Source organism: Pectinophora gossypiella, chromosome 29, assembly GCF_024362695.1.
Source record: "Pectinophora gossypiella chromosome 29, ilPecGoss1.1, whole genome shotgun sequence".
Classification (NCBI taxonomy): Eukaryota; Metazoa; Arthropoda; class Insecta; order Lepidoptera; family Gelechiidae; genus Pectinophora; species Pectinophora gossypiella.
The window spans coordinates 3818067-4067065 of NC_065432.1; the positions used below are offsets into that span (position 1 = coordinate 3818067).

Sequence of the window (248999 nt, forward strand, 5' to 3'; positions counted from 1 at the left end):
GTTAAAAAAGCCACATCGAAGCAATTTGACTATCGCGCATACAGAGTGTTAGTGACATCGTAACGAAAACTTTGAGGGATGATTCAGGCCATGATTCTGAGTTAATATCAAGTGGAATTTTCCGTCCCAAAATTCACGATATTTTTTGTGTTTTATTAAATTATTTTTAACTATATACTTACACCCCGTACAAGTACTTACAGGAACCATATAATTACGTATATTGCTCATGACTGTACATATATACTTGTCCCATATTGCAAATGGAATTTTTCCGTCGCAAAAGTATGGAACGGAAAATTTCGTGAATTTTTCGACAGGAAAATGCACATGATATCAACTCAGAATCATGGTTTGAATCAATCCATATGATATCAACTCAGTATCATGGCCTGAATAATCTCCTCAGTATTCGTTACGATGTCACTAACACCCTGTATACATTTTCGCACGTGAGTTAGGGAAAAAAATGTGGGGGGAATGTTTGTTTCCTTTTGGTGGTTGCCTGGAAGAAATTGCTCTAGAGCAATAAGGCCGCCCAAGTTGCACTGTATTCATGTGTTATGTCTGATTGTTGAAATTTTAATTCTGTGCAATAAAGTATATTTGATTTGAAAACCATTAAAAAATACGAGCGCGGAGTGTGTAAAGTATATTCTTGCTTGCTTCACTGCAGCATGAGTTCGTTAGCTTTTGTTAACCACCCATCAGTGTTAGTAACGTTGTGGTTGAATGGACACATCCTCACAGTGCTTGTTTATATTATAATATTTATATTATTATACTCCACTACGTTCGAATACAGTTCAACATGTGTAAGTATACTACTTATATTTTTATCTAATCAAAAACATAAATGTGAAATGAGAGCCAAGTTCAATATTATGATAAATGCCTTGGTTGTTGACTTCAACGATAAAAAAGTGAGATCTAAATGGGTGCCAAGTTCAATGGACAGTCCTGAAATTTATTTATAAGTAACAGTATAACATATCATAATCTTCTTATAACATAAGATAATGTATTGTAGCCTTAAGGTTTGTCTTGGCTAGTTTTCATATATAAATTATAGCCTTCACAAGGTCTAAACCTACAAGTATTTGTCGGTACTTATTTTATAATTCCGAAAATTTGGATTGTTGGTAGGTGACATAATAATTCGTTGGTAGGTTTATAAAAACTAGCCAAGACAGACCTTAGGCTAAAATACATTATCTTATGTCTAGATCTATTGGTGCTGTTTCCTATACACACCATCTAATTTTATTTTAAGTAATACCTGTCATTATCTTATCCGCCGAAAAGGAAATGGACGGATAATCGACAGGCATAAAATTTATGGAACACACGTCAATTTTAGACAGGAATTTTAAAAACTTTATATACTTATTAGCCAATCATTATCATCATCAATTTAAGAGCCACGCTCTTGTCGGTGCAGCATTTTCCATGCTACTTTTTTAGGGAAAAATAGGGCAGTGGTTTCCCTCTTGCCTTCCGCCCCGCAGTACTCTGTCTGGTGCAAGTGGGATAGCGCCCATAGTACATATTGGTCAATAACCCGACAGAATCAAATTGACAGCACACGTCAAACGGGTTGCATACCAGCGGGATGCTTCATTCGCCCGGGTTATTCATTCAATCTAAAATTAACATCTGTCAATCATCCGTCCCTTTCCTTTTCGGCGGATAAGAAAGTGATGGGTATAACTTAAAATAAAATTAGGAGGTGTCTTCAGTGACTGTGACTGAGGAAAAGTAGAGCTAAGACTGAGCAGTTGGATGGAGTTGTGTAAGAGGGATATTACACCTACCCAACATTCGTCAGTCATGACTTTTTATTAAAAAAAAATCATTTGCCGTTGGTCCCGGTTACTACTTACTGATTTAAGTACGTAGTCGTTACATGAATCATGTCAGGGGCCTTTGGCGGCTCAATAGTAACCCTGACACCAGAGTTGATGAGGTTGGTATTCCACCTCACAACACGATAGAAGAAGAGTCGAATTCAGTCGGTTAGATTCCGAGCTGGGATTTGTACCTGTGACACTGCGAAGTCACGCGATCATCGAACAGGGTTATCGCAGACCTCAGTGTCAGTTTAAAGGTTAAATCTGGCAATAAGCAGTTACCCAGTTAGAACAGGACATCCTTATTTACGATTCTTGACCTAACAACATCCTCGGGCAAGATGGGTTATCTGATACCAGTAACACAGACACAAACACACACACACACACATTTACTCACGCCAATGCACACATCTTACAAACATTACAACAAGCTTACAAACATACGCTCCCCATTTGTCCGGCCAAGTAGTTAATGCTCTGCGGCTAATCTATAATAAGTCACGTTAAAAAAATATCAAGGTAGGAAGCTATATTTTGGTACATTAGGGGAACCGTGTTACCCCGAATGGAAAGCGAACGAAGTCGCGGGCAAAAGCTAGTACTGACGTACATTATTTGTTTTGTTATTTATCATTGAAGAATAACAAACTGGTTTTAGTCACATATCTTACTAATAACAATTGTAAATAATATGTTTTGTATCCAATAATACTAAGTTAATAAGTATGTAGTAGTTATATAAATAGCCTATTAAGATTTCTTCTTGCTCGTGTCTACTATAAGAATGGATGGATGTCCCAATTTCCCAAACCGTGGAGGGAGTATTTACTTCCCGCCTCCGTCACATTGTGTGGCGGCGGCCTACAGATGGCGCCGCTGTCAATCATCAAGCCTATACGTCCCACTGCTGCGTCGTCGGGACCGTCTAAGGGACCTGCTTAAAGAAATAAATATACTGACGGTCGCAAGTCTAGTATGTATGTATCTACGTAAAAATGTATCTCTCCTTTCGAGATTGATTGATTGATTTGATTGTTTTATTTTTTGAGAAACTGGGAAAAAATTCTAGATTAAGTAAATTACATTCATCTTTTTTGGGGTTATGTATACGTTTTTACAATAAAATACCAGATAATATTTTTAATTTGTCAGAAAACAAATTTAAAGCTCATGTGAAGCTTACTTTATTTAAAAAAGCTTATTGTAAAATATGTAATGACTACCTAAATGATAAAAGTGTCTGGTATTTAATGTGTTCCTCTAGTTATTAAATAACTCGTAATGTATACCCTCATTGATTTAAAAGATGTGTTGCTGTTGCAGTTTTTGTCATTTCTTCTCCTCAGCCATAACACCTTGCGAAATGACGTAGATTCTAAAATGTTACATTGACCATCAACAGGTTTATCCATGATAATTACTTACGGTGAATAAATGATTCTAATTACTGATTTTGATAACTGATTCTGATTACTGATTCTGATTACTGATTCTGATTACTGATTCTGATTACTGATTCTGATTACTGATTCTGATTACTGATTCTGATTACTGATTCTGATTACTGATTCTGATTACTGATTCTGATTACTGATTCTGATTACTGATTCTGATTCTGATTACTGATTCTGATTCTGATTACTGATTCTGATTCTGATTACTGATTCTGATTCTGATTACTGATTCTGATTACTGATTACTGATTCTGATTACTGATTCTGATTACTGATTCTGATTACTGATTCTGATTACTGATTCTGATTACTGATTCTGATTACTGATTCTGATTACTGATTCTGATTACTGATTCTGATTACTGATTCTGATTACTGATTCTGATTACTGATTCTGATTACTGATTCTGATTACTGATTCTGATTACTGATTCTGATTACTGATTCTGATTACTGATTCTGATTACTGATTCTGATTACTGATTCTGATTACTGATTCTGATTACTGATTCTGATTACTGATTCTGATTACTGATTCTGATTACTGATTCTGATTACTGATTCAGATTACTGATTCTGATTACTGATTCTGATTACTGATTCAGATTACTGATTCTGATTACTGATTCTGATTACTGATTCTGATTACTGATTCTGATCACTGATTCTGATCACTGATTCTGATCACTGATTCTGATTACTGATTCTGATCACTGATTCTGATTACTGATTCTGATTACTGATTCTGATTACTGATTCTGATTACTGATTCTGATTACTGATTCTGATTACTGATTCTGATTACTGATTCTGATTACTGATTCTGATTCTGATTCTGATTACTGATTACTGATTCTGATTACTGATTCTGATTACTGATTACTGATTCTGATTACTGATTACTGATTCTGATTACTGATTCTGATTACTGATTCTGATTACTGATTCTGATTACTGATTCTGATTACTGATTCTGATTACTGATTCTGATTACTGATTCTGATTACTGATTCTGATTACTGATTCTGATTACTGATTCTGATTACTGATTCTGATTACTGATTCTGATTACTGATTCTGATTACTGATTCTGATTACTGATTCTGATTACTGATTTACCTTTTCCAGTGATCCTGCTTCTAATATCATCGCCAATCCTGACGAGCGCTCTGCCGTTCGCCCTGGAGACGACACTAACCACAACAGACCTACCAGAGGAACTACAGAAAGACATCAACATAGTCTCATACATACAAAACTTCAAACTGGCAATGACGGAATACGTGACGTCTCAATACAAAAATTTGACCATACAAGAAACAGAGAAAGTGAAAGATATCCTCGAACAATTCTTGACGAATTTCGCTAACGATTTGAAAGAAGCTATTGAGAGGCAGTACCAAAGTGGGAAAGAAGAGTTGGAATATGACAAAATAGACGATGGAATACCAGACGAGACGTTCCAAGACATAGACTTGAGAGTCAGGACAGAATTCCCAGACATAAATGAGAATACGGCGAGGGAAATCGTTTATAGACTTCGAAAGAACTTATTTGAGACGCGACAAAAACTGGACATAGTTATTAGAGATTCCTTAAGAGCACAGTTGGATATTGCTGCAGATTAAACAGTCTTAATACTGGTCCAAAAGGGCCATATCTCAGTAGGACACCATGGAGGCGCCACCTTCGATGCGCCATCAGCAAAATGTATGCAGATGACACCTGAAGCCAAACGATAATGACATCGAAAGTTTTTTTGACGTGACTTACTGTAGATTTGCCTTAACTACTTGGCCGGACAAATGGGGAGCGCTGAGGGCTCTCACCACCTGTCGGATGCCCTGAGAAATGCAGCATTATCCCGTTTTTTCACAGGGTCCGCTTACCTAACTTGAAGATTTGACAGGTCCGGCTTTTTACAGACGCGACTGCCTGTCTGACCTTCCAACCCGCGAAGCGAAAACCAGCCCAATACAGGTTAGGTCACATACTTCCGAAAATGCATTTCTCGGGAATGCGGGTTTCCTCACGATGTTTTCTTTCACCGCTGAGCACGTGTTAATCATTAAGATCCAAACGGGTGAATATCAAAATGTGCCAAGTTTGGTGGCGAACTTTCATATTATTTTTTCGTGAAAAATTGGGTTCCATCATGAAAAAACAACAACAAGGAACAAGTTACCTCGTAGCTAGAACTATCCTTTTTCATGTCAGAACCCAATTTTTCACGAAAAATAATATGAAAGTTCGCCATCAAACTTGACATTTTGATACTCACCCAAACATGAATTCGAAAACAAATTCGACAATCATTGGTTTAGGCCTGTCGCGTGGTGTGCAAGCGTTCTACCAACTGGGCACCCACAGGCATGATGTCTTAAATTTTGTACCGGGTGAGAGCCCTCAGCTTCCCATTTGTCCCATTTGGCAAATCTACAATAAGTCACGTTCCCGCCAATATGACGCTACTTAATAATTCTGCTGATTCCTGTACACACCATCTAATTTTCTTTTAAGTTATACCTGTCATTTTCTTATCCACCGAAAAGGATAGGGACGGGCAATCGACAGGCATAAAATTTGTGAACGTGTTAAAATGAACAAGTGAGTGGATAAAATAGGCATCTCGCTGATATGCAACCCGTTAGACGTGTGCACTTAATTTTGTCGGGTTATTGGCCAATGTAAAATTTTAAGAGGGTTGTTTAGATTTCTGCCTAAAATTGAGGTGTGTTCCATTTTTATGCCTGTCGATTACCCGTCCCTTTCCTTACGATAAGAAAATGACAGGTATAACAAAATAAAATTAGGAGGTGTTTGCAGGAATCAAGACCTGTTAAGTAGACTGTGTGTTGAAGTTAAATTAAACGACGCGAAATACAAGTATAAAAATGTATTTAATTACTTTAGATTTAGATTACAGCGAAATAATTATGTGACGAATTAATAAACAAGCGCGCGTGCGGCGGCGGCCGAGTCGGTCGAGAAGTGGGCGGGTCCCGCGCAGCGCGGCGCTCCTGTCATCTGGCTCTTTGTATCGCGCATGCGCGCGCGTGTTGGTGTTGCCAACAAGACCATTACGAAGTAGATAGATTGATTTAGATAAACTACATATAATAATCTTCCTAGTGCCATGGTTAAGATTTTAATTTGTTATTAATAAATTATAAAATTTTATTTTGTATTTAATAAAATATTTATGTTTTTAACTGTTCATCACCATCTCCCTAGTGTTATCCCGTTTTCACACTGTCCGCATATCTAAGCTGAAGATTTGACAGGTCCGGTTTTTTACAGAAGCGACTGTCTGTCTGACCTTCCAACCCGCGAAGGGAAAACCAGCCCAATACAGGTTAGGTCGCATACTTCCGAAAATGCATTTCTCGGGAATGTGGGTTTCGTCACGATGTTTTCTTTCACCGCTGAGCACGTGTTAATCATTTATGATCCACATGAATTCGAAAATAAATTCGACAATCTTTGGTTTAGGCCTGTCGCGTGGTGTGCAAGCGTTTTACCAACTGGGCACCCACAGGCATGATATATGGACCTAAGTCCGACAGCTCCATACCTCCGAAAATGGATTGCTCGGGAATGTGGGTTTGAGCTGAGCACGTGTTAATCATTTATGATCGAAACATGAATTCGAAAACAAATTCGACAATCATCGGTTTAGGTCTGTGCTGGCGAACCTGCGACCTCAAAGAGACAGGCAAGCGTTCTACCAACTGGGCACCCACAGGCATCATGTCTTAAATTTTGTACCGGGTGAGAGCCCTCAGCACTCTCCATTTGTCCAATTTGGCAAATCTACAATCTAGAAGTCTAGGCTAAAAATTACCTCATAAATATCAAACAGCCTCTCCGGTCTTGTGGTAAGAGAATGAGGGAAATTCACACACGATAGATGGAGTTGTTTACTTTTAACGTGATAATTAGATAGATAGATAGATAATACGTTTATTTGGGACAACAGTACAAGTAGGTTACAAACAATCAGTAAAACATACAGTTTGAAACATAACAATAACAAACCACTTAGAAGTCAGAAAGAGTAATTAGTTAAGTACCGCCGTCCCAAAATAGGCCCTAGCTCAGCATTTGCTGCGGAAACGCAGAACGAGTCGCAGCGCTGTTATTCTGCTAGTACCTGTCGCGAGTAGTACGTGCGCGCAAACAAATCGAACTAAAAATGGATACATACTTAGGTACATAATATATGATCACGCCTGTTTCGCATTAGGGCATAGGTTAGAGACTACGAATATAAAAATAGATAAAAAATAAATACAAAGGTTTACACACATATTATTATTAAATAAAATTGAACATATATGTAACGAGGGGTAAGTGTCATCTACCTGCCTGCCTGACAGGAATGTTTAATGTAAAAAATAAATAAATAAAAAAAGTAAAAAAGTGCGGGTGGAATCAAATATGAAATAGAGTATAAAATCCAAAACCCATTGTTTAACTATTGTGTCTGGAAATCTCGGTGTTAATAGAGATGACCCATTTTCTCATTGCTGGGGTCCAGTGGTTGAGCGTTGGGCTCACGATCCGGAGTTCCCGGATTCGAATCCCGATAGAGACAAACCACAAAAATCACTTCGTGATCCCTAGTTTGGTTAGGACATTAAAGGCTGATCACCTGATTGTCCGAAAGTAAGATGATCCGTGCTTCGGAAGGCATGTAAAGCCGTTGGTCCCGGTTACTACTTACTGATGTAAGTACGTAGTCGTTACATGAGTCATGTCAGGGGCCTTTGGCGGCTCAATAGTAACCTTGACACCAGGGTTGATGGTGTTGGTACCACATAACTAAATACATAATTATTTAAAAATATAATATATAATGGTATAAGCATATATAAAACTAATTGTTGCTTGATATTATTTGGATCACATTATGTATAGAATGATGTTGTTACCTATATTCCTTCTCTTTACTTTGGTCAGATTAATAATGGGTGGAAGTTGTAATTGTACCTCGGTGTAATAAAAAGGGTCATCATGTTTACCCAAAAACAAAGATAAAAGATGCTTAAAGTCTGTTATCCATGAAATTAGAAGTTTAAACGAAGGAAACGGAAGGAAGGACTTTGATTATGGTTAGGTATATTTTTAGTAAATGTGTATTATATTATATTGAGTATTTATTAATAATATATACTTATATTGATTTTTATATTATATGTACGTATAGAGTATTCATTATATTAACTTCAGTTCTTACTATTTGTACATTGTAAAATACAGGGCGTTAGTGACATCGTAACGAAAACTTTGAGGGGTGGTTCAGGCCATGATTCTGAGTTGATATCAAGTAGAAATTTCCGTCGCAAAAGTATGGATTGGAAAATAATTAAAAAGAAAAGAAAAATTTTCATGAATTTTTTGACACGAAATTCCACTTGATATCAACTCAGAATCTGAACAATCCCCCTGCATATTCGTTACGGTGTCACTAACACCCATACCTACTTATATGGCTACCGTATGTACTTGTACGGGGTGTAAGTGTCATCGTAACGAATACAGAGAGAGATGATTCATCTGATTAATATTCTGAGTTAATATCAAGTGGAATTTTCCATCGCAAAAGTATAGACTTGAAAATATTTAAAAAAAACTAAAAAAAATCATGAATTTTGCGACGGAAAATTCCACTTGATTTTAACTCAGAATCATGGTCTGAATCAACCCCCTCAGTATTCGTTACGATGTCACTAACACCCAGTATATAATTATGTATATGTTTATTTTAACAATTCTAATATATTAATTTATACAAACAAATATAAATTGTAAGGACACATTTTGAAGAGTGGAATTCCAGTTATTCCAGACAAAGGTCAAATTTCCCGCATCCTAAATAAATGTAAATATTTGTTTCCTGGTAGTGGTTGCCTGAAAGAAATTGTTCTAGAGCAATAAGGCCGCCCATATTGTACTGTATTCCTGATTGTTAAAATTTCGCTCTGTGCAATTAAGTAGATTTGATTTCATTTGAAAAGCTTAACAACGCCATCTTAATAAGCACATCAAGCTTAATATCGTGTCTTTGGGGAACGCCGATTGGTTGGGCCCCTCATTGAACTCACGATCTGGGGGTCGCTCACGATATGGACCTTTTTTTGACGTGACTATTGTAGATTTGCCACAGATGGCATTAACTACTTGGCCGGACCACAGAGGCACAAGTTAAAGACACCTAATCATCTGTCACCGCTTTAATTAATGAAAATCTATGACGAATCCAGAATAATGGGTATCGAATTGGTTTTGACGTTATCTGTCGGAATTCGTTCCTAATTCGTTATTCTCAGATATGTTTTCCGCTATCACAGTAACTGGTAAGAAACATTTTTTACATTACAAAAACACACCGCATCACGCCTGTATCCCTAACGGGGTAGGCAGAGATGTATTGTGTCATCTTCTATCGCGTGGCTTGTGAGGTGGATTACCAAATTACCAACATCATTTACCCTGGTGTCAGGGTTATTATTGAGCCACCAAAGGCCCCTGACATTGCTCATGTAACGACTACTTACTTACATCAGTAATTAGTAACCAGGACTTTTTTTTTGACGTGACTTATTGTATCTGCGGGAAATCTTTGCCGCAGATGGCTTTAACTACTTGACCGGACAAATCGGGAGCGCAGAAGGCTCTTACCCGGGCTTAACGTTTACTATTAACAGGGTTACTATTCAGTCGCCAAAGAACCACGGAGTTCAACTTACTATGATCATAAGACACCACTTTAGCTTCTTTCATTCTCATCCTTGCGAAATGACGTAGATTCAAAAATGTTAAATTGACCTTCAACAAGTTTATCTGTGATAATTACTTTGAATAAATGATCCATATTTCTGATTTCATCAGAAACCTCTGGCCTTTCATTAAAATATCCTGGATCAGATTGTGGTACGTACGCCTTCCAACCTTTTTTTTTGTGACGAAGGGGAAATCCTCATGGATACATCCCGGGGGAGCTTGGAGGTTCGGACTCTTACCGACTAAAACTCCTCCGATGGCCCTCTGCTGTGCATGTCAGGGAGCTCCGGGATCTCTGTCGAACGCACTGGTGCTCCCTTCGCACTTGCTTTTATTAAAGCGCATCCCGGGGTAGTTCCCCACCCCTACGCCATCCCAGTTTTACAGCAATGCGAGGCCATGTCGCATTGCCGTCCCTCCCGGAGATCGTGTGTTGAGCGGTTCGGGCCCCCGCCCTTACCACCCATGATCCCCAGTGTCCCCTTTCAGTCGCCTTTTACGACAGGAAGGGGGTACCGTAGCCCTATTCCTACGCCCGGAACTACAGGGCGGACGCCTTCCAACCCTACCAAATTACACCTGTATCAAATCATCATCATCTCTCCAGCATTATCCCGTTTTTCACAGAGCCCCCTAACTTAACCTGAAGATTTGACAGGTCCGGTTACACACCACGGTGAACCTGTATCATATATCAAATAAAAGACGCCAAAGGACATAGAGATAAATATATTTTTGTTTTTAAATCACTCACCCGCGATTAGGGAAGCTCACAAAGAGAGAATTAGGCCTAAAGAAACATGGACAAGAGCTGCGGATTCAAGTCAAATCAAATCTAATATACATCAAATCAAATTTAAATCAAATCCCGTCCGAGTCAGAATAAATTTTTCGATTTACTTTTCTCTTTGTGCATTATATAGATAATTCAAAGTACTTATTAAAATTTTCAGTACTTTTTCTTGCCGTTGGCCGCTGTCAAAATGAAGAAGGGCAGATACCAGTGCGTGTAGTGGGAAATAATGAAACCTCTACGACACAAGAAGATCGAGAAGCTTCTAAAGACGAAGTGCCATTATTTAGCAACATTACCTACATCACTATTGGTGATAGAAACCAACCTAAAGTCAAAACTGGTACCGCTACCGAAAATAATGAAGATCAAAATGAAGATTTGACTTTCTCTGAAAGTACTGAAGACCCCGAGGATATCGATACAGAAGAACCTATAAGAAGCACTCCAACAACAGGAAATGTTCAAGAAACGAAAACTGCAACTGAAAAAGCCCTCAAAGAATTCAGTAAGAGCGTTTCCAAAAATCCTGATATTCAAATTGTAGAGAAGGATATATATGTAGGCAACGAAACGGGCTTTAACGCAAGTCATAATTTGGAAATACAGGCACAAAATGTGCACCCTATTACTATTGGTCTTGAGAAGAATGACACTGATGGTCCGTTCACTCTAAACGTTGCAGTGCCAAAGGACATAAGAAATGCTAACATAGTCATCCAAATACCACTCAACGTTAACGTAAAAGCATCAGACAGAACAGTTGACAACAAGTCTGGAATCAAAGTAAAAATTGACGAAACGCCAAAATATAAAGAGGACTTTTCCGTGGATTCTGTCAATAGTGGAAAAGATGATGATTATGAGTCTAGAGAACCTTCATCGAAAGTCCTCACTGGATCAGTCTTGCATGGTAAACAAAAACTTACAGACGCTCAATTAGCAAAAATTATAAAGGAGAAAATAAAGAAATCGAGAGCAGCCGATAAGTTGGATAAATTACGTTTGCAAGAAGCTAAGGGTCTGAATGAACCAAAGAAGCGACCAGAAACGTTGTTTTTCAAAATCCAATAAAGATTGCAGTTAGTTTTAAATTGGTCTTTTTTATTTTTAAAGCATCTCGCTGGTATTTATTAGAGATTGCTACCTTAGCAATAAGGCCGCCTGTTGTACTACCAATTTAATTATAATACTAATGTATTTTTAATGTGATTCAAGTGCAATGAAGAGTTTTTGTATTGTATTGTATTCAACCCGTTTGACGTGTGCTGTCAACTTAATTCTGTCGGGTTATTGGCTAATGTAAAATTTTAGAGGGTTTGAAACGGAAATCTTTTGCTACCTTATAAGGCAAGGTAGGTAAAATGGAAAGGTGTTGTTTCAGAAATTTATAAATTGTTGTTTCCGAAATGCTTCGTTACAGGTTGTTCTAGATTTCTGCCTAAAATTGACGTGTGTTCCATATAGGAGAATGGGCGAAACTGGTCCAAGAACCTCCACTGAAAGCTTATACTTTCCGTATGATTCTGGGAATGTTCTATCAAATTCTATCTCAGAGTTCTTTTTCTACGGCCGTGTTTATCCTGACCATGATTCTGAATTAATATCAAGTGGAATTTCCTGTACGAAAATTCATGAAAATGTTTGTGTTTTTTTTTTTAATTTATATTCCGTTCCGTACTTTTGCGACGGAAAATTTCACTTGATATCAACTCAGAATCATGGCCTGAGTCATCCCTCAAAGTTTTCGTTACGATGTCACTAACAACCTGTAAGTATATTACGTTATTTTCTCTTGATGTCACTGTATTGTTGTCATGTGTGTTTAGTAGTCTTATTGAATACAAAGGACAATAAATGAAACGATTTTTTTATAAAAATAGTTACAATATAATTTCAATGAAAAATATAACAATTTACATTTTTTTTTCATCCTGGTGTCAGGGTGTTTTTTGGTTGCTCGTTAAATGATACATAACAACTTATACATAAGGTATTATTTGGCGATCAATGGTGATTTAAGTCGACAAGGATTTTATCATGGTATATAAGAAGACCGGGTATGCTCTATCCTATGACAAGCCATTGCTAGCCCTTGATGACGTAAGTGTTACCATTAAATTGGTATCTCCAACATTGCAAGGACGCAAGTTTTATTATAGGAAATTAATTGAATTACTGAATGATGTAATTTAATTACTATTACTTATCACATATAAACAAATCATTGAAACTGTACGTACTCGTAAATCTTTTACTAAATGTACAAAATTTCCTTGCAAAGTAAATTAAAAACATTGGACGTGGGTAATTTATTTTTTGCAAATGGCAACGTAGAGGGGGATGACGTCAGATGGGCTAACCTTGAAATGCTAGCTGTCAGTTTTGAGCATACCAGCGGGCTTAGCACCGTAAGCGCGCGACTCTTTCTCGCCTCGACATACGTCACCCGTCACTCTCTCACAGTACTGCACAGAAAGAGACAGACGATCTCTGTCGCGGCGAGAAAGAGTCGCGTGCTTACGGTGGGCCCTCTGGTTTTCTTATACTTACCATGGATTTTATGACACTTGATGTCAAAAATTTAGCTATCATTGGATGCGGTTTCCTATCATAATAATATTTGTAGATGCAGAGTTGCTGCCAAAAATGCCACGATCCTCTCGATTGGTTTCACGATATGTTCCGTGCTTCGGAAGGCACGTTAAGCCGTTGGTCCCGGTTGTTACTTACTGATGTAAGTATGGTCGTTACATGACGGACCTGACTCCAGGGTTGATGAGGTTGGTAGTCCACCTTACAACCCACACGATAAAAAGAAGTAAAATACGCGAGTGTTGATGTTTTGTTTGGTTTTGGCATGGAACTTTGCATCTATGAATATTATGTATTAGGATCATCAGTTTCGGCTATGGCACGTGCCAAAAAGTCCTTGTCGGTATAACAAACTTCTTATTCGAGAAGTCTAGCCACGTTGCTTGGAATGTCTTGGAAGCGATTGAAGCAGATGCAAATTTTTCCAAACGAGCCCTTCTTTGGTGGACGCCATGGGCCTGAAAAAATAAATTATAACTTAAAACTCACAGCCGGACACTTCGAACAAAAAACACGTTTTACACAGACACTACACATTGACGTTATCGTGTACTGTCACTAATATGTATACCCTTTGATACCATGTCACATTAACTTTTTTGCAAATGAAACCGTAAGTCTCATTAAATGTCAAATATGATAGTGCGACAAGGATCTAAAGTGGGTACATGATATTGCTCATGACTGTACGTTACGTCACACCCCGGACACTTCATACAAGCAACCTCGTTTTACACAGACACCATACATTGACATTATAAATACGTGCAACTGTGTGTGTGACGTCTGAGGGCCGCCAAATACAATATCTAATTTAACCGTTATTACTTACTTAGGTAGATTATTACTACTTACAATAGACGTTTTTATGATAATCAGTTAATATTTATTTATTTATTTACCACACAAATCACAAACAAGAAGTTTTGAACAATGAAGGTTCTCAATGTAGGTAAATAATATGCTTTAACTTGATTTAAAAAATCACTGAACTAATTAATTGCGTTCACATTATTTTTACATTAAGCACTTAGCCTAGGTTTAATTTTACTGCAAATTGTTACAATTCAAATTCAATAATTATCTTTATTCAGTAGGTAACATAGTTACACTTTGAATCGTCAATTTTTACATAACGAACGTCTCATCCGCCTAAAACTACTGCAGCTTCTCACAACCTGTATAGCCGGGGAACGAAGCTGCAAGAAAAACCTCCGCTGTCTGAGAACTAGGCAGCTAAATTACTCAATTGTATAACATTTTTTTTTTAAGAACGTCTAGGGCCCTGTCCGTCAGACAGACAGTTAATCCCATGCATTAATATCTTCTAAATGTTTTGATGAAAAATCACCATGATAAATAAATATTTATATAGGCGCCGCGCGTGCGTACCCAGCGCGGCGATTACTGTGAAATCAAATATTAGAATCAGAATGGTCAGACGTAACGTGATAGAATAAGTAATAATACGTATAGAACGGCAATTCTCCGTCGCCCCCCCATCCCCTCCCCCCACCAGCGTCTGAGCTAGGTTTACCTCAACCCCCCGTCGAACATAATTAAGACTTAAATCGTGAAGGCAAAGCGCGGACCGTTATTATTTTTTATCAGCTTAGTTTATATGTTCGAATTTTGAAATTGGACGCCGACGTTCTTTTGTCTGATTCGAATATTTGTTCTCACAGTGATTGCCCGCACTAGTTCGCCTGCGCGACGCCTATAATTTTTTTTCATGCTAATAATTTGCAATAGAATTGAACCACAGCCAAGACACGTTTCGGGAGTTATTAATTAATCTTGAGTAATATCAAATTATAAACACGGTTGAATAACTGTTTTTGTTCTAACGTGACATATAAATTGCGTAAAGATTAAACTTACCGACTGGTCCCTTAGGACCTTTGGGGCTTTTAGGTCCTTTGGGTCCTTTAGGTCCTTTGGGACCTTGTGGTCCTTCTGGTCCTTCTGGTTCGTTGTCACTTGGCCCCTTGGGTCCTTTGGGTCCTTTATGTCCTTGTGGTCCTTCTGGTCCTTCTGGTTCTTCTGGTCCTCCTGGTCCTTCTGGTCTTTCTGGTTCGTTGTCACTTGGCCCCTTGGGTCCTTTATGTCCTTGTGGTCCTTCTGGTCCTTCTGGTCCTTCTGGTTCGTTGTCACTTGGCCCCTTGGGTCCTTTAGGTCCTTGTGGTCCTTCTGGTCCGTTGTCACCTGGTCCCTTAGGTCCTTCAGGTCCTTCGGGTCCTTGTGGTCCTTTAGGTCCTTGTGGTTCTTCTGGTTCATTGTCACTTGGCCTCTTGGGTCCTTTATGTCCTTTGGGCCCTTTAGGTCCCTTGGGTCCTTGTGGTCCTTCTGGTCCTTGCGGTCCTTCTGGTCCGTTGTTACCTGGCCCCTTGGGTCCGTGTGGTCCTTCTGGTCCTTGTGGTCCTTCTGGTTCGTTGTCATTTGGCCCCTTGGGTCCTTTAGGTCCTTTGGGTCCTTGTGGTCCTTGTGGTCCTGGTCCATTGTCACTTGGCCCCTTAGGTCCATTGGAGCCTTGTGATCCTTGAGGTCCTTCGGGTCCTTGTGGTTGTTGTGGTTGTTGTGGTTGTTGTGGTCCTTGTGGTACTTGTGGTCCTTCTGGTCCCTCTGGTCTGTTATCACCTGGCCCCTTGGGTCCTTGTGGTCCTTGTGGTTCTGATCCATTGTCACTTGGCCCCTTAGGTCCATTAGAGCCTTGTGGTCCTTGAGGTCCTTCGGGTCCTTGTGGTTGTTCTGGTCCTTCTGGTCCATTTTTACTTGTGCCCTTGGGTCCTTTAGGTCCTTTGGGTCCCTGTGGTCCTTCTGGTCCTTCTGAGGCCTCTGGTCCTTCTGAGGACTCTGTTTGTTCTGGTTCGTTATCGTTTGGTCCTCTGGGTCCCTTGGGCCTTTGTGGGCGTTTAGGACGTCTGTGTGGGCGACCTGTTAATGGAACAGAAATCGTAAATTGAGTATCCTTTTTATTAGATGTTTTAAGTTTTATTTGTTATTGTACAAGATAAGAATACTATTTATCACACTTTACTTTTTTATGTGCATAGGACGTCTGATTGAGTGATAAATACATTCAATTCAAAATTCTATTGCTTATTTTTACCAAAATACTACGTACTGCTACTACCAGAATAATTACCGAATTATTATATTTTTAAGAATTTTCACTTCTAAATAATTTATTGCTCAGATGTACGTTGACGTCCGTCAACGTACATCGCTTTTACTCGTTGCTTATACTCGTTGCACTTTTTTGTTTTGTATGAATGTTTATGGATGTTGTTCAGCATTTGACGAAATTTGTTGTCTCCTATTTAAATATGTATTTTTACTTTACTATTATTCACTATTATTTGATTTACTTAATGTGCAATTTTATTACAATTTATTATAATTTCGTTTCTTTTTCTTTGGAATGCGTCGTGCCTGTTCGGAGGCGCGACGGTCGAATGGGAAAAATATCATATCCAAGTATTATACTGGCAAAAATTGAACTACTATGCCGACCGGGCTGACTCGAGGAGCTGCGCGCGCGATAGATACTTACACAAACAGACTACACAATACACATACTTACATAATATAATTCCTACTTATTATATTCTATGCATTCGTATTTGTTTATATCAGGTGCGTACTAATTAATTACTATTATAATACTAACATTAAGTATTTATACGTTTTTGTGATAATATATTATATTATGTACACCTACATTCTATTTTAAGTATTATTATTTATTTATTATTATAAACGCTATTTTAAGTAATTTGGTAATATTTAATCTATGTACGAATATTAACGTATATTTATGAAACACGACGTTCGTGCCTCACCCAACAGGGTGCACATAATACCAGCGTCGTGGTTCACGCCGCGACTTGTGCTGAGTGAGGCCTTTTATCTCAGGACGTCCACCACCACCTTATGATCATTGTAATTAACATCCTCCTATGCTTTTGGTAATTGTTTTGTACAAAAAAAAAATGGGATGTTATTGTCTTGTCTTTGTGTGTGGCGTCCTTTTATAATAAACAATTTCTATTCTATTCTATGTAGTAAATTTGTTTGAGCGTCCTATTGGCTTGGCTGTTTTATATGTGTCTAAAACTTTTTGACGTGGCTTATCGCAGAAATTGGCTCAGACGACATCAACTACTGGCCGGACATAATAGCGTTCTGTTGGAATAAATAAAAATAAAAAAATAACCTCATTTTAATGGTCTTCCAAACACTGTTTTGGACTTCTTACTTACTACTTAAGTAATATAATATTCTTGTCAATAAGACATTTTTTGACGTTACTTAATTAAAGGTTTGCCTCATACGGTTTCAACTGAGTATCCATGTGAGCGGAGTATACGTACCATTTATAATAACATATTCGTACTCGACAACTGAAAGGAAACAAAAGACCTGCATTAGTCTCTCTTCCTCACTAATGGGGTGAGTAGCTTGGGGTGAGCTTAAGGTGCATCCCAGCGCACGGAATCATCTTGCCTTTTCAGAGAATTAGGTGGTACAACCCTGCAATGTCCTAACTAACCAAGACAAAAGTCTCACAAAGTGACTTTTCATCTCGTCACTAAATCTCAGAGACTAAAAGTGGTATAAGTCACAAAATTTGCTTGAAGAATCTTTTTAGGACGCAGTTAAGTAGTCATTATGACGAGATTTTGAGAAATTTAACCCCTAAACAGGTCAAACGGCATGAAAAAGCTATTATGAAAATTCTAAACAGCTAAGTACCAGTTGGGTTTCACGCTAACGAAGTCACGGGTATCGTCTTGTAAAGTATTATATTTATTTGATTTGATAATTGGCTATGTGAGGTATAATAGAAAGTATTTTTATTATATTTTAAAATGACAAAATATGCTTTAATTAGAAAGCTCATTTGAAACTGATGAACATAGTAGGTACCTGTGTTACTTGAATCGGTTGCGGTAGTAGTTTGATGATTGTTCGTGCTCGTAGTTGAAGTATTACGTATGATAACTGAAAATAAGATAAATAGGTTTTAGTGTCTACTCACGTCACTATAGAGACTATGAGGGCATATCACAAACATACAAAGTGAAGACTCACCGGTTTGTCTAGGGCCCTTGGGTCGCTTAGGTCCTTTGGGTCGCTTAGGTCCGTCAGGTCCTTTAGGTCCGTCAGGTCCATGTGGTCCTTCTGGTCTGTTGTCACTTGGCCCCTTGGGTCCCTTAGGTCCTTTGGGTCCTTGTGGTCTTTCTGGTCCTTCTGGTCCTTCTGGTCCTTCTGGTCCTTCTGGTCCTTCTGGTCCTTCTGGTCCTTGTGGTCCTGTTGGTCCTTCTGGTTCATTGGCACTTGGACCCTTGGGTCCTTGTGGTTCTTCTGGTTCGTTGTCACTTGGCTCCTTGGGTCCTTTAGGTCCTTTGGGTCCTTGTGGTCCTTGTGGTTCTGGTCCATTGTCACTTGGCCCCTTAGGTCCATTGGAGCCTTGTGGTCCTTGAGGTCCTTCGGGTCCTTGTGGTTGTTGTGGTTGTTGTGGTTGTTGTGGTTGTTGTGGTTGTTGTGGTTGTTGTGGTTGTTGTGGTTGTTGTGGTTGTTGTGGTTGTTGTGGTTGTTGTGGTTGTTGTGGTTGTTGTGGTTGTTGTGGTTGTTGTGGTTGTTGTGGTTGTTGTGGTTGTTGTGGTCCTTGTGGTCCTTCTGGTCCTTGTGGTCCTGTTGGTCCTTCTGGTTCATTGGCACTTGGACCCTTGGGTCCTTGTGGTCCTTCTGGTTCGTTGTCACTTGGCCCCATGGGTCCTTTAGTTCCTTTAGGTCCTTGTGGTCCTTGTGGTTCTGGTCCATTGTCACTTGGCCCCTTAGGTCCATTGGAGCCTTGTGGTCCTTGAGGTCCTTCGGGTCCTTGTAGTTGTTGTGGTTGTTGTGGTTGTTGTGGTCCTTGTGGTCCTTGTGGTCCTTGTGGTCCTTGTGGTCCTTCTGGTCCCTCTGGTCTGTTATCACCTGGCCCCTTGGGTCCTTTAGGTCCTTTGGGTCCTTGTGGTCCTTGTGGTTCTGGTCCATTGTCACTTGGCCCTTTAGGTCCATTAGAGCCTTGTGGTCCTTCGGGTCCTTGTGGTTGTTGTGGTTGTTGTGGTTGTTGTGATTGTTGTGGTCCTTGTGGTCCTTCTGGTCCCTCTGGTCTGTTATCACCTGGCCCCTTGGGTCCATTAGGTCCTTCGGGTACTTGTGGTTCTTGTAGCCCTTCTGGTCCTTCTGGTCCATTTTTACTTGTGCCCTTGGGTCCTTTAGGTCCTTTGGGTCCCTGTGGTCCTTCAAGTCCTTTTGGTCCTTTTGGTCCTTTAGGTCCTTTGGGTCCTTGTGATCCTTCTGGTCCTTCTGAGGCCTCTGGTCCTTCTGAGGACTCTGTTTGTTCTGGTTCGTTATCGTTTGGTCCTCTGGGTCCCTTGGGCCTTTGTGGGCGTTTAGGACGTCTGTGTGGGCGACCTGTTAATGAAACAGAAATCGTAAATTGAGTTTCCTTTTTATTAGATGTTTTAAGTTTTATTTGTTATTGTACAAGATAAGAATACTATTTATCACACTTTACTTTTGTATGTGCATAGAACGTCTGATTGAGTGATAAATACATTCAATTCATAATTCTATTGCTTATTTTTACCAAAATACTACGTACTGCTACTACCATAATATAGAATAATTACCGAATTATTATATTTTTAAGAATTTTCACTTCTAAATAATTTATTTTAATGGTCTCCGAAACTCAGTTTTGGACTCCTTACTTACTACTTAAGTAATATAATACTCTTGTCAATAAGAAATTTTTTGACGTTACTTTAAGGTTCGCCTCATACGGTTTCAACTAAGTATCCATGTGGGCGGGGTATACGTACCATTTATAATAACATATTCGTACTCGACAACTGAAAGCAAACAAAAGACCTGCATTAGACTCTCTTTCTCACTAATTCCATTGCAACATGACACAAATACACGACATAACAATAACTTCATACGACAGCACTACAATATAATATTTGTTACTTTATTATATTATTATTACATTATTCAGTATTATTATTTATTACTATTTATGTATTATTATTTTTGTATATGTGTGTATATGCATGCATATCTTCTTATCGGTGTTTCTTTAATCAAACAATTTGCTTTTGTATTCTTATTTTTTATCAATACCTACATATGTTCGCCTCCATCAAATTGTAAACCGAGGATAGTTATAATTGGCTTATAAATTTCATCTTTGTACTGTTACCTTAAAATGTAAAGCTGTTACTATCCCTACGAATAAATAAATAAAAAATGGGGTGAGTAGATTGGGGTGAGCTTACGTGCCTCCCGAACGCACGGAATCATGTTGCTTTTTCAGACAATTAGGTGGTACAACCCTGCGATATCCTAACTAACCAAGACAGTCTCCCAAAGTGATTTTTCATCTAGTCACTAATTCTCAGAGACTATTTTTTTTAATTTTTTTTTTTTTTGCTTTTATTATGACGAGATTTTATGAAGCTTTTATTTATTTGATTTGATAATTGTTTGAAATGAAAGAATATGCTATACTTAATTAAAGAGCTCATTTGAAATTAATGAGCATATTAGGTACCTGTGTTACTTGCTTCGGTTGCGGTAGTAGTTTGCTGATTGTTCGTGCTCGTAGTTGAAGTATTACGTATGATAACTGAAAATAAGATAAATAGGTTTTAGTGTCTACTCACGTCACTATAGAGACTATGAGGGCATATCACAAACATACAAAGTGAAGACTCACCGGTTTGTCTAGGGCCCTTAGGTCGTTTAGGTCCTTTGGGTCCTTTAGGTCCTTGTGGTCCTTGTGGTCCTTGTGGTCCTTCTGGTCCTTGTGGTACTTCTGGGCCTTCTGGTCCTTGTGGTTCGTTGTCATTAGGTCCCTTAGGGCGTTTAGGTCCTTTGGGTCCTTTAGGTCTTTGTGGTCCTTCTGGTCCTTGTGGTCCTTGTGGTTCGTTGTCATTAGGTCCCTTGGGGTGTTTAGGTCCTTTGGGTCCTTCTGGTCCTTCTGGTCCTTGTGGTCTTTCTGGGACTTCTGGTCCTTGTGGTTCGTTGTCATTAGGGCCCTTGGGGCGTTTAGGTCCTTTGGGTCCTTTAGGTCCTTTAGGTCCTTCTGGTCCTTTTGGTTCTTGTGGTCTTTCTGGGACTTCTGGTCCTTGTGGTTCGTTGTCATTAGGTCCCTTGGGGTTTTTAGGTCCTTTGGGTCCTTCTGGTCCTTCTGGTCCTTCTGGTCCTTCTGGTCCTTCTGGTCCTTGTGGTCTTTCTGGGACTTCTGGTCCTTGTGGTTCGTTGTCATTAGGGCCCTTGGGGCGTTTAGGTCCTTTGGGTCCGTTAGGTCCTTTAGGTCCTTTAGGTCCTTCTGGTCCTTCTGGTCCTTGTGGTCTTTCTGGGACTTCTGGTCCTTGTGGTTCGTTGTCATTAGGTCCCTTGGGGCGTTTAGGTCCTTTGGGTCCTTTAGGTCCTTGTGGTCCTTTTGGTCCTTCTGGTCCTTGTGGTTCGTTGTCATTAGGTCCCTTAGGGCGTTTAGGTCCTTTAGGTCTTTGTGGTCCTTCTGGGCCTTTTGGTCCTTGTGGTTCGTTGTCATTAGGTCCCTTGGGGTGTTTAGGTCCTTTAGGTCCTTCTGGTCCTTCTGGTCCTTGTGGTCTTTCTGGGACTTCTGGTCCTTGTGGTTCGTTGTCATTAGGTCCCTTGGGGCGTTTAGGTCCTTTAGGTCCTTGTGGTCCTTTTGGTCCTTCTGGTCCTTGTGGTTCGTTGTCATTAGGTCCCTTAGGGCGTTTAGGTCCTTTGGGTCCTTTAGGTCTTTGTGGTCCTTCTGAGCCTTCTGGTCCTTGTGGTTCGTTGTCATTAGGTCCCTTGTGGTGTTTAGGTCCTTTGGGTCCTTGTGATCCTTCTGGTCCTTCTGAGGCCTCTGGTCCTTCTGAGGACTCTGTTTGTTCTGGTTCGTTATCGTTTGGTCCTCTGGGTCCCTTGGGCCTTTGTGGGCGTTTAGGACGTCTGTGTGGGCGACCTGTTAATGGAACAGAAATCGTAAATTGAGTTTCCTTTTTATTAGATGTTTTAAGTTTTATTTGTTATTGTACAAGATAAGAATACTATTTATCACACTTTACTTTTGTATGTGCATAGAACGTCTGATTGAGTGATAAATACATTCAATTCAAAATTCTATTGCTTATTTTTACCAAAATACTACGTACTGCTACTACCATAATATAGAATAATTACCGAATTATTATATTTTTAAGAATTTTCACTTCTAAATAATTTATTTTAATGGTCTCCGAAACTCAGTTTTGGACTCCTTACTTACTACTTAAGTAATATAATATTCTTGTCAATAAGAAATTTTTTGACGTTACTTTAAGGTTCGCCTCATACGGTTTCAACTAAGTATCCATGTGGGCGGGGTATACGTACCATTTATAATAACATATTCGTACTCGACAACTGAAAGCAAACAAAAGACCTGCATTAGACTCTCTTTCTCACTAATTCCATTGCAACATGACACAAATACACGACATAACAATCACTTCATACGACAGCACTACAATATAATATTTGTTACTTTATTATATTATTATTACATTATTCAGTATTATTATTTATTACTATTTATGTATTATTATTTTTGTATATGTATGTATATATGTGTGTATATGCATGCATATCTTCTTATCGGTGTTTCTTTAATCAAACAATTTGCTTTTGTATTCTTATTTTTTATCAATACCTACATATGTTCGCCTCCATCAAATTGTAAACCAAGGATAGTTATAATTGGCTTATAAATTTCATCTTTGTACTGTTACCTTAAAATGTAAAGCTGTTACTATCCCTACGAATAAATAAATAAATAATGGGGTGAGTAGATTGGGGTGAGCTTACGTGCCTCCCGAACGCACGGAATCATGTTGCTTTTTCAGACAATTAGGTGGTACAACCCTGCGATATCCTAACTAACCAAGACAGTCTCCCAAAGTGATTTTTCATCTAGTCACTAATTCTCAGAGACTATTTTTTTTAATTTTTTTTTTTTTTGCTTTTATTATGACGAGATTTTATGAAGCTTTTATTTATTTGATTTGATAATTGTTTGAAATGAAAGAATATGCTATACTTAATTAAAGAGCTCATTTGAAATTAATGAGCATATTAGGTACCTGTGTTACTTGCTTCGGTTGCGGTAGTAGTTTGCTGATTGTTCGTGCTCGTAGTTGAAGTATTACGTATGATAACTGAAAATAAGATAAATAGGTTTTAGTGTCTACTCACGTCACTATAGAGACTATGAGGGCATATCACAAACATACAAAGTGAAGACTCACCGGTTTGTCTAGGGCCCTTAGGTCGTATAGGTCCTTTGGGTCCTTTAGGTCCTTGTGGTCCTTGTGGTCCTTGTGGTCCTTCTGGTCCTTGTGGTACTTCTGGGCCTTCTGGTCCTTGTGGTTCGTTGTCATTAGGTCCCTTAGGGCGTTTAGGTCCTTTGGGTCCTTTAGGTCTTTGTGGGCCTTCTGGTCCTTGTGGTTCGTTGTCATTAGGTCCCTTGGGGTGTTTAGGTCCTTTGGATCCTTTAGGTCCTTCTGGTCCTTGTGGTCTTTCTGGGACTTCTGGTCCTTGTGGTTCGTTGTCATTAGGTCCCTTGGGGCGTTTAGGTCCTTTGGGTCCTTTAGGTCCTTGTGGTCCTTTTGGTCCTTCTGGTCCTTGTGGTTCGTTGTCATTAGGTCCCTTAGGGCGTTTAGGTCCTTTGGGTCCTTTAGGTCTTTGTGGTCCTTCTTGGCCTTCTGGTCCTTGTGGTTCGTTGTCATTAGGTCCCTTGGGGTGTTTAGGTCCTTTGGGTCCTTCTGGTCCTTCTGGTCCTTCTGGTCCTTGTGGTCTTTCTGGGACTTCTGGTCCTTGTGGTTCGTTGTCATTAGGGCCCTTGGGGCGTTTAGGTCCTTTGGGTCCTTTAGGTCCTTTAGGTCCTTCTGGTCCTTTTGGTTCTTGTGGTCTTTCTGGGACTTCTGGTCCTTGTGGTTCGTTGTCATTAGGTCCCTTGGGGTGTTTAGGTCCTTTGGGTCCTTCTGGTCCTTCTGGTCCTTCTGGTCCTTCTGGTCCTTGTGGTCTTTCTGGGACTTCTGGTCCTTGTGGTTCGTTGTCATTAGGTCCCTTGGGGCGTTTAGGTCCTTTGGGTCCTTGTGGTCCTTTTGGTCCTTCTGGTCCTTGTGGTTCGTTGTCATTAGGTCACTTAGGGCGTTTAGGTCCTTTAGGTCTTTGTGGTCCTTCTGGGCCTTTTGGTCCTTGTGGTTCGTTGTCATTAGGTCCCTTGGGGTGTTTAGGTCCTTTAGGTCCTTCTGGTCCTTCTGGTCCTTGTGGTCTTTCTGGGACTTCTGGTCCTTGTGGTTCGTTGTCATTAGGTCCCTTGGGGCGTTTAGGTCCTTTAGGTCCTTGTGGTCCTTTTGGTCCTTCTGGTCCTTGTGGTTCGTTGTCATTAGGTCCCTTAGGGCGTTTAGGTCCTTTGGGTCCTTTAGGTCTTTGTGGTCCTTCTGAGCCTTCTGGTCCTTGTGGTTCGTTGTCATTAGGTCCCTTGGGGGTTTTAGGTCCTTTGGGTCCTTGTGATCCTTCTGGTCCTTCTGAGGCCTCTGGTCCTTCTGAGGACTCTGTTTGTTCTGGTTCGTTATCGTTTGGTCCTCTGGGTCCCTTGGGCCTTTGTGGGCGTTTAGGACGTCTGTGTGGGCGACCTGTTAATGGAACAGAAATCGTAAATTGAGTTTCCTTTTTATTAGATGTTTTAAGTTTTATTTGTTATTGTACAAGATAAGAATACTATTTATCACACTTTACTTTTGTATGTGCATAGAACGTCTGATTGAGTGATAAATACATTCAATTCAAAATTCTATTGCTTATTTTTACCAAAATACTACGTACTGCTACTACCATAATATAGAATAATTACCGAATTATTATATTTTTAAGAATTTTCACTTCTAAATAATTTATTTTAATGGTCTCCGAAACTCAGTTTTGGACTCCTTACTTACTACTTAAGTAATATAATATTCTTGTCAATAAGAAATTTTTTGACGTTACTTTAAGGTTCGCCTCATACGGTTTCAACTAAGTATCCATGTGGGCGGGGTATACGTACCATTTATAATAACATATTCGTACTCGACAACTGAAAGCAAACAAAAGACCTGCATTAGACTCTCTTTCTCACTAATTCCATTGCAACATGACACAAATACACGACATAACAATCACTTCATACGACAGCACTACAATATAATATTTGTTACTTTATTATATTATTATTACATTATTCAGTATTATTATTTATTACTATTTATGTATTATTATTTTTGTATATGTATGTATATATGTGTGTATATGCATGCATATCTTCTTATCGGTGTTTCTTTAATCAAACAATTTGCTTTTGTATTCTTATTTTTTATCAATACCTACATATGTTCGCCTCCATCAAATTGTAAACCGAGGATAGTTATAATTGGCTTATAAATTTCATCTTTGTACTGTTACCTTAAAATGTAAAGCTGTTACTATCCCTACGAATAAATAAATAAATAATGGGGTGAGTAGATTGGGGTGAGCTTACGTGCCTCCCGAACGCACGGAATCATGTTGCTTTTTCAGACAATTAGGTGGTACAACCCTGCGATATCCTAACTAACCAAGACAGTCTCCCAAAGTGATTTTTCATCTAGTCACTAATTCTCAGAGACTATTTTTTTTAATTTTTTTTTTTTTTTGCTTTTATTATGACGAGATTTTATGAAGCATTTATTTATTTGATTTGATAATTGTTTGAAATGAAAGAATATGCTATACTTAATTAAAGAGCTCATTTGAAATTAATGAGCATATTAGGTACCTGTGTTACTTGCTTCGGTTGCGGTAGTAGTTTGCTGATTGTTCGTGCTCGTAGTTGAAGTATTACGTATGATAACTGAAAATAAGATAAATAGGTTTTAGTGTCTACTCACGTCACTATAGAGACTATGAGGGCATATCACAAACATACAAAGTGAAGACTCACCGGTTTGTCTAGGGCCCTTAGGTCGTTTAGGTCCTTTGGGTCCTTTAGGTCCTTGTGGTTCTTGTGGTCCTTGTGGTCCTTCTGGTCCTTGTGGTACTTCTGGGCCTTCTGGTCCTTGGGGTTCGTTGTCATTAGGTCCCTTAGGGCGTTTAGGTCCTTTGGGTCCTTTAGGTCTTTGTGGTCCTTCTGGTCCTTGTGGTCCTTGTGGTTCGTTGTCATTAGGTCCCTTGGGGTGTTTAGGTCCTTTGGATCCTTTAGGTCCTTCTGGTCCTTGTGGTCTTTCTGGGACTTCTGGTCCTTGTGGTTCGTTGTCATTAGGTCCCTTGGGGCGTTTAGGTCCTTTGGGTCCTTTAGGTCCTTGTGGTCCTTTTGGTCCTTCTGGTCCTTGTGGTTCGTTGTCATTAGGTCCCTTAGGGCGTTTAGGTCCTTTGGGTCCGTTAGGTCTTTGTGGTCCTTCTTGGCCTTCTGGTCCTTGTGGTTCGTTGTCATTAGGTCCCTTGGGGTGTTTAGGTCCTTTGGGTCCTTCTGGTCCTTCTGGTCCTTGTGGTCTTTCTGGGACTTCTGGTCCTTGTGGTTCGTTGTCATTAGGGCCCTTGGGGCGTTTAGGTCCTTTGGGTCCTTTAGGTCCTTTAGGTCCTTCTGGTCCTTTTGGTTCTTGTGGTCTTTCTGGGACTTCTGGTCCTTGTGGTTCGTTGTCATTAGGTCCCTTGGGGTGTTTAGGTCCTTTGGGTCCTTCTGGTCCTTCTGGTCCTTCTGGTCCTTCTGGTCCTTCTGGTCCTTGTGGTCTTTCTGGGACTTCTGGTCCTTGTGGTTCGTTGTCATTAGGGCCCTTGGGGCGTTTAGGTCCTTTGGGTCCGTTAGGTCCTTTAGGTCCTTTAGGTCCTTCTGGTCCTTCTGGTCCTTGTGGTCTTTCTGGGACTTCTGGTCCTTGTGGTTCGTTGTCATTAGGTCCCTTGGGGCGTTTAGGTCCTTTGGGTCCTTTAGGTCCTTGTGGTCCTTTTGGTCCTTCTGGTCCTTGTGGTTCGTTGTCATTAGGTCCCTTAGGGCGTTTAGGTCCTTTAGGTCTTTGTGGTCCTTCTGGGCCTTTTGGTCCTTGTGGTTCGTTGTCATTAGGTCCCTTGGGGTGTTTAGGTCCTTTAGGTCCTTCTGGTCCTTCTGGTCCTTGTGGTCTTTCTGGGACTTCTGGTCCTTGTGGTTCGTTGTCATTAGGTCCCTTGGGGCGTTTAGGTCCTTTAGGTCCTTGTGGTCCTTTTGGTCCTTCTGGTCCTTGTGGTTCGTTGTCATTAGGTCCCTTAGGGCGTTTAGGTCCTTTGGGTCCTTTAGGTCTTTGTGGTCCTTCTGAGCCTTCTGGTCCTTGTGGTTCGTTGTCATTAGGTCCCTTGTGGTGTTTAGGTCCTTTGGGTCCTTGTGATCCTTCTGGTCCTTCTGAGGCCTCTGGTCCTTCTGAGGACTCTGTTTGTTCTGGTTCGTTATCGTTTGGTCCTCTGGGTCCCTTGGGCCTTTGTGGGCGTTTAGGACGTCTGTGTGGGCGACCTGTTAATGGAACAGAAATCGTAAATTGAGTTTCCTTTTTATTAGATGTTTTAAGTTTTATTTGTTATTGTACAAGATAAGAATACTATTTATCACACTTTACTTTTGTATGTGCATAGAACGTCTGATTGAGTGATAAATACATTCAATTCAAAATTCTATTGCTTATTTTTACCAAAATACTACGTACTGCTACTACCATAATATAGAATAATTACCGAATTATTATATTTTTAAGAATTTTCACTTCTAAATAATTTATTTTAATGGTCTCCGAAACTCAGTTTTGGACTCCTTACTTACTACTTAAGTAATATAATATTCTTGTCAATAAGAAATTTTTTGACGTTACTTTAAGGTTCGCCTCATACGGTTTCAACTAAGTATCCATGTGGGCGGGGTATACGTACCATTTATAATAACATATTCGTACTCGACAACTGAAAGCAAACAAAAGACCTGCATTAGACTCTCTTTCTCACTAATTCCATTGCAACATGTCACAAATACACGACATAACAATCACTTCATACGACAGCACTACAATATAATATTTGTTACTTTATTATATTATTATTACATTATTCAGTATTATTATTTATTACTATTTATGTATTATTATTTTTGTATATGTATGTATATATGTGTGTTTATGCATGCATATCTTCTTATCGGTGTTTCTTTAATCAAACAATTTGCTTTTGTATTCTTATTTTTTATCAATACCTACATATGTTCGCCTCCATCAAATTGTAAATCGAGGATAGTTATAATTGGCTTATAAATTTCATCTTTGTACTGTTACCTTAAAATGTAAAGCTGTTACTATCCCTACGAATAAATAAATAAATAATGGGGTGAGTAGATTGGGGTGAGCTTACGTGCCTCCCGAACGCACGGAATCATGTTGCTTTTTCAGACAATTAGGTGGTACAACCCTGCGATATCCTAACTAACCAAGACAGTCTCCCAAAGTGATTTTTCATCTAGTCACTAATTCTCAGAGACTATTTTTTTAATTTTTTTTTTTTTTTTGCTTTTATTATGACGAGATTTTATGAAGCATTTATTTATTTGATTTGATAATTGTTTGAAATGAAAGAATATGCTATACTTAATTAAAGAGCTCATTTGAAATTAATGAGCATATTAGGTACCTGTGTTACTTGCTTCGGTTGCGGTAGTAGTTTGCTGATTGTTCGTGCTCGTAGTTGAAGTATTACGTATGATAACTGAAAATAAGATAAATAGGTTTTAGTGTCTACTCACGTCACTATAGAGACTATGAGGGCATATCACAAACATACAAAGTGAAGACTCACCGGTTTGTCTAGGGCCCTTAGGTCGTTTAGGTCCTTTGGGTCCTTTAGGTCCTTTAGGTCCTTGTGGTCCTTGTGGTCCTTGTGGTCCTTCTGGTCCTTGTGGTACTTCTGGGCCTTCTGGTCCTTGTGGTTCGTTGTCATTAGGTCCCTTAGGGCGTTTAGGTCCTTTGGGTCCTTTAGGTCTTTGTGGTCCTTCTGGGCCTTCTGGTCCTTGTGGTTCGTTGTCATTAGGTCCCTTGGGGTGTTTAGGTCCTTTGGATCCTTTAGGTCCTTCTGGTCCTTGTGGTCTTTCTGGGACTTCTGGTCCTTGTGGTTCGTTGTCATTAGGTCCCTTGGGGCGTTTAGGTCCTTTGGGTCCTTTAGGTCCTTGTGGTCCTTTTGGTCCTTCTGGTCCTTGTGGTTCGTTGTCATTAGGTCCCTTAGGGCGTTTAGGTCCTTTGGGTCCTTTAGGTCTTTGTGGTCCTTCTGAGCCTTCTGGTCCTTGTGGTTCGTTGTCATTAGGTCCCTTGGGGTGTTTAGGTCCTTTGGGTCCTTCTGGTCCTTCTGGTCCTTCTGGTCCTTGTGGTCTTTCTGGGACTTCTGGTCCTTGTAGTTCGTTGTCATTAGGTCCCTTAGGGCGTTTTGATCCTTTGGGCCCGTTAGGTTCTTGTGGTCCTTCCTGTTCCTTGTCATCCGGTCCATTGGGCCCTTTAGGTCCTTGTGGTCCTTCTTGTCCTTTGTCAATCGGTCTCTTGGGTCCCTTAGGTCCTTGCAGTCCGTTGTCGTTAGGTCCTTCTTGTTGTTGACCATTGTCGGTTGGTTGTTGTTGTGGTGTTCGTTTTGGTCCACCTATTTTAGAAAATGTGTATTAATTATAATTTGTTTTACTGATCAATAAGACACGATAATTTATTATTAGTTTATATTTATTTGTTGCAAAACTTCTATCAAACTCTTTATACATACGGTCACGAGCATTAATATGTATACACTTTGGTACCATGTCACATTAACTTTTTTGACAAATTGAACTATAAGTCTCATTAAATATCAAATATGTTAGTGCGACAGAATCCTAAAGTGGGTACATTATATTGCTCATGACTGTACATGGCATGTATTTAAATGTAGGTAAAAGATTAAAATTATATAGGATGAACGAGTAAGAGAGAGACAGTTACGTGTGTGAGTGTGTGAAAGAGAAAAGATAAGAAGACCTGTTCGGTTAAACAGAGTGGAAGAGCGAGAGGTATGAAAAAGGAAAGAGACAGAAGAGGAATAGAGGTCGCCAGTGTTGAGTACTTCGTTATTATGTTAAACTGTTAGACCCACCTTTGACTGTATAGATCTTTTTCACCACGGTTTCTGCAAATAATAAATAAAATTGTATTTTTTGGGTACTACCCTCATCATTAATTTAAGAGCCTCTTGTGGGCGGGAGCCATGGTAGCCCACTTTGAGGTCGCAGGTTTGAATCCAGCATAGGCCTATACAAATGATGGTCGAATTTGCTTTGGAATTGTCCGTTGTCATTTGATACTTTGGGCTCTCTACGTCCTATAGGTCCTTGTGGTCCTACTGGTCCGTTGTCATTTGGTCTCTTGGGCCCTGAGGTCCTTTAGGTCCTTGTGGTCCGTTGTCATTTGATCACTTGGATCCTTTAGGTCCTTTAGGACGTAGCTGCTTACTAAGACGGGATTTTGTGAAATTCAACCCCTGAGGGGATATAAAAGGGGTGGGAAAATTTGTATGAAACTTCTATAGGTAGTTGAAACCTCACTAGGATTTCATTCTAACGAAATCACGGGTAACAGCTAGTTTACCGACTTTAAAAAAGGAGGAGGTTCTCAATTCATCATCATCATCATCATCAGCCGTATGACGCCCACTGCTGGGCATAGGCCTCCCCCAAGGATCTCCACGACGATCGGTCCTGCGCTGCCCGCATCCAGCGGCTTCCCGCGACCTTCACCAGATCGTCGGTCCACCTTGTAGCGGGCCTACCCACTGATCGTCGTCCGACACGTGGTCGCCACTCCAGAACCTTTCCGCCCCATCGGCCATCGGTTCTCCTCGCTATGTGTCCTGCCCACTGCCACTTCAGCTTTGCAATTCTTCGAGCTATGTCGGTGACTTTAGTTCTCCTGCGGATCTCCTCATTTCTGATTCGATCGAGCAGGGAAATACCGAGCATAGCTCTCTCCATTGCCCGCTGAGCGACACCGAGCCTCCTCACGAGACCCATAGTAAGCGGCCACGTCTCACTGCCGTAGGTCATCACTGGCAACACGCACTGGTCAAAGACTTTCGTCTTGAGACACTGAGGTATTTTGGACGAGAAGATATTCCGCAGCTTCCCGAACGCTGCCCATCCGAGTTGGATCCGACGAGAGATCTCTTTCTCGAAGGTGGACTTACCTAACTGGATTATTTGTCCTAGGTAAATGTACCGGTCTACAACTTCGAGTGTAACGTTCCCAACCTGAACTGGAGTGGGTGCGACATGGTGGTTGGACATAATTTTTGTCTTTGCCATGTTCATGCTAAGACCCACTCGTTGGGGTGCGTTACTGAGATGCTCGAGCATGGTGTTCAGGTCTTCCAGGGTCTCAGCCATTAGGACTATATCATCGGCAAATCGAAGGTGCGTCAGGTACTCGCCGTTGATGTTGATGCCAAATCCTTTCCAGTCCAGAAGCTTAAAAATATCCTCCAATGCAGCAGTGAACAGTTTCGGAGAGATGACATCTCCCTGTCTCACTCCTCGCTGCAGTTGGATCGGATTAGAGCTCTGGTTCTGTACTCGAACTGACATAGTGGCATTTTGGTAGAGGTCCCTTAGCACTTCGATGTACCTATGGTCCACTTGGCACCTCTAAAGAGACTGCAACACCGCCCAGGTCTCGATCGAATCAAAGGCTTTCTCATAGTCCACAAACGCCAAGCAAAGTGGCAGATTATACTCTTCGGTCTTCTGTATAACCTGCCGCAGCGTATGGATGTGGTCTATGGTGCTAAAGCCTTTTCGGAAACCGGCTTGTTCGGGAGGCTGGAAGTCGTCAAACCTGCAAGCGAGACGATTCGTAATGACCCTCGAAAACAACTTGTAGACATGGCTCAGAAGCGAGATAGGTCTGTAGTTCTTCAGTAGGGCTTTATCACCTTTCTTGAAGAACAAGATCACCTCGCTTCCACTCCATGCCCTCGGCGTTTTGCCCTGAAATATGACGGAATTGAAGAGCCTTTGGAGGACTTTAAGTATTGGCGTTCCGCCCGCTCTCAGAAGTTCTGCTGTGATTCCGTCATCTCCTGCCGCTTTGTTGTTTTTGAGTTGTTTGAGGGCCATCCTAATCTCGTACAGGCTGGCGTCCGGGATATCTTCAGTGTAGTGTCGGGTAGGCTTGGCTCGAGGGTCTCGAGCCATGCTTTCGCCTGATGTTTTCGTGGAATATAGCTGTCTATAGAAACTCTCAATCTCCCTCAGAATTTCGGGAGTCGACGAAATGGTTCTCAATTCGACCGTATATATTTTTTTTATGCTTGTTCGGGGATAATAATAAGTACTTACCTGTGTTACTGGAACCACTAGAGCTCGTCGTTTGTTGAGTTGAAGAACTAGAGGTGGTCGATTTTTTGGAAGAAACTGCAGAAAAAAAATGATTATTTTTTTTATCGTCTCCCTTTTTGCGGGGGAAAATTAGAAGCTAGTGATTAGGTCACTGGAGGTCCGGGTTCGATTCCCGATGGGGACATTGACGAAATCACTTTGTGAGTCTGTCTTTTGTTTGGTAACATTGCAGACTTCAATCACCTTTTTTTTATGTGACTTATTGATTGCCGCAGATGGCATTAACTACTTGGCCGGAACCTCAATCACCTTATTGTCCGAAAAAGTAAGATGAGTAAGAAGCACAGGCTTCGGAAAGAGCCCGAAATAGAGCAGCGTGGTGGAGTATGCTCCATACCCCCTCCGGTTGATAGAGGGGAGCCCTGTGCCTAGCAATGGGTCGAATACAGGCTGTTTATATTATGTATGTATCCATATAGGTAAGTTTGTCGTTGTCATAAATCCAGTGATATGCCGTTCGCAATTTGGGAATATTCCCGGCAGCAAAAATGCGCAAAAGTTTTATAAAAAGAGCTTTATTACAAAGCCTTTAGGCAGATAAGATCAGAGTACAAAAAATAAAAAGTAAAGTGTCCTAACTATAAAAGAGTTTTTACAACAAGGATATTCCCACTTTGGGAACATTCCTGGGAATGACACTGTGTTGCTTCGTTTCCACTGAACGCATTTTCATACTGTATTTGAGTTACAAAGTTTACAACACGACGCCCTGAGCCGAGATTCGCGCACAACTGGGCACCCTCAGGCCTGTTGTCTTAAACGTTGTACCGGGTGAGAGCCTTCAGCGCTCCCCATTTGTCCGGCCAAGTAGTTAATGCCATCTGCGGCAAATCTACAATAAGTCACGTCAAAAAAAAAATTTACAGCTTACCTTTCCTTGTAACGGGTGGACTAAGCTCATCTGAAACAATATTAATTTGCGTTAAAAATTTTCATTTATTGTATATATTTTACTATAATATAACAGTAAGTACAAATATTACAAAAACAATAAAAAAAAATACGAATAAAATGAAGCAACAAAAAAATATAAAAATAAATATTTTTTTTTTCATTTGATTTCTATTATAAAAAGTCAAATTATTATGTAAGCAAAATTAACAAAATAAAATTTAATATACATTAATTAAATTATGTTAAAGATTAAAAAAAAGTATGTCATATTTAATGATAATATATTATAATATAGTCCCATAGTGAGTGAAGTCCTTTACCGGGTGAGAGCCTTCAGCGCTCCCTATTTGTCCGGACAAGTAGTTAATGCCATCTGCGGCAAATCTACAATAAGTCACGTCAAAAAAAAAAGAGTGAAGTCCTCAAGTCGCGGACGTAAATGTCAAATACCAAATTACCTATATCTTTTGGAGTCAAGCGAAGATCGTATTCAAGGGTTCCGTTGACCAGTTCCTTCCATGTCTTCACCATGTATTTCTTCATCACTGGACCTGTGAAGAACATACATACACATACAAACAAACTCGCAACAACAAATGAACATCTAAGAACAAAACAGACCCATGCGAAACAAAGAAAAACAGGGGGTTAAAATGGCCACTTCGAAGCAATTCATCTAAAAAGCAATATTGCTATTTGACATTTGTTTGCTTGTATTGCACACTTACTCTTATATTATGCGCAAATGTCAAGTTTCAATATTGCTTTCTCAGATGAATTGCTTCGATGTGGCCATTTTAACCCCCGAAACCGCTCAACATTTATAAGACGGTTTTTAAACAGAAACTTTGTAAATACGGTTATTATAAGATTAATAGTGATTATTTAGAAAATATTAACTATCTGGGAACTGATATTAGGCAGACAAATTGCTGATTTGTATAACAATATTTTATGTGTTTTTTTTTTTTTCAAGAACGTCAAAAGCCCTGTGCCGAGGTTTTTCTTGCAGCTACTTTTCCCCGGCTATACAGGTTGTCAGAAATAGACAGTTTTTATCATCATTCGTCCGATCGATACGTTTGTCACTTGACTGGGCGCCAAGAAAATCCGACTTTTAAATTAACTACTTGAAATTATTAAAAAAAATATGTTATTTAAAGTAACGTAAAGTAACGACCTCCGTGGTCCAGTGGTGAGCGTTGGGCTCACGATCCGGAGGTCTCGGGTTCGAATCCCGGTGGGGAAATATCACAAAAGTCTCTTTGTGATCCCTAGTTTGGTTAGGACATTACAGGCTAATCACCTGATTGTCCAAAAAGTAAGATAATCCGTGCTTCGGAAGACACGTAAAGCCGTTGGTTACTACTTACTGATGTAAGTAAGTAGTCGTTACATAAGCCATGTCAGAGGCCATTGGCGGCTCAATAATAACCCTGACACCAGGGTTGATGAGGTTAGTGATTCACCTCACAGCCCACACGATAGAAGAAGAAGATTTAAAAGTAAACTTACTGCTGAAGAACCTTTTCAGGAGCTGGAATGTTGGGTCTGACGCTGAAACGAAAGAAAAGTTATTAAAAAAATATAAATTGAATTTGAGTAACATGTTTACCACAATATATCGCTTTAAAATTTTTTAAAATAAATATTAACTGTTGTGTATTAACGGTTCTGTCATAAAAAATGTAATAAACAGTATTTTTTACCTGGTAAAGGAGAATCGGGCTTTGGTTTTCCACCTTTCCGGGGTCTGGGTCCATCGGGTTGAGGGTTAGATCCGTCATCTTGGGGGTTAGAGCCATCAGGCTGTGGACTAGAGTCGTCAGACGTGGTTTCTTCGATAGTTTCAACAGTTTCCGTTTCTGATGGTTCTCCATTATAAACCTGATCAGGGTTTATTGGTTCAGTAATTGGGGTGTTTATGCCATTGTCGATAGTCCTCTCTGGTCCTATTTGTGGGGGCAGACCACCTTGGTCAATGGTTACCCACTTACCAGGGGGACGTAGTGGTTGCGACTGTCCATCGCGAGGTTTATCTGGGTTTTCAGGGTTTTCTGGAGCAACCAGACCACCATCGTCGATCTTTACCCACTTATCAACAGGTTGTAATGGTTGCGACTGTCCATCGCGAGGTTTGTCTGGGTTTTCTGGAGCTACCAGACCACCATCGTCGATCTTTTGCCAAGTTTCCCTCTGGGGTGGGAGACCTCCTTCGTCAATCTCCACCCATTTGTTCTCAACAACTGTGGGTTTGCCGTTGCCAATCTGTTTCCAATCCCTGGAGCTGACAGTTTCGCTTCCACTGGACTCGTATGTGTTGGAAGACCGATAACCGTTTTGGTTAGAGCTGTCCAATTTCTGCCACTTCTTAACGCTGCCAGAAGGGTAGTTGTAGGAAGAAGAGCTTTCAACCGTCTTCTGGTTCTGTTGGTCGGAAGACCAATACTGGTTGTTGTAGTTATTCCAGCGTCTCTGGGAGTCATATTCGTTGCCATATTTATACCAATTGTTGTTCACATCTGTAAATAAATAGGGTCGTGTACAGTCATGAGCAATATAATGTACCCACTTTAGGACTCTGTCGCACTAACATATTTGACATTTAGTGAGACTTACAGTTCAATTTGTCAAAAAAAGTTAATGTGACATGGTACCAGAGTGTGTACATATTAATGCTCGTAACCGTACTAGGTTCAAGATAAATTATGAAATTGTGATTATCAAATAAAGACAGATCTAAAACTAACGAAAACCATTTTCTTTTTTCTATTTAACATATTTAAGAATTTTAATCAAGACGCACGTTAATAAGTCAGACATCGCGTTTTTCTATGACGTCAGAGTGTGCTATTTAGTAATTTCGCGTTTTGACGTTTAGTAAAAAATAACTGATTTGACTAGTTGGAAACTAGCCTATTGTGCTAATTCTATTAAAGTAATTTGGTATTATATTATAATGTATGTACACCATTAACACATGTTTGTGGAACACGATGTTCGTGCGTCACCCAACAGGGTCCACATAATACCAGCGTCGTGGTTCACGCCGTGACTTGTGCTGAGTGAGGCCCTTTTATCTCAGGACGTCCACCACCACCTTATGATCATTTCGACAAACATCCGTCTTGCTTATTTGTAATTGTTTTAGTGGAAATTTAATATGATGTTGTTGTCTTTTTTTGTGTGTGGCCTCCTTTTATAATCATCATCATCACCAGCCCATTAACGTCCCCACTGCTGGGGCACGGGCCTTCCCTATGGATGGATAGGGAGATCGGGCGGTGTGGTGGTTTGAGCACCACGCGGGCCCAGTGCGGATTGGTGGTTATTAAAGACTGCTAATGCAGCCGGGACCAACGGCTTAACGTGCCTTCCGAAGCACGGAGGAGCTCGAGATGAAAACTTTTTTTTTCTGTGGTCACCCATCCTATGACCGGCCTTTGCGAAAGTTGCTTAACTTCAACAATCGCAGACCGAGCGCGTTAACCGCTGCGCCACCGAGCTCCTCAATAAACCTTTTATAATAAACTATTTCTATTCTACTCTATAAAACAAAAACTTACTCTTTTTAAATATTGGTGCAGACGTTCTTTGGAGTGATTCTGTAATACAAAAAGAAACATGGTTAGATATCAAAAAAGAAGGATTTATAACTATCTGAAGATTCCCAATATTCCAATGGGGTAATACATCTATCGCAAGATGAACTAAGTACCCGCACCTCACCGAGCTTTCTGATAGACCAACGTGATAGGTGAGCCGTATCGCCTTCTATAATGGTCGAGCCAACTCTAAATAACTCAAGTCCCCGGTAAATACAAGTCCGGTACCGGGGATCGAACCGGCGCTGCCCGTTTGAGAAGCAAGCCGGTGTACTACAAAACCACAGTGAGTACACTTTTTTTTTTTTTAACGTGACTTATTGTATATTTGCCGCAGAATGCATTAACTACTTGGCCGGATAAATGGGGAGCGCTGAAGGCTCTCCCGGTACAACGTTTAAGACAACAGGCCTGAGGGTGCCCAGTTGGGAGCGAACCTCGGCTCAGGGCGTCGTCTAAGAGGAAAAATATTAGAAAGAATTAATCGACTCTAGTGGGTCGATAGCGATAAGCGCTGAATGAGGGAAATCGTCGACCACGCCGGCGGAGTCGGTATCGGGGTCCTGAAGTTTTTGGTGTCGCGAGTGAGTACACTAAACTGTGCTTAAAGTAAGGACTTAAATATCAACGTACCATTTGGTGCTGCTTGAACGCTCAGAACCTGAAAGACAGACAGAAATATTAATAGCAAAAATTAAAAATAAAAATGGTAGCAAAAATAATGTAAAAATAATCAATTGGTGGTTATTTATAAACCACAAACGACGATGAATATAACAAAAATGGTGATGAAAATTACAAAAACGTTGATGAATATAACAAAAACGTTGTTGTAAATTACAAAAATGTTGATAAAAATTACAAAAAGGATGAACATTACAAAAACGTTGTTGTAAATTACAAAAAAAAATATGAAAATTACAATAAACGTTGATGAATATTACAAAAACGTTTTTGTAATTTTCATCAACATTTTTAAATTACAAAAATGTTGATGAAGATGAAGAATAAAATTATGAATAACTTACACTGAGCACGCACACCAGCGCTACTGCGAGTGCCATCTTAGCCTTCGGATCTAAAGATCCTAAAAGACTGAGAGAGTCAAAATGACTATGCCTGCCTACCGAGAAACCGTAGTTTTATACCCCAAAACCCTCCCTGTACAAACAGACGTGCTTAAACATAAAAATTCACAGACGGGTAATAAATTACTAATTACAACTGAACCAATACTGACCATTGTTCATAAGTAGTCATAAACAATAGAACAGACAGCGATATTTGCTTTTCGAATAAAATATTATAGAAGGAAACTACGTCAGAAGATTGCGTCGATTGGTGATTGCACTGGACAGGTCTATCTTGGTACTTAATACATACTCACGCCTATTTCCCACCGGGGTAGGCAGAGACTATAGAATTCCACTTGCTTCGATCCTGACACACTTCTCTTGCTTCCTCCACATTCATCAATGGCTTCATACACGCACGCCCGTTCAGAGTAGATCGTACTAAACCTTTTCTAAGGTCATCTCCAATTTGGTCAATGTAAGTCCTTAATGGAACTGAAAAATATCGACGCCCTTTTATTTGACGTGATTTATTGTAGATTGTACTTGGCCGGACAAATGGGGAGCGCTGAGGGCTCCCACTCGGTACAACATTTAAGACAACAGGCCTCAGGGTGAGGGGAATTGCTCTAGAGCAATAAGGCCGCTCAAATTGTACTGTATTCATGAGTTATGTCTGATTGTTGAATTTTAGTTCTGTGGAATAACGTATATTTGATTTGATTGTAATCGTCGACCACGCCGGCGTGGTTGGTATCGGCGTCCTATCAGCGCCCAAATTTGTGTCCATTGTGCTTAATAAAGTATTTATCTATCTATCTGGACACCCACAGATTGATTCCCTATTTATCCTGTTGGCAACATCCAACAATTTATTATTTTTTACTTTTTAATCCATAAAATAGCAATACTTTTTGCTTCTTCTTCTACGGTCAACGAAACGTAAATTGTGTGTGCCTAATTATTTAATAAAACAATGTGGTCAACTCAAAGTCGCTGTATTCTTTACCATCTTATACACACCAGGCAGAGCACAACAACAACAACAACAACAACACACAACAACAACAACAAAACAACAACAACAACAACGACAACAACACAACGACAATCCAGCCAACTCAAAAAGTGCCTATCCATATTTTAATATATTAACATGCATTGCCTACTATCATATATCACAATGAATTCTAAATATTGACTATTATTCTGACTAAGTATAAAAGTTTTACACAAAACTACAAGAAGATATTTGCACAGATGCAAAAATAATTTATTAATATCTAATATTACTATACTGTACTATAAAAAAGAATTATTTCATGTCCATAATATGCAATAAGTCATGAAAAAATATGCCTAGATACTCTATGGCCACGGCGGCGGGGTCAGTAGGTATAGGGGTCCTGAAGTGTTTGGTGTCGCGAGCTGGTTGGCTACCTCTATGGCTAGAGTAATCGGGTCGTCGGGATCGTATATTACGTCCTTCGGACGCCGATACTTTTCAGTACTGTCCCTATGCGGGATGTATTCGGAAGCCGCAACTACCAGGGGATTTAAGTGGTGCGGAGCGGAATCCAAAAAACGTTTTGAAGCTAATTTGAGCCATTGGACAATGGTTGGCAGACTTAGGTCAGATTTTCGTTGCGAAGGAACCACGGAGCTCCCGTGGCTTTTAGCATGAATCGATTTTGTTTTCCTTCACCGCTGATCACGTGATTGTCATTTATGATCGAAACATGAATTTGAAAATCATTGGTTAAGGCCTGTTCTAAGATTCGAACCTGTGTCCTCATAGTGAGAGGCAAGTGTTCTGCCAACTGGGGTACTTGTAACGACCTCTGTGGTCCAGTGGTTGAGCGATGGGCTCACGATCCGGAGGTCCCGGGTTCGTTTCCCGGTGGGGACATATCACAAAAATTACTTCGTGGTCCCTAGTTTGGTTAGGACATTACTGGCTGATCACCAGATTGTCCGAAAATAAGATGATCCGTGCTTCGGAAGGCACGTTAAGCCGTTGGTCCCGGTTACTAGTTACTGATGTAAGTAAGTAGTCGTTACGTGAGCCATGTCAGGGGCCTTTGGCGGCTCAATAGTGACCCTGACACCAGGGTTGAAGAGGTTGGTACTCCACATCACAACTCACACGATAGAAGAAGTTATTTGTAGCACTGCCCATCCCATTAGAGATATCGGGCGCGGGTTTATTTAGATTAGTATTGAAAAACAAGCTACAAATGTGTAAATATTTAATAATTTTATTGCGCAGAAACAGAATACAAATTCAACATTGTACTTATTTCTATTGTTCAGAATAACACACGCACATTTGCACAAATACCGTAATGGATTATTGAAAAATAACATAATTGTTTATTACCAGTTGGTAAAACGCTTTGTCTCTCACTTTGAGGTCGCAGGTTCGAATCCAGCACAGGCCTAAACCAATCATCACATAACTAATTTAAGAGCCACGCGCTTATCCGTGTAGCACTCTCCTAACTCTCCATGCTACTTTTTTAGGGAAAAATAGGGCAGTGGTTTCCCTCTTGCCTTCCGCCCCGCAGTACTCTGTCTGAAGCAACCAATACCCATGATTGACGAATTTGTTTTCGAATTCATATTTGGATCATAAATCATTATCACGCGCTCAGCGGTGAAGGAAAACATCAATCAATCATCAGGAAACCCACATTCCCGAGAAATGCATTTTCAGAGGTATGTGACCTAACCTGTATTGGGCTGGTTTTCCCTTCGCGAGTTGGAAGGTCAGACAGGCAATCGCTTCTGTAAAAACCGGACCTCTCAAATCTTCAGGTTAGGTAAGCGGATCCTGTGACAAAGGGTGAATCATTTATTATTCAAACATGAATTCTAAAACCAATTCAAAACAATAAAAGTCATTTCGTTTTTAAAAGGACCTTTAATTCAAAACTCAACAAGTTTCACATTAAAATAATTTTACTTTAAAAAGACGAATTCCTCTCTTCCCTCACGTTCTTGGACGTAGACTATAAGAGGACTCTTCTTCTGTCTTCTTTTCTCCACTTCTCTTATTAACTCTTCTTCATTCTCTGCTAGAGAGAGCTCGTAAAGAGACGGTTTGACTTTCAACGCACTATTATTTGAAACGTCATCATTTGCTGAATTCGTAACTCCTTTCTCTCTTTCACTTGAATCCGCTTTTCCTGATTCATTTTCATTTGAATCCGCTTTTCCTGAATCATTTCTATTTGAATCCTTCTCTCCTGAATCCATAGTTCCTGTATCTTTTACAGTTTCGGTGGAATCATCGCAGTCGTTGACAGTCAATTGTATTTTTACGTCTTTGTGGTCATCATCAGCTCTATGGCGGTCTATATCTACGCTGACAAGGCTGATGTCAAATTCTTCATGGTCAACGGCGAGATAGTCCAGAAATTTGGATATTTTCGACACAATTGTTTTTATTTCATCTTTCTTCTCTGGTGTCAGTTTTATGCAGTAATCTTTGCTGGAGACTTCACCTGGACAATAAAAAAAGTGTAAGTACATACATACGTAAACTCAGCGTTGGGCTCACGATCCGGAGGTCCTGGGTTCGATACCCGGTGGGGACATAACAGAAAAATTACATTGTGGTCCCTAGTTTGGTTAGGACAATACAGGCTGATCACCTGATTGTCCGAAAGTAAGATGATTCGTGCTTCGGAAGGCACGTTAAGCCGGTGGTCCCGGTTACTACTTACTGATGCAAGTTAGGAGTCGTTACATGAGCGATGTCAAGGGCCTTTGGCGGTTCAATAGTAACCCTGACACCAGGGTTGATGGGGTTGTTAATCCACCTCACAACCCACACGATAGAAGAGGACATCCTTATGTTGTGGATATATACCACCAATCCGCACTAAACGTTTCGCCTCTTCCTTTTGATGCGAACAGCGAAAGATTGGATGGAACTGCCTACCGACATCTGTTTTTCAACTCGTTACAATCTGAGAATCTTCAAGGCTAAATTGAATAACCGTTTGCTAGGTAAGCGTGATTCACCCTAGACCGCATCGTCACTTACCATCAGGTGAGATTAAGGTTTTTTTTGACGTGACTTATTGTATATTTAACGTGGCTCACGCCGCGACTTATGCTGAGCGAGGTCCTTTTATTCCGGACTCCACCGCAGATGATCGGGCCGTCAGTGCGTTGCATTAAGAATACTTACTTAGTTTTCAGGCTTGAATCACCTGATTGTCCGAAAAAATAAGATGATTCCGTGCTTCGGAGGGCACGTTAAGCCGTTGGTCCCGGCTATTAGCCGTAAAAACACCTCCACCAACCCGCAGTGGAGCAGCGTGGTGGAGTATGCTCCATACCCCCTCCGGTTGATTGAGAGGAGGCCTGTGCCCAGCAGTGGGACGTATATAGGCAGTTTATTCTACATCGGGAACTTTCCCGAGAACGGTACACCACTGCTTCATCCCAGGCCTTTACATCTTTATCAGATGATTCAAACAGCGTTTCTGTGGCAGCTTTTAAAATGGCTGTAAAGTCCGATGCGAGAGCGACAGTAGCGGCCGCACGACTGGCATTGTAGTTGACGGTTATTAGATGGTGCAGGTGGTAAATCGGCCCTCTAACTGCTTAATACGTAATAAATTATAAAAAAAAATAATAAAATAAGGTTTATAGGTACCTTCTGAATCAAAAGGAAGACCAAGAACGCAGCCCAAAATCTGAAAGAATATAAAAAATATATCTGGGAGTTTAATGAAATTATAAGTTTAAACGAAAGCAAAATAGATATTTGTTTCGGGAACATAGCCTTGAAAGTAATAATAATAATATATTTATTTGTATTTGTACTATAAAAAATCAGAAATGAGAATCATTTATTCAACGTAATTATCATGGATAAACTTGTTGAAGGTCAATGTAACATTTTTGAATTTACGTTATATCGCAATGGCTGAGGTTATGGCTGAGGAGAAGAAATGACAAGAAACTGCAACAGCAACACATCTTTTAAATCAATGTACATTACAAGTTATTTAATAACTAGAGGAACACATTCAATACCAGACATTTTTATCATTTACTTACCTATTCATTAATCTTATTATAGAGCTTTCTCTATATAAGCCTTAAATATGTATATGTTCATATTTAGTTAATATTTACAAGTATGTAGTTACAAGCTGGGACATAATTATTACAAGTCAGATGGTAGATATCCCTAAAAGTTTTAAAACTGAGCTAACACTAAAGATATTTTTGAGTAGGTAAGTATCTAATTATATTATTAAGTAAATATATTTTTGGAATCGGGGACTTAACGGCCTCTGTGGTCCAGTGGTTGAGCGTTGAGCTCACGACCCGGAGGTCCCGGGTTCGAATCCCGGTGGGGACATATCGCAAAAATCATCAGCGGGTACCTAGTTAATTACACATACTTAGTACATTTTTTTGTTTTTGTTTTCTCCGAAGGACAAGGCAAAGGGATCTATGCCCATACAGCGAAGTATCAGGTAAGTATGTATTTTTTTTCATGTCGTTCACATTTCCCAACCTACAATAAGTCACATAAAACATAATATGAAAAGGAAGTTAAATACCTATGAATTACTTATAAAGTTTTTTTCAATTCAAATTCAAATTCAAATTCAAATTCAAAAATATCTTTATTCAGTAGGTAACATAGTTACACTTTGAATCGTCAATTTTACATAACGAACGTCTCATCCGCCTAAAACTACTGCAGCTTCTCACAACCTGTATAGCCGGGGAAAAGAAGCTGCAAGAAAAACCTCGGCACAGGGCCCTAGACGTTCTTTAAAAAAATAAAAATAAACATAAAATATTGGTATACAATTGAGTAATTTAGCTGCCTAATATCAGTTCTCAGACAGTTAATCCCATGCATTCATATCTTCTAAATAATCACTAACTTTATAATAACCTTTTTTGTAAAGTTTTTGTTTAACTACTGTCTTAAAACAGTTGAAAGGCAAATTCTGAATGTCAATGGGAATCTTATTGTAAAAACGTATACATTGCCCCTTAAAAGATTTAGTAATCTTATGTAATCGACTGACTTGTAAAGCAAGTTTATTTTTATTCCTGGTATTAACAATGTGCCGATCGCTATTTTTTGCAAATAATCCTATATGTTTTTTTACATATATTAGGTTTTCAAAGATATATTGTGATGCCAAAGTTAAAATATTAATTTCTTTAAATTTATTTCTAAGTGACATCTTGGGTCCCAATTTGTAAATCGCCCGAATGGCTCGCTTTTGCAGAACAAAATGTAAGTATATAAAGTTAGTAATAATTTATGATCTGTGCCTGAAGTAAATAGGTACTTTTTTTTCTCATTATTTGTTTTAAGTTTAAAACAAAATAAGTAAAAATTAAAAACAAACTTACTGTCAACCAAAAAACGAATAGGAAACCGGACGCCATTTTTTCGAATGAAAAACTTTAATTCCTATCTAAACCGCCACTTCTAGTGGTTTTTCGGCGACTGAGCTAATTTACTAGCATAATAACTATTTTAATAACAGATTAGAGGTATACATTAAGTACATAAGTAAATATTCATAATGTTTACTGTTCACAAGTGTTTTAATAAGTAACCATACTTCCGTCGCAAAAGTATGGAACTTAAAAATAATCTAAAAAAAAAACACATTAAAAGTTTCATGAACTTTCCGACGAACCCTCTTGATATCAACTCGAATTGTGAGTTATACATTGTTTTAAGTTTACGCGGTTATTGGTGCTAATTCCTGTAAATACCATCTAATTTTATTTTAAGTTATATCTGTCATTTTCTTATCCGCCGAAAAGGAAAGGGACGGGTAATCGACAAGCATAAAATTTATGGAACACACGTCAATTTTAAGCACAAATCTAAACCAACCGTCTAAAAAGGGCATTGAACATTTCACTATGGAGGCTGGCATAGCCTGGTGGCGCCACCTAGCGGATTTTTCAAAACTGCGGCGCACGATGAAACCTGTGCAAATCGATAGGGGGCACTTTTCTGCACAAAAAAGCTTTAATGAACCTATGCTCTAAAGCGTCACGTTTACAAGATATTTAGCTTGAAAGTTCCGAAAAGTGTTGTATGAACAAATCGATTTTACTTTTATATGCAATTGGAATATAGTGACTAAGTGATTATGCATGGAATATTAGTGTTTAATATACCACATATTTACTTTATTAAAAAATAAATAAATAGAAAATAGATAAAATAAATATCTATAACTTACTTTTATGTGTAACTTAAAAGAAATCCAGAAACGAGTCGTGAGATGTACAGCTCATGACTTATTCTCGTGGTAATCACGCTCAAAGTTATTTGCTATGATTGTCTAACAATTTCATACTTTTTGAGTTTTTATGTTTATTCAATGAAAGGCAGCTTAAATGTCTAATCACAGTGAAAGCAGGTGGGGTGTGAAAATTCGCTTTTAGGACTACTTTACTTTACAGCAGTGTATGGAACATACCTAGTTCGTATAGTCACACCAATGGGGTGTGTGCCTTCAATGCAACGGGACCTTAAGCTGTTTAGTTCATAACAATCATATTACATGAACACATTGTTCAATTATTCATCGATTTTCTTAGTTGTGTTTTTATAAGTATGAAATAAAACATCGTAAAAGTAGTCATAGTTATTTATATTTTGCTTAAAAATGTAATCAATACTAATTGTTATTGAATACATACAGTGTATATACTTATAACAAATAGGCTTTTTTTATACAAATTCGTACCTATTAGGATAATGAATATCAGTCTTATTATCTTGAATAATCAATCTTCTTCTTCATCAGAAATAATAACTTGATCTAAAAAGGCAGCAGGAGGTTGAATTTCTTGGTGCCGAGCCCATCCCATATACCAAACTATGCACATGACATGAGCACAGCACCCGAGTGTCCGTTTTCCAACTATACAGCTGCAATAGTGACCGACAAGTTTATTTCTGTTTTTCAAACTATTATTTAGCAAGATATATACAAAATAAATTCTGTTGCTCTGGTGCCTCGAGAGTATTTTAGCTCTTGTCAGCCAAGGATCACAAACTACTATGTATTGATTTAAATTATAGTCAACTTCAAAATCTTCATACACTTCAATGAAAAACGTTCCGTTTTCTTTTAGGTGTTCGCCATAGTAGCTTCTTGCCTGCGTCACTTGATACGGCCCCAGAGACATTATCAACAGATCCTCATATGATAAGATGGGAAACTGTTGAAAGCCTTCACTTGAGTTTATAGCTTGGAAAGCGGCTCTGCTTTGATTTAAATTGTTTTGTATTACAAACTCGCATAGATAGTTTGGGGCGTCGTGCTTAAGGTATATATCGTTGATTATTTCATTTACGAGTGGGTGATCTGTCACCCGTTTTCCGAAGGCATTTATTAGGGCGCAAGCAATCCTCACTTCCTCTTTTAAATGTGGCATATTCGGTATTGCGTAGTTAGCTGGAAACGATAAGAATACTGTTCCATCAATAATGAAGTAAGTACGTCACATTTAGACTGCGTTTCCACCAGTAACATGCTAGATGCTACGTTGCATACCCTACAATCGGGTTCATTGTGCCGATCAGAATCAGACCCTTTTTATCTGATTGGTGGATATTAAACCTAGCAACGTAGCACATGTCAGATGAAAAAACAGCCTTACCGTTGTGCTTGCATTAATATGAACTGATTACTCTCTACTGTTACAAAAAAATGCAAATATCATTTATTATACATAATTAAGTGGTAATAGTTGGCTATAAAATCTATTGAAAGCGTAAGTCTGGTACACAAGTGATACGCTTGGCGTAAGAGCTATCTCTGGCTAATTATAATAGAGATAAGTTGACGACTTTCTGTTAAAAATGTTTTGCGTTGATTACACTTTGTCTAAGACGCTACATAATGAGAGCTTCGATAAAGTAGGATATATTATTTCCATACACGAATTTTTTTCATATGACATTTCGATTATGAAAAGCACGATTGAGAAACGAGCCGAATTATACATTGTCATTTTATGTATTATACTGACCAGGGACTATAATATAGATACCAGATACACTGCATACTGAGATTTTTAATTTTTGCAATGTTCAAATAAGATTACTTAGCTCTCGATCGTCAAATAAGTGGCGAGCATAATTCAGGATGTTGGGGTGCCTAGCAATATAATCTTCAGTTCTCAAGTAAGACTGTATAGGACGCCGAGATCTTCGGCGCGGGCCACGAACAGTGCTTACACCACAACAAAAAACATTACCTGGCACCAACATGACTGGACATCTTGCCAAGACAACAACAACAAATTCAACAATAACACTAACAAAGTCAACAAAAATACTAACAAACTCAAGAGGAATATTAACAAACTCAACAGTGGTAACAAATACAACAGAATGAACAGGATAGAGTCTCAGAACAGAGAAAAGCGCGTGCGCACGTTGAAAATGAAAGTGGCAAACTGACTGAAAGTTCACCCGGCTGCCAATCGTCCTATTGTATTTATTGCATGATGTTGTCTCACTCACACTTATTGTATGGCTATTCGCTATCCTTGTTGATTCCGCCGAAATAATAGAAATTCGTGCAACTTTAAACAAAGGACCTCCATTTTCGTAGTTCCTGGAATTAAACGAGAAAGCAAAATGGCAGTTAATAAGTACACCATTTTGTTTCTCTTACACAGATTTCTTAAACTTCGAGAATTCTGCTTTTTAACGAGTACTAATGATGCCGCACTAAACGCATTGTGTATATAAAAATGTAAACTTTATTTTATATTTCATTAGATCCTGTCGTTGTGTCAAGTAAAATCAAGTTAAGGAGTAAATGACGCCTATATCATACATAACACAAACTGATAAACTCAGTTTGCAATTAGTAACCTTAGATAAGGTGTGCACAGTTAAGTACCTATGTACTTCCTATATAATGTAGCAAAGACAAAAACCATTAATGTTGTTGCAAGTATTTATTAATTTCATTTTTTCAATAAGATAAATATGTTGTATATTAAATAATGTTTCATGTATAATCAATCACTTTGTCACTATATTACGATTGTATATAGATAAAGAGTAAAATCGGTTTATCCATACGACACTTTTCGTAACTTTCAAGCTAGATATCTTGAAAACGTGACACTTTAGAGCATAGGTCCATTAAAGCTTTTTTGTTCAGACAAGTTTCCCCTATCGATTTGCACAGGTTTCAACGTGCGCCGCAGTTTTAAAAAATCCGCTAGGTGGCGCCACTGAGATATGCCAGAAAGGTTCATAGCCCTTTTACATCAGTCAATAACCTGACACGTTCATTTACTCATTCTTCCTAAAATTAAGAGCTATGAATCATCCGTCCCTTTCCTTTTCGACGGATATGAAAATGACGGATATAACTTAAAATAAAATTAGGCGGTGTCTGCAGGAATCGGGGCCATTATCATAGTTAAATCACAATAATAACGGGTTCTTACCGCGTTTAAATCAGGGATATTAGACTCCCGATATTTCGACACTGTTGCAAGTTTTAAGTTTACGCGGTTATTATCATAATTAAAACACATAATAACAGGTTCTTACCGCGTTTAAATCAGGGATATGAACGCGGTAAGAACCCGTTATTATGTGTTTTAATTTTGAGTTATGTCGCAAAAGTATACAATTGAAAATAACTTTAAAAAATCATTAATTTAGCGACGGAAAATTCCACTTGATATTAACTAGAATCATGAATTGAATCATCCCCCTCAGTATTCGTTACGGAGTCACTAATACCTTGTAGTAAAGTTAGAAACATATATACGTATATAATATAACGTGACTTATTCGTACATACACATACATAATATGCGACCAAGTCTATCTGAAAGAAAGAAAGTATTCCCGTTGACATTCAGAATTTACCTCCTTCTTCTATCTAAGGTTAGATGATTCCGTGCTTCGGAGGGCACGTTAAGCCGTCGGTACCGGATATTAGCTGTAAAACTCCTCCACCAACTCGCAGTGGAGCAGCGTGGCGGAGTATGCTCCATACCCCCTCGCAGTGGGACGTGTATAGGCTGTTTATGTAAGTAATTGTAGTTTTCACTAACACGATACAACCATTATAGACGGCGGTACGGCTCACCTTTCACGTTGGTCTAACAGAAAGCTCGGTGAGGTGTGGGTGCTTAGTTCATCTTGCGATGGATGTACAATCAAAGAGCAAATGTTTATTCACTGAGCCCAGCGAATTATTTGTAAACAGTGGTGAAATTATGAACCATTAGTTGTCATAATTATAAAATTTATGTTTTAGTGGGATTTTTTGGGCTGTTAAAGAAACGACAGGTAACCAGGAGGTCTTAAGTGCGACCAGTTAATTTATTTGCAAGAAACTGATTGGACTTTTGCAGCTTAACTTTGCTCTCTGTTGGATTGGGAATGAGAGCCCCTATTTGCGTCGCTGCAGTGGGTTCACGCACAGAAATGTATTATAAGTTTTCGATATTGTATATTATTTTTATTGTATACTTTTTTTTTGACGTGACTTATTGTAGATTTGTCGCAGATGGCATTAACTACTTAGCCGGACAAATAGGGAGCGCTGAAGGCTCTCACCCGGTACAACGCTTAAGACAACAGCCTGAGGGTGCCCAGTTGGGCGCGAACCTCGACTCAGGGCGTCGTCTGAGAGAAAAAATATTTGAAAGAATTAATCGACCCTAGTGGGTCGATGGCGAAAAGCGCTGATTGAAAAAAATCGTCGACTATGCCGGCGGAGTCGGTATCGGGGTCCTGAAGTGTTTGGTGTCGCGAGCTGATTGGCTGCCTCTATGGCTAGAGTGTTTGGTGTAATTTATTGTATACTTACTAACACAAGAAATAAGTCATTTACCAACACATATGAGTCGATGGTTACTTTTTTTTTTTTTTTTTACCTACTTAGAATAAAGTTACCTACTTAGAATAAAGATTTATTTATTATTATTATTTATCGTACCTCTGAATACCCTGAGATAATAGGTAGTAGTGAACTTATGTTATAATAATATGGTATAATAAATCAATAAGTTATGATTCATCATCATCAGCCCACTAACGTCCCCACTGCTGGGGCACGGGCCTTCCCTATGGATGGATAGGGAGAACGGGCCTTAAACCATCACGCGGGCCCAGTGTGGATTGATGGTTATTAACGACTGCTAATGCAGCCGGGACGAACGGCTTAACGTGCCTTCCGAAGCACGGTAGAGCTCGAGATGAAAACTTTTTTTTGTGGTCACCCATCCTATGACCGGCCTTTTTGAAAGTTGCTTAACTTCAACAATCGCAGACCGAGCGCGTTTACCGCTGCGCCACCGAGCTCCTCATAATAAATAAGTTATAATAAATCAATAAGTTATGATTATTAACATAAAAAACTTTTAAGAATTTACGCAGCAAAATATATTATGAGGAAGGAAGGGTTTTTAATACGCTAGATATATAGATTATGACGACCAAGGAAATTCCTTGAGGCAAAAGATCTTTCAAGGACCTTGAATAGCCATGGACTATAATTATCCTCGTTACCTACATAACATAAAAATACATAATTTTAATCTAATATTTTCCACATGACAACACTGTTCTTAGTGTGGTATCCCAGGTTAAGAATAATAGTGATGTCCACGTGCGAACTGAACAAAATCAATGCTTTTTGGCGGGAACGGGAACGGGACGGCTGCTTTCTTCATTGAATAATCTAAATAATTAATACGAAGTGGTGTTTTGTGGTTCATGATCGCATTAAGTTAGTCGGAAAACATTCGCGATATAGTGTTATTATATCGGCATATTTAATAAACAAAGTGTACCTATTTACGTATTTTCGATTCGTGCCAACAAGCCGCTTAATTACTCGAAAGATTATGCGTACTTTTCAGTTAATTCGTTTGGGGTTCGGAGTAGAAGCTTAGGTTTCATCATTGATCGTCACATTTTTCATCATTTCATTAATCATCATCAAGAAAAAAATACATAAGAAATGGCTGTTAGAGCATAGTCCCTTTGCCTTGCCCTTCGGGGAAAACCAAAACAAAAAAAAAACAGTCAGGGATTTTCCAGGCCGCGTTCCCTAAATATAGATGGCGTTGTACAGATTTAACGTGATAATTAGGTATCTATTTTCTCATTGCTCGGGTACATAATTATTCAAAAATATAATGTAACGGCAGAGACATATATAAAAATAATTGTTTATTGATATTTGGATGAATAAGTATAGCTTTATATTACTACCTATATTACTTCTCTTTATTTTGATCAAAATATTAATGGGTGAATGCGTTCTGTCTGGGTATATTAACAAAGGTATGTTTATACCCAAAAACAAAGATAAAAGATGCATTTATGTCTGTTATACATGAAATTAAAAGTTAACAAAGGTAACTCTGTACAACGCAATCATTTTACCTTTTTTAATACTAAAGTAGACTGAATACACATTTTAGTTCTATAAAAGCATACTATTAAACAGGTAAACTACCTATCTTACAAAAAAATATTGTTTTTATTAATCTTAGTTATTTAGTATATGTTTATCATAACATAACATATACTTTATGTCACACAGGAAATACAAATACGAAACAAAAGACAAATAGAAAGAATAGAATAGGCGATCTTTGTATTAAAAAAAAAACTAATGTACGACTCACTAAAATCAATCAATCCATAGTTCTTTGTATTGAATCGTATTGTACAACACTATAATGCCACAATATTATTTTGCGATCGCTAGCGGCGCTACTGGCGCTAGTATTTTCCTACGTAGGTATTGATAATTCGCCAATTCCCACTGTGAAAAATTAGTTCATTTTTTCGCCACCAGCACAACTTATCTTTGTTTTGTATTTTACTATCATCCAAATAAATATGAATGTCGCCTAACACTTAGACAGGTCAACCAAAAGCGTAGTATTTAATTTTGTAACTTTATAAACGTGACGTCAACTGTCAGATTTAGAATATAGCTTTCTCTTTCCAGCTAACGGTTCTCTATTATCAACGTATCGTTGTCTCTGTTCTACGCTCAATGACGCAAAACGAACCAAGACAAGCACTCGTGCGCAGTGTGTCGCGAATTTTTCTGCAAATTTTATAAAAACAAGTGTGAATTTCTGAGAAATGCTTGTTAGTTGTACTATATACGAACTGCATGGTTTGTGATATATTTTGATAGTGATTAAAACCTTGGATTGCAGTGAAGGGTGATAAATATTGGTGATACGAAAGATTTGACACTCCTTGTGGTGTTTATTTCTTTGGGAGTGCCTTTTTAAGAGGTGAGTGTCCTAAATTAATCAATTTTGCATTCACCGATGCGAAAAAGCTGTATGCGGTGCGCCCCACCGCCGTTGGCAAGGAAAAAAATCCAACTATTTGTTTTTAATCTGTATGGTTACCAACTTTAGTTGACGCTGGGTTTTTCCAGACTTGTTAATTTATCGTGCTTGTTTTAAACGAAATCTTGTTACGTGGTGGAATTATAAAATACGAGAGCTTTACATTCTTAGCATACTTATTGTTGAAAGTATGGTTTATTGTAGGTTTAGCGCTAAACATAATGTTTGTTTATATTTTATATAGGTATTTATCTATTTATATGACATTATTATGTAAACCCGGCAGATCTTACAACGCCATCTACCAGGCTTAATAGAATCTAAACCATCCAGACCAGTGGTTCCGAAGTTAACCTACGTATAATCCATGAAATACAAGTTTAGAAACTCAGAAGCCGCCTTTAGGAAATTTAAACATTACCAAAATGATTAAAACACTTTTTAAAAAATAAATAACGATTGGTACTGGCTCTTTTGGTCAGTATTTCGTTCTAGACAGGGCCCACAATACAATTCAAATACACTTTATCCACCAAAATAAAATGAAATTACAAAAAAGACTAATCTAATCACTCCATATTTACTTGTGACCCATAGTTTGGGAAACGCTGACCCAGGAACGGACTTAAACACACCGAATAACTTTTTAAAAATTAGTCAAGTCACTTTTGTGACTCCAATGTTATAAGTGGCAAACCGTATCACTGTCTATAATGGTTAAAGACTTGAAAGCCAATTGTGTTAGTAAAAATCTTGTTCGCTTGGGTACATAGTAGATATTTTACACCATCTTCTTCTTCTTATTGTGTGTTTTGTGAGGTGGAATAACACTCAACCACTGGACCACGGAGGCCGTTAGCGTTTACACCATAATCTTCACGAAGAAACACAGATCATGTAGACACAGCATGTAAATCCATACAGTGGTTTTGGAGATAAGCTTGAACATACTGATAACGGATTTCCTTTCATAGTATGATTTGATTAAAAGTTATGCTAACATGATAAGTCTGTGATAGCCCTATTCTAAGAACACTTGACTTACAACTGGCTCGGAATCTAAAGCAGTAACTTCGACTTTATAAGTTTGAATTCATGTTTGGACCGTATTCGATTTCCAGGATTTGTGCCCGCTTAATAGCAATGGACTCGCCCACTATTACTTGGGACTCAAATGTAGCTCACGCGTAGTGGATGTACTTCGCACCTCTGCCTACCCCTTCAGAGATACAGGTGTGATGCTAACATAATCCGTTTGTTTGTTTGTTTGTATACTCTTCATTGCTTTAGAATACAAGAAAATTTACATATAATTTATCTTTAGATAAAGCATAGGCGAGCTTATCCCTAATTGGGATTTCTTCCAGCTAACCTTGGACAGCCTGAAAGAAACTCAGTGGGCCGGTGTTATCACGCAATCCGTCTTGCTTTTTTGTAATTGTTACAAATACACTTTATTGCACCAAAATAAAAATAAATAATTACAAAAAGACTCCTAACTAAGTACATGGCAAATGGCGGCCTTATCGCTTAAAGCGATTTCTTCCAGACAACCATAGAGGAAAAATGTAAAAAAAATTGAAAGATTACAGGTACAAACTATAAGTACAACTTACCAATAAATATATACAATAGATAAAAACCCCTAAAAAAGAATAAAGATTCAAAAAAAAAACATGTAAAATTGTTTTGTGAAAATTTTAAATGATTTTATTGTCATGTTTTTGTGTGTGGCATCCTTTTATAAACTATTTCTTCTCTATTCTATTCTATACTAATATACATAATATACTAATATACATAATATGGAGGTGAGTCACAGGGACTGTAACCTGGAAACTGACAGAGGGCAGCAGTAACTATAATAATAATATAATAATAAATAAAATTTTATTTCACACAACAACAACAATTTACTTATTACTGTCAGTACTATTGAGGCGGAGGACAGGAGTCCTAGTACGGCTTTGAAATAGAAATATTTAAATAGCGTCAAAGTACTGCGGGGCAGAAGGCAAGAGGGAAACCACTGCCCTATTTTTCCCTAAAAAGTAGCATGGAGAATGCTACACCGACAAGAGTGTGGCTCTTAAATTAATGATGATGCCTATGGAAATCCCCTATCCCAGCTACTTTTGGCACAGCTTGTTTAACACACATTACCATACGGTTTCTCTACTCCACAATGATATAAATACTTGTACCATATTCAATGTCTTTCCGTCTCAACATCAAAGATGTCTGATGAATACTAATGATAAACCTTTTACGTACGTCCAGTCGCTACATATGAGTTGCCGTTCTGTACGTAGTACATATTATTAGAAATCAGAATCATTTATTCAACGTAATTATCATGGATAAACTTGTTGAAGGTCAATGTAACATTTTTGAATTTACGTCATTTCGCAAGGTGTTATGGCTGAGGAGAAGAACTGACAAGAAATTGCAACAGCAACACATCTTTTAAAAACACAAGTATACATTACAAGTTATTTATAAACTAGAGGAACACATTCAGTACCAGAATTTTTTATCATTTAGGTAGTCATTAATCTTATAATAAGCTTTTTTACATAAAGTAAGCTTCACATGATCAAAATATTATCAGGTATTTTATTGTAAAAACGTATACATAACTCCAAAAAAGAACGGTCCATCTCCATTTCTGCTGGTCTATTCTAGTTAGAACGTCAGTCAGTTTGGTTATTGTCCTAATTTTGTCACTTTGTATCTTGTCTTTGAGTTTAAACCAAGCATGCTTTGACACTTTGCTAGTTTTTCCCTATGCTGTTTGTTTAGGGCCCATGGTAATTGTCGATTAGTTCTGTCAAAATACGAACAGAATCACGTGACACGTATGTTAGGGGAAAAAACAAACTTATCGATTTCGACAAAATGTATTGAATCGATCGATAATTATATCACGTTACGCATGTTAATAAAAAATAAAAAAATAAAATAAAGTATTTGTTATGTTATGTTAGCCACCCGATTGTCCGAAAGTAAGATGATCTGTGTTTCGGAGGACACATTAAACAGTCGGTCTCGGCAGCTATTTACTTAAGTAAGTGTGTAATCGTTACATGAGCCATGTCAGGGGCGTTTGGAGACTCAATAGTCTTAATCTTGAGCTTATAAAAAGAAAGTGCGCAATGCCAGCAAACGTCAAAAAGCAATATTGCTTTTTAGATTTGGATCGTGTACTAGGTTCAAGATAATTTATGAAATTCTAATTACTTAATGAAGACGGATCTAAATCTAACAAAAAACATCTTCTTTTTTCTATTTAACTTATTTATGAATTTTAAACAAGAAATACGTTTAAGTTCGTAATTTTATCACGTTTTTCTATGACTGTGTGCTTCATACAAATTCCATAGTAATTTCGTGTTTTGACATTTAGTAAAAAGTAACTGATTGACTAGTTGGAAACTAGCCTATTAGACACAAGACAGACAAATGGTTTAGCTTTTTTGTAGTAGTTTCTTCGAAAAAGAAAGAAGGTCAGATCTGGACAGAAAACGTGATGATCTGAAAGCCCGACCACCTGCGGCAATCACCTATAATTACGTAGGGGGTGTGCTGACGTGCCCAAAATGTGGGCGCACGTTTTCACATAAAATTGGCTATACGAGCCATCACAGAGCACACCAGAGAGCAGACTTTCCAAGCTCTTGAATGACAACCATCAATGAATCCACCAGCTGCTGTCGCTATAGTCGAAATCGACTGTGAAGCATCATCATCATCATCATCAGTAGTTTCTTCCACAGACCTGGGAGGACCGGTTGTAATTATAATTTTCACTCCTTTATCTAAAATAACTTATTTCTTTATTTCTATTACACACATTATGACTAATTGTACAACGCAATTTGTTTACAAGAAAAATAATGTTGAAAAGATAAATATTATCAATACCATGTTCATAATATAACATTAATATACTTACAATAAATATTTACAGACATTATTATCAATTTCAACAATAAAGGTGATATCACTGTTCCTATCATAAATTCATAAAGACACAATTAAAGATAACCAAGGTGCAGTGCTGTAATGGTGTTCTTTGTAAAGTGATGATTTGATCATGACGCTGTAAACTATGAGGCTAACTTAACTTAATGCGATCATGAACCACAAAACACCACTTCGTATTAATTATTTAGATTATTCAATGAAGAAAGCAACTGTTCCGTTCCCGCCAAAAAGCCTATTATTAGGTTTTTTTTTTTTTTGTTAAATTTGCCCCGAGAAGGAGCAGGCAAAGGGACATAGCCATACAGCCTGGTCGGATGAAGTTTTTCTTCGTGCTATTATTAGGTATATCAACAACATGACATCTTTTTTTTTAAATTAAGATGGTTTTGCTCTTGGCCCCATTCTTCCACGAGGTAAAGAAGGGGTCGACGGTAGAGCGAGCTTACCCAGAAGATGCCTATTCACCCGTGACTTAAAGGACTCCAGGAGGGATAAAATGGCCACATCGAAGCATTCATCTAAGAAAGCAATATTGCTATTTGATTTTTGTTTACATTGCGCACTTACTTTTACATGCGCAAATGTCAAATTGCAATATTGCTTTAGATGAATCGCTTCGATGTGGCCTTTTTAAACCTGGTTACAAGATTCAGGAAACACCGACGCCGGCAGCGCATTCCGTTCCTTGGCTGTGCGCATTATGAAGGATGAAGCGAAGCGCTTGGTGCGGATTAGTGGTATGTCAACCGAGTGAGGATCGTAACCCGCCTGGATGGATGTCGTCAGATGGAATGGGCTTGGTGGAATGACCACATGTATAACTATCTCAGGTATTTTCTATGCAAAACAAGATTGCTTACTGTGAGTCATCGAATGCAGCGAACAAGTTGTAATCTTATGACGGCGTATCTCTTCCTGTAAACAGGTTTAATAGTTTAATACATTGCAGGGTTGCCACTCATACACTAAACCACGCCTATTTCCCGCTGGGGTAGGCAGTGACCACAGGATTCCGCCCACTACGATCCTCACACACTCATCGAAGTCTTTATGACTGTTGGCGTCAGATCTGGCAACCTCCGTTGCCTAGGTCATCATCATCACCAGCCCATTAACGTCCCCTCTGCTGGGGCACGGGCCTTCCCTATGGATGGATAGGGAGATCGGGCCTTAGACCATCACGCGGGCCCAGTGCGGATTGATGGTTATTAACGACTGCTAATGCAGCCGGGACCAACGGCTTAACGTGCCTTCAGAAGCACGAAGGAACTCGTGATGAAAACTTTTTTTTTTTTGTGGTCACCCATCCTATGGCCGGCCTTTGCGAAAGTTGCTAACTTCAACAATCGCAGACCGAGCGCGTTTACCGCTGCGCCACCGAGCTCCTCAGGCACCACGCACTCATACACTACACCACGCCTATTTCCCACTGGGGTAGGCAGAGTCCACCCACTACGATCCTCACACTTTCACTTCTTCCACACTCATCGAAGTCTTTAAATTTCTTTATTTTTTTAGATTTTTTATTACTTAAAAGTTGGTCTTCTAGCCTCTTATATATCTTTATATTATTATTACCGGAATGGCGTTACACTGTTCACAAAAACGTGGACCTGTACGAAAAGAAGCGTTTAGAAGATCTTGACGTAAAACGCCAAATACGGAAGACTCGACACAAGCCCTCCTACAACTATACATTTAATTCTGCTGGCCAGTTATTCTTTGCGCCATGTGGCCGAACCTTCAAATCGAAGTTCGGTTTTGCTAGCCACATTAGAGCCTATCATAACAACGACCTGGGATAGACATTTACGAGTCGCCGTCGCCGGACGCGGCTTTGATGATGATGATGATTATTAATACCTTTTGCATAGGATGTGTTGCCCTAACTAATAGCTCAACCAGTTCAATCTCTGCCTGGCCGACGGACGCTGGTCCCCAAGACACAGGCCTATAAGCTTAGTTTGGAGATCAGAGTTCAACAAATGATTTGTACACCTTCTATATAGGTACTTAACTTAATCGCACACCTGTGCAATCTCTTTGATATTACATAACATAACATAAACAGCCTATATACGTCCCACTGCTGGGAAATTATTATTTTAAAAAAGTCCGTGGTTTTTTTTTCTCGATTTAAATTTCCTCTGTGTTTCCCTAAGCACGGATCAGGGCTATAAAAACAAAAGTCATTGAGATTATACCTTATTCTATAATTGAGGTTTCTTCTTCTATCGTGTGGGTAGAGAGGTGGAGTACCGACCTCATCAGCCCTGGTGTCAGGGTTACTATTGATTCGCTAAAAGCCCCTGACATGGCTCATGTAACGACTACTTACATCAGTAAGTACCTAGTAACCGGGACCAACGGCTTAACGTGCCTTCCGAAGCACGGATAATCTAACTTCAAAAAGAAGTCAATGTAACGTCTTAAACCTAAATAAAGATTTTATCTATCTATCTACTTTCGGACAATCAGGTGATCAGCCTGTAATGTCCTAACCAAACTAGGGATCACAAAGTTATTTATGTGATACGTCTCCACTGGGAAACGAAGCCAGGATCTCCGTATCGTGAGCCCAGCGCTCAACCACTGGATCACGGAGGTCGGTGATTGAGGTAAAAACGAACGAACGAAGCGAACTAATTGGTTCCTAAAATATGCGCTAGATAGCGCTTGTCCGTGAAGTTATCACTACCGACTTAACTTCATTGATAAATCAATCTACACGTACAACCTAAAGAATAGAGTCAACGACCTTAAAGTTTGAACAATAAAACTGGCCAGACGGTTAAATATAAAAAAAAACTTAAATAGGTATCGTCGTCGAGAAAAATGCAAAAAAACTGCTTTTCATTAAACGCCTTTTTTGCGTTCTCATTGTATCACTCTGCTGGATTTGAAATAAAGAAAAAACAGCGCAAAGTGCGAGTCGAAATCGCTCGTGAAGTATTCCGTACCATCGACTAGGTAGACAACAGTACATACATACTTAAACTCACGCCTATTTCCCACCGGAATAAGCAGAGACTATAGAATTCCATTTGCTTCGATCCTGACACACTTGTCTTGCTTCCTCCACATAGACAACAGTAGGTATTCATATATAACAAAAAAAGGAAATTAAATCGTGTTTTTTGTCTATCTATCTATCTATTCAGCCTGTATCCACCCACTGCTGGGTATAGGCCTCCTTTCTTTCACGCCATCCTTTCCGGTCCTGTGTAAGTCTCATCCATTGCTTTCATACCTCACAATGTCATCCGACAATCTCCGTGGTCCAGTGGTTGAGCGTTGGGCTCACGATCCGGAGGTCCCGGGTTCGATTCCCGGTGGGGACATATCACAAAAATGACTTTGTGGTCCCTAGTTTGGTTAGGACATTACTGGCTGATCACCAGATTGTCCGAAAGATGGATCCTTAGGGAGATCGGGCCTTAAACCATCACGCGGGCCCAGTGCGGATTGGTGGTTATTAACGACTGCTAATGCAGCCGGGACCAACGGCTTAACGTGCCTTCCGAAGCACGAAGGAGCTCGAGATGAAAAGTTTTTTTTTGTGGTCACCCATCCTATGACCGGCCTTTGCGAAAGTTGCTTAACTTCAACAATCGCAGACCGAGCGCGTTTACCGCTACGCCATCGAGCTCCTCGATTCATTAATAGAGAAATACATAATTTGTGAAATTATCAACTGTCTAGCCAACGCGGTTCTTGAGGTGTAGTCTGGTGGCAGACGGACGGTCGGTCACGAGCATTAATATGTAGATGTAGGTACCTATACACTTTGGTACCATGTCACATTAACTTTTTTTACAAATTGAACTGTAATTTTCACTAAATGTCAAATATGTTAGTGCGACAGAGTCCTAAAGTGGATACATGGTGGGCACACACAATTGAATTTCTTGTACCCAACGTCTAAACTCTATGAAGAATGTAAAGTTTTAACAGTTCGTCAATTATTCATTGCAAATACTATCCTCAAAAGACACTCGCAAATAACCTATGATCCTACCTTCTCTCAAAATATGAGAAGACATGACCTGGTCTGTCCTACAAAATTATTTAAAACAGCTTTTTCAAAAAGATTCTATGACTTTCTAGGATCTTACCTTTATAACAAATGTAACAAAGATAATAATATTTACCCATTAACATTTACGGCTTTTTAGCGGGAAACGGGAACGGGACAGTTGCTTTCTTCATTGAATGATCTAAATAATTAATACGAAGTGGTGTTTTGTGGTTAATGATCGCATTAAGTTAGTCGGAAGACATTCGCGAGTGTTATTATATTGGAGTATTCAATAAACAAAGTGTATCTGCCTATTTTCGCTTCGTGCTAGGAAGCCGCTTCATAGCTCAAAAGTTTATGCGGACTTTTGAGTTAATTCGTTTGGGGTTCGGAGTAGGAGTCTACTCCGAGAGTGGGGGCTTAGGTTTCATCATCATCATTCATCACCTTTCACCATTTCATTAATCATCAAGAAAAAAAATACGTCAGACATGGCTGTATGGGCATAGTTCCCTTTGCCTTACCCTTCGGGGAAAACCAAACCAAAAAAAAAAAATTAAACATTTACCAATGTAAAAATCAGTAGCTGTATAACCATACAGCTACTGATTTTTACATTGGTAAATGTTTAATTTTAATTATAACGAAACAGAGAATCTATTAGACATAATTAAATAGAAGTGAGACGCACGCATACACGCACACACACACACACACACACACACATACACACACACACACAAACACGCGCGCGCGCGCACACACACACACATACAAGCATTTATAGATTTGATATTTTCTTTTTAAGAAATATTTTATGATTTAGTCTAACAATTTAAAAAACAAAACTTTATTTTTTTTATATTTTGTTATTTTTTCTTGACCATGACTTTTTGGGGGTGGAGGCCTGGAGTCCTAAAACACAGGGTATCCTAGTTGAGGCTCCAGCCTCTACAAATATTGTATTTTTGTATGTATTTATGTATCCATGTGTTTTATTATTTGTAGAGGAAATAAAGATTTTACTTTACTTTACTTTACTTTACATTATATTGCTCATGACTGGACATACAGACAAGTCTTTGTAAGGTGCTGGTTTTACCGTTTGGGTACGGAATTCTAAAACGTAGAACGTTCAGCTGCTTATCAATTATCGTCTTGGGGATGTAGCAAAAGTCCCACCAGCGGCTATGAGCTATGTTTACCTCACCCCCTTGGTCTTACTTTAGTCCTCAATCGTAGAGCGTCAGACGACACACACACAGATGCGCGTGTACAGTCATGAGCAATATAATGTACCCACTTTAGGACTCTGTCGCACTAACATATTTGACATTTATTGAGACTTAACAGTTCAATTTGTCAAAAAAGTTAATGTGACATGGTACCAAAGTGTATACATATTAATGCTCGTGACCGTACGATAACGTCAATGTGTAGTGTCTGTGTAAAACGAGGTGTTTTGTATGAAGTGTCCGGGGTGTGACTAATAGCGATAGGCATGTGACACTTAAGGAGATGATGATAAGTTTACATACATAAACAGCCTATATAATTACGATGCCAATTTGCGATGCCCTATTAGGGTTATTTACTGATAGTGTTATTAACTTTAAGACCTTTTATATAATGTACATGATGTAAATAAATAAATGAATTATTATAAGTTCCACTGCTGGGCACAGGCCTCCCCTCTATCAATCGGAGGGTGTATGGAGCGTACTCTGTCTCGTTATATGATATAGATGCAATAATAATATAACATAACAAATACTTTATTGCACAAAACAGGAAAAATACAAAATACAAAACAAAAGATAAATAGAATGAGTACAATAGACGGCCTTATTGCTAAGTAGCAATCTCTTCCAGGCAACCTTTAAGTATAGGAGATATTGAATGTTATGTAATATAGCGGGATAGTGCAGCATGGGAATACTTGGAAGTATAAAAATAAATACACATTCGACTACATAAACTACATAATAATAATACACATAATTATAATTGTTATAATAAATAAATATCATTACTTAAACTAACAGAATAAAAAAACACGTTGCAGCCGTATATAAATATTATTTATATCCTTAAATTAATATTCTGTACCTATCATGGCTCATAATAATATATTATTCCTCTGACGTCAGTCCTGTACTAGAATGACGTCATACCATAGCATAATTTTTAATTTATTTTAAATGCTCTGATAGATTTTTGTTTGAGTAAATAGTAGTGAGTTTTATTCATTATTTCCTTCCGCCTTTGATAATTATTTGTACTGAGAACTTTGTAATAGTTGTCTATGTAATCTGTGACACAAAGGAAAGAAAAATAAAGGGAAAATATTCATTCATAATTTCTAAACTAACTAACAATTTCTCGTTGGTCAGTTTTCTGTAAACCACCCGGGCACTAAACCATTGAAGTCGGCCATTTTGTGTTTAATAAAAACGCGAGTTTAATTAATTTTTAAATTTGAATTTGGAATATTATCATAGAGAATAAAACCTAACACTCGCTGTAAGATTACATTTATTTTATTCCTAAAACTCGTATTGTATTTTTCGATAAAAACATAAAATTGCGAGGTGTTTTAATTTTTTTGATGAATAGTGTTTAAATCATATTATACTATTAATTATCTGTAGTTCAACCATGACCAATCTTCCCGCGCTCGATCGTGAAATGTCTTCTTTTAAGTTTTTTTAAAATCTCCGTCGTTATGTTTTTTTTTAAGTATTGAACAGTAGAGTTTTGGCCAAAACTTCATTCGGACTAAAAATCCAGAAGATATATGTAATTAAAAGTAACGGTCAACCAACCAAGCCTTTAAAAAATAGCGGACATATTAGAAGAAAACAAAAAGAAGATAATTGGCAATCGGGATCGGAAACGATGACTTACTACAGATATTTAAAACAGACTCCGTGGTGTAGTGGTTAGAGCGTTGGGCTCACGATCTGGAGGCCCGGGTTCGATTCCCGATGGGGACATTGTCGAAATCACTTTGTGAAACTCCTTTGTTCAATAAGGACGTTGCTGGCTTGAATCACCTGATTGTCCGAAAAAGTAAGATATTAACCGCGATTCGGAAGGCACGTTCAGCCGTTGGTTCCGGCTATTAACCGTAAAAAAAAACACCTCCGTCTTTCGCAGTGGAGCAGCGTGGCGGAGTCTGCTCCATATCCCCTCCGGTGGAGTGGGGAGAGCTGTGCCCAGCAGTGGGAATGTATGTAATGAATGTTGGATGTATGTAAATGTGACCTAACCTGTATTGGGCTGGTTTTCCCTTCGCGGGTTGGAAGGTCAGACAGGCAGTCGCTTCTGTAAAAAACCGGACCTGTCAAATCTTCAGGTTAGGTAACCCGACCCTGTGAAAAACGGGATAATGCTAGGGAGATGATGACGCACTAATACGGTTTCAATTTTATGTATCAACCATTAAAATAGCACAAATCCGTCTAAATCTACACACAATTTGCTCTATTTTATCCTTATAGAAGGATATCAAAGATACAGTTTCCATACATATTTACAAAGAGCGATTTGCGTCTAATGTTTACGCGCGGCACGTGCTCAGCGCATGCGCGGCGTCAGCCATCTTGCAAGATGGCTGACGTATTATTAGCGCGCGAAAACGTGGGCGGCCTTCATGGATGCAATTTTTTGCGGTTAAATGTTTGTTTTATTTTAGATTCCTTTTATCGAAGTGTGTGAACGGTATTTATCTACATACAGCCACAGTCAACAAGTTTACGCCTGCAAGGCCCGAATACGGATAAGATGAACCTTATGTATGACGATATACAACCCCGGCACTCATCAGAATCATAAATGATTCAATGACTTTGCTGTTTTTTTATTTTTTTAAATAAATTCAACGATAAATTTGTTGAAGGTTGATGTTAGGCACTTTATCCTATGCCTTTACCCTTTTCTGACATTTTTTTTTTTTTGGTTTGGTTTTCCCCGAAGGGTAAGGCAAAGGGAACTATGCCCATACAGCCATGTCTGACGTATTTTTTTTCTTGATGATTAATGAAATGGTGAAAGGTGATGAATGATGATGATGAAACCTAAGCCCCCACCCTCGGAGTAGACTCCTACTCCGAACCCCAAACGAATTAACTCAAAAGTCCGCATAAACTTTTGAGCTATGAAGCGGCTTCCTAGCACGAAGCGAAAATAGGCAGATACACTTTGTTTATTGAATACTCCAATATAATAACACTCGCGAATGTCTTCCGACTAACTTAATGCGATCATTAACCACAAAACACCACTTCGTATTAATTATTTAGATCATTCAATGAAGAAAGCAACTGTCCCGTTCCCGTTTCCCGCTAAAAAGCCCCCTTTTCTGACAATCCAGCAGAAAATTATAAAAATATAAAAAGCACAACTTTAAAATAACTAAATTTTCTGGCGGGGATTCACGGTCACCATCTATTTACTTTTTTTTTGTTTTGGTTTTCCCCGAAAGGTAAGGCAAAGGGAACTATACATTTGCACAGAATAAATTTCATTTCATTTCACTATGCCCATACAGCCATGTCTTACGTATTTTTTTCTTGATGATTAATGAAATGATGAAAGATGATGATGATGAAACCTAAGCCCCCACCCTCGGAGTAGACTCCTACTCCGAACCCCAAACGAATTAACTCAAAAGTCCGCATAAACTTTCGAGTCGTGAAGGGGCTTCTTGGCACGAAGCGAAAATAGGCAGATACACTTTGTTCATTGCATACTCCGATATAATAACACTCGCGTATGTCTTCCGACTAACTTAATGCGATCATTAACCACAAAACACCACTTCGTATTAATTATTTAGATTATTCAATGAAGAAACCAACTGTCCCGTTCCCGTTTCCCGCCAAAAAGCCCATCTATTTACTTATAAAGCCATAATAAAAAAACTGGTTGTCAGGTATTTTATCTGTGTTTCATGGTGCTATATTGCATTTTATTAATACCGAGACATGTTTGCCTTCGAAATTAGCACGCGATACTGGTTTTAAATCGACATTTGCAAGATTGCCTACGGAAAATCTACTGAGGGATTTCCCTTTTGCGTTTGCTTAAGGAATTTAATAAGCGTTTTATAAAGTGTTTTATGGATATATAAATAGATACACTTATGATTGATAAAAAAATATCTTAAGTACAGTTTTCTCGACTATTATTGACGGCGGTACGGCTCACCTATCGCGTTGGTCTAACAGAAAGCTCGGTGAGGTGTGGGTACTTAGTTCATCTTGCGATGGATGTATCTCTACTCTACGTTTTCATAGCATGCAGTGTTGTTCCTATTATGGCCACGTGCTATAAGGCGCCCTATAAAGGAAGACCTCATTAAAAAGAAACCGCAAAGATGCGGTATAGCTAACTCCTTCCGCGGTTGATATTCATAAAACATCGTAATCTGAAAGGTGCGATTTTGTTCAATAAAACCACACACCACGCGGGGTTGGCTGGAAAAGATCTCTTTTAGAGATAAGTCCACCTTTTGTACCTATTTTTCTGTCATTAATTATGTATTTCATGTGTACAACGAAGATTTTACAATACAATACTAAATAAATATAAATACAGTTATAAATTTGTAAATACAAATATAATTTATTGCGCCAATATAAAAGAAAATAGAAAAGAACTAGGTACATGGCGAATGACGGTCTTATCGCTTAAAGCGATTTCTTCCAGACAACCATAATGCGAGGAAATAGGTAAAAAATCACAGAATGAGGGTGCAAACTAAGTACAACTTACCAATAATACATTTACAATAATAAATTTATAAATATATAATATACATTCTCTGTTTTTGATTCAATATTATTTACATTTATAAATACATACATACAAAAATGAATATATATGTTACCTACTATGTAAATGGGTCGTGTACTAGTTTCCAGATAAATTATGAAATTCTGATTACTAAATAAACACAGATCTAACTTATTTTTTATTTAACTTATTTATGAATTTTAATCAACAAAAACGTAATAATAAGTCCGACACTATTTTCTGTGACGTCACAGTGTGCTTTTTCATACAACCATAGTAATTCCGTGTTTTGACGTTTAGTAATATTTTTTTTTGTTTTGGTTTTCCCCGAAAGGTAAGGCAAAGGGAACTATGCCCATACAGCCATGTCTGACGTATTTTTTTTCTTGATGATTTATGAAATGATGAAAGGTGATGATTATGAAACCTAAGCCCCCACCCTCGGAGTAGACTCCTACTCCGAACCCCAAACGAATTAACTCAAAAGTCCGCATAAACTTTTGAGTTATGAAGCGGCTTCCCGGCACGAAGCGAAAATAGGCAGATACACTTTGTTCATTGAATACTCCAATATAATAACACTCGCGAATGTCTTCCGACTAACTTAATGCGATCATTAACCACAAAACACCACTTCGCATTAATTATTTAGATTACTCAACGAATAAAGCAACTGTCCCGTTCCCGTTTCCCGCCGAAAAGCCTTGACGTTTAGTAAAAAGTAACTCATTTGAATAGTTGGAAACTAGCCTATAGTGCATACAAAATACCTAATAATAAGCTCAAGAGCCACAGAATATAAACATCACCACGACACACTTCATTACAAAAACATGTACAATGTAATGTTAGAAAAGAATCGACCGGCGCTCGACTATTACATCACTATGCTAATGAACGTCACAACACTGGCTTCTGTAGTTAGTCAGATGTAACTCGCACCGCGCATTGGAGCTATTGTAAAACATTATCTTCATTGAAATATAATCACGAATTGTATTGTACTAGTGTCTAATAGTACCTACTTTTTTTTAATGGCATCAATGCCGCTTTATACATGGAGAGTGACTTTTTGAGTGCTTTGTATTTTAACTCGGTTCGTGATAATATTTCCCAAGATAGTAGGTACTTATAAGATTTAAAATTCATGCATATACCTAAATAGCGCGTGGAAGGCCGCACTTCGCCCTATAGCACTTCATGATTAGCAGCGATCGCACGTGTTTAGTACGATAAATTAACAGTGAATTGTTTTAAGACATAGAAAAATCCTTTTAAAGATAACATGATTATATTGTCTAACGACAAAAAAGCTGTAATTGTAGTAGGTATAGAGGTAGGTATAAAGACATTCTTTAGTATACTTTAGTACCAGCTGGGGCGGGTTGCTAGTAAAAATATATGAAATTGACATTTCACTTCCCATTCCATCCGTTTTTCTTTTGTTTCGTAAGCAGCGTAAGTTTCTCTTCCCGCCATTTTTTAAGAATATAGGCGCGCGTTTGACCACAATCTGACTTTTTTTTTTTATAGGGGCTTCGCAACGCATTTAGCCAAATACAAGAAATGAAAGTTAGGGAAACGTGGATATGGAAAGGAAATACGGTAATAAAATGGAGGGAAACAGGATTGGAATTTGGGATATTCTAGTTAGATATATTCCATCTTCCCGCCTTTTCTGTATACTTACTTTTTAAATTATTTAATTAGTTGTAGTTTCCAACTAGTCAAATCAGTTACTTTTTACTAAACGTCAAAACACGAAATTACTATGGAATTTGTATTAAAAAAAACCACTGTGACGTCATAGAAAAGCGTGATAAAATGTCGGACTTGTTATTACGTTTTTCTTGTTTAAAATTCATAATTAAGTTAAATAGAATAAAGAAAATGTGTTTTGCTAGTTTTAGACCTGGGGGGTTAAAATGGCCACATTGAATCAATTCATCTAAGAAAGCAATATTGCTATTTGACATTTGTTTGCTTTGCGCACTTTTTTTTTTTATTTAACAAAAAAAAAATGTACATATAAATGGAATAATGCAGACATACCAATAAACCGTCTTGGGTTTGTCCTGGCATGCCATCGCTTCATTATATCTTGTTTTAGAAATTGGTTTACTTACTATTTTTAAACAGTGATGTGTTTTATTTCAATAGTTTTTCTTTAAATTTATTTCCATTGTTATTAATTATATTAGTTTTAAGTCCACACATATGTCGTGTACATATGTATGTGTGCATGTAGATATGTGTTTGGTTAGATCTACGAGATTCTAAGCCCTCTTGGTGTCGGACTTACTTTTATATGCGCAAATGTCAAATTGCAATATTGCTTTCTTGGGTGAATTGCTTTGATGTGGCCTTTTTAACACCCCTGTTTTTATTTAGTAATCAGAATTTCATAATTTATCTTGAACCTAGTACACGATCCTTGCCACGTTAAAATAATGAATCTATCCAATTCAGATCTTGTATTAAAAGTGAATGTAGCTCAGTGTTGCCATGTTGTATAACACATTCAGATCCGGAAAGTAGATTGGTAGCCTGTAGAAATTATGTTGAAATTCCGGATTCACACGTAACTAATTTAATCTTTGTATCAGAATTGGCCTGTCAGTACTATTCAGAGGCGGAGGACAGGAGTCCTAGTATAGCTTTGTAATAGACTACTCTGGGCGCCATCCCACTTGCGTCAGACAGAGTACTGCAGGGCGGATGGCAAGAGGGAAACCACTGCCCTATTTTTTCCCTTAAAAAGTAGCATGGAAAATACTGCACCGACAAGAGCGTGGCTCTTAAATTGATGATGATGATCGGAATTTGGTCTCAGGCTCAGGGAGAAAACAGATGACGCCCGCTCCGGCTCGTTCCTGGTCCAAAGTATTGCCATGATTTCAAGGCCAGAGTGAACAGGCACCTTCTGGGCGAGCTCCATCTTAGGTCTCGTCAATGGCTTCGGGCAAGTCTGGGACCAAGAGCAAACCCATCACAGGTAAAAAAAAAATAGAGGGTTAAACGAAGGAAAATCTGTACAGCGCCATCTAATATATTGTTTTTGAAGATCGTAGTCTGGAAAGTCCCTCATTTGGGATGTAGTCGTGAGTTTATGTTGTGTTGTATAATTAAATTACTAACAAAGTAATTTATTTTCACCCTATACTATGCGTATGCATTTTCATGGTTTACTTATGGCATTATATTGTGGAGTAATAGTACCGAGGCACCTACTTTATTTATTCTACAGAAAAAAATAATCAGGATCTTAAATAATTTAAAACAAACAGATAGCTGTCGACCACACTTCCGAAATCATAAAATACTTACGCTTCCTTCTCTATATATTTTAGAAATTTGTAAATTTGTTCGTAAATACCAAGATTTTTTTAAACGTCGCGAAGATCTCCCTGTAAAGTACACATTGCGCCATGGAAAAAGATTAAATTTACCTATATCTAGACTCGTCCTGCATTCTTGTAGCCCATATGTGATGTCCATCAAAATTTATAATAAACTGCCTAACATATTAAAAGAAGAAAAAAGTGACAAAATCTTTATTAAAAAAATAAAGGAACTTCTCATTAATAAATGTTACTATAGCACTAGTGAATACCTTAATGATACTGATGTTACTACTTGAAAAGCTTCCTCCTCTCTTTTAAACTTCTATTTTGTTGTGCCCGAAAGGGTCTATGATGAGAAACTCATACATGTAACTTACAAAATTGTACACCATCATAGTATGCAAATAAAGAATATTGAATATTGAATATTAAATATTTTTTATAGCATGCGCTTACCTAACCTGAAGATTTGACAGGTCCGGCATTTTACAGAAGCGACTGCCTCTCTGACATTCCAACCCGCGAAGGGAAAACCAGCCTAATACATACGAGTATATTTCTATGAAATTCTTCCGAATAGTGGAGTTTCACCGATCGGCGTGGGTTGAAAATCAGTGTTGCCCTCTGGGTAAATTTTCACTGAACCCTGGCCTTTTTTGGTGAACTGCGGCACCCATATACCTTTATGTTTTCCAACTAAATATTAATGTTATGTGTGTATATTTTAATGTTGTAAATGTATATGTGTGTCGTAGATTTTACCTAAATAAACTTTTTCATTCTTATTTTTTTTTATTAGTTTAAAAAGTATCCGTGGTCGTATGCTAATCTGTCCTGAGAGCTTGCTTACCACGGCATGCGACCACGGCTATCTTCTAAACATCTATTCAGAAGAATTTCAGAGAAATATACCTATTTTCATACTTTTTGTTTCATACTTTTTAGAGCGCGATTTTTCCGTAGTTGGGTTTTAGTTTTTAAACTAAAAATTGTTGACTATAAAGGACATAGCCTACCCACACCCCTGTGCTACCACCTGACTAATAAAATATCATTCAAATATTGGCTTTAAATCGTAGATACAGGTACTTTTTTAAAACAAAAAATACTGTTATACAATTCAGTAATTTAGCTGCCTAATATCAGTTCCCAGACAGCTAATCCCATGCGTTCATATCTTCTAGATAATCACTAATCTTATAATAACTTTTTTACCAAGTTTCTGTTCCATTACTGTCTTATAACTGTTCAAAGGTAAATTCAATATAATATAATAATAAAAGTAAATACATGTCAATGGGGATCTTGTTGTAAAAACGTACACATTTACCTTTAAAGTGATAATTACCTACTTTCACATTGCTCGGGTACATAATTTAATTACTTATTCAAAAATATCATATTATTATAATGGCAGATCCAAATACAGGGTGTTAGTGACATCCTAACGAAAACTTTGAAGGACGATTCAGGCCATGATTCTGAGTTGATATGAAGTGGATTTTCCGTCGCAAAAGTATGGAAAGGAAAATAATTTAAAAAAATACATGAATTTTGCGACGGAAAATTCCACTTGATATTAACTCAGAATCATGGTCTGAATCATCCCCCTCAGTATTTGTTACGATGCCACTAACACTGTATAAAAATAATTGTTGCTTGATATTTGATCATAATAATAATGGGTTGTAAAAGGGGATGCTGAATTAAATACCAAATAGTTTTTATGTGTATAATTGCGCCATTATTTGTTTAACAACTTTTATAATTGCCGCCATGAAAACTAACAACAGAGAATCTACTCTTTTCTTTTTAAAACCACAGACTAAAAATGTACCGAACGTCATCATCATCATCAGCCGTATGACGCCCACTGCTGGGCATAGGCCTCCCCCAAGGATCTCCACGACGATCGGTCCTGCGCTGCCCGCATCCAGCGGCTTCCCGCGACCTTCACCAGATCGTCGGTCCACCTTGTAGCGGTCCTACCCACTGAGCGTCGTCCGACACGTGGTCGCCACTCCAGAACCTTTCCGCCCCATCGGCCATCGGTTCTCCTCGCTATGTGTCCTGCCCACTGCCACTTCAGCTTTGCAATTCTTCGAGCTATGTCGGTGACTTTAGTTCTCCTGCCGAACGTAACAAGTTTAAATTATGCCTGCATCAATTTAATATTGTAGATTATAGAAATTAGGAGGTAAAACTCAGGCAATGTTATACAGCGCCATCTATATTCTTTTTGAGTCTGTAACTTAAGTTCGAATGTCATGGCGGTTAAAATGGCCACATCGAAGCAATTCATCTAAGAAAGCAATATTGCTATTTGACGGTTGGTTGCATTGCACACCTACTTTTATATGCGCAAATGTCAAATTGCAACATTGCTTTCTTAGATGAATTGCTTCGATGTGGCCTTTTTAACCCCCCCGGAAAGTCCCTCATTGTGCAAAACGTATTCCTATAACTCCTAAGAATAGAACACTAACAAAACTAAGGAAAAATATTATACCATCTGGGCAGAGAACTCTATTTCTCTCGCCAAACAAGTGACTTCAATTTATCACTGATCTGAACAGGATCATTTGTCTACGTCAAAACACTAATTGACCACAACACAGGCTAGATATCGACGGTAAAAAGCAATCCTGCTGTAACCCACAAAATGCAAAATGTTCACCAGAGCCCAAAAACTTTTGAAAAATTTGAAAAAAAATCATATCTCCTAAACTATTACGCCTATAAATGTGATTTTTAGAACCAAAATGTATTTTTTAAATATCTATCAAGTCAAATACCTAAAACTTACTAGAAGTTAATTTAAGCATATGTTTGTGTGGGTTACAGCAATCACACTTTTTTTTCTGTTACACAAAGTTGCTGTAAATGAAGCAGGTAAATGTATGGGCCACTCAAAATCAAGTACTTTATTTATACGCAAAATTGCTGTAATTCACTTATAATAACTATTCCTATATAGCAATTTTGATGTAAATGTCATAAGTCTGTGTTAGCTGGTGCACTTAATTGTCTTAACTAACAGAAGTTGTGAAATGATAATAAAATTAAAATGATGTAAGTATGGAATGACATTTATATGAAGTCATTTTAAAATGTTAAAGAACATAAACCCACTAATAAATAGCTAAATCATGAAATTAAAAATTACCATCTTGCATACACCTAAGCAACAATAGTGTACTCCGACCGCTTAAAGCGCGGGAAATACTACCTGTAGCGTGCTATACTATGCTATACTATTTAACAGGTAAATTGTGAGATCAAAAACATTATACACTACTCCTACCTAGGTATCTATTGAAGAAAATACTTTTGTAGATTTGCCGCAAATGGCATTATTTACTTGGCTGGACAAATGGGGGCGCTGAGGGCTCGTACCCGGTACAAAATATAAGACAACAGCTCTGAGGGTGCCCAGTTAGGCAGAATAGCCGCTGTACTTAAAGCTTTGAAGGTACTCGGAAACCAACCTTTTTCTGCGGCTACCCACTCTACGACCTGAGGCGTGAAGTAGGAGGTGTATTTTAAAGTACCCTCTTGCGCGGTGACAAACGATACCACCGTTTCCGCTCCTAAACCAGCGAGTCTCACCGGGAAGGGAGTGGTACTAGTGCTCTGTGGGACGGCCCGCTAATCTTCGTACCGGCACAGTCCTGCCACGCCTAGGCCGTTAAGGTCGAAGCATGGCTCTCCCAATGGCATTCGTGACAAAGGAACGAACGCGCACATTTGTTCGGTCGCGCATCCCTATGGCGCCAGCCGCTGCCTCGAGCCGCAACTCGTCGCACACCAAATACGACGCCCACGCCATACTTCGCTGGCGGAGATCTTCGGCCATCCCCTTTTCCACTGCCCCTACCCCAACTCCCTAGAGCAGAACATGTCGGGAATAAGAGGATAACAACACCGCCAGAACGGTAGTCAACGCACCAAAACCTATACCGATCTCCGGTTTCTCCATGCCCTCTTTGGACAAGGAGACGACACCACCGCGCTCATACGCGGCGGTTTACACTACCTCTGGCTCACCCCCACATGCGCCTCCATGTCCATCCCTGCGGATGACGCCCACGCCTGCGCCCGCTCTCGCTCCGGTGAGTTTGCAACCACTGCTCGCATTTGCGAGCAAGAAGGTTCCGCCCACAGTGGTGGATCATCTGCCCAATTGGACACACCACTTCCGACAGGTGTGGGATAAGTTAGGCCATGTTCCCAACGCGCGTCTGTACGGCAAAAAGTACGCTTCCTGGCGAAAACCGATGAGGAGTTGAGGCTTTACCAGCGTTACGTCACCAACCTGGAGAAAGACACTGGACTCTTTTGGTTCACGTACACACCCCCGATGGAACATTCGCTGAAACTGGCAACCCGCGAATTACCGGTGGATACCGACGTCGCAAAACTCGAGGTGGAGCTGAAGAACCGAGGCTACGAACAGGAGTATATCCGCCCCGTCCAGGCCCGCACAGGCAAGCCTGGTTGCATCGTCTTCGTGGAGATCCGGCAAATACTGAGGTTCCTAAAGACCTCCGCACTCCTATGCATGCCCGGTATAAAAGTCAAAGCATAGAAAAGACCCAAGCGCCACGTATTGGCAGTAGTGGCACTCCACCACTGCCAATAATTCACAGCAGCCACAACTGTCATCGTCCCATAGCCTGCGTGCGATGCGGTAAGAGCCATGCGGCGAAAGACTGCATGCCTCCCCGTGAGGAATCGGCTACCTGTTGCAACTGCAGCGGACTTCACCCGGCTAACAGCTCATCCTACCCGGTAAAGGTGCGCGAGCTGGCAACACGAATGGAGGGCACTACGCCATCAACGAGTGCAAGAGCCTCGAAACCCACAGCAGCAGCTACCGGCGCGAAGCATCCCAGCGAACTGACAGCCCAGAATTCGCACATGGCAGCGGCAACCGTCCAGATGGGCATAAACCGCACAGGTCGAAGCACTCACGCAAGAAGGCAAAACCTGCCCTGTCTGCCGCTGTGGATTCCGAACCACCACGACCAACACCAACCGCAACAATAACAGCGGTCGCCGCCCCTCCATAGGAGAAGAAGGCCAAACGGAGACATTACTTCCTACAGTGAATAAGCTGGAGATGCTGGAGCAGACTATCAAGCTACTCTACGATATCCTAGACGCCATCCGAAGCAAGATAGACCCGGTGCCCATTATAGTGAGAGGCTTGACCTCACTACTAATCCAGTTCAGTGGCGGTATTGACCATCTCCATTGGACTGTCAACGACTGGAACGAGGCTGTCCACATCTACTACTCTTCGCTGAATAGTTAGTATTGTGGTCATCTTCGAGGGTGAGTGACGTTTCCGAGTGGTAGTTAACAGTCGTTGCCCCAATGCGTCCACCTTCTTCAGACTGAGCAATATAACGGAGCAGCCCTCCAACACCGGACTCGACCATCGCCACAAACTGACGTGCGCTCACCGGGCCTCCCCCGACGGGTAACCACCCGGTGGGCTCGATCTCGCTAGTGGCAGAAATAAGGATTAGACCAACTCCACATGGACAATCCCGTGACCCACTCGTATAAGTAATAATAAATAATTAAAAAAATGACTCCATATTGGTAGCGAAACATGGTTACAGCAAATATGTCACTCCTTCCCAACTGTCGCGGAGTAACTGAGCGACGCGGTAACCTGCAGTCTTATACGCGCGAGCGCGTATTATAATGGCGGTAAATGCGCATGACCAGTAAATAACGATGTTTTTAAATTGGCGTAAGTTGTCATTGTCTGTAATATCATACTTGTTTAAAATGTAGTAAACAACGACGATCAACAGATTATTGTCTAATAAATGTAGTAAACACAGTACGTTACTTAAATGTGTTACGCAATTATGCAGTAACCCGCACTGTTCACCATTAAATAGTGCTGTAACTACAAAGATCAAATTATTTGCAAAAGCAAAATTGGTGTAACAGACATATCACAGAAAAATGCTGTTTTTAATGCTATTTACAGCAAATATTCAGTTGTCTTTTTGGAAAAATAAGCAAAATCCCAATGCTGTACAGAAATTTCTAGAGGTCGTAGAGCCATGGGAATAGGACCATTCGACGCAGAATTTTTTTCTGATTCCGAATCAAAAATAAAAAAATTTTGGCCAGGGTGTGGTTTACAGCAGGATTGCTTTTTACCGTCGATATACATGACACCGTAACGAATACAGAAGGTGGTGATTCAGACCATCATTATCTCCCTAGCATTATCCCGTTTTTCACAGGGTCCGTTTACCTAACCTGAACATTTGACAGATCCGGTTTTTTACAGAAGCGCCTGCCTGTCTGACCATCCAACCCGCGAAGGGAAAACCAGCCCAATACAAGTTAGGTCACATACCACCGAAAATGCATTTCTCGGGAATGTGGTCCTCACAATGTTTTCCTTCACCGCTGAGCACGTGGTAATCACTTATGATCCAAACATGAATTAAAAAACAAATTCAACAATCATTAATTTAGGCCTGTGCTGGATTCGAACCTACGACCTCTAAGTGCGAGGCAAACGTCCTACAGCTCACGGCTCGTGATTCTGAGTTGGTATCAAGTGAAATTTCGTGTCGGAAAATTCACGGCAATTTTTGTGTCTTTATTTAAATTATATTCAGCCTCATAATGTGCTTTAAGCAAACCCACATCCCCGATAAATTCATTTTCGGAAGTATGTGACCTAACCTGTATTGGGCTGGTATTCCCTTCGCGGATTGGAAGGTCAGACAGGCAGTCGCTTCTCTAAAAAGCCGGACCTGTCAAATCTTCAGGTTAGGTAAGTGGATCCTGTGAAAAACGGGATAATGCTAGGGAGATGATGATAATGTGTTTTAATCTGCATAGAACATAAATTTAAATAATAAAAATAAATATATTCCTCGTTTAAGAAGTAAGACGGTCTACCACAGGACCACAGAGTGGCCAGGGGAGGTTAAAAAGTTCACATCGAAGCAATTCATCTAATAAAAAGCAATATTGCAGTTTGACATTTGCGCATATAAAAGTAAGTGCGCAATGCAAACAAATGTCAAATAGCAATATCGTTTTCTTAGATGAATTGCTTCGATGTGAACTTTTTAACCCCTCAGTGGAATATATGAACAAATATTACGTGGAAAGTATAAAATAAACAAATGTACATAAACATTCCATGCGTCCTATTTTGGCGTGATATATAAGCATCGGCGATAAGACCTCTAGTTTCCTTTATAAAACTGCAACTGACGAGTAGTTTCTGTCAACATCTCTGACTATCAGATCAGATATAAGATGTTGTGACTTTTCTATGTGGTTAATTCTGATCCAATCTGGCTAAAAATGCTACATTAAAGCAATTACTAACCTAACCTAAAAAAGCAATATTACTATTTGACGTTTCTTCACATTGCGCACTTACTGGGGGGTTAAAATGGCCACAACGAAGCAATTCATCTAAACAAGCAATATTGAAATTTGACATTTGCGTTAGAGACAAATTGCAACATTTCTTCGATGTGGCCATTTTAACCCTCCTGTTATAAACAAACGCAAATATCAATTATATTGCTTTTTAGATGAACTACTTCTGTTTACCTTTTTTGACCCCCAGAAGGCAACGTTCTGCACGAGCTAAGTTCCTTCTTGTATTCTGGGGATTAAAAAGGCCACGTCAAAGCAATTCATCTAAAAAGCAATATTGCTATTTGACATGTGATTGGATTGAGCACTTATTTTTTATTCAAATTCAAAATTCAAATTATTTAATTCGGACTGTATCCATATATGTTACTAACAAACAACTTATATTCTAATGTTAGTAACAACTTATACAACTTAAGCTAATACACACGCGCGACCCTTGGCACAGCAGCGTGCAGCTGCATCCAGCGCCTCAGCAGCGGGGAGTCCCACCGGTCTGCTAACACACTCAGGATACTATTCGAGCTGGCGCGCACGCGGCGCAGCAAGGAGGCGCAACGTTTCCTCATGTTATTGCGCAAATGTTAAATTGCAATATTGCTTTTTAGATGAATTGCTTGGATGTCGTCTTTTCACTCTTAGCCCCCTTGGTATTATCTGCTTAAAGGTTAGGTAATAAAGATCTTTTTACATAAGTTTTACGCATTTTACTGCCTGGGAAATTTCCGGGAAAGGCACGTGACTGAGCTCGATAAATTGGACCCAATTAGGACTCCTGTCCTCCGCCTCTGAATAGTACTGACAGGCCAATTCTGATACAAAGATTAAATTAGTTATTTACTTGTGAATCCGGAATTTCAACATAATTTCAACAGGCTACCAGTCTACTTTCCGGATCTGAATGAGTTATACAACATGGCAACACTGAGCTACATTCACTTTTAATACATCTGTAATTGGTAGATTTATTATTTTAAAGTGGCAAGGATCACGATCATACATACTAGGTTCAAGATAAATTATGAAATTCTGATTACTAAATAAAGACAGATCTAAAACTACTGAAAAACATTTTCTCTTTTCTATTTAACTTATTTACGAATTTTAATCAAGAAAAACGTAATAATAAGTCAGACATTTTATCACGTTTCTCTACGACGTCACAGTGTGCTTTTTCATACAAATTCCATAGTCATTTCGTGTTTTGACTTTTAGTAAAAAGTAACTGATTTGACTAGTTGGAAACTAGCCTATTGTATAGTGTAATAAATAGTTGCCTCAGTTGAAAAATCAAACTAAAGGTGTCTACTTGACTGTAACGTCGATGTGATCGAGATAACGCGTGCGCCCACGCAGGAAGATCAAGGTTACATACGTTTATCTGCCGATTCTGAGAAGCTTAAGTATTTATACTCTACGAGACATACTTGTACAATCGCAGTGATTCTGGCAAACCCAGACAGATCTCCACCAACACGCATTAGAACAGTGTGGTGGAGTATGCTCCACACCATACCGTGTGGATTGTGAGTTGGAATACCAACCTCATCAACCCTGGTGTCAGGTTATCATTGAGCCGCCAAAAGCCCCTGACATGGCGCATGTACCGACTACTAACTTACATCAGTAAGTTGTAACCGGGACCAACGGCTTAACGTGCCTTCCGAAGCACGGATCATCTTACTTTCAGACAATCAGGTGATCAGCCTGTAGTGTCCTAACCAAACTAGGGATCACAAAGTGATTTTTGTGATATGTCCCCACCAACTAGTCAAATCAGTTACCTTATACAAACGTCAAAACGGGAAATTACTATAGAATTTGTATGAAAAAGCAACCTGGGACGTCATAGAAAAACGTTAAGTTAACGTATCTCATTTAACAAGGGTACTTTTAGTTATAACTTTATCAATAACAAACTCATTTTTTTTGTTTCGGTTTTCCCCGAAAGGTAAAGCAAAGGAAACTATGCCCATACAGCCATGTCTTACGTTTTTTTTTTTTTTAATGAGTAATGAAATGATAAAGGGTTATGATGATGAAACCTAAGCCCCCACCTTCGGAGCAGACTCCTACTCCGAACCCCAAACGAATTAACTCAAAAGTCCGCATAAACTTTCGAGTTATGAAGCGGCTTGTTGGCACGTAGCGAAAATAGATAGATACACTTTGTTTATTAAATATTCCGATATAATAACACTGTCGCGAATGTTTTCCGACTAACATAATACGATCATTAACCACACAACACCACTTCGTATTAATTATTTAGATTATTCAATGAAGAAAGCAACTGTCCCGTTCCCGCCAAAAAGCCTTTTCGTTATTACTTTATCAACAACAAAGACAAAGAATCGATAAGCGATCGATATAGCGATGCTCTCAACTGTGATTCAGAGTCAGAATCGATTGATAAATGTTATCACTTTATCAGGTTTTTATCGGATAATTTATAATAATAGTTTCCTGCCTAATACAAGGAAAAAAAAACTTTATTTTTTAGAAACAATTTACAGTAATAAAGTTTTTTTTTTTTTCAATGTACCATTTTTATTTATATTTGTTCTGGCCGAACACATCACAACACTGTAATGAAAATTATATGTATTGTAATGCAATGTTATGTAAATTATTTTACCACTTTTTTGTATTGTATTTTTATGACTGTGTTCTCGCAAATAAATTAATTTCATTTTATTACAATTTTTAAAGAAACCTTTCGTTTTGACGTTTCGTAAAAAGTATCTCATTTGACTAGGTTGTCAAGTAGCCTATTTCCTCTTTTCTAACCAGTTTAACCTTCCCAATAGACTTACTAAATAGGAGTCGAAGTGGTCGCCATGGCCGAAATCGGTCGGAGATCGTCATCACATTCACTAAATAGTAAGACTTTGCTGGTGTTATTTTTGTCCCCATTGGTTTTACTTTGTCTTTATAAAACATTTCTCGGGTTATTGGCCAATGTAAAATTTTGGGAGGTTGGTTAAATATCTGCCTAAAATTGGGTCGTGGACGGGTACAAGATAAAATATAAAATTCTGATTACTAAATAAAGACAGATTGAGCTTGAAAATCTTTTTTACAATTTAATAAAAAAACGTATGTAAAAAAAGTATTTTTTACTTAACCTTTAGGCAGATTAAGACCCGGGGGTTAAAAAGGCCACACCAAAGAAATTCATCTAAAAAAAACAATATTGCTATTTGGCATTTGTTTGCATTGCGCACTTACTTTTATATGCGCAAATGTCAAATTGCAATATTGCTTTTTTAGATGAATTGCTTCAATGTGGCCATTTTAACCGCCCAGAACACAAGACAGATTAATTTGAACGAGTGATTTTCTTGTGAACGGGAACATACCCAAGAACAGCAGATCACTGGTCTCAACCCACCCTATTGAAGAATACGGGCGTGAAATTCGTGCCATTTCTAACGCAATTAACATAGTTTTCGTTATTTGCTATTGGGTTTACATCAGTTGTTCCTAACCCTTTTTATGTCACTACCCCTGTGAACAAGTATGGAAATTGAGTTTAACCCTAATTTAAAATAATTAAAACCACACAAATTCGAACGAATTATATTTATTATGTAAGTAAGAAAATGCACGTTTAGGTTAGGTTAGTAAACTAGTAAAGTAAATAAATCTCGGAGTTAACTAGTGTGAAGGTTGAAATTGCTTTGCATTCGCAAGTTTGACAATATTAGGTTCGGTTTCACTCAACGCGCATCGCATGTCATGCTAAACAAGAAACAAACAAAAGTTAGTGATTATTTAGAAGATATGAATGCATGGGATTAACTGTCTGAGAACTGATATTAGGCAGCTAAATTAGATAGATATATAGATAAAATACTTTATTGAGCACAATGGACACAAAATACAGAGATAAGGACAACATATACAGAAAAGCACAACAGGCGGCCTTATTGCTCATGCAGCAATTTCTTCCAGGCAACCTTTGGGTACAGGAAAATTTTGTACAAGTATAATAATAGCGGGTTAGTGCATTCTAACAAAATAAATAATTAAAAGAACAACCTACATAAAATAAGTAATAATAAGTATTACTCAATTGTATACCAATATTTTGTTTATTTTTTTTTTTAAAGAACGTCTAGGGCCCTGTGCCGAGGTTTTTCTTGCAGCTTCTTTTCCCCGGCTATACAGGTTGTGAGATGACTGCAGCATCTCAGTTTTAGGCGGATGAGACGTTCGTTATGTAAAAATTGACGATTCAAAGTGTAACTATGTTACCTACTGAATAAATATATTATTGAATTTGAATTTGAACATTTAGACGGTTTCTGGCTTTTGTTTTTAATGTAACAAGAGTTATAATACTATTTCGTGCCATCCCGTGTTACCCTCTAGAATCTCCATTTTACCCCTGAGGGGGTAATTACCCCCAGGTTAGGAACTACTGATTTACATCTAACCGCCTTTGCGTTTGTATTTGCGTCAAACATATGCAGTGTGCAAACATATGAAATTACGTGGCGGGTTGCCAATATGTTCTGTTAACGAGTTGCGAATTGTTTTGGCCCCGATTCCTGCAATATGTATACACTTTGGTACCGTGTCACATTAACTTTTTTGACAAATTATACTGTAAGTCTCACTAACTGTCAAATATGTTAGTGCGACAGAGTCCTAAAGTGGGTATATTATTTGCCCATGACTGTACCCAGCAGTGGGACGTATATTGGCTGTTTGTCGATGATGATGATGATTTAATTCTCTCGTTGAGAGTTACCCTAGGAGCTCGGTGGCGCAGCGGTTAACGCGCTCGGTCTGCGATTGTTGAAGTTAAGCAACTTTCGCAAAGGCCGGTCATAGGATGGGTGACCACAAAAAAAGTTTTCATCTCGAGCTCCTCCGTGCTTCGGAAGGCACGTTAAGCCGTTGGTCCCGGCTGCATTAGCAGTCGTTAATAACCATCAATCCGCACTGGGCCCGCGTGATGGTTTAATGCCCGATCTTCCTATCCATCCATAGGGAAGGCCCGTGCCCCAGCAGTGGGGACGTTAATGGGCTGATGATGAGTTACCCTAAGCTCGGGTGACTGCTATAAAAAAATGCAACGTATTTATGGAAGTTATAAAGTAAATTACGCGTAGACTTGTTATGTAACATAATGAGGCATTTGTAATGATTTTCTGTCAAGTTTTCCTTGTCCTGATCTGTATTATGGTAAAAACAAAACTTATAAAATACGAATAAGTTGTTTGTCGACGGGTGATGTAATCCAATTCAAAAATATCTTTATTCAATAGGTAACATAGTTACACTTTGAATCGTCAGATTTTACATAACGTCTAATCCGCCTAAAACTACTGCAGCTTCTTACAACCTGTATAGCCGGGGAAAAGAAGCTGCAAGAAAAACCTCGGCACAGGGCCCTAGACGTTCTTTAAAAAAAATAAACATAAAATATTGTTATACAATTGAGTAATTTAGCTGCCTAATGTCAGTTCTCAGACAGTTAATCCCATGTATTCATATCTTCTAAATAATCATTAACAATGCAAAGCAATGCGGCTTACGGACTAAAGTATGACCCAGAGGGGGTGAAGTCGGCGCCCGATACGAATTGGCACGGGGCGGAGAGTTGTCGTTCTATACGTAGTATTATTCTTTATTCTATTTATATCTTAATGAATGTTAACTATGGACAAGGCAGAATAATTCAAATCCTTTGCTTGCTGTGAAATTGTAAATTTAAAACAATATACCCTCTCTTGTCTCTCTCGCGGCTTTTTGGCGGGAAACGGGAACGGGACAGTTGCTTTCTTCATTGAGTAATCTAAATAATTAATACGAAGTGGTGTTTTGTGGTTAATGGTCGCATTAAGTTAGTCGGAAGACATTCGCAAGTGTTATTATATCGGAGTATTCAATAAACAAAGTGTATCTGCCTATTTTCGCTTCGTAATTCGCCGCTTCATAACTCGAAAGTTTATGCGGACTTTTCAGTTAATTCGTTTGGGGTTCGGAGTAGGAGTCTACTCCGAGGGTGGGGTTTAGGTTTCATCATCATCACCCTTCATCATTTCATTTATCATCAAGAAAAAAATACGTAAGACATGGCTGTAAGGACATAGTTCCCTTTGCCTTACCAATTCATAAATAATTAAAACAATATCATAATAATGAAGGCGCCACTAATTGCTTAAATAAACATTTAGTCATTAAGTTGATAAATAAAAATACAAAAGTGTATGGGAAGTCCCTTATCGTAAATTGAACCGTTGAATAAGTTGACTCATATTTATTAATAACATAAAAATGACACGCGCTGAGATTTTTTTTAATATGGCGAGGGGGGGGGGGATAATCGGCTAGCATTGGCCAATATTCCTTTCTATATTATAAAAAGTCTAGAAGGAGCGTTTTAAATAATAGAAGTAACTGTTTACGACTTATAAACATGTTTATGAGCTCTAAAAGCATTACACAATGTTAAAAAGGATGGAAATAATACGAGAGCCACCGTGACAGTTGAAAATTCCCGCCGATCTTTTTTTTTTCTTTTTGAGTTTTTGTCACAACCAAAAGTGCTAACATTATATTTCTGTTTTGTGTGTCCTTACTCGTCGGTCACGCGATGTTAGAAAATCATTATCAATATTTCCAAACATCAGTAGCAATACATATTACATGTGAGTGAATGAATGAATTCATGAATCCCAAAACCTGACCTTTTCCACGAAAAAGCAAACTCATGCTAATACATTCCTTTTTTTTGTTTCAGGATGCCATCTTGAGGAAAACAGCTAAGCATGGGCAGCGCTAAAGTGACAAACATATCGAACATGGCGGAAGAAAAGAAGAAATCTATCAAATGCATAATAAAAAACTTTTTCGGCAAAAAGAAAGATAAGGACAAAGACTACAAAGACAAAGATAGCGACATAAGACACAAAGATATCAGACAGGAGACACCTAAAGCGATACCTGTCGAGACTCTGCTCGAGAATTTCAAGAAACTAGAGATTGAAAAGCAGAAACACAAGGAAGAAAAAGATGAGTTAGAAAACTTCTCCTTCAATAAGGTACAGGACGATGAACTTGACAACTTCACAGTCAAAGTTGTCGAGACAGAGAGGAGAACAGAAAGAACGGGACGGATAGAGTCCCACTCATCACAAGACAGCGGATTTTCAGAAAAAGACGTTGACGACAAAAATGATGACGTTCTTAAATCAAGTGATATTGCACAAACAGATAACAGCGTCCACATAAAAGACGAAAAGACACATAAAGAAGACGAGAAGAAAGAAGGTGACGTCAAAAAGGTGGGAAAAGACGTTGAGAAGGAGGGAAATGACGTTACGAAGCCAGAGGACGACGCTAAGGAAGATGAGGTTATAGAGTCGATGCAGAACCTGAAGATTGAAGATGGAAAGAAGAAAACTCAAGTGGTACCACTCAGGAGAGGCCCTATGAGGAACAAAGTTGCTGACTTCGCGCATGCGCCGAGACCTTACGGACTGGAAGCTGATAACAGCTTCAGACAGGTTAGTTCATGGTTCATAGTTCATAGTCAATAAAACAATGGTGCTAATTCCTGCAGACGCCATCTAATTTTATTTTAAGTTATAGCTGTCATTTTCTTATCCGTTGAAAAAGAAAGGGACGGGTAATCGACAGGCATAACATTTATGGAATACACGTCAATTTTAAGCAGAAATCTAAAACAACCGTCTCATTAGTTAATTAGTAATGACAATGAAACCTATCTGAGAAGGAAATTGGTGCTAATTCCTGTAAATACCATCTAATTTTATTTTAGGTTATATCTGTCATTTTCTTATCCGCCGAAAAGGAAAGGGACGGGTAATCGACAAGCATAAAATTTATGGAACACACGTCAATTTTAAGCACAAATCTAAAACAACCGTCTAAAAATTCGCCCGGGTTATTCATTTATTTACTCATTCTTCCTAAAATTAAGAGCTGTCAATCATCCGTCCCTTTCCTTTTCGGCGGATAATAAAATGACAGGTATAACTTAAAGTAAAATTAAGAGATGTCTGCAGGAATCGGGGCCATTATAGTGTTATCAGCGTAAGAATTCCTCGTTTATTAAACAAACATTCATTTTATAGCCAGCGGAATGTTTTATTAGTATGGGTTTAAACATAAACTCTATATAAATCTAAGGTGTTAAATGGCATGAAATACCTAACGGCCATTTTGAGGTTTGTTCTGCTTGACAACCTAGTCAAATGAGGTACTTTTTACGAAACGTCAAAACGATAATTTTCTTTCGAGTTTGTACGGTCACGAGCATTAATATGTATACACTTTGGTACCATGTCACATTAACTTTTTTGACAAATTATACTTTAAGTCTCACTAAATGTCAAATATGTTAGTGCGACAGGGTTCTAAAGTGGGTACATTATATTGCTCATGACTGTACCTACCTGGAAATACCATAGTATAAGAAAACCAAGGGGCTAAAATGGCCACCTTAGCAATTCATCTAAACCCAAATCATTTCCTGAATTCCGAGCATTATTGAAGCAATTCTGCTATTTTTGGTAAAATGGTCGCATTCTTTAGAGAATCTGCAACAATTCAATTCATCTTTAACTAGAACGGGTTATTCATTCATTTTTAAATTAACTAGTTGACAATCATCAGTTGACAGCTAGCATTTCAAGGTTAGCCCAGCTGACGTCATCCCACCCTGCTATGCCATTTCGTAAAAAATAAATTCGCCGCGTCCAATGTTTTTAATTTACTTTGCAAGGCAATGTTGTACTTTTAGTATAATATTTACGTTCAGTTTTAATATTTTTATGTATGTGACAAATAATAGTAATACATAGTAGTATAGTAGTAGTAGTCAGTAATTCACTTAATTTTGAATACACACATACCTCCGAAAATGCATTTCTCGGGAATGTGGGTTTCCTCACGATGTTTTCCTTCACCACTGAGCACGTGATAATCATTTATGATCCAAACATGAATTCGAAAACAAGTTCGACAATCATTAGTTTAGGCCTGTGCTGGATTTGAACCTGCGACCTCAAAGTGAGAGGCGAGCGGTCTACCAACTGGGCTACCACGGCTCGTCGTCGAACTCAAATTAAATTGCCAATTTATATTTTCAGATAAACCAAGTGAACAAACACACATTTTCTGGCGGGCAGGTCATTGTGGCAAGCCGACTTCAGAGCTACCCTGCTGAAGACCACAAAGACGACACCAACCAGGAATTGCAACATTTCGCCGATGGTCTGGCCATGTGTGGCGTCCAACTCGACGGACAACCGTTCGACCTGGACATCATACAGGAATACCTCGACGAAAAGACGTCTACGGTCCCCGAGACGTCGATACCACCAGCGTCAATGCCGTCTATAATGATGTCGCCAACGTCAATGAACTTGTCGCCAACGTCAATGAACATGTCGCCAACGTCAATGAACATGTCGCCAACGTCAATAGTGATGTCGCCAACGTCTACGCTTATGTCCGAAACGTCATTGATGGAATCCGAAACGTCCAATTTGATTGACGAATTCATCAAGGATCCGAATTGCCAAGAGCATTTACAAACAATAAGTACTATTGTTCAGAAGGAGATTGAAAATGAGAATCCAATCGAGGAGTTAGAGAATACTAACCATTTGAACTATGAACCTATTGAGAGTTTAGATTCTCTGTTGGGGTTAGAAGAAGATAGGTTATATTCGAATATATTTCCAACCCCGCCTAGCGCCGAAAACCTTTACAGTCCGAAAAATGACGTTTACAACCACTTTTTGACACCGCCTCGTTCGGATACAGCTCTCAGTCCAATGTCGGACACAACGTTACTCTACCAAACAAACTCTGATTACAGTTTATCGCCGAAAAGCGACTGCGAAAAATACCAAGAAATCCCACAGTTTACAGAAGATATATCATTTGTATCCGAACACGAAGAGAGCACAGATAAAAAAGGGCGCGAAAGGAATCCGTCGACTTCCTCCTTGTCTATGAAAAATTTCAAAGACATGCAGAAAGAATTAGCGGCTGGTTTTACGAAGAAGGAATGCTGTCAGATAAACAGAAAGCCGTGTAAACAAATATTCCAAGAACACTTGAAAAATTTAAAGCCTGAAGAGCGTAAAAGCATTTGCCTCAAAGTAGCCAGTATGGATTTGAAAACTGTCTATGGGTAAGTGTTTGTTTTACTTTTTAAATGTAGAATAAAAATACTACTTATAGAACGGTAACGCCCCGCACCAATTCGTATCTAGCTCTAACCTCACCCCCTCTGGGTCTCACTTCAACTTAAATGCCTGTAAGCCGCTTCTTTTTCTTCTATCGTGTGGGTTGTGAGGTGGAGCACTAACCCCATCAACCCTGGTGTCAGGGTTACTATTGAGCCGCCAAAGGCCCCTGACATCACTCATGTAGCGACTACTTACTTAAGGAGTAACCGGGACCAACGGCTTAACGTGCCTTCCGAAGCACGGATCATCTCACTTTTGGACAATCAGGTGATCAGACTGTAATGTCCTAACTAAACTAGGAACTACAAAGTAATTTTTGTGATATGTCGCCACCGGGAATCGAACCCAGGACCCGCTAAGAAGCCGCGTGTTAGCCGCTAAGAAGTAAGAAGAGCGTAAGCATAACGTTTTTAAGGCTTACATACGCCTAGTGTTGGGTTCTTACCCGGAAAATTCCCGCGATTTGGGAATTTTCCCAATTCTGAGGGAAAAAACCCGAAAAATTCCCATTTCAAGGGAAAATATTTTTTATCGCATATATTTGTATTAAAAGTAAGGATTTCCAACAAAGACCATTTAAATATAATGTATGCCTACTTATGCCCAATTTATCTTCTGTCGTAGTGTCGTATGAACTCTTAAAAAACTTAAAAGAGATCATCGGATTTCGGCCCAGAAGTCAAAGTGCCGGCCAAAAAATAATTTTGCTATATTCCGTTAGATCTTATCCATATGAGCATTTATTACTATGGCACCAAAGCTGTAGGGTCAATATCTTCGGTTTTATTCGATTTTAAAAAACTGTATTTTTCATACATTTTTGGTGAAAATGTAAAGTGCCGGCCATGAAACAATATTTGTATATCCCGTTAGAACTTATCCATTTGACCATTTATTATTAGGGCACCAAACGTCTATGACCATTATTTTGACTTTTGTTGGACTTTACGTTATAGTTTCTGTGTGAAAAGTGCCGGTCAGCAAAAAACACATGTCAAAGCTATCGAGAAGATACCTGTAAACATTATTCACTATGACAAAAACGTGTATGACCATTAATTAGTTTGGCTTTTGTTGGATTTAAAAAAACTTGATTTTTGATTCATTTTGTATAAAAATAAAATATAACAGGCGCGTTATTTAAAGAATCGTCAGAATGTTTATTACTATGGCATTAAACGACTATGACCAATATTTTGAACTTAATTCGATTTTCCAAAAATCAAAAAAAAGTTTTATCTAGTGATAATGGAACTATCTTGCTAAAGGCGTAATATGGTGGTCGTCTTTTGAAAAATAGGTTTGCGTTTGACCACTACCTTACCTGATGGTGATACACGCTTAAGAAACTACTGTTTTTAAAGAAAAGTGTATACAAGGAATAAACAGTGGGGTGATAGAGGTACCTACTATGTTATCGGCGGAGTAGCACCAGGATATTGTGATAGGCATACTTGCAAAGTACAACTACCCGACTCCTGTTTTCCCTAACAGATACTTCAGACGTCATGCCAATATACGAGTTTCGTCACTAGATGGCAAGCTTATCTTTGGAGGGTGGTAACCATTTACGGTCAAGGTGAATCAATACCATAATTCAACCTAAACTTAGGCCGTAACGTTGAGTCGAATGCAAAAACTACAGCCAACGTCATATCTAAAATCAGATAGTATTAATATAGAAGTTTACCTAACAACACACAAAACAAAAACACAAAGTATTTATCTGACTAATAACTAGCCATTGGGAAAGCTCTGCTTGTTGTCATTGTTAAAATGTATAAAAAAAAGTTTTTTTAAAAAGTCCAATAAAAGCCAAAGTCGACATTTGTAGTAGTAGGTAGTATAGTAAAAATACGTTTCAAGGCGTTTACCAAAAGATTTGACTTATTTTGTTTCGCTGGCTGACATTTTCCCATTTGAACCAAAACGGAAAGAGAGACGAATAAAAAGTCAAGATAACGGTCAAAAATGTTTTGCGCCAGATTATTAAATGTTCTAAAGGTCCTTTGTAATCCGCCGTACCGCATTTTTTACCCAAAGCACTTTATTTTCATACAAAATAAATAAGAAACAAAAATTTTAAAATACACTAAAAGCCAAACTAATGGTCATACATCTACTCGATACTCTCAACATGATATTTTTGCTGGTCGGCATTTTTCATATTTAAACTAAAACGTAAATTCCAAAAATAATGTCAAAATAATGGTCATAGATGTTTGGTGTTATTAAAAAATATTGAGAAGCAACTATTAGACAGATTCGACGTATTTTTTTCGATGGCCGGCATTTTAACATATTAACCAAAACTGAAAGTCCAAATAATGGTCATAGAAGTTTGGCGCCATACTAATAAATGTTCTAACGGTCCTTTGTAATACGCCTGTATACCTTTTTTTCCCAACGGACATATATTATTTTTTACAAAATGTATGAAAAGTCGAGATTTTTAAAATCCAATTAAAGCCAAACTAATGGTCATACACGTCTGGTGTCATAGTAAAAAATGTTCAGAACAATCTACTCGAACGGTTTGACACATTTTTTTCTCTGACCGGCACTTTCAAATTTGGGCCGGCCAAAGTATGGAAAGCCGATGATCTCCTTTGTAATATATTTTGAATGGAATGTTCGATTTTAATAATTCCATGCAAAGATATCTACATATTATAGGATATATAGGATGCTTTTGGCACGAGAGAATGTCATCATCGAGGAGCAAAAATGGTTTTGTGCAAGAAATTGGGAGGCACGAATACCTACAGATATTATTTACTTGGACTATGAAAAAGCTTTTGATCGAGTTTCTGTCACACCATTGATTGCTAAATTAGAGCCCTTTGGAATCAGAGGCAATGTCGTGAAGTGGATTGAAGACTTCCTGTCAAATCGCACATTCTCTGTGCGCATCGGAGAATCATACTCTGTTCCCAGAAAAGTCCTCAGCGGTGTGCCGCAGGGATCGGTGTTAGGACCTATTTTATTCAGTATCTACCTTACATATCTTAAACATGGTATCATGTCTGATATATCACTCTTTGCAGATGACACGAAAATAACGGGGAATCCACTTATTAGCTATAATATAATCCAAGATGATCTTGATAAAGTAATTGCTTGGACCCGAGATTGGCTAATCACATTGGCAAGTAACCACCCCACGTTGAGTTACACCATTGACTCAAAACCTCTCGAGTGTGTTAAAAAACAAAAGGACTTTGGCATAACGATAACACATAATCTAAAGTGGGACGAACACATTATTGGAATCACTAAGAAGGATAACTCCCTTTTATACATAATTAGAAAAGCTTTTTATCATACAGATACGGAATTGTTTCTTAGGCTTTACAAAACTTACTTACGTCAGACCGCTGTTAGAACATGGGTTTCAAATATGGAGACTTTACTATCGGAAGGACATTGCACTACTAGAGAGTCCAAAGAAGAGCAACAAAGATGGTGACAGTACTGGCTGGCCGGAGTGGACCTTAGCGGGGGCCGCAGGACTCTCACCTCTGGCTTGCCTTCATTGGCCAGCCAGAGTGGGGCGTTAGAGCTATACGCTCGCAGGGTGGAAGTGAAAGATGCATAAGTCGCGAGTTGGTAAGGCGGGTAAACCGCCTCGCAGAAAGCGGTGTACACCTCTTGACACCCTGAGATGCTCACAACCATGTTGCTGTCTTGCCATCCAGTCGCGTCGGCTAGATAGGTGGCCCAACCAGTGAGTGACGAGTCACCGCCTGCCCAATGTATCTCTGTTATTAACATTGGTCGAGCAGGCGCAGTAGCCCCAGTATATAGGTTCACTAACCCCCAACCCAATAGCCCAATTCCTTTTGTTCCCATAATCTGCAATAGTCGTAGGACTACGAACCAGGGATTGTCTTTGGGTGCACTCCCAAAGTGCATACAGGGATAATCGCCGGTTGGTGTCACAACACATTTAGAGTAAATTGTCTTAAGGGGCCTCTACGTGTTGGCTTCGGCCCCACCCACGCCTTCCAAAAGTCCGGGACTCCATGACAGACCCGACCCGAGACATGGAAACGACATACAAATAATAATAAGATTAAAAATAATTAAATAAAAAATATTTTCCCATGATTCGGGAATTTTTCGGGTGTTTATTTTATTTTCCCATATTTTCCCGATATTTTTTCTTTCCCACCCAATTTTTTCTTTCCCTGCCCATCACTACATACGCCACATTCAAGCAATTCATCTAAAAAAACAATTTTGCTATTTGACATTTGCGCTTATAAAAGTAAGTGCGCAATGACAACAAATTTCAAATAGCAATTGCTTTTTAGCCCCATACAGCCTATATACGTTCCACTGCTGGGCACAGGCCTCCCCTCATTCAACTGGAAGAGTATGAAGCATACTCCACCACGCTGCTCCACTGCGTTTGTGGAGGTGTTTTACGGCTACCCGCCAACGGTTTAACATGCCTTCCGAAGCACGGGATCATCATGCTTTTTACTGCAATGTCCTTTCCAAACAAAGGACAGTCTGACCAAGTGATTTCGACAATGTCCCCATCGGGAATCGATCCCGGAACTCCAGATTGTGGAGCCTTTATTTATCTGAAGAAAAAAAAAACGATGACGTCATCAATGTATACATGATTAATATTAATTTGTAAGCTATCAGTTATTTAGTACACGGAACATAATACAGGGTGTTAGTGACATCGTAATGAATACTGAGGGGGGTGATTCAAAGATTCAGACCATGATTTTGAGTTAATGGTAATAGATTCATCATCATCAGCCCATTAACGTCCCCACTGCTGGGGCTCGGGCCTTCCCTATGGATGGATAGGGAGATCGGGCCTTAAACCATCACGCGGGCCCAGTACGGATTGATGGTTATTAACGACTGCTAATGCAGCCGGGACCAACGGCTTAACGTGCCTTCCGAAGCAAGGAGGAGCTCGACCGGCCTTTGCGAAAGTTGCTTAACTTCAACAATCGCAGACCGAGCGCGTTTACCGCTGCGCCACCGAGCTCCTCGGTAATAGATTAATGGAATTTTCGTTACAAAATTCATATTTTTTTTTATATTTTCAATTCTATACTTTTGCGATGAAAAATTCCACGTGATATTATTAACTCAGAATAACGAGCTGAATCATCCCTCTCAGTATTCGTTACGATGTCACTTACACCCCGTACAAGTACATACAGGTAGCCATACAAGTAGGTATGGGTGTTAGTGACACCGTAACAAATTCAGAGGGGGATGATTCAGACCATGATTCTGAGTTGATATCAAGTGGAATTTCTTGTCGGAAAATTCATGAAAATTTTAGTGTTTTTTTAAATTAATTTCAGTTTCATACTTTTGGAAAATTCCACGTGATATCAACTCAGAATCATGGTCCGAATTATCCCTCGAAGTTTTCGTAACACCCTGTATATCTGAGGTGATACAGGTCACCGTCCACAGTATAATATTAAATCATGTTGTTTATTTCCACAATTGCGGCGCAAAAGTCAAATAATTATAAATTATTCTAATACCTATTTTTTATCATTATACTAACGCCATTTTGTTTGTGGTTTGAAAATAGTTTATAATAAACACTTCCATTGGTTTCAGATAGGTATAGGGATAAATTGAACACAATAATTTATTTAATTACTTCAACTATGCTTCTGTGCTGATCTGGAAGGAAATAAAAAACATAGAACAGAAGCGGCATGTCGTAAAATCCGACAGAGGAAAAGGCTGGTTGCCAACTAGTCAAATCAGTTACTTTTTACTAAACCTGAAAATACGAAACTGCTATATTTGTTTGTAAAAGCACCCTGCGACGTCATAGTACTCGTAAAATGTCGGACTTATTATAACGTTTTTCTTGATTAAAATTCACAAATAAGTCAAATAGGAAATAGAAAATGTTTCTCGTTAGTTTCAGATCTGTCTTTATTTAGTTATCAGAATTTGATAATTTATCTTGAACCTAGTACACGACCCAATTGGGTAGTTTAAGTTTCCTAAGTCAAAGATAAATTATGAAATTCTGATTACTAAGTAAGTAAGTAAGTAAAATCTTTATTTCCTCTACAAAAACACATGGATACATAAATACATACAAAAATACAATATTTGTAGAGGCTGGAGCCTAAACTAGGATACCCTGTGTTTTAGGACTCCAGGCCTCCACCTCCAGAAAGTCATGGTCAAGAGAAAATAACAAAATGGAAAAGAAAAAATAAAAATAGTTAACTTGAATTAAACAGACTAAATCACAAAACTTTTTTTAAAAAGAAAATATTAATTCTATAAATGCTTTTCTGGATTACTGGAAACGTTACGCGGGTTGGAAGGTTAGACAGCCAGTCGCTTCTGTAAAAAAACCGGACCTGTCAAATTTTCAGTTTAGGTAAGCGGACCCTGTGGAAAACGGGATAATTCTAGGGATATGATGATGACATAATAATATGCTACATACCTATAGACCGTAACATACCTGAAAGCGTACTTCCCAATCTATTTAATACATTCGCGTTACTGATAAAATAACAATAGATCGACCTTGGCACTATAGCATTGACGTCTTTGCCATACAGTCACAATAAAAAAGTATAAAAACAACGTACAGTTCACAGAATAATCATTAGGCCGGAAAATCGGCGGCATATTTTTACCTGAAGTTACCGGTGGTATAGGGTGTTAGTGACATCGTAACGAATCATCATCATCAGCCCATTAACGTCCCCACTGCTGGGGCACGCCTTCCCTATGGATGGATAGGGAGATCGGGCCTTAAACCATCACGCGGGCCCAGTGCGGATTGATGGTTATTAACGACTGCTAATGCAGCCGGGACCAACGGCTTAACGTGCCTTCCGATGCACGGAGGAGCTCGAGATGAAAACTTTTTTTTCGTGGTCACCCATCCTATAACCGGCCTTTGCGAAAGTTGCTTAAGTTCAACAATCGCAGACCGAGCGCGTTTACCGCTGCGCCACCGAACTCCTCCTGCGCCACCGAGCTCCTCAACGTAACGAATACTGAAGGGGATAATTCAGGCCATGATTCTAAGTTGATATGCAGTGGAATTTTCCATTTTCAGGGGGGTTAAAAATGGCCACATCGAAGCAATTCAACTAAGAATACAATATTGCTATTTGACATTTGCATCGCGCACTTGCTTTTGTATGCGCAAATGTCCAATTGCAATATTGCTTTTTTAGATGAATTGTTTCGATGTGGCCTTTTTAACCCCCAGTTCCATACTTTTGCGACGGAAAATTCCACTTGATATCAACTCAGAATTACGGTGTGAATCATGAGGTATGTGACCTAACCTGTATTGGGTTAGTTTTCCCTTCGCGCCAAGGTCAGACAGGCAGTCGCTTCTATAAATAAAAAACCGGACCTGTCATATCTTCAGGTTAGGTAAACCTGGGAGAAACGGGATAACGCTAGGGAGCGATAATGCTAATGTACAGACATCATGAATGCAGTAAAATATATAAAATTAAGTACATTTAAGGACATAACTCGCATAAATAGCCTATATACGTCCCACTGCTGGCCTCCCCTCAATCAACCGGAGGGAGTATGGAGCATACTCCACCACGCTGCTCCAATGCGGAACGATGGAGGTGTTTTCCGGCTACAAGCCGGGACCAATGCCTTAACGTGCCTTCCGAAGCACGAAATCATCTTACTTTTTCGGACGATCAGGTGATTAAATTCTTCAATGTCCTTACCAAACAAAAGGCAGTCAGCAGTAATTTCGACAATGTCCCCTTCGGGAATCGAACCCGAACCTCCAGATCTTGAGCCCGACGCTCTAACCACTACACCACGGAGGCTTTAATTACATAAATAACAAAATAATCATACACAAAAACACCACATCGACATACAAAACCCACGCTCACAGTTGGGCAGAAGACGCTTTGTTATTAGCATTCTAAAATAAACATTACGAATTGAAAACAGGTTACCAGCTAATAACATATGCATGCATAAATCCATATTCTTTATCACAACATAATAATGAAATATTCCTTTACATTAAACAGCTTTGGGTGAATATCGAAATGTCAAGTTTTTTCGTGAAAAATGGGGTCCGACATCCTTTCGGATCCTTTTTCATGTCGGAACTCAATTTTTCACGATAAAATAATATGAAAGTTCGCCATCAAACTAGGCACATTGTGATATTCACCCTTTTACGAAGTTATTTTTAACCTGAGGAAGTTTCCAGACTACATTCCCCAACAATAAAATAGATGGCACTGTTGAGATAAAATGTGATTTACCTATTTTCTCATTACTCTGGTACATAATTTATAATTTGGCCAAAAATTACGTGTGTTCCATAAATTTTGTGCCTGTCGATTACTCTTTTTAACTTAAAGTAAAATTAGAACATGTCTGCAGAAATCAGAGCTATTAAGGGGTATATAATTTAAGAATATGTATTTATTTATTTATTAAAGTACATAATTACAGTATGGCCCAATGCGCTGTATGACGAGAAAACAATATACAAACTAATACAACAAAAATAAAAAAAATATATTTTATTATCGAACAACTAGATCCATTTGGTTCTAACAAACTTAAGAACTATGTTAGTAAATTATCTTAAATATCGATAAGGTTCTATTAATCATACAGCCGATCAGTGGACAATCCCCACTGTCGGCTACCGCCCTCAGGACGCTGTTACTGCTGTCGCGCAGTCTGCGCATCAATGATGCTGACTTCTTGCGTACAATAGCTTCAAAGCTGTCAACATCCGCTAGCGCAAACATTGCCGATGAACTGCAGAAACGCGGCAGCCGCAACAACCGCCTGAATGCGTTATTATATTGAATTCTTAGGGCACTGTAGGCCTTCTTGGTATAATTGGGCCATAGGGTGCTGGAATAAAAGGACGTACAGTAGGCTCTAAAAAGGGTTATTTTAACTGCATCCGAGCACCAACATATTCGCCCTGACCGACAGCGCCCTACTCTCCCTCTCAATGTCATCATCAAACATCTCTCAATGTTTTTTTCTTCAATGTAAATATTGAATGAAAAAAGAAACAAAAAGAAAAAATATGACTATAAATAACATGAAAAACGCTAAAAGAAATTACAATTTCAAAATTAAAAAGTAAACTATTAAGTACACAAAAATAAAAATAATAATAGAAAAAAAACAAAACAGTAAATCATTAAGAAATCGTCTCGCAAAAAGCCAAACACTCTCTCTATGTAGTTAGTATAATAATGCTAATGTTAGTTGCACGGTACTAGGTGCACCGAACTTGTATTTGGATTGTAGCACTGTTGTGACTCCACTAATGCACTACTGTTACTGTGATAATTAATTTATTATTTATTAAATTGAGGAACACAATCTCGTCGGTATAATAGTTAGTAGTAGCAGAGAGAGAATTGTCATATTCAAATATTACCTTCCATACTTTGGCCGGCCCAAATTTGATATTGCCGACCAGAGAGACCCTACAGCTTTCGTGCCATAGTAATAAATGCTGACAGATAAGATCTAACGGAATATAGCAAAATTATTTTTTGGGCTTTGACTTCTGGGCAGAAATCCGATGATCTCCTTTGTTGGGTTGCCAACAAGTAACAGCATTGTAAACAAATTATTATTGTTGACAGGTCCTTGTCCTAAACTAATCAATGTATGTCTCCGTAGTGTCCTCCATCACGTGCTGCTGGGCCTGTCGCGCGGCACTCCCGAAGAGGACTTACACCTGGCCCTCTTCCCTCTGCTGTGCGAGCGAGTACTCACGCAAAAGCCACAGCTGTTTTTGGAGGACTTTGGTAAGTCAATATGCTATCCTAACCTAACCTAACTCAGTGTGAGTTAGACCTAACCTAACTCAGTATGACTATAAGAAAATGACAGGTATAACTTAAAATAACATTAGAGAATCAACACTAGTAGCTTATTTTAATTTAAAAAAATAATGAGTTAGAGATAACTCTTTGATTCCCGTTTCCTATTATTTATTTGTATTTTTTTTTATCAGGTTTAAGCCTCCTGAAAGCCGCCACAATGAGATGTCCGCAGAGGCCGCTGATGGCGCGTTACCTCGTGCAGTGCATCCGGACTGCTGTCAAACTAGACCCCGCCGCTGTACAGGGGAAGGACTGTCTCTACAGAGAGGTAAGACTGTATATACATATCTCAGTTGTAAACCTTCTCAGAACCACTTTATCCGGTCTGCTGTCAAACTAGACCCCGCCGCTATTCAGGGGAAGGACTGTCTTTACATAGAGGTAAGACTGTATTTACTTATCTCAGCTGTAAGCTTTCTAAAAGCCGCCTCATCCGGACTGCTGTCAAACTAGACCCCGCCGCTGTTTATGGGAAGGACTGTCTCTACATAGAGGTACGACTGTATTTACTTATCTCAGCTGTAAGCTTAATAAAAGCCGCCTCATCCAAATTGCTGTCAAACCGGAGTCTGCCGCTGTACAGGAAAAGGGCTGTCTCTACAGAGAGGTACGACTGTATTTACTTATCTCAGGTGTAAACCTTCTCAAAACCACTTTATCCGGTCTGCTGTCAAATTAGACCCCACCGCTGTACAGGGGAAGGACTGTCTCTACAGAGAGGTAAGACTGTATTTACTTATTTCAGCTGTAAGCCTTCTAAAAGCCGCCTTATCCGGTCTGCTGTCAAACCAGACCTCTCCACTGTACAGGGTACATAGAGGTACGACAGTATTTAATCTCAGATATAAGCCTTCTCACAGCTGCCTTATCCGGACTGCTGTGAAACTAAACCCCGCCGCTGTACAGAGAGGTACGACTGTATTTACATATTGCATGCCACATTACAAAATATGCGAGGATAAAAATTACCCATTTCTCCCATCAGGTGTCGCTACTGTTGAGTGTTCTTAAATTTCGACAGTTCCCCATACTGTTTGAGTAAACGCACATATTATTTTGGTTATATTTTTACACTATAAACCTGTGCGCAGCGTTTAACTGCAAAATGATAGTGTTATAGAAAAACTTATCCACGACTCCCATGACCTCAACTACAAATGATTATTCCCTCTAATGATCATACTGCCCTGCCAGGTGGACGCGCAAGGCGACACGCTCGTGACAGCGTGCGCACGCGCCGGCGACTCGTACGCAGCTGTACTAGCCGAGCTGCTGCGGCGCGACCACAACGACCTGCCGCTGTTCAACGTGCAGCACGGCAACACTGAAGGTTAGTGCTCAAATAACACCATAATGTAGCAACACTGAAAGAAAAAAAGAAAGAAAGAAAAAAAGCGGCATTTTAGAATGACCTGTAGTGTTTGTGCAGTAATTTAGAAAGAAATATTTATTATTTTAGGACACAGATACGGATTACATATATAAAGGTGTTAGTGACATCGTAACGAATACTGAGGGGGATGATTGTGATGATGATTGAGCATGAATTTAAGTTATATCAAGTGGATTTTCGCCGTCGCAAAAGTATGGAACTGAAAATAATTAAAAAAACAAAAAAGTATGAATTTTCCAACTGAAAATTCCACTTTATTAACTCAGAATCCTGGTCTGAATCACCCCCCTTAGTATTCGTTACGATGTCACTAACACCCTGTATAAATTACAATAACGTCACATCAAAAAACAAATAACACCATATGAAATACTCACTATGTAGGTAACTGCATAGATAGAACTAATGGCTAAATACAATTAAAAAATCAATAAAAAAAAAACAAAAATAGTCTATTAATAATAAGAATAAAGAAAAAATTTAAAAATTAAAAGAAACAAGCGAGAGAGTATGTACAGCCACTTCTCGCCAACTATGATTAAGTTCATGTAACAGGGCACAAATTCTGGAAACTCTGTGTGCGTGTGTGTGTGTGTGAGTGTACTCTGTGTGTGTGTGTGTGTTTCTCTGTGTGTGTATTTATTATTATTTAATTTTCCAGGATATTCAGCATTGCACGTAGCTTGCAGACAACATACAGCGGCAGCGCCCTGCCTGCACGTTGTTCACGTGCTTCTAGAGCACGGAGGCGCCGACATCTGGAAGGGGGTATGTATTTGTCGGATAAACTACTAAATTGCATAGTTGACTGTTTTTAAAATGTAAATATTTAAAATATGTTTAAAGATATTATTTGTCTAACATATGCAAGGGGGATGATTCAGAATTAATATCAAGTGGAATTTTCCGTCGCAAAATTCATGGTTTTTTTTTTAAATTATTCAATCAATCAATCAATCAATAATACTTTATTGCACAACGACATATACAAAGGACATAAACATAATTAACATAATTATTTTCAAATCTATTACTATTTTCTTTTGCGATGGAAAATTTCACTTGATATTAACTCAGAATAATGAGCTGAATCACCCCCCTCAGTATTCGTTACGATGTCACTTACACCTGTACAAGTACATAGGGTGTTAGTGACATCGTAACGAATACTGAGGGGATGATTCAGACCATGATTCTGAGTTAATATTAAGTATAATATATTTTTTTTGTGTTTTTATTTCAATTAATTTCAGTTCCATACTAGTGCGTTTGTATTTTTTTTAAATACTTATCCGAAACTGTGAAGTAGCCAATTGTTAATGTTGTGTGGTCAGGACTCGAAGGGCGGCGACACGGCGGTGCACATGGCGGTGAACTCCGCCAGCTGCGAGCTGCAGCTGGTGCTGCTGCTGTTCAGGCACCTCGACAGGAAGCTGTGGAAGAAGCTGGCGCACGTGCCCAACAGGAGGTCAGTTTATACATTATAGACCTCGTATCATCATCCCCCTACCAACCCTGACACCAGGGTTGATGGGGTTGGTAATCCACCTCACAACCCACACGATAGAAGAAGATCGGATGATAGCATTATCCGGTTTTTCCGCTTACCTAACCTGACGATTTGACAGGTCTGGTTTTTTACAATAAGGAATAATACTGCTTATAGAACGGCAACTCTCCGCTCCCCACCAGCGGCTGAGCTAGGTTTACCTCACCCCCTCGGACTTACTTTAGTCTTCAATCGTATGGGCGTCAGACGTCACACACACGTGCGCGTGTCCGATAACGTCAATGTGTAGTGTCTGTTTACACAAGGTGTTTTGTATGAAAGATCTATGTACGAATATTAACGCATATTTATGGAACGCGACTGTCGTGCCTCACCCAACAGGGTCCACATAATATCAGCGTCGTGGTTCACGCCGCGACTTGTGCTGAGTGAGGCCCTTTTATCTCAGGACGTCCACCACCACCTTATGATCATTGTAATGAACATCCTTCTATGCTTTTTGTAATTGTTTTGTAAAAAAATTTAAGTGATGTTATTGTCTTGTCTTTGTGTGTGGCGTCCTTTTATAAGAAACAATTTCTATTCTATTCTAAGTGTCCGGGTGTGCTTAAACTTAATATTTACAATGTTTAAAATATGTTTATGATTTATATATCTTCCTCGTCCATTTGTCTTTTGAAGCATCCTCCAGCTGTTTCCACTTATCCCTGTCTTCTCCACATATTTCTTGCTGTTTTTCTTAATTCTTCTTCCTTGGGTCTCTTAATTGGATTGAATTTCATATTTACGGTTTATATGTAATATGTTTTAAAATAAATAATCTTTTTCTTTTCTCCCCAGCTCGGTGACACCCCTGGACTATGCCCGCTGCGCCGCCAAGTCCACAACCAGACAGAATTACCCTCCAGAAGTACTGGACTTCCTCAAGAAATGCCGCTGAAATCAACATGAGCCTATTCTTACCAGCCCAAATCATGGCGGATTATCCGACACTATTGTAGTGCCGATTTGACGAACAAAATTTTATTTTCTTTTAATTTGACAGCCCTATGCCGTCTTTCACTTACGATAAGTGCCAGAAAGAGACGGAGGTAGTTTGAAAACTGTAAAATGGAATCGAAATCGAGTTTGTGGCTACACGTTACCTTTCCAACAGTAGGTTATTGGCGTTATATATATGCGCTCGTTGATAAGCTGAACACAAATTGCCTTCGGATTATCGCAAACCAGCGAGCGTTTAGAAATTGACGACGCCGTTTCTAATGAGACGAGTTAGACTATTTGCCTACGACATATATATATGTGCATAATTTTGTTAACAAACCCTTGCAATAGACAAGTTTCAAAGGTGAAAAATTGTATTGTAAATTTTAACCTGCAATTAAATTTCAATGAAAACAGGGTTTTGTCACTGGGTTTTGTTGAATAAAGTCACAGAAATATGCGATTTTTCAACAATTCGTTTAGTTCACATGGTTTTCACTCGTCATACGTCTGCTTCAGACGATTCATTGCTATCAGAGTCACGCACTTTTCTCCATGCAATCCAATTCTGGAGCGGCAAATTCTACCGCACACTGCAGAAGCCTCCAAGTGGAATGTTGTCGGCTTGGTGTCATTCTCCTACTCGTCAGAGTCTAGAACCAGGGGGGTTAAAAACACCACATCGAAGCAATTCATTAAAAAAGCAATATTGCAATTTGACATTTACGCATAAAAAAGTAAGCGCGCGATGTAAACAATTGTCAAATAGCAATATTGCTTCTTTAGATGAATTGATTTGACGTGGCCTTTTTAACCCCCAGGTCTTGTCGTGAGCTTGACGCCTGCGCAGTACAGTCATGAGCAATATAATGTACCCACTTTAGGACTGTCGCACTAACATATTTGACATTTGGTGAGACTTACAGTGCAATTTGTCAAAAAAAAACATGTCACATGGTACCAAAATGCGCATATTGATGCGCGTGCATGCTTTCCACTCATCACTAAGGCAACGATAAACAGCCTATTGCGTCCCACTGCTGGGCACAGGCCTCCCCTCATCCGTTTGCGGGCTTAGCACCGTAAGCAAGCGACTCTTTCTCGCCGCGACAGAGATCATCTGTCTCTTTCTGTGCAATACTGTGAGAGAGTGACGGGTGACGTATGTCGAGGCGAGAAAGAGTCGCACACTTACGGTACTAAGCCCGCTGATGAGGTAGAATAGAGTATACCACCATGCTGCTTCACTGGTTGGCGGATAAAAAATAAACACCGAAACGCGAGTCGATTTATAAAAGTTTATTTCCTAAATTAACCCTATCGAGAATCGAACCCAGGACTGATAATAGTCAAGTTTTCTAAGGGATACACGACAGGGATGCTTCTAATGTGCCCAATTTTTGAAAAAAAAAAAATATATAAACCGTCTTTGCAAAGACAGAAAACGAACTGTCAAAAGTTGTAATTTTTATCCGCCAATTCGGTTTTCGCGGGCTGTTTTGGCGCCAAGTAAATAGTGTTGCTGTGTGTGAAGTGACGATCGATTTTTATGGAATAATAATTTTATGGGATTTTTATATGTAATTAAGTATATGACAAATGTTGAATTGTTTATTTACCTAATATAACAATTATTGTTAAGAAAAATAAATTGTCGTATGAGTTACGCTACGCTATCTACATAGCCATATTTGTCGCATCGTGCGCGGTAAGTAATCTATTACAAGGAGATTAAAAATGTTCTCTTTTTTATTATATCCCGATATGTATGGATTTTTGACATGGATTTTTTAAGTATAATCCGTGGTCTAAACACGTTGTTTTCTGTTTGTCCTAAGTTTTATATTAGGCCCAAAAGCAATGACAGTCAAAATGGCGGGTGTATGAAAGAATCCATACAAAATGTATATCAGAAAATTTTACCTAAATTACATTATTGTTTTGTCATTATGTCGAGTGCACTTGGTTGTGTTATAACTTTCCCCTAAGGGAGGTACAGATTTTTAAAGCATAGGTACTTAATAGTACAATTTAGGTACAATTTTCTGGTATCACTAAAGTACTCCCGCCATTTTGACTGTCATCAAAAGTAGCGTATAAGAATATTTTTAATTACTTTTTATTGATGCACTGTCATACACTGATGCACTGTTCGTTTTTTTGTACCTTCGCCCACTTAAAGTATTTTTATTGTTTCTCGGGCGGTACAGAGTAAGAAATGCCGGGGATATCTTTGCAAGTTTACTTTTTACGATTTTTAAGGGTGACGATACACGATCAATTGTGATTGACGACGATTGATGAGAAGTTTCTTTGCATAATTATAGTGCATTTTATTTGAGCATCTCTTTAGTACGATAGACGTTAGTGAACTTATGATTATTTCATAGTTATTAAATACGTTATAAAGATTACCAGTCAAGTTTTAGTTAATAATAAAATTATAATATTTATATCGTATTGATCTCCTTCATTAAAATAATTTGATCTGAATTATCGATATCCATTGTTTTAACAAAACATATTTTAGAAATCCCACCACATATGAAAATTTTATTTTTTTATCGTAATATTCGTATGTAAAAAATCACGGCACAACAATTATTTTTACAATTATTTTGGCGCCGATTCTGGCAGACGGACTTAATCTTAAATTCATTTGACAGCTCAAAAAAATAGACCTATCCTTCTCTGATCATACGTGAAGAAAGAGACAACTAGTTTTGGAACTGTCAAAATAACTTATAATTAAGTTGGTGTGTCCGAATCGGCACCATTGCGTAGGTATATACCTATCTAGTTTGGGCTAGCATTAAGTTTGTAAATAGAAAACAAAAACATAAAAACGAAAAAAAACGAATGAGAAGTGATTTGACGGCAATGTTTCTGTTTGCAGAGCATTTTGGAAGAAGTTAGTCTTATCCACAGACGTATTATTGAGTTTATTATGTCGCGTCTGTGAGTTTTTACCTGATAATTATTTTCGGAGTCAATTTTGTTATAAGACAGCGGCGTACGGTCAACTTGGCATCAGTAATTTGATATTGGTGCAAACTACTCAATTTTAAGTTTGACAATTCTAAAACTGGCTTATTATAAGAATTTTCTAGAAGTTCCAATTTGCCTCTGGAAGACGCAAGTTACAGAAGCTTTTCTTCCAAGAAAAGTTACGGATGATAATGTTAACGCGTCTTTGAAATTGTAGAGTGTTTGTCGTTTAAAATAGTTTCTACCCTGACACATACAGTATTATTACAAAATGAAGATTAAAAGATAAACTAGGTTTAAAATGAAGTCCGTGTCATGAAAGAAGTCTCACAGTCGCCGCGCTAATGTCGCTGATTCTGCATAGAATAATTATGACATTCATTCGTAGCGCGGATTACTATTTAAAACCTAATTTATATTTAGTCTTCATTTTGTAATAACTATTAAAATCCTATCCTATGATTGGCTAAAAATTCAGTAAATTGACAGGAGATGTCAGTTTCAACCAATCACAGGACAGCATTTTTTATTTGTCAAAATAGAAGCTGTACTATTGAGCCTCTGATTTCGTTCAGTAATTGATCAATTTGATTGATGCAAAGTTGATCGTATCGTGTGCGCCTGTGAGTTGTATCATATTCATTATACCATTAGTGTAAGCTTAACAGATTCACAATAAAATTATATTGTAATGACAATGAAATAAAGTTTGTTAACAGTAATCGTGTTTTTTATTGCACAAGGACTCGCCTTGTGTTATGTCTTGGGGCGGCACTGGCTAGTTTCACGAAGGTTCAACGAAGCACTCTATTTTCGTTGCACACAGGAATAAGAAATTACAAAAAAGTGTTACCACCTTAATAATTATTATAAAACTAATACATTTTAGTTGGTGTTGCCAACACTACACTTGATGCAATTTTTTGTTTTTTTTTTTTTTGAGTATGTGGAGTGGTGTGAAAGATATTACTCTTGTAGATGAATTGCTTCGATGTGGCATTTTTAACCCACCTGTTCTAACAGGATATTTCTAAAAGATATTTGGATCAGATTTGTATATAGTTATATTGCTTCTCTTTATTTTGATCAATATAATAATGGGTGGAAGATGTGTTGAGTTTAATTCCCAAAAACAAAGGTAAAAGATGCATATCCATGAAATTAGAAGCTTAAACGACGAAGGCAACTTTATACATCGCCATCTATATTTTTATTAGGAAAAGTTTAAAACAAAATGTTAGGTTGGTAAAAAACTGAAGCTATGACGTCAAAAAAAGAAAATTTTGAAATGAGGGTAAATACACCGTCAACAAGTTCTAAGTGTACTTTTAAAATGTTGACAGTGTAACTACCCTCATTTCAAAATTTTCTTTTTTTGACGTCACAGCTTCAGTTTTTACCAACCTAACCTATAGTAGGTAACATTTTATTTTAACTTAATTGATGCTTAATTGTCACTTTATTATTGCTGCCGTTTCTAGTAGTCGTCGAGTCTAATTTGATTCAATATTCTGTGCAATATTATAATTCATACATAACAAATAATACAGGATGTTAGTGACATCGTAAGGAATACTGAGGGGGATGATTCAGACCATGATTCCGAGTTAATATCATGCGAAAAAGTTTTCGTTATGACGTCACTAACACCCTGTACATAACATAAATCCCGTCAATGAACCTCTTCAAAGTCAGAGGTATGGCGCATACTCCACCACGCTGCTCCAGTGCGACTGGCATCCCGTGCCCAACGATTCTTTACGTGCCTTCCGAAGCACGGAATCTTCTTACTGTTTTGGATTATCAGGACGGTGTCACAAATTGATAACAGTGCCCCCATCGGGAATCGAACCCGGACCTTCAGAAATCCATAAGTACAATCCATAGACAGCTATTAAATAAATTTAAGTGATGCTTTTAATGCACCAGTAGGCTCTGCACGATAAACGCGCCGCTTGACGTCCGTCCACGTAGATAGCATACTTATCGTTTATTGGTCGAAGCGCTCAATATAATTCGCGGCGCGGTTGTCATGCAGACACAGCAAGAAAGGTCAACTAAAAACACGTACAAATGCTACCTACTTACTATCGGATGGGTTAGAAAAGTTAGGTTAGCACAAAACGCAGGCTATGACGTCAAAAAAAGAAAATTTTGAAATGAGGGTAGTTACACTGTCAACATAGTTTACGTATACTTTTGAAATGTCAGTGTGACTACCCTCAATGCAATTTTAATAGGTGTCAATATCGAAGTATGCAATAGGCTGTATTCACGACATCAGTTCCTTAGGACAAATAACCCTACTTTAAGTTTGCTTCTCCATAACCTCTTTACGTGTTACTAACCTATTTGTGACGTCATTATAACATTGTGTTGTCCTACTTTTAGGTAACTTTTGCAACAGTGGACTACCCACCGAGTATTCTCTTCGAAGAATCTATCTTACATAAAACCTGTTATTTACGTTTATAAACAGTGTTCTTCGGAACTTTGACATTGGCAGAATCATCGTTCAGTAACGATGCAGCCATAAACAACAAGAAAGAAAAAGAACCACTCTACAAGTTTCTAATAACATTTGCAAATAAAACAAAAACAAAGAGTCCCAACTTGTTTTATTATCTCAATGATTCGAGATTTCAGATTTTTTGATTTCATTTAGAGCACACATTACATAGAATTCCAGTTACAAATGCATACACTACACACGCCTACAATTACACATTTACTTTTAAATGCACAGGAAACCATTTCTTTAGCAAACTTACGACGATCTATTGCAAATGATGACTACGCGGAATTGAAATAATTAAAAAAACTGATCGTCTAAGGTACTTTAAAAAAATCAAAATAATTTACAAAAAAAGTTTGCTAAAAAAATAGTCTAAGCACACAACTCTATGGCTTTAGGACAAAAGAAAAATACCTTCGATCGATACGTAATAAAGATGGTTAGATCGAGAATTAACACTTGCTTGATCGGGTCAGATTATATCTATCCTAACTTCCTAGTAAAATATAACAAAACTGTACATTGTATCATGATTATGTGACACGTATACCCAGGTAAATACAGCAATAGAATAATACTACGTATAGAACGGTAACTCCCCGCACCAATTCGTGTCGGACCCTGACCTCACCTCCTCTGGATGTTACTTTAGACCAAATGGCCGGAAACTAAGAGATAAAGGAGAGCGCGCGGACTTTGTCTCGTTCTATAATACAAGGTAAAAATGTTTTATTTTTAATGGAGTGTCTTGGAAAAGATTTACATTATTCTGCAAAATTTTCACACCAGCTAAATGTATTATTCTTTCCGATATCCAGCTATATTTAACAGAGTATACGCGATATGGCTGTCTCAATACATTATGCTAGGCATTCTCTTATATTTCTCATTAAAGAAATCATTAGTATATTAAGGAGAATATTTATTCAGCTCAATTGGTGATAATCATAATGCAATTTTATAAGAAAACGCCTAGTTTAATGTACAAAAGTGGCTGTATGCAATGTTATGTTACAGTCTAATTCTTAAAAAAGTAATAACAACATTTTAGCTAGAACGAGTCATCTGACCCGCTCGCATTCATTATCGATTCATTCGATCTCATTTTAATAATAATTTACGAATTACTTGCCTGATACAGAGAAAACTAATTTTCGAATAGATAATTTGAAAATTATATATTATTCACATTCGAATATTACCTTTATCTGTTTCTGGTTGATAAAAACGCGTGCGTGAGATTAAAAATTGGTCTCATTTTAAATAAGTGCGCTCAACAATTTGGCGCCATTGTAAATTGTTGTAGATGTTGTAAAAAATTTGTACAGTTCACCGAAAACCGGAAGTCAATATAATTACCGTTTACGCAAAAATATTTGAATCTTTTGTCTTTTTGCAAATATCCAGTTTGAACTTATGTATGTCGCGAACTTATGTAAGTTCTAATTAGATATTTGCTAAAAGGCAAATAAAATCTAGGATATTTTTGCATTAACGGTTATGAACTTGACTTCCTGTGTTCGAAGAACTACCCTTTTGGCGCCATTTTTTCTATAATTTCACCTTGTTGAACGCACTGTGCCTTCGATGTCTCGAATGAAATGATTGAAACATTATCAATAAGACTATCACAGAATGTTGTGTACATCATGTTGTTGTGGACGAGGTCACGCACACGACAAGGCCTATTCACGCTGTTTAAAAAAAAACTTAAGGCTTAAAAATTAACAAGCATAAGCCATGTATGCGAATTAAAAACAAACGCAAAGAAAGCGGAAAAAACCGCGAAATGCGGAACAAGAGTGGAACACACATACATCTCTTACGCTTTTTCTAAAAATATTTTTTTTAGTTTTTCGAAAAACTTTTTTTATTTGATTCGTAATTTTACCGTTTTACATGAAAAGAAAATTACCTGAGATCATTTTTTTCTGTATTTTTTTTTATAGATTTGTATTTTTTTTTGTCATTTCTTTTATAATTATAACTAGTTATAATTAAGAAATAAGTATCAAATATTAGAAATTACTATCACTACCGAAATAATAAGTAATGAAAAAAATTAATGCCGAAATATATATTTTTTTTATTTTAATTATTGTTTTTTTTTTTAATATATTTTAAACTCCTTGGAGTTAGTCGAGAAATAAATTGAAAATATATTAATTATTACACAATATTTATAAGTATAATACTACTAGATGTACTTTTAAAAAAAAATCGGTGGACTTGATTTTCACTTTGTTTTTTTTATAATAAAAATCCATTCGCTCGCCTATTAAACGTACTTGGAAACTTACAATCTAGAAAATATGGAATTTTTTCACTTTTTTCCTTATAAAATCATCACAGTAAGAAAAGCTATGGACTCTTCGGGCCTCGCCTATTCCTGTTAAACCTATTTTTTAAACTTAAAATAATAATTCAGTATTTTTACGTTAAACGCGATTGATTCCGGATATAAATTATCTATCATTTTTACATTATTTTCGAAATAACAAAATTATTTTTAAAAACCGAACTACGTACGTACGCGCTAAATAAATTATAATGACTAAGCTCTTTCGAACGAGGAAGAGACGCTGCCCTTACCGATATGCAATTTAAAAAAAAAACAGGTCTATACAGAATAATACTCCAATTTTAAATGGTTCAAATTTACAAATTGCACCACGATTCTTAAAAAATCTGTTTCTTTTTTTTTGTAGAAAAAATTACCTAAATACGAACTAATATGGGCTTTGAAAAGAAGGGATCGTGTGTTTATAACCTTAATTTTTTTTTGAAGATTTCTCGATAACCTCCTATTTTCAAAGTCCATGAAAATTAAACTCTAACGCCCTCGACTCTAGAGAATATTTGCCCCCAAAAGGAAAAAAAAACGGATCACGGAATTTTGACTTTTTTCAAAAGTGGGATCACTCTCCTGACTACGTAGGTATTCTAACACCCATATTCGAAGATGTTCACTCCAACCTTCCTCGACGCCGTCCTTAGTTGAGGCGACCTTAACGAAGACCTCAAACTCAGCTCAAAATTAATTAATTCTTAGACGTCACTTCAACCTTACCTCCAGTTTACTCCAGTGAGGTTGATGACGTCATTATTTTCGTACTATTATGTTGGCAGTACGATATGCTCGACTCCAGTGAGTAAAGCGGTTTTTCCCACTAACCTCACCAACGGGAAGTTTTGTTCCCGTTCGTTAGATCTGCTCTGGGTACCATTGTATACAAAAATGTTAATATTAAATAGATTTTTGTAATAACTATTTTCAAAAGTGGCTAGAAAAGCCTTGATTTTAAACTTACTTGGTCTTATACCAAAATGTTCAGCTGAAGCAGAGTCGAATGGAGGAAGTTTCGAGTTTATATCTTAGAATATAGGTGTTAGTTTCAAAACGCACGTACCTTCGATAGAACACCGGTATTTGTTCGCAGCTGCCTAATTCTTACATCTAAAAACGTATGGCGCAGTAAATACTGTCACTTCCGAAAATATGTTTGTACTTTAGAACCTTGTCCCACGAACTATTTGACAAATTGTAACAACTATTGCACTAAATGACAAATACGTTAAACCGACAAGGTTTTAAACTATGTTGCATATTTTGAGACGCGACCGTACGGTCACGAGTACTAATATGTAAACACTTTGAAACCATGTCACATTAACTTTTTTGACAAATTAAACCATAAGTCTCATTAAATGTCAAATATGATAGTGCGACAGGGTTCTAAAGTGGGTACATGATATTGGTCATGTCTGTAAATCCACCATACAGCCTATATTGACTAGGATGTTAGCGTTTACCTTGCCACACATTTTAAATAAAAAGAAAAAATATTTTCAATGCTGATTTTATTTTTTCTTTAAGAAAAAATGTTTCAATTCGCGCCAATAGTTATTTTATCTTAAACAATACTTTTTTGACCAAAGTTTTTAATTATTCAGCTTATTATCATCCAAGGAACCGTTTCCACGAGTTATCTTTTCCGACTTCTAAAAGAATTATGATTGAAAAAGTAGCAAGTAGATTCGGTTACTTAAATGCGATATTAATAATATAAATAAATGTATTTTTTCTTACGAAAAACATGGAACGATTATAGTTACATTAAATGATTATAATACTGCCAAATCATTACTTTAGATTGCACATTCGTTATCGTGTCTATGACATTCTAAATACAGCCAAATATATAAATATATTTTTTTATGTCAAAATATTGCAATATAAATGTCTTCCGATATTATTAATTATTTAAATAATAAATGTTTTCTGAAATTATTATTTACTTATTTTTGGATTGTACGAAGCAATGCGGCCGACTGTATAAACACAGTGACAGTATTTCAATACTTATTTTACACTGTAAAGTTTTGCGTTTCGCGCGCCAAAAATGTACATTTTAAACTTCGAATTGCCAACCTTAGAAGTTACTTTTTAAAAGTTTTTGCCTGCCTGGCTCTTATAACTTTTAAGCCATTTTTTAGATTGATTTTTTCGGGCCCTTCGAGGGTCTATCGGCAGACAGTAGTGCTGTTGAAATGTTACCGAACAGTTTACCAATAAGTAAACAGACCTCAAATCTAAGCTTAATACCAAAGTAACGATTCAACAAGGAGCTTGGAAACGCTGTTACATCTTACAAACTCGACGAAAAATCGACATTACTACCGCACTGTGACCGTTATCTGTATGCTTATAACCTGATTGCCAAAAATGGTAAACATAAGATCACGACATATCCCAATTGGGATAGACAGAGGTACATCCATCGCAAGATGAACTAAGTACCCACACCTCAGCGAGCTTTCTGTTAGACCAACGTGATAGGTGAGCCGTATCGCCGTCTATGATGGTCGAGCCAATTGTGTTAGTGAAAACTGCACTTGAGATAAATTAATAACTCATTGGTGCAAGTCCAGTACCGGGATTCCAACCGGCGCTCCCCGTTTGAGAAGTAAGCTGGTGTACGATCATCATCATCAGCCCATTAACGTCCCCACTGCTGGGGCACGGGCCTTCCCTATGGATGGATAGGGAGATCGGGCCTTAAACCACCACGCGGGCCCAGTGCGGATTGATGGTTATTAACGACTGCTAATGCAGCCGGGACCAACGGCTTAACGTGCCTTCCGAAGCACGGAGGAGCTCGAGATGAAAACTTTTCTTTTTGTGGTCACCCATCCTATGACCGGCCTTTGCGAAAGTTGCTTAACTCCAACAATCGCAGACCGAGCGCCTCCTCCACAGGACCATAGTGGCTATGCATTATGAAAACAAATAACGATCACAGTTCACTATCACCATGAGTGGAAGATGTAATATCGCTCTTACTGATAAATAAATAGTTTATAATAACATAGACGCTTGGTGTCGTGGTGTTCCAGAAGGTGCCGTGTGGGGGTGAGCAGGGTTCAGTTGTCGCAATACACCGGCAGGACGGGGCTTCGCGGCCAGTCGGATGTCTCCTCGCTCTCGCTACTTTCGCTGCCTGACCTGTTGGGGAAACTGAGCGTGAATCAAACCAAATTAAACATCCTTTAAACAATAAAATATATAACATAACCAGCCTATATACGTTCCACTGCCGGGCACCGGCCTCCCCTTAATTAACCGGAGGGGGTATGGAGCATATTCCACCACGCTGCTCCAATGCGGGTTGGTGGAGGTGTTTTTACGGCTAATAGCCGGGACCAACGGCTTAACGTGTCCGAAGCACGGATCATCTAACTTTCGAACAATTAGGATCACCCTGTAATGTCCCAACCAAACTAGGAATCACAAAGTGATTTTTGCGATATGTCCCCACCGGGATTTGAACCCGGGACCTCCGGATCGCGAGTCCAACGCGGAACCACTGGACCATGGTCTTTATCGTCCGAGGGAATACCTATATTATTTTTAACCGATGCATCGTATTCATTCTTCTATCGTGTGGGTTGCGAGGTGGATGACCAACCTCACCACTGGCCCACAGCGACCTTTAGCAGGTACGTACCTGTTTCTTGGTGGCGTGGTGTCCAGCGAGTAGTGTTGCTCCTCGATGGTGGGCAGCATAGAGGTCAGCCGCTCCGTCGGCCGCAGCACCTGCACGCGAACATCCATTATATTAGTACTCACTTTTTTTAAGTAACCTTTTTTTATTGTACATTAAAGTAATATGATAATATAAGATAATAATAGAAGACGCCACAGTACAGTCATGAGCAATATAATGTACCCACTTTAGGATTCTGTCGCACTAACATATTTGACATTTATTGAGACTTAAAATTCAATTTGTCAAAAAAGTTAATGTGACATGGTACCAAAGTGTATACATATTAATGCTCGTGACCGTACACAGTAAATAATTAATTTATACCCCTATCACGTCCCTTTCATACTAAGTTGTTCACTCTTAGTACAAAAGTGTGTGTGTGTGTGTGGGTGTGTGAGAGAGGGTGGGTGTGTGTGAGAGAGAGGGTGTGTGTTTGTGAGAGAGGGTGGGTGTGTGTGTGAGAAAGAGGGTGTATGTGTTTGTCAGAGAGGGTGGGTGTGTGAGTGTGAGAGAGGGTGGGTGAGTATGAGAGAGGGTGAGTGTGAGTGTGTGTTTGCGTAGATAGGGTAATATATGCAAGGGTTATTTTTTACAAGGCCGGCAATCAGCATCAATAAAATTATGATTGATGCTGATTGGCCTTATGTAAATGCACTCCACTAACCTTGAGCGTCCTGGAGGACAATCTCCACACGAGCCGCTGGCGCTGCGGCGCGGCGCAGCGCGCCTCGTAGCGCGCCGCCACCACGCGCACGCGGTTGCGGGTGGCTACCAGCGACGTGTCTGACATCTGCACACCACATAACACGCTCATGTCATTTATAACAAATATAAAATACGTAAAACTTAGTTTTGAAATAGAAAAACAATCCATATTTTCTTTTTCACTGAATAACGAAGACTTATATGTGTTCACTATTTTGTATTTTTTTTTTTTATGCGGCGGGGCGTTATGAACAAAAAGTCACTTTTATAAGCACTTGTTATTTATTAAATTGATAGAAAATAGTCACAAAACACATCACACGTATTGACGCTGCGAAGGTTGGGCGAACAGAGAGAGAATGAAGAAAAGAATGAATCAAGTATAAAATAATATAGAATACTAAACAATATTTATATCGTAACAATTACAGATGTTCTATTTTTTTTTATATATTGATAATATTGATATTAGTTTCAGTAATATCTGCCAGCGTTGAAGTGATCGGAGAGCAAACTGAAGAAATTTGACAAATTGAGACAGCTAAAACAGATTTTTATATACGATTTTAGTTGGACAGTATGGAGAAATGTCAAATGTTAGGAACACTCAACAGTGCTGCCGCCTACATTTGAGCTGGTATCCATATTGCCACGCGACTCACCCGGCAGTGCGCTTGCAGCTGAGCCCCGATGTCGAACAAGCAGTACGCGGTCTCCGGCAGCGCCGACCCGCGCTCCGCCCATTCCACCATCTGTTGCTCTGTAAATATAACATTTATTGTTATTATATCGTTTATCAAACCAAAGTCCATACATTACTTAACTTGCACTAAAAAAAAATTATGTAGGTATTGATACTTTATTCAGGGTGATAGTGACACTGTAAGAAAGCTCAGACACATTATTCCGAGTTGATATCAAGAGGAAATTATCCACGACGTGTGTTTTTTTTTTTAATCCAATTTAATTCCATGAACTTAAATTTTATTATTGAAATTACTGAATTACTGATTAACGTACTTAATGACTATCATTTGTAAAATCATTAAAACTGTAAGTAAATCTTTTACTAAAAGTACAAAATTTCCTTGCAAAGTAAATTAAAAACATTGGTCGTGGGTAATTTATTTTTTACAAAATTGCAACGTAGGGGGGGATGACGTCAGCTGGTAGCCCAGCTAACATTTCACTTTTGAATTTTTTTCACTTGGCGACGGTACGTGTGTCGTGGTTTGTCCAAAATAATGGGTTTTATATTACAATATTTAAAATACAACATATATACATACCTAGTTTATAATAGAGCACCACGAGCGCCAGTTCGCTGAGGCGTGCGTTTGCGCACACGGCGTCACACGCCGCGATCTCCAGCAGGTTGATCAACTCACTCTCCTGGAAACAACAGTGTTATTATTAGTGTTGTTTATACACACACACACCCACACACGCCCTCATATACATACACTCACCCTTCCACACACACAGATTCAACGTACCACACACACACTCACCCTCCCACACACACATTCACCCTCCCACACACACATTCACCCTCCCACACACACACTCACCCTCCCTCCCATACACTCACACACCCCTCAGCCACACACACTCACCCTCCCACAGACCCACTCACTCTCCCACACACCCACTCGTCCTCCCACACTCACACACCCTCCCACACACACTCACCCTCCCATACACACACACACACACTCCTCACCCACACACATGTAGTACTATGTCAGTAGCGTCGTACCGGCACGATGTGCGGCAGCTGCAGATGTTCCGCGGCGTTCGCCACGAGCGCGCGCACGAGCCGCAGCCAGTGGTAGGCGGTGACGGCGCGCGCGCCGCTGCCCAGCCCCAGCTTGTCGGCGATCACGCGCGACATGCGCACCACGTCGCCCGCCGTGCACGCCGACTGAGAGATCGATACTGTCGGGGAGAGAACACGTTTAGAAACAAATTATTTGTTATAAAAGGACGCCACACACATTAATAATACGTATATACAGGGTGTTAGTGACATCGTAACGAATACTGGGGGGGATGATTCAGACCATGATTCTGAGTTAATTAATATCAAGTAGAATTTCCTGTCGGAATATTCATAAAAAAATTGTGTTTTTTTTTTTCAAAATTCCATTTGATATCAACTCAGAATCATGGCCTGAATCATCCCTCAAAGTTTTCGTTACGATGTCGCTAACACCCTATATAATAAGCTCCCAAAGTACTTAAGAGATGAAACTAAAACTAATTTATTTATAAAAAAAATCTAAAAACAATGTAAATTAAAAAGAGCTATTGTAGACGACTTTTTAACTGATAGATGATAGGTTAATTTCACACTTCCTCTCTTCCCTTCAACGTTGCTGTGCCCTACAGGGTCCATGTTATAGTTCCTATGCCTATGTAACACCCAATTGTACTACATGGAATGCAATAAATATTGAGAATTGAGAATTATGTGGTGTCTATTTGTGTCATACCGAGCTCTTCGACGGCGACGTTGCGCGGCTGGCCGTGGTGCTTGGCGTACTGGTCGATGGCGAGGTTCATGCAGGACACCGTGATGCAAGGCACGTGACACGGACGGACCTTCATCTTGGTCAGGAATCTGGGGAAAAAAACATTATAAAAAAAAAAATATATTTATTTGACCATAAAAACAACAAACTTAGGGCAATAGATTAAAAACTAAAAACATAAGCCTTAAACTAGGTTAGCCTGTATCTTAAGGAGCAGTGATCGGTGCATGCGAGATAACAGTACAGTACCAGTGTTATAACAGCTTGTTCGGATTTAAAATACATACTTAATATTAGTGTTCATATTTGTTAGAGTGTATGTGTGTTTGTGTGTGTGAGTGTGAGTGTGTGTGTTTGTGGGGTGTGTGGTGTGAGTGTGTATGGAAACATCTGGCAACAAACTTTATTAGGTCTTCCGTTTTTTCGTAGTCCATTTCCAATAGCCAGTACATTATGAAGCAAATGCAATTTTTGAAAGATAAAAACACGGATGGTATGAAAACGAGATTAATTAAAAGTGGGTGACGACCTCCGTGGTCCAGTGGTCTCACGATCTGGAGGTCCCGGGTTCGATTCCCGGTAGGGACATATCACAAAAAATACTTTATGGCCCCTAGTTTGGTTAGGACATTACTGGCTAATCACCATTGTAGTCGTTACATGAGCCAGGTCAGGGGCCTTCGGCGGCTCAATTGTAAGCCTGACACCAGGGTTGATGGGGTTGGTTTGAGAAGTTTTAGTTTGAGAAGCAAGCCGGTGTACCACAGGACCATCATCACCAGCCCATTAACGTCCCCACTGCTGGGGCACGGGATCAAGGGAGATCGGGCCTTAAACCATCACGCGGGCCCAGTGCGGATTGATGGTTATTAACGACTACTAATGCAGCCGGGGCCAACGGCTTAACGTGCCTTCCGAAGCACGGAGGAGCTCGAGATGAAAACTTTTCTTTGTGGTCACCCATCCTATGACCGGCCTTTGCGGAAGTTGCTGAACTTCGACAATCGCAGACCGAGCGCGTTTACCGCTGCGCCACCGAGCTTTTTTATTACTACTACTACTTTTTTTTCTTACTATTTTTTTATGTAATCAAATACGCACCTATCAAACAAATTGATGGCATCGATGAGGACCTCAGCCGGCAGGTCGTACCACACCTTGAGGCACCGCAACACGTGGGCCGCGCCGTCGCGGGCCCCCGTTGTCACTTCACCATTCTGGAAACAAACATTTATTATTATTAATATACATTTTAAGTTTACGCGTTTAAAAATAAAAAAAAAGTTTACGCGGTTATTATCATAATTAAAACACATAATAATGGGTTAATAAATAATAAAAAAATATCGGGAGTCTCATATCCCTGCTTTAAACGCGGTAAGAACCCGTTATTATGTGTTTCAATTTATTATTATTATTAACTACAACGGCCTCCGTGGTCCAGTGGTTGAGCGTTGGGCTCACGATCCGGAGGCCCCGGATTCGAATCCCGGTGGGGACATATCACAAAAATCACTTTGTGATCCCTAGTTTGGTTAGGACATTACAGGCTGAAGGCACGTTGAGCCGTTGCTCCCGGTTACTACTTACAGATGTAAGTAGTCGTTACATGAGCCATGTCAGGGGCTTTTGGCGGCTCAATAGTAACACTGACACCAGGGTTGATGAGGTTGGTATTCCGCTTCACAACCCATACGATAAGAAGAATTATTAATTACAATAATAACAGAAACGAATAGTGACCCGTGGTAGCCCAGTTACCAACTGGGAACGCTTGCTTGTCACTTTGAGGTCGCAGGTTCGAATCTAGCACAGGCCTAAAGCAATGATTGTCGAATTTGTTTTCGAATTCATGTTTGGATCATAAATGATCATCCCGTGAAACTCAGTGGTGAAGGAAAACATCAGGTATTAAAAATCTTGTGTTTAAAAGTAATATAAGTACTCAATATTATAGACTTATGGCGCCGGCCAAGTCCAGTCCGAGTCAGAATTTTCCTTTTTCGATTTAAATTTTCTCTTTGAGACTTGTTTCAATAGAACAATTAAATAATGAATAGCTCAATGTAATTATAGCAAATATTACGATAAACACTTAAGACCTTGGAAACAACTGGATTGCGCATTTGCGCATTAACTTGCAAATGACCTTTCAAATTACGTATTGTTTCAAATAACATGCTTTTAAAAGGTAAATATTATTGGTGTTATCTAGTAAGATGATCCGTGCTTCGGAAGGCACGTTAAGCCGTTGGTCCCAGTTACTAATTACCGATGTAAGTAAGCAGTCGTTACATGAGCCATGTCAGGGGCCTTTGGCGGCTCAATAATAACCCTGACACCAGGGTTGATGAGGTTGGTAATCCACCTCTCAACCTACAGAGAAGAGAAGATTGGTATTAGCGTCACAATAACACCAGACCAAGGGCCTCAGTCAAGTTGCAAACGACTATGACAATCGACAATGAATCCTTACACGAACTAACTTTTTAATTTAAGTCATCATCAGCCCATTAACGTCCCCACTGCTGGGGCACGGGCCTTCCCTATGGATGGATAGGGAGATCGGGCCTTAAAATCATCACGCGGGCCCAGTGCTAATGCAGCCGGGACCAACGGCTTAACGTGCCTTCCGAAGCACGGAGGAGCTCGAGATGAAAACTTTTTTTTGTGGTCACCCATCCTATGACCGGCCTTTGCGAAAGTTGCTTAACTTCAACAATCGCAGACCAAGCGCGTTTACCGCTGCGCCACCGAGCTCCTTCAATTTTAATTTAACTAATTACAATATTTGGACAGCCACCCTAAGATTTGTTTTATTTATTTTTTATATATTCACGCTCACTCACCTCATCGTCGTTGGGCAGACAGAGCCTTGGTTGGAACTTGTTCTCTAGCAGCAGGTACTCGTTGAGTGTAGCGTACAGCGTCGGCATGTCGTCGGTCGCGTTGGATGCGCGGGAGCATGACGCGCCCGCGTCAGCATCCGGGTGTCGCGCGCCCGCTCTCAACATGGTGGGTATTCGCGAGCGGCGGGTGAATCGGCACCTGTAATGTTTTGGGATGGAAATAAAACATGACAGACTGAGCTCCAACACAGTTTATTATTTTTTTATCATACACCGTACAAGCTCTTTGCCAGGGAAAAAATTAAAAAAAAAAACTTTATTGCAGTAACATTTGGTACATAACATTAAGGGTGGTATTAATAGACTAATCTCAGCTGAGACTGCCCTCAAGATCTCTGTTTTTATATGAGAACTGTCACATTGACATGATCTTGAGGGCGGTCTCGAAGCTGATATTAGTTTTACCCTAAGTAAGGATTGGAATCTCCTTTTAAGCAGGCATAAATGATATTGTATTAGGTGACTCCGCTCTACCGTAACAATTTTGTATATGTACCTATTTCATAAATTTCAACTTATAATACAAAATTTGACATGCATTTAAATTTAACGTGAATGTGTGTGTGTTTATGTGTATGCGCGGGTGCGTGTGTGTGTGGGAGGGTGTATATGTGGGTGTGTGTGTGTGTGTGGGGGGGGGGTGTATATGTGGGTGTGTGTGTGTGGGGGGGGGGTGTTTGTGTGCGTGGGGGTGTATGTGTGGGTGTGTGTGTGTGCAAGGGTGTGTGTGGGTGCATGTATGGATGTGTGGGTGGGTGTATGTATGGATGTGTGTATGTGTGTGTGTGTGTTTGTGTGTCTGTGTGTGCGCGTTGGAGGCTGTTTGTGGGTCGGGCTTGTTAAAATCAGTTATACCCTACGACATGGTGTTAGAAGTAAAGCGATAACAGCTCTTGACGCCGTAACGGTCGCGGCAGGCGGATGACCTTCCGTCACCGTGCCGTGCCTGATAGCATTTACCGATAACGGATATTACAGTTTACCTAACATTTTTGTAACGGTCTTCTTCTATAATGTGGGTTGTGAGGTGGATTACCAACCCCATCAACCCCGGCGTCAGGGTTATTATTGAGCCGCCAAATGCCCCTGACATGACTCATCAGAAATCATTTATTCGCTTTGGATAGGTAGGTACAGAGTCACAATATGGTATAAGGCAGTGTTACAGCATCTCTATCCTGCTAATTATTATTAGCTTGCAAATGTCAAAACTTCAAAAATTCTCTAATACTATAAAAACTATTAGTAATAAGCCATTCGCGTCATTTAAAAGTCATAACTTTAGTGAGTCCGTTTTTAAATTTATCAGGTATCTTATTGTATACTTTTATGCACATGTTATGAGGACTTTCTAAACAAAGTGTAGTTTTTGGACAGTGACGACTACGTACTTAATTACACAATTATACATATTTATTTATATATTTTATATATTTAATTATATACACCTACATATATACGTTTTGTGTGTACCCGTATTAGAGGCACATATACAAAAACTACTTTAAGACTTGCATTTTATAACATTACAATATGGTATACCTATCTAAATTAATAAATAAATAAATAATCATAATTCGTATTACTTAGAAGTAGCGTTTTTTAAATAATGTAAATATTATCTACCTTGTAAATGTGATAATATTATCTGAATTTACGTAAACAAATCTAAAGAACCAGTTTCATAATTATTGCGAGATTTTTCCAGAATGTTCTTGAATCTTTATAAAGACTCGATTACTATTTACTATGAAGATGGCCTCACATAACACTTTGTAAGGCAGAAAGAGAAAGGCGACCTTGATTTAAGAACGTCGCGAGGATAAATCGCACTTGATAAATATAGGTGTTATCGTGTTGACGTTAAAAACTATTTTCGTTTGGACTGTTAGATAAGTTTGTTTGGTTGGGCCTATAGTGGTGGATAATTTTAGGTGTAATTGAAACCAAGGATTTGCGCAGCGAATTCGTTGTGGCCTTAGTAAGACATTCTTGAATATTAAGTTGAAGGCAAGATGTGTGTTTAGTTATATTGCTGGCAACACAAGTTTAAAAAAAACACAGGGTGTTAGTGACATCGTAACGAAAACTTTCGAGGGACGATTCAGACCATGATTCTGAGTTGATATAAAATCTTAAAGATGTTTCCGTCGCAAAAATTTGGAATTAAAAAAAAGAACATGAATTTTGCGACAGGAAATTTCTAAATAAAATAAAATAGTGTTTATTGTGATCCACAGGTTTACATAACACAATTATAAAACCTCCTTCCTTCATTCAATTCCTTTTTATTTCAACTCGGAATCATGGTCTGAATCATCCCCCTCAGTATTCTGGCAGAATATCAGTGTTGCTAAGAGTGGTATTTCTACTATCCTTCGCAATAACATGCTGAGTCAGTCCCTTTTCCCTGGCTACACTGATTTGTATACTTATCTTTATCTTCTCTACTATTGTACTGCACTGTTTTGGGAATAAAGTTATTCTATTCTATTCTATTCGTTACGGTGTCACTAACACCTTGTGTATTAAAGTTATAAATAAAATATCCAGGACTCACCTAAGCGTCAGGAGCAGTCAGCGGCTTGATGTCGTTGTATATGCCCGCGCCGATCCGCCCTCTGCTCGTGATCCCGAAGCGACCGGGCGCCGGCCTAGTACCTGACAAGAGGACGCGGTTAGCGACAGGCAGCAAAGCCGCCAGGCGCTGAGTTGGTAGGAAAAGGGGTATCTAACTCGCGAACGGTTGTTCAGGAATCTGAAGCTCCCCGGAATCTTGGAGATCCTTTGGATGGGAGTGTGAGAATTTATTTGTAACGTCGAAGGAAGCTTGGAAGGCTAAAATTTCGACCTTTGAAATAGCAAAGATTTGATTCTTTAGGAGTATTTCTTGTACCTACACTTGTAGTAGTTTTTTGGGGTAAAGGAAGTTTCTTCAGGGTATTTGATGGTGGTATTAGGAACCCGGGTAATCTCCGGACTACAGGACAGAAGGACAGGAGTACCAACTCAAGGTTACCGGGTACAATGTCTTGTTGAAAGACAATTGCCCAGCCGCCTTCGCGCCTCTGGAACACGTCAGATACAAATACAGGGGTGGTTGAACACTCCTGTAGGCCAAATCGCTGTACTCACAACAAGACACAGCGACACAAGTTAAAGCTAGCTTTTTAAGCACCGGTCCTTTCCCTTGACCCTCTAGTATTCACGGGGTGAGTGACACCCTTAATACTACTTTTAAGCGAACCTTCGAAGTTCCTCGCGGCAAGCGAGAAGGGTCTCTTCACAGGGATAAGAAATAACAAGATCTCAAATCGTAATCAACTTGTAAAATACCTGTAAAATGTGCACAATGAATTTCGTACAAGCATTGATGGGATGAGTGATAGAAAATTGGTTTTTAAAGTTAACATTGTTACAGGAAATCAACCAGTGTCTTTCTTCACCGTAACGTAAAGCTACATTCTCGTAGAGTAATTGTCTTAAATGATATTCCTGACGTGTGGGTTATGAGATCCGTCTTCAACCCTAGTATCAGGGTTCCTATTGAGCCGCATTGGCCCATAACTACTACATGCTTAAGTAAATAGTAGGCGGGGCCCACTACCTGTGCCCTCTTAGTTTCGGACAATCAGGTGGTCAGCAATGCTCCTAACCTAACCACTAGGGATCAGTGATTTTTGTATGTCTCCTCGGATTCGAACCCAAGTTCAATGCTCAACTAGATGGAGGCCATTTTAATGATAAAACTTGTCGAAAAACAATTTTGTTTACCGCTTATCAAGGTTACAATAGATACAGTCGTAAACGTTAATTTTAAATGACATTCGAAGCGTTTCCTGTTTTCACAGGGTCCGTTTATACCGGAAGATTTGTCTTGTCTCATGCAATCGCTCGGCTTAAGTGGAGATGGGCAGGACACTTGGCAAAACGGGAAGTCAACAGATGGACTAAGGCTGTTACTGAATAGTGGCCAAGGGATAGTATGCGATATCGAGGCAGACCACCAGCCCAGTGGTCGGATTACATTGTGAGGTATGCTGGAAAGCAGTGGATGAGACTTGCACAGGATCGGAAAGGATGGCGTGAAAGAGAGGAGGCCTATACCCAGCAGTGGGTGGATACTATAAATAATCGTTGTTATTGTAATTTCTATTCTAGTAGAACACAGTTACGTACGTGATCTTGTAATAGCTAACAAAGCAAGCCGTCTATCCTTTATACTTGAAACATGATCGATCATTTCCATACTCCATTCACTAAACGTTATTATGTTACGTAATACTACTTCCTACTTTTGTTTTATCAATTATGCTAATCTCTTCAATAGCAAGGTCATTTTCAACATGTTTTCCTTTTTAAGACAGAAAAAGCAATATGGCCGCCCAAATTGTACTGTTCTGTGCAATACATTATATTTGATTTGATTTGAAAAAGTAAGTGTCTTTATATCTTTTTTACGATAAAGTGTTCCCGTCTTTCCTTTTTTTTATTTAGGCCGTCAGGTGACCAACCAATGAATACGCGAGATTTCTACTAGAAACAAGCTGAATTGTTTGTATCTTGTGTTAGTCAAATTGTCTTTATATTATGTTCGGTGCACAATAAACTTTTAAACTAAACACGTTGCTTCTATGCTGTTCTGGGAGCAAATAAAAAACATAGAACACGTTCAGCTGCTTGTCTTCCCGGGCATGTCGTAAAAACCGACAGAGGGATTGCATCCTCTAACATGATGGACTAATGTTATGGGCGATAGGCTGATCCCTTATCACCATAAGGTTCATCATATCCATCTTAGGACTTCGTATCAACAGTGGCTGCAAGTTGTCTTTGATTACTTGTGGCTCTGCCCACCCCATTAGGGATTACGGGCGTGAGTTTATGTATGTATGTTATTTAGGCCGTCAGGTGACCGACCAATGAATACGCGAGATTTCTACTAGAAATAAGCTGAATTGTTTGTATCTTGTGTTAGTCAAATTGTCTTTATATTATGTTCGGTGCACAATAAACTTTTAAACTAAACACGTTTCTCGTGTCAAACGTGACGGAATATTCTAAATATACATACTTAGGATCGTGTGTGTAATGTTAGTAGGTGGACTAGTCACATTCTCACTTTACCACAGGTGAAAATGTGATAAACGCGAACCTATGATCTCCCAGCTTTATCCCATTTTTCACCAGGGTCCGCTTACCTACCCTGAAGATTTGCCGGTTTTTTACAGAAGCGACTGCCCGTCGGATCTTCCAACCCGAAGGGAAAACCACCCCAATAGAGGTTAGGTCACATACCTCCGAAACGCATATCTCACGAATGTGGGTTTCCTCACGATGTTTTCCTTCACCGCTGAGCACGCGATAATCATTTATGATCCAAACATGAATTCGAAAACAAAGTCGAAATTCACTGGTTTAGGCTAGTTCTTGTGCTGTTATTAAAACTAACCTAACCTATAATTAGATCGATAGGGCTTTGTACGGTGACCGCTATGTACGGTCATGAGTACTGATATGTACACTTTGAAACCATGTCACATTAACTTTTTTGACAAATAAAACCGTAAGTCTCATTAAATGTCAAATATGATAGAGCGACAGGGTTCTAAAGTGGGTACATAATATTGCTCATGACTGTACCTAGTACCTACGTATTTTATTAATATTTTTTTAACATCTACGGAATGGAAACGCGAACAGACTTATTAAAAATAAAATTGAAAAATTACCTCCACGACTCCGCCATGTTGTAACCGGCCAATGCGATAAACTAAAAAGGAGGCACATTGTATCTGCGCAGTTTTAATAACCACATATGTATATTGATATAAACTCGGAGCTTACGCATGTCATGATTATATTACGAAATCATTTTATCGTCTACATTTGACAATCGTTTGCATGTTAATCATACAGAAACAATTTAGAAATTAGGTTATTTTATAATATCTTGATGTGTTTCATGATCCGCTGTTAGTAACATCTGTAAGGTCCTTCGGTAATTAATAAACGGTTTCAATATCGGCTATAACCACAGCGTACATAGTAATCATTTGACACAGAAGTAGTAACTGGGACCAACGGCTGTGATCAGCCTGCAATGTTCTAATCAAACCAAACCTCATGATGTGATTTCCCCCACCGGGATTTGAACCTGGAACTCCGGATCGTAAGTCCAACGCTCATCCACTAGATCACGTTTTTTTTTGACGTGACTTATTATAGATTACCGCAGATGGCATTAACTACTTAGCCGGACAAATGGGGAGCGCTGAAGGCTCTCACCCGGTACAGCGTTTAAGACAACAGGCCTGAGGGTGCCCAGTTGGATGCGAACCTCGGCTCAGGGCGTCGTCAGAGGAAAAATATTTGAAAGAATTAATCGACCCTAGTGGGTCGATAGCGATAAGCGCTGAATGAGGGAAATCGTCAACCACGCCGGCGGGGTCGGTATCGGGGTCCTGAAGTGTTTGGTGTCGCGAGCTGATTGGCTGCCTCTATGGCTAGAGTACACTAGATCACGCAGGCCGTTGTTATGTTATGTTAAAAGAATACAATTACCAAAGTCATTGTTTTCCCTTGTTCTTGCGGATTACATTACAATGTACCTATGTATGTATGTGTGATTTTTAACAAACCTTGCAAAACACTGGGTGTATGCAATTCTATACTCAATTTCCACGGCACAGAGGTGTGGCTACGAAACCGACGGAGTAGGTATCACGGAGGTTTTTTTTTATTTGACAGAATCAGAATCATTTATTCAACGTAATTATCATGGATAAACTTGTTGAAGGTCAATGTAACATTTTTGAATTTACGTCATTTCGCAAGGTGTTATGGCTGAGGAGAAGAAATAACAAGAAACTGCAACACATCTTTTAAATCAATCATCAAAGGGTAAATTACATGTTATAATAACTAGAGGAACACATTCAATACCAGACATTTTTTTATCATTTAGGTAATCATTAATCTTATAATAAGCTTTTTTACATAAAGTGAGCTTTAAATTTATTCTCTGACAAATTCAAAATATTATCTGGTATTTTATTGTAAAAACGTATACATAACCCCAAATAAGATGAATTTAATTTGACTACATCTTCTTATCGTATGGGTTGTGAGCTGGAATACCAACCTCATCAAACCTGATGTCAGGGTTATAATTGAGCCGCCAAAGGCCCCTGACATGGCAACACACAACATACACAACAACACATAACGTAAGCTCTCAACTGGCAAAATTACATCTTCCACCCATTATTATTCTGATTAAAATAAAAAGAAGCAATACAGGTAGCAACATAATTTGATTATAATTAAAACACATAATAACGGGTTATTACCGCGTTTAAATCAGGGATATGAGACTCCCGATATTTCGACACTGTTGCAAGTTTTAAGTTTACGCGGTTATTTTCATAATTAAAACACATAATAACGGGTTCTTACCGCGTTTGAAATAGGAATCTGAGACTGCCAGACTATGAGGGAGTCTCATATCCGTATTTCAAACGCGGTAAGAACCCGTTATTATGTGTTTTCATTATGATAATGGTGCTAATTCCTGTAAATACCATCTAATTTTATTTTAAGTTAAATCTGTCATTGGTGCTAATTCCTGTAAATACCATCTAATTTTATTTTAGGTTATATCTGTCATTTTCTTATCCGCCGAAAAGGAAAGGGACGGGTAATCGACAAGCATAAAAGGGTATAGCGAGGTAAGGAAGACGAAATGGCCCCCATGGCCCATGACGGAATTATCATTTGTATTGGTATTGGCACTCTAAAAGAATACGAAATGTAAGGTCGTTGACCCCTGACCTTGACCTGTCTTTGAGATATTCGAGAAAGTTCGTACGCGCGCCGAGTTTTTTCAATTTTTTTTTTCCGAAAAACTATAAAAGCTAGAAGGATGGGACCAATTGCGTATAATTAGGGATACTTTGAAAAATATTCTGTATTTTTTTCAGAGTTCTGGTGAAATGACAACTGTGCAAAATAATTAAACAAAATATAAATATATTTTTTTAGTACTGTTCTATTATGTTTACCGCGCCAAAAAAAATATATAATACTCTTTGATTTATATACTTACACCACACAAAAACTGATCAAAATCAAAGAGGCGCTTCTTGAGTAATTATGAATTTACTTAGTGTGCGTACGGCTGGTAGGAACTAATTAAAGAGGTCGTTTTTAGATTAATTATTATAATTACATGTTAAACAGAATTTTAATCATCATCATCACTATTTTCATTTATGACAACATTGATTGCATCATTTGAAAATATTTTCGACAGAATTTCAGCAGGACGTAAAATGCGAGATAGATATCTCGCATGAGCTAAATAATATAATTATTACACTTGCGATATATGAAAATCGACTTGCGAAAATCGTATTTTGGGCAAAAGAAAACCCATTTATGCAAACTGTTTACAATCTGTACTATGAACGGGTTTATAGTTGATTTTGCTGGGCCAATTTATGGTACGGAAAATGATGTCACTATTATGAAGAAAGTGCTACAGGATGCTAAACTTAAAACTCTAGTTCGTAGTACAAATTGTAAACGGTTTGCATAAATGGGTTTTCTTTTGCCCAAAATACGATTTTCGCAAGTCGATTTTCATATGCCGCAAGTGTAATAATTATATTACTTAGCTCATGCGAGATATCTATCTCGCATTTTACGTCCTGCTGAAATTCTGTCGAAAATATTTTCAAATGATGCAGTCAATGTTGTAATAAATGAAAACAGTGATGATGATGATTAAAATTATGTTTAACATGTAATTATAATAATTAGTCTAAAAACGACCTCTTTAATTAGTTCCTACCAGCCGTACGCACACTAAGTAAATTCATAATTACTCAAGAAGCGCCTCTTTGATTTTGATCAGTTTTTGTGTGGTGTAAGTATATAAATCAAAGAGTATTATATATTTTTTTTGGCGCGGTAAACATAATAGAACAGTACTAAAAAAATATATTTATATTTTGTTTAATTATTTTGCACAGTTGTCATTTCACCAGAACTCTGAAAAAAATACAGAATATTTTTCAAAGTATCCCTAATTATACGCAATTGGTCCCATCCTTCTAGCTTTTATAGTTTTTCGGAAAAAAAATTTTGAAAAAACTCGGCGCGCGTACGAACTTTCTCGAATATCTCAAAGACAGGTCAAGGTCAGGGGTCAACGACCTTACATTTCGTATTCTTTTAGAGTGCCAATACCAATACAAATGATAATTCCGTCATGGGCCATGGGGGCCATTTCGTCTTCCTTACCTCGCTATACCCTTTATGGAACACACGTCAATTTTAAGCACAAATCTAAAACAACCGTCTAAAAATTCGCCCGGGTTATTCATTTATTTACTCATTCTTCCTAAAATTAAGAGCTGTCAATCATCCGTCCCTTTCCTTTTCGGCGGATAAGAAAATGACAGGTATAACTTAAAGTAAAATTAAGAGATGTCTGCAGGAATCGGGGCCATTTTCTTATCCGCCGAAAAGGAAAGGGACGGGTAATCGACAAGCATAAAATTTACGGAACACACGTCAATTTTAAGCACAAATCTAAACCAACCGTCTAAAAAATTTACATCAGTCAATAACCCGACACATTCATTTACTCATTCTTCCTAAAATTAAGAGCTGTGAATCATCCGTCCCTTTCCTTTTCGACTGATATGAAAATGACGAATATAACTTAAAATAAAATTAGGCGGTGTCTCCAGGAATCGGGGCCAATAACCGCGTAAACTTAAAACAATGTATAGTTTGATTATGTCCGAATTCATCAAAAGACCAGGTCAAGTGTACCAGGTGATGAGTCAGGGTCGTAGTAAGTGCAATTCTGTGATCTCTGCCTAACCCAACGGGAAATAGGCGTGATCTTATGTACATAGTATGAATTGTTCATTATCGCTGTCTTCCTAGCCCGAAGCTTACCCAAACATGCGTGTGCGCAACTTTCACTAGCGACGCAGCGGCGCGCGAGATTCTTCGACGCTGTGAGCTTGAAACTGAGTTATTGTTGTTTTTTTCTACTGCAATTTCTAGGCCTATAGTCTGAGTCAGTCTAGAAAGTAGGTAATAAAGTTATTCTAGAATTTACTACTTTCCTAGGTCAAAGATAAATTATGAAATTCTGATTACTAAATAAAGATAGATCTAAAGGTGACAAAAAACTTTTTCTTTTTTCTATTTAACTTATTTATGAATTTTAATAAAGAAAAATGTAATAAGTGAGACATTTTGACATGTTTTTCTATGACATCACAGGTCGCTTTCTGATACAAATTCCATAGTAATTTCGTGTTTTGACGTTTAGTAAAAAGTAACTGATTTGACTAGTTGGACTTTACAACATCGTTATGTAATATGTAGTTCTTAGCACTCGATTAATTAAGTCTAATACTACTTCTAGAAAGGCAACTCTCCGCTCCCCACCAGCAGCTAAGCTAGGTTTACCTCACCCCCTCGGTCTTACTTAGTCTTCAATTGTATGGCGTCAGACGTCACACACACAGAAGCGCGTGTACAAAGTCAATGTATAGTGACTGTGTAACACGAGGTGTTTTGTATCAAGTGTATATTCAAATTCAAAAAAACCTTTATACTGGTGTGAGTAATCGTTACATGAGCCATGTCAGGGGCCTCAATAGTAACCCTGTCAGGGTTGATGGGGTTGGTAATCTACCTCACAACCCACACGGTAGAAGTGTATTCTTGTTGTTATGTTTTCGTGTTGTTGTTGGTATGTTGTCGTGTTGTTGTTGGTATGTTGACGTGTTGTTTTTGTAGCCAAACACATTACGCAACACGTGTGAACACAATATTGCAATAACAATTAAAATTTCTATTCCCACGGCGCAAGTAAAACCGTGAATGACCATGTGTAACTCGAGCTCAAAATGAGTTATGTAAAAGTGATGTTAAAACAATTATTTGCTTGCCAAGTCGTTATCTGTGGTTAGAGCGTTGGGTAACTGGAGGTCCGGGTTCGATTCCCAATGGGGACATTGTCGAAATCACTTTGTGAGACTGTCCTTTCTAAAGACATTGCAGGCTTGAATCGCCTGATTGTCCGAAAAGGTGAGATGATTCCGTGCTTCGGAAGGGACGTTAAGCTATTGGCAAAACACCTCCTTTATCATATAACATCGTGAGGTAACCCACGTACGTGAGCTTTACGTGACGTTCCGATTCTGAATCATTTTATAAAAAAATTTGAGTTACCTCATTTTGGCAACCTTCGTCGTCTGTTCATTGCCATCTTTGGTCGATTTGTCAGTTTCTTTGACGGTGTGCGTAGTATAAGTGTAGTACTGAATGATTAATGTCCACTTATGACCTTACTTGTTATTGACATTTGAATATACAGTTGTATTGTAAAGAACGTCTAGGGCCCTGTGCCGAGGTTTTTCTTGCAGCTTCTTTTCCCCGGCTATACAGGTTGTGAGAAGCTGCAGTAGTTTTAGGCGGAAGAGACGTTCGTTATGTAAAAATTTACGATACAAAGAGTAACTATGTTACCTATTGAATAAAGATATTTTTGAATTTTAATTCACGGAGCAGAAGAGGTTGGAAAGGTTCTAACGCGCATTTCTTATGTTTCGGTAATATACGATCCCGACGATCCGATTACTGTAGCCGTAGAGGCGGCCAATCAGCTCGCGACAACAAACACTTCAGGATTCCGAAACCAAAAGGTGGGAAAGGCACTAACGCGCATTTTGTATGACAACAGCTGTCACCGGTTCAATCCCACTTTTTTTTTATATAAATTGCCGATCATACTTTACGATTTTTAGCTTTCCTGTTATAAGGAGGGATCTTCTTTATTCAATCAATCAATCAATCAATAATACTTTATTGCACAACAACATATACAAAGGACATAAACATACGAATAAAACATAAGCACAATAGGTTTTATTATTATTTTTCCGACAAGCGGCAAAGAAAGAGGGTAGACAAATATGTTTGCCCTTAGAAAATTATGGATCTACCTACTCCACTACTGATGATGATTGCATCCAGACTGGACTGCCCTTTTCTTCGGCATTTTTAATTTTAATAAATATGATTTTAATTTTAAGTTTTGATTTTAATATATGGGACATAATTATATCTTACAATATGGGTACCTACCTGAAATAAATGCATTTTCTTTTATAAACAAAAAACAGTTAAGATTCTTAAACTAAGATGTTCATATCGTCTCCATAGCCGCCATTTTATCGTGCCACTTTCCCGCCAATAAACGCCAGAAATAGACGCGTTCTAAATTGGAACGCGGCGCCGTAATGTGTTCGTTTTGTAACGGAACACACTGTCATATTTCGCGGCGGATGTCGCGTCGCTTATGGTAATTTTAGGATAACTGCGTCTTTAGTAGGTAAACCTAAATGATTATTTTTCGTGCAAATTTTTAGTACTTAGAATAAAATTCAACTTGCCACACATATCAGTCGACTGCATAAGATCACTAAATCTTTTAAGGGGCAATGTATAGGCTTCGTTTTTACAATAAGATTCCCATTGACACTCAAAATTTGTCTTAGAACAGTTTTAAGACTAATTAAACAGAATCGTTGTAACAAAGTTATTATAAAGTTAGTGATTATTTAGAAGATATGAATGCATGGGATTAACTGTCAAGGAACTGATATTAGGCAGACAAATTACTTTATAGTATATAATATATTTTTTTTTTAAAGAACGTCTAGGGCCCTGTGCCGAGGTGTTTCTTGCAGCTTCTTTTCCCCGACTGTAAAGGTCGTGAGAAGCTGCAGTAGTTTTAGGCGGATGAGACGTTGGTTATGTAAAAAATGTTGATCCAAATTGTAACTATGTTAATGAACGAATACTATTAATTAGGTATCATAAAATCAGTTCCTGTAACAGCATATCCAGCAAGAAGTTATCTGGTAGATAAGTGCTGCTATCAGATAGATTATCAAGGGCAAAGAACATACTAAGATTTTCTTATAGCCCATACGATACGACACAAGTTGTTCATTCTAATCATTCCTTCCGAAAATAGACTAATGAATGTCTATTCCGTATATGGCTAAAAGTAGCTGAAACAACATGACTAATAAATAAATTGACTCCCAGGTGGGTATTTTTAACTTATTTCATGTCGAAATACTTATGTCATCTATGGGCTAGCAATGGCGGCTTGTCATAGGATTGAGCATACGAGGGGCCTGTTTAATAAAACTTACAATTGTAAATTACAATGACAATTTGATGTACATTGCGGAGTGTGTGATCACGAATATTTTGCAGTTTCATATTAGCTACGTAATGAACACCAAATTGTCATTGTAATTTACAATTGTAAATTTTATAAAACAGGCCCCTAGTCTTCTTATACCATGGTCAACCGTACAGTCATGAGCAATATAATGTACCCACTTTAGGACTCTGTCGCACAAACATATTTGACATTTAGTGAGACTTACAGTTCAATTTGTCAACAAAGTTAATGTGACATGGTACCAAAGCGTATACATATTAATGCTCGTGACCGTACAGACGTGTGTGAATGTAGGTAGACTTATTTTTTGCTACACGTCAATCATTTCCTCTATAACTTTCCGATGACATCATCAGTACTTCATGTGCCAATTTTTTTGCTCCTTACAAAAACTATCTTGTCGGGTTAGTTTTTCTTATTAAGTATTATATAACCGACCTTGGCAGTTGTAACTATTCACTATTAATAATTATTATCTTAATCGTTTTGACCGTCTGTGTGAGTGAAAACTCGGTTCAAACTACTCTATAAAAGACATTTTAAAGTAATTCAAACATTATTCATTACATGACGGAGTTCATAGTGTGATGCCCCTTCGAACAATCAACTTTGTATCCCGAGAAATAGTTCCCGTGGGAAGATAAAAAAACATACTTGTTCTGCAAAAAAGTACCCTCGCCTTCACGCGAGTAATGCTATAATAACTATCTCCCTAGCATTATCCCGTTTTTCACAGGGTTATAGCTTACCTAACCTGAAGATTTGACAGGTACGGTTTTTTACATAAGCGACTGCCTGTCCGACCTTCCAACCCGAGAAGGGAAAACCGGCCCAATATAGTGAGAAAATTTAGAAGCAGCCGTATTGTTCAATGGTTTATTCCGGACTGGGGCAACATAGTGGTCTTACATCTAACTACATATTGGTGCTAATTCCTGTAAATACCATCTAATTTTATTTTAAGTTATATCTGTCATTTTCTTATCCGCCGAAAAGGAAAGGGACGGGTAATCGACAAGCATAAAATTTATGGAACACACGTCAATTTTAAGCACAAATCTAAACCAACCGTCTAAAAATTTTACATCAGTCAATAACCCGACACGTTCATTTACTCATTCTTCCTAAAATTAAGAGCTGTGAATCATCCGTCCCTTTCCTTTTCGACGGATATGAAAATGACAGATATAACTTAAAATAAAATTAGACGGTGTCTCCAGGAATCGGGGCCATTGATTTAATAATTATTATAAATAAAGTACCTACATTGCATATAGGTTAGGTCATACGAATGTGGGTTTCCTCACGATGTTTTCCAGCGCGTGTTAATCGTTTATGATCCAAACAGCTTATGTTTTGACTAAAGCATTGATTAAACATGTCAAAACCTTGCGCCTACGTTTTCCCTCTAGCAACCTTGCCTGCATGGTCGGACGTACAAGTTCTCGGTTACGTGTTAAATATAACCCGCGCCTTGACAATATACTTTGTTGATAACTGAGGTTTTAGTTGGCACGAATAGTGAAAAAGTTTTTATAAACTGCTATGTTAATTGGTATGCTGTAACGCGGCGGCGAATCTCGCTTCGGGCCTCTTTATTCCTAGATATTTAAAAAAACTACTCAATAATAACCTTGACACCAGGGGTGATGAGGTTGGTTTACACCTTACAACCCACACGATAGAAGAGAAGAGAAAAAACACGAATACAGGCAGGGTGTTATGCCACGTTAAAGAAGACACGTTAAGCCGTTGGTCCCGGTTACTACTTACTAACGAAAGTAAGCAGTCGTTACATGAGCCATGTCAGGGGCATTTGGCGGCTCAGTAATAACCCTGACACCAGGGTTGATGAGGTTGGTACTCCACCTTACAACCCACACGATAGAAGAGAAGAGAAAAAAACTAATACAGGCAGGGTGTTATGCCACGTTAAAGAAGACACGTTAAGCCGTTGGTCCCGGTTACTACTTACTAAAGTAAATAAGCAGTCGTTACAGGGGCATTTGGCGGCTCAGTAATAACCCTGAGACCAGGGTTGATGAGGTTGGTATTCCACCTCACAACCCTTACGATAAGAAGGGTGTTAGTGACATCGTAACGAAAACTTTGAGGGATGTTTCAGACCATTATTCTAAGTAGTTATTAAGTGGATTTTTTCGGAAAAAGACACTAATATTCCACTTTACATCAACTCAGAATCATGGTATGAATCATCCCCCTCAGTACTCGTTACGGTGTTACTAACACCCTGTATTTCATAGAGTAGAAGCTGTAAATACGCGTAGACGAAATAAACATTTTTATCAGAAAGATAATGTTGTTTTCAACTATTCGGCTGGTTTCAGTAGATATCGTACCCTGAAGGTGATATTGATAAAGGCAAATAGGTATTCTATTTATATTTTATAGTCGACGCCCTACCAACGAAACAAAAAAAAATGTGAATGAGCGACTAATAACAAACACTTGCGCTATTTGCGACCGGTTGACATTCTGCGAATTGGACTACTTGCGACTGGTGGACATTCTGCGCCTAAACGAAACAGAGTAGTAACATTTTTAATTTTAAACGTATCGTATCAATACATCCATAAAATCGCGCCTGTCATCGCTAATGGGGTTGGCAGAGCCACAAGTAATCCGACGAAAACTTGCAGCCACGAATATTGATCGTATCAATAAATAATCATTAATAACGTAATTAATTGTGTCTGCCTTTCGTCTTTGTTCGGATCCTAAATTGTAATTGCATTCAGTAGCCAAAAGGGCCAGGGTTTATTACCCAGTCAAAACATTGTAAAATATCATTGGCCTGGGTTGGGCTAGGCGACGCAATAGCCTAGTTACCAACTAGTCAAATCAGTTACTTTTTTTGACGTGACTTATTGTAGATTTGCCGCAGATGACATTAACTAGTTTGCCGGACAAATGGGGAGCGCTGAAGGCTCTCACCCGGTACAACGTTTAAGACAACAGGCCTGAGCGTGCCCAGATGGGCTCGGGTTACTAAACGTCAAAACACGAAATTACTGTGGAATTTGTATGAAAAAACCACAGACATTTAATACTTTAAGAGGAGTATTAAATGTCTATGGAAAAAGCACACTGTGACGTCATAGAAAAACATGTCTTATTTTTAGGACTTATTATTACGTTTTTCTTGTTTATAATTCATACATAAAACATAAACAGCCTATATACGTCCCACTGCTGGGCACAGGCCTCCCCTCAATCAACCGGAGGGGGTATGGAGCATACTCCACCACGCTGCTCCAATGCGGGTTGGTGGAGGTGTTTTTGCGGCTAATAACCGGGACCAACGGCTTAACGTGCCCAATAATACCCATGTATAATTCATAAATAAGTTAAATAGAAAAGAGAAAGTGTTTCTGTCACCTTTAGATCTGTCTTTATTTAGTTAAATTTCATAATTTATCTTTGACCCAAACTACCCAATATTCAAAACATCTCAACGCTTCACGCAATTTCAAACAACAAAAACATAATAAAATATCTCTGTAGGCGTAGTGTTTGCTCGAAACAGAGGTCGGACTGGAGTTTACAGTGAAGTAACAAAAATACTACGTTGCGTATACTGAAATAACAGGCGTGTGGTAAACACGTTACGACATATATACATATTTATCTTCTTTTTTTTCGACTGTTTTAGTGGATTCAAACTAGGGAATGCAAATCCGCGCTGAGTGTTTGGATTGGTGGGATTGTCGAAATATCGGAAGTCTCATATCCCTGATTTAAACGCGGTAAGAACCCGTTATTATGTATTTTAATTATGATACTGGCCCCGATTCCTGCAGACACCTCCTAATTTTACTTTAAGTTATACCTGTCATTTTCTTATCCGCCGAAAAGGAAAGGGACATATGATTGACAGCTCTTAATTTTAGGAAGAATGAGTAAATGAATTAATGACGCGGGCGAATCAAAAAGGTATCTCGCTGGTATGCAAACCGTTTGACGTGTGCTGTCAACTTAATTCTGTCGGGTTATTGGCTAATGTAAATTTTTTATGCTTGTCGATTACCCGTCCCCTTCCTTTTCGATGGATAAGAAAATGACAGATATAACTTAAAATAAAATTAGATGGTGTTTACAGGAATTAGCACCAATAACCGCGTAAACCTAAAACAAAAGATGGATTATCTGTTATCTATGAAATTAGGTATAATATAGGTTGAACGAACGCAACACTGTACAGCACCATCTATAGTCCGTTCAAAAATGATCTTCATAAAAGGTAAACAAACCTGTTACTACAAAGAATGTTCGAATTTCACCTAAACTACGCAAAGTATTCTTCTAATAACATCCGTAGCACTCAATAGATGTATGATTTCTTAGCTCAATGTGAAATTAACGTAAAATAATTATTAAAAACACATTTTTTCATGTAAAAACAAAAATCAAACAAAACCTCACACAAAAAAAGTTGACATCATAAATTCTTGTTAATCTGTGGCTAGCTGTCAATTTGACTATTAGTGATGAGACATTTCATTCAGGTCAGGAAAACGAGTCAGTTCCGTGAATAACTTAAGTGAGTGTACTGTACTTAATAAGCCGAAATGCGCAGAAAAAATGACTTTCAAAGTGAGTTAGTGTAACCACAAAGAAACATACAATATATATTTTAATATTATCATACAAAATAATCAAACAGCCCAAGAGAGTCAGTTCATTTTGATAAAATAACTTGAGCTAAAATCAATTCAGCACTTCACTAGTATGTAGTTTGACACAGATAAAAAATGTCGGCAGCCATATTTGTTTACCTTTTATGAAGATCATTCTTGAACGGACTTTATATTGTTTTTAAGGAACGTAGCCTGGTCGAGACAATCATTGTAATCGTAAATGGAATATACATAAACAGCCTATATACGTCCCACTGCTGGGCACAGGCCTCCCCTCAATCAACCGGAGGGGGTATGGAGCATACTCCACCACGCTGCTCCAGTGCGGGTTGGTGCAGGTGTTTTTACGGCTAATAGCCGGGACCAACGGCTTAACGTGCCCTCCGAAGCACGGAATCATCTTACTTTTTCGGACAATCAGGTGATTCAAGCCTGAAAAGTCCTTACCAAACAAAGGACAGTCTCACAAAGTGATTTCGACAATGTCCCCCATCGGGAATCGAACCCGGACCTCCAGATCGTGAGCGTAACGCTCTAACCAATAGACCACGGAGATTGAAATTAAGTGAAGCAATATAAGTAGCAACATAAATATACCATATCTGATCCAAATATCAAGCAACAATTATTTTTATATATGCCTCTGCCATTACGTTATATTTTTGATTAATTATGTACCCCGAGTAATGAGAAAATAGGTAATTATCTGTACAGGGCTCATCATTTATAGCCAAAAACAAAGATAAAAGATGGATTATCTGTTATCTATGAAATAAGAAGGTTAAACGAACGCAACACTGTACACTGTACATTGTTTTTAAGAAACGTAGCCTAGTCGAGAAAATCATTGTACCTAATCGTAAACAGAATAATATGTATAATAATAAATATCATCCTGTCATGTGTATAAGTGTGTATTCACATGTTTTATGTGTGATATGCACTCACGTAAACAGTATTTGTTTTTGCTCGCGTTTCGTCACAGTATGACGTCATTTGGTAAACAAAATGTCCGATAGTTGACGATAATTTCCGTACCTACAGCTGATTCTGTTTTGGAATATTTTAGCGAAGTCACTAAAATACTATCTAGATTGTTATTTTTATCTTGCCTTTGACGAAGGAGGTATTATCGTATGTTTAAAGAAATAAAGAAAAAATATTTATTCGACATACTAATAATACTAAAGTTTTCACGTACAGAGTGAAAGTGACATCGTAACGAATACTGAGGGGGATGATTCAGACCATGATTCCGAGTTAATATCCAGTGAAATTTTCCGTAGCAAAATTCATGCTTTTTTTTTAAATTATTTGGTTATTTGATTTTGATAATTCTTTTTTTGTTGGAGAGGAGATATTCCCAAGGTGATCCCACGATAAGGTAATCAGGGTCTGATGATGGCAGACCAGAGAAATCGAGGGGAATTTTCAAGTCGTAGGGGCTACTAGTGAGTTTGTAAGTTCAACTTGGTCGGATCAGTCTCTAGGCCCCGGGAAAACTTCCAGACCTTCGGAAACTGGTCAGCATCAGGGAGCACTTTATGCTTTTTAGTTTTGCGCTTGAAGACGGTCAATTAAATACAACTCATTTATCGCATATATGTTACAATGTCGCATTGGGTATACCTGTACAGATATTAGTTATAGAATTATTCCTGCAGACACCTCCTAATTTTACTAAAAGTTATACCTGGCATTTTCTTATCCGCCGAAAAGGAAAGGGACGGATGATTGACAACTCTTAATTTTAGAAAGAATGAGTAAATGAATGAATAACCCGGGCGAATCAAAAAAGTATCTCGCTGGTATGCAAACCGTTTGACGTGTGCTGTCAACTTAATTCTGTCGGGTTTCAATGCCTTTGACGTTTATAATTAACATAAATAATGTTGTATCCAAAAGCCTTTTATATACAATCGAGAACCGTACAAAGTCACGTCGTCACCACGCAGTGTTCACGAGACGCGCGCAAGGTCAGTGTATACGTGCGCGTGCGCAGGATCCCGATGTGGGTCGCGGTAACGGGACTGGTTGGGGTTACGGGCTTTCAGAAAATTAAAAAGTAAAAAATAAAGACTAATAATTAAAAAAAAGTAAAAGTTATGAACAGTATCGGCATAATGTTCGGTAGTTTATTGGGTTAACATAACTTAAACAGCCTATGTACGGTCACGAGTACTAATACTGTATACACTTTGAAACCATGTCACATTAACTTTTTTGACAAATTAACCCGTAAGTTTAATTAAATGTCAAATATGACAGTGCGACAGAGTTCTAAAGTGGGTACATGATATTGCTCATGACTGTAAGTCCACTGCTGGGCACAGGGTAATAGAATATTATCATGATTACAGCCTGCAATGTCCTGATCAAACCAGAGACAGTCTCACAAAGCGTTTTTCCTTTTTGGTGTCTACTGGGAATCGAACGCGGGACCTCCGGGAGCCCCACGCTGAACCACTGAACCACGGAGGCCGTTAATAAGGCCATCGTTTAGTGGTAAACAAAACGTAATGAGTTACAGGACATATTTGGCTGGTGACCTAATATCGGGGCCTCAAGGTGGCAACACTGACAACATTCGCAACTGACAGATAACACACTGGTCAGATCTGTTTTTTAGTTATATATTGGTGCTAATTCCTGTAAATACCATCTAATTTCATTTTAAGTTATATCTGTCATTTTCTTATCCGCCGAAAAGGAAAGGGACGGGTAATTGAAAAGCATAAAATTTATGGAACACACGTCAATTTTAAGCACAAATCTAAAATAACCCTAAAAAAATTTGCATTGGCTAATAACCCGACATAATTAAGTTGACAGCACACGTCAGACGGTTTGCATACCAGCGAGATACCTTTTGATTCGCCCGGGTTATTCATTCGTTTACTTATTCTCCCTAAAATTAAGAGCTGTCAATCATATTATGTCCCTTTCCTTTCCGGCGGGTAAGAAAATGACGAGTATAACATAAAGTAAAATTAGGTGTCTGCAGGAATCGGGGCCATTGCCTAACTTTTTTAACCGTTTCTTATCGATAAACCAACCAGTTTTATCTATATCTACCTCCGTAACATGACACGTGAATCTCAAGTACACGGTCAAAGTACAGTCGACAAAATATTTGTTTAAACGTTAATGTGAAAACAGAAGAGGCAAGTACTATCTTTTGCCCGCGGCTTCACTGGCGTTAAATTCGGGGTAACACGGTCCCCCTTTCCCAATGTACCAATGTTTAGCTTCCTAACTTGAAAACTGCGAAAAGTTCGATATAAAATTTCACCCCCTCTTTGAAGTGGTTGGGGGCAGATTTTAAAAAAAAGTGCCCTACGATTTTTTTGTCAGTCATGAACTCCATATCCATACACACTTTCGCCCCCTATTTTAGGGAAGTGGGATGTTAGAAAGAGACAAAAAATAGCCTATGTCACTTCAACTACCTCCACTTGAAAAATCACGTCGATTCGTCGCTCCGTTTTCGTGTAAAAGACGGACAAACAGACTGACACACACATACACTTTTGCATTTATAATAGTAGTATGGATGCATAGGAAGGCGAAAACTAAGTAGAGCTTACATGGCGCTGCCCATTTGTCCGGCCAGGTAGTGTAAGTCTACAGTCAATCAGATCAAAAACTCATGAATCAAGTGAAAGTTGAGAATTGAGCCATGTCAGGGGCCTATAGCGGCTCAGTAATAACCCTGACACCAGAAAGAAGAAGATCGAAAACTAACAAAACTAAACCATATCCCAATTGGGGTAGTCATAGGTACATCCATCGCAAGATGAACCAAGTACCCACACCTCACCGAGTTTTCTGTTAGATCAACGTGATAGGTGAGCCGTATCGCCGTCTATAATAGTCGCGCCAACTGTGTTCATGACTAATTTAAGAGCCACGCTCTTGTCGGTGTAGCATTCTCCATGCTACTTTTTAGGGAAAAATAGAGCAGTGGTTTCCCTTTTGCCTTCTGCCCCTGTACTCTGTCTGACGCGAGTAGAATGACGCCCAGGGTAGTCTATTTTAATGCCGTACTAGGACTCCTATCCTCCGCCTCTGAATAGTACTGCCAGTTACTGCCAACCGTGTTAGTGAAAAAAAAAACTTTATAACTATGACAAAAGTGTTTAACTGACGTTGCCATGTCCACCATACAAATCGTTCTAAACTTAAGTATAACATTAAGTATATAATGTACTTCTGTTATACTTAGTACCATTGTATCACACACACGTTTAACCGATAGTTATCAGAGTAGCGTGCGCCTGCGCAGAGTACCCAAGTGTGACGTCACACAAGGCCGCGCACGAGTCGCGTCGATTGCCAAATTCGATCCGATACGCAGAATACTCTCGACAATTCTTACGTTATATTATAGGCACAGAATTTGTAATATAAACCATGGTGGCTTAGTAGAGAGAACGCTTGACCTTCATTGTGAGGTCGCAGGTTCAAATCCAGCACGGGCCTAAACCAATGACTTTAGAATTTGTTTTAAAAATCATTTTTGGATCATAAATGATTATCACGTGTTCAACGATGAAAGGAAAGCATTGCAAATACCCGAGACCCGAACATGCATTCAAACTCATAAAGTGGACTTCAGGGGTTTAAAGCCCGAGCCGACATTCGAACCCGTGACCATGCAATGCAAGAGTGGTATTAATAAACTAATCCGCAGAGCGCTGATGGCTCTCACCCGGTAACAAGATAAATCTCAAGTCCCTTTTTATATAAGAATATGTGAAGGACATATTGACACGGTCAGGGCTCGAAGCTGAGATTAGTTTATTAATACCACCCTAAGTCGGGGTCGCTCCGCGAAGCCTGTGAAAACCCCAGGAGGCTTCTGAGCTTCTGGAAGGAGATAGGTTGGCTTACGTAGTCAACAATTACACGCATAATGGGCGATCTTAGAGTCTAAATGCGGAAAACAGAGCCCACTAACATAACATAACCACCCTAAGTCACGCGTTTTTTGAACAGGAGCATCACTTTTAAGGATACAAGAAACTCTAATAAAAAAAAATGTATCTGATCTTCACGGGCGGTGTTCCCTTCCGTACCAGACAGTGTTAGGAACGCGACTTTTAGTGCACACAACACAATTAAAACTGCAGTAAGCAACAGTGGGTATAAAACTGAAATCTTAATTTAAATTCTCTTTCAACAATGAATTCTGACAAATAGTTTATTCTTCTATCGTGTGGGTTGTGAGGTGGAGTACCAACCTCATCAACCCTGGTGTCAGGGTTACTATTGAGCCGCCAAAGGCTCCTGACATGGCTCATGTAACGACTACGTACTTACATCAGTAAGTAGTAACCGGGACCAACGGCTTAACGTCATCTTACTTTCGGACAATTAGGTGACCTAACAAAACTAGGGACCACAAAGTAATTTTTGTGATATGTCTCCACCGGGAATCGAACCCAGGACCTCCGGATCGTGAGCCCAACGCGCAACCACTGGACCACGGAGGTCATAGTTACTGTTGATTAGAAATAAATCTAAGTTTACACATTAACATTCGGAATTCAACAGTTGATACTGTTTCAGATTATACCTACTTTAGCTGAGCTCAACGTTAATAATGTGCCGTTCCTGGGAAAGTGCCCACGTTCCCGGCCCGTATAAAAGCCGCAAAAGCACTTTAAAAATAGCTTTATTCCCTAGTTTTTAAGCGGTATATAAAGCGAAAGTTGATGGTAGGGCTGGCAGAGGAAGACCGAGAAGGACTTACGATGATCAAATTGGAGATGTCCTTAGAAAAGGTTCAATACGATCTACTCTGAACCGGCGTGCGTGTATGAAGCGATTGATGAATGTGGAGGAAGCAAGAGAAGTGTGTCAGGATCGAAGCAAATGGAATTCTATAGTCTCTGCTTACCCCGGTGGGAAATAGGCGTGAGTTTATGTATGTATGTTTAAGCATATAGGATCAGAGTGGGGTGTATTCCACAACACCGCTCCATTACGAATTGGCGGAGGTTACTATACTCCGACCTAAATTAAAAAACCAAAAGGTTCATTCACCCAAAAATATAATAAAAAAGTTCACTTAACCGGGACACCGCAAAGAATTTAAAAAGTATAATGTAAATATTTATTATTTATGATTAACACGTGCGTCGCTCTCCCGTTGCGAAATGTTTAATTTATTGCTTCAATATGCTGTGTAAGGTATTAAAATAACATATTTTAGCACTCCCTAAAGAGTTTGTTACACTACTCAATCTATCGGACCTGCTTGCCGAACTTCATGTGACGTCACGAATCGGGGATCGCCATCTTGGCTGCTTACGCGGTACGACAGAATCAAATCGATGTTCGATTTGCTCCAATCTGAATCGGCTTCGTCTTAGCCGGTAGCCCCCCAGATGCCACGATTTCGCCATACATTTTGTATCTACACCAGATGCATCAGGTAGTATTAGGTAAGACCGGAGTACAAGAAAGAACAATTTTAAAAAGAAAAAAGCCAGTGTCGTTACGATTAAAGAGTTTTTACAACGGGAACATTCTCAGTCTGGGAACATTCCCGGGAACGACACATGACTGATTCTACGTCTAACAGAAAGCTCGGTGTGGTGTGGGTACTTAGCTCATCTCTCATGTACCTCTCGACTACCCCATTGGGATATAGGCGTGAGCTTATATGTTTCCTTCCCTCCTCATTACGCCCATCATCAGCACCAATTACTTCTTTGGGGTGGAAGTATGGATTTCCTCTCTATAATTCCACCCCAAAGAAGTAATTGGTGCCGATTCCTATAGACACCATCTAATTTTATTTTAAGTTATACCTGACATTTTCTTACGCGCCGAAAAGGAAAGGGACAGATAATCTACATACAGGCATAAAATTTAAGAAAAACAACCCTATAAAAAATTTACATTGGCTAAAAACCCGACAGAATAAAGTTGACAGCACACGGCAAACCGTTTGCATACCAGTGAGATACCTTTTTTGATTCGCCCGGGTTTTTCATTCATCATCCGTCCCTTTCCATTTCGGTGGATAAGAAAATGACGGGTACAACTTAAAATAAAATTAGGAGGTGTCTGCAGGAATCGGGGCCATTATGCTTGTAAACCAAACACCACATTTCTCTCACAAGAATCGTTTCTTGCAAAACATCAACATGGACATCCAAATCGGTCGTGTTTACTTCCACCTATAGCGCAGCTCCCACTGCGCAGCTCGGTAACATATGTGTACATACCAACCGTATTGTTCTGTTGCTGGTAAGCAGGTTGTTATGCATGAGAAATATTAAAAGAGCTCAAGATCACGACGCGGCTCTCCTCAATATGCCGGAATCGTGCCCTAAGCTTCTTTGGACATATTATGCGGTCTCCGAAGCACAGTCTGGAGAAGCAGATCATCGTTGGGCAAGTGGATGGCAAACGTGCGCGAGGAAGGGCGCCTACGAGGTGGTCTGACATCGTGAAGAAGACGGTGGGCGGCAGCATACAGAGGGCGGTCCACGCAGCATATAGCTGTACCGAGTGGAAAACCATAACCTGTGGTCGCGATCCTCAGCAGTGAGGGAACGACGAAGAAGATGCATGAGAAAATCTCTGGAGGACTTCCCGTAACCATACGGTCACGAGCTTTTTTGACAAATTGAACTGTAAGTCACTAAATGTCAAATTTGTTAGTGCGACAGAGTCCTAAAGTGGGTACATTATATTGCTCATGACTGTACTGTATACCTCTGCCTACCTATTCGGGGACACAAGCGTGATACTATGTTAAAATAGTTACTAATCATCATTAATTACAACGTACAAGTATAAAACACAGTTGTGTAAACCAATGGAATAAAACGCAATAATGTTTGCCCTCTTTGCCTATCACTGGCCCAAATCCGTTATCTAAGCAAACTCATGTGTACATTGAGATAAATTGAACTCGTATTTTGAAATAACACTACTTCATTTACAGTACAGTGTCCGCTTTGGATCAATGTTCAAAATTAAATTTTTCAGGACAACTTCACTACTACTACTTTTTCATCTCGGTGGGGACATATCACGAAAATCACTTTGTGATCCCTAGTTTGGTTAGAACATTGCACGGAGGAGCACGGAGGAGCTCGAGATGAAAACTTTTTTTTTGTGGTCACCCATCCTATGACCGGCCTTTGCGAAAGTTGCTTAACTTCAATCGCAGACCGAGCTCGGTGGCGCAGCGGTAAACGCGCTCGGTCTGCGATTGTTGAAGTTAAGCAACTTTCGCAAAGGCCGGTCATAGGATGGGTGACTACAAAAAAAAAGGTGGGTGTAATACTATACACCTATTCCTTCGAAGTTACAAACCGTTACCGTTGCTAGTTATATTATAGTTATAAGACATACAAGCTGTTCCCTTTTCAAATATTATACTAGTAAGAGCAATGCAATGCTCGCAATTTGTCCGGCCAAATGTTACCATCCTACGTTCAATTGCGAACGCACCATGGTTCAGCAAGAATGAAGAAATACACGAATACCTTAACATTCCAACCGTCGCTGAAGAGATCAAAAATTACCAAAAGAAACATCTAGAGCGACTAGCCGATCATCCGAATCCCCTCGCATCAGACCTTATAGACCTCGTAAATGTGGTGAAACGACTGAAGAGACGCCATGTCGTATAAAGTGGGAGGCTGTGACACTGGTTGTGGCTCCTGACACGTCATCTATCCACTTATCGAAACTGCTTATAGTCTAAGGACTGATTGCAGTTTAAACCAAGAAAAAAAAAAATGTTACCAAAACTTAAACCTCGTAACAAATTACGCGAATAAATTAGCTTGTGTACTAAGTTCAAGATAAATTATGAAATCTGATTACTAAATAAAGACAGATCTACAACTAACGAAAAACATTTTTTCTTCTCTATTTAACTAATTTATGAATTTTAACACTTTCAACGATAAAACGACTAATGACGTTCCGATTCCAAGGTGCCATACTATCTATGAACCATCAATGACACATGGTCTCTGCCCGTGAAAGGGTTAATCAAGAAAACCATAATACGTGTGAATTTTAACATGTTTTTCTATGACGTCACATTGTGCTTTTTGATACAAATTCCGTAGTAATTTTGTGTTTTGATGTTTAGTAAAAAAGTAACTGATTTGACTAATTGGTAACTAGCCTATAGTGGATTCTTGAATAACTGCCATTGGGTTATGTAATATACACTTCTCATCAAAAAAATCGAAACACCTTGCAAGTTTACGTTTTGTCAGGATTATCAGAAAAATGTGTACATTTAGGAATAAATGTTAAATGTCGTTTAATAGTGAGTAATATGAGCTTATCAAATCTAAATGTTAATGTTCTAAATTTAAATGAATTTTTCATAGGTTTCGTATTTTGTTAAATGAGTCATTTTTATTCCGTATGGAGTATAAAGGAAATGGATAAAACAACACACGTAAATGAAAAAAAAGCTAAAAAACGTTTATTTAATAACTTGTATTCCCTCCCCGAGCTCTAATTACTGCTTCCATACGGTTCTTCATCGATCGGATGAGAGTCACGATCACATGCTGTGGTATATTGTCCCATTCCTCTTGGATTGCATCTTGCAGCTGGCTAAGTGTTTCTGGGGCAGGATCTCTTGCTCGAATTCGTCTCTTTAATTCATCCCACAGATGTTCAATGGGATTCATGTCCGGGCTTCTTGCTGGCCATTCCATAATAGAGATATCGACTTCGTTAAGATAATTTCGTACGACGCCCGCGGTGTGAGCCCTAGCATTGTCGTGCATGAATATGAAGCCGTTGCCAATAAAATGTGCATAGGGCATCACATGAGGCTCGAGACACTCTTCGACGTACCGATGACAGTTTAGTGCAGGCAGACGTGGCCCAGACACGAAAGCAAGCTCTGTCTTACCGTCGGCGCTGATTCCTCCCCAAACCGTCCACGAACCGCCACCATAGCTGACCTTTTCTTCAATGCAGCATTGTGCATAGCGTTCTCCGTCTCTTCTGTAGACCTTGTTCCTTCCGTCGTTACCATACAGCATAATTTTACACTCATCAGAAAAGAGAACTTTGCTCCACTGTAGGTATGACCAATTTAGGTGCTCACGTGCAAAGTTAAGGCGCGCTCTTCGATGGTCTGCAGTTAAAGGGCGGCCTATTTGCTGGCTTATGCGGTACCAGTCCACGATCCTTCAACCTTCTTCTAATTGTAGAGTCACTTACAGCCACCCTTCGTACAACACGAAGCCGCTGCTGCAGTTGAAAAGCGTTAAGGCGTCGATTTCTTAAAGAAGTTGTTACAATAAATCGATCATCTCGCTCAGAAGTGAGCCGATTCCTGCCAGATCCTGAACGGCGCGTGAACAAACCAGTCTCCCGATAACGTTTATAGACTCTATGAACAGATGACAGGCTTAGATGCAGTCTTGCAGCCACAACACGCTGACTAAGGCCAGAATCCAGCAATGCCACAACTTGGGCGGCTTCTGTGGGCGAAGTATCCATACGTTTTAGAAAAAAAACCTTTTTTCAGACGTCCCAAAGTCACAGTATTGAAATAAAAAACAAAAAGTTTAAGGATAGGCGCCAATTTTTAGTTTTTAAACGCTAAATGTACTCCAACCCTAAACACACATTTGTCTCAAAACAGTGATTCATTTCGTTTATAAGATAAACAAATGAAATTCTAATTTTGAATTTAGAATTTTCGCTTATTACTGTAATGGCCAAACTGCCAGCTATACATTTATGTATTTTTTTTCATCGTATGAATTCTTTTTTGTGTTAAATTCGGACAGAAACAATGAAAACGGAAGTGTTTCGATTTTTTTGATGAGAAGTGTATTTATGATGCAGAAAAATTGAGGGTATTCAAAGGTCTGTTGCAATACTTGGTACTGATGTAGGACAAATCATTAACACGGCGTCATTCGGGGGGTTTGTCGGCGGCGACATTTGTAATACGGCGACTGCGGGGGAGTACCAACAAAGTTCTGAGGATGATAGCGGAGAGGTTCGACTCGCCTGTTCTCGGTCGGTTCACATAGCATAGAATTACACGTAGCATGTGTGAGGAAGTGAATCGAGTTGGCTTATCTTTTATTGTATTTATATTGTTTCGCTGTACTAACATAGTATTCTTAAGCATTTTTTTTTTTTACTAACAATCTATGGATTTGTAATTATCTGAAAATTAACAATTTTTATTTTTTATTGATCCGCTTACGATGGTAGGGATGGCCATAACCCCATCTGACTTAGTGTCAATAGACAATGAGAGACTTTTCTGGCTGCTTCCACCAGAAGCAGTGTAGATGGCGTTGTACAGCTTTAACGTGACAATTACTTATTTTCTCATTACTCGGGTATATGCATACATACATAAACTGCTTGTATGTTGCTTGATATTTGAATCACATTATGTACCTATAGAATTATGTTACTACCTACATTTCTTCTCTTTATTTTCATCAGAATAATAATGGGTGGAAGATGTAATTGTGCCTGGGTGTAATAGAAGGGGTCATCATTTATACCCAAAAAGATAAAAGATGCATTATGTTTGTTATCCATGAAACTAGAAAGTTAACACGTTGACAGTCCCCATACAAAATGTTTTGACTTCATTGTAAGTCCCGCTTACTACTTAATTTTATATACGTCCTGTTAAAAACGGAAATAATAATAAATATATTCTAATTCTAAACACTTCACAATGCCTATTGAGTGCAATAGGAAGTAAACCATATCTCTTACTATCATGAAAAATTAGAACTTTCAAAGGCCGCACTCACCCTGAACAAGTATGGGTCACGGACTTATGGAGTTAGTCCGTCATGACCCATATATGGATCACTGGACTGTCAACGTGTTAAATGGAGAAATTTGTACAACGCCACCTATGTTGTTTTTGAGGAGCGTAGCTTGGTAAGTCCATCATTGGTGAAACCAACCTTGTATACAATAGAGTAGGTATCAAAATCATTACATACTTCACACTGTTTCAACTGAGGGTACCCTGACACACATTTGAATGAAACAATTTGCATATATTAGACCGTTTCAGCGTATGTAACGCGATTCTTATCTACAGTGTTTGGTAATGCAATCATTTAAACTCAGTTTTGTGGAATTATAGTTAATTTACACTTTTGTTTAAGTTTTATTTTTTATATGTGCAAATTGTATAATATATCTAATAAGAATGCATAATGTTGTTTTCAGATAGCTATGTTTTTGTTGTAAAATTGTGGGTACCTACTTTGAAACTAGTTGAAAAGTGTTCTCAAATAGAAATTCTCATATTACCATCTAGACTTATCTAGACTTTAGACATTCGTATAAAAAATGTTATGCAATTGCCTATTCAACAAGTTCATACAAGTTTATGACTCTATACAGAACTTTCTAGAAAACTATTAATAAAGTTTTCAACTTTTAACTGGTGATGGAATCTTCTTTATATAAACCGAACAGCCGTTCCGAAGGTCTATTGACGTCATGAATATCTTATAAGAACTTTAGCAGACGAGAACCTTGTGAAAACCGTAAGGTACTTTCTATAAGTATGTAGGTAGAGGACACCGTACGATTTCACCCGACGAATAAGGCACGGCAGCAAGATTATGCAAATACATAAACTCAAATACGGTTTCGCGACGAAGAAGACACTGGTTGACCCAAAAAGGGTGTCCTAGCAACTAAAAGTGAGGTTATGTACGTCGCGAACAAAGAACCAATTTTCACACGAATACGCAATGGAATAACTGTAAAATAAACTTGAAATGGTAATTTCTCACTTACCCGGATGCTTCCGTGGCGGGGCTTTTACTTAAAACTGCCTTATGATTGGAGAAATTTTATTTTACACCTCACGAACAAAATCCAAGAACACTTGACAGATGACTGACACCCGTATTCTCAGATGTCACTCAAGATTTCCTCCACTCGACTCAACCTTGGTTGAGGATTTTTGGTATTCATAGTTGACATTTACGTCCTCGACTTATGGTTCTTCCTCACTGGAGGTGAGTAAAAATTGAGGAATGAACTGTCAAATGTAAGGTACCTCGTGACCTACCTTAAGGACTACTCAACGCTTGAAATCCGTGCGAACGCTTGTTGTGACGATACTTTTTATATTACAAACTTCGATTTTTGTTATTAAAATGAGTGATAGTGACTTATATAGTGACTTTGAAGAGTTTATGGAAATAAAAAATGTCCCTAACATCATCGTGGCATGTGCTGTATTGCACAATATCAGTGTTAACACTAACCAAGAAATGCCAGAACCCTTGAGGTCAAGGATAGACCCACCAACACCTGTTCCAGACAATGAACGAGGTAGTATTATAAGAGCTAGTTTTATCGCAAGACATTTTAGTTAAGTATAATTTTGTTATGTTAGTTATGTTTCCTCAGCAAAAAGAACGCCTTTTGTACCACTTGCTTCTTGTATTTAAATAATAAAGAGTTACTGTATTGTGTTATGTACTAGTTTAGTTTCTATCTAGTTGTTAGATATGTATTAAATACCTATAATATTATGTTATAATTCATATAGAAAAAGTTCTTAGAAATATTCTTTAAGATTCCATTATTTGTATCATAGTTAAAATTAGTTATTGCTCCAAATACAAGGGATATGCTCAATAAAAAAAATGTTATAAAAACTATCAATTTATTTCTTTCTTTCCCTAGAAAGATGCAGCTCTGCTAGCTCTCGCTTAGCCCGGCTGCATAGCAGCAACTCCTGCGCACTTTCCTTTTCAAGGCGAGCTTTATGATATGTCTCCTCAGCTGCCTTTACGAGCCACTCCCGCTCTGCTACCCTCAATTTGTGTAGCTCCTCCTCCCTGTCCACTATCACCTGATATCTATCCTTTCGCAAGGTGAACTCCTGATTAATTACATGAGCCCGAATGTTCTTTGAAGCTGAAACGTAACAAGAAGATATGTTAAAACGCACGAAAGTTCTGTAGTTCTGTGCAATAAAGTATATTTGATTTGATTTGATTTGATTTGAAAGTTCACAGGCTTAATAAACACAGTTACTTATAATAAACGACATCGTATCAACAGTGGCTGCAAGTTGTCTTTGATTACTTGTGGCTCTGCCCACCCCATTAGGGCTTACGGGCGTGAGTTTATGTATGTGTATGTACTTATAATAAAAATATTTTTTAACCGATCCTTTTTACTCCGAAGTGAATACGTTTAACTGGCTAATATAAAAAAAGGTCACCACAAGTGCTGACAGATGGCCATCACATTCACAGATGTGAATGTAAACAAAAGATAAGAAAGCTCTAAAAACTTTTGTGGACGGAGTTGGGTCGCGCAAGATCAGCATGGGGTTTCTAGGAATTTGTTACCAAAAATACATTAGAAATTATTTTAGTTACTTATAAAGCAGATTTTGTTCAACAATATTGCTATAATAAGAATACCTTGAGTTTGAGAAGGTGCTCCATAATCATGTTCTCTCAATCCAGTTGATGGTCGACGAGGTAGCTCTACTTGTGCCACAGGAACAGACTCTACAAATAAAAAATTCCAAATATGTTACTTAAATAAGGTTACATAAGTGTTCATTAAACACACCTCTTTCTTAAAATCTTTAAAATCTTCACACTGGTTTAGATTACTTGTAATAATAATCAAGCCTATAGTTTTGTTTAAATGTACTAGATAATCAACTTAAGAAAATATCTAAGAAAATACCTTGAATTAGAGAAGGTGGCTCATAATCGGAGAGACGAGACCCGGCTGATGGACGATATTGATTATCCATTATTTCAATATCAACTTCCACAGGAATAGCTTCTGCAAAAAAGGCAAAACATAATGTATTCTGCAAAAAAAATATGTTGTTTATTGTGTTAGAAATGGCAAAAAATATAGCTTAACTATTATACTTTGTATTTGGGATGGTCCTTCGCCAGGTGAGGTATTAGCGGGTGCTGCAGGGGCTGCAGGTGCAGGGAGATCGGGTACTGGGGCTAACATGTTGTGGTCCAACACCATATCTGGAATGAAAATGTTATCAATTGCTATAATTTTTACTTGCAAGAGCCACTCGGCGAAATTCTATTAACTTTCAACTGAACATAGAAAAGAGATATAAAAAACATACCTTTAGTAAGTGGAATAAGGTATGTATGTATATCCTGATAACTCACCACTATCACTATCAAACACGCCTTGTAGCTCTATATTTGTGGCATCCAAAAGAGCAGCATCAATAGCCTCCTGGGAGCCTTGAGAGGTACTAGCTGCATACAACCCACCTCCGGTCCTCATGCGTTCCCTTCCAAATTCAAATGAAAAAAAGAGAAGCTTAAAAATAACATTACTTACAGCATTGCACTCTGTTTTGTAACAATAGTAAATAATTAAATATTTACTTTTAAGAAAGTATATGATATTTTACCTTTTTTCTTGTGCTAGAAATTGTTTTCTTCTGGTTTTTAAATTGTCCCAACATTTTTTTAATTGTGCCTCTGTTCGCTAAAAGAAATCAAAGGTTTGTTTGTAAGTTTAATCAAAATCAGGAATGATATTAATATTATGTGCTACAATTAGGTACTTACTTTACTATTGGTCGCAATGGAGTTAAATTCTTGTGTAAGGCGTACCCAAGCCATTTTTTTTTACATTTGCATTTCCAGCCCCAATAGTTGCAGCAGAATTTAATTTATATTTCAAAACTAATTCCTGCAGACACACTTTTTCGTGTTCAGTGAAAGTTTGTCTTGTTGATCCGCTCGACATTTTGACTTGATAAACACTTTTACAAATCTAATAAACACTTTCACACTCCACAAAGTAGTTTGGGACGGATGATAACTTGCTCAGTGTAAAGTAGTCTGAAATTTGTGTTTGAAATAAACAAAGCCGGTACCGCGAAATCAACTGTCAAAGTCGATTTGACAATTTGTTTGACGTTTAAATGTTCCCATAAACTACAAACGTGACCACAGCCAACAGAATTCTATCATGCTGCCAACAAAATAATACGAAAACAATGACGTCATACCTCCACTCTTCCTCGCTGGAGGAAACCTCCGTTAAGGTTGAGGTGCCAACTAAGAATACCGATTTCAAGGAGATTTTGAGAATCCCTTAAGGTGGCCTTGGCTGAGGACCGAGTGAAGGCAGTTTTGAGTAAACATCTTAGAATACGGGTGTTATTGTCCAAAAAAAGATGGTGGTCGCCCGCCGAAATTACGTCATCGCGCGGCAAAATTGAAATTACCAATTCAGTTCCTTTTTTAATTCTACATAGCAAATTAATATAATATATTAACTTACAATTAATTAACTCACCTCATAAAGAACGGAGAATGTGAAGACTATTATAAATTCAAGGTGTTTTCTAATACATCAGCAAATCCGATTTCAGTCCGAGTCCGTGCACTGTTGCCAGATCGCTATTGCGTCAGAAAATGTATAACGTTCAAACTCACACATTTCAAGACACAAGATCATAATTTGTTGATCATTTCACCACAAAATTGTTATAGAATATGTTGCAACAACTTAAAACGGATTCTAAAGTTTCTTGGAAGTGATATTCAAGTTGGAAAAGTTCTATGCAAGAACGGCAACGTCGCTTAACTTTTCTCACTTCGAACAAAGAAAACGGTAAAAAAATGCAACAAGTAATTATTAAATAGTAAACTGACGTCGATTCAATTAACAATTATTTAGAATTACGTAAGTTAGTTGTTATTGAATATCAAATAATAAAATCTGGACACACTAATTCAGTGAAGTCTTAAAAATAACTAACTGGATTTGATAGAAACTTGTTTTGTTTCTCGGGCGTTCGCTTCGCGTTGTAAACAAAAGCTCGGTGTTGCCATTTAATCGCTACTCAACCTACCATTATTAATTCTACTATTAAAAATAATTGTTTTATTTATTTTGTATTGTCTTAATTTTTTACTCCCTTCAGTACATGCATACACTTGTGATCCCTAACTAATGATGTAGCCTTGGGCGCTATCACTCTTTGAAAAGAAAAGATTGATATATATCTTTTGCATCAGAAGATATATATCACTCTTTCGGCTCAGTAGCTCATTTAGCTCGGTGCATAAATCCTATCAATATCTCCCAACTGAATGATGCATTTGTATTGTTGAGCGAGATTTAATTTTGAAGACAGAAATAAAACAGAGATAACTTTAGTTAGCGACAACTGTTTTCATGTTATTCACCATAATTTAATTAAAATTTAAAATAATTTTGAGTGCGTTCCATAATCGCCGGCCAACCAGCCTAAAACAGGAGATACAACGCCATAATCTATCTCTGTCTTTCCAATAGTATACGCATAACAACGTCTCGCTTACTTTCGTATATCATCTACTATCTCTGTCTTTCCAATAGTATACGCATAACAACGTCTCGCTTAATTTCATATATCATCTACTATCTCTGTCTTTCCGATAGTAAACGCATAACAACGTCTCGCTTACTTTCTTATATCATCTACTATCTCTGTCTTTCGAATAGTTTATACATCTCAGGATCTCGCTTACTTTCGTATATCTTCTCGGCTCAGTGTTACTGTATTTCAGTCGCTCAAAAATGATTCCTAAAACTAGTGAGCTAGAGATATAATTAGAAATGAGGTGATATGGTGATATATTATATCTCTTGTACGGATATATATCATTTTTATCACTCTCTCTTGAGCTACCCAAGGCTAGCACAGATAGAGCCACACATACCAATCAGCTAAAGGGTTGTATCTGCTTCTAATAAGAAAAGCTTAGTTTTATAGGGTACCATTCTAATAGGCAATTATTTGACAGTTCTATATACTGGCCCCGATTCCTGCAGACACCTTCTAATTTTATTCTAAGTTATACCCGTCATTTTCTTATCCGCTGAACACCAGGATTGCATACCAGCGAGATGCTTATTTTGTTCGCCCGGGTTATTCATTCGTTTTAAAATTAACTTGTTGACAATCATCCGTCCCTTGCCTTTTCAGCGGATAAGAAAATGACGGGTATAACTTAAAATAAAATTAGGTGTGTGCAGGAATCGGGGTCACTATTTTGCAATTAAACGCTTCGCAAAGGGTTGTAGTGTGGAATAACCAAAATATGTTTGTTTACTCAATAGGCAGTTTTTATCCTCGATTGGGAACAGCATTTATTGGACCATTCATAAGCGGATGGACACTTGTGACCCGTATGGAATAATTCTATGGATTTATTCACATTAATATGTGCAAAAATCATATAATGCTCTCCGCGTGCAATACAACAACGCATTCAGGGTGCTGTTGGGGTTGCCTCGTTTTTGTAGCGCGTCAGGGATGTTCGCTGAAGCGCGCGTTGATTGCTTCTACGCCACGATGCGCAAAAAATGCGCGTCCCTGGTGCGCAGGATACGGGCTAGTTCCAGCAGCGTCCTGGCGATGTTGGCTAGCAGGTTGGACTGTGTGTACGTACATGTCTCGCTACTGTGCTATTGCTGGGGGTGTGGCGAGGCGGTGAGTCGCGGCTCAGCTCTCCCGTAATTAATTTAATTTCCTTGATTTACTAACCTAGTATATAAGTTTTGTTATTAACAAATTACGAGTCCTAGTAATTGAATAAAGAATTTAATGATAACAATTACTATATCGAGATGATGAATGTGTGAAAATTAAATATGTTTTAATATTGCTTACACTTAATTTTCATATGTCTGTTATATTAATATTTCTTATCAAAGTTTATATTGCAAGTTTCACGGCGCTTCTGCGGTGTAAAGTCGTGAAATGTAAATAATCTAGATTGTTGTTTGTTAATTGTATTAGCAAACTAATACAATTTCGATGAAGTTTTCTTTATATGAATGTTTCATTGAATGAATGTAGATTAGAGGCAAAGCAACCATTTTTGTAAGATGCGTGCGACGCGATCACTTTTTGACGTTTAAAAATTTTGGGTTTTTTTTCTAGAGTACTGTCTCGACATATTTTCACATATATTAAATACTTGCCTAGCGTTAAACGTGTGCGTCAAGCTAGCGGCCTCAAAAAAAAAATGGGCACGAAAAAATAATTTGACCATACCAAAAAATAGTACTCTTATTGAAAAAAATAGTACCTGTTGTAAAAAAATTAGTACCATCACGGTTCTGGATTTATAGCCATGTTTTATTGCACTTGCTAGCTTGACGGTGAGCGAAATTTGGCGAGAGTTAACGACAAGGTCTTTCGCTTTGATTTAAACGCCAAAAAATAGTACCGAAATAGTACTCACCCCCTGCAAAATACCGAAAGTAGTACTTCAACGGTTCCAAAGTTATAAAGGTAGTTCTTTGATCCCGCTAGCTTGACGTTTTGAAAATACCTATTATCTGGGGAATGCTTGCATACTTCAGTTTGTAACTAATGTCAATAAACTCGTATGAAATAGTACTCCCTACCATCATAATTTGGACCTGATTCTCTTTGTAGAAATATGTCAAAAAGTCATTATAACCTATGTCATACATTTATCAAGACAAGTACAGTCGCGAACAAAATTATTACACATGGTCAAGAATGTTGTCAGATTTTAGTATTTTTCCCCATTTTTGGGTAAAAATTGGTGAAGTGCGTGGGTTGTCAGAAGAAAGTAATATCATTGTTGAAACTCTTTGAGTTATTCTACAAATACTGCAAATTGTTTATTAACAAACACTTCGATCCGTAACAAATTCAACATGAAGGTATAAATTATAAAATAAAACAGCAGATTAAAAATGTATTATGATGTATTAAAATCACAGATTGTTTTCGATAAAAACTAGACCCATGCAGCCATTTTCTATTAAAATTAGTGCATATGGGTGTATGCAATAGGAATTTTTTGTAATAGCAGCACTCTGAAGTGCAAAGAAATGGTAGGGTAGACCTCCAAAATGGCAATACTTACGAATAAATTGTGAGGTTATGTAATTGTCTACGTGACTGTATCAACAACAAATGTATGGCATAGGTTATGATGATTTTTTAACATTTCAACAAAGAGAATCGGATCAAAATTATGATGGTAGGGAGTACTATTTCATACGAGTTTATTGACATTAGTTACATACTGAAGTATGCAAGCGTTCCCCAGATAATAGGTATTTTCAAAACGTCAAGCTAGCGGGATCAAAGAACTGCCTTTATAACTTTGGAACCGTTGAAGTACTACTTTCGGTATTTTGCAGGGGGTGAGTACTATTTCGGTACTATTTTTTGGCGTTTAAATCAAAGCGAAAGACCTTGTCGTTAACTCTCGCCAAATTTCGCTCACCGTCAAGCTAGCAAGTGCAATAAAACATGGCTATAAATCCGGAACCGTGATGGTACTAATTTTTTTACAACAGGTACTATTTTTTTCAATAAGAGTACTATTTTTTGGTATGGTCAAATTATTTTTTCGTGCCCATTTTTTTTTTGAGGCCGCTAGCTTGACGCACACCGTTAAACAATAATCTAATATAATAAAACAAAACATAATCATAATACTATCTTTATTCAAAATGTAAATTGTGATGATATTATATAAACGTAGTGTAAATAAGTCTAAAAACTACAATACATATCAAAACTTAAAACATAGTATAAAACTATAACAAACGAAAGTTTGCTTGACATAGACAGTTTGTTAACTATAATATATAAATAACGCACTTAGTATTATTCACTAATTGCTCTAACAGATAAGTAAAAGGTGGAGTAAAATTCTACCAAAATGTGATTTTGACGAATAACTGGCAACACTGTTAAAATAAAAGAGCGCTAAAACTTAAACATGACCTCAAAAAACTAATAAGAAATCGGAAAATGCAACCACGATTATTTGTAACAATTTTAACAAATGACTATTTATAAATTATCTTTATCTTTATCTTTACCCAATTGGGGTAGTCAGAGGTACATCCAATGCAAGATGAACTAAATACCCACGCTTCACCTGAGCTTTCTATTAGACCGACGTGACAGAAGTTGAGCCATATCGCCGTGTATAATAGTCATACTAAAAAAATATATACCTATATACAATAATCAGTACAATCACCTATTCACTTGGTGTAGGAACTTTTTTGAAGAAACTCTGTATGGAAGTTTGAATAAGATTGTCGGGAGATTTTTCGACTTTTACATGCTTTTTCTTTTGAGGCGTTACATCCTTCTCGGGTTTCACAATCACATCATTTGGCGAAGAATTCCCGTAATACTGCAATATGTATTGCTTCAGCTTCTTTTCCTTGCAGTCTTTTTTCTTTTTCTTTAATTTCTTTTTAGTCTGCAATTCTTTCGTTATCTTTAGCCTAACCTGTTGTTTACGAAATTTGATTTTGACGTGAATATTTTCCCGCCTTTTGTTCCTTTTCTTGGATTTCTTAATTTTTTTCTGTTTGGGCGATTTCATACTAAAATCTATAGTCTCAGTGGTGCTTTTTCTCTTATTTTTAGAGCAAACAACCTTGATATGTTTAGAATTATCATCTGTATATTTCAAAACAACTTTTTTGTTTTGCCTCCTTTTCTTTTTGGGGACGCCATCTTCAGATGCGAGCTTTCTTTTTAAATTTTTAGTCTGTGTTCCTTTTTTAAACGTAGCGTCTAGGGCGAAGTCGATGGCAGTTCTTAATCTGGCGGGACTTTCTTTTTTCTTCTCGTGCTTATGTTTATGGCTGTAATCGCATTGAAAGTCTCTATCAACTTCGTTCAAGTAGTAACTTTTAAAACTTTCGACGTCTATATCCAATTTGTCTTCTTGCAACGTCTCTTTGTCAATCGGGTTGAACTTAAACGCGCACAGTTCCGTTTTCACAGGCATTTTTAGGTCTAAACTTTTAATAAAATCTTTGTTGTCTGAATTCTCTTCCATTTTGACGACGTCTATGTTAACTGCGTCGTTATTCTCGCTTATTTCTAGGCTGGAATCTTTTTGGATGTCGACGGTTTTAAGCTTCTTAGGAGTTTCGAATAGAGGAAAACTGTCCTCGCTGTTTCTGTCTGCTACGAACTCTGATGGTAATAGAAAAGTGCTGTTTGACGAATCATCGTCGTTTTTAACAGCAACAGTGTCATCTGTTAGTAATTCTGCGTCTTCCTTCAAATTTCCAGTAATTTTATCCACGAATGCATCTTGGGTTTCTTCATCTAATAATGGTGTTATATCTTCACCTGTAGATATTACGTTCAGTGCAGTGTCTTGTGGTTTATCGCAGTTGTTTGCAGCAGTTTTGTCGTTGTCCTCATTTGTATCAGCGTTCTTACCTTCTTGCTTTACCTGAAATCAAACGAAATTCATCATCATACATACATACATACATAAACTCACGCCCGTAATCCCTAATGGGGTGGGCAGAGCCACAAGTAATCAAAGACAACTTGCAGCCACTGTTGATACGAATTCCAAAGATGGATATGATTCATCATCATCTCCTAGCATTATTCTCTCACGCGGTCCTCTTACCTGACATGCGATTTGACAGGTCCGTTTTACAGAAGCGACTGCCGCGACCTTCCTACTCGCAAAGGGAAAACCTGAATACAGGTCAGGTCACATACCTCCGAAACGCATTTCTCGGGAATGTGCGTTTCCTGACGATGTTTTCCTTCAACGCAGAGCAAATCAGCGCCCGATACGAATTCGTGCAGGGCGGAGAATTACCGTTCTATACCTAGTTTTATTCTTTATTCTATGCTGTTGGTCCTTCTTAGATGATGGTTATAATATTTACCTCTGGAACGTTTGCAACAACCTCATACACTTTCTTCAGCGGGCTCCTCTCCTTGGATTTATGTGTTTCTTTCAATACGTCATCAAAAAGCTTCTCTAAGGCCTGGCTGGAATTAAAAAATGTTTGCTTTAATTTATTTTGCAAGTACATACATAAATAAACTCACGCCTATTTCGGGATAGGCAGAGACTATGGAATTCCATTTGCTTCAATCCTGACACACTTTTCTTGCTTTCTCCACATTCATCAATCGTTTCATATACGCACGCCGGTTCAGAGTAGATCGTACTAAACCTCTAAGGACGTCTCTAATTATTATTATTGATTCTGAGTTAATATCAAGTGGAATTTCCAGCGCAAAAGTATAGAATTGAAAAAAAACCCACAACAGTCATGAATTATGCGACGGAAATTCCACTTGATATCAACTCAGAACCATGGTCTGAACCAGCCCTCGGTATTCGTAACGATGTCACTAACACCATGCGTCCCGCTGTGCAAACTGCGTTAGCGCGTTTCAGGACTGCATTATTGAATGGTGGCGCCATCTGTTGCATGTGGCAGGAACTAGCTGGTCAACTAGTCGGCCACATCACCACACTTCATACAAACAACTATTAATGTATGTCCCACATTTTGAGCGCTGATGTTCAATCTACGGTAGTAGTAAATCTATCTTCTTCTATCGTGTGGGTTTGTGAGGTGAATTACCAACCTCATCAACCCAGGTGTCAGGGTTACTATTGAGCCGCCAAAGGCCCCTGACATGCCTCATGTAACAACTACTTACTTACATCGGTAAATCTATGCAGACACTACACTACCCCTCAGACCGGAGGTCGATTCAATTCATCTCTCACTTACTTGACAATTCTCTTCTTGACACTAAGAGGCCGGGGCTTCCTCAAACTCTCCTTCACCTTACATAAGACCTGACTATCCACTGCATTCACTCCACTTCTCTTCATTTTGTTGTATATGCCCTCTTCTATCAGCTTCGTTGGGGAGAATATTGTATTCTCTATGTTTTTAAGGATGGCGGTCGACTTTTCTTCTGTGGCTCGTTTCGTTGGCGTTTTAAGGTTGAGGTCCAAACGGGAGGATATTGTGTTTGATGCTGCAATGAGATTTAAGATAACACGATGATGTTGGCTTCATAAGTATAATATTATATTATTTATTTCTAACTTATATTACTATCTTCTTCTATCGTTTGGGTTGTGAGGTGAATTACCAACCTCATCAACCCTGCTGTCAGGGATACTATTGAGCCGGTAATAACCGGGACCAACGGCTTAACGTGCCTTCCGAAGCACGGATCTTTTTACTTTTTGGACAATCAGGTGATCAGCCTGTAATGTCCTAACCAAACTAGGGATCACAAAGTGATTTTTTGTGATTTGTCCCCACCGGGACTCGAACCCGGGACCTCCGGATCGTGTGGCACAGCGCTCAGCCACTGGACCACGGAAGCCGTTCTCGGAGACTATAATATCATAACATTACCTAACTACTAATATAATATATGTCGCACTAATATAACAATTAGTGCGACATTTTGTCACGTTTTTCTATGACGTCACAGGTTGCTTTTTCACACAAATTCCATTGTGATTTCGTGTTTTGAAGTTTAGTAAAAAGTAACTGATTTGACTAGTTGGAAACTAGCCTATTTATCCATTATCTAAATACAAAGACCTTGTATAGAATAGACGGAGCATATTTAAGACGAAAGAAAAACATAGGTTTTGTCTTTCGCACTCATATGAGCCGTCATAAGTTAAAAAGAGATAAATATACTATCGTCGGTACGTCTTTTGTACTCGCGTAGCGGGTTTGTTATAGAAACGTACCTATTGTATATGTTTTTGTATCAAGACCACTAGTGCCGTTCCATGTTTTTATCGACATTATTATCGGCTAAATATTTCATGTTAGTCCAAGATTTTTCAAGATTCATTAGCAGTCGTTAATAACCATCAATCCGCACTGGGCCCGCGTGATGGTTTAAGGCCCGATCTCCCTATCCATCCATAGGGAAGGCCCGTGCCCCAGCAGTGGGGACGTTAATGGGCTGATGATGATGATTATAACTTGTAGTAATAATATTTGGTTTCCGTAGTTTTTACCACCTTTATTGTATCTATGTGTTCTCGCAAATAAATTGATTTGATTTGATTTGATAAGAGTGATATTTGAGCTACTTAACATTTACTGATTAAAACTGGGTATGTTACTAATATTTACGATTTATTGTAGAGTTTGCTAACATGTAGGTCAGGCGTTCTCCGAACAACGAACAGAATTTAAAATTTATTTTCATTAAAAAAAAAAACGCAAAGCGAGTGTTACCTTCATCTTGTATTTTCATTGGTGGCACAGATTGTGATGTTGAGGCCCTGGAAATATATTAAAACAAATATATATCATAAGCACAAGACTATATCTCTATTGGGGTAGACAGGGAAATTCCACTTGATATCAACTCAGAATAATGAGTTGAATCACCCGTCTCAGTATTCGTTACGATGTCACTTACACCCCGTATAGGCTCTATGTTAATAAAAATAAAATTGCTATTAAAAATTCTAGATTAAGTAAATTAAATTCATCTTTTTTGGGGATACGTTTTTACAATAAAATACCAGATAATATTTTAAATTTGTCAGAGAATAAATTTAAAGCCCATGTGAAACTTACTTTATGTAAAAAAGCTTATTATAAAATTAATGATTACCTAAATGATAAAAATGTCTGGTATTGAATGTGTTCCTCTAGTTACTAAATAACTTGTAATGTGCCCTCATGATTTAAAAGATGTGTTGCTGTTGCAGTTTCTTGTCATTTCTTCTCCTCAGCCATAACACGTTGCGAAATGACGTAAATTCAAAAATGTTACATTGACCTTCGACAAGTTTATCCATGATAATTCTTCTTATTCTTATTTAGCCTATACGATCCCACTGCTGGGCAAAGGCCTCCCCTTGATTTTTCCACTCCTCTCGACTTTGCGCGATCTCCGGCCAATCCTTGCGATAAGCATTGAGGTCGTCACACCATCTTTTACGCGGTCTGCCTCGACTTCTAAGCCCGCCCTGAGGTATCCAGTGAGTAACGACTCGTGCCCACCGCGATGCATCCGACAAACGTGTCCGGCCCAGTCCCACTTCAGTCTGGCGGACTTTTTCCCTACATCAGTGATACGCGTTTTGGAGCGCAGTGTAGTGTTTCGCACACGGTCGATTCGTTTAACGCCTAGGATACTGCGTTCCATTGCTCTTTGGCAGACCTTGAGCTTGGACTTTTGAGATGCTGTCAGTGACCATGTTTGGGCACCGTAGGTTAGGATCGGCAGGATGCACATGTCGACGAGCTTACGTTTCAATGAAAGGGGGAGATCCCCCTTCATTAGATGCTTTAGTGACCAGTAGCTCTTCCAGGCGTTGTCGATACGACGGTCGATCTCTTTTGCTTGTCTATTTTGGAACGAGACTACTTGGCCCTTGAGACTACTTGGACTAATGTCACACAAATGTGTAATGTGTGTGTGTGTGAACAGGGAGAAAACCCAATTAATGACCAATGGCAGGAAAAGTAGGATTGAGGTTGATGGGTAGGTAATACATTATGTTGACGAATACATCCATGATAATTACGTTGAATAAATGATTCTGATTCTTACGTATTATGTGTCAGTCTCGCCTTGGTCCGCCGCAGCGACATCCGGCTGGGCATGACCCGGCGACGCGCCGCTTGGCTCGCACGGCTCTGCTCCGCTTGGATAGCTGGGGACAAGCGTTCATTAAGTTACATCATCATCCTTTAAAAAAATATATATATTATACAGGTTGATAGTGACATCGTAACGAATATTGAGGCGGATGATTCAGACCACGAATCTGAGTTAATATCAACTGAAAAACCCTGTGTAAAACGGGATAATGTTAGGGGAATGATGGTGATATCTATATACTATACAGGGTGTTAGTGACATTGTAACGAATACTCAGGGGGATGATTCAGACCATGATTCTGAGTTGATATCAAATGGAATTTCCTGTCGGAAAATTCATGAAAATGTTAGTGGTTTTTTAAATTATTTTCCGTTCCATACTTTTGCGACGGAAAATTTCACTCGATATCAACTCAGAATCATGGTCTGAATCATCCCTCAAAGTTTTCGTTACGATGTCACTAACACCCTGTATATGATTTATTTTATTTATTTATTCATTTATTACATTTGCAACATAACAGAAATCCGTACCGTTACAAACAAGTTTCCACATAATATAATATACATAAAATAAAACATATTATATAACAGAACTAACAGGCATAAGTGGTTCAAATACTGTCCTACTGTCACGCGTCACATTCAATCGTACTCGCAAACTATTGAATGTGTTCCTCTAGTTATTAAGTAACTTGTAATGTATACCCTCATTGGTTATTAAAAGATGTGTTGCTGTTGCAGTTTCTTGTCATTTCTTCTCCTCGGCAACACCTTGCGTAATGACGTAAATTCAAAAATGTTACATTGACCTTGAACAAGTTTATCCATGATAAGTACGTTGAATAAATGATTCTGATACTGAAACAAGTCGCAATGCGGCGCCGCATGGAGGAGTTGAGTAAGTCAAGGGCGCGAAGTACCGGCGAGTGGCGGCAAGCCTGCGTACGATTGTGACAATTACCAGCTTCGATGTCCGCCGCGAGCGCGTCCATGTCCGCGGGCGCGGCGGGGCGGCACACGCCGCACACGAACCGCACGCCGCCCACGCAGCCCGCGTGCCCGCCGCTCGTGCCGCACAGCAGGCACAGCCTCAGGTCCCAGCTCCTAAGACGTTATTATTTTTTTTTATGTATTTTTTTGTTTATCAAATCAAATATACTTTATTGCACAGAACTAAATTTCAACAATCAGACATAACACATGAAAACAGTACAATTTGGGCGGCCTTATTGCTCTAGAGCAATTTCTTCCAGGCAACCACCAAAAGGAAACAAACATTTGCAAACAACTTGGATGCTTGTTTATGTAATTATCAATAAGTAGTCTATATACGTATTTAGTAATATTAGTTATAAGTATACATTTATTGCGTGATAACACCGGCCCACTGAGTTTCTTTCAGGCTGTCCAAGGTTAGCTGGAAGAAATCCCAATTAGGGATAAGCTCGCCTTTGTATTCTAAAGCAATAAAGAGTAAACAAACAAACGTTATACAAACACGTAAGCTCACGACTGTACCCCAACTGACAACAGATAAAGAGTTAAATCGCCTTTCATATGTTCCTTCATTGACCGATAGCTCCGAATGGTCTCCGAATACAGACAGACGTATAGTCCGTTCAAGAATGATCTTCATAAAAGGTAAACAAATATGGCTGCCGATATTTTTTATCTGTGTCAAACTGCATACTAGTGAAGTGCTGAATTGATTTTAGCTCAAGTTATTTTATCAAAATGAACTGACTCTCTTGGGCTGTTTGAATATTTTGTATGATAATATTAAAATATATATTGTATGTTTCTTTGTGGTTACACTAACTCACTTTTAAAGTCATTTTTTCTGCGCATTTCGGCTTATTAAGTACAGTACACTCACTTAAGTTATTCACGGAACTGACTCGTTTTCCTGACCTGAATGAAATGTCTCATCACTAATAGTCAAATTGACAGCTAGCCACAGATTAACAAGAATTTATGATGTCAACTTTTTTGTGTGAGGTTTTGTTTGATTTTTGTTTTTACATGAAAAAATGTGTTTTTAATCATTATTTTACGTTAATTTCACATTGAGCTAAGAAATCATACATCTATTGAGTGCTACGGATGTTATTAGAAGAATACTTTGCGTACCTAGTTTAGGTGAAATTCAAACATTCTTTGTAGTAACAGGTTTGTTTACCTTTTATGAAGATCATTTTTGAACGGACTATAAGCGCGACGACTTGGATGCTTTCCTGGAAGGCTGGCCGGAGGAAGCACAGGAGAGAGTCCTGGAAGAAATGGCCTTTGCCCAGCAGTGGGACACTTGGCTAAGAGTAACTAGTCTATTAATTGCGTGCACTCACCCCGTCTCGGCGTCGTGTCCGCGGCCCATGGGGCACGCGCACTCCTCAGCGGAACAAGACAGAGGCCGCTCGTATATCTCCGCGAACGCGTTCTGTTCCAACTCCCACGCGGCGTCCCTGTATACAAGTTAGATGAATGGATACTAAATTCATTTCCCATACTGCCATAAGGTTGCCCGGAAGAGATTGCTACCGGTGGAACCGGTGTAGAGGGCACTCGTTCACTATGTGAGATATGGTTTGATCCAGGTGACCACATTCATTTAATAAATCATCAGCATCATCAGCCCATTAACGTCCCCACTGCTGAGGCACGGGCCTTCCCTGTGGATGGATAGGGAGATCGGGCCTTAAACCATCACGCGGGCCCAGTGCGGATTGATGGTTATTAACGACTGCTAATGCAGCCGGGACCAACGGCTTAACGTGCCTTCCGAAGCACGGAGGAGCTCGAGATGAAAACTATTTTTTTTGTGGTCACCCATCTTATGACCGGCCTTTGCTAAAGTTGCTTAACTTCAACAATCGCAGACCGAGCGCGTTTACCGCTGCGCCACCGAGCTCCTCATTTAATAAATAAATAATAATTAATTATTACCTATCTGGTACGTAGTACCCTTGGGCGATGACCGCTTGGTAGAAGTTCTCCTTGTCATTGCAGAGCGGACACTTGAGGTAGTGCATGCCAGCACTAAGCGCCATTCTCTGAAAATATATATTTTTTTTCTTTTTATCAAATTTTTTTCGAGGCTTGAGCCAATCTTGGTGGTTTTTTTTTTTTTTATTCTTATTTTTAACGAGGCTTTGAACACCCTGTGTGATCAATCTTGGTGGTTATGAAAAAAAAAAAATTAAAATACATGTTACGAAGCGAAATGGAGGATGAGTATTATTGTTAAATATATTAAAATAATATGTTGTTATCTGATACATAAATATAGAAGTAAACTATTATTGTCTATGTCTATAAAAAAAAATTAAAATAAATGTCAGTTCAGCAAGCTACCCGCTAGTTTCATTACAAGTATTGTGTCTGTGGCCCCGATTCCTGCAGACGACTCCTTACAATGTATTATAGAATAGTTACATACCCGAGTAATGAGAAAATAGATAATTATCAAGTTATTATTATTGTGTACAGCAAAAAAAAATATCCTGCGTGGATCATATGATATGAGACGCCCAGAAGACCATATAGTCAGAACAGCCCTAAATATCCCGACGTCAAAAAGAGGGCGTGGAAGACCCCCCGCCACATGGTTAACGACGGTCCAAAAGGACCTGAAACAATTAGACCTGGACGCCAAACTGGCCCAAAACCGACCAACCTATAGAAATAGGATAAGGAGAGCCGACCCTGTATAAGCGGGACAAGGCTTAGGAAGAAGAAGAAGATCATATGATATGAATTATTACATCTACATTAGTAGATGATATGATATGGCAAGTTAAAGCTGTACAACCATCTATGTTGTTTTTGGTGAATTTAGTCCCTCATTGAATTGACTACCCCAATTGGGATGTAGTCGTGAGTTTATGTTAAGTGACTATACCTGCAGACACGTCCGGTGGAACCAGGCGTCGCGTGCGCAGCACGGCGGCCAGAACGTGCCCACGGAGGGGTACCCCTCCACTGCCTCGTAGCATATCACGCACACCGACTCCGTGTCCGAGGGCTGGCACGCTGGAACATTGGAATCAGTCATGTGCTATTCCCGAGAATTTCCCCAAGAGCGGGAATGTTCCCGTTCTTCTTATCGTGTGGGTTGTGAGGTGGAATACCAACCTCATCTACTCTGTTTTCAGGGTTACTATTGAGTCGCAAAAGGCTCCTGACATAGCTCATGTAACGGCTACTAACTTACATCACTAAGTAGTAACCGGGACCAACGGCGTAACGTGCCTTCCGAAGCACGGATCATCTTACCCTCGGACAATATCAGCCTGTAATGTCCTAACCAAACTAGAGATGACAAAGTAATTTTCGTGGTATGACCCCACAGGGAATCGAATCTGGGACCTCCAGGTCGTGAGCCCAACGCTTCATTATACCCTCGGACAATCAGGTGATCAGCCCGTAATGTCCTAACCAAACTAGGGATGACAAAGTAATTTTCGTGGTATGACCCCACCGGGAATCGAACCCGGGACCTCCGGATTGTGAGCCCAATGCTCAACCACTGGACTACGGAGGTCGTTGGAGACAATTATAGATTACCTTCACTGTTCTGGACCTCTGGACACAGCTCCTTCAAGGCGCCAAGACTGGGCGCCGCCTTCAGCCCACTGGTTGCCCTCTTCATTCGCAGTTTCGCCACGTCCATTATGTGGCGTGGAATCTTCTGTTTGGGCGCGTGAAGTTGGCAGTACGTTCTGAAAGCGTGTGTCATCATCATTATAAGCTCACGACTATAACCCAGTTGGGACTTAATCCAGCACAGGCCTAAACCAATGACTTGGGGGCCGTCCATTAATCTTTGCGAGGCTTGAGGGGGGGAGCGGTCCATGAAAAAATCACGAAATACAGTGAAACCTGGTTAAGTGAGACATCAAGGGGCCTGCAATGTCGTTTCACTTATAGAGGTATTCCACTTACCCAGTGTCTCAGATATACAGGTATAAATAAATATGTCTCATTTACAGAGGGTTCCATTAATAGAGGTGAGAATACAGGTTATTTCAGTTATACAGGTGCGATCATTAAATAAAATAACGTGTTATGTATTTTCCAAATAAAAATCTGTATGATAGTAAAGCGAAACTAAAAATGAAGGTAATTGAAGCTCAAAATTTGTACTTACGTACTTGGAATTACGTGTGGAATTTGTGGCTAGAATAAGAATGAGTAAACAAACAATGTTATCTCAGTTGCAGAGGTTTATGCATATAAAATTTACTCGCTGTCTCAGTTATAGAGGTAACTATGATGATAAATCGAAAGAACGAATCCCAGATATAGAGGCTTACCTCGTCCCACTAACAGAGGTAATTCAGTGCCAAAGTGTTGGGACCTCAGCATGAGTTCCAGTTATGGAGGTTTCTCACTTATCCAGGTCCCACTTAACCAAGTTTCACTGTATCATAAGGGGGGAGCGGGGGGTGTAGTAATATATCACGAGTATTTATTTTTTCGGCAAACACGCGATACTGAAAATGAAAATTATAGATAAGCATTTAAAATATAAAATGCTTTTTGCACTTTGACCCAGTCAAATACCCTATTAGTGATGGATCATGATAATCGTATTATTCATATGGCCAGTGCTGTTACTAAGGAACGCAATCCGGATCTCGCTGGATCCCGATTTCGCGAGATCTCGACAAATTTTCAAGAAGGATCAAATCGTCTATATCGTCCCTTAGCTTACAACACCGCTCAAGTCGAAAATTGGCGGTTTTTACATTTCATTGGATGAAGAAGAAAATAAAGGTTAAAATAAAGTAAATCGTCAAAATAAGTACTTATAAATAATTATTTATTAACCGTTAACTAGAGTATGTATTAAGTAGCAATAAAAAAATCTACAGATATTTAAAATAAGACATTTTTTTTCGTCTCCTGTAAAGTTGGTAAAAATGACTTAAGCGGTGTTGTAAGCTAAGGGACGATATGAGGACATCCCATTCGAGATTGACGGGATTGGGCGATACTCCTTGAGTTATACTTTTTGTTTTGATTTTGCTGATTTCCAAAGAAAACTTAATTAATTAGTTATTAATATTGAAGAATTTATTTCAAAAATATTTTGTTTTAATTAACCTCACTATCACAAACAAGCAGTTTTCATCGTTTTCAGCCATCGAAAATTGCGCGATTATAAATATAAATCCTCGAATCTCGAATTTGGGATCTCGAGTCAGGATTGCATTCCCTGGCAGCTCACTTGAAGGTCCCATAGAAGAGGGTGACAGCATTCCTCTCCCGCCCGCATGGCAGGTGGAACTGCTTGCGACACTGCGCCACGCAGCAGCCGATACCAGCGCCGCCCCTGCTGCAGAATGAGCATCTCTGCAAATACACGTAACAGTAATGTGATAAGGTGCAAAACTCCAATCAGTTTCTTAACATAACATAACATAAACAGCCTATATACGTCCCACTGCTGGGCACAGGCCTCCCCTCAATCAACCGGAGGGGGTATGGAGCATACTCCACCACGCTGCTCCAATGCGGGTTGGTGGAGGTGTTTTTACGGCTAATAGCCGGGACCAATGGCTTAACGTGCCCTCCGAAGCACGGAATCATCTTACTTTTTCGGACAATCAGGTGATTCAAGCCTGAAAAGTCCTTACCAAACAAAGGACAGTCTCACAAAGTGATTTCGACAATGTCCCCATCGGGAATCGAACCCGGACCTCCAGATCGTGAGCCTAACGCTCTAACCACTAGACCACGGAGGCTGTCTGCAAATACACGTAACAGTAATGTGATAAGGTGCAAAACTCCAATCAGTTTCTTGCAAAGTAATAAATTAACTGGTTGCACTTAAGACCTCCTGGTTACATGTCGTTTCTGTAATAGACCAAAAACACTTACAAAAACATAAATGTACGAGCTAACGCACGCACATTCATATTTTTTATTACTTTACAAATTAGAATTCATTGTACTTAATTTAGCATAGCGTGCACATTGTCATACGTTACACGTTGCATTGGGTTCAATTGGTGGAAACAATAAATCAGTGTACGATCAGCACTCGACGGGTTCGGTTTTATTTAGCTCTCTTCAGAGTCACCACCCCTTAGCTAGCTACCCCTTAGCTCTATACTAAACTTCTATCAGCTTAGCTTAACGTTAACGTACCGGCGTTAACAATAAATTTTATAATTATGACAACTAATGGTTAATTTCACCACTGTTTACAAATAATTCGCTGGGCTCAGTGACTGCACTTTTGTTCTTTGATTGAACATTTCAGATGCACACATGGTCTTCTTCTTCTATTGTGTGTTATGAGATGGATGACTGTTATCAACCCTGGTGTCAGGGTTACTATTGAGCTGCCAAAGGCCTCTGACATGACTCATGCACCTACTATGCACTTACATAAGTAAGTAGTGACCGGGACCTTAATGTGTTAATGTAAAATGTTTATTTAACAATAATATACAGGACAGACCACACATACACATATACAATATAACAACATTAATTACTTAACATAATAATAAAACAAATGTACACATGTAAATGTGTATTTCATTTTGTTTCATTTCGAACTTAGTAGCTTTTTTTCCTAATACATACATACATAAACTCTCACCTATTTCCCCCGGAGTGAACACATACTATGTAACTCCATTTGCTTCGAACCTGACACACTTCTCTTGCCTTCTCCACATTCATCAATTGTTTCATACGTGCATACAGGATCAGAGTAGATTGTGTAGTGTATAGAAATACAAATAATGTATAATGTATTTTAAATTAATTTAATGTAATTGTGTTAAATATTAATGATGTTGACTTATTTTAACCGATTGTCAAATATTTGACTTTTATTTTTGCTTTTTTTCTATTATTACTATTTTATTAATTTTAATCAATGGCTGTCTCTGACAAAATTTGTACATTAATTTATTTGTTTTAATTAATTATTAAGCTGACTTGTTTTATAATAAGCCTTTATTACTGAATTATTATTTTTTTTAATAAAAAACAATACTTGTTTTAATTGACTGCAACTTAAACATTTGTATGCCTGTGTGCTGGCTGAATACATGGTTAAAATTTTCTTGTAATACCTATTTATACTGTATTCTCTGCAAATACATGATTTCTGATTCTGATATAAAAAATTATAAAACAACTGCTTACATGTTTTTTACTCCTCTCAATCTCAGCTATGATGTCAGGGTATAAGAACCCAAACAGCCCCTCTGTGTCCCTCCCCTTCTGCACCAGGCAGCAGGACAGCAACTGGGGAATATAACATTTTTTTATTTTTCTTGTTTTCTTAAATTCTTCTTCTTTGCGAGTCGATGGCGATCGAAGCTAAATTTTTGCTGACCAATAATTGGCCACGCTTACGGCATTGTCAGTGGCTTCGTACAGGTCTTCAATAGTGCAGGTGTTAGGGCACTTAGGACAGCACAAAAGGTGAGCCATAGTTTGTGGTGATACTCCACACTCGCAATCATCGCAACCATCAACCAGGTATCCCCACCTGCAGAGATTATCCTTGCAGCGGCCAACCTGTGTCCGGAGCCTATTTAAAGACTTCCATGTGGGCCACGCTAGATTACTTCCAGGCGGAAGACCCTCCGATGGCGCGATATAAGGGGTGGGAGAACACTTCCGCCGCCAAAGATTTAAGCGGGCTTGGCTAGGTTCGGAATCCAATGGAGCTTTCTTAAATTGCAATCAGTCCATTCCATAAATAAGTAATTATGTATATTCAGTATTGTTGATTGGCTAAATGTGAAGGTGAAGCCATTCAAGAAAAAAAGCATAGGAATAGTCCTATGGACTGTTCTACTTTAATAGAAGTAGCTTTGTTGCTTGAATAAAAATCACTTCCAAATGACAGTTAGTACCCAAGATACGCAGGACCGATCGTCGTGGAGATCCTTGGGGGAGGCCTATGCCCAGCAGTGGGCGTCGTATGGCTGATGATGATGATGACCCAAGATACACTTGAGCTTTCTGTTAGACCAACATGATAGGTTTACAGCAATATTACCGTTTATAAAGGTAAACAAAATTGTGGTAGTGAAAACTATTTAACTACAGTTAAACGTAACATACCATTACGCATATATTCTGCACTTAAAATAAAATAATAACACATTGGTGTCAAGACAGGTACCAGGGTTTGAACTGGTGCTCCTCGTTTGAGAAGCAAATAGGTACACAGTAAATTTTTTATTCATATTTCCCAAATTTGCTGCTATTTTATTTTTATTTATTTATTCATTCATTACAAAAGATATTATAAAATTCTTACATTACGACACTGAAACCCATAATGGGTTTAAGATGTGTCAAATTCACGTCAGGCAGTACAGGTATAAATTAACCCTTAACACAATAAATTTAAGGTTGAAAAAGTAATATAGGTACAATACGAATGTATCCGCGGGTAGTAACTCGGCAATCAATTAACAAAATATAGTTGGACGGTCGGACCGGTATATTGGTAGGCACAGGCGAGTGCAAGTGAGTTTTACATTCGCCTGTCCTTTACATAGTGCTTTGGTGATAAGACATACAGGAGGCTCCTTCTTTGAGAAAAGATTTTATTTTATTATTAAATTTTGCAGTACCGAATTGTGTTCTTATATTATGAGGTAGTTTATTTAGCAATTTAGGTAAGATAATTTTGGCAGTCCTTGTTCCGTAGTAGTTGGTGCAGGTAGGAACAATGTATTTTTGTGCAGTCATAGCGCGGGTGGTTATCCTATGGGATATTTTATTCAGATGAACGTTACTGGCAGAGTTGTTATTATATTGTTTTAACAGTGTTAATTCAAATTGTTCCGTTATTGGTAAAGTGTTGAAATGATGAAAAAGTTTATCGGGATTATTTTTATATTTATTTAAAAGACTCAATGGTGAAATAGTTTTAAGTATGCGCAACTGAATTTTGTAAATGTCGTTTAAATAGGTCGGGAATGTTCTGCCGTATGTGCTAAGTCCATATGTTACCACCGAGTCAACCATTGATTTATACATGAGTATCAGCGTAGAGGTAGGCATGCGGTGTTTCAGGATTCTAAACTTGGAGTAAAGTGACCTTAACCTAGTACATACAACGTCAACGTGTTTTCTCCAATTAAATTTATGGTCCACTACCACACCTACATATTTACAATCTGATACTAATGCTATGGGAGGACAGCTACAATTGGATATGGGGTTATGTAGACACAAATGTGAATGAGCAACTATCTTAGGTTTAACTTGGGATTTGTTATGTGCAGAATGGATATGCAGCAAGTTAGTTTTGCCTGAATTCAGTATTAGGCCCATATCATGGGACCACTTGCTCACATTATCAAAGTCCTGTTGCAGGCATTTGATGATTCCTAAGCATGCATTGAAGTTAAATATCATATAACAAATGCATTGATAAAGTTATCTAATACGTGGCCGATATAAACAGGTAGGTACTTACAACACAGAAATAATGGCACTGGATGTCGCCTATAGCGTACAGCTTGCCGTAAGTAATCTCATCGTCCACCTCCCGCCGGCAAAAAGCACAAGGCGCCTTCTCTCCCGTCACGAGAGTCGCCAACAACTGTCTTTTGCTCTTCATGACCATTTTACTAACCATGTTTTTAGCACTTAATTTTCCAGCTTACACACTCTGTACGGGCACTTTCACGGTTACATAATTACAATAACATCAAAAGCAATCTAAAATAATGGAACTTTTTGTTCAAATCATGGCGTTAATTAGCTACGTAAATGATTCTAAAATGCAACACTCCCTTCGCTTCATTTCCACACAGCACACGTCAAAACAAAATAAAACATGGCCGCTTTTGGCGGGAATTTAAGTTTTTTTTTTGATAATTATTTTTAAAAAAACAACAGTTGATTTTTAGGAAAGAATAACTTTTATACAGAGCTGTCCTCAGAGCTGTCTATACCTTATTCTTGTATAGATTTTAGTTGTGAAATTATGTAACAACAAAAACAGCGTTGCCTTTTTTTTTTTTCGTTCAAAAACGTTGAAGTGGATAATATTGTCTATGGTTCATTTCGTACTATTTTTTTCATAATTTATGAGCAATTAACGTCAATTTCATAAGCAACACTGAATTAGAAACGTCAAGAAATAGTTAAAAAAGCCGCAAAGGCCTGTAGTCTTTAATTTATTTTATTGTTATTTGTTTAATTATTGTTAATAACTACTCTAGAATAGTTCAACAACCATAATTTTATCTAGTCTTAGATATACCCGTTCTATTTTTACCTTGAAATTATGTAGAATGAGCAAGTTATGGTGCCATAAAGTGTTTGATTGACTGTCCTTTGTTATGAAAATTGTAGTTTTTAATGCTTTTGAGTGAAAATATCGGTAGAAATAGCCAGTGAAACTGTTCTAGAAGCCACTCCGCGTGCACCCGTTCAAACAAAGAGGACACCAAACCAGTTTCCAGCGTCTGGCAACAGTTTTATTACCACTGTAACATAATTTCGTAATATCTCGCCCTTTCCCTCTAAATGATGCCTGAATCGACCAGAATCTGCATGGAAACCCTTCTCGAAATACTGAAAAACAAAGATTGTCATCCAAATAGATTCTAATACGACGAAGATGTCGGCTTTAGAGAACAAACAAGTCTGGTCTGGTATACCCAAAGAAAATTTGAGTTCCAAGTATGAAAAATGTCGGAATATAGCCGAGGAGATATACAAGAGGATCGACATCACCTTCCAGATCAAGAAACTAGAGACGGGAGCCCAGAGTGATATCTCAGATAACAGGTGAGTCAAAAGAAACATTCCTTATGAAGTGACCTTGAACTGATACCCTTATTATAACTAGATTTTCTGCTATTATTTTCATACGTAAACAGGTATAGTGCATGTTTCTTTTTAAATGTTGTAAAATAAAAATAAAAAAGTAAAACTGAAAAATATAATCTTGTGGGTGGTATTGATTTCTATTTTTGCATCAATACCTCATCTCGGTAGGTAGAAAATAATATGGAAAATCGTGTCTTATTTATGGATCAAATTACCATGTCTGTGACCGATCAAATAAAAGATTTAACAGTCTAAAAATAATACTAAAGCAGCTCCAATATCTTGTATTATTATACTTGCAAAACTTTAGCATATTTCTTTTAAGTTTCTTATGCTAAATATGAATATATTTGTAAAATTTATATATACAGGGTGTTAGTGAAATTGTAACGAATACTAAGGGGGATTCAGATTATAATTCCAAGTTAATATCAAGTGGAATTTTTCATTGCAAAAGTATAGAATTTAAAATAATAAAAAAAAACTAAGGGGGATGATTCAGACCAAATAATTTAAGAGACAAAATAATTTAAAAAAACAAAAAGATAAGAATTTTGAGACAATTTTTTTTAATTTATTTTAGAATATGGCATATTAACTCAGAATCATGGTCTGAATTATCTCCCTCAGTATTAGTTACAATGTCACTAACACCCTGCATAGATGATGAAATAAAGTAATAAGTTTTTTTTTTCTTATTTTGTCACCACTTACAATCGGTCCGAGGACCATAGGCAGGTCTGTTCCTTAATTTCATCAGTCGGGTGATAAGTAAGATAATGATAAAGTAATAAGTAAGACGTACATACATCGTAAGATGAACTAATTACCCACGCACATGTCCTTTGGAAAACAAGTATGCAGCATGTAGCATTATTCAACATATTCTTTTGCTGTATATATGTTTAAATTTTTCAAGGTAACTTTTCCTCTTATTTGTTAGTAAAATGTGAAGTAAATATACTCTATGCATATGCTAATTTTGAAAGCATTGTGTTGTGAACACTTGAAGGATATAAAGTTGAATAAGAAAAGAAAAGATATTAACAGATGTTTCATTTATTATATTAGTGCTAATCCCAACAGACACTCCTAATATTATTTTTAGTTATACATAAAATGTCTGAATCGTCCCCCTCAGTATTTGTTACGATGTCGCTTACACCCCGTGTAAATTGATAAATATTTTTCAAATATCGCTGGTTGGCACCTGACTGATGAAATGAAGGAACAGACCTGCTTATGGTCCTCGGACCGATTGCAAGTGGCGACAAAGTAAGAAAAAAAAACGCTGCGTGTGGATTTGCTATTAAAGATTCTACATTAACATTTTTCTACATTCTGGTAACACTGGGTTATGACTCACGTGTTACCTATACGCCGTGTGGCCAAGTAATGTCATTTAATTTAATATACTAACATAGTTCGTAAGTCTCTATTGTTTTACTAACATAATATGGATGCAGAATCTGAAATAAATATTTTATTATTATTATTAAGTAAATTAAATTCATCATTTTTGGGGTTTTTACAATAAAATACCGTCAGAAAATAAATTTAAAGCTCATGTGAAGCTTACTTTATGTAAAAAAGCTTATTATAAGATTAATGATTACGTAAATGATAAAAATGTCTGGTATTGAATGTGTTCCTTTAGTTATTAATTATTAAATAACTTGTAATGTATATCCTCATTGATTTGAAAGATGTGTTGCTGTTGCAGTTTCTTGTTGTTTCTTCTCAGCCAACACTTTGCGAAATGACGTTAATTCAAAAATGTTACATTGACCTTCAACAAGATTATCCATGGTAATTACGTTGAATAAATGATTCTGATTTCTGGGTACTTAGTTCATCTTGTTCATCTAGATGGATCTCTGACCACACCAATTGGGATACAGTCATGACCTCATGTGTATATTCCAGTGATCAGATAGACAGCAACGACCTGAGCAATGAAACGGACCTGTTCGCGTGTGACAAGAGCGACAGCATCCCCAGCAGCGAGGCGGAGCCTCAAGCCCTCGCCGGAGAAGTCCCCGAGAAGTACATCAACATCAACAACAACGAGGAGACTGACAGGAAGCGGACATGCAAGCGTCACCGCAAGAGGTTGGCCAGTTTACGAGCTAGATACATGAAATACAAGGTGTTAGTGACACCCCGTACCAAATGCTGAGGGAGTGCCCCTCAGTATTTTGTACAGTGGCACTAACCTTGCCTGTCCCCTTCAACAATGTTATAGAAAAATTGAGAGCCATGGTAGCCCAGTTGGTAGAACGCTTGACTATCACTTTGAGGTCGCAGGTTCGAATCCCAGCATAGGCCTAAACCAACGATTTTCGTTTGTTTTCGAATTTGGATCATAAATGATTATCACGTGCTCAGTGAAGGAAAACAGCGTGAGGAAACCCACATACCCGAGAAATGCATTGCGGAGGTATGTAACCTAACCTATATTGGGCTGGTTTTGGGAGGGTTGGAAGGTCAGATAGGCAGTCGCTGTAAAAACGCGGACCTGTCAAATCTTCAGTTTAGGTAAGCGGACCCTGTGAAAAACGCGATATCGCTAGAGAGATGATGACCATGTATAACGAATACCCTTTCCAGGTTCAGGAAGCGTGTAAAGAAGCGCCAATGGAAGCGTGCGAGCGAATCGGACGCGTCTAGCGACGAAGCCCCAGCTCCAGCGAGGATCGAGCTCGAGACCCAGCCCGCCTCGCCTGACCACGCTGGCGTTCCCAACATACTTATACTCACTAAAGGTAGGTTTTTATTCAAATTAAAAAATATCTTTATTCAGTAGGTAAGGGCGGGCGGGTCAGCAGGGAGCCTACACGTAGCACTTGCTGGTCACCTGTTGATACTGACGCGTCATCCTCCATTTCTGATAGAAAAAAATAAAGAGTCATAATTCAAATTCAAAAATATCTTTATTCAGTAGGTAACATAGTTACACTTTGAATCGTCAATTTTTACATAACGAACGTCTCATCCGTCTAAAACTACTGCGGCTTCTCACAACCTGTATAGCCGGGGAAAAGAAGCTGCAAGATAAACCTCGGCACATGGCCCTAGACGTTCTTTAAAAAAAAAAAAAACAAAATATTGTTATTCAATTGAGTAATTTTAATGAGGGACAGCAACAGTCTTATATTTCAGTCACAATATGTAAGAGCAATGGGGGGGCTTGAGGTGGATTACCAACCTCAACAACCCTGATTTCAGGGTTATTATTGAGCCGCCAAAGGCCCCTGACATGACTACGTATGTACGTACTTTACATAAGTAACCTTTTTTTTATTACCTATAAAAAAAAGGTTACTTACTAACGATTTTGTATTACCTGTAGACGGTGGATTTGAGAGGGACTCGCATGAGCGAAAACTACCCCAGCATAGGTCATGATCGGACGGATGCAAGTCGTGTAGATTTTCACCTTATTCCTAAGGGACAATTTACTTCGCTTGTTAAGGAGACAATGAAGACGGCCCATTACAAACGCGGCGCAATCGCGCACACGTTTGATATGGGCCTTGAAAGTAAGACGTCTATCTAAGACTACGCCGAGATATTTGACTTGCTCCTCCCAAGGGATCGGCTTGCCAAACATCTTAATGATTTTAAGATAAGTAACCGGGTACATAAGTAACCAGTAACCGGGACCAATGGTTTAGGTTGCCATCCGAAGCACGCATCATCTTACTTTCGGACGATTGGATGATCAACCTGCACTTTCCTAAGCAAACCAGGGCTAACATAGTGATTTTTGTGATATGTCCCCACCGGGATTCGAACCCGGGACCTTCCGAGGAGTAAACGACTAACTTGTAATTGCAGACATAAAACCAAAAATACTGTCGTCAGAGAAAAAGCAAGCTAAGACGGACCCGAAGAAGCATCACAAAGGCAAGACAGAGAAGAAGACAGACACACGCGGGAAGGAGACTGCCGATGCTGTAGAACAACCTGAGAAGACCAAGGATGCTCATACTTGCACCATGTGTAGTATGAGCTATCGCAGCGAGAGAGGATTGAGGTGAGCAATTTTTATTACTACTTATACTCGTATTCAGAGGTCGACAATGCCACATGCGAGCGTGTGTGCGTGCGTGCGTTGCGTGCGTGGGTGCGTGCGTGCGTGCGATGCGTGCGTGCGTGCGTGCGTGCGTGCGTGCGATGCGTGCGTGCGTGCGTGCGTGCGTGTGTGTGACCATGTTCTTCTTAGTTGTTCCATCGACAAGAGCCTAAATAAATTTTGAATGAATCGTTTAACTCAATATGCTCAACCACACTTCGTAATCTGTGTTTTTCAGGCGACACACAGCCATATCACACTGCGTAGTATCCGAGGAGATCGCCCGCGAATTGGAAGGCAAACCTGCCTAGATGGGATAAGTACTACTTTTGATGACAACTTCAATAGATTACTTAATTAAAACTCCCGGTATTTAAGTGACGCAAGTACCTACGAATAATGTCTGGCACCAATGCCAAGAAAAAATTTAAAAAGTCAAGACAGAATTGAAAAAAGAATTATAATTAAAACTAAAACAAAGCATTTATGTTTCAAATGAAATAGATTTTTTTAAATTTTAAACAAGATAAAATTAACATTGAGCATTCTGTGAAGCTCTGTGACAAGTATCGCCACAGTATAAAATAAGCGTAAATCTTAATCAGTGTGATTATTGTCGTCAAATGTATTTATGTCAGCCCTACACGTCCCTGATAAAACCCTTCTTGCCGCGCAATTAGTATAAGTTTTTTTTTAATTGAGGCCTGGATGCTTGTCTTTTGTGGCAGGTCTTACTCATTTTTTTAAAGGGTATAAAGGCTGTCCTAGTTGCATTATAAGCCTGTCATTAATCTTACCCATTTTTTTTAAGATAATGGCCTGGAATCAAGTCCTTTGGACCATTAATCTTACGCATCGTATGTAGCAGTGTTACCAATTTAGTAAAACTCCTACACATTTTGTCAAAATATTTACCAATTTTAAGGGACGCGTAGGGTCGTGTAGTAAATGAAAAACTAGTATAAATTAGTATTCGAATGTGTTTTTCTTCTCACGCTAGAGTAAGGTTTTAAAATTAAATTAATTAAAACGATGTTTAAAAAATACGTGTGATTGGAAAGATTGTTCGGGGGAATGGTGAATTATGCCTTGTCACGTCGACCGTATGAAGTTTAATTTATGAATAGTGAACATGTCTTTGTTCACGGTTGAATTGATTCGTGCGGTTGGTGTGAGGAGTGTATTATTTTGTTGTGTTGTAGGTAATGTTGTTACATCACACCCACTCGCCAGCTATGTTTAAGTACCATGTAATTTGGAGCGAGCTGGTGCGAGCCTATTACTCATCTTTCAAACGGGATACACTCCACGTTACTCAATATTTTATAACAATTTATCACGTATTTCAGCTGGAAAGTATGGAGAACTGTCAAAATTTAGGAACAGTCAACAGTGCTGCCACCTACATTTGAGCTTCTAGTTTTTAACCTCATTCAAACTCATAAAGCCAGATCAGCTGGTGGATTTTATTATGTCACAAATTTTTTTATTAAATTGCTAACAGCTTTCTTTTATGTTTGAAGTTTAACCTTTCAAAAGAACGTAATGTTTCAAAAAAGTTTTTATAAAAAAGCTGCTCCATTTATTTTATTGTTCTTAAAAAAATATGCATATAGCAATGCTCCTACAACACAACAATAATAATGTAGAGTGAAGCAGGGTCCAATATCTGTGATGTATGGCACTATGTGATTGTAGGTTAGCACAGCGACAAATGGGGGTAGACAGATAGTTAAAAAAGATAAAAAAAAATTGAGAAGCGACCGTCTGTGAGTACAAAATTCTATTAAAAATAAGTCTTTTAAAATCCGTAGTGTAATAGTTGATAGATTTTCGGAAAAAATGTTTTTAAATGTTGAATTTTGGATGTGTAGAAAAGGATGTTGTGGTAAAAATAGTTTTAATTTTTTGTCTATGGTAAGATTTGAAATTGGAACGACAGTTGTAAAAAAATGTGCTTCGGAATTTTTATGTGGCTCAAAGAGTTTTTTGAATTTAGAATAAGAAATTGGATGTCTTAAATGTTAAGTGTTCGTCGGAATATATCTGGCTGTCCTTTAAAGGGTAGGCAGAGACCGATTCGGTCTTTTTCTTCTTTATAGAATATGGCGAACAGAGGGTCTAAAAAGGCCATATAAAAGCAATTTGACATTTGCGCATATAAAAGTAAGTGCACAATGCCCACAAATGTCAAACAGCAATATTGCTTTTTTTAGGTAAATTGCTTCAATGTGGCCTTTTTAACCCCCCAGTTATGTAATTTTAAAGGAATACATTTTTTCATATATTTTTAAGGGTGCTAAAATGACACTTTTTTTAATTTCTAAAATGGAAAAAGTGTGGTTATTCTATCTTTTAATGACTATTTCGCAAGCAATCTTTGGAGTTCCGCCGCAGAAATGGCTAAAGCGGAACATTTATATTTTTTAAACTTAAAAAAAATCGTTTGAATTACTTTGATGGTACTAGTCAAGGTTCAAGCGGTATTGTCTATCTACGATTCTGAGTTTTAAAACTATCAAGGATAAGATATGTATTTATTGTAGTTAAGTTTTAAAAACTATCTTCTGCATCTCCCGTTACTTGACCTGAAGATTTGACAGGTCCGGTTTTTGACAGGTCCGGGATTTGCCTTGTACACATGTTCGAAGTATTAAATTAAAAATAGTTTAATGACAGATTTTTTTACCACGATTACAATTTGAGTGTCTATTTCATGGTTTTGTTTGCAAAAATCACAACTGTATGTTATTTTTCAAAAAGTGGCGCTTACTTTCACTATCTACTGTACTATAGTATGCACTTGTGTTGTACTTAGATTGCACCGGCAATCTTTGAATTTTTACATATTTCCTCGCCTTATGGTTGTTCGCCATTTGCCATGTACCTAGTTAAGTCTCTTTTACGAATTTGTATTGCATTGTAGGTTGTGAGGTCTATGACCAACCTCATCAACCCTGGTGTCAGGGTTACTATTGAGCAGGCAACGGCCCCTGACATGACTCACTGAGGTAAATAGTAGCAAGGACCGACGTAATAACTTGCCCGCGGAAGCACGGGCCATCTTGCTTTCGGGACTCGAACCCGGTACCTCCGGATAGTGAGACCACGAAGGCCATTTTCACTACAGAACGATGATATTTAAAACTCAGAATTGTGGTTAGATTATAACAGAACATATCAAAGTTATATCTACGAGTATATTTCTGCATTCATTTCAAAGCATTTCGTTTTGTGCATGCCAGTTGCTTATTATTTCTTTTGACGCTGACTTTGACTCAGTAGAAAGCGGATTGTGAGATCTTAAAGCCTGGAAGTTACTGCTTATTGGCAATAAGGCTACCATAAAAACTTGTTACTATGTTGATCGGGAATTGAACCGAAGACCTTCGAGCTTGTACTGTTACACTAATGAATTTGTCGAGTGTGAGCATATATATTCCACGACGGTGTGTCGCCGCCAAAGGATATTTTCGGACTAGGGATCGACGATTCAACGGTGTCATGTTAGAAGTTGTATATAAGCGTCGCGCTGTGCAAACTTCGTTAGCGCGTTTTAGGACTGCACCGAACGATGTGCGCGCCATCTGTTGGCTATGGGCGGAACTAACTGATCAACTAGTTGAATCTGCCACAGGTATTTTAAAAAAAAAAAACAGGGTAGTCTTATTGCTATGGAATAACATTATATTCCAAGCAATTTTAAAGGTAGTCGGAGTCTCATAGTAACGCCATCTGTCGAGTCATGTTAGCTCAAATAAGTTGAAACTCTAAAATGATCTCTAAAAGTGTGTCATTGATTTTCTTGGTGCAATCATTGAGTGTTGCCATATTATTTTATTATTATTTTTTAATAATAAACATTTTTATTTTACGCACTTAGGGTGCGAGTGGATTTGTTTGAAGAAGTACATACATACATAAACTCACGCCTATTTCCCACCGGGGTAAGCAGAGACTATGGAATTCCATTTGCTTCGATCCCGACACACTTCTCTTGCTTCCTCCACATTCATCAATCGTTTCATACACGCACGCCAGTTCAGAGATCGTACTGAACCTTTTCTAATGACATCTCAAAATTATGGAGTATTCCTTACGCCCTACGCCCATTACAGATAACATCTGACTCTGCCCACACCTGTAGGGATATGGCGTGACTTTATGTATGAACTTTTTCCAACGATCCCATTTAATTTTAATTGAAGTTGTTTTGGTAACAATGAATGTTGTTCCTTTTTATATTATAAAATAAAATATTAGAATAATTGTTTTATGTTGTTAGCATAATTAGATTTTATTGTTAAATATAAAGCTGATTAGGATTTTTATTTGTTTTCAAATAGTTTCAAAACATTTGTGGCTAGGGATCGACGGTCCATAGGTGTTACGTTGGAAGTTGTAAATGTGCGTTGCGCTGTGACAACTTCGTTAGCGCGTTCTAGGCCATCTGCGCTGTGTAACGAGCGCCATCTGTGTTGTATGGGCAGAACTAGCTAGTCATCTAGTTGGGTTCTCCACACATTAAGCCAAAAAAGACATCGCTCTACTAGATTCATAATAAAGACGAAATCCTAGTCAGCTAACTATGCATTAAATTAATATTAAGAATTTATGTTTTGTTATGGAATTGATGTATTTTTAAGTTAAGAAGATAATTATTTTATTGAAAAGTTTAAAATTTGTAAGGTTTTGTCAAGTTAAGATTGGGGGTCAACATACATTACAAAATTGCTATTGGACTTTTAGTTAATTTATGTAGTTCCAACATGTATTTTGACTCGTACAAGCTTGTGACTAAGTTCAGACCAACAATTTGTATACAGTTATAGTGGTGTGAAGTTAGTCACTAGTTTTTCCAAGTGTCAAATTTACATCTCCCAACATAGAGTTACACGAACAGCCTTCCCATTGGCAGTTTTAAATTTCATCCTTAATTTCCACATTTATTTTGACACGTGCAAGATTATGACTAACTTCAGACCAACAATTTGTATACAATTATAGCGGTGTGAAGTTAGACCCTAGTATGGTGTTAAATTTATATCTGTCATAAACAGCCTTCCCATTCGAAATTCAGTCTTAACTTGTCAAAAGAATGTTTCTTAAAACATTTATTTTATTGGTGATTTCGTGTTTCTAGTCTAAATTCTTTCGTTTAATTACTGTTTTGCTGAAGTTGGGTTTATGATAAGACGGGAAAACTAGTCCTATTATATTACAATTTAGAAATTATTCTTCGTATATAATCAAATAGACTACTAATCTTTGTAAAAAAAGTCCGCGGCGCGGCGCATCTGGTCACTAAGCGAAGGTGTCAAGATCGAATTCAGTCGCAATGGGCGTAAGAATGACCTTTATTTTAACAATCATAACATCTTAATTTGAGGGACCGAACGTACTATCTACAAAACATAATGTATACGTACTTACAACACGGTTCGGACGCTTTTTTAGAAAAAATCTTAGCATCTGTGAGTCTATTTGTTTATAGGATGTCAGTGTCTGCAAGGAAATGAAATAGCCGTTGCACAAAGCAGCACTAGTGCCATTTAAAAAAAACGTAACACCTTTTTGGCGGCAATGTAGAATATTTCTAAATTGTAATAAGCTAATGTTTATGGTAACATTATTTTTGACCGGAAGCTAAAGAAGAGCGTTGTTTAAAGCGATAACATGAAATTCTTAAAAAAAATCGATATACAAAAAACTACTTTCATTTAAATAATAATAACTACCTTTTGATGCAAATCGTGACAAATCGAATGTTTCTTCAAATACGCTCTTCTTGCCTATGCAGAGTTCACTTATTTCCAAATATGTATGCTCAATATGAAAGTTATATTTTTGTTCATAAAATCCGATAGATAGGTAAATTTTTGAAAATCTAGATAATTCTCTTGCCATAATGAATATTATATTTAATGTAAGGGATTTGATGAATATATTGGCATGGTTACAATGTTACAAGTTCGAATATTTATTAAATAATGCCCTACTAATACTGGTTATTAATCAAAAATGAATCTGTAAAAATCTTGAAAAAAGAACGATAATTTATTTTAAAAAACCTTTTGACATATTTTTGGCGCCACTATCTCAAATAGTGATTTTATTATCTGTGAATTTAAGAGCTGTACATTTTTTTTTCATCAAATATCTGTAACAAAACTAGGCAATGGCTAACATTGACACTGCCAATGTATTCGTCAGGAGTAAAGTAAGCTAAGTTTTGGCCAAGCCCTAAATTTTTAAGTGGATGTACAACTGTACATATTTGATTGTGATGCAAATAAAAATGCGATTTTCTGACATTTAAATGGTCGTTTTATTTTTAAGTTAATATAGAGGTAAAGTCCGCGCCGTGAAAGAAGTTCGGCTGCCGCTAAAATCGGCTTCCATAGACTTGAGGAATTAAATTTCCAAGTGTTAGTTTTTTGCTGGATATGAGGGTGTTTCCCCTCCGGACTCGTGGTCACACCAGAGGCCTGTTTAATAAAACTTACAATTGTAAATTACAATGACAATTTGTAGTACATTGCGGTGTGTGTGATCACGAATATTTTGCAGTTTCATATTAGCTACGTAATGAACACCAAATTGTCGTTGTAATTTTCAATTGTAAGTTTTATTAAACAGGCCTCAGGTTGTCACACCAGTATGACAAACAGGAATTTTATTCTTGTTTGTCACACCGCTAACAATACAACACCTTTTATCACACCATTGTTAGTGCGGAGAATATCCTTATGATAAAAAATAAATATCTATTAATTGTTACATGTGGTGTTGTATAAAATGACACCTAAGTCAATTCTACACAAAAAAGAATGTTTATGACTTGTCAAATAGTTCCATTAAAATCCGCGGGACTTATTTCGCGGCGCGTAGTAACATAATTGGCTACTTGGCAACCAAATATCAAGATACTTTTTACGAAATCTGAAAACGAAAATACTGTCCTGTGACGTCATCAATAAAAGCGGTCAAACGTCGTACTCATTTTATTTTTTATTATTTAGATAGGTATACCAACAGTACACATATTGTAAAGTTATAAAATGCCTCATTGTTACTTAATTCATAAATAAAATTCGAAAATAAGTCTATAAGTAAAATGAGATTGATTTTGGATCATGTCAGACTGGCTTCTACTTCTAGATTGGCATTTTATAATTTATCATGACCCGGTCAAATACCCTATAATACATCAATAGCGCATACTCTACGAGCATCTTTTGGGACGTGGCCACATACGGACCTAACACCGCATGCTATGAAACTGTCAATTTTGACATGTGGCTCACACAACCAACTAGTTCCGCCCACATGCAACAGATGGCGCCACCATTCAATAATGCAGGCCTGAAACGCGCTAACGAAGTTTGCTTGGCGCGACGCATATATACAACTTCCAACATGACACCAGTAGTGGATCGTCGATCCTTACTCACAGTACTTTCATATGTTTCCATCCTTTTCTCTCACTTAGAACCGCCATTTACTAGAGCGAGATTACGCGATAGGGTAGGGAGATGGAAGAACATTGCGATAACCGTGGACAAAGTAAAAACGCTAGTAATCAAATCAAAAACATTTAATCGTTACTCTCGTCGCCATCTTGAAAAGTGATTTTATTCGATTTGATTTTATGGAATATTTGGAAAAAATCTGACGTTGGGGCTATGGCGTTCTTACTGACCCACGCTTTGAGGGTTTTCGACACATCTTCACTTCTCAACTGTACTGTTAAGTTTATCTTCTTATCCAATCTTGACGCGTCAAAAAACGGCTTATTGCACGATATTATCAGGTCTGTAAGCAAAGGGGGGTTAGGACCTAGCAAGTTGTCAACATAATGCTCGTCATAGGTTTTGTTAGTGTAATCTATGCCGGTAGCGGTGACTACGGGTATCGGGTTGTATTCCGGGGTGCCAGCGAGGTGGTTCACGTCCTCGCTGTGGTTTTGGTTGTGGATGCGCAGGAGTGATTTCACGTCGCGGCCGAACAGTTGGGCGTCCTCGTGCTTTCTGAAGCCCAGACCTGGAATTCAAACAGGTAGATACATAAACCGTCAGGCATCCGAGCTTTTTTATGGCAGATTCCTGGTAGTGGTTGCCTGGAAGAAATTGCTTCAATAAGGCCGCCCCTGTGTGCAATAAAGTATATTTGGTTTGATTTGATAAACATACATAAACAGCCCTTAAATGTCCCACTGCTGGGCACAGTCTCTCCCTCAATCAACCGGAAGGGGTATGGAGCTTACTCCATCACTGTGCTCCAGGTGTTTTGTACGGCTAATGATGATGATGATGATCTCCGACCGCTTTCGGCCATGGCGACCACTTCGACTCCTAGTCGACACAACGCTGATGCGCCCGAAGATGGCTTACATAGCCTATCTTTACAGTGAACTCCCGCGCACAGTGAGGGCATAGTGAGGGCGGGAGGCGGAGGTGATGTTTAAGCATCGAATCATCTTACCATTTTCGGAAAATCAAAATAAAGATTGCGGTAAAATCTGTATTGTTTAAACTCATATTGAAGTCCTCACCTTCAACGCTCGCTTTGAGTAGACCGCTGGTGGTGCAGCTGACGAGTGCGACGGGCTGCCCCGGCGGCGTCGCCACGTATAGGACTCCGCCCTGCTTCGTGTCCGACACCAGCTGGACGCTCATGTAGAGGAGGTCGCCGAGGAGAACAGTTTGAACCTGGAAATAAGGTTTAGTTAATCTGTTTATCGAGGATTTAAGTTGCGTATCTTTTGCGTTGTTTCGGTTTGATTATTTGGGTTGACTAGTATGTGTTGCTGGCAACACAAGTATAAAGATAATTAATTAATATTTTTTGGTATGGCAATGTTTAGTCTCGAATGGCCGACGCCTCACGCGAAAGTGTAAAAGTGTATTTTTATAGTATTTTATGCAACAGTTGTATAAGAAGGGTCAAAAAATGCGAGTGGCGTGAGTTGCGATGTGAGCCTTGGCGAACATCGCAATAAGAGACGCCACGAGCATTTTTTGACCTAGTTATACAACGTTGCATACAATACTTTTTCTACGACGACGTAATTTTAAACGAAACACAAAAATTTTCCAATTTATTTTCCAACGCGCGGGAAAATGGCGGCAAATGTATACTTTTTTTTATAGTATATCTATGGCACCAAACAAAGTAAAGGTGCCAGTTTCCAGGTCAAAAAAAAAAAACAGCAACAATGCTTTTTTGGCGACATTATAGTACAGTTACACTTTGTAAACAATGCTTTTATAGGCCATAGAGCGTACACTTTTTCAAAGAGTTTAATTATGTATGTACTTATATTAGACTTTTTGGTTATTTAAATGCCAGATTAAAGTAGAGGAGTAGATAAATATTTTTTTCTACTCTTAAATATGTTCGCCAAGGCTCACATCGCAACTCACGCCACTCGCATTTTTTGACCCTTCTTATACAACTGTTGCATAAAATACTATTATTAACAATTTAATTAAACAGTGAAAAGTAACAATTTGGTGTTTTGCTGCAGTTGGATTTAGAACCCTCGACCTCTCACCATCTACACATACAGTCCACACAAACCAAGAGCCGAACAGTATGTTTTTGGTGTTTGCTTGTTTATATCAAATTATTATATGAATAACGATCTCCGTGGTCCAGTTGAGCGTTGGACTCACGATCCGGAGGTCCCAAGTTGGTATCCCGGTGGGGACATATCACAAAAATCACTTTGTGATCCCCAGTTTGGTTAGGACATTACAGGCTGATCACCTAATTTTCCAAAAATAAGATGATCCGTGCTTCGGAAGGCACGTTAAGCCGTTGGTCCCGGTTACTATTTACTGATGTAAGTGAGTAATCGTTACATGAGTAAACATTGTCTCTGTATCACTTTGTGTAAATAAAATAGTAACAGCTATCGTTTTAGCAGTTTTATGGTAAAAAACAATTAATTTGGTTGTAAATACAGTGTGGAAGTGTTAGCAGCAATTCGGACGCAAAACCAACTAAAATATTAGTGAGTGGAAAAATATCCCAATCAGTGGCAAATATTCAACGTTTTCAACTTATACTGTCAGTGAATTATACCAAAAGGCAAACCCCGTATAAGTGTAAAACATTTCTACGTAGTTCTGATATAAAAGAAACAGTGGACAAGAGTTAATTTTTGAATTTAGTAAAAATCAAAACCGTTACGATATAAACTGATCAAAATTTGCCTATCTATGACATCTAGTGGACGATAGCAGAATTACAACATTGCTTATGAAAACTTGGCGGCGGCTCAATCATAACCCTGACACCAGGGTTGATGAGGCTGGTATTCCACCTCACAACCCACACGATAAGAATTTTTGTTGTTGACCAACTAGTTCCGCCCACATGCAACAGATGGCGCCACCGTTCAATAATGCAGGCCTGAAACGCGCTATCGAAGTTTACTCCGTTCGACGCCTAGTACTATTCCGTACTCACAGGGTCCGCTTACCTAACCTGAAGATTTGACAGGTCCGGTTTTTTACAGAAGCGACTGCTTTACTTTATTTATAATAATAACACAAATAGTCTTTTAATGTCCCACCTACTGAGAATGAGCCACTTCTTACGATATACTTATTTCAACTAGCTTTTGCCCGCGGCTTCGCTCGCGTTAAATTCGGAGTAACACGGTTCAAAAAATAACGCAGGTATTTTTCGTTGGTAACAAAGTCAGAGTCTATGTACCAATTTTAGCTTCCTACAATGAAAACTGCAAAACGTCCCATATAAAATGTCACTCCCTTTTTGAAGCGGTTGCAAGGAGATAAAAAAAAAATGATGTACGATTTTTTTGTTAGTCACAAATAGTCCACGTACCAATTTTTAGCTTTCTACCTTGAAAATTGAGGAATGCTTCATACAAACTTCCTTTCACAAATTTAGGGAAGTGGGTAGTTAGAAAGAGAAAAAGTAGCCTATGTTCATCCCTTCAACTACCTCCATTTAAAAAAACACGTAATTTTTTTTTCGCTTTTTTTTAATTTGTCGCTGACGTGACAGACGGACAAACAAACAGACACACACGCTTTTCCATTTATAAAATTAGTATGGATACTGGTGCTGTATTGACATAATCAATAATTCAATCTCATTCTGTCTTGATTAACATTTTATACATTATCTTTAACCCTAGTGGCAAAGGCTGGCATAACACCTTTTCAAGCCTCAATAAAAATTAGGGTAAAAAAAACGCTTTTTATCCGGATGGACATTTTTACCATTTTGATTCGGAACCCTAAAAGGAATCTTTAACAGATTCAATAAAGAAAATTTAAAAGAAAAGAAATTTTTAAATGTCACCTCAGGCCTCATAGTGCGTCCAGCCCGTGTCTTGGTCAGAGCCTGCGCGACCCTGCCGGGTAGTGCTCTGATGAGGTGAGCCACTGAGATCTCCTCATCTGTAGGCTCCAGCAGGTCTATGACGAACCACTTGCGTTCTTGTGTTGCTATCACTATAACAGAGAGAGATGATAGAGATAAGTTGTATGGCAGTTAAGATATGACCATGTAATCATATTATTATAACTATTATTGCCTGCCCTCGCATGATAATAAGCAGTATTCCCAACCCTCAAGTTTGTCTTACTCTTAACCATTACCCTGGATAATTAATAACCTACCAGCCCATTGCCTACAGTAACTCCTTAGTTGAAATTTGTCGGCTACTTGTCCTTCAAAGATGAAGGGAAAACAAACCCTATACAGGGTATGGCACATGCCTCCCAAACGCATTTCTCGTGCATGTAGGTTCCTTTACAATATTTTCCTTCACTGCTGAGCACATGATAATCATCTATGATTCGAACATGAATTCGAAAAGTTGGAAAATCTTAGTTTCAGGCCTGTGCTGGGATTCCAACGTGCAACCTGAGAGTCAAACCATTTTTCCAAGCGGGACCTAAAAATCCTTGAATTCTTACATTTCAGCCGCAGTCTAGCGACTATATCAGCGACGTCTTCATCGGGTAGAGACTTTGCGACGTGTCTGCATAGTACCCGCGCCACACTGGCCGGCACCATCGGCAGGCGACAGTTACGAACCGCTCGAGACACCTCCCGCCATCGCACTCCGAACTCTGGGAGGACCGCCACGCAACACACTTCTAGAGGCATCTTACTGATGATGACTTGAAGCTCTTGGAGTCCTGGAGGAGAGGTCATAGGGTGTTATTATCATAATCATAACATAACACTAACGTGTGATATAAGCTAACGATTATATCCCAATTGGCGTAGTCAGAGGTACATCCATCACAAGATGAACTAAGTGCCCATACCTCACCAAGCTTTCTGATAGGCGATGAAACGTATCGCCGTCTATAATGGACGATAATTTAGTTAATACAATCTGTTATGGTTTAACATTTTTGGTTCATGAGACCATGGTATCGAATCAATTTCCTATAAACAAAGTGAGTTGGTTCGAGTAATATATAAGAAGTAAATATTAACACGGTTCGCAAGGTAATTACTTACTTTCTTTAGTTGCTGCCTGCATTTTAAATAATGCAGATGAATCCCTTGTGTATTATCCAAAGTCTGGGCTTTAATTTATTTTATTTTAACACAAAAACACTTTTTCAAAACAAATAGTCCGCCAGCCGTTATTTTTCGAAACAGATGTATTGTGTTCCGTTTGCACATGAATGTTTAATCGAATTCATTGATTTGAAGTGGAACAGACCCGACGCGACGAAAGAGTTCCCGACCGAACTGACAAAACAACTACACATCACCACCCAACCGACTAACACTGTGTTACTTTCCTGAATTCTGAACGCAGCGAAAAAGTTCAATTAAAAAAAAAAAGAAAATTAGAAAACTGTCAAAGTGCGTCACTGGCGGCTTTTCGGCGGGAAACGGGAACGGGACAGTTGCTTTCTTCATTGAGTAATCTAAATAATTAATACGAAGTGGTGTTTTGTGGTTAATGATCGCATTAAGTTAGTCAGAAGACATTCGCGAGTGTTATTATATTGGAGTATTCAATGAACAAAGTGTATCTGCCTATTTTCGCTTCGTGCCGGGAAGCCGCTTCATAACTCAAAAGTTTATGCGGACTTTTGAGTTAATTCGTTTGGGGTTCGGAGTAGGAGTCTACTCCGAGGGTGGGGGCTTAGGTTTCATCATCATCATTCATCACCTTTCATCATTTCATTAATCATCAAGAAAAAAAAATACGTAAGACATGGCTGTATGGGCATAGTTCCCTTTGCCTTACCCTTCGGGGAAAACCAAAAAAAAAAAAAAAAAAATGCGTCACTGGCTTGCTACGCCGCGATTTCTATTCGCATAATTTTTGAAAGGTAATCAAGAAACCGACCAATGTTATTTGCTGTACATAAATGCGAATGGATGGCGAGACATGGGCGCTAGGTTACCAGCAGTAGAGAGGCCCCGCCGCGGAGGCATTAAATGCGAATTTTGTGGACGAGCGGTACCAAGCATTTCTGCTCTACGCTCGCACCAAAACTCGTTGCATTCTTCTGCTCTGAAAAGGAAGGATCTTTTACTGAAGAAGAAGAAGATAAAGCCTTCCAAAGTCCAGAAGCCTGTGCCGAGAGTAGCTCCGAAACTACTGCCTAAAATAAACCCCGTTAAAAAAGCACCAACGGAAAAAAGTGCAGACACGAAGGAAAGTACGATTACAGTGGATAAAACACCTAAAACCGAGAACGGCAAGGCTGTTGCTGTTAAAGTGAAACCTAGAGCTTGGAAGGAAAGTCTGCAGAAGGCGAAAATGGCGGATGGAAGGAAGAGAAAAATTGAGTTCCAGTGCCCAAAGTGCAGTAAAGTATTCCCAGTTCTCTTCTCGGCTCAGAGACACATACAGAAGCGTCACCCCAGTAGTGACAATGAGTAAGTTGATTCAATTCTTAATTGATTAATATAACTTTTTTACTACTAACATAGTTTCTAAGCTTCTTTTTTTGTGCCTAACAAGTGGGCCCACATTGCCTAATTAGGGTAAATATAAATAAATAAATAAGTAGTATTTAAAAAAAAATGCTCAAGGTGCTTATTCATTGCTGATTCAATGTTTAAATGTTGGTTATATTTATTAAAAAAAATAAACAAAAAGAATACATTCATATGTATCGGCATAGGTATTGTTTAGTGGTTTAATTTATAATAATAAAATAAATGAATTGGCCTGCCAGGCAAGAAGTCTAGAAAACAAAACCATAGGATATTATTATGATCTCCATTTTTATATTTGCCTTATGCAGTTAAATTTCAGTTAAATTTTATTCATTCCAGCTCGTCAAACACCAAGACGCTTCAACCAATAACACTAGAACTGTGCTGCTACTGCAATGACAAGTTCCCGTCACCGCATGAATGCCCGAACCGCCCGTCTTCCAATCTTAACATGATGTACAAATGTGTTGGTTGTGAACAACAGTTCAGCTGTAACAAGTTGTTTGACGTACACGTCACTGACATCCACGGTGATTTGTCGGAGACTTTGTTCTTTCCTAGTGAAGAAGGCAAGTTTTATAAAATTATCCATACTAATGTTATTATAAAGCTTCAGTAACTCTGTCTGTTTGTTGTTTTTACACTTAAACTACACACACATATATATATATATACATAAACAGCCTATATAATATAATATATACTTTCCACTGCTGGGCACATGCCTCCCCTCAATCAACCGGAGGAGGTATGGAGCATACTCCACCACGCTGCTCCAATGTGGGTTGGTGGAGGTATTTTTATGGCTAATAGCCGGGACCAACGGCTTAACATGCCCTCCGAAGCACGGAATCAGCAGCCTTTGCTCAGCAGTGGGATCATATAGGCTAATAATAATAAATGGAGTAGATTAGGATTTAAAATCAAATCAATCATTTATTCGCATAAGTGTCATGGTTTTGTCAAACAGTTCGAAGGTTTTATGTTCTTTGAATCACTTGATCTGCTAAATATAAGCTTGCCAAAATTCTGGAGATAAATAGGATAATAAAGACCATTATTATATTTTTTTATAAACACATGTAGTGTGCAAAACAAAAATACTTAGAGTTTTCTTTCATATCTATATTTTTTTTTTTACTATGAGCTGAAGGGGAACTTGGCTTTATGAGAGATATATCAACTGACATCTATAAAATAGGATTTATTTTTAGATACATACATACATAAACTCACGCCCGTAATCCCAAATGGGGTGGGCAGAGCCACAAGTAATCAAAGACAACTTGCAGCCGCTGTTGATACGAAGCCACTGTTATTTTTAGATACTTTTATACTAACTAAAATTTTATAACATTTTCAGAATTCACGAACTGGAAAGAAAAGATGGAGGCCCAAACGGATTGCAAATACACCGTCATGGGCCAGTACAACTCCAGGCAAGTGCACCGGTGCTGCAACGTCACAGACAATAGCACTGACGAAGTGGTCAGATTCTGTCCATCTACGATCATATCCAAAGATGTGTGTAAAGGAATCCAAGTAAATTTCTACATCGACCACCACGGACACAAACACCAAGAGTACGAAATGACTGCAGAATTTAAATCGTACACTGTAACAGATTTAATCCAACAAGCGACCAGTAAAATACCAGACCTGAGCCCGGACGATAGTGACTTGTATTTACACTTCAAGTTTTTGATGGAATCTATAGTATTAGACGCTGCAAAGCTGAACATTGCGACTTTGAAAGATCTCATAGCTAAAGCTGTAGATATGACCTCGGTATTGGCACAGTACGATGAAGATCAGGAGAGCATGTTTGAGAACACGAATGTTTTGACAATTAATGTCAACAAGAGGGATGACACGATAACTAGCGTCATGGAAGGCCTAAGAAGCTCTAAGAGAAACAAAAAGAGCAACGAAGAAAATGGCACAGCAAAGAAATTAAAAGTCGCAGACGCAGTCGCTAAAACCCCTAAGGTTAACAGCTCATTCTCATTAGCTGATGAAAAGGATTCAGATAAAATCCTAAAGGAACTGGACAGAGACAACGTAAAAAGTAAAGGACCAAAGGCTAAAGTCAACAAAGAAGAGGCGGAAAATGTTAAAAATAACTCGACAAAGAAAGGAAACTCACCACAACTAACTTCGATGCTGAACCAATCCCCACAGCTGTCCTTCAACGATTCGTACAAAGATTTCATCAAGAACAACGTGCCCGATTCGCAAGTGAAGAAAAGGAATATTGTCAAAACAAAAATGGGTCAGTTCAAGCCGAATTTATCACCCAAAAAGGGTGTGAAACGCAACAGTTTTGGCAAAGCACCGGACGTGGAATACGAAGTGAAAGAACAGGAGAATGACTGCAATATTCTCATTTTAAAGATTTGATGTAAACTCGTTTTTTAGACTGTATCAATTCAGTTGAGATCTGTTTCAATTAGTACAGTGAAAAGATATTAGCAGCAACAAACTTTTTCTTTAGCTGCGTGACTCGGATTATACGCGTACCTATATCCATGGTATAAGAAGACCAGGTATGCTCAATCCTACGACAAGCCGCCATTGCTAGCCCATTGATGACGTAAGTCTTACCATTCAATTGGTATCTCCAACATTTCAAGGACGTAAATTTTAGTATTGAAAATGAAGTGAATTTCTGACTAATGTATTTAATTAATATTATTTGTCACATATATTCAAATTCAAATTCAAAATTCAAAAATATCTTTATTCAGTAGGTAACATAGTTACACTTTGAATCGTCAATTTTTACATAACGAACGTCTCATCCGCCTAAAACTACTGCAGCTTCTCACAACCTGTATAGCCGGGGAAAAGAAGCTGCAAGAAAAACCTCGGCACAGGGCCCTAGACGTTCTTTTTTAAAAAAAAAAAAAAAAAAAACATAAAATATTGATATACAATTGAGTAATTTAGCTGCCTAATATCAGTTCTCAGACAGTTAATCCCATGCATTCATATCTTCTAAATAATCACTAACTTTATAATAACCTTTTTTGTAAAGTTTTTGTTTAACTACTTTCTTAAAGCAGTTGAAAGGCAAATTCTGAATGTCAATGGGAATCTTATTGTAAAAACGTATACATTGCCCCTTAAAAGATTTAGTAATCTTATGTAATCGACTGACTTGTAAAGCAAGTTTATTTTTATTCCGGGTATTAACAATGTGCCGATCGCTATTTTTTGCAAATAATCCTATATGTTTTTTTACATATATTAAGTTTTCAAAGATATATTGTGATGCCATAGTTAAAATATTAATTTCTTTAAATTTATTTCTAAGTGACATCTTGGGTCCCAATTTGTAAATCGCCCGAATGGCCCGCTTTTGCAGAACAAAAATGCTGTTCACATCTGCAGCATGACCCCACAGCAAGATGCCGTACGACATTAGACTGTGGAAGTAGGCAAAATAAACTAATCGCGCGGTTTAATATAAAAATCATTACAACTGTACGTAAATCTTTTACTAAAAGTACAAAATTTCCTTGCAAAGTAAATTAAAAACATTGGATGTGGGTAATTTATTTTTTACGAAATGGCAACACAGGGTGGGATGACGTCAGCTGGGCTAACCTTGAAATGCTAACTGTCAGTTTTGAGCATATTGGTCTACTTATACCATGCTTATATCGAAATATAAGGCGCAATGTTGATTATGCCAATGGCGTTATTTAGGGGTGTTGTGTGGTGGGACCTTATATAATTTTCGGCGACAATAGATGGCGTAAGTGTAGCCACACCAATTTTTTTTTGTCACAGATAAACTACGCTAAATGAGCTCTACACCTTTTTGCCACTACTTGAAGATCTAGAGAACCTACAAACAATAAAAAATATTATAAACTCTTCCCTTTCTAAATGATCTATTTTCTTTTTTTTATTTTGTTACTCTGGATCTGAAGTTATTGACAACTTCCTATTTAAATGTTCTTTTTATTACTTACTATTAGAAACTACATATAAAAAAAGAATTGTAAAGGTTTATTTACGTTTATTTGTAACATAAAATACAGAAACTTAGTAAATACTTTTGTATGGGAATGTATATTTAATCAATAATTTAAAGAAAATACATTATTACTTTACCTCTTGTGGCACAAATAAAATGAAGTCTCAGAAATAATGGTAAATGAGAAAAAGACTAATTTATTTACATTCTACACTGAATCCGCTTTACGTACGCCATCTAGGTAACGGATAGGAACTAGATTAGAGTCCCTACACCCTTAAAACGTTGCTACGTTAAACGGATACACCCCGACACATTAAAAAGCGTTCATATTATGTCTAATTCTTGTTTTTTTCATAAATTAGATGTTACCTATCCATTAAATTAAAGAAAAGCATCTCAAATCTCAGGCGAACTGGTCGCAGAAGCATAGATTAAGGAATAATACTACGTACCGACAACTCCCCGCTCCCCACCAGCGTCTGAGCTAGGTTTACCTCGCCCCCTCGAACATAGTTTACTTGAATCGTATGGTGTCAGACGTCACACACAGATGCGCGTGTACGATAATGTCAATGTGTAGTGTCTGTGTAAAACGAGGTTGTTTGTATGAAGTGTCTGGGGTGCGGCAGAAGCCAAGACGCTATACTCTCGTGAATTAGATATTTTTTTACTTAAATGAGTGGGCTCTGACTACCCCTTCGGGGATGCAGGCGTGATGCAATGTTATTTAAATCAGACTTCACGTGTGACTCCAGGGTTGATGAGGTTGACACAGCAGAAGACACAACTTGTATAATTTCGTTGCCTGTTTGGTTTTTTTTTGTAGATTTTCTGCATAATATATATTTTTAAATACTTACGAACTTTGTCTAACTTTATCTTTGTCGTGGGTCGGTGCTCAGTAATGGGACGTACTTTAAGGATTTTTCGATTATTTAAGTCTTGCATAGGTAAGTATTTTAGGTAATTTTATTTGTAAATTGTAATAAAATAAAATAAACCTTTTCGAGTAATCTTTTTTTCCTTCACTCCTCCTATTAGTCAAGTTCCCCTTCAGCTCATCTGCTCATAGTAACACAAACGGATGCTTACTGATTGGAGATATTTTTTTTTATTAGTCATAAATTCAGATACAATATTTTTTATTTTATACAAATTCTATTATTCGGCGGTAACGTTTAGGTACTGTACTAAAAACGATGGTGGGTGTTTTTTTAATTAAGAATTTAAATTTTTACTGTGCCGCAATGTAAGTCGAACAACGCGCAACGGACGCTAAACCTACGCGCGGCTACGTTACGCGTCCGTGATACGATGTTGATATCTAGGTAGGAGTTTTCATTCTCTTGTATTTAGATGCTTAGTGTTTCAATGTTTAAAAATTGTTGAGTTTGTTGAAGTAGAACACCTACTGCCACGATTTTTTACGCACGGTACGGTCCTAACTTATTAACAATAAAAACCCTACTCTTACCTTAATTGTTATTCCTTCGGATGAAGTACCTAGGTAGGTACCCTAGAACATGTCACGTCACGTAGGTATGCAACATTGCAACATCGCGTTTCAAAACACAAATGCAGTGAAGTACACACATTAGCTTATGCTGCTAATGTATTTATTTATTTATTTATAGCCTTTTATCAGATATAGAAGTTACATTTTAAAGTTTTTCCTTAATCTACGATAACTAATCTGTGTGCCTTCGGCAAAGGCCTCCCCCATTTCTCTCCATTCTTTTTTGTTATCCACGAATCTGGTCCAGGTCTTAGTGTTTCCAGCCACTGACATTATTTCGTCGGCCCACCTTTTAAATTGCTAATGTCATCATCATCATCAGCCGTACGACGCCCACTGCTGGGCATAGGCCTCCCCCAAGGATCTCTACAACGATCGATCCTGCGCTGCCCGCATCCAGGGGCTTCCCACGACCTTTACCATATTAATTAATTCATAATAATAATTGCTAATGTACTTAAATAATAATAAATAAGATTTCATTGCATTATTCCTTCTTGTCTCAATATAGAGATGTCAACTTCGTTTTCGTCTACCACTTGATTCGGATGATGAATTAAATGTAACAATATTCGTGGTTTGTTACTTGATGACCACGTGCAGTGTGCACAGTTGAATAGTTTACGTTTAATATCTGGCTTCACTTTCACTACTTGATTATTCTTCTGGTGATGATCCATTAAATGTGAATTGTAAAGTTTCTTCGAACATGCCTTGAAATTACACGCTTTGCAAGTTCTTTTGTACTTATTATGCCGTCTTAAGTCTGCCACGTCTACGAATTGTGCCTGACATGCATCGCATTGGTGCAGACTATCATTCTGTGATATACGGTGTTCTTTTGCCTTATGCGAATCGAGCGAACGTGGATGTCGAGCGATGAAACCACAATCGGCACACTTCAATGGATTATCTGCCCTGTGGACGAGCTCGTGTTTTTTTGTATTCTTTTTTGAAGCACTCTTATAATCACAGTGCGAGCATTTAAACGGTTTGATTCCCTGGTGGATACGGACATGCTCTTCGAATACAGCTTTGTTGTACGTGGAATAGTCACACATGTAGCATTGGAACGGGTTTTCTCCACGGTGCACTTTGCGGATGTGCCGGAGCATTTTCTCTTCAGTCTCAGCGGTGAACCGTTTGCATTCTGGACAACGCACTCGACGCTCCTCAATTTTAATGCATGCATCTACGTCTTCCGAATCAGATGTGCTTTGTGGCTTACTGGAAGAAAAAGGTAGGTTAAAATTATAGGCAAAATAGGTACCGAAAATTATGTCCATGCAAGTTAATTTGAGTATTTTTAAGCGGAAGAATAATGTACATGATAAATTGAAGAATTACTTTTGTGTGTCCTCAGGGCTTTTATTAGGTTCCTGTGCCTGAACTTCGTTTTTTACAGTCGATTCAGCAGTATTGTTTGAAAGTAATTGATTGTACAATACAGGGTACTGTTGGTCCGCCGATACATCCACAAATATCGGCCCTCCATCTATGCTTACTTCTGCCATCGTATTATTAGACATTTCAGTGAATATTTACAGAAAAAATGCTATAATAATCCAAAACAAACAATAGCTCGAACACAGAGAAAATTTTTTTTTTTTTTCCAAATAATCAACAATAGTGTTGTCCGTTTCTTTAGTCAATCGATTTGACATGGGAGTGCCAAAAATCGATTCGAACTTTTATACGATTATAACAAAGGCAACAAAAGGTAGAATATAAATTACGCCTGTATCCCGAAGGGGTAGGCAGAGTTGTATAATGTACGAACCTACTCCTCGCCAGCTACGTTTAAGTCGTAAAAGGGGGCGAGCCTATTGCTATTAATAATTAAAATACTTAATCATATTTTTAACTAAGTGTAGTGAGTGTCATAAATAAAACTCAAATATTTTATATATTTTTGCCTTTGAATAAAATTTAATTTAAGGTTTATAAGTAACAAACGTAAGTACAAAATTACCATAAAATATAAAATCTGATTCATTCAACATAATAAATCAAATAACATTATCACTTAAACTTTTATAAATTAATTCAAATATTTCTTAATATTACAGTAGTGGTGACAAATATACACTATGATAAATAAAATAAACATTGAATATCTCTTGAAATGGCGTTAAAAATAGTGACCCTTTTTACAATTTACTAGCAAGCAGGAGCTTCTCAGCTTCCCTACGTCCTGTGTCAGAAGCACCGTCCACGGTGGAGAAGCGAGTGGGGTGGGTGGCTTCACCCGCGAACAGCACGCGCGGCCGCCCGGTGGAGTCTGTCAGTGGAGCGGCCAGGGTGGCCCGCGCGGTGGGGTAGTGGGACGCTTGTATGCTGTCAAAACTGTAGCTGCCGCGCGTGAACGGGTTTGAGTACCATGTGGATCTGTGATTGGAAGAAATGCTTAATCTAAATTATGACATAAGGGTTCATACACCTACCTGTCCGACAGGCTAGACGCGTCAAAGTCACGGTGGTTACCATGGTTCCTCCCCACCAACTCGCTCGAGATCGTGGTTTCCATGGTTACGACCCGCCGATTTGCTATTAGACTACACGATCTGATCGGGAAACGGGAGTTGGTGAGGTGTAACCATGGCAACCACCGTAACCTTGACGCAGATGCGTCAAAGTTCGTCATCTATAATGGTCGAGCCAACTGTGTTAGTGAAAACTGCATTAAGATAAACTATATAAAATTAATTAATTAATATACCCCTAATTACGTTGCATGATCGTAGGACAGATATTTAAAGTACATCGCCTAAAGCGTTATTATTCCATAGCATACTATTTAATATACATTATAGTACTAACCTTTCTACAGCAATCGGTTTTGGTACAGTCTTGCCTGCACCCATGAATCTTTGTAACAGTTGCCAGCATTTTCTCTTCACCTCGTCTATAGGAAGCGTTTCTACCTGCAAACACATTGACAGTTCCAAGTTTTACCCTTTTTAGGGTATGTTTGTCCTTTTTAACATTATGGACTATTACATGGGCTGTCAGCATACGAGTAAGCATATAATAGAATTATACAACGCATATAACAGTATTGGGCGCACCAAATTGTATTGGGCGCCGACCTCACCGTATTAATAATAATAAATAATAATAAAAAAGTTTATTTAGGTAAAATCTACGACACACATATACATATATATTTATATGTATTGTGTCTGTAATACTGTAATTTTTTAATGTATAATAAAGACTTTTGAAATCTTACCAATTTAGCGATCTCCCCACTCGTCCAGAGCGTCAGCACGTTCCTCGACCCCATAGGCCGGCTAGCGGCGAATATCCTTGTAGTCCAGTAATCTTGCTTCGCAACCTTCTTCCTGTCCTCTTCTTTCCAAAGCAAACCGAAGAAGACAGCGTCAAGAGGCCACCACACTTCGTCGAAAGCCAAGTCGATTTTGTCCATGACGCCCATTGCTACGGTTTCTATTGCCGTTACTTTCTTCTCAGGCAGTAATGGTTTGAATAATTTGGCGTGTCTGCAAAGTATTGTCATAGACTAAAAAATGATACTACGTATCGAAGGGCAACTCTCCGCTCGCACTTATTCGTAGCGGGCGCCGACGTCACTTCTGGGTTTTACTTTGGTCTAAATAACCGCAGGCCGCTAAGGAGTGAGGGGGACAGCACGCGGACTGTTCGTCTCTCTCGCACATACGGCAAGAATGTGATTTTTGTACGGAATGTCCAGGATATGGTAGTGTGGAAGTTAAAACAGGTTATGTCATTACTGGGCCACTTTTCAATTTGGATATTTTATTGGTTTTTTAACAGGTTCGCCAACTTCGATCTCTCGTGTTGGTAAGTGACGATCTAATCTAAGGTGAGACACGGTTATTATTCCAAATTTTGGAATCATAAACTGGGGCAGGATAGTTGTATGTAAGTTTATAAGGCCTATTTCCTACCCAAGTAAGCAGAGACTATGGAATTACCATACGTACCTCTCTTTCAAAACACCAAGCGAGACAGTAACAACCACATTGTTTGCTGTGTACAGGACACCATTTTTGCAAGTTACTTTAACTTTTCCCTTGGGATCCAGCGGCCATTCTATCTGGGTCACTTCTGTGTTCAATTTTATGTCCAGAGTCGGGAAGCCGACGTCCTTGTTCTGTAATGCACGATCTTTATTCAGTAGGTAACATAGTTACACTTTGAATCGTCATTTTTTACATAACGAACGTCTCGTCCGCCTAAAACTACTGCAGCTTCTCACAACCAGTATAGTCAGGGAAAAGAAGCTGCAAGAAATATCTATAACTAACGTCTTATTCAGTTGGCTAGTCAGAGCCATAAGCTTGATTTGACTGAAAACTGAAAATCATTGATTAATCTGAAAATCATAATTGTCTGAAAAGTAAAATCACCTTTTTTTGACGTGACTTATTGTAGATTTGCCGCAGATGGCATTAACAAATGGGGAGCGCTGAAGGCTCTCACCCGGTACGACGTTTAAAACAACATGCCTGAGGGTGCCCAGTTGAGCGCGAACCTCGGCTCAGGGCGTCGTCTGAGAGTAAAAATATTTGAAAGAATTGATCGACCCTAGTGGGTCGATAGCGATAAGCGGTGATCGTAAAATTAGCAAATAATAATCATTTCATAGTTAACAGATAACCTCACCAGTAAAATATCGAAGAACGTCTTGTACCCGTATCTATGCCAACTCAAATGGTGATGACCTTTTATCTCTTCAAAGTTGTTCTTCTGGTCTATATCGTCCCAGTCATTAGACGCGTTGTAATTGTTGGCCAGCTGGTTCATGAAGTCAAGGAGTTGATCCAGAAACTCTTTTTGTTTTAACACTTCTGGTTTTTCAGCTTTGATGTAATCTATGAGCCTGCAATGTGGGATACTCTTATAACATCAATACTTCCTGCCTCTGGTCGCCTGGAAAACATTGCTGTAGAGCAATAAGGCCGCCAATTATGCTTCCAGTGTATGTTTTAAAATGTTTCATTTTTTTTTGCAATAAAATATTTGATTTGATTTTCGGAAACATTAGTCTGACTACAAGCCCTAACGTCTCCACCAATCAGCACTCAAGCAGCGTATTAACGAACGTAAGCAGCTGGCCATGGCAATTTTGTTTACCTTTACTTCCATACATTTATTTTATTAAAGAACGTCTAGGGCCCTGGGCCAAGGCTTTTCATGCAGCTTCTTGTCCCTGGCTATACAGGTTGAGGGAAGCTGCAGTAGTTTTAGGCGGATGAAACGTTCGTTATGTAAAAATGTGGGGAACTATGTTACCTACTATATAAAGATATTTTTGAATTTGAATACAAGCAGAGAAGCGACAGAACTATTAGGCATTCCCCATACAGTCCTGTGTGCAGGAGGCTTTACACATAATACTAACAAATTAAAAAATAAACAGATCATAACTACAACTTACTTTTCTGTAGTATACTTCCCGACAGGTTGCGACTCCTCCACAGAATTCCCCATCACAGCGAATGCGTACTCCATTAATTCATTAAACAGATCCTGGAATGCCTCATCAGGTACTACGCCATCTGATTGAAAGACCATGTGGTCCAGGTCTTGAGGGACTATGGCCTTGTTGTGCTGGATGGCGGCGTCGTAGACCGGATTAGGGTGGGTGCCGTGCAACCTGGAAATATCAAAATCATACATCTCACGTCACGGTCATAGAACAAGAAATAATACTACGTATAGAACGGGAACTCTCCGCTCTCCACCAGCGGCTAAGTTTACCTCACCCCCCTCGGTCTTACTTTAGTCTTCAATCGTATGGGCGTCAGATGTCACACACGGATGCGCGTGTAAAATGAGGTATTTTGTATGAAGTGTTCGGAATGTGACATAGTAGTGAAACAGTATACATCTCACGCCGGCAATCCCTGAAGCCCGTAGGTAGCAGCCACTCTTGATAGGAAGTACTTAAATGAATATAATGAACCGCGTCGCCCATATGAACCCATCATGTCGGCACAACACAATTCTTTTGTCTATTTTATCTTCGGGTGAGGCTTACAAAGTTATTTTATTAAGTGATTTCGGAGGCTGTTAAATACTCTACGCAATTCACTCATTTGCTTCCATCTCAGCTTGGCAGCAACTCAGTAGTCCCGGTCCTGTAGAAACCAACCGTCCATGGATTTTAAAATCTTTAGAAACACAAAACCGTCCTCACCATTCCGCTCCGAGTTCAACGACCCCATCTCCAAAGGGTACAGTATGTACCCTGCCCCCCACTCTGTCCTGAGCTTCTAGGGCCAGCACTCTACGCCCCGCACGCGCCAGCGTCGACGCCGCCGTCGCTCCCGCTGCGCCCAGGCCGACGATAATCGTGTCGTAAGCTTGCAATGACATCCTGATGGATAAATGAGATGGCGCATGCAGTTTTAGGTACTCGAAAAGTGCCGGCCAATAAAAAGAATATGTTATATATTGTAAGAACTGTCTAGATATTTATAGCAATAAGTAGTTAATACTTTGCATAGCCCTAAGTTATAGGCTTATTAGCTTTCTGCCGTGCCTACGTCGTCCTCGTGGACTTCTGTTATCGCGGTAAAGTGTATTTTTTTAAAGCATCGTATTACGTGTTCTGTACCCCCTACTTGGACGTTAAATATCATTATGATTGGTTAAGTAATGCATTCACTTATTACCAGTTATCGGTATAGGAATACAAGAAGAATCTAAGTATCTCAGTCTAGTAATCTCACAATCTCAAAAATCTCGTGGTCATATCCATATTAACCACGACGTTCAGGGTTATTGACGCCAAATAGCACTATATATCCCGATCGATGCTTATTACACAAAAAATGTTTTAGTAAGGGTTCGTATAAAATAATTAACTACTCTACTAATTTGCTTGAACTACTAAATTGCAAATTCGCGTTTCACACACACACCTTAAAACTTGATTTAACAAAATAATATCGATTCGCGATTTCTTCATGGTCCCTCACTACAATCAGCTGTTTCCCTTTGGCTGTTTCCTGTCTTTATGTTTTTGTTTTCTTTTTTGCAATGTGCAATGCGTGCAATACGATGCGCAGAATTAACTTTAAAAAAATAATAGCAAAATTAAATATTAAGTAATAACTGTTTTTCAGTCTAAAATAGCATGCATAAAAAAGCTAGTAGCTTTATATTTAGGAAATATTTTTTTATTATTGTTGATGTATTTTTTGCAGATATTTATGTTTTTAATAATTAATATAAAAGGAACAATTATATAAGTACCTTGTTGATAAAACGTTGCTGGCTGTATTTACGTTATTTACACTTATAACCTTAACCACTGATTTTAATGGTTTGTGATACATTCCTTGTTTTCGAAAAAGCTATTATAGATAACAATTTAATATAACACATCATAATCGGTACAAATACTAGATAAAACAAGTAATAATTAAAATACTTGCGGAAAATAAAAGAATTTTATGATAGATAATATTTTAAGTAGCTACTTACGGATAGGGATGTTCGATACAATTCGATACTCGACTGGATCGATCGTACAATCCATTAGATTTTTTTGTATGGATACGTATCATGCGATCCAGGGGCGGATCCACACACATGTATGGTTGATCGGATAGTAAGTATCGTATGAATTGGGTACCATACAAACCAAGCAGGTACCTAACTTATATCGGATCCGTGTATTCGTTGCAATCCGATTCGCCAATTAACCGAATAACTAGGTAGGTTTAAACCAAATCGTTTTCTTTACTTTATTCGTAATGCTACGCACTACTATATAAGTACCATTAGTATTACCATAGGTAGAGTAAAAAAATGCATATTTTATTTCTCACCACATCTTCATCTTTTATATTTTGATTAAAAATATTTTGGATCAACTGGATCAATCCAGTTGGATTGTGTCGAAGCAGTTGGATCGATACAATGCCACGCGATACATTACAAGCCGGAGTATCGATATCGATACACGGCACCTGGATCGAACATCTACGTACTTACGGAACGTATACAATCCTTGTATACAATCAAAGAGCTAAAGTGCAGCCACTGAGCTCTGTGGCGCTGATTCTTAAATTAAAGGCAACAATCAAAGACCAACAATCAATTACTTGGTCCTTGGCAACAATATTACCACAGAGTAGGTAATCAAATCGATCATAAAGTGGGCAATGTTTGGTATTTTTATGTCCATGCCAGGTACGAACATTGGGATTCGTGGGTTAATGGGAAACTTTGAAAAGCGGAGCCAGTAAATAAGTAAACATTGTTTAAAACATATTAAACTTATTTTATTACTAAGTAAATACGTACTTACAGTTGGGTTTAAACATTTAAAAATATAATTATAATGAATACATTGAATATAATAAACAATAATAGTTAGTTATTAAAAATGTCTGAAACAATATGAGGTCAGTCAGTTAGAGGTCTGTTTTGTTCTATATAATTATGAGGTAATTACATAACTTTGGTTAATAATACGTATGTTTGGTTATAAATTATAATACGTGAGTTACTGCAGTCAGCCTATAGCGGTTATTACATTTGCTAATCTCTCCTGCCCGATGCGTCAAGGTCAACGACTCGTCGATCGAAATCGTGTAGTCTAATAGCAAATTGGTGGGCCCATCTTCTTCTATCGTGTGGGTTGTGAGGTGAATTGCCAACCTCATCAACACTGGCCCCTGACATGTCTTATGTAACGACTATTTACTTACATTAGTTAGTAGTAACCGAGACCAACGGCTTAGCGTACCTTCCGAAGTACGCGACGTGCCCATGGTAACTACGATCTTGTGCGAATCTAATAGCGTCTATTTTCCCGATCTAACTGCATTCCGTGCCGCATCGGATTGGGTAGTATAATTAAACGCTTATATTTGACTATTTCTAATAAGTTTCGATGCTTCTCTGTAACCGGTTTCCGCTGCCCCATGTACTGTTGAGAAATGCGTCTCGTCCGTGGCTTCTCCAGCGAAAAGAACTCTGGGACGACCTGAAGAGTCCGTTAAAGGGGCTGCTAAGTCCGTCCTTGAGTTCGGATACGGAGCGCAGGCCACGCTGTCAAATGTATAGCTCCCTCTCGTGTAGGGATTTGTGAACCAGGTCGATCTAATTGGGAAATAAGACAAGAAGCCATTAGTATTTGAAAAAAAAAAAAAATACGAGTTATTGAATTAAAATGTGAAAACTTTTGTCACCTTGCGCTTGCGGCTAAACAAAGAAATATATTTATTAATAGTAATTAAATATTATCTCTCGTGTAAGAGTACTTATATTTCTAGCCAGGATCAATATTAAAATATAATAATTATTATTTTCTGATTAACTTACCTGATGATACCTGACGGTTCCGGTACTTGTATATCGGCACCCATAAACTTCTGTAGAAGTTGTCTACATTCTCTCTTCACTTTATCTTCTGGTAATATTTCTACCTGTAAAAAAAATATTAATTATATTTATTAATTTAGGCCGCCTGTTGTGCTTTTCTGTATATGCTGTCCTTATCTCTGTATTTTGTGTCCATTGTGCTCAATAAAGTATTTTATCTATCTATCTATCTAATAATATGTATTGCTTATTGATTATTATATTTTATAAATGGCGCCCAATATGGGGCTACTATTATAATTGGTAACTGACGAATGCACAGGTTGAACAGTGTTCTTTAAAGGGACACTTACACACAAAATATCACGCCTTTTTCCCGTTGGGGTAGGCAGAGACTACAGAGTTCCACTTACTACGATCCTGAGACATCACTTTCGATTCATACACATACTAAAATGAGGTTAATATTGATATAATTTAGTGCTTACCAATTTGCCAATCTCTCCACTAGTCCAAAACGTTAAGACATTTTTAGAGCCCATAGGTCTACTTGCGGCAAATATCCTAGTTGTCCAAAAGGACTCCTTTGGCACTTTCTTCTTGTCTTCACCTCTCCATAAAAATCCAACAAAGGCACTGTCTAGAGGCCACCAAACTTCGTCAAAAGAAAGAAGGATTTTATCCATAACACCTATCGATATCCTCTCTATTGCATTTATTTTTACCTCTGGCAACTTCGGCTTAAATAGGTTAGTGTGCCTGAAAGTAGGTGAATATTTTACTATATTTTAAACTGGGGAGTAAAAAGACCACATAGAAGAAATTCATCTAAACAGCAGTATTGCAATTTGACATTTGCGCATATAAAAGTAGGTGTGTAATGCCAACAAATTTCAAAAAGCAATGTTGCTTTTATGATACATTGTCTCGTCAAAGTCTAATCACAAAAGTGAAATAAGTCTAAATCGAGCAGAAATTGATTCACATACCTTTCTTTCAACACCCCAACAGATACAGTAACTATAGTACTTTGTGCTGTATAAACTGACCCATCTTTGCAAGTAACGGTCACTTTGTCTTTGTAATCCTGAGGCCAGTCGATTTGTGTCACTTCTTTGTTTAGTTCTATGTCTAAAGTAGGCCAGCCTGGGCCATTGTTGTGCGTGTTCTGAAAGGGATTTTTTTACATTTAATATTACACACAAGTACATTTACATGCGTAGTGGTATACCACTACCGCGAACAAATGTTTATTAACATTAAAATAATAATTAGTTAATAATTTATTACCAATAATATGTCGAAGAATGTTTTGAACCCATATTTGTGCCAGCTTAAATACAAATATCCATCCAAAGGCGTATACTTGTCGAGGGCATTGACGTCATTCCAATCGTTGGAAGCGTTGTGATTATTTACCAATAAATTTATAAAGTCCATCATTTGCTCCATGAAGTCTTCATCGTCCAAGAGTTCTGGCTTTTTCTCTTTTATATATTGTTTTACACTGAAATATGGATTTTAGGATTTTTATGTTGTATTATAAGAACCTATCTTTTTGTTAATGTCTTTTTGATTCCCTATCCAGCTGCAGCTGAACATCAGCGTCATAGTCTAGCTGCAGATAGGCTGTGACATTTGCTGAGTTGAAACGGTTTCGACAATAACTATGATAATTATATAATTAGGTACTTCTAAGTGATTATTATATTAATTCTTATTGAAGAGCATTTACGTATATCAAAAAATCAATATTTATTGCGTTTTGATATTTGTTTTACTTTACTTTTATAGTTGTCTGAAAGGGTAATGTTGGAGAGAAGATCCGAAGAGGTCAAACACGACAAGCTCTAAAAAACTGAAAACATCGACAACGCCAAACAACTTACTGTAACATCCAAACTACTGTAGGTAATTGTGCAATACTTACTGGTTAGCAACATGTTCACCAAAACGCCCTGGAGTATCAGGTAGCTCCATCTCATCACACTGCTGCTGTTCTACTAGCACATTGATCAGCTCCTGCACGTCTTGGTCAGGTTTGCTGCCGTCTGAGCGATACGTGATGAGATCCACGCCTTGAGGAACTAAAGGAAAGTTGTGCTTCACTGCTTGCTCGTATACCGTGTTGTCTTCCTCACCATGGACCCTGGATTATGATGATTAGGAATTAGGAAGACATGAGATTTTCTAGACTGCGAGTTGCTGGAGAAACATCCAGATGGCTTGGATGACAAGAGAAAAATTTACTCGACCCGACATCCAGTCCGGGACATGTCCCTACTGCCTACTCAAATGAAGTCGAAGTATCTAGCCGAAGTTGTGATCTTTCCATTATACCACGTAGGTCGTCTTTCATAATGGAAGAATTCCTTTTTTAGAAAATTATAAAATAAAAATAGTTCTCAAGAACTCGTTAGATGGCGCTTAACCAACTACGTTACGGGACGTTGCCAAGATGCCACAAAGTAATGAGATTGATTTCTTTTTCCTTGGATTTGTTCATTTTTGGAACATAATTATGTTCTGTTATTAAGTTCTGGGGACTAAAATGGCCACTTTAGCAATTCATCTAAATCCAAATCATTTCCTGAATTCCGAGCATTACTCAAGCAATTCTGCTATTATTGATTTACGATTTCAAAATGACATCGAAGAAAATCTGAAATATTATTATATCGTTATATATATATCGTTCCGTTCCTTGAAGTAACCTACCAAGTTCAGCGCCATCTATCCAGCAGCTACGAAACAAATTAAAAAAAGAAAATCCCTCAATACAATTGTCAAAAAATATATAATAACTAGATGTCGCGTGGTTCGCTCGCAGCAAGCTGCTCGCGTGTCTTGTTTTCCCGTCATTTTTTTACCGCGATAGAATTTGACCAAGACTTGAATTGGTCTCGTGAAATCAAAAAAGTTCTAGGTGCTATGGTTTTGCCAGGCCGTAGGGTGACCCCTGATGCGGAGCAGTTTTCGAAGATCTAGCAGTATTTCCATACTCAACAAGACGTTCCCATAACACCCCTATACATCGTTTTTACATCCGAGACATTTTCTGTAAAAACAAAAATTTGTATGGCGGCCATCTTGTTTTTCGGCCATTTTGATTTTTTTTTACCGGCGATAAAATTTGACCAAGATTTTATTAGGTTTGGTGAAAAAAGAATCGTTCCAGGTGCGATAGTTTTCCCAGGCTGTAGGGTGCCGCCCTGATGAGGAGCAGTTTTTGAAGGTCGGGAAGTATTTCCATACTCAATATGACATTTTGATCTCATCACTCTTACATCACATTCACCCCGAGGCATTTTCGAGAAAAACGAAAATTTTGTATGGCGGCCATCTTGTTTTTCCGCCATTTTGATTTTTTTTCACTGCCAATTGAATTTGACCAAAGTTTAAATATGTCTTGTGAAAACCAAAAAGTTCTAGGTGCTATAGTTTTGCCAGGCCGTAGGGTGTCTCCCTGATGCGGAGCAGTTTTCGAAGATCTAGCAGTATTTCCATACTCAACAAGACGTTCCGATTACACCTCCGTACACAGTTTTTACCCCCAAGACATTTTCTTGAAAAACAAAAATTTGTATGGCGGCCATCTTGTTTATCCGCCATTTTGATTTTTTTTCACCCACGATAGAATTTGACCAAGATTTTAATAGGTTTCGTGAAAAAAGAATCGTTCCAGGTGCGATAGTTTTGCCAGACGGTAGGGTGTCTCCCTGATGCGGAGCAGTTTTCCAAGATCTGGAAGTTTTCCCATACTCATCGGAATATCTTGATCACATCTCCCATACATCATATTTACCCCCCGGCGCTCCTTCTGGGAGAACAACCCTGTCAGTGAGTCAGTCAGTCAGTCAGTCAGTCAGTCAGTCAGTACATGGGTTTGTAGCTTTATATAATATAATAATAATTAATGACTGAACGCACAGATACATAATTATTATACCCTTCTTGCAGTGGCACTTGGTCTGTGACCTGTGTCTCTGGTAAATAGCATTTTTGTTCTGCAAAAGCGGGCCATTCGGGCGATTTACAAATTGGGACCCAAGATGTCACTTAGAAATAAATTTAAAGAAATTAATATTTTAACTATGGCATCACAATATATCTTTGAAAACTTAATATATGTAAAAAAACATATAGGATTATTTGCAAAAAATAGCGATCGGCACATTGTTAATACCCGGAATAAAAATAAACTTGCTTTACAAGTCAGTCGATTACATAAGATTACTAAATCTTTTAGTAATCTTATGTAATCGGTAATGTAATCTAAAAGGGGCAATGTATACGTTTTTACAATAAGATTCCCATTGACATTCAGAATTTGCCTTTCAACTGCTTTAAGAAAGTAGTTAAACAAAAACTTTACAAAAAAGGTTATTATAAAGTTAGTGATTATTTAGAAGATATGAATGCATGGGATTAACTGTCTGAGAACTGATATTAGGCAGCTAAATTACTCAATTGTATATCAATATTTTATGTTTATTTTTATTTTTTTTAAAAGAACGTCTAGGGCCCTGTGCCGAGGTTTTTCTTGCAGCTTCTTTTCCCCGGCTATACAGGTTGTGAGAAGCTGCAGTAGTTTTAGGCGGATGAGACGTTCGTTATGTAAAAATTGACGATTCAAAGTGTAACTATGTTACCTACTGAATAAAGATATTTTTGAATTTGAATTTGAATTTTTGAATACCCTCCGAAAGACGAGATAAACTATAGTTTAAAAAAATTAATAATAATAAAAAAGTTTATATCATTTGCAATCTCCTTTAAATTGCCTAATAAAACAAACAAGCTCATGACTATATCAGAATTGGGATAGTGAGAGTACTAAGTACCCACACCTCATCGAGCTTTCTGTTACACCAACGTGATAGGTGAGCCGTATCGCCGTCTGTATGAGTCGAGCCAACAGTGTTAGTGATAAAGACCTAATAGCTGTGTCTGTAAGGTTATATTCTTTTATCTTAAACTTACCATTCAGCACCAAGCTCCACAATCCCCTCTCCGAAGGGCACAGAGTGTACTCTGCCCCCCACACGGCCCTGGGCTTCCAGCGCCAGGACTCTTCGCCCTGCCCGCGCCAGAGTTGACGCCGCCGCAACACCCGCTGCGCCCAGGCCTACTATGATGACCTCATAGTGGTTGGAAGCCATTGGGTTACTACAAAGTTGAAAGGTACATACATAATATTCATATACATACAAATACTCTCTTTCATTATACGATTTCTTGGGACAGGACTGTTTGCTAAAGCGGACGCGAGGCAGGAACCCGATTTTGCCATACTGCAATATTCTTAATGGCGTTGAATCCGAAAAATCGTCACCATTAAAGGAGTGGATACAGCCGCAAGTAATCAGGAGATAGTTATCAAGACACTTTCGATATGTAGACCTAATGGCCTTATTACATTACTGATTGGCTAGTGTAATAATTCCTTAAGTTAGGTGTGTTGAATCGTCCACCACATCACATTAGAAAGGATATAATTCCTCAAGGTCATTTCCTAGAAGATAAAGCTGAATAAGTTCCATGTTTTACTTTCTTCCAGTCTGCTACACTGGAAGAAAGTAAAACATGGAACTTTGTTTTACTTTCTTCCAGTGTAGCAGGCAAGCATATAACAAAAATAAAAAACTTGAAAACGATTTAACTTCATAGATTTCAACATAAAAAATCAACACTGGGCAAACTGAAGTTACTTACACTTTTTATCGCTCCAACTCTATTATTGAATTTCAAATGTCAAAATAAATGTTCACAAAAGAGGTTAGATTGCCGAAAATTATTTGATGAAATAATGTGTAGTGAGATTTTAGAATCTATTACTAAAAGTACTAAAGAAATGGAATTCGCTAAAAAAAACACCTTTTATTACCTTATTAAGATACGTTCCAATACAAATCCAATGAGTTTTATGTTTCGTAATTTTGTACGTCAATATTGGTAACACATGTACGTAACACTGGTAACACCTAAATAATAGTGAATTAGTGATGTGCCTAATATTTTTGAGAACACATATTTTTTATCAAAAATGTGTGATAGGATTAGGTGATAGGTATATTTAAATCTTATCTCCTGTAGATAAGTAGGTAGATAAACTATTCCTAATGCACCACTGTCATTAAAAAGGCCCCCGTAAAATGCTGATCATACTCCGACACGCGATAAATGAATCAAGCTTATTTGGTTCAATGAGGGACTTTTCATATTTTTGGGTGGAATTGATGACGCTGGTTATTACACCCAGGCGCAACACATCTTCCACCCATTATTATTTTGATCCAAATAAAGAGAAGCATAGAACAACATAGGTAGCAACATAATTTTATACATATTATCCACACAAGCAACAATTATTTTTATATATGCCTCGGCTATAACACTATATTTTTGAATAATTATGTGTCCGAGCAATGAGAATATAGGTATTTATCACGATAAATTTATACAGCGCCATAGTTTTTTTTGAGGAACGTGGCCTGGAAAGATCCTTACAATAAGTGATATTTATTTTCGTTATGATTTTTATAAAACAACCAACTTTGATATAATCGGCAATAACAAAAGGCGAAAAAAACATATTTTGAAATTCACAATCATTAGTTTAGAAATGAATGTGCTCTTTTTTATTAGTATCGAAACGAACGTCCTTTTCATTTTTATTTTGCACGTGTTTTAACATCCGTGAAATCTGTTCGTGGTACTCATCATAGTCTGGTGATTGAGCGAAGGCGTATAACTTTCCGTCTTCTTCGCGCACGGCATGTCTTAAGTCGCTCTCTTTAGCGTCTTGCTTCTCAGTGTCAGCTATTGCTACTTTATTATCGTCACTTTCAGAGTCCGAAGATTTCTCCGCTCTTTGAACCGCAGGTTTGTTTGTCGCAGTACTCGTAGATATATTTTCATTAGAGCTAGATACTTCAGAACTAGTTCCCTTCTTTAGCGTATCGCGACTTCTATTCACTTTACCCGGTTCAGAGCTTTTACTCGTTTTTTTTGAACTCTTAGTTGCTTTTGTCGCGGCAACTGTGGTAACATCATCTTCATTACTGCTGTCGTCGTCATCTTTCTCAGGTTTTCCTTTCTTTTTTCCTTTATCATCAATTTCAAAAGTATCATTCTCTTCAATTTCTTTCTTACCGTCCATGGCCTTCAACTCTTCCTCCTCCTCGTCTTTAGACATCAATGTGTCAATGCTGAGATCAGATTCCTTCTTCTCAATACTGCTGTCTGAACTATCATCGGGCTTACCTTGGTGGACTCTCTTGTACATGTCATCATTTTTCTTATTTTTCTTCTTTTTCTCATCTCGTTTCTTCTTCGATCGGTCTTCATAATCATCATCGTCACCATTATTTTTATATTTCTTCATGACAGAAGTATATTTCGGCATACCACGGTCAGAATCTTTGGTAGTGAAATGCTTGTAATTCAAACTCAGCTCTTCAACGGGAAATGACGCAAACTTCTGTATGGCTGCTACTGTGTCTATCTTTGCTTTTCCTTTTTTATCCTTGCTTTCCTTTTTATTATTTTCTTTTGGGTGTTTAGAGTCACTTTCATCGCGCTTAAGTTCTTTAGAATCCACTCTAGGTCTAGTTTCGTCTTTTTTATCATCATGAACTGAGGCTTGCTGTAAGGTGATTATTTTGTCAGCTGCCTTCTCAGCAATTTTGTCGGCGAGCTTTTCGAACTTGTCGGAAGTCAGTAGTCGGTCAATAAAGTCCTCTATATCCGGTTTCTTGTCCCTACTATCTTTGTAAGGCGCTCCATGTATTATAGTTGAGAGTGATATTATACCTTAAAATAAAAATGATTGGACATTAACCTATTTGGGTCTAAAAAAGAGATAGAGAGGATAGTGTTGTTGGCATGGCACGACAGAATTAAGTTGACAGCACACATCAAACGGGTTGATAACCAGGGAGATGCCTATAATTCGCCCGGATTATTAATTAATTTTAAAATTAACAAGCAGTCCCTTTCCTTTTCGGATTCGGAATAAAATTATAGAGGTGCCTGCAGGAATCGAGACCATTATAAGCTTATAATAATCCTACTTTCTATTAATGTTATGAACGCGAAGTTTATCTATGTATGTTTGTGGTTCTATCACGTAAAAAGTACTGAATGGATTTTGATTAAAAACAGTTATATAGCTTATACAAGTCAGAATAACACAAAGGCTGTAATTTATGAAGATAAAATATGTAAATTAACCAAAATATAATGAAAATTGACAAGTAAGTTACCCGAATATAATGTATTTATTACATTTACAAAAAATATAGAGCCATCAATTATGTTGCCTTGCAAAAAAAATAAAAATAGATGGCGCTGTAAACAAATGTAGTCAAAGGTACATCCATCACAAGATGAACTAAGTACCCACACTTCACCAACCTTTCTGTTAGACCAACGTGATACAGTGTACATGATGATCTTTATAGACAGGACACCAGAACTCCTCATGTTACGTACCTGTGGCGTAGCTTTTTTGTAAAGTTTTAACGCATTTTTTTACCGAAAAGTGACTGTATAATACTTACATAATAATATTTTTGTTATGTATTGGTACATCTTAAGTTCCTAGAAACATTTACTTTATATTGTTCTATATGAAAATATTAGAAAAATTGCGTTTCCTTGCATGTGCACAATAATTTTAAAAGAAAAGGATTTTATTACACATAAAAATAAATTCAATTTAATTTTATTACTTTCTGGTTACAAAATTGTTTTTTATTAATGTGTTCGATACACGCATCATCCAATGCCGGCAATGATAAGCTTAGCTTAAATAATTTTCATCCCAGCTTAATAGAGAAACCTTAAAGTTGGTAGTTGGGTTCCCAACCTTAAAGTTGGGAATTGGTTTTTCGCCCGCAATCACATTTGCGTGGATTTTTATTATCGTGGTAAGTACTTTTCCGATCCCATTTTTGTAGGTGATCGGATGAGTAGTAACAAAAAACAACAATCAACAAACAAACATACTTTCGCATTTTTAATATAGTTTCCTTTTAAACCCGTTTAGGTTGAATTGATTGATGATTAGTTTACTTTCAATCGATTATGACATCCCTATCACGCGGATACGGAAGTCAACACTTCCATTGCTAATGTGTCAAACTTAAAGAAAAAATACCCTCTATTCTATAAACTGTAGAATTTGCCGACGATTATTTTATTAAAGAACTTAAATAAAATTGAATTAAAATGGCCTATCCCGCTCTTCGCCAGCCCAAATTCTTGAAAGAGCAGTCGACAAGTGAAAGGAAACAAGTAATATCGGATGTTAAGTATGTGATTTTAACTTTGTGCAATGGAATTAAGTTGGTGATTACTTCAGATAGCTATAACAGTATCATTATTGAAGAGGATACTTACAAATGCGTGCTCTGCGGGATGTCTATGGAGTTGGACAACGAATATAAGGAGTTACACAAGAATTCGCACGAGCATAAAAACTTGATGACTTCTGTACCATATGTTGAAGAATTTCCAGAAAGTTTAATGAGGAAGGTAAGATAAGAAAACGTATTTATACCTGACGTGAAGTATATTTTCTGTAATATATAAGTTCACGACTATATCCCAATTGGGGTAGTTAGAACTAAGGTGTGGGTACTTTCTTTAAAATGCACTTATTACAAATTTTTTTTTGATAAAAACGTGTTTCAGTTATCATATATCAATTAAATTTCATGTGGAATATCAATTCAATTTCATGTGGAATATCAATTCAATTTCATGTGGTATATCAATTCAATTTCATGTGGAGTTCTCTTACGAAATCGGTGTGCTGGTATTTTTCATGAAAACAAAACACATTCAACCATTTCATGTTTTGTTACTGTCATTCTAACAGTCTGCTTACTATATTTGTTTCAGATTGACAAACACAACGGCTACTGCACAATATGCAATGTAATTGTTCCATCGCATGCTATCGCTCATCATGTTGACAACAATGTACACGTCAACGAGTTTGAAAAAGCCGTGATCAGAGCGTCTATTTATAAACCATATTAATATTTGTTTTAAACATCTTTTTATTTATTTCTTGTTACAAATCATCGTCATAAATAATTTAAGAGCCATTCTCTTGTCTGTACATGCTACTTTTTAGGGGATTTTTCATATTCAAAAAGGTCTTCTATATTTAAAACTATAACATACAGATAGAATTGCCAGCTTCAGCCTAAAGAAAATAGTTACAAATAAGAGATGAAAAATAAAATGGTAGTTACCTATTTTGGATGAAGTGTTATAAGGTCTGTTTTTATGTAATTGTTAATAAACATTTTGGTGTGAATTTTAATTTTGAGTTTCATTAAAATATAACTTTTGACAACACAGAAAGGGGAATTGATTATTTTGGGACACCAAAAATTACTCTTTAACTTTTTAACAGGAGTCTGACAAATTCTCGTATTTTTTTTCTGTGTAAGTACTTAGAATAATGATCCATTATGGTGGCAGTGCACACATAAGGGACACTAAATGAGTCACAATAAAGCATGCAACAGATAAATTAACTTGCGGTCTCAAATTTTACCCATACTTAATTAAAATGTGATGTTTCATAAAGGTGCTTATATGTGGTTTTTCACTATAATAATAATATTTTCCTTATTTCAGACTTCACAGGGTCCATATTTCGACATACATGCTTCCGAATTAAAAACAAAATTAAATCCAAATAAAAAATGATATACCTAGGGTCATGTTTGACCACAATCTCACTTGGGGGTTTGAAAGGCCACATCAATTTATCGAAAAAGAAATATTGCTATTTGACATTTGTTTGCATTGCACACTTATAAATGTCAAATTGATGTGGCCTTTTTAACCCCTAAGTAATATATATATACCTATATAGGTACCACTATCTCTGCCTTTCGTCTTCAGCTACCAATTATACACACGTATTTCATTAAAGGATTAAAATAAAAACCAAGCTTTTGCTATAGATTTGTAATGATACTTTAACACTATCGCCTTCGCTTTTTTGACCGTTTCTTCGCGGCTTTTTTCGTAACCTTATTCATTTTCGCGATTTTCCTCTTGTGCAGCCATATGGGGTACTGTCCGTTTTGATCTTTTAACGTTTTGGAGCTGTATATTCTCTTGCCTTTGTCACCGTCGTCGACTTCGATTTTTTCGTCATCGGAGCTCATTTCGACGTCCTCTTGCTCTTCTGCTTCCTTAATCTTTTGCTTCTTAGTCTTTTTAGCGTTCTTCTTTGCAATTTCACCAGCGTCTAAGAAAATAACTTGGTCGGACTCCATAACCTCACTTTCTTCGGGCTTCTTATCTTCCTCCTTTATTCCCAGCATCTTCTTCAATCTGGCCAGTTCTTTTACGGCATACCGCTCGCGTTTGATGGCTCTGCATTTGCGCTTCCATTTGCTTCGGATTGATTTCGCCATTGTGTACAAAATTTGGAAATATTACGCCACAGTCCACACCACAACACGCGACTTGCGGAAAGAGAAAATAAACAATAGCTGTCAATGTCAAATATATATTTTTTAATATTTTGCAATTTTTAGGTATGTATTTGGCGTTGTAACTAATTTGGAACAGGAAATCTTTGAACTATTTTATATACCGTTGTCTCTGTTTTACTTATTAAAGAGATTATAAAATAAACGCAACCCAACATGTCAGGCAGACTGACAGTGTGTCGAAAACCGTTATCTTGATCGCATCTAAATGTGTTTATTTTGCAAGCAGATTATGGTTGTTAAAATTCCTAACAAAGAAAGCATCATTATAATTTGTACTTAGGTGCTTGTTTCTTTATTTTTATCGATGCCGCTATCAAGTTAAACAAACGTAATGTTTATTTTGATTTTGAGGTTATGTTACTGAAGTCAAACAAATTTATTGTTATTCGTTAAAAAATGACTGAATTAACAACGATTGCGACTTTAAAATGCAAGCAGCAGGTCGTGCGGGCGGTCCGGTTTAACATTGACGGCTCTTACTGTTTGACTTGCGGCGCGGACAAGAAGATTAAACTTTGGAATCCTCACAGACAACTTTTGCTTAAAACTTACGGTGGTCATGCGAACGAGGTGCTAGACGCGGCTGGGTCTTGCGATAGCAGTCATATTATATCTTGTAGTACTGATAAATCAGTGATATTGTGGGATGTAACTACTGCACAGCCTATTCGGCGCTATCGAGGGCACGCGAGCTCCGTTACATGCATAAAGTTTAATGAAGAGTCATCTATGGCAGTCTCTGGGTCTGTAGACAATACAGTTGCCTTCTGGGACATCAACAGTAGGAGACAGGAGCCCGTTCAAGTGTTGAAGGACGCGAAAGACACGATAACCTCGGTACAAGTCACCGATCATGAAATTTTTACCTGTTCCGTTGACTGTCATGTTAGATTGTACGATATTCGCGTTGGGAAGATGACCTCTGACTATATAGGGCATATAGTCACCTATGGAGGCCTGACGCATGATGGGCAGTGTTATATTTTAAGTTGCAATGACAATACATTGAAACTATTTGACAAAGACTCTGGGGAAATTCTGAACACTTTTACCGGTCATGAAAGCAAGGATTATATGTTGGAAAATGCAGTTAATGCGAAAGATAGTCATATTATATCGGGATCTGCGTCTGGGGAGATATTCAGCTGGGATTTAATATCTTCTAAAATCACTCATAAGTATGTCCATACTGTGAACAAGCCTGTAGTATCTCTAAGTTACCACCCCACGGAAGATTTCTTGTTGACAGCGTGTGAAGATGAAATTAAGCTGTGGGGAATACCAAAGATGGAAGAATGAAGAAGAAATGACTGTGATTTGGATAAAATAGAGCTACCTATCACGTTGGTCTAACAGAAAGCTCAGTGGGGTGTGGGTACTTAGTTCATCTTGTGCTGAATGTACCTCTGACTGACATAGTTGAGAGCTTATATTATGTTGTGTAAAATACAGAGAATTCGACTTTATGAGTTTGGATCACAGATAATTGATATCCCGTGGTTTCAAGGATTTGTGCCCGGTTAGTGGCAATAGGCCCATATTACATGGGACTTGATAACTTGGAACATGTATACTATTCACCTCTGCCTAGCCCTTCAGTTATGTTATGTGAGGAGCTCGGTGGCGCAGCGGTAAACGCGCTCGGTCTGTGATTGTTGAAGTTAAGCAACTTTCGCAAAGGCCGGTCATAGGATGGGTGACCACAAAAAAAAAGTTTTCATCTCGAGGTCCTCCGTGCTTCGGAAGGCACGTTAAGCCGTTTGTGCCGGCTGCATTAGCAGTCGTTAATAACCACCAATCCGCACTGGGCCCGCGTGGTGGTTTAAGGCCCGTTCTTCCTATCCATCCATAGGGAAGGCCCGTGCCCCAGCAGTGGGGACGTTAATGGGCTGATGATGATTATGATGTTATGTTATGTTAAAATAGAGAGAAAAATGAGAAAGAGTTGCACATGTGTATGACTAACAAAATAAGAAATATTATACTGGTGACCTATAATACAGATATTTTTGTACCTAGTTTAGGCACCAGTCTCACAAAATAATATTTTTAATGTTGTTCATACTCGATCGTTTAGTATTAAGAACTTCATTTCTCTGCATTTTAATTATGTTTTGTGAGAAAATAAATTTTATTTGATTACATAATTTTTTTTATTTATGTGGGAATGAAAGCTTATTATGAATGTGATGTATGTGAGGTGAAGTTTATGAACGTGTCCTGAAGGGGAGTGAGAGGGGAGAGAGGAAGGGGAAGGGGTAGGAAAATGGCGACGGGTAGATTTTGAAAGCGCGGTTGTGCTCTGTGTAATATTAAAAATAAGTGAAAATATAAGAAACCTTCAAGTATTGCAATTATTTCAATTTTACCTCCACCACCACCCTACATTTATTTTTTATTGAATTCGACATTGAATTAATGTCACGTTGCTTGCAGGCTTTGTGCCCGGTTAATGGCAACAGGCTTGCCTCCCATTACATACAACTTAAACATGTTGGCGAGGAGTAGGTGGGTACGGGGGGAGTACAGTCATGACAGTCATGAGCAATATCATGTATCCACTTTAGAACCCTGTCGCACTATCATATTTGACATTTAATGAGACACCGTTTAATTTGTCAAAAAAGTTAATGTGACATGGTTTCAAAGTGTATACATGTTAGTACTCGTGACCGTACACCCCTGCCTACCCCTCCGGGGATTTAGGCGTGATCCTATATTGTGTTATGTTTTGGCAATCACATAATTAGGTATGTAGGTACGTCAGTAATTACTTAATGAGTAATTTAATTGATAGTGTCAAAAATGATCGATGAACCTAATAGTACGATAAAATGCAAGTAATTATGTAGGTAGGTAATTACAGTCAGAATGACGCTGCTTTACTAGTTTTTTACCCGACTGCGGCGATTAAAAAGGAGGATTATGTTGCCTCTGTATTGATTTACCACTGCCGTAGATATAGCGCTTGATACAAAAATGCGGCGAAAACTTGGCGCTTGTTTAGCTATACATTCGGACACAGCAGTATATACATACAGTCATGAGCAATATAATGTACCCACTTTAGGACTCTGTCGCAACAACATATTTGATATTTAGTGAGTGAGACGTACAGTTCAATTTGTCAAAAAGTTAATGTGACATGGTACTAAAGTGGTGCTAATTCCTGTAAATACCATCTAATTTTATTTTAAGTTATATCTGTCATTTTTTTATCCGCCGAAAAGGAAAGGGACGGGTAATTGACAAGCATAAAATTTATGGAACACACGTCAATTTTAAGCACAAATCTAAACCAACCGTCTAAAAATTTTACATCAGTCAATAACCCGACACATTCATTTACTCATTCTTCCTAAAATTAAGAGCTGTGAATCATCCGTCCCTTTCCTTTTCGACGGATATGAAAATGACGGATATAACTTAAAATAAAATTAGGCGGTGTTTGCAGGAATCGGGGCCAGTGTATACGTATTAATGCTCGTGACCGTACATTCAATATAATCTTGTCAAATTAGAAAGTATGCATCGTCTTATTCCGTAGGTATATTAACGCGTGCTTTATATACTGCGACTCGGATTGACCGGGAGTAAGTGCCTACTTGTTTTAGTATAATTATTTTGAACTAAAATGATAAAGATGGGTTTTACTGCGAAAATTAAAATGTTTATACTATGATAGAATGCATAATCTCATTACTTATTAGAAATATGATGTTCCGTCCTTCTTTTAATTTGAATAAAGAACATCGTAATAATAGCGCGACATTTTGTCACGTTTTTCTATGACGTCACAGTGTGCTTTTTCATACAAATTCCATAGTGATTTAGTATTTTGACGTTTAGTAAAATCAAATATTTTTCCTCTCAGACGACGCCCTGAGCCGAGGTTCGCGCTCAACTGGGCACCCTCAGGCCTGTTGTCTTAAACGTTGTACCGGGTGAGAGCCTTCAGCGCTCCCCATTTGTCCGGCCAATTAGTTAATGCCATCTGCGGCAAATCTACAATAAGTCACGTCAAAAAAAAAAGACGAAAGTAACTGATTTGACTAGTTGGAAATTACGAAATTACCCTATTAATCGGGTCATTTAAATAAAAACTATTATCCTTTATCAATCACGCCTAATTATCATTAACCATTCAACAAATCCGTTGCGCACGAGTCCAAATCGCTTCAGATGTCTTATCGGATGGTAGCAATATTTAATACAGTGTTGTCACTGATATAGCATACATACATAAACTCACGCCTATTTCCCACCGGGGTAAGCAGAGACTATAGAATTCTATTTGCTTCGATCCTGACACACTTCTCTTGCTTCATCCCCATTCATTAATCGTTCACACGCCGGTTCAGAGTAGATCGTACTAAACCTTTTCTAAGGACATATCTCCAATTTGGTTAATGTAAATAACGATAACTTCGAGAGATGATTCAAACCATGATTGTAAGTTGATATCAAGTGGAATTATCCGTCGCAAAAGTATGGAACTGAAAATAATTTAAAAAGAAAAATTCTCATGAATTTTCCAATAGGAAATTCTACTTGATATCAACTTAGAATCATGGTCAGAATTATCCCCCTCAGTATTTGTTACGGTGTCACTAACACCCATACGTACAGGGTTTAAGTGACATCGTATATAACGAATATTGTGGGGTTTAATCTGGTTATAAATTATTCTGAGTTAATATCATTTAATTTTGAATTTTTCATCGCAAAAGTATAGAATTGAAAATAATTTAAAAAATATGAATTTTGCGACGGTAAATTCCTCTTGATATTAACTTGGAATCGTGGTCTGAATCATACACATACACATACATAAACTCACGCCCGTAATCCCTAATGGGGTGGGCAGAGCCACAAGTAATCAAAGACAACTTGCAGCCACTGTTGATATGTCGTAAGCTGGATATGATGAACCTTATGGTGGTCTGAATCATCCCCCTTAGTATTTGTTACGGTATCATTACCACTCTGTAAAAAAAAAATACGGGCGTGTAGTATAATAATACGTAATATCTCTCTTTTTTTTAATTCCATTCTGTCAAATAAAGTGTATTTGATTTTTTCAGGTGCTGGTATTGGCACCTGAAAAAAATATCGGATGCTGGTTTTTGTTTTGACGTGACTTATTGTTGATTTACCGCAGGCATTAACTACTTGGTCGGAAAAAAGGTATCCGCACTGCACAAACTACAAGCCTACAGGAAAATTAAAAAGAAAATCCTAAGTTTTTAAATAAAATATTTTATTATTTACAAAGTAAATATTTCTCAGAGGCAGACCGTAGCGGTCTGCTTTATATCTCTCAGGATTCCAGCAGGATTGGTTTAAAGACGCGCGTTGAACCAGGATGTGAAGGAGGTCACACGGGCAAACCCAGCGGGGAACCCGATGGTGCAGCCGAAGGCGGAACCGAAAGACGTGATACCGATCTGAAATTAGACATTAAATCATAATCACAAACAGCCTATACACGTCCCACTGCTGGGCACAGGCTTCACCTCAATCAACCGGAGGGGGTATGGCGCATACTCCACGGCTTAACGTGCCCTCCGAAGCACGGAATCATCTTACTTTTACTACGCTTGCTTTCATACCATACAGGGTATTAGTGACAACGTAACAAAAACTTTGAGGGACGATTCAGACTGTTTCAGACCATAATTCTGAGTAGTTAGAAGTGGATTGAATAACATACATAACATAACATAAACAGCCTATATAATACGCCCCACTGCTGGGCACAGGCCTCACCTCAATTAACCGGAGGGGCTATGGAGCATACTCCACCACGCTACTCCACTGCGAGTTGGTGGAGGTGTTTTTACGGCTAATAGCCGGGACCAACGGCTTAACGTGCCCTCCGAAGCACGGAATCATCTTACTTTTTCAGACAATCAGGTGATTCAAGTCTGAAAAGTCCTTACCAAACAAAGGACAGTCTCACAAAGTGATTTCGACAATGTCCCCATCGGGAATCGAACCCGGATTGTGAGCCTAACGCTCTAACACTGGACCACGGAGGCTGCCAGACATTAAAATATTACTGCGGACCTTCATACAAAACACCTCGTTTTACACAGACAATACACATTGACGTTATCGTACACGCGCGTCTGTGTGTGTGACGTTGAAGACTAAAAAGAAAGTAAGATTGAAGGTTTATTTTTCAATTATCTTGGGCAAGTATAAAGATAAATAAAATATTTATGTCCTCCAGCATAATTTTTAAATTTCTCGATTATCTGTAATCTAATTTGTACAAATTAAGTTATCTACCTAAACGATTACGTTGTCTTACACTGCAAATGTTGTGTGCACTTATAATTGGCTTATGTAACAGTCTAATTTCCATTGTGACTTTTATTTTATTTAATGTTATATTATAGAGGTTGTTATTTTCCGCTCCACACTTTTGCGACGGAAAATTCCATTTGATATCAACTCAGAATCACAACCTGAATCATCCCTCAAAGTTTTCGTTACGATGTCAGTAAAGGGCCCCATATACGGTACGATTCGTCTGTACGATCCGTCGCTTCAGACCGATCGAAACGACGAATCGATAGTGTATTATCAAGATCGTTAACGATTTACTTCATCGAAGACGATATCGGACATCGCAACAAAAACCCATGCAATCATGAATATCGTAACGATGAATCGACAGTGTGTTGGCAACATCCAACAAAATCATTATTTTTACTTTTTAATCCATAAAATAGCAACACTGTTTCCTTCTTCTACGATCAACTAACTGTGTACTAACGTAAATTGTGTGTGCCTAATTATTTAATAAAACAACGTGGTCAACTCAAAGTCGCTGTATTCTTTAACATCTTCTACACACCAGGCAGAGCACAACAACATCTGTGTGCGACATGTGTCTTTAAGTCACAAAATACTCTGCTGAATATACAGTATGTTAGTGACATCGTAACGAATACTGAGGGGGATTTCAGCTCATGATTCTGAGTTAATACATAAACTGCCTATATCGTCCCACTGATGGGCACAGGCCTCCCCTCAATCAACCGGTGGGGGTATGGAGCATACTCCACCACGCTGCTCCACTGCGGGTTGGTGAAGGTGTTTTTACGGCTAATAGCCGGGACCAACGCTTAACGTGCCCTCCGAAGCACGGAATCATCTTACTTTTTCGGACAATCAGGTGATTCAAGCCTGAAAAGTCCTTACCAAACAAAGGACAGTCTCACAAAGTGATTTCGACAATGTCCCCATCGGGAATTGAACCCGGACCTCCAGATCGTGAGCCTAACGCTCTAACCACTAGACCACGGAGGCTGTCCGACCACGGAGGCTGTCTGAGTTAATATCAAGTGGAATTTTCCGTCGCAAAAGTATGGAACTGAAAGTAATCTAAAAAAGCTATTAATTCAGCATCATGGTCTGAATCATCTCTCGAAGTTTTCGTTACGATGTCAGTAACATACTGAGGGAGATGATTCAGTTCCTCATTCTGAGTAAATATCAAGTGGAATTTTCATGAAAATAATTTAAATAAAACTGTAAGTATAAGCTGTTATTAACGAGTATGATACTAACCAGTACATCCTGTCCGTTCTGGTTGATGGCAAGAGGGCCGCCGGAGTCCCCACCGCAGGTAGACCTCCTATCAGAGCCGTCGATACAGAGTGTGGAGGCGATGATGGTGCTACCGAAGAAGCGTTGGCACTCCGCGTTGGAGATCACACGCAGTGACACGTGGTGGAGTTGCTGGTTCTGACCGATGCCGGCCCCTGAGGAGACAGGTAATCAGGGATATAGAATTATAACGGATATTGTTACACAACTATGTAAAATAGTTCGTGCGGGACGCCAATAGATGGCGTTAGTAGTCATAAACAACCTATACGAGTACTAATAAGTATACACTGAAACCATGTCACATTAACTTTTTTGACAAATTAAACCGTAAGTCTCGTTAAATGTCAAATATGATAGTGCGACAGGGTTCTAAAGTGGATACATGATATTGCTCATGACTGTACACGACCCACTGCTGGGCACAAGCCTCCCCTCAATCAACCGGGGATATATGGAGCATACTCCACCACGCTGCTCCACTGCGGGTTGGTGGAGATGATTTCACGGCTAGTAGCCGGGACCAACGGCTTAACAACAATTGAAAAATTGGGTATCTAAAAGAATCCAAAAGGATCCTGGGTTCCGACAGGATCTTTTTCATGTCGGAACCCAATTTTTATAATATGAAATTTCGCCACCAAACTTGAAATTTTGATATTCACCCCAAACATCCAAACATCCTCTCACTAAAAACTATCAATATTAGTAAGATACTTACAGTCGCTCTGGCGTCCGAAGCCTGCAGCCTGGGCGGTGACGCCAACGAAGTCGTTGTTCAGCTGCGTGCCAGAGGGCAGAGCGATGGCGCGGATGGTGTCTGCAACAAAGATAGGAGACTTAGAACAGCGTAGACCAATATATTTTCTCATTACTCAGTTCGGGTACATCGTATTCAAAAGTAACGGCAGAGGCGTATATACAAAAATAATTGTTGCTGGATATTTGGACCACTTATGTATATAATTATGTTGCTACCTATATTGCTTCTCTTTATTTTGATCAGAATAATAATGGGTGGAAGATGTAATTGTGCCTGGGTGTAATAAAAAGGGTCATCATTTATACCTAAAAACAAAGATAAAAGATGCTTATGTCATCCATGAAATTAGAAGGTTAAACCAAGGAAAATCTTTACAGCGCCAACTATAATATTATTCTTATTTATTCTTTCAGGTCCATTCGCTATGTCTATTAAAATATAAAATAAGATTCCAAAAGCCTTCCAAGACATCACCGATTTAAATAAATTCAATAGAAGTTTAAAACAGTACCTAATTGACAAAAGTTTTTATACTCTGCAGGAGATTTTTAAATGATTAGTAAGTAGTTTTCTTTTACTTTTATGTCTAAATTATGTATACTTGTTCTCATTTATTATGTTAAAGCCTAAAAAATATGCTGTAACTCTCCTTTAAATTGCTGTGCCCAAACCGGGTCCATATGTGTTACTCACCTTATAATACCAACCTCCTACCATGTGGAACGCAATAAATGATACATAACATACACAAATAGCCTATATACGTCCCACTGCTGGGCACAGGCCTCCCCTCAATCAACCGGAGGGGGTATGGAGCATACTCCACCACGCTGCTCCAATGCGGATTGGTGGAGGTGTTTTTACGGCTAATAGCCGGGACCAACGGCTTAGCGTGCCCTCCGAAGCACGGAATCATCTTACTTTTTCGGACAATCAGGTGATTCAAGCCTGAAAAGTCCTTACCAAACAAAGGACAGTCTCACAAAGTGATTTCGACAAATGATAAATGATATGATTAAAATTATTTTTAGGGAACATAGCCTGGGAAGTTTAATTAATCCACTTACTAGAGAAGCTGACGAAGTTCAGGTTGATGATGGCAACATCGAATTGGATCCGGTTGGGGTCCCAGTCCTCGTGCATGATCACATTGCTGGTGGTGACGCGGGTGCCGCCGGAGAAGAGAGCCAGGGAGCCGAGGACCACGACGAACTGACTAGCCTGGTTGCGCCCGTCGAACCAGCAGTGGGCAGCGGTGACGGCACGCGTGTTGGAGATAAGAGATGACCCGCAGACAGAGGTCTGACCTGGAGGAACAATGATTGTGTTGAGTACATATCACATCATCACTAATTTAAGAGCCACGCTCTTGTCTGTGTAGCATTCTCCATTCTTGTCTATCAACGGCCAATTCCTTCACTTCCTTAAAAGACACGTTCCCGCCGTAGAGGCGGCCATCTAGCCATAGAGGCGGCCAATCAGCTTGCGACACAAAACACTTCAGAACCCCGATACCGACCCCATCGGATCGACGATTTCCCTCATTCAGCGCTTATCGCTATCGACCCACAAGAGTCGATTAATTCTTTCAAATATTCTTTCTCTCAGATGACGCCCTGAGCCGAGGTTCGCGCCCAACTGGGTACCCTCAGGCCTGTTGTCTTAAATTTTGTACCGGGTAAGAGCTCTCAGCGCTCCCCATTTGTCCGGCCAAGCAGTTAATGACGATTGTGGTCCGACATTTTGTCACTTTTTCTATGACGTCACAGGTTGCTTTTGCATATAAATTCCCTACCAAATTCCATAGCAATTTCGTCTTTTGACGTTTAGTAAAAAGTAACTGATTTGACTAGTTGTAATTATTATTTGTTTTCGAATTCATGTTTGGATCATAAATGATTATCACGTGCTCAGTGGTGAAGAAAAACATCGTGAGGAAACCCACATTCTCGAGAAATTAATTTCAGAAGTATTATTATTATTATTATTGTATGTCTTTTTCACATCTCGGGCCTATGGAGGCCCGGACTTTTGGAAGGCGTGCGTGGGGCCGAAGCCAACACGTAGAGGGCCCTTAAGACAGTTTAATCTAAATGTGGTGTGACACCAACCGGCGATTATCCCTGTATGCACTATGGGAGTGCACCCAAAGACAATCCCCGGTTCGTGTAGGACTATTGCAGATTATGGGAACAAAGGGAACTGGGCTATTGGGTTGGGGGTTAGTGGACCGGGATACTGGAGCTATGGGGGACTATGGCGCCTGCTCGACCAATGTTGGTCAACATGGATAAATGAGCAGGCGGTGACTCGCCACTCACTGGATGGGCCACCTATCTTATTATTATTATTATTATAGGGCTGGTTTTGCCTTCGCGGGTTGGAAGGTCAGACAGGAAGACGCAAAATCTTCAGGTTAGGTAAGCGGACCCTGTGAAAAACATGCAGGAAGTGTTCTGTCGAGGGTCACCAGTTTGGCGGCGAAGGTGTGCTGCCGCCAAAGGATGTTTTCGGGGTACCGAACTGAGCATAGTACCCCGCTAGCCACAAGTTGGTAGTGTGACTAGGGATCGACGATCCAACAGTGTTGTGTTGGAAGATGTATATATGCGTCTTGCTGTGTAAACTTCGATACCGCGTTTCACGACCGCATGAAGAATGTGGCGCCATCTGTTGCATGTGAGCGGAACTAGGTGGCCAACTAGTTGGGTCCGCTACAAACAGTTGGGCGCGAACCTCGGCTCAGAGCGTCGTCAGAGGAGTCGCTAGCGATAAGCGCTGAATGTGGAAAATCGCTGACCACGCCAGCGTCGGTATCGGGGTTCCGAAGTGTTTGTTTCACATCTATCATGTCCATGTAAATTCCAGAAACTTACCAGTAGTCAAGGTGATGACAAGTCCTCCCATATGGGGGTACTGTCCCAGGCCCGCCGCGGAGCCCCCCACAATCCTGCTGCCATCGAAGTCTTGAGCCTCCTCCGCTGCCTTGATCCTGGCTGCCTCCAGAATACCAACGGACTCGTGGTAATATTTCTGGATGGGCACAATAGGGGTGGCCGCGAGGCTCAACCCCAAGAGGCAGGACAGAATAAGCAGCTTCATGTTACAGGACAGACTTGCTGGAGCTTCCAGAAGTCTCAATATATATTGTTGGTTTCCACATTAATCTGTTTATCGAGGATTTAATTTGCATATCTTTTGCGTTGTTTCGGTTTGATTATTCGGGTTGACTAGTATGTTTTTGGTGTTTGCTTGTTTATATCAAATTATTATATGAATAACGATCTCCGTGGTCCAGTTGAGCGTTGTGCTCACGATCCGCAGGTCCCGGGTTCGAATCCCGGTGGGGACAAATCACAAAAATCACTTTGTAATCCCCAGTTTGGTTAGGACATTACAGGCTGATCACCTGATTGTCCAAAAGTAAGATGATCCGTGCTTCGGAAGGCACGTTAAGCCGTTGGTCCCGGTTATTACTATGATGTAAGTACGTAGTCGTTATATGAGTCATGTTAGGGGCCTATGGCGGTCAATAATAACCCTGACACCAGGTTTGTTGGGTTGGTAATCCACCTCACAATCGATAGAAGAAGAAGAAGTGTTTGTTGTCGCGAGCTGATTGGCCTCTATGGCTAGAGTGTTCTCTTGCTTCCTCCAGATTGATGAATGTGGAGGAAGCAAGAGAAGTGTGTCAGGATCGAAGCAAACGGAATTCCAAAGACTCTGATTACCCCGGTGGGAAGTAAGCGTGAGTTTGTATACGTATTTACCCCAGCAATGAGAAATTATAATTAAAACACATAATAACGGGTTCTTACCGCGTTTAAAGCAGGGATATGAGACTCCCAATATTATGATATTGGCCCCGATTCCTGCAGACACTTCCTAATTTTATTTTAAGTTATACCCGTCATTTTCTTATCCGCCGAAAAGGAAAGGGACGGATGATTATCAACAAGTTAATTTTAAAACGAATGAATAATCCGGGCGAATAAAATAGGCATCTCACTGGTATGTAATCCGTTTGACGTGCTGTCTACTTAACTCTGTCGGGTTATTGGCCGATGTAAAATTTTTAGACGGTTGTTTTAGATTTCTGCTTAAAATTGACGTGTATTCCATAAATTTCCGATTACCCGTCCCTTTCTTCTTCAACGGATAAGAAAATGACAGGTATAACTTTAAATAAAATTAGATGGCGTCTGCAGGAATTAGCACCAATAACCGCGTAAACTTAAAACAATGAGAAATTAGGTAATTGTCACGTTAAAAGTAATATCTATATCCATCTATATATATTTTTTTGGGGAACGCGTCCTGGAAATTTGCTCATTTACTTACATACAAACATAGGTACTTACAAACATTTTTTTCTATTATTACCTACGTTTTGGTTGATATAGAAGATTGTGATAAAATCTGGGTAAAATTAATCTTATTATAATTAATTTTAATGCTTGGTTTCCTGTAGATAACTTTGATATATTTTTTGTTAGTAATTAAACGTACGTGAGGTGTAGTTTACGAGTCATATTGCTTACGTCATATCGGGTACATAGTCTCACAGCCACCTGAACGTCTCTTCTATCGTGTGGGTTGTGAGATGGAATACCAACCTCATCAACCCTGGTGTCAGAGTCGCCAAAGGCCTGATATGGCTCATGTAACGACTACTTACTTACATCAGTAAGTAGTAACCGGGACGAAAGGCTTAAGGTGCCTTCCGAAGCACGGATCATCTTACTTTCGGACAATCTGGTGATCAGCCTGTAATGTCCTAACCAAACTAGGGACCACAAAGTAATTTTTGTGATATGTCCCCACCGACCTGAACGACATAATAGGATAGTTTTCAACTAGTCAAATCAGTTATAGACGTGACTTATTGTAGGTTTGCCGCAAATGACATTAACTACTTGGCCGGACAAATGGGGAGCGCTGAGGGAACTCACTTTAAGATAACAGGCTTGAGGGTACCCAGTTAGGCGTGAACCTCGGCTCAGGGCCGTCGTCTGAGATAAACATATTATTTGAAGGAATTAATCGACCCTAGTGGATTGATAGCGATAAGCGCTGAATGAGGGAAATCTTCAACCACGCCAGCGGGGTCGGTATCGGGATTCTGAAGTGGTTGTTGTCGCGAACTGATTGGCCGCCTCTATGGCTAGAGTAATAGGGTCGTCAGACTAAACGTCAAAGCACGAAATTATTATGGAATTTGTATGAAAAAGCACTCTGTGACGTCATAGAAAAACGTGATAAAAAGTCGTACTTATTATTACGTTTTTCTTGATTAAAACTCACAAATAAGTTAAACGGAAAAATGAAAATGTTATTGATTTTTTTTGTTTTTTAATTATTTTCAATTCTATACTTTTGCGATCGAAAATTCCACTTGATATTAACTCAGAATATTTAATGAGATGATTCAGCCACCTCGGTATTCGTTACGATGTGACTTACACCCTGTATTTATTCAAGGTTGTTTTTAGATTTTTTTAATTATTTTCAATTCTATACTTTGCGATTTCACTTAGTATTAACTCAGAATAATGAGCTCGACCGATCGTCGTGGAGATCCTTGGGGGAGGCCTATGCCCAGCAGTGGGCGTCATACGGCTGATGATGAATGAGCTGAATCACTCCCCTCAGTATTTGTTACGATGTCACTTACACCCCGTACAAGTATGTATATGTAGCCATACAAGCGCGTATGGGTGTTAGTGACATCGTAACAAATACTGATTTAGATTCAGACCATGATTCTGTGCACAGTGGATCGCTGGGTAATGATGCCGCCGACGAACTGGCAAGGAGAGGATCAGACACCAGGGTATATGGACCCGAACCAATCCTGCCGATACCTTTCAGTCAGTTACGCTCGTGGGTACGGGACCATACCCAGCAACTACACAACGACAGATGGGCACAGCTGCCCACATGCAGACAGTCGAAGGATATCATGCCTATGATATCCAAGAGCTTCACTCGCCGACTGCTTCGCTTAAACCGCAATGACCTTCGAATAGTAGTGGGCAGTATTACGGGTCACTGCCCATTCAACAAGCACCTATTTAACTTAGGGATAACGGACAGCCCACTTTGCAGAGGCTGTCTGGACGCAGAAGAAACTGCCCCCCATGTAATCCTGGAATGCACGGGAGTGTCAGCACAACGGGTAAAAATCCTCAAAGGAATGGGGTCGCTCCGCGAAGCCTGTGAAAACCCCAGGAGGCTTCTGAGCTTCTGGAAGGAGTTAGGTTGGCTTACGTAGTCAACAATTACACGCATAATGGGCCATCTTAGAGTCTAAATGCGGAAAACAGAGCCCACTAACATAACATAATAAAATAACATGATTCTGAGTTAATATCAAGTGGAATTTCCTGTCGGAAAATTCATGAACAGTGTTTTTGAAATTATTTTCAGTTTCATTCTTTTGCGACGATATCCACTTCTAACTACTCAGAATAAGGTCTGAAACAGTCTGAATCGTCCCTCAAAGTTTTTGTTACGTTGTCACTAACACCTGTATGATATGACAGCAAGCGTTCGATAACATACTATACTTACTACAATATTTTTAAATTTATCGGCACATTACGTACGTGTTAATACGAAATGATTAAAATTATCTACTAATCCTGAAAAATTAAGTGACGGGAAAACCAGAACTGGTTTTTGGATGACGAATACAATGATATATGATATGATAATACGAAATCGCAAATACGTATCGTCCGTAAATATCTTACTAAGTAATATTATAAATGTGAAAGTTTGTTAGTATGGATGTTGGATTCCTTTTTTTTTTTCTGTAGCCTAGTTAGTGTCCCACTGCTGGGCAAAGGCCTCCCCTTCTTTCTCCAACCCTCCCTGTCTTGGGCATCGCTCTGCCAAGTGTGCGCTTCCTACGCAATGAAAATCTGCACATTGATCTAGGTCTGCCAACCATTGCCCATTGGCTCAAATTACCTTCAAAACATTTTTTCGATTCTGCTCCGCACCACCCAAATCCCCTGGTAGTTGCGGCTTCCGAATACATCCCGCTTAGGGACGGTACTGAAGAGTGTCCGCGTCTGAAGGACGTAATATACGATCCCGACGACCCGATTACTCTAGCCATAGAGGAAGCCAATCAGCTCGCGACACCTAACACTTCAGGACCCCGATACCGACCCCGCCGGCGCGATGATTTCCCTCAATCAGCGGTTATCGCTATCGACCCACTTCCGGCCAAGAATGCCATCTGCAGCAAATCTACAATAAGTCACGCTTTTTCACGCAAAAACTACTGAATGGATTTTAATGAAACTTTACAATAATGTAGCTTATACATCTGAATAACACATAGGCTTTAACAATTAAAAATATCTGAAATTCTTACGGATTCTTCTTAGAAATTCGGTCGCTAGTAATTTAATATGTCTGAAATGATTTCCATACGTTTCATAACATAACGGCCTCCGTGGTCCAGTGGTTTGAGCGTTGGGCTCACGATCCGGAGGTCCCGGGTTCAAATCCCGGTGGGGACACAACACGAAAATCACTTTGTGATCCCTAGTTTGATTATAGGACATTACTTGTCTATCAAAGGCCAATTCTTTGACTTCTTTATAAGACACGACGTTCTCTTTAATCTGTTCCATGTAAGCTCTTCTTGGTCTTCCCCTTCCTCTCTTTCCCTGTAGCTTCCCTTCTGTTTTATTAAGTGTCCAATCATCTTGTCTCTACTGTCCTCGATAACTCTCAATATTTGCCTCTTTTCCCTGACTCTTACTAGCGCTTCCTCATTAGCAACCCTTTCTGTCCAACTTATTCTTTCCATCCTCCTCCAACACCACATTTGAAAGGTTTCATCAGAAAGCTTCTGTTATGTGTGTAAATATTACGTTTAGCATTTTCTAGACGGACTTCCCTCACACTGCCAAGGTAATCACCATGGTCCTTCAACGGGCACGTACTTCATTAGAACACAACGGCCTCCGTGGTCCAGTGGTTGAGCGTTGTGCTCACGATCCGGAGGTCCCGGATTCGAATCCCGGTGGGGACAAATCACAAAAATCACTTTGTGATCCCTAGTTTGGTTATGACATTACAGGCTGATCACCTGATTGTCCAAAAAGTAAAAAGATCCGTGTTTCGGAAGGCGCGCGTTAAGCCGTTGGTTCCGGTTATTACTTACTGATGTAAGTACATAGTCGTTACATGAGTCATGTCAGGGGCCTATAGCGGCTCAGTAATAACCCTGATACCAGGGTTGATGGGATTGGTAATTCACCTCACAATCCACACGATAGAAGAAGATTAGAACATAGATTTTATTTTTTCGTGTCAATAAAAAAACAACAAGCGAATTCAGATGCAGACGCTAGTGCGTCGGGGAAACCCATCCGCCCAAATAAACAATTAAACACGACATTAAGACTAGAAATAGAAATAGTTGATCACTAAAAAGTGATCAATCACGCCAGAAAGATTACTAGTAACATAGATAACAAGATAAAAAAACAATATAAATTGCAAATACAATTTCTTGAACGCATATTCGGCAACGATGAAGTTGTTGGTACTGGTGTCTGTTCTGGGGTTGGCGTTGGGTCTCCCAGCGCCTGAGGGCGAGCCCTTCACGGGGTATTACCACTCCACTGTTGGCATCCAAGAAGCTGCCAGAATAAAGGCGACAGAGGAAGCAGCGGATTTCGATGGCTCAAGGATCGTTGGTGGATCAGCTGCTGCGTTGGGCGCGTACCCCCATTTGGGCGGTTTAGTGATCACCCTGACCACTGGCTCCACGTCTGTCTGTGGCTCCTCGCTCCTGACTAACACCCGTGCCGTCACCGCCGCCCACTGCTGGTTTGACGGCCAGAACCAAGCTCGCCAGTTCGTCGTGGTCTTAGGCTCCGTCAGGCTGTTCACCGGCGGTACCAGAATCACCACCACCTCTGTGGTCATGCACGAGAACTGGGTTCCGTCGAGGATCCTCAATGATGTCGCCATCATCAACCTCAGCTGGGTCACTTATTCCTGTAAGTATTATTTTCCTTTATTAGACTACGCAGGAAAACGCGGGTTTCTTTAACTATCTAGCTATCTTAATTAAAACACATAATAACGGGTTCTTACCGCGTTTAAATCAGGGATATGAGACTCCCGATATTTCGACACTGTTGCAAGTGCCATGATCACGGGATGACTGATGAAATCGGAGTGGAGTAGGTAGATCCATAATTTTCTGCGGCAGACATATCTGTCTACCCTCTTTCTTTGCCGCTTCTTTATGTATTCGATATCGGAATGTTCGGAACCATCTGAACTCGCACCAAACTCACTACGACAAACCGCACTCACTGTGTCCTCACGATTTGTCACCACATCAGGCCGTTAAAACAATGTACATCTAGCTATCTGTCTAATTCGCAGCTTTGACCAATATTGTTAATCAAATCAAATCAAATATACTTATACATTGTTTTAAGTTTACGCGGTTGCAACAGTGTCGAAATATCGGGAGTCTCATATCCCCATTTAAACGCGGTAAGAACCCGTTATTATGTGTTTCAAATATACTTTATTGCACACAACATACAAAACAAATGAACACAGATGATGATAGATACAGTACAATCTGGCGGCCTTATTGCTAAGCAGCAATTTCTTCCAGGCAACCAGTGGATAGGAAACATTATTGTTTTAATTGTATTTTTTGACATTTTTACCCACAAATATGTATACTTTTTACGAAACGTAAAAACGAAAGATTTCTTTGGAGTTTGTATGGAAATGCTGTCCGGTGACATCATCAATAAAAGCGGTCAAACGTCGTACTCATTGTTGTTATCATAAATGAAAATCGAAAATAAGTCGAAAAGTAAAATGAGATTGATTATTGAACATCTTAGAGAGGTTGTTTATACATTGTTTTAGGTTTACGCGGTTATTATCATAATTAAAACACATAATATCGGGAGTCTTTAAACGCGGTAAGAACCCGTTATTATGTGTTTTAATTATCTTAGACTGGCTCCTATTTTTAGATTAGCATTTTACACCAGCCGAATACCCAATTCAATTTTGATCAGTCAAAAAGGCAGTCGCTTCTGTAACAAACCGGACCTGTCAAATCTTTAGGTTAGGTAAGCGGACCCTGTGAGAAACGTGATAACTCTAGGGGGATGATGTTGTCACAGAGCATTATTTCCATAGAAACTCCAAAGAAAACTTTCGTTTTGTTTAAAGGCCCCTGACATAAAAAAAAAAAAAAAAAAAAACATGACATGGCTCATGTAACGACTACTTACTTACATCAGTAACCGACCGGGATCAACCGTTTAACGGCGACGGTGGTTGTGCTTCCGAAACACGGATCATCTTACTTTCGGACAATCTGGTGATCAGCCAGTAATGTCCTGACCAAACTAGGGACCCTGAAGTAATTTTTGTGATAAATCCCCACTGAGAATCGAAGCCGGGACCTCCGGATCGTGAGTCTAACGTTCAACCACTGGACCGCGGCGTTCGTCGTTTGGCCAGTCAAATGCCCTATTGTCTGACACTAATCTTGTTTCTGTTGCAGCCACCATCAGCAACATCGCTCTGCCCAGCGGTACCCTGCTGAACAACAACTTCGCCGGCTGGACCGCCCAGGCTGCTGGTTTCGGTGTTCAAAGAGACGGTGAGTTGATCGAGAGTATCTTTTTATTTAAGAGCTGCGCTCTTGTCGGAGAAGTAATCGCCATTACTCCATAGATATGGCTTGTAGTACGGTGGTTACCCCAATCGCCTTCCGTTTCGCAGTACACTGACCAATTTCTCAATCAGTGATGTTCTAGCTGAGGAGCTCGGTGGCGCAGCGGTTAACGCGTTCGGTCTGTAATTGTTGAAGTTAAGCAACTTTCGCAAAGGCCGGTCATAGGATGGGTGACCACAAAAAAAAAGTTTTCATCTCGAGCTCCTTCGTGCTTCGGAAGGCACGTTAAGCCGTTGGTCCCGGCTGCATTAGCAGTCGTTAATAACCACCAATCCGCACTGGGCCCGCGTGGTGGTTTAAGGCCCGAACTCCCTATCCATCCGTAGGGAAGGCCCGTGCCCCAGCAGTGGGGACGTTAATGGGCTGGTGATGATGATGATGAGTAAAAAACGGGATTACGTTGGGAAGTCCTCTGGTGGACTGGGAGTAAAGAAAAAAACATAGAATGCTTTCAGCTGCCTATCTTCCCGTGCATGTCATTTGTGACGGTCATTTTATCGATTCTGACGATATAATTATGTAGTTTTGTCGATTCGTGCCAATATGTGAACTGAAATAAGCCATGTTCACATGTTGTTCTGTCAAAATACGAACAAAATTTTGTGGCACGCATGTTAGAGAAAAAAATAAACTTGTCGATTTCGACTAAATTTATTTAATCGATCGATATTTTTATCACGTTGCGCATTAGCACAGTTCGCCGTGCAGGTGTGATCAAGTGATTTTTCTGGTGTGTTTCCACGTGGATTCGAACCCGGGACCTTGGGTTATAAACAACGTTTCTTCTCCTCAGGCACTGGCATCAGCACCGCCCAGACCCTGCACCACGTGAGTCTGACAGTCATCACCAACGCGGTGTGCGCGTCGTGGTACCCAGGCAGCATCCAGGCCTCCAACATCTGTATCGACGGCTCCCAGCGCCGCTCCACCTGCGGAGGAGACTCCGGTGGCCCCCTCCAGGTCAACAGCGGAGGCCCAGTTTTGGTAAGTATTAATTCAAATTCAAAAATATCTTTATTCAGTAGGTAACATAGTTACACTTTGAATCGTCAATTTTTACATAACGAACGTCTCATCCGCCTAAAACTACTGCAGCTTCTCACAACCTGAATAGCCAGGGAAAAGAAGCTGCAAGAAAAACCTCGGCACAGGGCCCTAGACGTTCTTTAAAAAAAAGAACAAATATTTTTATACATTTGAGTAATTTAGCTGCCTAATATCAGTTCTCAGACAGTTAATTCCATGCATTCATATCTTCTAAATAATCACTAACTTTACAATAATATTACATAAACAACATAACATAAGCTTACCGTCCTCGGAGGTACATCCATCGCAAGATGGACTAAGTACCCGCACTTCACTGAGCTTTCTGTTAGACCAACGTGATAGGTGAGCCGTATCGACGTCTGTAATGGTCGAGACAACAACTTACAAGCCTGTATACGTCTACTCGATAAGAAAAAAATTTGCAGCTTCGTAAAATATTCCCTGAGGAGCTCACTGGCGCAGCGGTAAACGCGCTCGGTCTGCGATTGTTGAAGTTAAGCAACTTTTGCAAAGGCCGGTCATAGGATGGGTGACCACAAAAAAAAGTTTTCATCTCGAGCTCCTCCGTGCGTCGGAAGGCACGTTAAGCCGTTGGTCCCGGCTGCATTAGCAGTCGTTAATAATCATCAATCTGCACTGGGCCCGCATGATGGTTTAAGGCCCGATCTCCCTATCCATCCATAGGGAAGGCCCGTGCCCCAGCAGTGGGGACGTTAATGGCTGATGATGATGAAGATATTCCCAGTGGTTTAATTATTCATCTTCTTACAGATCGGTATCACCTCCTTCGGCTACCGCTGGGGCTGCGAGCAGGGATGGCCCGCGGCCTTCGCCAGGACAACGGCTTTCAACACCTGGATTCGTGCCCGCATCTAAACTGTACCAGGCTGACAACTGGACATCCCCGGCCGCCTTTCAACTGCACCACCCTGGCCACTAAGCGAAGAATCTTTACACAGGAACGGAGGGCTTCGAAATACGACCAAAGTCGTCAATTGTGATATAATGAAATAAATTCTAATATAATACTAACTTAATATTTTTTTTTTATACGAAGGACGTAATATGAAAATGAAAAAAAAAATGAGAATGAAAATATTTTATTTCACTTTACAATAGTGTTTCTAAGTTAGGGTTGATGACTCCTTTTAAGCATAAGAGCCGGTGTTAGGAGCCAATGCTTTTCCGTAGTAACAAGTGAATATTTGTAAGGTTAGGGTAAGAGTGAAACAATAAATAATAAAATAAAAAAAAAAATAAAGAAATAATACAAAGAAAGTAAATCTTAACTTAGGTTACAATTTCTAGCGATATTACGAATGTGTGTGTGTTTGTGTGTGCGTGTGTGTGTGTATGTGTGTGCGTTAAAATATACGATCAATATATGATCCCGACGACCCGATTACTCTAGCCATAGAGGCAGCCAATCAGCTCGCGACACCAAACACTTCAGGACCCCGATACCGACCCCGCCGGCGTGGTCGACTTCCCTCAATCAGCGCTTATTTTACAAGTACCTACACGGTTCTCCACCTATCTCGGTGGTATAACCGTAGTATTATCCCTTATTCTATGATTCAAGTCTAAACTATGTTCGAGGGGGTGAGGTAAACCTAGCTCAGACGCTGGTGGGGAGCGGGTAGTTGCCGTTCTATACGTCTAACAAAAAGCTCGATGAGGTGTGAGCACTTAGTTCATCTTGCGATTGATGTACCTCTGCCTACCCCAATTGGGATGTAGTCGTAAACTAATATTGTTATGATTAGAAATTCGTAAAATGATCTACAAATAAAAAATGAAATTAAAAATTAAAGTATTCTCTCCTAAAATTATCTTTATAGCAAAATTGCTTTTCAACACACTTGCTCGCAAAATTGCTTTTATTACACCGTTTTAAGTACCTACATAAAGTACCCTATCTACATTGTTCGAATCCTCACATAAAATAATGTGGCAACATTAGTTTTAAGTTTTTTAATTCGACCATAAGATGGCGAGTCTAACACTTTTTTACTTCAACTCTTTACTTACTCACTCAACATGTAACTATAATATTATTAAGTAAATAAAGTCCAAATTAAAATTTTATGTGCAGTTTCATTTACGTAAATTAACTCCAGCTCTGCATAACAAGAGCGGCCCCGATTCCTGCAGACACACTTATTTTATTTTAAGTTATGCCCGTCATTATTAAATACAGTCCAAATTAAAAAAAATATGTGCAATTTCATTTAAATTAAGTCCAGCTCCGCACAACAATGACAGTGGCCCCGATTCCTGCAGACACCTAATTTTATTTTAAGTTATGCCCGTCATTTTATTATCGAGACATAGCCGCAGAGGTCCGTTTTGCTCTTTAAGACATAGACAAGTTTATACATTGACATTTGTTAGCATTGCGCACTTACTTAACCCCGACACCGACCCCGCCGGCGTGGTCGACGATTTCCCTCATTCTCTTATCGCTATCGACCCACTAGGTTCGATTAATTATTTCAAATATTCTCCCTCTCAGACGACGCCCTGAGCCGAGGTTCACAACAACGACACCCTCAGGCCTGTTGTCTTAAATTTTGTACTGGGTGAGAGACCTCCGCACTCTCCATTTGTCCGGCCAAGTAGTTAATACCATCTGCGGCAAATCTATAATAAGTCACGTCAAAAAAACAGTGTTTGGACGTTTAGTAAAAAGTAATTGGTTTGACTAGTTGGAAACTAGCCTATTGCGTTGATGTGGCCTTTTTAACTCCACTAATCCTAATATCAAGCAACAATTTGTTTTTATATATTCCTCTGAAATTACACTATACAGGGTGTTAGTGACATCGTAACGAAAACTTTGAGGGATGATGCGGGCCATGATTCTGAATTGATAAAAAAATCAGGAATATTCAGACTGAAAATTCCACTTGATATCGACTCAGAATCATGGTCTGAATCATCCCTCTCAGTATTCGTTACGGTGTCACTAACATCCTGAATATTCCTCTGAAATTATACTATATATTTTTGAATAGTTATGTACCCGAAATTCATATTTTTTTTTGGGGCGAGTGACCTGAATAGTCACTCATAAAAAGAAGAATATACAAACACATTATTATCTACAGATTATAATATATTCTTATTATATTATACAGGGTGTTAGTGACATCAAACTCAACACATACATACATACATAAACTCACGCCCGTAATCCCTATAGGGTGGGCAGAGCCACAAGTAATCAAAGACAACTTGCAGCCACTGTTGATACGATGTCGTAAGCTGGATATGATGAACCTTATGGTGATAAGGGATCAGCCTATCGCCCATAACATTAGTCCATCATGTTAGAGGACACAATCCCCCGGTCGGTTTTTACGACATGCCCGGGAAGACAAGCAGCTGAACGAACATCAAACTCAAAAATAAATATATTGTCATAGAATGAAGCTATTTTTGAGTTTGAGTTTTAAAGATGGACAATACTTATCCTTACCGGTAGGGACAGAACGACCATCCCCTAGCATTATTCCGTTTCTCACAGGGTCCGCTTACCTAACCTGAAGATTTGACAGGTCCGGTTTTTTACAGAAGCGACTGCCTGTCTGACCTTCCAACCCGCGAAGCGACAACCAGCCCAATACAGGTTAGGTCACATACCTCCGAAAATTTCTCGGGAATGTGGGTTTCCTCACGATGTTTTCCTTCACTGCCGAGTGGTATCATTTATGATCCAAACATGAATTCGAAAACAATCACTGGCTTAGGCCTTTGCGAGATTCGAACCTGCAGGCCGTAAGGTTGCCTGGTAGAAATTGCTGTGTTGCAATAAGGCCGCCTATTGTGCTTATAAATGTTTTTATTGGTATGTTTATGTCCTTTGTATATGTCGTTGTGCAATAAAGTATTTTATTCATTGTATGATTGAACCTGCAACCTCAAAGTGAGAGGCTCTACTAGCTGGGCGACGGTTCTCACGGGTAATAATCAGAATCAAAACTGATAAAAAAAAACAAGATTTATTTATAATAAGTAATTACATTGGATTATTAACCTGATCAGACTGCTCTAAGTAGGTATCTAATCAATAATTTTGAAGACTAAACAGATTACGAGTTTTTTTGTTTTTGATGAAAAAAAAAAGATATCTTATATCTAAATATATAAAAGGAGAAACTGAATTCCCGAAATTCCCATGGGAACGGAAATTAGCGGGAAAAATCCTTCCACGCGGACGAAGTCGCGGGCAAAAGCTAGTCATGGTATAAGAAGACAAGCCGGGTCTGCATGAAAACCGCGCCGCGATTTATATTGAGCTCTTCGACCAATAGCTGTTTGACGTCCATCTACGTAGATAGTATTCGTATCGTTTAGTCCAAGCGCTCGATATAATTCGCGCCGCGCGCGGCGCGGTTGTCATGCACACCCGGCACCTGCCGGGCATACCTATGCTCAAAACTGACAGCTAGAATTTCAAGGTTAGCCCAGCTGATTTTTTTTTCACGTGACTTAATGTAGATTTGCCGCAGATGGCATTAACTACTTAGCCGGACAAATGGGGAGCGCTGAAGGCTCTCACCCGGTACAACGTTTAAGACAACAGGCCTGAGGGTGCCCAGTTGGGCACGAACCTCGGCTCAGGGCGTCATCTGAGAGGAAAAATATTTGAAAGAATTAATCGACCCTAGTGGGTAGATAGCGATAAGCGCTGATTGAGGGAAATCGTCGAGTGGTTGGCGGGGTCGGTATCGGGGTCCTGAAGTGTTTGGTGTCGCGAGCTGATTGGTTGCCTATAGAGGCAACTCTAGCCATAGGGCTAGAGTAATCGGGTCGTCGGGATCGCATATTACGTCCTTCGGACGCCGATACTTTTCAGTACCGTCCCTAAACGGGATGTATTCGGAAATAGCTGACGTCATAGGACCCTGCGTTTCCGTTTCGTAAAAAAATGACAGTGGAAGAAGCGAAAGAGGTGTGTCAGATTGTAGTTAGTGGAATAACATGTTCTCTGCCTACCCCAACAGGATATAGGTGATGTATGATCCTACCTACTACCGTATCCTACTCCGGTTTATGAGATAATTTTGTTTGAAACTCTGTTAATAATAGTAAAAAACATATTACACCAGAGTTGCACCAAATTGTGATAAATGTTTTCTTGCCACTGGTTGCCTGGAAGAAATTGCTGCTCAGCTATAAGGCCGCCAGATTGTACTGTATCTCTCGTCCGTGTGTGTAAAGCTTGTTTTGTATGTTGTGTGCAATAAAGTATATTTGTATGTATCAAATCAAATCAAATATACTTTATTGCACAGAACTAAATTTCAACAATCAGACGTATTGCCGGGTTTCCACTGACGCGGAGATGTGCGGATTTGACCAATCACAGCGTTCGAGAGAGCGAAAAACGAAGACGCTCTGTCACTCTCTCCCTCACAGTGATTGGTCGTTTCCTGCACATCTCCGCACAGCACCGCGTCAATGGAAACCCGGCCTTATGTCTGATTGTTGAAATTTAGTTCTGTGCAATAAAGTATATTTGATTTGATTTGATACATACAAATACAAATATACTAACGTAACCTAACCTAACACATGAATACAGTAGAATTTGGGCGGGATTAATGCTTATATATGTATTTATTTACTACAAAACCTGATGATGACCTTGGAGATGATCGCTTGCTGACGTCCCAGAACACTTACGTATACTAATTAGGATTATTTTTGTCTTGCGGATTACAAATATTTAATTTCAGATAACATTTTGAAAAGTATTATTTGATAACAGATAAAATTGGCAATATAAAAAGCCGCGCAGACACTGCACATACATAACCGTCAAGGGAAGATGAAGCTGTTGGTACTGATTTGCGTTCTTGGGCTCGCGTTGAGTCTGCCGACTCCTGAGGAGGCGCCAATAAGGGGATATTACCACGACGTGATTGGTATTCCCGAAGCCGCTAACATCAAGGCGGTGGAAGAGGCAGCTGACTTCGACGGCTCCAGGATCGTGGGTGGATCTGCTGCAGCTCTTGGCGCTTACCCTCACCTTGGCGGTTTGGTTATCACCTTGGTAAATGGCGCCACATCCGTTTGCGGGTCTTCTCTCTTGACTAACAACCGTGCGGTGACCGCTGCCCACTGCTGGTGGGACGGCCGTAACCAGGCTCGCCAGTTCGTGGTTGTTCTCGGCTCCATCAGGCTGTTCACTGGTGGTACCCGTATCACCACCACCAATGTCCAAATGCACGGCAGCTGGAACCCCAACACCATCCAGAACGACGTCGCCATCATTACCCTCAGTTGGGTCACCTACAGCAGTAAGTTTTCTGGTTTATTTATTTTTGTCTCTTTTTTGTGTCTTCTTCTTCTTATCGCGTGGGACATGAGATGGATTACCAACCTCAACAACCCTGGTGTTAGGGTTAATATTGAGCTGTCAAAAGCCCCTGACATGACCGTAACCGTAACCGGGACCAACGGCTCAACGGATCATCTTACTTTCGGACAAGCGAGTGGTCTTGCTGCAATGTCCCAACCATATCGGGGCTCACAAACGTGAATTTTGTGATATGTCCCCACCGGGATTCGAACCCGGAACTTCAGGATCTTGTGAGTTATATCATCATCATCATCAGCCCATTAACGTCCCCACTGCTGGGGCACGGGCCTTCCCTATGGATGGATAGGGAGTGATGTGTGTGTGTGTGTGTGTGAGTGGTGTGTGGTGTGTGGGTTGTGAGTTATATAATGTGTTTAATTGCAGACACCGTTCGCAACATCGCTCTACCCAGCGGCACTCTTCTCAACAACAACTTCGCCGGTTGGAATGCACAGGCTGCTGGCTTCGGAGCTCAGAGAGATGGTGAGTTGATCGAGAGTACTTATATGAGATATTAATGAAGAAATTAATAGTAAAAAACGGGATTACGTTAGGGAGTTTGTAGACGATGATACGGCTCACTAATTAAAATTGTAGATTAAGTAAATTAAATTCATCTTTTTTGGGGTTATGTATACGTTTTTACAATATATGGATCATCATCATCACCAGCCCATTAACGTCCCCACTGCTGGGGCACGGGCCTTCCCTATGGATGGATAGGGAGTTCGGGCCTTAAACCACCACATGGGCCCAGTACGGATTGGTGGTTATTAACGACTGCTAATGCAGCCGGGACCAACGGCTTAACGTGCCTTCCGAAGCACGGAGGAGCTCGAGATGAAAACTTTTTTTTTGTGGTCACCCATCCCATGACCGGCCTTTGCGAAAGTTGCTTAACTTCAACAATCGCAGACCGAGCGTGTTTACCGCTGCGCCACCGAGCTCCTCAATATGTGGATATCGACTCAGAATCATGAGCTAAATCATTCTCCTCAGTATTTGGCACGGTGTCATTCATCATCATCATCATCATCAATTTAAGAGCCACGCTCTTGTCGGTGTCATTAACACCCTGTAAAAAATATACATATACAGGCGTGTAGTATGTATCTCTCATATCTATCATCTTTTTTTAAATTATATTCTGTGCAATAAAGTATATTTGATTTTGATTTGATTTTTGATTTTTTCAGGTGCTGGTATCGGCACCGGCCAGACCCTTCACCACACGACCCTGCGCGTGATTACCAACGCTGAATGCCAGCGAAGCTTCGGAAACAGCATCATCGCCTCCACACTCTGTACCGACGGCTCTCAGGGGCGAAGCACCTGCGGTGGGGACTCCGGCGGCCCCCTCCAGGTCAACAGCGGAGGCCCCGTCTTGGTCAGTACCTGTTTTGATGTTATGTAGCTCTTAAACACCACCTTAGGGTCCATCCAGGCATTTGCCAGGTAAGCGTGATCCACTCTAGACCACATCGTCACTTACGCCATTTAAACGCCGTCCCTAAAAAACATTTCCGAATTGATGAAAAGCCGATTTCCAAACAGTTTTTACTATGTGAAGCTTACTTTATGTAAAAAAGCTTATTATAAGATTAATGATTACCTAAATGATAAAAATGTCTGGTATTGAATGTGTTCCTCTAGTTATTAAGTACCCTCATTGATTTAAAAGATGTGTCGCTGTTGCAGTTTCTTGTCATTTCTTCTCCTCAGCCATAACACCTTGCGAAATGACGTAAATTCAAAAATGTTACATTGACCTTCAACAAGTTTATCCATGATAATTACGTTGAATAAATGATTCTGATTTCTGATTACTGTACAAAATAAATACTCGCCGTAGTGAGACTCGCCGTAGCGGGAATCGCCGTTCTCGGAGTCGTCAACGCAAAAAATCCTAATAATTACGGGAGACTTATGGGGGGCTTTTAATTCTGTTTTGAATAAGGATAATGTGACCTGTGACTTCCTCTTGCAGATCGGTATCACCTCGTTCGGCTCAGCATCAGGCTGCCAGCGAGGCTTCCCCGCTGCCTTCGCCAGGGTGACCTCCTTCGCGGCCTGGATCAGGGCCCGCATATAAACTGTTCTAAACACGACAGTCTATTTGAACTATATTCGTTCAAGCACAGTATACAAACATGACAAGGAAATATATGAATTTATATATTGATATAACTGTATTTGTTTATTTTTTACCTCTATTAGATACTTATAAGCAGTGGTAGCCTAGTTGGTAAAACACTTTGAGGTCGCAAGTTCGAATCCAGCACAGGCCTAAAGCAATGATTGTCGAATTTGTTTTCGGATTCATGTTTGGATCATAAATGATTATCACGTGCTCAGCGGTGAACGAAAATATCATGAGGAAACTCACATTCCCGAGAAATCACAAAGTGACAATCACAAAGACAAGTCACAAAGTGATTTTTGTGATTTGTCTCCACCGGACCTCCGGATCGTGAACACAACGCTTAACCACTGGACCACGGAGGGCGT

General features: G+C 38.8%; 20 protein-coding genes across 28 annotated transcripts; 8 read left to right on the top strand and 12 right to left on the bottom strand.

Moving 5' to 3' along the window:
- Nucleotides 1-666: 666 nt before the first annotated feature.
- On the top strand, nt 667-12659 carry LOC126379558 (uncharacterized). 3 transcript variants are annotated; one of them, XM_050028359.1, is made up of 2 exons: nt 667-815; nt 11047-12657. In XM_050028359.1, exons 1-2 carry the CDS (start codon nt 812-814, stop codon nt 11958-11960), a joined length of 918 nt encoding a protein of 305 aa, XP_049884316.1. In that variant the 5' UTR covers nt 667-811; the 3' UTR covers nt 11961-12657. The 3 variants fall into 3 exon arrangements, with proteins under 3 accessions (XP_049884316.1, XP_049884317.1, XP_049884315.1); XM_050028360.1 differs by lacking the exon at nt 11047-12657 and adding an exon at nt 4436-4983; XM_050028358.1 differs by lacking the exon at nt 667-815 and adding an exon at nt 9179-9666 and having other exon boundaries at nt 11047-12659.
- Nucleotides 12660-12752: 93 nt separating this feature from the next.
- LOC126379682 (collagen alpha-1(I) chain-like) lies at nt 12753-38614 on the bottom strand. Its single transcript, XM_050028500.1, has 20 exons — nt 38543-38614; nt 38148-38175; nt 37476-37514; nt 35619-36431; nt 35425-35466; nt 34368-34460; nt 33887-33916; nt 32956-33030; nt 30720-30752; nt 29409-30236; nt 29244-29318; nt 28497-28526; nt 21256-22518; nt 21091-21165; nt 20357-20386; nt 18576-19946; nt 18411-18485; nt 17855-17884; nt 15363-16415; nt 12753-13939 (listed from the first exon to the last, which is right to left on the bottom strand). The coding sequence occupies exons 1-20, from the start codon at nt 38576-38578 to the stop codon at nt 13839-13841; spliced, it is 6120 nt and encodes a 2039-aa protein (XP_049884457.1). The 5' UTR covers nt 38579-38614; the 3' UTR covers nt 12753-13838.
- A 2906-nt stretch (nt 38615-41520) lies between these two features.
- LOC126379603 (uncharacterized) lies at nt 41521-45081 on the bottom strand. Its single transcript, XM_050028423.1, has 3 exons — nt 44990-45081; nt 43257-43296; nt 41521-42093 (listed from the first exon to the last, which is right to left on the bottom strand). The coding sequence occupies exons 1-3, from the start codon at nt 45023-45025 to the stop codon at nt 41549-41551; spliced, it is 621 nt and encodes a 206-aa protein (XP_049884380.1). The 5' UTR covers nt 45026-45081; the 3' UTR covers nt 41521-41548.
- Nucleotides 45082-52646: 7565 nt separating this feature from the next.
- Nucleotides 52647-105291, top strand: LOC126379399 (uncharacterized). Its single transcript, XM_050028137.1, has 9 exons — nt 52647-52915; nt 84318-85083; nt 86692-87743; nt 97489-97616; nt 97826-97962; nt 98889-99024; nt 99749-99855; nt 100422-100555; nt 101438-105291. Exons 2-9 carry the CDS (start codon nt 84346-84348, stop codon nt 101535-101537), a joined length of 2532 nt encoding a protein of 843 aa, XP_049884094.1. The 5' UTR covers nt 52647-52915; nt 84318-84345; the 3' UTR covers nt 101538-105291.
- Nucleotides 105292-107170: 1879 nt separating this feature from the next.
- On the bottom strand, nt 107171-154079 carry LOC126379537 (cyclin G). 3 transcript variants are annotated; one of them, XM_050028329.1, is made up of 11 exons: nt 153564-154079; nt 121843-121943; nt 119223-119421; nt 117475-117590; nt 116335-116462; nt 115599-115777; nt 115129-115231; nt 114502-114599; nt 113799-113924; nt 113093-113181; nt 107171-112590 (listed from the first exon to the last, which is right to left on the bottom strand). In XM_050028329.1, exons 3-11 carry the CDS (start codon nt 119385-119387, stop codon nt 112509-112511), a joined length of 1086 nt encoding a protein of 361 aa, XP_049884286.1. In that variant the 5' UTR covers nt 119388-119421; nt 121843-121943; nt 153564-154079; the 3' UTR covers nt 107171-112508. The 3 variants fall into 3 exon arrangements, with proteins under 3 accessions (XP_049884286.1, XP_049884287.1, XP_049884288.1); XM_050028330.1 differs by lacking the exon at nt 153564-154079 and adding an exon at nt 150036-150141; XM_050028331.1 differs by lacking the exon at nt 153564-154079 and adding an exon at nt 125015-125078.
- LOC126379582 (uncharacterized) lies at nt 150899-153427 on the bottom strand. Its single transcript, XM_050028387.1, has 7 exons — nt 152828-153427; nt 152668-152744; nt 152417-152544; nt 152153-152263; nt 151959-152060; nt 151685-151774; nt 150899-151169 (listed from the first exon to the last, which is right to left on the bottom strand). The coding sequence occupies exons 1-7, from the start codon at nt 152879-152881 to the stop codon at nt 150916-150918; spliced, it is 816 nt and encodes a 271-aa protein (XP_049884344.1). The 5' UTR covers nt 152882-153427; the 3' UTR covers nt 150899-150915.
- A 3654-nt stretch (nt 154080-157733) lies between the features above and the next one.
- On the bottom strand, nt 157734-174575 carry LOC126379387 (uncharacterized). The gene is made up of 13 exons (XM_050028120.1): nt 174173-174575; nt 171874-171975; nt 169937-170061; nt 168271-168425; nt 167606-167736; nt 166651-166757; nt 166053-166169; nt 164669-164811; nt 163654-163756; nt 162324-162370; nt 160836-161088; nt 159972-160077; nt 157734-159517 (listed from the first exon to the last, which is right to left on the bottom strand). Exons 1-13 carry the CDS (start codon nt 174332-174334, stop codon nt 158297-158299), a joined length of 2772 nt encoding a protein of 923 aa, XP_049884077.1. The 5' UTR covers nt 174335-174575; the 3' UTR covers nt 157734-158296.
- A 246-nt stretch (nt 174576-174821) lies between these two features.
- LOC126379587 (uncharacterized) lies at nt 174822-185934 on the top strand. Its single transcript, XM_050028394.1, has 5 exons — nt 174822-175494; nt 177463-177648; nt 178147-178301; nt 179377-179575; nt 179853-185934. The coding sequence occupies exons 1-5, from the start codon at nt 175325-175327 to the stop codon at nt 179923-179925; spliced, it is 783 nt and encodes a 260-aa protein (XP_049884351.1). The 5' UTR covers nt 174822-175324; the 3' UTR covers nt 179926-185934.
- Nucleotides 185935-186274: 340 nt separating this feature from the next.
- On the bottom strand, nt 186275-192278 carry LOC126379552 (uncharacterized). The gene is made up of 5 exons (XM_050028348.1): nt 192131-192278; nt 191575-191799; nt 190955-191106; nt 188169-188325; nt 186275-187657 (listed from the first exon to the last, which is right to left on the bottom strand). Exons 1-5 carry the CDS (start codon nt 192150-192152, stop codon nt 187212-187214), a joined length of 1002 nt encoding a protein of 333 aa, XP_049884305.1. The 5' UTR covers nt 192153-192278; the 3' UTR covers nt 186275-187211.
- A 633-nt stretch (nt 192279-192911) lies between these two features.
- LOC126379450 (uncharacterized) lies at nt 192912-198577 on the top strand. Its single transcript, XM_050028206.1, has 3 exons — nt 192912-193513; nt 193916-194145; nt 194940-198577. The coding sequence occupies exons 1-3, from the start codon at nt 193020-193022 to the stop codon at nt 195974-195976; spliced, it is 1761 nt and encodes a 586-aa protein (XP_049884163.1). The 5' UTR covers nt 192912-193019; the 3' UTR covers nt 195977-198577.
- On the bottom strand, nt 193996-200687 carry LOC126379563 (gastrula zinc finger protein XlCGF49.1-like). 2 transcript variants are annotated; one of them, XM_050028366.1, is made up of 3 exons: nt 200428-200687; nt 199734-200307; nt 193996-194133 (listed from the first exon to the last, which is right to left on the bottom strand). In XM_050028366.1, exons 1-3 carry the CDS (start codon nt 200607-200609, stop codon nt 194092-194094), a joined length of 798 nt encoding a protein of 265 aa, XP_049884323.1. In that variant the 5' UTR covers nt 200610-200687; the 3' UTR covers nt 193996-194091. The 2 variants fall into 2 exon arrangements, with proteins under 2 accessions (XP_049884323.1, XP_049884322.1); XM_050028365.1 differs by lacking the exon at nt 193996-194133 and having other exon boundaries at nt 199183-200307.
- Nucleotides 200688-201081: 394 nt separating this feature from the next.
- On the bottom strand, nt 201082-206658 carry LOC126379485 (peroxisomal N(1)-acetyl-spermine/spermidine oxidase-like). Of its 3 annotated transcripts, none has more exons than XM_050028251.1 (8): nt 206560-206658; nt 205268-205447; nt 204506-204724; nt 203731-203947; nt 203049-203218; nt 202313-202583; nt 201901-202004; nt 201082-201468 (listed from the first exon to the last, which is right to left on the bottom strand). In XM_050028251.1, the coding sequence occupies exons 1-8, from the start codon at nt 206640-206642 to the stop codon at nt 201231-201233; spliced, it is 1482 nt and encodes a 493-aa protein (XP_049884208.1). In that variant the 5' UTR covers nt 206643-206658; the 3' UTR covers nt 201082-201230. The 3 variants fall into 3 exon arrangements, with proteins under 3 accessions (XP_049884208.1, XP_049884207.1, XP_049884209.1); XM_050028250.1 differs by lacking the exon at nt 206560-206658 and adding an exon at nt 206329-206549; XM_050028252.1 differs by lacking the exon at nt 206560-206658 and adding an exon at nt 205746-205954.
- An 816-nt stretch (nt 206659-207474) lies between these two features.
- LOC126379496 (spermine oxidase-like) lies at nt 207475-214382 on the bottom strand. 2 transcript variants are annotated; one of them, XM_050028267.1, is made up of 8 exons: nt 214295-214382; nt 213391-213576; nt 210338-210556; nt 209698-209914; nt 209397-209575; nt 208896-209166; nt 208408-208511; nt 207475-208185 (listed from the first exon to the last, which is right to left on the bottom strand). In XM_050028267.1, exons 2-8 carry the CDS (start codon nt 213567-213569, stop codon nt 207948-207950), a joined length of 1407 nt encoding a protein of 468 aa, XP_049884224.1. In that variant the 5' UTR covers nt 213570-213576; nt 214295-214382; the 3' UTR covers nt 207475-207947. The 2 variants fall into 2 exon arrangements, with proteins under 2 accessions (XP_049884224.1, XP_049884223.1); XM_050028266.1 differs by lacking the exon at nt 214295-214382 and adding an exon at nt 214123-214210.
- A 644-nt stretch (nt 214383-215026) lies between these two features.
- Nucleotides 215027-216894, bottom strand: LOC126379683 (protein starmaker-like). The gene is made up of 2 exons (XM_050028501.1): nt 216843-216894; nt 215027-216222 (listed from the first exon to the last, which is right to left on the bottom strand). The coding sequence occupies exons 1-2, from the start codon at nt 216892-216894 to the stop codon at nt 215027-215029; spliced, it is 1248 nt and encodes a 415-aa protein (XP_049884458.1).
- Nucleotides 216895-217535: 641 nt separating this feature from the next.
- Nucleotides 217536-218746, top strand: LOC126379626 (uncharacterized). The gene is made up of 2 exons (XM_050028458.1): nt 217536-217947; nt 218317-218746. The coding sequence occupies exons 1-2, from the start codon at nt 217642-217644 to the stop codon at nt 218455-218457; spliced, it is 447 nt and encodes a 148-aa protein (XP_049884415.1). The 5' UTR covers nt 217536-217641; the 3' UTR covers nt 218458-218746.
- A 641-nt stretch (nt 218747-219387) lies between these two features.
- LOC126379628 (protein LLP homolog) lies at nt 219388-219935 on the bottom strand. Its single transcript, XM_050028461.1, has one exon. It carries the CDS (start codon nt 219855-219857, stop codon nt 219420-219422), a length of 438 nt encoding a protein of 145 aa, XP_049884418.1. The 5' UTR covers nt 219858-219935; the 3' UTR covers nt 219388-219419.
- Nucleotides 219936-220256: 321 nt separating this feature from the next.
- Nucleotides 220257-222153, top strand: LOC126379567 (WD repeat domain-containing protein 83). Its single transcript, XM_050028369.1, has one exon. It carries the CDS (start codon nt 220335-220337, stop codon nt 221235-221237), a length of 903 nt encoding a protein of 300 aa, XP_049884326.1. The 5' UTR covers nt 220257-220334; the 3' UTR covers nt 221238-222153.
- Nucleotides 222154-225194: 3041 nt separating this feature from the next.
- Nucleotides 225195-231447, bottom strand: LOC126379574 (collagenase-like). Its single transcript, XM_050028377.1, has 5 exons — nt 231198-231447; nt 229389-229628; nt 228280-228378; nt 227520-227713; nt 225195-225385 (listed from the first exon to the last, which is right to left on the bottom strand). Exons 1-5 carry the CDS (start codon nt 231421-231423, stop codon nt 225281-225283), a joined length of 864 nt encoding a protein of 287 aa, XP_049884334.1. The 5' UTR covers nt 231424-231447; the 3' UTR covers nt 225195-225280.
- Nucleotides 231448-236878: 5431 nt separating this feature from the next.
- LOC126379572 (collagenase-like) lies at nt 236879-241151 on the top strand. Its single transcript, XM_050028375.1, has 4 exons — nt 236879-237350; nt 238898-238996; nt 239865-240055; nt 240893-241151. The coding sequence occupies exons 1-4, from the start codon at nt 236879-236881 to the stop codon at nt 240995-240997; spliced, it is 867 nt and encodes a 288-aa protein (XP_049884332.1). The 3' UTR covers nt 240998-241151.
- A 4771-nt stretch (nt 241152-245922) lies between these two features.
- On the top strand, nt 245923-248678 carry LOC126379571 (collagenase-like). Its single transcript, XM_050028374.1, has 4 exons — nt 245923-246429; nt 246876-246974; nt 247688-247878; nt 248479-248678. The coding sequence occupies exons 1-4, from the start codon at nt 245958-245960 to the stop codon at nt 248581-248583; spliced, it is 867 nt and encodes a 288-aa protein (XP_049884331.1). The 5' UTR covers nt 245923-245957; the 3' UTR covers nt 248584-248678.
- The last annotated feature ends 321 nt before the right edge of the window (nt 248679-248999 follow it).

Excerpts from the sequence above, each read along its gene's own strand:
- LOC126379558 (XM_050028358.1), top strand. The coding sequence starts at position 9,642 with ATGTTTTCCGCTATCACAGTAACTG. Across the intron at positions 9,667-11,046 it reads TTCCGCTATCACAGTAACTG|TACTTTTTCTTGCCGTTGGC; the intron begins GTAAGAAACATT and ends TAAAATTTTCAG.
- LOC126379682 (XM_050028500.1), bottom strand. The coding sequence starts at position 38,578 with ATGGCACTCGCAGTAGCGCTGGTGTGCGTGCTCAGT. Across the intron at positions 35,467-35,618 it reads GCCCGATTCTCCTTTACCAG|CGTCAGACCCAACATTCCAG; the intron begins GTAAAAAATACT and ends CTTTCGTTTCAG. Across the intron at positions 28,527-29,243 it reads AACCGAAGCAAGTAACACAG|TTGTCGAGTACGAATATGTT; the intron begins GTACCTAATATG and ends GTTTGCTTTCAG.
- LOC126379603 (XM_050028423.1), bottom strand. The coding sequence starts at position 45,025 with ATGGCGTCCGGTTTCCTATTCGTTTTTTGGTTGACA. Across the intron at positions 43,297-44,989 it reads TATTCGTTTTTTGGTTGACA|ATTTTGGGCTGCGTTCTTGG; the intron begins GTAAGTTTGTTT and ends ATATTCTTTCAG. Across the intron at positions 42,094-43,256 it reads TCTTCCTTTTGATTCAGAAG|GTGAAGTCTCCAGCAAAGAT; the intron begins GTACCTATAAAC and ends TTTATTGTCCAG.
- LOC126379399 (XM_050028137.1), top strand. The coding sequence starts at position 84,346 with ATGGGCAGCGCTAAAGTGACAAACATATCGAACATGGCGGAAGAAAAG. Across the intron at positions 97,617-97,825 it reads GCTGTTTTTGGAGGACTTTG|GTTTAAGCCTCCTGAAAGCC; the intron begins GTAAGTCAATAT and ends TTTTTTTATCAG. Across the intron at positions 99,856-100,421 it reads GCGCCGACATCTGGAAGGGG|GACTCGAAGGGCGGCGACAC; the intron begins GTATGTATTTGT and ends TTGTGTGGTCAG.
- LOC126379537 (XM_050028329.1), bottom strand. The coding sequence starts at position 119,387 with ATGTTGAGAGCGGGCGCGCGACACCCGGATGCTGACGCGGGCGCGTCA. Across the intron at positions 114,600-115,128 it reads GGTGCTCTATTATAAACTAG|AGCAACAGATGGTGGAATGG; the intron begins GTATGTATATAT and ends TTATATTTACAG. Across the intron at positions 113,182-113,798 it reads TGTCCTCCAGGACGCTCAAG|GTGCTGCGGCCGACGGAGCG; the intron begins GTTAGTGGAGTG and ends GTTCGCGTGCAG.
- LOC126379582 (XM_050028387.1), bottom strand. The coding sequence starts at position 152,881 with ATGGCTTGGGTACGCCTTACACAAGAATTTAACTCCATTGCGACCAAT. Across the intron at positions 152,264-152,416 it reads CGTGTTTGATAGTGATAGTG|ATATGGTGTTGGACCACAAC; the intron begins GTGAGTTATCAG and ends TTTTCATTCCAG. Across the intron at positions 152,061-152,152 it reads AGGACCATCCCAAATACAAA|AAGCTATTCCTGTGGAAGTT; the intron begins GTATAATAGTTA and ends CCTTTTTTGCAG.
- LOC126379387 (XM_050028120.1), bottom strand. The coding sequence starts at position 174,334 with ATGGTTAGTAAAATGGTCATGAAGAGCAAAAGACAGTTGTTGGCGACT. Across the intron at positions 171,976-174,172 it reads AGTGCCATTATTTCTGTGTT|TTGCTGTCCTGCTGCCTGGT; the intron begins GTAAGTACCTAC and ends TATATTCCCCAG. Across the intron at positions 160,078-160,835 it reads GTCAAGAAGAGAATTGTCAA|CCAGGCCTTAGAGAAGCTTT; the intron begins GTAAGTGAGAGA and ends TTTTAATTCCAG.
- LOC126379587 (XM_050028394.1), top strand. The coding sequence starts at position 175,325 with ATGTCGGCTTTAGAGAACAAACAAGTCTGGTCTGGTATACCCAAAGAA. Across the intron at positions 177,649-178,146 it reads TGCAAGCGTCACCGCAAGAG|GTTCAGGAAGCGTGTAAAGA; the intron begins GTTGGCCAGTTT and ends TACCCTTTCCAG. Across the intron at positions 178,302-179,376 it reads CATACTTATACTCACTAAAG|ACATAAAACCAAAAATACTG; the intron begins GTAGGTTTTTAT and ends TTGTAATTGCAG.
- LOC126379552 (XM_050028348.1), bottom strand. The coding sequence starts at position 192,152 with ATGCAGGCAGCAACTAAAGAAA. Across the intron at positions 191,800-192,130 it reads GCAGGCAGCAACTAAAGAAA|GACTCCAAGAGCTTCAAGTC; the intron begins GTAAGTAATTAC and ends CCTCTCCTCCAG. Across the intron at positions 191,107-191,574 it reads CGCTAGACTGCGGCTGAAAT|TGATAGCAACACAAGAACGC; the intron begins GTAAGAATTCAA and ends TCTCTGTTATAG.
- LOC126379450 (XM_050028206.1), top strand. The coding sequence starts at position 193,020 with ATGGGCGCTAGGTTACCAGCAGTAGAGAGGCCCCGCCGCGGAGGCATT. Across the intron at positions 193,514-193,915 it reads CACCCCAGTAGTGACAATGA|CTCGTCAAACACCAAGACGC; the intron begins GTAAGTTGATTC and ends TATTCATTCCAG. Across the intron at positions 194,146-194,939 it reads GTTCTTTCCTAGTGAAGAAG|AATTCACGAACTGGAAAGAA; the intron begins GCAAGTTTTATA and ends TAACATTTTCAG.
- LOC126379563 (XM_050028365.1), bottom strand. The coding sequence starts at position 200,609 with ATGTCTAATAATACGATGGCAGAAGTAAGCATAGATGGAGGGCCGATA. Across the intron at positions 200,308-200,427 it reads AGCCCTGAGGACACACAAAA|TAAGCCACAAAGCACATCTG; the intron begins GTAATTCTTCAA and ends TTTTTCTTCCAG.
- LOC126379485 (XM_050028251.1), bottom strand. The coding sequence starts at position 206,642 with ATGATACGTATCCATACAAAAAAATCTAATGGATTGTACGATCGATCC. Across the intron at positions 205,448-206,559 it reads TGTATCGAACATCCCTATCC|GATGTCATTGCAAGCTTACG; the intron begins GTAAGTAGCTAC and ends TTTATCCATCAG. Across the intron at positions 203,219-203,730 it reads CGTTCTTCGATATTTTACTG|AACAAGGACGTCGGCTTCCC; the intron begins GTGAGGTTATCT and ends CGTGCATTACAG.
- LOC126379496 (XM_050028267.1), bottom strand. The coding sequence starts at position 213,569 with ATGGCTTCCAACCACTATGAGGTCATCATAGTAGGCCTGGGCGCAGCG. Across the intron at positions 209,167-209,396 it reads GTTGGGGTGTTGAAAGAAAG|GCACACTAACCTATTTAAGC; the intron begins GTATGTGAATCA and ends ACCTACTTTCAG. Across the intron at positions 208,186-208,407 it reads GAACCGTCAGGTATCATCAG|ATCGACCTGGTTCACAAATC; the intron begins GTAAGTTAATCA and ends TTTCCCAATTAG.
- LOC126379683 (XM_050028501.1), bottom strand. The coding sequence starts at position 216,894 with ATGAGGAGTTCTGGTGTCCTGTCTATAAAGATCATCATGTACACTGTA. Across the intron at positions 216,223-216,842 it reads CATCATGTACACTGTATCAC|GTATAATATCACTCTCAACT; the intron begins GTTGGTCTAACA and ends TTTTATTTTAAG.
- LOC126379626 (XM_050028458.1), top strand. The coding sequence starts at position 217,642 with ATGGCCTATCCCGCTCTTCGCCAGCCCAAATTCTTGAAAGAGCAGTCG. Across the intron at positions 217,948-218,316 it reads CAGAAAGTTTAATGAGGAAG|ATTGACAAACACAACGGCTA; the intron begins GTAAGATAAGAA and ends TATTTGTTTCAG.
- LOC126379628 (XM_050028461.1), bottom strand. The coding sequence starts at position 219,857 with ATGGCGAAATCAATCCGAAGCAAATGGAAGCGCAAATGCAGAGCCATC.
- LOC126379567 (XM_050028369.1), top strand. The coding sequence starts at position 220,335 with ATGACTGAATTAACAACGATTGCGACTTTAAAATGCAAGCAGCAGGTC.
- LOC126379574 (XM_050028377.1), bottom strand. The coding sequence starts at position 231,423 with ATGAAGCTGCTTATTCTGTCCTGCCTCTTGGGGTTGAGCCTCGCGGCC. Across the intron at positions 228,379-229,388 it reads GAACTTCGTCAGCTTCTCTA|ACACCATCCGCGCCATCGCT; the intron begins GTAAGTGGATTA and ends TCTTTGTTGCAG. Across the intron at positions 225,386-227,519 it reads AGAACGGACAGGATGTACTG|ATCGGTATCACGTCTTTCGG; the intron begins GTTAGTATCATA and ends GTCTAATTTCAG.
- LOC126379572 (XM_050028375.1), top strand. The coding sequence starts at position 236,879 with ATGAAGTTGTTGGTACTGGTGTCTGTTCTGGGGTTGGCGTTGGGTCTC. Across the intron at positions 237,351-238,897 it reads CAGCTGGGTCACTTATTCCT|CCACCATCAGCAACATCGCT; the intron begins GTAAGTATTATT and ends TTTCTGTTGCAG. Across the intron at positions 240,056-240,892 it reads ACAGCGGAGGCCCAGTTTTG|ATCGGTATCACCTCCTTCGG; the intron begins GTAAGTATTAAT and ends ATCTTCTTACAG.
- LOC126379571 (XM_050028374.1), top strand. The coding sequence starts at position 245,958 with ATGAAGCTGTTGGTACTGATTTGCGTTCTTGGGCTCGCGTTGAGTCTG. Across the intron at positions 246,430-246,875 it reads CAGTTGGGTCACCTACAGCA|ACACCGTTCGCAACATCGCT; the intron begins GTAAGTTTTCTG and ends GTTTAATTGCAG. Across the intron at positions 247,879-248,478 it reads ACAGCGGAGGCCCCGTCTTG|ATCGGTATCACCTCGTTCGG; the intron begins GTCAGTACCTGT and ends TTCCTCTTGCAG.